Below are 212,072 nucleotides of genomic sequence, written 5' to 3'. Positions count from 1 at the left end.
CTGGCTATATATCCAGGAGAACATTCCAGCAGTTCCCAGGGCTCTCATTTTAAAGGCCTTGGGACCATGGGGCACCAGGATGGCTCAGTCTGTTCAGTGTCCGACTCTTGATTTCGGCTCAGGTCATGATCTCACGGTTGGTGAGTTTGAGCCCCATGACGGGCTCTGTGCTGACAGCGTGGGGCCTGCTTGGGATTCTCTCTCTCCCTCTCTCTTTCTCTGCCCCCCCCACCCCCCTGCGTGCTCTCACTTGCTCTCTCTCAAGCTTACACACACACATACACACACACACACACACACAGAATAAAGGCCTTGGGACCAAAAATAAGCAAATTAAATAATAAAATAAAGGCCTCAGGACCATCATGTGATGTTCCTTGGACCCTGATATAAAATGGCCAATGTCTTGGGACAGTGCCCCCCAGGACCTGCTTTACTTTTCCTTGGGGCTTGAAAACCTTCGGCCTGGGGTCCTGCTGGTGCCCTACTTTAACACACGCTGGAACTCATGTAAAGGCTCCCTGAGCCCTAACATGATGTCCCTGTAGTCTTACTCTGAGGCCTACTGGGCCATTAAGATGGTCTCGAGGTCCCATGGCCCTGCCCAGCACCCTGCCACACTGCCACTGGAACCACACAGCCCTCCCTGCTGCAATAACTCGCTTTAATGCCGTGTCCCTGGCGTCCTGCCGGACCATTGCCAGAGGCCCCTACTTTGCCCCGGGGTTTCTGATATCTCAGCTCCCCACCCCCATGCTCCCTGGGTCCCCTGATAAAATCCTGAGGCCCAGCAACAACGTCTTCAACAGCCTCTGGCTAATCTCTCTCAGAGTCGGCCACCACCACCCCATCCCCCATCCCAGGGATCCAGCTAAACCAGTCCTGAGCCCTCACTTTTCTGTGATCCACTCCATGAACGCCACAAAGTGCTGTCTGCCCCAGGCCCCTTCTCTCTGCTGCCGAGCCTGTTCTAAGTCCTTCCGTTTCTGTCGTAAGGCTGAGCAGGGCTCCCCACATCCACTCCTGGATTCTCTCTGTTATTATCTCTCACCAGGCCCTGTCCTATCCAGAACCTCCCCAGAAAGACTGATAGGTACAGAAATATAGAAAGATGATAGATAGACAGATAGACCCACCAGCAAGAAACGTCCCACGTTTCCCAGGGGCTTCTGTCAAGTCCTTCCCCCACCCCTCCCCCACCCCAACTAGGTGGCGACTCCCCAACCTGGGGAGGGAACCGCCCTCGAGGGACCCCGAGATGCCACTCAGAAGGGGCCCTGGGGTCCTGTTACATGGCTGTGTGTCTCCCTTTTAAGTCCCTGGGTCCTACTTTAATGGTTAAAACATCCCTCTAGAGGGGCGCCTGGGGGCTCGGTCAGTTGAGCGTCCGACTGCGGCTCAGGTCATGATCTCACGGTCCATGAGTTCGAGCCCCGCGTCGGGCTCTGTGCTGACGGCTCAGAGCCCGGAGCCTGCTTCAGATTCTGTGTCTCCCTCTCTCTCTGACCCTCCCCCGTTCATGCTCTGTCCCTCTCTGTCTCAAAAGTAAATAAACATTAAAAAAAATATATATATAAATAAATAAATAAAACATCCCCTAGAGGGGCTCCTGGGTGACTCAGTCCGTGGAGGAGTGGACTTTGGTTCAGGTCATGATCTCGTGGCTCGTGAGTTTGAGCCCCACATGGGGCTTCCTGGTGTCAGTGCAAAACCTGCTCCAGATCCAATGTCCCCGTCTCTGTCTCTGCCCCTCCCCCGCTCACTCTCTCTCAAAAATAAATATTAAAAAATTAAAAAAAAAAATCCCCCTAGAATTCTCTATTGTTTAGGACCCTAAATAATGCCATGAGGGCCCTGGTGACAAGCCCTTGGGCTCCCGCCGCCATGCTCCTGGGGCTCTCCTGCACTGTCCCTGGGGACTTCCACAATGCCCACACCTTGCTCATCTGCCCTTTAGCTCCTGCTAAATGTCCTATTGATTGTCCCCGTGACACCTCCCAGGGCCCTACTCTAATAGTCACTGGGTCCTGTCACAAAAAAGCCTTGTTCCTGTTCAAATGTCCCTGTGTCCTGCATACTCTCCCCCTGAGCACTCAAAAGGTCCCCTGTGAGTCTTCCCTCATAGGACCATGAGGGTCACCAAAATGGCCTCAAAGTGTCCCCTCTACTCAGGGTCCTTCCAGGACTCTATTAGAATGCCTCATGGGGTGCCCAGGTGGCTCCGTCGCTTGAGCGTCCAACTTCAGCTCAGGTCATGATCTTGTGGTTCATGAGTTCAAGCCCCGCCTCGGGCTCTGTGCTGACAACTCGGAGCCTGTAGCCTGCTTCGGATTCTGGGTCTCCCTCCCTCTCTGTCCCTTCCCTACTCACGCTCTGTCTCTCTCTCTCAAAAATAAATAAACATTAAAAAAAATTTTTTTAATAAACATTTAAAAAAAGAAGACTCCCTCCATAAAGAGGAAGGAAGGAAGGAAGGAAGGAAGGAAGGAAAAAGAGTGCCGCGTATCTCTACCATTAAGTCTTTAGAGTCTTGCTAAACCATTCCAAGGACCTGCTAGTCTGTGTCCCCCAGAACCATCGAAGTGCCCTTTGGACTCTGAGAAAATCCCTGCAGTCTTTCCCCCATGTGTCCCAGCAGCCTGCTTCCGTCACCATCCTCAATGGCCCCAGTTCATTGCATTTATTTCAAGCTGCCGCTGCAATTAATAACTGCAAACTCGGTGGCTTAAAACGACACAAAATTTTGGGGGCGCCTGGGTGGCGCAGTCGGTTAAGCGTCCGACTTCAGCTCAGGTCACGATCTCGCGGTCCGGGAGTTCGAGCCCCGCGTCGGGCTCTGGCCTGATGGCTCAGAGCCTGGAGCCTGTTTCCGATTCTGTGTCTCCCTCTCTCTCTGCCCCTGCCCCGTTCATGCTCTGTCTCTCTCTGTCTCAAAAATAAATAAAACGTTAAAAAAAAAAAAAAAAAAAAAAAACGACACAAAATTTTGATCTTACACTTCTGGAGGTCAGACGTCTAAAATGGTCCACGGGACTGGTTCTTTGTGGAGGCTCTGGGAGGGAGAATCCGTTTTCAGGCCTTTTCCAGCTTCTATAAGCTGCCAGCCTTCCCCAGCTCATGGTCCCTTCCTCCAGTTTCAAAGCCAACAACACAGCCATCTTCTCTCCTTTCTGTTACTCTGTGCCTGTCCGTCCATCCACACATCTCTCTGACTCTGATCTCCCCCCCTCCCTCTTTTAACAAACTTTTTTATGAATTATTTTTAAGGTTTTTTTTTTAAAGTTTATTTATTTATTTTGAGAGACAGAAAGAGTGTGTGCGAGTAGGGGAGGAGCAGAGAGAGAGGGAGAGAGAGAGAATCCCCAACAGGCTCCACACTGTCAGTGCAGAGCCTGACTCAGGGCTCGAACCCATGAACTGTGAGATCATGACCTGAGCTGAAACCAAGAGTTGGATGCTTAACTGACTGAGCCACCCAGGTGCCCCACGTTTTTTTGTTTTTGTTTGTTTTTCTTTTTTTAAAAAGTAATCTCTACACCCAACATGGGGCTTGAACTCATGACCTGGAGAGCAAGAGTCACATGCTTTTCTGACTTGAGCTAGCCAAACACCCCCTCCTTTTTCTTAAAAAATTAACTGTTATTAAACATGGGAACTAATGCTTTTCTCTGCCTGTTTGAGAAACAAACCCGTGACGTTGATGTTATCAGTTTCACATTCTGCCCAACTGAACTAACCAGCCCCCCAGCCCCCACCAGACCCCTCTTATAAGTACTCTCCTGATTACATTCGTCCCCCTGGATAATCCCAGGTCATTTCCTCATCTCAAAATCCCAAATTTAGGGGCGCCTGGGTGGCTCAGTTGGTTAAGTGGCCAACTTCAGCTCAGGTCATGATCTCACGGTTCGTGGGTTTGAGCCCCATGTCGGGCTCTGTGCTGACAGCTCAGAGCCTAGAACCTGCGTCAGATTCTGGGTCTCCCTCTCTTTCTCTGCCCCTCCCCTGCTCACGCTCTGTCTCTCTCTCAAAAATAAATAAAACATTAAAGTTAAAAAAAAAAATCCCGGGGCGCCTGGGTGGCGCAGTCGGTTAAGCGTCCGACTTCAGCCAGGTCACGATCTCGCGGTCCGTGAGTTCGAGCCCCGCGTCAGGCTCTGGGCTGATGGCTCAGAGCCTGGAGCCTGTTTCCGATTCTGTGTCTCCCTCTCTCTCTGCCCCTCCCCCGTTCATGCTCTGTCTCTCTCTGTCCCAAAAATAAATAAACGTTGAAAAAAAAAAATTAAAAAAAAAAAAAAAAAAAAAATCCCAAATGTAATCATTTCTGCAAAGTCCCATTTATCCTACTGAGGTAACATAATCACAGGTTCTGTGGGATTAGGGCATAGACACCTTTGGGGGACCACTGTCCAGCCTAGCACAGTGGCGAGGGATGCCTTTCCTTGCCCCTGCTAAAATATCCTCATTCTGAGCTCCTCCTCCCAGGTTTGGCAGTGAGGTCTCTCAGTTGGCCAGAACATTCCCCATAATGTCCCTGTTTCCTGTTACAACAAAGTCCTCAAGGTCACTTGGTACCCACTGGGAGTCGCTTCTAGGTGTCCCGGGGTCTTGCCGTGTCTTCAGGGGCCATTTACAGCACCTGCTGGCTGTCCCTTCTCATAGTCCCAGGTTCTTGCTCTAATGATCCTGCCTCTATGCCCTCTAGAACCCCTGGGGCCCACTATAAAGAATAGAAATATATTCTTTCTATAAAGAATAGTGTCTCCAGGGGCCCACTATAAAGAATAGAAAGTCCAAGGCAGGACCAGTTACTTAATTTGCGGGGCCCGGGGCAAATGAAAACGAGGGGCCCCTTGTTCCAAATTCAAAGACAGCTCACGCAGAGCATCGAACCCAGTGTGGGTCCCTTCTGAACGATTGCTTCAGTCGCGTGGGGAGCTCATCCAGGAGACCTCCTTGGCCCTGGGGCCTGTGTCTGCCCCTGCACCGTGGTGCCCCCTACTGACCCCAAGGGACAATCACACAGGAGTTCAAAACCAAATGCTGCCTGTTGCAGGTTGGCCTCTCTGAGCCTCCGTTTCTTTATCTATAAAATGGGAACAACAATTGTGCCAGCCTCAGAGAGGCTTCAGCGAATCAAGAGTTTGGCGTGGGGCACCTGGTAGGGCATATGTTCCTAACACTTGTTCCCCCTTTTTTGTTTAAAAAAATTTTTTTTAATTTATTTCGAGAGAGAGAGGGAGAGAGCGGGGGGCAGGGGGGCAGAGAGAGGGAGAGAGAGAATCCCAGGCAGGCTCTGGGCTGTCAGCGTAGAGCCCAATGGGGGGCTCTAGCTCACGAACTGTGATATCATGACCTGAGCCGAAACCAAGAGTCAGACGCTTAACTGAGCCACCCAGGTGCCCCCCTTGTTCCCCTTAATGTACCCCGCCAGCCCACTCCCAGGTGCTGTTAAGGTCGCAGGGATCTCAGACGCCAGGCTCATGATTTGTCTTGCTCACTCTTGCGTTCCCAGGGGGCCAGCACCGTAAATCTATGTAGAATGAATGGTGGCAATAACGAATGACCCGGGGCTGATTTGGTCCCTAAGACGTCTGGAATGGCTTTGGTGTCCTGTTAGAATGTTCTAGCAGAAGCTATGCTGTAGGTCTCTGTTATAATATATCATAGAGCTGGGACCTACCCGTATGTTAGATCCCAGGATTTTCCCATGATGGGCTCGGGGCTGTGCTGAAATATGGCAGCGGGGACTGCTCAAACACACAGGGGAGCCACTACAATTCGGTTTCCCTGGACTCCACGCACAGACCTCCGGACCAGTTAAACGAATTCACAAATAACTACCGTTACACAAGGAACGCTCACGGGCTGGCTAGGATATATCCCAGGTGTACTGCAACCATTAACAGGGTCTGCTACAGGACCCCTGAGGTCCTGCTGTTATAGAATACAAGGGGCTGCAACAGAGTAGCTACCATGGAATATTCCAGTGGCCTGCTGCGAGAGTTGCATGGCTATGATACATTGTGATACCGCCAAAAGGTGCCCTGTTTTCCTGTAACAGGCCTGGCGCCTGCTGTCATCATAAGCCTAATACCCTGCTATGAAACTGTGCCTGCAGCTAATTTCTCTGAGAAATGGCTATGCCATGGGGACCTCCTGCTAAATGCATGCAACAGAATATTCTAGAAGCATGCTAAAATAGATTCAGGGTCCCATGTCATGGATGCAGGTTGCACAACCATATACTTGATACCTCTGGGGCCCCCTGTCAAAGACTCTTGTCCTTGGACCTTCCCGGAGGGACACAGGGCCTGCCACCCTAAGATAGCCTGGGGGCCCCTCTCGAATAGGCTCAGGGCTCTGGAATAATTACTTCTGTCACAAGTATGACTTATTAGAATTACTTCTACTCCATTAACACACGTGAGCATGTTTCCTCCTCCGAAAGGCGAGAGAGGCAAGAACCCATTTTACAGATTAGCAAGCTGAGGCTCTGTGGTTGCCGGGAGGGGCGAGGTGGATCACCTGCTAACGCGTGGCAGGGCAAGAAATCAGAACAGAGCCTGCAGTCATAATGCTGCCACTTGGAGGCATGTGCTCATGGTCACTTCTTCCGGTTACTCCAGGCCTTGTGACCTTTGAGATTTAAATCCTATGGGATTTAAATCCTTGCGGGATTTAACTTTAATTCGGTTACTCAACTAGACGTGAATGGAGCGCTTACAGCCTGTCCAGGCGCCGGGGATGCAGAGATCCTTGCCCTCAAGAGTTCACATTCCAGCGGCTACTAGGTAAACAAACATGCAATATCGCACGGGATTTGTACAATAAACATACAAATATACAAGAAATGGGCTTTATCGGTCTCTGTAGGACAGTGAAGCAGGGAAGGGTGGCTGGGAGGGGACCGGAGGTTTTGCCAGATGGGACGAGGCTGGTGAGCCTGAGGGCCTATGGTGGAAACCTGAGCTGAGAGCTTCCAGACCCAGGGCACAGTCAGTGCAAACGCCCAGAGGAGTGAGCAGGTCTGGCGGAGTGAGGAGGAGGGAGAGCGATGGGCACAGGGCAGAGCACAAGCGCTGAGGCTGTGATGGACTTAGGAGCGGTCTCTGCTTGTCACCCGATTCTAGAAAGGGTAGACGCCGTGGTGACCTCTCTTTGGACACAAGTAGTGCGGATCCAGGGCCTCTCTCCTTGGTCTTTGCCACCTGACCCACCAGGCCCGGCGACGCTGTCCTTGAACGCACACCAGGCAAGAGCCCCACCTGCAAGGAGGTGGCCTCACACGGCGGGGTGCCAAGGAGACACCCCAACGACCGCTGGGAGGGACATGGGAGCGAGGTTGCTGTTGTAAACACGGCAGCCCCACCCCAAACGGAAACACCTGTGGGGGTGGGGGGCGGCCTCCGGGAGCAGCCTCACCACCCTTTCTGGGTCCCGGCCCCCTCTCCCCCTCTCCGCAGGGTCTCTGTCCTCCAGCGTGGGGTGGGGCGGGCTCGCAGGCTGAAACTCCGGGGCGGTGCCCCCCTCTGACCTGTCCCTGCCCCTTCCTGCCCTCTTTGATGCGGCCCCACTTCCTCTGGCAGGAACCCCCGCCCTTACTGGGTCTGGGTAAAAAGGAGCCGCTGAGCCGGTCCGGAGAGGCGGCGTCCCTGGAGGCGGCAGCTCCTCTTCTCACGGCCCTGTCTCCCAACCCTTGTACCAGTGCTGTGGCTCAGTCCCTGGTACAGGTATGGGGGGCAGGGACGTGTGGACCCCAGCAGCACCGGGCCCCAAGGGGTGAAGCCAGGAGGTGACTGCAGCATCTTCCTCTTCTGTGCCTCCATCCCTGCCTATGATTCGGGTGAGGGTCTCTCCAGATTTTGGAAGTCAATGCCGTCTGCCCCTGCCCCTCCTGCCTTGTTACCCTTAGTTCTATCATCCCTAACTTTGTGTGTTCAAGGTCCGTCTTTTTCGGAAATCTGTCACTACCTGTGGTCTCCGTCCTTGTTCAGAGTTCAGCTGACCCCTGTCCTTATCTCTGCAACTGAGGACTCAAGGTCCCTCTCCCTTTTCCCAGTTTTTCTCGATCACAATGCCTTCCACTGCTACCCTCAACCTTTCTCCCTTCCCCGTTTTTCCGATACTCAAGGTCACTGTCTGGCTAAATCTCTTTTCCTGCAGTTTTTTTTGTCTTTCCTTGCATTTGCCTGACCCTGTCCCCATTTCTCCCCAACTCCAATTTCTCTCCTTCCCCAAGGCCACCCCAACACGGTCTCACTTCCAGGGGCTCCCTAAGCCATCTCTGAGCGGCCTGCAATTAGGGGCTGCAGAGGTGGGTTCCGGCCTGGCTCCAGCTTGGCCTCACTATACCACATGCCTTCAAAGCCAATTTCCTTGGATTTTCAGGCAAACGAAGTCTCTAGAACCTTAGGCCTGGAGCTCGGCTACTCACGGAGGGGAGAACCTGCCCCCCTCAGATGAGTTTGCTCATCTGCAAAAGGGGCCTGGTGCTGGCCCGGGAGGGGGCAGTGGGGTGGGGGGGTGGGGGGGGGTGGCTGCCAGGCTTCCCTGGGCCACTCCTTCACCCGGGAGACAAGAAATCCCAGCTTGAAGTCAAGACCCCTGCAGTTCAGAAAGAGGCAGCACAGAACTCTGCAAGCCCACCGACCTCCCCCCACCCCACCCAGACCCAAGGGTGGCTGCTTCTTCCTCCCCCCTCCCAAGGAGGCCAGAAAGGGCCCAGACCGGAGTTGAGAACCCAGGGGCCTACGCCCTCACTCACTTCCTCCCCAGAGACTAAGGGGTGAGGGGGGACACGCCCCGACCAGGTAGGAGACTTTACTTACTCTGACACCGAGAGGTGACATGGACCGAAAGGAGGCCCAGAAAGGGAACAACATCTTAACACAGGTTCATATCTTCACCCAGAGAGACGAGAACAGACAGGAAGGGTTTGGCTCCCAGTCCCACCCATACATAAGGGGGTCCAGAGGATGAACGAGAACCCCGTGTTCGCATCAACCCCAATTCCCAGGGACAATCCCTCTGGTAAAGGCGCAGATACCCAGAGCCAGGCCCATGACTGGGAAAATAACTTTATTTTCTTCGGGGGTGTGGACAGACGTCTAGTCTCAGAACTTCTGGAATTGCTTTTTGGTGCCAGCGGCCTTTGTGACTTTGAGCACGTTGAAGCGCACAGTCTTGCTCAAGGGCCGGCACTCGCCCACTGTGACAATGTCGCCGATCTGGACATCCCTGTGGAGGTGGGCAGGGGCTGTGTCACACGCTGGGCTGCCCCACTCGGGCCATCAGAGGCCAAGGCCTGTCCGCGTGAGCTCCACCAAACCCTATCCCAGCTCCAACTTCCAATCCCACCTGCCCCCAGTCACTGTTTACGGAACAGAGCGCGCAAGGCACTGAACTCAAAGCCGTGCAGAGAACACTACAGCCCTTCCAAGGGGCCTCTCAGGGCAGAAGATCGCCATCAACCCTCTCCACCTGACACACACAGGGGGTTCCTGAGGACATCTGCTGGCTTCCAGCGGTCTCCTCATACCGTCTCCTATAGTTTCCTGCCCACACAGCAGCCGGAGCGCCCTGTGAGCCCGGGCCAGGTCCCAGGGTCACTCAGACTCAGGTGCAGACCACCCCCTCCTCTCCACCTGGGAACCCGAGGGCCCGCCATGTTCACCTGAAGCAGGGGGACAGGTGCACGGACATGTTCTTGTGGCGTTTCTCAAAGCGGTTGTACTTTCGGATATAATGGAGGTAGTCCCGGCGGATGACAATGGTCCTCTGCATCTTCATCTTGGTCACCACACCTGGGGGGAGGGGACAGATGGTAGGTCAGCCCCCCCTGGGAGGGAAGGGGAGCCTTGGGCCGCGCAGAACATGCTGAGAATTGGGATGCCAAACCCTGCTTCTGACATCAGCTGTGCCAAGTGGCTTTCTCAGCAGTGCCCGTGGTGGGCATCTGAAGACCATCGTGAGAAGACATCATCTGCCAGCGCCCCCCTCCCCCAGGAGTCCAAGCGTCCCCCAGATGCAGATGTCCTCACCCAAGCCCCCAGAAGTCCTCACTCACCAGACAGAATCCGCCCTCGGATGGAGACGTTACCAGTAAAGGGGCATTTCTTGTCAATATAGGTGCCCTCAATGGCCTGAACAAGGGAGAGAAAGGAGTGAGCCTGGCACAGGTAGTTCCTGAACAAAATAGGGGGTGTGGCCTTAGGTACACAAACTACAATTCCCAACGGCCCCGGGAACTGCCACTCCGTGTGTACCCACGTGGGAGGACACTGGGGTCTCCTTCCTTCTGAGTCTCTCCAACCCCCTACCTCCTTGGGCGTCTTGAAGCCCAAACCGATGTTTTTGTAGTATCGCGGGAGTTTCTCCTTGCCAGTTTCTCCAAGCAGGACCCTCTTCTTATTTTGAAAGATGGTTGGCTGCTTTTGGTAGGCACGCTCAGTCTACGTGGATGAAGAACAAGCTGGTAAGCTCTCGGAGCCAGCAACCTGGCCTGGAAAACCTCCCCAGAAACCCCCAAATCCCACCCTCTCCAGCGTTTACTCCCTAAACGTCAACCTCCAAAACCTGGATAATGACCATCTACAACAGTCACACCAAGAGTTGAGTTCAGACCCAACTCTGAACCGGAGTTACCTCCGTATTTATGCTCCAAAACACTTCCCATCACCCGAATTCATTCCTTAAAACTCAGATAGAAACAATAATTCCTCTAACAACCTGTACACCTTTTGGCAAAGATTCTCCCAGACACAAGGGCGCCCACTCAGGATGCTCTATGATATACGCGACTTCAGAAATAAATACCAAAACGATCGGCTTCCTGGATTTACCCAATGGCCCAAGGCCTCCAAAAATACCTCTCATAAGGCTTCAGCCTCTCCTAAACCCCACGTGGGGGAGACCCTAGTATTTACGCGGTGTTAATTAGATTAATTCACAGACACGCGCCCTCTGCCCGAATTAATGTCTGGAAAATCGAGGCCGCCCTGCATTAACCCCAAACAGGGGCGCGGGTCCTTCTCTCCAGGACGCGCCCCTGACGCCGGGACTGGACCCCGCCACCTCCGCGGCGGCCCGGAGCCCGCACCTGAATGTCCGCCATCTTCCCGGCCGCCTGGAAAAAGGAAAGCCGCGGCGGCGTCCGGGTTTCCTTATCGACCGCACAGGGGCTAGAGAGGAAGTGACGAAAGGGGGCGGGAGCACGGTTTGGGGCGGTGCCTCGGACGCGACGGTGATTGACAGGAGGCCCAAACACAGCCCGCGATTCGGAGACTGCAGGGACGCCCACAAGATGAAGGGCCGAGGGTCGGGAAGCGGCGGACACTGTCTCGCGAAAGTCAGGCCGCGATTGCGCTGGGCGCCCTAGTTCACGTTGGGAAGGCAAGGCCAGCCTTGAGCCTGCCTACATTATCGCGAGAGTTACAGGGAGGTGGTCAGGGTTCGGCGGGGCTAAAGTCACGTGGGATTTGAGGACCGCGTGGCTTCGTTTCTGCAGAATTCAAACGCGATGCGGTGGCGGCCATCTTTTTGCGGGGCACGCGGCTGGAGGGTCTTAGGAGCTTGGGGAACGGCACCGCCGTCTTTGTGAGGGGCGGGCGTTAACCAAGAGTGGTTTTTTGTTTGTTCAAGTTTAATGAACGTTGTTGTTTCATTCCCGGACAATGGTTTCGCGAATAAAAACCCTTCTGCTGATGTACCAGCCCTGTCTGTAACAGCACTGTTCAGAGCTTTCTGCAATGATGAAAATGTTCTGTATCTGCACCACTCAGCACCTGGCCCCTGACACTTGAAATGTGTACGAGACTGAGGACCTGAATTTTTAACTTTGTTTAATGTTATTAGGTTTAAATTTAAATAGCTACTTGGAGCTAAGCCTATGGCATTGGGCAGTGCAGGTCTATAGTTGGATACTTGTTATTTATTTTTTCGAGAGTTTATTTTTATTTTTTTTTCAACGTTTATTTATTTTGGGGACAGAGAGAGACAGAGCATGAACGGGGGAGGGGCAGAGAGAGAGGGAGACACAGAATCGGAAACAGGCTCCAGGCTCTGAGCCGTCAGCCCAGAGCCCGACGCGGGGCTCGAACTCACAGACCGCGAGATCATGACCTGGCTGAAGTCGGACGCTTAACCGACTGCGCCACCCAGGCGCCCCTAGAAGTGTATTTATCTTGAGAAAGAGAGCATACAAGCATAGTGGGGGAGAAGCGGAGAAGGAATCCCAGGCAGGCGCTGAGCTGTCAGCGCGCGGAGTCCCATGAAGGGCTGCATCTCACAAACCTTGAGATCATGACCTGAGCCCAAATCAAGAATCAACCTACTGAGCCCCTCGGGCGCCCCTGAAGGCAGGAATCTTTATCTGCTTTGTTCTCCAGAGCATCTGGCAGCTGTCTTATACTGGGTGCCTAATTTATGCTTGTGGAGTAAATCACCAATGAATGAATGGAGGATTGGGGGATGTGTCAAAATGTCCACCATTACAGGCAGCCGTATAAATCACGCCACAGCTCCACCTTGGAATATTCTGCAAGCACTTAATAAACGTGAGGTAGATCAATCGATCCAGAGGTGAAAAGATTGCCAGCTATATTTTGTTTCTAAGTTTGCAATTCTGAATAGGTATTTCATGCGCATGGTACAAAATTCAGAAAGAACAAAAAGCGAGAGGTGCCTGGGTGGCTCAGTTGGTTAAGCCTCTGACGCTTGATCTTGGCTCAGGTCACCATCTCCCCATTTGTGAGTTTGAGCCCATCGGGGCTCTCTGTTGTCAGTGCAGTTCCTGCTTCTGACCCTGTCTCCCTCTGCCCCTCCCGCACCCTCTGTCTCTTTAAAAAACAACAACAAAAACCCACAAAACTGCAAAATTGAATGTCTCTCTCTCCTACTCTTCTCCCCAGACACCCACACCCAGTTTTCCTCTCTAGAAGCAACTGTTGTCAACTTGCAATGTGTCTTCCAGACTATTTTACCTTCAGATGAATTTATACATGGACAAAGCAAACTGCAGAGCAAAAGGCATAGTATGACCCACAAAGTCAACAACAAATATGTATTGACAATCTATGGGATGACTGCCTTTTTACAGCTCGGTACTGTGATATAATTGTTGACTATATATATTTGTAGGTATCACAGACTGCCTTGTTGAGTAATGTAGCCAAGAGTTACATATGGTTATTTACATGTAATCTGAGTGACTGGGGAGGGGCGGGGGGTGGGGGGTGCAGCTCAGTGCGAGAGCCAGTGCTTCCAGGTCCTGGGTTCCTGGTTTCCTGGGTTCGAGCCCTGGCAAGTCCAACCACTGGCTCTTCATTCTTTTTTTTAATTTTTTTTTAATGTTTATTTATTTGAGAGAGAGAGTCAGAGTGTGAGCGGGGGAGGGGCAGAGAGAGAGGGAGACAGAATCCAAAGTGGGCTCCAGGCTCTGAGCTGTCAGCACGCGAACTCACACGTTGTGAGATCATGACCCCAGCCAAAGTCAGAGGCTTAACCAACTGACTGGCTTTTCATTCTTTTTTTAATTTTTTATTATTTTTTTTAATGTTTATTTATTTTGACAGAGAGAGACAGAGCATGAGTGGGGGAGGGGCAGAGAGAGAGGGAGACACAGAATTTGAAACCGTCTCCAGGCTCTGAGCTGTCAGCACAGAGCCTGACATGAGGCTCCTCGAACTCACAGACAGCGAATTTGTGACCTGAGCTGAAGTCGGACACTCAGCCAACTGAGCCACCCAGGCGCCCTTGGCTCTTCATTCTTTAAGAGATACAGATTAGATTTAAATTGAACAGGATTTAAAACTCAGTTCCTCAGCCGCACTATTCATATGTCAAGTATCCAAAAGCCACATGTGGCTTGCATATTCGAGAAGATTCATAACATTTTTATGAACACAGAAAATTTTGTTGGACGGCCCTGCTATAGAGGAATATATGTGTGTGTATATATATATATACATACGTGCACACATATGTGCATATATGTATAAGTATAAATAATAGTCTTATAGTCTTTAAGTTGTTTAAAAACTTCAGAGATGTAAACACTACAAACTTACAAAAAACAATTAAAAAACTTAATTACTTAAATTTCTTTTGCACTTAATAGCTTTGTGAGTTCTGAAACATTTTATTGTTGTGGTCATCTGTACACCCAAGGCGGGGCTCGAACTCACAATCCCAACATCAAGAGTTGCACGCTCCACTGACTTGAGCCAGCCAAGCTGTCAGGGCAGAGCTGGATGTGGGGCTGGGGCCCACGAGCTGTGAGATCACGACCTGAGCCGAAGTTGGGCGCTTAACCAACTGAGCCACTCAGGCGCCACTGAGTGAAACTTTTTTTTTAAAGTTTATTTATTTTGAGGGAGGCAGAGAGAGAGGGAGAGAGAACCAGTGGTGGAAGGGCAGAGAGAGAGGGGGACAGAGGATCTGAAGCAGGCTCCACACTGATCTGATAGCAGAGAGCCCGATGCGGGGCTCGAACTCGTGAACTGCGAGATCATGACCTGAGCCAAAGTAGGATGCTCAACGGACTGAGCCACCCAGGAGCCCCCATATGAAAAGCATTTTTAAATGTAGTTGTTTCAGTCCCTTTGACGGTAGCATTAGAAGGGAGAGACTTTTCATTTTTCTGTTTTAAAACCTTCTATATTCCACCCCACCCCCCTGCAACTAACCTCATAGTCGGTTTATTTTTTTACACTTGATCTTAGCCAAAAGGCCAAGAAGCAATTAGGTTTATTTATTTATTTATTTATTTTTAACGTTTACTTATTTTTGAGACAGAGAGACAGAGCATGAACGGGGGAGGAGCAGAGAGAGAGGGAGACACAGAATCAGAAGCAGGCTCCAGGCTCTGAGCCATCAGCCCAGAGAGCCTGACGCAGGGCTCGAACTCCCAGACCGCGAGATCGTGGCCTGGCTGAAGTCGGAGGCTCAACCGACTGCGCCACCCAGGCGCCCCTCAACGTTTTTTATTTATTTTTGGGACAGAGAGAGACAGAGCATGAACGGGGGAGGGGCAGAGAGAGAGGGAGACACAGAATCGGAAAGAGGCTCCAGGCTCCGAGCCATCAGCCCAGAGAGCCTGACGCGGGGCTCGTACTCACGGACCGCGAGATCGCGAGATCGTGACCTGAGCTGAAGTCGGACGCTCAACCGACTGAGCCACCCAGGCGCCCCAATTAGGTTTATTGTTTTAAAGGAAAAAGTAATTTCTGGAGTGTTTGAATAACTTGATAAGGATTTATTATATTTAATTAAAAAAAAAAAAGCAGGCCTCAAGAGTGGTTATCTGCAATGTGTGCTAAACTATGTACAAAAGTGACTTAGAAAAAAGCCTGGAAGGAAATGCATGATGCTGGCCCTGGTGGTTTGCATCTCCAGGTGGTGAGATTAAGTGTGATTTCCTCTCTGGTTTTTAAAATGCTCAGTATTTTGCAATTTGCTCAGAATAGCTGGTGAGATTTTGATGATAAGGGAAAAGGGAAAAAAAATACTGCTTCACCGTGAAGGGGGTGGGGGCAGTTTGGAGATATGTAGCTGCACAGCTTTTAATGACCACAACCACAGTAGGAAGTACATTCTGCACTGTGACCAAACACCTGTTTCTCTGTCCTCCTCTTCCCTTCCTTCCTCTTGCTTTCTTTTTCTGAGTTTATGTATTTAAGTAATCTCTCTACCCAACGTGGGGCTCAAACTCACAGCCCCGTGATCAAGAGCCGCATGCTCTTCCGATTGAGCCAGCCAGGCCTCCCCTTCCTCATGCTTTCTAACTTAACTTTCTCTTTTCCTTCCTGCAACTCACTGATTTTTTTTTTTCCTGTTTCTATTTCTATATTCATTTTAAGCGTGGGTTGGACCACTACCCTTGATTTTCAGACCTGCAGTGTCCAAGAGCCTTGACGTCCAATAACCAACTTCAGCCAACCCTAGTTATTACCACTTGAGCGAATATTTCCTGCCCCTGCCGGGTTTCAGGCGTACTTACCAGTGTTTCACAGCGGAAATGCAAACCCTCCTTGACCTGGAGAAGCTCACGTTCTCCAGGGTGCACCCCAATGCCTTGCAAAATACGACCCTCCCTTGTACCCTGCACATGGCCCAGGATGGGAAAGGTTGCTATTACGTGGCGGAGATGGGCCAGGCGTGCCCACGCGCTGCTGGGGGGAGTGCCTTGGTGGTGAGCGGTTGGGCGAGTTGCAAGATCGAGCTCTGAAAATGTTTCTGCAGCTGACCCGGGTGTTGGAGTCTCCGCAATTGCCCTCCAGGAAGGATTAGGGGATGCCCAGAAAGTCTATTTTCAAATGGTAAATGATGTCCAGCAGCTTCTCATGTGTTCATTGACCATTTGTAGATCTTTTTGGGTGATATAGTTCTCCAAATTCTTGCTCAAATTTACTTGGTTGTTTCTTTTTTCTCCTTTACACACACACACACACACACACACACACACACCTGGGATACAAGTTCTTCAAAAGAGATGATTTGCAAACATTTCCTCCCAGTCTGTGGCTTGTTTTTTTTACAGATGAAAAATAAATTTTTTTTAACGTTTGTATTTATTTTTGAGAGAGAGAGCGTGAGTAGGGGAAGGGCAGAGACAGAGGGAGGCACAGAATCCAAAGCAGGCTCCAGGCTCTGTCAGCACAGAGCCCTGCGTGGGGCTCGCACTCACGAACCTCGAGATCATCTGCACCAAAGTCGGCTGCGTGACTGAGCTACCCAGGCGCCCCGACGTGGTTGGTTTTTCAAGTGGCAAGTTGTACGTGCTTATAAAGCCGAGTGTATCTTTTTAAGGGATCCTGCTTTTGGTGGGACTACATTGTGCTGCTTTAACAGTTTTGTTAACAGCATTTGAACTCTGTCGTTTTTGGTCGCTCCTGGAGTCACCTCCTGTGGTGAAGGGGAACCCCGGGAAAGCTAAAGGTACCACTGATTTGTTAAACGATTCGCAGAGAAAACCTAAGCCACTGAGTTTGGACATCTTGGGAAGATTAACCACGACAGGACACGGGAGTTATAACTTGCCCTGCGAATTACACAGTGAAATGTTTAACATATTCAAGTAGTTTTCTTTGCACCGTTAGACATTTGAATACTGACCTTCTAAATTAGAAAATTTCCAGCTATTGGGCACCAGGGTGGCTCAGTTAAGCGTCCAGGTCTTGGTCTTGGCCCAGGTCAGTATCAAGTTCGCAGATTTGAGCCCCTATCGAGCTCTGTGCTGACAGGGTAGAGCCTGCTTGGGATGATGTCTCCCTCTCTGCCTTTCCCCCCACTTGGATCTCCCTCAAAAAACATTACATTTTCAAGCCTTGCCCATTAATCCCTAAGGGCACGTTAACAGGTGACAGTTAACTGGGTAGCTGCTAAATGCTCCATGTCTACCCTTCCAGGTCTAAAAGGTCTAGCTTTTGTCTTACAAAGCATCACGGAGGGGCACCTGGGTGGCTCAGCGATTATGCTTCTGACTTCGGCTCAGGTCAGGATCCCGTGGCTTGTGGGTATGAGCCCAGCGTCAGGCTGTGTGGACAGCTCGGAGCCTGCTTCAGATGCGGTCTCCCTCTCTCTGCGCCTCCCCTGCTCACGCACACTCCCAAAAATAAACATTAACAACAAAAAAAAGGCATCACGAAATTTAACATTCCCGTTTCCAGTGCATTACTACTTGCAGAACATTCCCTGTCCCTTTCTTTCCAAAAAAGCCCAGACTTCCTGGTGTGGCCCAGACCAGAAGGGCCCATAGGACCGCGAGGATGGGACTGGGTCTGAGATGGTGGCAACTCCATACTTTACAGCTGACTCGACAGCTTCACCCACCAGGCAGCCTCAGGCCGTGGCGGTTTTGAGAACTACGTGGACCTACGCGGGACCCTGGAGGAAATTCCTTGAAGGGCAGGTTACAGGGCACAACCGTTGTGACAAGCGACTTTTCTTGCCCAGGGGGCCTCCCTCCACTGGGCCTGCCTCCGCAGCAGACACACACTGCCAAGACACCACATTTCTTTAAAAATAATTTATTGGTTTGGGATCACAAAGTACAGGGAAAGCCAGAGGGCAGTGCCTGTGACCCCCGGCTGTCCTTCCGTGTGTGTGCACCTGGAAATACCTTTGTGGACACCAAGCTTGGCCCTCAGCACCCTCACCCTAACAGCTGCAGCGTTAGCACCTGACCGCGTGGGAAGTTTGGACACACCCCGTGCACAACGCAGGGTCCCCCTCCGATCACTTTCCAGGTATCTTTTTTTTTTTTGCGAATGGTGAAACTGCCCTAGTTGTTGCAACTGTCAACTTCTTAAAACTTCGTGAATGAGGACGTCACGGGCAATCTATGCCTCAAAGCTCTTAGAGCCGTTTGAACATTTTAGGAGGCCTTCCTGAGCAGCAGTGACTAAAGCCCTGTGGTCCCAGTATTCTAAGGCCCAGGCTGCCTGTGGCACCTAAACAGGGGCCCCCGGAGTCCCCCACATCCTAGGGCGGCGATGGAGGAAGCGCAGGCCAGGCCAAGCATGAGGAATAAACAGTCAATTTTATTGGGCTCAGACCAGGAGTCCGTGGGTCTTGAGGACCTCTGTGTATTTGTTGATTTTCCCCTCCACGTTCTTTTCGGCCTGTTTCCGTAGCCTCTGTGGGGTGAGGAGGACAGATGCCGGTCGGTCGGTGGCTGCCGCCTGGGACACCACCCGATCCCACTCCCCTCCCTCAGCTGGGCCTCAGAGAGGCCTCCGGGGGCTGAACCGCCGCATCCAGACACGCCCCCGCCCCCAAAGGCCCTGCCCGAGCCTGGTGCCCTTAGCTTCCAGCCCATCCTCACCACAAGCTGCTTCTTCTTCCGGTAATGGATCTTGGCCTTCTCCTTCCGCTTCTCCTCCAGGGTGGCCGTTACTGCCTGGTACTTCCAGCCAACCTCGTGAGCCAGGCGCCCCAGGTAAGCAAACTGCGGGGGAAGGGGGAGAAGCGAAGTGGAGCCAGGGTGGCTAGGGGACAGGTGACAAGCTGTCACAGCAGACCCCGTAAGGGCTCCCCGCCCCCTCCTCCTGGCATCAGCTGAGCCATTGGCGTTGTCGGCACTGCCGGCAGTGGCATCCGCAGACCATCGTGAGAAAGAGACATCATCTGCCAGCCTCCGGGACCTCAAGTCCACCCCCCACCCCCCCCCCCAGCGAGACCACTCCATGTAACCGACAGCTCACCTTCCGTGTAGGCTTCAGCCGCACAACTTTGAGGGCGGCGGGAACCACCATCCGCTTTTTCTGTTAGAGAAGGAGAGGGGCTTAAGAAACCTGGAGTGAGGGACAGACAGGGGACAAGGCTGGCTGGAAGAGCGTCTCAGTCAGCGCTGTTCTCACGAGGATCAAACAATGTAGGTACGACTGTGCAACATCACGGACGCCGCGCACACGAATGCGGCACGGGAACGTCACGCTCACCTTGTCGTAGGGGGGCGGGATCCCATCAAACACCTTGAGGCGGTCCAGGGCGGCCTGGCCTCGCTTGGTCTTGTGGGGCAGCATGCCTGTGGGCAGAGGGGCGGCAGGCTCGCTCACCGGCGCTCACGAGGACCCCCGCCCCGCCGGCGCACAGGCGGCCTCAGATGGTAGTGCATGTGGAGTCATCTCACGGTTGGGGAACTCGAACACGAGTGGGAGAAGTCCTCATCACTGGCCACCCGGCCGTCCCCGCCTGCGGTCCTCGGGCCCAGCTCACCTCGCACCGTCCGCCAGAAGATGCGGCTGGGCGCGCGGAAGTGGTAGGGGCCTCGGGATGGGTTGGTGTTCATCCGCTTGCGGAGGAAGGCCAAGTACTTCACTGCGGGGAGAGAACAGCGCGAAGGCTCAGCCCCAGACACACGCACATCCACACTCCCGGGGGCCTTTTAGGAACTCACACGGGCACCTCCCACCACCTGCGGGCTCACTTTTGGAGCCAAGGAAGCCTGAGGCTCTCCCAGGTCAATCCTCTCTAGCCCTTCTCCCATGTCCGAACTTACACTTGTTTCTGTAGAAATTGCCAGAAATGTTGATGCCCTCGCAGCGCACGACGACGACCTTCCGGCCTAGAGAAAAAGGAAAACGAGGTGACGGAGGAGAACAAAAGCTAGGTAGCCAGCCGAGCGCTTTACCTACAAACTGGCCACCACACACCTGCCCGGTTACGCCGAGGACCCGGAAACAGGGGTCCTCCCCTGTATGGAACTGACCGTAAGGCACAAGAAACCCAAGACCCTGGCAGGGGATCCCCTTGCCCCACCCAAGTCACAGAGCTAGACTTGTGCTTAAATTCACAGCCAAACAGGAAAAGAACGTTCCACGTTGGAGCCCCCGACCCCGGGACAGGGAGGGGCTGGCAGGTCTCAGAGCGGTGCATGGGGTTATCTCATGGTCGTGAGACTCAAACGAAAGATGGTGATTGTTGCTCATCACGGACCTCTGGTTGGGACTCGGTCGGGGGGGGCAGAGCAGACTTACCCAGCAGCACCTGTTTGGCCACAATGGCCGCCAGGCGGCCCAGGAGATGGCCTCTGCCATCGAGCACCAGGACCTGGTGGAGATGGGGGGAGAGCTTAGACACACCCACGGCACTGACTACCCACCCCCCAAAGCAACCATTGCTTTCTACTTGATTCTTTCACCTTCTCCCCCAGAGCAATTCCTATCCATTAGCACGCCTGGAAACTAGGACCCAAGGCCCATTTTACAGATGTGGCCAAGCAAGCAAATGGGGGACTCGAGACTTCAGTAAATGGAATAAAACAAAGACCTTGCCTCACATCTCATAGCTGCCTGAAGGGCAGGAATTGTTTAAGCCCAGATTACATTCAAGGCTGAGAGAACGTGCTGGGACTTGAACAAAGACTGGCAACACTCTGTCCACGGACCCAGTTAGAATTTATCATCGGTGACACCAGCTGCGGGAATGCTGACGGATTCACTCTCTCCTGATCTCAAGGGCAAAATCGTTTCCAGCACAAACTGAAATAGTAAAGGAAACGGGCCCAGTGTGGGTGAGGCTCTGCGGTGTAGACAAAAGCCTGTGCTGGGTTTTACATGGACTAACTGTGTCCCTGGGTGAACTGCTCAACACCGAATCCTCAGCTGCTTCACCAAGAGCAAAGTCCCCACTCTTACCGAGTGCTTGTTATATACTTGTGATTGTTGGAAGGCAGAAGGGTACAGAATCTAAAGCCAGACTTCCTGACAATGTGACTTTGGCTAAAAATCTCCAGCCTCCTCACCTGGAAGATGAGGATAACAGTATCTGCCTCAGGAACGTTATGGGAAGGTCAGGGAATTACACAAAATACAACACAAGCCGTGCCAGGAACACGTGTTCAGAGAACTTCTCTACCACTTTCCCCAGGGCACACGCTTGCTTTTTCCTTCCTCAACCACTCAGACTCCTTAGATGAAATTCACACGGGGACCATTTCCCCGAGCCATCCCCTCGTTTACAGAAAAGAAATGACAGGAGTGCGGGGACTCAGACCTAAGCTTCTGCTGTGTCCCTCGAGGTCCCCAACCTCCCCCCCCCCCCACCTCCCGTTTAAGAACAGTGTAGGTCCCGGGGTTGTGGAGGCTTTTTATTACAGGTCCCTCCTTTCAGATCTTTAAAATCAACCCCAACGAGCAAGAGAAAAAGGGGTTCCTGCACGCCCTGTAGGCGAGAACGCTCTGGACCCACTGCCTAAGTTTCCTACGAAAACGCTCAAAGCTGCAGAACACGGATTAGCAGTCCCACGAGGTTGAAGCAACGCGCGACTGGGGCATGTTGGTCAGTCCTCGGCGTCTCACCGCCGCGAGGCCGCCCAGGCGCTTTCTGCGTGCTTCCCCGCCGCTGGGGACACACGGGTCTCATTCGGCCAAGGGACAAAGGCAAACGAGACCTAATTTGAAACTAACTCTTCCCGTGCTGGGAGCCCCCATAATCACCCCTAAGGGAGGAACGATGCCGCATTTTAGCCAGTCACCGACCAAGAAAACCCCCCGTGTATTTCCTATTTCCCCCGTTGCAGACTCTTCTTAGACCAAAAGCTGCCCCGTTTCGCTCAATTAACCTAGATTAGGTCTCACAATACACCTACGAGGGGAAAGAGGGTATAACTCGGCCCCGGCCTGGATCCCACCCGGCCCCACGCCTCCCCGGCCCGCGCGGAGCCCGCACCTGAGCCTCCGCCATCTTCGGCAGCCGCCTAGGAAAGGAGGAAGGCTCTGCGCAGGGTTTCTTATCCCTTGAAACAGGGGCGGAGGAAGTGACGCCGCATGGGCTGTGCGGGCAGCTTTCCGTCTTTGCATTGGTTGAAGCGTCTAGCGCGTGCGCAGCGAGGCCCCGCTAGAAGGCGGGTCGTCTCCCGCCTGTCCAATCCGGGTCCAATTCTTCTCGCCGGCTCTTAGATAGCCATTGCTGTGAGGGGCGAGAGATCACGTGGGGGTAGGACGGCTCAGCTGGGGCGGGGCTGGCCAGCCTCGGCCGCCATATTTTTGAGGGGCTGCTAATCTCCCTCTAGGGCGGGGGCTCGCCCGCTAAAGCGAGCGCAGGCTGCAGGGCACGTGGTGGCCCGCAGAGGGCAACCGGGCTTTCTGTTCAGGGCCCAGTCTAGACTGGGTAGGTCTGGATCCAGTGCCTGGTGTGCCTCCTTATGACCTGGCCAAACCCCTCGCCTGTCTAGACCTCAACGTCCTCATCTGTAAAACAGGTGGAAGTCGTTTTCCCTATGCGATCCGAGAGTGTGTGAGGGAATGACTCCAGATGGCTTCTGCTGCGTCCCTTACCTGCGATGTCCTCCTCTCCAGCCCCACCTTCTAATATCTGGCATGTCACAATCCCAGTGCTTTTTGCCTGGGGTCCTTTCCTCCAGAGAGCTTCCCCGGTGTCTGGGGCTGGCCCGGGTACCTCCTCTGGGCTCCCACAGTGCCTGTTCTCCTGCCATCAGAACGTGTCACTCTGTACTGACCCCAGAGGGGTCCCGTGTCTTCTCCCCCATAGATCAGGAGCCCTGAGGGGGCTGGGTGGGTTCTGACTCGCATCTGGGTCCCCGCAGTGCCATGCACTGGCTCTGGGCCCCAGGAGGCGTCAGAAAACGGCTACTGAATGAAGCATTGCGTTAACCTAAAAACCGAGACTCGCACGCAAACTGCCCCGTCCACACCATGCCCCACCTACAGACAGGCCTGGCCAGAGCTGGTAGAAAAGGATGATTTATATACAATTTCCTGGGGACAAGGACTTTGTACAGAGGGGGATAGGTGGGTCTGGGGCTGGCGTGGGGGGCTGGCGTTGCCTCCATCCTGGGGGGAGAGTGAGCGGGGCAGCGTGGTCGAGGAAGGAACCAGTCTCTAGCTGACTTTCTCCGAGTCCCGGCTCTGTGTCCTCGGGCAGGTGATTCCTCTCTCTGGGCCTCAGTGTCTTCCTCTGTAAATGGGACGATACATGTGTCTGTCTCACGGGGCTGCTTGGGGGGGGGGTCCATGGAGAGAGGAGAGGAGAGGATCAAGTGCAGGGCTACTGAAAACAATTCCATTTGCAGTGAGCGCTCACTGTGTTAGGGCATCGCTGTCCGAGACAAGACGGTTCTCTCTGACAGCGATGGGAGCAGCGGGATCTGAGCTCTCCCAACACAGCCACAAGGCAGCCCCATGTGAAGGTGAGCATTCCAAGGCAACTAAGGAGCTGACTGTTACATTTTACCTAATTTAAACTTAGGCAGTGGTGTATTTCTTAGGAGAGCAGGAAGCAGAGTGGATAGGAGCAAGGATGGGAGGAAAACTCAATGGATGGCCTTAAAAAAAAAATTTGTAGGGGCGCCTGGACGGCTCAGTTGTTGGTTAAGCGTCTAACTTGGGCTCAAGTCATGATCTTTTTTTTTTTTAATTTTTTAAAAATTTTTATTTATTGTTGAGAGAGACAGAGACAGAGCAGGGGAGGGACAGAGAGAGAGGGAGACCCAGAATCCCAAGCAGGCTCCAGGCTCCACAACCCCCACACCTGTCACCACATCCCCCCCCCCCCCCCCCCCCCCGCCCCCAATGCAGGGCTCAAACCCACAAACCGTGAAGTCATGGCCTGAGCTGGTCAGACGCTTAACCGACTGAGCCCCCAGGCACCCCTACAGATGAAGCATTTCTAATAAAAATTTAGTGTCGCATGCACACTGGATTTTAAAGACTTGGTATGAAAGAATGAGTAAACTATCTTGGGGCACCTGGGTGGCTCAGTGGGTTGAGTGTCCGACTTCCGCTCAGGTCATAATCTCGAAGTTCGGGAGTTCAAGCCCCACGTCGGGCTCTGTGCTGACAGCTCGGAGCCTGGAGCCTGCTTCAGATTCTGTGTCTCCCCCTCTCTCTGCCCCTACCGCACTCATGCTCTGTCTCTCTCTCTCTCAAAAATAAACATTTAAAAAAATGAGTAAACTGCCTCCATAATTTTTAAAAATATTGATTACATGTTGAAATGACAACATCTTGGATACACAGGGTGAGAGAAAATATATTAAAGCTACCTGTTTCTTTTTACTTAAAAACATGTGGCTACAAGACGCCTGGATGTTAAGCGTCTGACTTTTGATTTTAGCTCAGATCATGATCTCACAGTTTGTGAGATGGAGCCCTGCATGGGGCTCTGCGCTGACAGTGTGGAGCCTGCTTGGGATTCTCTCTCTCTCCCTTTCTCTCTGCCCCTCCCCTCTCCTCTCAAAATGAATACACGCTAAAAAAAATTAAATTTCATTTAAAAAAATGTGGCTACTAGAAAGTTGTTGTTTTTTTTTTTTAAGTAATCTACATGCCCAATGTGGGGCTCGAACTCACAACCCTGAGATCAAGAGTTACATGCTCTACTGACTGAGAGAGCCAGGTGCCCCAACTATTAGAAAGTTTTAAATGACATGTGTGGCTTGTGTTCTATTTCTGTTGGACAGCCTTGCTCTGAGGGCTTTGTGTGTGCCACTTAACCTCCAGACAACTCTATGGTAGAAAGAATATTATTAGAGTCTTTTGTACAGATAAGGAAACTGAGGCAGAAGAGGGAAAGGCTTAGATGCCCAGAAAGCCCAGAGTCAAGTCTTGGCTCTGTCACTCATGTGCTGTGTGACTTTTGGCAAATTATTTACTTCTCTGTGCCTTGGTTTCAGCCTCTGTGAAACAAAATAACAATGACACTAGCTTCTCAATTAAGTAGGTTAATTCGTAGAAAGCCCAGCATAAGGGCTGTAACTCTAAGGCATTATATGTGTGAACAATTATTGCAAACTGCTTCTTCTTAGAGTCCTCTGGGCCCATCAGGAACCCACTAAGGCTTTCTGTCCTTTCTCCCTCCTGGCCCACCTGCCTCCTGCCCTCACACCTGTTCTCACCTTCTTTTTTCCATCACTCACCTCCCCTGGTTCCCTGCTACCCTGGACAGGAAGTCCCAGCTCCCTTGCTTGGTGTTTGAGGCCTAGATTTTCACACCCACACTCCGCTCACAACTTTTTCACACCTGGAAGTCTTTGCAACGATGGTCCCCTCCGCCCGCTTCAGGAGGTTACTCTCTCCTGGCTTGCAGACTCCTGTAGCCAAATGTCTCCCCTGGGGCCCCCTCATGCACCCAGGTCCCCGCTGAGCTCACTCTCTTTCCCTAATCTCCCTTGTCCCTCAGGTTCCCCACTGGGCCAGACCCAGGGTCCTCTGTGCCACCTGCCCAAGCCTGTCAACCTGCAGCCCTGTTCTTTTTGTCTTGTTTTTTAAAGATGTGCTTTTTAAAGATTTTATTTAATTTTATCTTTTATTTTTTTTTTTACATTTATTTATTTTTGATAGAGAGAGACAGAGCACAGGTGGGGGTAGGGGCAGAGAGAGAGGGAGACACAGAATCTGACCCAGGCTCCAGACTCTGAGCTGTTAGCACAGAACCCGATGCGGGGCTTGAACTCACAAACCGTGAGATCATGACCTGAGCCGAAGTCGGACGCTTAACCGACTGAGCCACCCAGGTGCCCCTATTTTATTTTATTTAAAAATTTTTTTAGGGGCGCCTGGGTGGCGCAGTCGGTTAAGCGTCCGACTTCAGCCAGGTCACGATCTCCCGGTCCGTGAGTTCAAGCCCCGCGTCGGGCTCTGGGCTGATGGCTCAGAGCCTGGAGCCTGTTTCCGATTCTGTGTCTCCCTCTCTCTCTGCCCCTCCCCCGTTCATGCTCTGTCTCTCTCTGTCCCAAAAATAAATTTAAAAAACGTTGGAAAAAAAAATTAAAAAAAAAAATTTTTTTTAATGTTTACTCATCTTTTGAGAGACAGAGTGCCAGTGGGGGAGGGGCAGACACACACACACACACACACACACACACACACACACACACACACACAGAATCCCAAGCAGGCTCCAGGCTCTGAGCTGTCAGCACGCACAGAGCCCGATGCGAGCCTCGAACGCATGAACTGTGAGATCATGACCTGAGCTGAAGTTCGACACGTAACCAACTGAGCAACCCAGGTGCCCCCTAAGATTTTCTTTTTAAGTAATCGCTACACCCAACGTGAGGATCCAACTCACAACCTGGGGATCAAGAGTCGCCTGCTCCACTGACTGAGCCACGCAGGTGCCCCTGCCCTGTCCTTCTTGATCCCTGACTCTTGAAACTGCCTTTCCCCTTCTCTCCATCCCCATGGTGCCAGTCCTGGCCCTGACTCAGGCCTTGTCCTCTCTCCCGGGACCCTCGCCCAGCATCCAGTCTGTCCGGTCATCATGGCCCCAGAGTGGTCTTCCTCATCCAGAGCATACTCCCCCCCTCCTCCCCCTGCCCTACACACACACAAAGTCCAGAGTGCTGGGCTTGGTGACGGATTCACTGAACCGAGTCAATGCTCCACGAGCCACAGGGGCAGCACATCCCAGAGCCTGGAGGCGTAAGCGCCTGTGGCCTCCACAGGGTCAGTGTCATCCCCTCAGACCTCCCCAAGCCCTCTGTCCATTCTGCTGGCTCACCTGCTCCCTGGGGTAGGGCGTTCTCCATCTCCTCCTTCGCCAGTGCAGGCACCAGGCAGCGGACATCAGCAAGAGAGCCACAGGCAACAGCAGCAGGAGGAGCAGCAGAGGGGCCTGAGGGGCTGGCAGGGCTGTGGCCTCCAAGGCCCTGGGGCTCCTTGGGGGCAGTGGGGTGGAGGAGTCTGCTGGGAGAGAGGAGGCTGGGTGAGTGAGGAGAAGGGCTGGGTCAGAGAAGGGCAGAGCAGGGCAGGGCAGGGGAGGGACCGAGAGAGAGAGGGAGACTCAGAATCCGAAGCAGGCTCCAGACTCTGAGCCATTAGCACAGAGCCCAACGCAGGGCTCGAACCCATGAACCGCGAGATCATGACCTGAGCCAAAGTCGGACGCTCAACCGACTGAGCCCCCCAGGAGCCCCTGGAGAAATATATTTCTAGGGCTTATGTATTGATTTGTTTATTCCTCTTTTTCCTCCAATCGGCTGTGAGCTCCATGCGGGTGACAGGAACCTTATCGGTCTTATTTATTGCCAGACCCTACTACTTAGTGCTCATTAAGTAATATTATAATAGCTTAATTTCATAAATAAAATATCTGGCCAAATGACAAATTGACAAATGGGCAGATAATAAAACGGTCAGAGACCCTTCCCTGTATACGCTCACCCCATTCTCTCTTCCCTTCACCCACTGGGCTCCAGCCACATGTGTCCCTTCACTCTTCCTTAAACACATAGGCAGGTTTCCGCCTCAGGGCCTTTGCACTGGCTGTTCCCTCATTCTCAACTTTCAGTGACTTTCCAGCCAACCACCTCAGACCATGCTTCCATCACCCTGTTGTAATTTGTCTGCATAGGGCTCCTTATACTCAGCTGTTTTTCCTCTTTTTTTAAAAAAAAAAAAATTTTTTTTTAACGTTTATTTATTTTTGAGACAGAGAGAGACACAGCATGAACGGGAGAGGGGCAGAGAGAGAGGGAGACACAGAATCGGAAGTAGGCTCCAGGCTCTGAGCCATCAGCCCAGAGCCCGACGCAGGGCTCGAACTCGAGGACCGCGAGATTGTGACCTGAGCTGAAGTCGTACGCTTAACCGACTGCGCCACCCAGGCGCCCCAGATATTTATTTATTTTTGAGAGAGAGAGAGAGAGAGAGAGAGAGAGAGAGAGAGACAGAGTGCGAGCAGGGGAGGGGCAGAGAGAGAGGGAGACACAGAATCCGAAGCAGGCTCTGGTTTCTGAGCCACCAGTCCAGAGCCTGATGAAGGGCTCAAACTCACAAGCTGTGAGATCATGACCTGAGCCGAAGTCAGACGCTTAACCGAATGAACCACCCAGGCGCCCCAAAAGGTAGTGTTTAACCATCCCTCTCAAGGGCACCAGACGGGCTCAGCCAGTGGAGCGCGTGACTCCTGATCCTGGGGATGTGAGTTCCAGCCCCGGGTGTGGTATAGAGAATACTAAACGAAAACAGAAATAAAAACCAACCAATCTGACAGATCTAGTAACAAATACCAGGACAGGAACCTCCAAATGATATCATAGTAAGGTGGGGAGAAAATATGTACACACAGATTCAACTCGGATCCTGCCAAAAAATAATCTATTTTTTTTCCCCCTTTTCCTCCTAAGACAGGGTCAGTTACATAACGGATTATGTACTTGGCCACAGAGTAAACCTTACTATGCTGAAGAAGTCATGTTTTCACAGGGCGTAGTCTCTCATTATATTCTGATTCTGTGATTTCCCATTGATCCTTTAGAGTTGGTGAGTCCCCTCCCCCAGCAACTGTTGACACACCTCCTACGAGAGTCTGAATTCACGTGTGTCAGCAGTGTGAAATGCACACTGGTTCCTAAAGATTTAATAGGGGACAAAGGACGTGAAATGTCACACTAAATAATTATTTATTTATTTTTGTAAGAGCCTATTTATTTATGGGCCTGGGTTCGAGCCCTGAACTGGGCTCCTCGCTGATAGCACAGAGCCTGCTTGGGATTCGCCTCTCCCTCTCTCTGTCCTTCCCCTGCTTGTGCTCTCTCTCTCTCTCTCTCAAAATAAATAAGTGAAACTTGGAAAAAAAAAACTGGAAAGAAAAAAAAAGAAAAAGGCAGGGATGACTGTTCCCTTCTCAGAGATGGGTAAACTGAGGCCTAGAAAGAGGAATGAACTTGGGGGGACATGCCCCAAGGTCACACAGCCAATGGGAGCAGAGCAGGGTCTGGGATGGCCTGAGGGGAAGGGGTGAGGGGCTGTGGGATGCGAGAGGTGAGGGTAGGAGGTGGGGGCTTGGGGGGCTTGGGGGGGCTTTACCGGGCTGACACTGTAGCTCCAGGCACCCCGAGAAATTCCTGCGGGTGATCCAGGGCTTCAAGGCCGCCAGCTGCTCGGAGGTGTCCTGCAGGAGGTGGGAGATGTTGGTCTGGACGAATCGAAGACAGCTGGGGAGGGGCTGGGGGCAGGGGAGGGAGACGTCACCACCGCATCACCCTCCGCTCAGGCCAAGGGCCTTCCCTGCCTGGCAATGCCTAACAGGGTCCCTTGAGGGTCTCCGAGGGAGAGTTTGGACCCCTGCCCCCAGGATTGCTAAGGGGAGATGTCCTTAGCGATGCACAGCGAGCGGGCCCAGTCAGATCTGGGTCCCGAGGGGGTTTGGATCGCCTCCTTCTGGTTGCTAGGGGAGAGAACCCCTCAGCAACGCCCAGCAACGGGCCTGAGAAATCAACTCAGAACTGGATCATTAGGCCCAGGACCCTCGCCATCCTTCAGTGCCTAGGGAAGCGTTCTTTTCAGCAGTGGGGCCCCCCAGGGGGACTGGGGTTCCAGCCCCACCACCCGTGGGTTGCTAGTCTAAAGAAATCTCCAGTAAGTAAGCCCTAGGAAGGCATTTCACGCACTCCCCTAGCTGTCTCCCAAGTTCAGGGCTAACCTGGAAGGCACACAAGGTGACAAAATGTATCTCGGTGTTGACCGCCTCCAGCAGGCTTTGCATCTGGGACCCAGCCACAGCCTTGAGCCGACCCATCCAGCGCTGGGCCAGGACCAGGTGCCAGAATGGCCCACAGAGCTCGTCCTGGGAGAGAAAACCCAAGTTCGGGGGCCTGCCGGCGGAGGGGGCTGGGGGCCGGTGCTGGTGGGGCTGGAAGGATGAGGGGCCAGGGCCTGGGGTCCTGCATCCCAGGGGAGGAAGGGGCAGGTCGGCCGGCTGGCGAGTTCCTCCCCCCACCCAGGGGTGGTGCTTCCTGAGTCTACCCCCGCCCCAGCCCCTCCCATCTGCGACTCACGTCCTGTAGGTTGGAGGCGACGGTGACTGGGTAATCCTGAAGCAGGTAATCAGACTATGGGAGAAAACAGGGTCAGACCCGGCTGAAGACAGGAGAAAACGGAACTATGGAGACCCAGAGAGAGGGGGATAGGGAGCCACAGAGAGAGAGGGGGACAGAGAGCCAGAGAGAAGGGGACAGAGAGCCAGACACCTAGAGGGGGGAACTTAGCCCCAGTGGGCGCAGAAAGGCGCACCGGAGACGATGGGACCCGGCCCTCACCAGCTTTCGGATGGTGACCTTGAAGGTGGAGGAGATGGGGCTGTGGCTGAAGGAACAGTCGGGGGACCCGCGGAGGCCAGGGCTGAGCAGTAGCAGCAGCAGCAGGGAGGTCTGCGGGCGAGGCACGGGGTGGGGGCGCCCTCTGTTGGCTCCACACGCACCCCTCACCTGGGCACTCACCACCCCCCCCCCAACCCCGGCCCCCTTCTCTCTGTCTCCCCTCTTTCTCCCTTCCCAGGTCTCCTTCCCTCTCATCCAGCAGTCGGCCTTCCTGCTTGGGGCTCCCGTGCCGGTCTCGGACCAGCCCCCCCCCTCCACGCTTCCTCTCTGCCTGTATCCGATGCTGGCCCCGTCCGTCCCCCCAGCTCCCCATTTCCCCGCTGCGCCCACGGCTCCCCGTGTCTGCTCACCTCAGCCCAGGACTTTCTCTCTCTGTCCACCTACCTGCCCCTCTCCGTCCCGCTCTCCTCTTTCTCCACGTGGGTCCTGCCTTCCCCATTTGTACCTCCATTTCTTCCCCGACCCTGTCCATCTCTCCCGTACCCCTGTCGCTGTCCCCCACCCTTGTCCAAGTCCCCCTCCTCTGTGCATGTCTCCCACCATTGTCCGTCTCTTCCCTGCCCCGTGTCCCCCTCCTCTGTACATGTTCCCCACCCCTGTCCGTGTCCCCCACCCCTGTCTGTGTCTCCCACCTCTGTCCATGTCCCTCTCTTCTGTACATGTCCCCCACCCTTGTCCGTCTCTCCCCTGCCCCTATGTCCCCCCGCTCTGTGCGTGTTCCAGCCCCTGTCCAGGTCCCCCACCTCTGTCCACCTCCTCTCTCAGATCTGCCCATTTTGATCCGGCTCTGCCTCTCCCCCAGCTTGCCCCCCAGGTATACGCACAGTTGGGCTCCAGGCTGGCGCCAGCACTATCATCTCGGCCGGAGGCCCCTCATGCCTATGGCCAGATCTTGGAAGGGACAGAAGAGGGAGTCTCAGACCCCCACACCCCAGCCCCTTCCTCACCCGCCCCTTCACCTCCCCACCCCTCCCTCGGCTCCTTGATGTGGCTAAGTTTCCGCCTCCTACTCCCTCGGGCTTCCTGCATGAGCCCCAGTTACGGTGAAAACTCATCTCCCCTTCTAAGAACCCCGACGTCCGGTCCCCGGAACCCTCCCCAGGCCAGGGACCCAGGAACCTGACCCCCATCCCTCCTCCCTCAGCCAGGAGGGGGACCCCAGCCCCGCCCCTCGGGGACCCGGAGTCCATTTCTCCTCACGCACCAGGCTTGCCCCGGCTGGGCGTGGAAGGGGCCAGGCCGGGTGACAGCCAGAGATCGAAAGCGAAAGGAAATTTTGGGGGGCGATAGTGAGCCCGGGGTGGATCGGGCTGAGGCAACGGGCGCCACCTGGTGGTGACAGGTGGCGTCTCACGCGCGCCCCGGAGCACCGAGTTGGGTTGATTCCCCGGTGGGACCCACAGCGAATGGGGAGCGGGCTCCAGCCAGAACCAATGCACACGGGACAAGGAGAAGGTCGCCCTGAGGACTTCATCCTCTCCTTGAATGGGGAAGGCTGGTCCGAGATGCGCACAGGAGTCAGAAGGAGGAGGGCCGAGCGCTGGAAGAGATGGAAGGAGAGCTGGGAGGGGAGAAAGAGGGGAGACAGAGAAGGGGGCTGTGTGTGTGGGGGGGGTCGTCCAGGTGAGGGGTGCGAGTGGAGCCGACAGAGGGCGCCCCCACCCCGTGCGTCGCCCGCAGACCTCCCTGCTGCCGCTGCTACTGCTCAGCCCTGGCCTCCGCGGGGACCCCCGACTGCTTCAGCCACAACGCCATCTCCGCATTGGATGCGTGGCCTAAGCGTAGCTCCTGGGAGCTCCGGGGTTCCTTGGCTTGTGTCTGCATATCTCCATCTCTGCCTCTGTCTTCACCTGGCTTTCTCTAGAAGTGTCTCCCCTCTGGGTGTCTCTTATAACAACACTTGTCATTAGATGTTGGGCCCACTCGGATAACCCTGGATGATCTTTTTTTTTTTTTTTTAAGCGTTTATTTATTTTGAGAGAGAGAGAGAGAGAGAGGCAAAGAGAGAGGGACAGAGAGAATCCCAAGCAGGCTCTGCACTGTGAATGCAGAGCCAGTGCAGGGCTTGAACCCACGGACTGTGATATTATGACCTAAGCTGAAGCCGGACACTTAACCAACTGAGCCACCCAGGTGCCCCAACTCAGGATGTTATCTTGAGATCCTTAAGTTAATTATATCTGCAAGGACTGTTTTTCCAGAGAAAGTCGCATTCATAGGTTCCAGAGGTGAGGACAGGGACGTATCTTTTGGGGGGGGCACTATTCAAACCACTACAGCCCCCCTCCCCCGCCGGGCTGTTTCCCACCTCTGGGCCTTTGCACATGCTGTTCCTTCTGCTTGGGATTCTCTCTCCCTCTCCCTCTCTGCCCCTCCTGCATGCACTCTCTCAAAATAAATAAACTTTCCAAATAAATAAATAATATGATGTAGCAATGCCACTTCTGTTATTTCTCCCAAGGAAATGAAATCAGTCTCTCAAAGAGATATCTGCACTCACGATAGCCAAGATACAACCTAAGTGTCCACTGATGGATGAATGGATGAAGAAAATGTGGTAGATATACACAATAGAATATTATTCAGCTACAGGGGCGCCTGGATGGCTCAACCGGTTAAGCGGCCGATTTCGGCTCAAGTCACGATCTCAGGGTTCGTGGGCTCGAGCCCGGAGTCGGGCTCTGTGCTGACAGCTCCGAGCCTGGAGCCTGCTTCGGATTCTGTGTCTCCCTCTCTCTGCCTCTCCCCTCCCTTGCACTCTCTCAAAATAAATAAACATGTTAAAAATTAAAAAAAAAAAATTACTCAGCTACAAAAACAAGGAAATCCTGCTGTTTGCAACATCGCAGATAATAAATGTGGAAGGCGTTGTGCTGCGTGAATTAAGCCCGACAGAGAAAGACAAATCATGTATGGAATCACTTCTACGTGGAATCTAAAAAAGTCGATTCATAGAGTCAGAGAGTAGAAATCTGATTGCCAGGGGTGGGGGAGGGGGGGGCTGCCAGTAGGGGAACTGGGGAGACGTTGGTCCAAAAAGTACAAAGTTTCAGTTTTAAGATGAGTCAAGTTCCGAGGCTCTAATACAGCATGGTGCCTATCGTTAACAAAACCGTACGGTACGTTTGAAATTTCCTAGGAGAAACGCTTGTTTTGCTTTTGGATATATCAGAATTTTTTTTTTTTTCTTCCAGAGGCACTGAGCTGAGAGAGTGGATCTTCAATGTTCTCATCGCACACAGAAAAGGTGACTTTGTGAGGCAAGGGATGTGTTCATTAAGTTGATTACGGTTAACTTTCACGATGTATAGGTATAGTAAACCAACACGTTTTATACGCTTAAAAAAATCAGGTCGTATCACCGAAATAGATGCAACCTTTGTCAATAATACCTCAACAAAGCTGGAAAAAAAAACAACAACCCTGAACGCACACGGCACCTTCCTTGGGAAGGTGGCCGCCATCCCTCACCCTCCCCTTGCACATGCGCACTCGGGTTGGATAGGGTGACATCTCTGGGTACCCTGAGCTCCTTCTCATATCATAACACCTGTCACCTCAGGTTATGTGGTATCTTCCAACCAGAGCTGAGCCTACCTACCTCTCTTCTGCTCACACACCTTCTGTGGCTCCCTATTGCCCTTGGAACAGCTTTCTAGCCCTTCTGCCGTGCCACTCACTTCCTCTTTATCTCCTCCCCGTTCACCCACACCAAAACTCTTATAAGATCCTCAGTCTCCAGGTGGTCCCCCCCCCCCCCCCCCCGGCACCATGTCCCCTCCACAGTCGCACAGATTATGGGTCTCCCTGGCACAGGCCAGGAGCTTGTTGTGTTGCTGGGGTCTGACCGTCCTCTGGGCCTCTGGCTTTGTCCTGCCAGGGCCCGCGACCCAAGGGGACTTGGGGAATAGGTCTTGTTGCATCAGGCCTGGCAAATATCACTTTTAGCTCTGGCGGGGTCCTTGTGGGAGCTTGGCCAGCGCCTTACCCTCAATAAGCCTCAGTTTCTTCGACTCCAACCTGGAGGTAAATGAGAAAATATAAGGTCCCTTCCACATCCGTGCTTCTCTGAAGCTCGTGCTTGGCCCACCCATCCCCGGCAGAATTGTTCACAAACATCCGGGGGCCTTCCTCTGCAGGAGTCTAGGACCATGTGCCCTGTGGAACTCAGGCGCAGTCACGTGACTCCCCTTGGCCAATGAAAGGAGGGTGGAGGTGCCGAGTGTCACTTCTGGATGAGGATTAAGTGGGTCAGGGAGTGGCTCTGTGATGACACAAGCCACTTTGAGATCGGGCCACAGTCAGCCTGGGTCCCTGCGTGGCTCTGATGAACGGAGGGGCCCCTACCGCCCCTTGATGGACAGGTTACCGTGAGCAAGAAATGAACTTTGTGGTTGTCGACCGCAGAGGTCTGGGGGTTGTTACTGCAGCAAAGCCTCACCCAACCTGTGATATCATCCCTCTCTCCTCCTTGCCCCTCTTTGCCTCGCTTCCTGTTCAGCCTGGTGTAGCTTGTCACGCCAGGCAGATATTTTCTCGATTATCTAGTTTTGTGTCTCCTCTTGCAGTGGGCAGAATGGCTCTCGAAGATGTCTACTGGAGGGGTGCCTGGGTGGCTCACCCGGCTGAGAGTCCGATCCTTGGTTTTGGTTTTGGCTCAGGTCGTGAGCTCGGTTTGTGAGATCGAGCCCCGTGTTGGGCTCAGCACTGACAGCTCGGCGCCTGCTTGGGATTCTCTCTCTCCCTGTCTCTCTGCCCCTCCTCTGCTCACACGAGTTCTCTCTCTCTCTCTTTCTCTCTCTCTCAGAATAAACTGGGGCCCCTGGGTGGCTCAGTTCGTTAAGCGTTTGATTTTGGCTCAGGTTGTGGCCTCATGGTTCGTAGGTTCAAGCCCTGCGTGGGGCTCTGTGCGGACAGCACAGAGCCTGCTTGGGATTCTCTCTCCCTCTCTCTCAAAATAAATAAATAAACTTAAAAAAAAAAAAAAGATGTCCAGTGGAACCTGCCAATGTTACCTCACATGGCCAACGGGACTTGTCTTGAGGTGGGGAGACGATCATGGATTGGGGGGCTACAAAGAGCAGCACAGGGTCACGTGCCAAAGAAAAAGCAGGGAGAACATCCTTCCCTTGAACTCCAGTCAGGAACGCAGCGCTGCTGACACCCTGAGTTTAGTTTGGTGACGCCCATTTTCAGACTTCGACACCCAGGGCTGTTAAGATCAAACACTTGTGCTTAAGCCGCTAAAACTTTGTTACAGCGGCGACAGGAGCCTAACACAGCTCTCGCCCGCTAGAACATCAGCTCCTGAGGCCTAGCTTCTCTTGTTCCTGGCCGTCTCCCCAGCACGTGGAACAGTGACTGGCTCAGAGTAAGGCACTCAGTGGACAGCTTCACAGACTAGGAGCTTCCACCCCTGGCCAGACATGATTGATTGGCCCAGAAGTGTATGCCTGACCCAAACTGGCCAGATTTCCTCTCCCTGGATGCGGCACGGACGCTTGCCAGAGGTCAGGGCTGGGGTTACGTCGACCTGGTAGTTGCCCTTGGCTGGTTAAAGCCACAGGATTCATGGGAAGGACACTGAGGCAGCCCGTGGAATCCCGGAGGGAGTTGTCAAAACACAGACATAAACTAGAGCCTTCCAGGGACTTTCCTCCAACTCTCTCCAAACGTCCAGATCCTGGGAGAGATGATGATCCGGTCCAGCTTTAATCAGATACTGACAGGAGGCTTCTTAGTCTCATTTGCCCCACGACAGAATTAACCTCTATTTAACAGCTAACACTGGTGAAGCATGTGCTGTGCACCCATCACTAAGTTAACCAGTCTGGTTAGAACTATTAGTCCCATTTTATAGATGAGGAAACAGGCTCAGAGCAGTTAAGAAGCTTTCCTAAGATCACATGGCTGAAAGAGTTGATTGAAGCAGACAGGTAGAGATAGAAAACCCCAGAGATGGGGCGCCTGGCTGCCTCAGTGGGGGGAGCATCCAACTCTTGATCTTGTGGTCATGAGTTCGAGCCCTATGTTGGGTACAAATCACTTAAAAAAAAAAAAAAAAAATTCCAGTGAGCACATGCCCACAGAGAAAGGACCAGCCCTGGTTCCTGCCTGCATCTAGGTTCTCAAGACCTGGGGCACCTCAGATGCATGTCTTGTCCTATTTTCTGTAAGACATCTCTGTAGCCTTCTAGAAAATTCCTTCATCCTGAGCTAGCGTGAGTGGGTTCCTTGCATCAAAAAGAATTCTAGGGGTGCCTGGCTGGCTCAGTAGGCAGAACATGTGATTCTGGATCTCCGGGTTGTGAGTGCGAGCCCCACATTGGGGGTAGAAATGACTTAAAAATAAAACCTTTAAAAAAAGAAAAAAAAAATTCTAAAACATGATGTGCTCGAGCCGCTCAGATTCGCTCATGGGAGCGGACTGTTAAAAATTTAGGAATTCTGGGGACGCCTGGGTGGCTCAGTCAGTTGAGTGTCCAACTTCTGGCTCAGGTCTTGATCTCACAGTTCGTGGGTTCGAGCCCCGCATCTGAGCTGTCAGCACAGAGCCGCTTCGGATTCTGTGTCTCCCTCTCTCTCTGCCCCTCCCCCGCTCATGCTCTGTCTCTCTCTCAAAAATAATGAAACGTTAAAAAATTTAGGAATTCTGTTAGCCTGTTGTTTAGTCATCGGGAACATGGTGGGAGCGTTTATACCATGGGAATTGGGAAAAGTAACTTACCAGGGTTTTTATTGTATTCCAGAGAGCCACTGTGTTTTATTGTTTGTCTGCAAGCTATGGGTCCTAAAACAATGCATAGGCAGAGAAAGTCAAAGGGGAAGAGCTACACGATGGAGAAGACCAAGGGGGAAACATGAGGCTCTGAGGGCCTGCCTGGGGCTCTTCAGAGTTCCCTTTATCTGTCTCACAAATACCGGGTTATACTGGAGCCAGCCTACCCAGCTGCTGAGTCTTAGAATTCAAAAGGCCTCAAACAGAACAGAAGTCGCTACTCCCCCACTTCCTCCCCTGAGAGGCACAGCCAAGGTTGGTCAGAGTTTATTGGAGGGCATCGGAGCCATGATAAAAGAAGGCTCCAGGCTTCTGGTGTCTGTCGGGGTCCATCTCTCCTCTGTCCAAGACGGAGTGTGGGGGCACTCAGGCATCAGTCGCCCATGGGCAGCCACAGGGCCTTGGTCCGTGCTGCCCGCAGCCCCAGCTCTGGGCCTGCTCCCTGGGCTTCCTGATCCCAGGCCCGAGGGCGGCCCCTGTTCACCCACACCGGCTTCAGGTTTCCTGCTGAGGCCCACTCCACAAACTGGGAGCCCTGACACAGAAAACGGGGATCAGCCCTTCCGCCAGCTTGGTTGCCAAGCAGCTGCTTCCTTGGCAACCAGGACTATTACTGTGGAGGGGCCCCAAGGCTTGACCTAGGCTCTGGTGCTACAATGCTCAGCTTGTAGCAGGCAAACCTTCCAGATGTGAGGGAGACAACGTTGACCTTTGCGGACGGGCCCCAAGGCTTGACCTAGGCTCTGTTGCTACAATGCTCAGTTTGTAGCAGGCAAACCTACCAGACGTGGAGGGAGACAACATTGACCTTTGCGGCTGGGGAATTTCCTCCCCATTAACAGCCCACATTCAAAGGAATGAGGCCTGAGGTTCTTATGACAAGGAGTTTCCCTCCGTCACCTTCAGGCTTGAGGGTGGACTGTGGGCTTCTGAGTCTGTTACAGGGTGTGGTCCCTTAGCAACGGGTTGTCCAACGAGATTGGGTCTTTGGGCCGGGCATGATCTCAGGCCCTTGTTGCTATGCTAAGGAGATCCTCTCCCTTAGCAACAGGGACTCTGGAGGGCGGGATCTCAGGACCCCGTTGCCAAGGAATTTCTCCTCCTTAGCAACGGGAATTCTAAGGGGGCACTGCCAGGTTTCCAGAAAAGGAGGAGACCGTTGGTGAGGTTTAGGACGCTGGAGAGATGGCAAAACAAAGGGTACCTGGGCAGATCCGAAATACCACAGGGCCTGGACGTCCTGGTGCAAGGCCAGGCAGCGGGTCAGGTGGTCCCGGTCTCCAGTCACCACATTCACCAGGCCCGCTGGCAACAAGGTGGCCATATCCTAGGGGATGGGAGAGGGGGTCGGGAGGGAAGGGAGTCAGAGACGCCGAAGGCAATAGGTTGGGTGAGGAGCGAGCTTCCGGGGAGGGCTCACGGGGTCCTGGCCAGAATGGTCACGGGGTCCATGAGCAGTGCAAGCTTGGATGGAGGGCGGGGGCAATGGGGACTGGGGTTGCCGTGGTTACAAGGGGGTGGGGCTAGTGCAGGCCTTGGGACCTGGGAGCCGCTGGGAGCAGCGGCAGGAAGGCGGGCAACCGTACCTGGCAGACCTCCAACGCGGGGATGGGGCAGACCCCGCTGGGCACCAAGACCACGGTGTTGCCATGGGCCAGGGCGGCGGCCAGCAGGGACGCAAAGGCAAGCAGGGGCCACTCATCAGGGCACACGATAGCCAGCACGCCCAGCGGCTCCCGCAGCCGGAGCACAGGGCCTCTCAGCTCTGCCACCTGCAGGGACAGGCACGAAGGAGGTCAAGGGCTGGGTTGAAGAGCCTCATCGTCTGCCCCTTTCCTCCTCTACCTATCTTTGCTTCTCTGTAACAACTCCAACAATAATTAACCAGGTGACGGTTCAGAGCAGACTCGGGCCAGGCAGCTGGGTTGAAGTCCCAGCTCTGCCACTTACCAGCTGTGTGACCTTGGGTGAGTTACTTAACCTCTCTGGGCCTCAGTTTCCCACCTTTCAAATGAGGCTCATAGTGCTTACCTCGTAGATTTGTTTCCAAAATGAAACAAGTTAATGTGTGTAGAGGGCTCGGAATCTGGCCCATGTTTTGTTTCTCTGTGTGTGTGTGTGTGTGTGTGTATGATTAAAAAAAAACCCACAAAACTTTATTGACTATAATTGACATTCACTAATCTGCATGCATTTTAAAGGGTACAATTTGATAATTTTTTTTCTTTTTTTTAAGTAAGCTCTACGCCCAACATGGGCTTGAACTCATGACCCTGAGATCAAGAGTTGCATGCTCTAACGACTGAGCTAGCCAGGTGCCCCAATTTGATACATTTTGAGATCTATATGTACTCCTAAAACCCACACTATAATCAAGGTAATGAACTTCACCCTTCAAATCTCCTTGTGCCCCTTTGTGATCCTTCCCTCCTGCCTCCATTTTTTTTTTTTTATTTTTAATTTTTTTTAACGTTTTATTTATTTATTTATTTATTTATTTATTTTAATTTTTTTTTTAACATTTATTTATTTTTGAGACAGAGAGAGACAGAGCATGAACGGGGGGAGGGCCAGAGAGAGAGGGAGACACAGAATCTGAAGCAGGCTCCAGGCTCTGAGCTGTCAGCCCAGAGCCTGATGCGGGGCTCGAACTCATGGACCGTGAGATCGTGACCTGAGCGAAGTCGGACGCTCAACCGACTGAGCCACCCAGGCGCCCAACGTTTTATTTATTTTTGAGACAGAGAGAGACAGAGCATGAACGGCGGAGGGGCAGAGAGAGAGGGAGACACAGAATCGGAAGCAGGCTCCAGGCTCTGAGCCATCAGCCCAGAGCCCGACGCGGGGCTTGAACTCACGGACCGCGAGATCGTGACCTGAGCTGAAGTCTGACGCTCAACCGACTGAGCCATCCAGGCGCCCCCCTCCTGCCTCCATTTGAACCCTCTCTGTCCTCAACCACTTCCTCTCACCATAGTTTGTATTTTTTTTTAAAGCTGATTTATTTATTTTGAGAGATTGAGGGAGTGCAAGTGGGGGAAGGGCAGAGAGAGAGGGAGAGAATCCCAAGCAGGCTCCATGCTGCCGGTGTAGAGCCTGACATGGGGCTTGAACTCATGAAACTGCGAGATTATGACCTGAGCCGAAACTAAGAGTCAGATGCTTAACTGATGGAGCCACCCAGGCACCCCTCTAATTTGTACTTTCTAGAATTTTCTAGATTTGCAATTATAGAGTCTGTACTATTTATTTTATTTTTTTTAATCTGGCTTCTTTCACTTAGTGTAGTAATTCTGAGATTCATCCACCATGTAGCATGTTCACTCCTGAATGCTGAGTAGGATTCCTTGTAGGGACCTACCACAGTTTATTTATTAACCAATCCAGGGACATTTGGATTGCTCCCTATTTTTACGTATTTAACTAATTATTTAAATTTAAAAAAATTAATGTTTTTATTTATTTTTGAAAGAGAGAGAGACAGAGCGTGAGTGGGGGAGGAGCAGAGAGAGAAGGAGACACAGAATCCAAAGCAGCCTCCAGGCCCCGAGCCGTCAGCACACAGCCCGACGCGGAGCTCGAACTCACAGACCGTGAGATCATGACCTGAGATGATCTGAGAGTTGGACGCCTAACCGACCGAGCCACCCACGCGCCCCAATTATCTCTCATTTCTATCCCTGAGTGCTCTGGTGCCATTGCCTGACTCACTGAATCCTCACGCTTTCTTTCTTTTTTTATTAAAAAATTTTTTGTAATGTTTTATTTATTTTGGGGAGAGAGGGCACGAGCGAGCGAGAGTGGGGGAAGGACAGAGAGAGGGGAACAGAGGATCCCAAGTGGGCTTTGCACCGAGAGCAGCGAGTCTGATGCAGGGCTCGAACTCACCAACTGTGAGATCTTGACCTGAGCCGCTGTCGGATGCTCAACCAACAAAGCCACCCAGGCACCCCTCCTCAACCTTTCTTCACGGACTCACTGTATGTTTCATATCAACCCTGTATTTGGTTGCCTGTCATGTATATAAACAAAACCAAAGTCACACGAAGCAACACTCTGTGTAAGACATTCTATATTTCCTGTTCTATTCTGTTTAAAAAAAAAAAAAAAAAGGCTGAGTGGCTCAGTCAGTTGAGCGTCTGACTCTTGATTTCAGTTCAGGTCATGATCCCAGGGATGGGGGATCGAGCCCTGTGTCGGGCTCCATGCTGAGCGTGAAGCCCGCTTGGGATTCTCTCTCTCTCTCTGCCCCTCTCCCCTGCGTTCTCTTTCTGAAAAGAAAAGAAAAGGAAAGAAAAGAAAAGAAAAGAAAAGAAAAGAAAAGAAAAGAAAAGAAAAGAAAAGAGTAGAGGGGCGCCTGGGCGGCTCAGGCGGTTAAGCGTCCGACTTTGGCTCAGGTCACGGCCTTGCAGTTTGTCGGTTCGAGCCCCGCGTCCGACTCTGTGCTGTCAGCGCAGAGCCAGCTTTGGATCCTCTGCCTCCCTCCCTCTCTCTCTCTCTCTCTCCGCCCCTACCTTGCTCGTGTGCACTCCCTCTCTCTCAAAAACAAATAAACATTAAAACAAAAAAAGAGTAGGAAAAAAATCCTACTGCAACCACTAAACTGATTTTACGGTCCAGAAATGGGTTACTAACGACAATCTGAGGTGCTACACTGTGATGCAGACCATATGCCCATTACACAGATGAGGAAATCGAGGTGCGGAGAGGGGAGGCCACTTGCTGGTGATCGCGTGCAGCTGGGATGCTGTGTGGCTGGGCTCACTCCAAAGTCCTTGCTCTAACCTCTACTGCAGACCGCCCGCCCCGTCTGCTGGTCCCCAGAACCCTCTCACCTGCAAGAGGTGGCCTTGGGCCTGGGCGCGGGCCCCCCACGCCCGCAGCCGCTTCGCGCTAAGCTCCACCTCCACCTTGGCGCTCTTGAGCTCCACTCCGTGCCTCTCCAGCGCCGAGGCGAGGGCAGGCTCCCGGCGCTCCAGTGCAGATGCCAGGGCCCACAGCAGGGACGCCCGGGCTCCTGGTGGCTGGCTCACCCAGCTGGGGGAGGGCAGTGCACGTTACGGGGCGGCTTCCTGCTCCTGGTTCTTTCCAGGTGCCCCAGCTCTGTCCACAGCCCCTACTGCGGGGCTCCAGACCCCACGGCCCATCTGCATGGGGAGGGGTGTGACCCATATCCTGTCAGCTTTGGGAGCTCAGCCCTCAGGACCCAGACCCCAGATCCCACAGCCCTTGGAGGGGGAGGGGGGGTCTCAGGTTACCCTCTGAAATGCCCCACGACCTCTGGGTTTTCCCACGGGGTTCCCCTTACCCAGGGGCAGCCTGGTGAGCGGCCTCCACGGCACCTCGGATATCCTTGGCTCCGCCCTCAGCCACGTAGGCATGGAGATTGCCTTTCGAATCCTGGATGCATCTGGAGCTCCGGGCCCCAGGAGCTTGGAAACGGCCCCCGATGAAGAGCCCATAGGGGGCCGCTGGGCTGGAGCAGGGTGAGGCGTGGGGGTGGGTCCTGGGGCCAGGTCTACTCGGACCCCAGGCTCCACCCACTGAGCCTCTGGGAGGGCACTCCTTCATTTAGCAGAACTGAGACTCCCTTCAGGCAGGGGTGAGGGGGGTGGGTGTGAAGCCACAGAGAATGCAATTCTGGGCAGGACTCGGGGACCCCCCTCAAGATGGCTCTAATGAACCCCTCCTCCAGTCCCTGGGCAGCCTGCTCCAACTTCCCTTCTCCCCGCCTGCCGTACCCCCAGAGATTCTGGGAGTTGCAGCTCACCTGGGTCCTATTTCAGGCCCAGATGGTAGGGTCAGGGGGACAGCAAGGCCAAAGGTGTCATAGTTCAGATTCTCAGAAAGGGAAGGCAGCCGGGCAGGGGTCCCGGAGGGCCGCAGATACTCATACAGACCCTGTGAGAGGGGCAGAGGGTCAAAAGGACGCAAGGTGGGCACTGGGTGGTTGAAGGGGGTGCTGATGGGGGGCAGGAGGAGGGAACTCACGTCTGGGCCCCCGTGCCAGGAAGACCCACTCTCCTTGCAGCCACCTGTGGGCACTTCGGGGTGTCTAAGGCCGTGGGCGTTGATCCAGACCGTGCCCACCCGGAGCCTGTGCGGGGAGAGGAGGACATCAGCAAGAACAGAAGGTTGCAGGGGGTAAGTGGTCGGAGGGGCAGGGTGGAGAGAGACCCAGAGACCCACAGAGAGTGGAATGGAGACCTCAAGACTGAGAGAAAGAGCAGAAGCTTGAGCCTCCCCCTCCCCCCGCCCAACAGACTGCCTTTGTGCCCCAGCAGGCGCCGACTGACCCAGAGCCCAGCTCCAAGGCCTGCCCTAGTCTCTCGCTCCACACACTGGCACTGCCTCCTCGGGGCGTCCCGTTGGCCACGGCCAGTGCCTCCTTAGCTGTGCGGAATGGGGAGGCCACGACCACAGGCCAGGGCACCTGGAAGGGGTGACAACGGAGTTCAGGTGGCCCGGCCAGCTCCCCCCGCCCCCAACACCCCCCCCCCATTCAGCAGCCCCCAGACCCGGACCAAATGGTCACTCCGGGGGCCTCTGCAGGTGTAGTGTTGCTGCCCATGTGTGGCTGCAGACGGGTGGATGGAAAAGGATTTCTGGGGCCCTGAAGGGCTCACCTCTGCCTGGGTACATGGGGAGGCTGGGGGCAGGTCAGAGACCAAAGTTGGGGGGAAGAATGGGCTGACTGAGGGAACATCGCCAGCCTGGAACACCTGAGGGGAAAGGAAAGATCTAAGGTACACCCCCAGCTCCTCCTCCCTCAGACCTGGGCGACTAGGCCCCCAGCCCCCTCCTCCCTCAGACCCAGGAGTCCCGGCCCCAGGCCTCCTCCCTCAGACCCAGGAGTCCTGCTCCCAGCCCCCTCCTCCCTCAGATCCTGGAGTTCTGCCCCCAGCCCCCTCCTCCCTCAGACCCAGGAGTCCAGACCCCCAGCCCCTCCTCCCTCAGACCCAGGAGTCAGGACCCTCAGCCCCCTCCTCCCTCAGACTCAGAGTCTGGGACCCCAGCCCCTCCTCCCTCAGACCTGGGAGACTAGGCCTCTAGCCCCTCTTCCCTCAGACCCAGAGTCTTGGTCCCCACCCCCTCCTCCCTCAGATTCAGAGTCTCGGCCCCCAGCCCCTCCTCCCTCAGACCCAGGAGTTGGGTTTCCAGGTCCCTCCTCCCCTGGCGCCGGGGGTCTGTACGCCTTGCTCACCTGTGCGCCCTGACTCTGGGCCTCGCGCACGTAGCGCTGGGCCAGGTCATATGCGGCAGCCCCTCGAGCCCCCATGTCCACAGCGCCGTCCAACCCTCGACCGCCCCGAAGCCGTGCCATGCGCTCCTGAAGCCGCCTCATCGTCTCGTCCCATACGGACTCCTGGATGAGGAGCCGGAGTCCCCCCTGTGAGGAAAAGGGATGTCAGGGCAGGCAAGGTCGGGGCTCACGTTGAGGGGACGGGCCCCCACAGAGGGTGCAGACTTGGGGATGTACATACACAGATCAGAGGAGGGTCAAGGGGGGGTGGCTGGGGACCCTAGAGACTCACTGAGGCCCCAAACCCGGGCAGGAAGTGAAGTTACAGAAGTTGGTGATTCAGAGTGAAGACAGAGATTGGAAAAGTAGGGACACGGATACTTAGAAAAGTGAAGAGAATCTTAAAGAACAAGAGACGCGAGCCCTCTGCAAAAACTGGAGAGCCGGGATATGGAAAGGCAGAAATCCGACGTGCGGGAGCCCCACACGCGCCATGGTGCGGAGACAGAATCTGAGGCACAAGGAACTGAAAATTGTAATCAGTGGAGACATGAGGCCCTGAGGTCTGGAGACGGACACGCACAATCCCCAGCACTTGGGGGCACACGAGTGCACGGGCCTCACCGCGCTGCGGTCGGACCAGGCTGCATCCACGACGCCCTCCACCGCCGAGTCCACGTCCGCTGCCTCCGTCAGCACCAGCAGCGACTCGGCCCCCAGTGCCAGGCCCAGCTCAGCACCCTGACCCGCCAGGGTCCGCCGAAGGACACGTCCTTCCTGCAGGGCCCCCGCGGGATTCAGCCGAGGGGCCTTTGGGCCTCCCTGCCACGTCCCGTCCCCCTCCCGACCCCGAAGATACCTCGACGGCTCCACAGAAGGTCACCTTCTGGACTCCAGGCTGGGAGGCCAGGATGGGGCCCAGGGAGGCAGGGCCGTTGATCACGTTGAGGATTCCTGGGAAGGAGCCTAGCTCCCCTGCCAGCTGGGCCAGGAGGAGGGGTGTTGGAGAGCCTGGGGGCACCAGCACCACCACAGTGCACCCTGGGAAAGGTGGGCAGTGCAAAGATCCTGGAGTCTGGGCTCCCGGCCCCTCCTGCCTCAGACCCAGGAGTCAAGGCCCCCCAGCCCCTCCTCCCTCAGACCCAGGGGTCAAGGTCCCCCAGCCCCCTCCTCCCTCAGACCCAGGGGTCAAGGCCCCCACACCCCTCTTCCCTCAGACCCATGAGTCCCAGCCCCCTCCTCCCTCAGACCCAGGAGTCCGGACCCCCAGCCCCCTACTCCATCAGACCCAGGGGTCAAGGCCCCCACACGCATCTTCCCTTAGACCCACTCCTCCCAGCCCCCTCCTCCATCAGACCCAGGGGTCAAAGCACCCAGATCCCTCCTCCCTCTGACCCAGGGGATAAGGTCCCCACACCCCTCTTCCCTCAGACCCACGATTCCCAGCCCCCTCCTCCCTCAGACCCAGGAGTCAAGGCCCCCCAACCCCTCCTCCCTCAGACCCAGGGGTCAAGGCCTCCCAGCCCCTTCCTCCCTCAGACCCAGGGGTCCAGGCCCCATCAGCACCATCCTTCTCAGACCCGGCCCATCAATTACCCACAGCCAAGGCAGGGCAAATCCTCCACATCATCTCAAGGAAGGAGAACGTGGGTGACAAGATGAGACCAATCACTCCTGTAAAAGTGAATGAGACAATCGGGGCAGGCACTGCTGGTTCACGAGGGAGGAAGGGGCTGGGGACCAGGACTCCTGCGTCTCACCCATGGGCTCCCAGCCTGCCAGCGTCTCCTCCTGGGTGTATGCCTGGACTGCATGGCATTGGAGTAGCTGCTGGGCCAGTGGGATATCCCTGTCTCGAACCTCTCGAACGGCTCTCCCGGTCACCAGGGACTCCAGGGTCCAAAGTAGCCGCTGGTGCTTCTGGATCATCTTGGCCAGCCTGTAGAGAAAGCCAGGGGGAGAGTCATTTCCCATTGCCTCTCAGTCAGAGTCCTGGAACACCCCCTACATACCTGGACTACAATCCCCATGATCGCCTCCACCATTTACCAGAGGCGAAGAGCACCAAAGATTTATGGGAAATGTAGTCCGAGAAACACAAAACCTGAGGGTGCCTTTTGCAGATCTCGGCCGCCCGCAACCCCCAAAGGTGCTGAGAAATTGGAAATTCAACCTTTAATCTCAATTGCATTTTAGAAAATGGAATGTTGGTCTCTAATTGCTCCAAGAGTATGATGGAAAACGGGTGGTGCTGAGGCTCCAGTAGCCCCAATGAACTGCCAGGAAAATGGGGCCTCGATGAGGCCCGAGGCTATTCTGGGAAACAGAGCTTCGTCATTACTAGTCCTGGTGGATGGATGCTTTAGCTGCTACAGGCTCAAAGCATGCTGGGAATGTGAGCCTTAGCTACGCAATCAATTCTGCAAGACATCAAGACATCGGGAAATAGAGTCTTTGTTCCCAGAGTCTCAAGTGGTTGCTTGAGGCGCTGGCAGGCTGGGAGCCCATGGGTGAGACACAGGAGTCCTGGTCCCCAGCCCCTTCCTCCCTCATGAACCAGCAGTGCCTGCCCCGGCTGTCTCATTCACTTTCACAGGAGTGACTGGTCTCATCTTGTCCCCCACCTCCCAAGGTCCACACCTCAACCGCATCACCTGGTCAGGTACTGGGCCCGAGAGGCTCCAGGGAGTCCGCTCCAGTTCTCCCACGCAGTCCTTGCTGCCTCCACGGCTGCCGCCACATCCTCAGCCTGTGCCTGGGGGCAACTGGCCAAGTTCTCTCCTGGGGAGATGAAAGGAGGGACCCCAGATGTGCCCCCCCAGGCAGTAGAGCTGCTCCCCAGCCACCCCACTCTATTATAAATATTTTGGTTGTAGGGGCGCCTGGGTGGCTCAGCCAGTTGAGCATCCGACTTCAGCTCAGGTCACGATCTCACGGTTTGTGGGTCAGAGCCCCGCATCAGGCTCGCCGCTGTCCGTGCAGAGCCCGATTCAGATCCTCTATCCCCCTCTCCCTCTGCCCCTCCCCTGCTGGCACGCTCGCTCGCTCTCTCGACAATAAATAAAACGCTAAAAATATATAAATATATTAATCAAGGAAGGGATCTTGGTAGACACTGACTTCAAAAAGCATCCACAGGCACTCGGAGCTATTATGTGGATGACTTTAACAGGAAGAGCCAGAAATCTTGGGCTTCTCCCCACACTGGCTACTTCCTGCCTTCAGGGCCCTGAGCAAAGAGAATGGGGTGTTGTTGGTAGATACGGCTGGGGATATGGATGCCTGTCTCTCCCTCCCCGAACAACCGGGGGACACTTCATACCTGTGACAGGATCCCGGCAAGGTACTGAATTCCTGTGTTCCGGCTTTAGCCACTTTCCATTTACATAGTGACCCAAGTGCCGGTCTTGGGTGTCCAGCCAGGCCTGGGGGAGGCAAAGACAGTTTAGGACAACGTCTGAGAGGCAGCTAGGGGAGTTCAGTCCCTACCTAGGGTCCTCTGGGAGGGGGACACTTGCATCCCTTTGCCCCACCTGCCAATTCTTTGCCGGTGTGGCAGGAAAATGCACATAAACATAAGATACATGTAACAAATGGAGCGCCTGGGTGGGCTCAGTCGGTTGAGTGTCCGGCTTCGACCCGAGTCACCATCTCACGGTTTGTGACTTTGAGCCGCGCATCGTGCTCTGCGCTGATGCGAGAAGCCTGCTTTGGGTTCTGTCTCCCCCACCCCCACCTCTCAAAAATAGATAAACATTAAAAAAAAACCAAAAACAACATGGAACATAAAACCCGCCATGTTAACCATTTCAAGGCGTACAATTCAGCGGCATGTGGTATGCTCACAGTGTCGTGCAACCATCACCACCTAGTTTCAGAACATTCTCATCCCCCCAAAACGAAACTCGGCACCCATCGGGCAGTCACTCTCTCTTCCTCATGCAGCTCCTAACTGCTAATCTGCTTCCTGTTTCTGCGGATTTGCCTTCTCTGGATATTCCACGTGAATCGGGACCCCACAACACGTGGCCTCTTTGGCTGGCTTCTTTCACCCAAGATGGTGGTTTGCTTTTTAAATTTCTTTTTTACTGATTACTTATTTCTGAGAGAGAGAGAGAGAGAGAGAGAGAGAGAGAGAGAAAGCGCAGGCTGGGGAGGGGCAGAGAGAGAGAAAGCCCGAGGATCTGAAGCAAGCTCTGAGCTGTCAGCACAGAGCCCAATGCAGGGCTCGAACTGATAAACTATGAGATCATGACCTGAGCCGAAGTTGGACGCTTAACCGACTGAGCCACCCAGGCGCCCCCAACATGGTGTTTCTGGAGCTCATCCAAGTTGTAGCACGTATCAATCATTCCTTTTTGTGGCTGTAGGACATTCCATTGTCTGGAGAGGCTACGTTTTGTCTCTGTTCATTATCACTCGACACATTCCGTTTGTTTCAGCCTTCCGGTTACTGTGCACAGTGCCGCTGAGGCAGCTTCCTGTACCTGATTTTGTCTGAACACCCGCCTTCACTTCTTTTAGGCAAATGTACCCAGGAGCGGAACGGCTGGGTCATATGGCAACTCTCTGGGTAACCTCTTGACGGACCACCAAACTGTTTGCCATGGTGGTTGTGCCATTTTACGTTCTCACCAGCCACACGTGAGGGCTGTCCTACTGACTTTGACATGCGGCTTCATAAAACCCATTCTCCTGGGGCGACTGGGTGGCTCAGTCGGCTGAGCGTCTAATTTCAGCTCGGGTCGTGATCTTGAGTCCCTGGGTTTGAGCCCCACGTCGGGCTCCGTGCTGACGGCTCAGAGCCTGGAGCCTGCTTTGGCTTCTATGTCCCTCTCTCTCTCCCCGTCTCTCTCTCTCAAAAATAAATAAACATTAAAAAGCAAAACAAAACAAAACGAAGCGAAGCGAAACAAAATAAAACAATCTGTTCTCCTCCATGCAGAAGTGACCTCAGGTGAACTTTTCTAATACTCAGGGAACCTGAGACAATTCAGCTGTATTACCAGACAACAATGACCCCTGAATGGTCCACTGCACCTGAACGGGACAACTGGGGACACACCCTAAATATCCAACGGGAAGCCAGGGCACTGAGGCTGTCTGGAGTTGTCTGCATTCTTTTTTTTTTTTTTTTTTTTTTTTTTTTTTTAATGTTTATGTATTTTTGAGAGAGAGAGAGAGAGCATGAGCAGGGGAGGAGCAGACAGAGAGGGGGACAGAGGATCTGAACTCTGAAGCGGGCTCTGTGCTGACAGCAGTGAGCCTGAGGGTGGGGCTCGAACTCACGAACCGGGAGATCGTGACCTGAACTGAAGTCGGACGCTCAACCCACTGAGCCCCCCAGGTGCCCAGAGTCCTCTGCATTCCTGTGATGGGGCATATACCTTGGGGCGTACAAGACTCTGGAAGCAACGCCCATGACACTGTATTAGGCACCATCGGGTTCTTTTTGGAAGGTGGGGTTTCTAAGCCGGGTAGTCCCTGCACCCAACCGTGTGATGGCATTCCCTCCCCCCTCGGCGGCTGCCACTTAGAGGAGCAGTGTGGACCCCCAGTGAAGACACAGGCCCCACAGGTGCAGCTTCTTGGGCTGAGCCCCAGGCGCGGCACGTAGGCATTGCCAACGGGGCAGCAGTGTGTGGATTCGAAACCCGGTTCTGGGACTGAGCGGTGCAACCTTAGCCAGGGTATTATCACACTCTGGTCCCCGCAAGGTCATCTGAAAGATGGGGATAATCCCAGCCCCTCCCTACTTCACAGGGTTGTGGCGAGGATGAAATGGATCAATGCACGTGACACGCTGAGAGCAGCACTGCGTAAGACTTGCTCTTAATCTCTCCCTCCACGTCTGCTTCAGATTTCTCTCCCTGCTCCTGTCCCCCCCAGAATCCTCGCTAAATCCGAGTCACGCTTCCCATTTTTTCCTTCCACAGATGTTCTCTCTCTTCTCTTAGCATCCCAAATGCCCCATTCTCCTAATCTTTCTCTTACCCTGCCAACTGGCTCTTCGTATGGGGCTGGAACACGAACGGTGAGATCATGACCTGAGCCGAAATCAAGAGTCAGACGCTTAACAGACTGAGCCCCCCAGGCACCCTGACATTGGATGATATTAAAGAATGACCCCTAGGGGCACGCCTGGCTGGCTCACTCAGTAGAATGTGTGACTCCTGGTCTCAGGGTTGTGAGTTCCAGCCCCACGTTGAGTACTTAACTCAACCCCACGTTGAGTATTCAGTATTCAGCCCCACGTTGAATACTTAAAAATATTCCAAAAATTAAAGAATTGGCTGCTAGTGTGAAGTGTGAAAAATGGCCAGGTGGGTTATGTTATCAAGTGAGTTCTTATCAGTTAGGAAAGAGGATTCAAATATTTATGGGAAGATAACATGACATCTGGGATTTAAGTCATTCCAGAAAAAAGAGAAAAAACCAAAGAATACAACTCTGGCCCAAATGTTGACGATTCCTGAAGCTGAAGTAAATAGCAATTCATAGTATCAAGTTCTCTGTGGAAGTTTGCAAATCCCCCCCCCTCCCAAAGAAAAACAAAACCCTAAAAGAATGTCTACGGGGTCCTGGCAGGTCACGCTAGTGTGAGAAGAGGGCCTGGTGGAGACTGGGAACTCACAACTTGCCTAAAAAAGACAGTCACTATTGGATCCAGATGATTTTTGTCAGGGAATGAGAGCCAAACATTGCCAAATTTTGGGATTTTATTTTCAAAAGAAGCTGGAATCCTGGGATGTTTCCATGGAATTAGCTGACCACGAATTCACATTTTCAAAAATAAAGTTCGGGCCAAAGAAAACAATTTGTTGGATGAATCGGGCCCACATGTTGTAAGGTTGAGACCTTTGCTTGGGAGGCTGTGGGGGAACCGTGAATCCGAGGGTTCAGGTTCAAATCTCAGCTTTACCTATTTTAAACCGTGTTGGCCGTGGGCAAATTACTTACCCCCTGAAGCCTCCGTGTGCTATCACTAAAAAGGATGACAACCATCCCCTCCCACAGCTGTTCTGGGGATTAAAGGAGATCACACTGAGCACAGAGGCTGGCACATAGAAAGCACCCAGTAAATATAAGCTATTTCTACATTATTGCTATTTCAGTATATTCCATCTCAAGCCCACCTTCAAGTGTGGGAATTGTGTGCTCTGTCCCAGTCCCAGATCATCACTCCCACCGTCCAATGGTCTTACGGTGGTGACTCCCAGGTCCCCGTCTCCAGTCCTGAAAGGCTCAAGCCCAAGTAACATCAGACTCCTGCACATAACTCAAGGCTGTCCCCGGGTCCCTCACACTTTCACCGTGCGATAATCGCGCTCAGGGTCTTTCCTTGCAACTCTAGTCCTCCTGGGTTCCTCCCTGGTGGTGGGACTCCATGGGAAGGCGGGGGGGGGGGGGGGGGGGGGGTCGACTCAGGATCATGGGAGCTACAGGATGTTCTGGGGAAGTCTATGGGGCTTCTGAGGGTCCTTGGAAGATCAAGGGAGCCCCACAGGAATTTCGAGTCCCGGGGGATCCCGGGAAGTTCTGAGGGGGCTGGAAGAATCACGGGAGCCTCCGGGGAATCCGAGGCCTCGAAGGAATCGGGGAAACGCCATCCCAAGTAGGTACCAGGGAGCAGGAGAGCTACTACCAAACAACGGAAGACGATCCAGGGTTAAGAAGAAGCAACCGCAAAAGCTTAAGGGAATGCCCTTCTAGGGTGGGTCCCAAGGGGTGGCGAGAATCACGGGAACCGAGAAGGGCGGAGCTGCTGAGCTGCCGCGGTGGATCACGGGAGTCCGCGCGCTAAACTGGACCTGGATGCCTGGTTGGGGGGGAGGGGGCGGGAATGGGCAGCGCTGAACGGCAGGCCCTCACCAATGCGCATGCGTGGCTCTCAGGCACGGGTCCGTACTCCAGCGTGGTGAAGATCTCTCGGGTGCTGCGCTGTGCGTGCGTCGCAGCCATCACTCGCCCGGGCTGCTTTCCACGAAGGAGTGCGGGGCGCTCTGCCCAGAGGAACCTTGAGGTCGAAGGGCGACACCGCCCCCTCCAGCCCAAAGGGCGGGGCTACGGGAGATAGAGCGTAACCCCACCTTAGACCCGGTGGCCCCGCCCATGCCCCCCAAGCAGGGAAGTGTAGTTTGGAGCATGCGCAGTCCTCAAAGTGGGGGCGGCGGGGAACCGAGATGTGGGCGCCTGGCCGGTAGTTAGGGGTGCTCCAGATTTAGAAGAATGACCGTGTGGTTCTTCCCGCCACCCTTTTTATACTGAGGACAGGAAGTATATTTAGTCCGAAGTGTATTTACTAGAGAATCGAATCTAGCTCTGGGACGAAGCGATAGTTCATAGATCAGAAGGGAATCTTTTACGACGGACACTGAAATGAAGGTTTTGAAAGTGTGCCAGTCTGGACTGCCCCGTAGTTTGGCTAGATGTTGTTGGGAAGGAGAAATACGGCTTTAATCGGCACAGGAAGTGTGGCATTTAGAACCTAGGTTCAGGATTTAGTTTTGATTGGTTGAGGTGAGAGGCGGGGCTTAATCCTTAGATTATGATTGGTCGGAACGTAATGAGGTTGCAGGATTGGTGAATGAGCTTTTGAGGCAGACGGAAGCGCGGTCGGCCGAAGTCCTTGGTTACATAGTGACTAGAAGCGTGGCTGTCATTTACATAGCACGTAGGACGTAGAGAGCATATGGAAATATTGGCTCCAAACAGATTTGACAGCCGTATCTGGTCTGAGTGGAATTACAGTTTCAGGACAGATTCTTAGACTTTCATACGGAATAGTGGGCACCAGGAGCCGGGGGTGGGTCTGGCAGCAGGCTCCACAATTCGCATCCTGGAGAAGGTTCCCTCCCGCTCACGTCGGAGTTACTGAGGACGCCTAGGTCTTTTCCCCAGGGCCATGGCGGACTCGAAGCTGCTGGTGCCCGAGCTAAACGAGGCAGAGAAGATGGGCGCTGAGACCATGCGTTTCGAGGAGCTACTGCGGCAGGTGCGGACTGACCGGCCTCCGGGTCCTGGGTCCCTGGGTCCCTGGGTATTCTGGGGATGTGTGTGTGTGTGTTGTGTATATGTGTGTACGCCCGCGGGTGCTCTGAGATGGGACTACATTCCCAGAAGGCACTACGTGGGATTGTAGTTGGTTAGCTCCAAGTTTGCTAGGATCTGGAAGAAATGCAGATGGGGTTGGGATTGTTCATAGGGGTCCTCAAAGGAGGAGAGGGACATAGTATGTCTTATTCTGCTCATATCCCACATGCACAAAATTTCTCCATAAACTTTCGAAGAACAAATGAGGGTCTGATAGCATAGACACCGTGACTGGAGGGTGTTTTCCTTCACACAGGCCTCCAAGGAGCTCCAGCAAGCCCAGACAAGCAGACCAGAATCCACACAGATCCAACCTCAACCTGGTAAGAAAGGCAGAAAGCCAGAGAGAGAGGGATTGAGTCTCAGAGAGAGGTGGACAGAGACTGGGGGCAGGGGACAGAGACAGAGGAGGCAGGAGAGAGGCAGAATAATGGAGTGTAGAGGTCTTTGGCAGGGAGAGGGGGAGGGACCAAGAGCTAAAGAGAGATGGAGGAGGACAGGAGTGACTGGGGGACAGACTCAAAGATAGAAGGAGAGTCAGAGATCCCAGGAATGGGGAGGGGAGCAGGCCCAGAAAGCAGAGGACCGAGACTCAAAGCAGGGACAGATCAAGGGAAGGACAGAGACGCACACAGAGGCAGACATCAGGACAAACCCATTTCCACCAGGTTTCTGCATAAAGACCAACTCCTCCGAAGGGAAGGTTTTCATCAACATCTGTCACTCTCCTTCCATCCCTCCTCCGGCTGATGTGACCGAGGACGAGCTGCTTCAAATGCTGGAGGAAGACCAAGCCGGGTTTCGCATCCCCATGAGCCTGGGAGAGCCTCATGCAGAACTGGACGCAAGTCAGTGCCCTCGGGGGACCCAGGAAGCTAGCTCCCTGGGTCCTTTCTTCCCTAGGATCCAAGATCCAGGGCCCAAGATCCCCCTCCCCCCTTTCCCCCTAGAAATCTGGCCCCCTTTTCCTTGTGACATAAACCTAACCTCCTGGGCCTCCACTGCCTGCTACACGGGGTAGTTCTGTCCTCGTTCTGTCCACCTGGCCAGGCTGGCACTTCTCCCTGCCCTACCCCACAGTGAGGGAGAGCTGGGCGGGTGTCCTCTTTAGCTGGCCAGACCAGCTCTCAGTCTTGTTCCTGTTTCCTTCTTCACTCTTCTCCCCTGTCTCTGTCTCTCTGCCTTGTCTCACGTGTCTCTGTTGAGTTTCTGTGTCTGTATGCTTGCTTTTTCAATTAACGTATGTCCCCTGAGGCCTCCTGGGACCAAGCTTTGGGCAGTGCCCTGGGGAGTAGGGACTGATCCAACCCAGAACTTGCCCTTGAGAGACTCCTAGTCTTAGGTGAGGGCAGAGAAGACAGATGCGATTTCATTATGGTGTGATCTTTGCTGCTCTGGAGTTGGAGGGGGGTGGGCTCTTTACTCGAACTGAGGAGTCAAGGAAGGCTTCCTGGAGGAGGTGGCAGATATAAGCTGCAAAGGAACCGAAGGAGTGTGTCAGGCCAAGACACAGAAGAGGGTTCTAGGCAGAGGGGACCGAGGAGTCCAGAGGCTGGAGAGAATGGTTGAATTGGACCGGTCAGTAATTGGAAGAGACTGGAAGAAATTTAAAGGGACGAGGTCCCCAACAGAGAAGTGAGCTTCTCTTCAGGTGGGAGGAGCTGACCACACAGGGCCTCCAGCGCCGGACTGAAGGACACAAACCTTCGTCTGGGGCGCTGGGGAGCCATGGGAGGGCTGTGAGCAGGGAAGGGGCAGGGTCATTGCTGGGATGTGGTGGGAAAGGACGAGAGCAGTAGAGAGGAGGCTGGTATGACTGGCAAGAGCCCTCACTTTCTAATTGTCTCTGGGTCTTTCTGGTTCGTGTGGCCGCTGCCCTTTATCGTTTTTGCCTCGTCGTTATCTGGGCGGTGGGGTTCCTACCGAGGGCTGGGGGTCTCACCCCCTTTCTCTCCCCACAGAAGGCCAGGGTTGTACCGCCTACGACGTAGCGGTGAACAGCGACTTCTACCGGAGGATGCAGGTTGGGGGCGGGGCTGCGGGTGAGGCCTGGGCTGGGGCCTCTCCCTCCATCCCGAGCCCTCCGGCAAATCTCCCCCTCTCACTTCTAGAACAGCGATTTCTTGCGGGAGCTCGTGGTCACCATCGCCAGGGAGGGCCTTGAGGACAAATACAGTCTTCAGCTGAATCCAGGTGAAGGGCGTGGCCTGCACTAGCGGGGACTCGGGGAGCCAGAGCAGCTCGGGGACAGCCCTTGGAAAAGGTGGTGCTGGTGTGGGCAGGGATTGTTTTGGTCCCTGGGCTGCGGGTTACAGGGAGAAGGTGAGGCTTCCCAAGGTGGGGGTGGGGGTGGAGATGGGACTGGCCCAGGAGCCAGATAAGGGGCGGGGTCTGGCGAGCCAGAGGGCGGAGCCAGGAGCACCTCTGGTGACAGATCCCGCCCCCACATACCCCTAGAAGGGCGGGGCTAAAGTGGGCACATTTCCTGAAGCCACGCTCGGGGGTGTGGCCAGATCCCTGGCATCCCGGGAGGGGCGGAGACTTTCCCCTGAGGCTCTTGCTGCGCGGGACCGCTAGGAAAGCCAAGGGAACCCGCGCTTGAGCCACCTTTGACCCTGAGCTTCCTACTCACAGAGTGGCGCATGTTGAAGAACCGACCTTTCCTGGGCTCCATCTCCCAGCAAAATATCCGCTCCCAACAGCGTCCTCGGATCCAGGAGCTGGGAAACCTATACACTCCCGACTCCCCGAGACCTGAGGAAGGGTGGGCCTTCGCTGGGTTCTGTCTCTCTCATGTCTCCCCAGTAATTTTTGGAATCCCTCCCTCAATCCTGCCTCCCCATAGGAGGCGGTGTCCTGGGGCCCTGGGAACCCAGAGAGGGGGGAAGCAGGATGGCCACTGAGAAGGCTCCCGGAGGCAGCAGGGTTTGTAGGAGGGAGAAAGGGAAAGAATAGCCTTGGCAGAGACCTAGTGGTCTCTCCTCAGTTTTGGGCCTTGGTCTTTCGCAGCCCCGAGAAGCCTCACCTGAACCTTTGGCTGGAAGCCCCTGACCTCCTCTTGGCTGAAATTGACCTCCCCAAACTGGTGAGTGTACCTCTGGCCAGAGTGGGAGAATGAGGTCTGGAAGGGTTGGGGTCTCCGAGGGAGAGTGAGCTGGGCATATGCAGACAGCGCTGAGCCTGGAGCCTGCTTTGGATTCTGTGTCTCCTCCTTTCTCTGCCCTTACCCTGCTCGCGTGCTGTCTCTGTCTCAAAAATAAGTAGACATTAAAACAACAACAACAACACACAAGGCTTTTGTTCCTGGTCCATATTATTATTGGCCTATTGCTGGGAACGGAAGGGTGGGCTCACTCCATTAATATTCCCAGGATGGAGCTCTGGGGCTGTCGCTGGAGATTGGGGAGAACCGGGTAGTGTTGGGGGGCCCCCAGCAGCTGTACCATCTGGATGCCTGTATCCCCCTGCGGATCAACTCTGAGGAGAGCAAGGCAGCCTTCCATAGGAAGAGAAAGGTACCTGGGGAGGTAGAGGGAGGTGTGCGGGGGGGAGCGGGGGCGCTGGGGAGGCCTGGGCTCCTGGTCCTGAATCCTTAATCTGTTTCCCGTCTCTCCTCAGCAATTGATGGTGGCCATGCCCCTCCTGTCGGTGTCTTCTTGACCTGCTTTCTTTCTGTGCTTCTAAGTGGAGAGAAGAGGCTGGTGGCTTCTCTAAAATGGAAATAAAAGATGTTTGCCTTTGTTCTGTGTCTGGCTAGGAATGCACGGGGAGCGGGAGGGAAAAGGGACATTGGACCGTGTCCTGGAGTCACAGAGAAGTCACTGTCCCCGCCGAGGCCTCAGCCTCTCCCCACCAGAGCCCCTCCCTGGCCGCCAGTCTCTCCCGTCGTGTTGCACACGGTCCCAGAGCCGACCCTCCCCTCTCCACTTCAGGGGTCCTCGGCTCCCCAGGGTCCCAGGAGAAGGTCCCAGAGCCCCCTGCAGCGCAGCACTCCAGGCCATGTGTGGTGTGGTCCCCTTTATGCTTCATTTTCTCCCTGTCCTTCCTGTCACTCAGTCCCAGCACAGTGAATGGTGTCCTGAGCACACCTGTGTTCTGCAGCTCCTCTTTAGTTTCTGCTGTACCCGCCCCCTCCCCTTAGTGTGCCTCGTCAATAAAACCAGAATTTTTTTAAATTTTAAACTAAAAATTGTTTGATGTTTATTATTTTTGAGGGAGAGAGAGAAAGAGACGGCGTGAGTGGGGGAGGGACAGAGAGAGAGGGAGACACAGAATCCCAAGCAGGCTCCAGGCTCCGAGCTGTCAGCACAGAGCCCGTCGAGGGGCTCGAATTCACGAATTGTGAGATCGTGAACTGAGCTGAAGTCAGATGCTCAACCAGCTGAGCCACCCAGGCGCCCAAACCCAGGGAATTTCTAATTGCCCTCCCAGGGGGCCTTGCCCAAGTCCATTGGTGATCCGATGCATGCCATCATCTCCAGCCTCCCCTGCGTCTCCTGGAACAGTGCTTCATGTCACAATCACACAAAACTGTGTCCCACTTTCCAACTCGGCAAGCACCGTTTCCTGTACCGCGGACACTCCCAAAGTCGTCCCTTTCAGTGAACTTTCTCTGGGAAGCTTTTCCAACTTCCAGTTGTCTCTGGTCTCCCCTGGCTGAGTTAGAATCCTCCTGTGGCAGTGGCGGTGTCTGGAACCAGTGTTACCTGGTTGTAGCTCCGCCCCTGTGGTGCGGTAACGCTTTACAATGAGCAGGAACTCAAAGAAGGAGTTCATGAACGAATGCTAACTCTCTCCTTCCATAGTGAGTCCTAAGAGGATAGGTAAACGGAGGAGCCTCAGTGGTAAACGTTGGAAGAACGGCGAGACCAGTGCGGTTGGAATGGAGTCAATGAGGTCGGGTGGCAAGGAGCAGATGGTGAGAAGGTGAAAAGGTAGCGGGGATGATCTCGGGTAGGGTCTGTTGGACCTGAAGGAGCGAGCGTGGGCTCGGGCGTCCACCAGAGGGCGCCTCGCAGCCTCAGGCTGTTGTCTCAAAACTACAACTCCCAGCGGCCCTTGGGGAGCGCGGCTCTTCTGAAGCGCACGGTGAGGTCCAGCGACCGCTGGGACTTGTAGTTAGCACGGGGACCCTCCGTGGGAGGCCGAAGAACTCTTTTTCAGGTCCCCAAAAAAGTGTGGAGCTGGGTCCTTTCCGCCTTCTTCGGTCTCCATGGTGACGGTTCCGGCGCAGGCCCGGGATTTGGCAGCGGCCGGGGCCCCCCTCCCACTCCCTCCTCTTCACCATCTGCTCCACCTTCACACCTGGCCCGGAGCCGCGGCCGCCGCCTCCGCACCCGGGCCGGGGATTCTGCCGCCACAGGGTGGCGCTGGTGGACGGCTCCGCGGGCTACTCCCCCCACAGACCCGGGAGTCCGGGTCTCCAGCCCCTCCTCCCTCAGATCCTGAGGTCCCGGCCCCCAAACCACCACCCCTTACCAGGGATGCGGGGGGTTCTCAAACACTGGCAAAACTGTGAGCCCCAGGGACCCAATGGGACAAGGCGATAAACGGGAGGCCGCGGTGGGCAGTGGCTGCCGGGCCACCGGGTCAGTGGCGCCCGCCCGCCGCGCCGGCTGCTCCCTCCCAATCCACTTGAGGGCCTGTGCCACATCATGAAAATTTAATCCCAAACGCATTTGCGGCCCGACTCAGGGAGGCGGAGAGGAAAGGAGCACCCTCCCGGCGCTTGGATCTGGAAGTGGCCTCAGCATCGGGGAGAAGGGCTGGTCTGGAGAAAGGAGCAGGGGCAGGATCTGCCTGCGGGCCAGGGACCTAGAAATAGTCCGGGTTCAACCCCAAAGGGGCAGGGCTGGAAGTCAGAGATGGAGTAAGAGGGCGGGGACAGGTCCTAGCAGGAGGGGGCACAACTCAGGGGGCGGAGAAAGAACTCCGGGTGTGGGTGGGGACAGAACTCAGACGGACAGATTCCAGGGGAAAGGGGCAAAAATTAGGGCAGGGACAGATGTCTGGGGAGGGGACCGAACTCAGGGAGCGGGTAGAGAACTCGGGGGAGTGGGGACAGAACTCAAAGGGCGGGTTAGATTCCAGGCTGGGAGGGAATTATGGGGGTCGCAACTGGGAACTGGCATATAACCGTCAGGGGTTAGGAAACAGAGGATGCAGAAACCACGAGGGGCATGCGCCCCAAAGGGAACTAGAGATGGAAGGGGGTAGAATTTTAAAAAGGAAAGACGGAAACAGGTGGATGCAAGTCCAGAGGGAAGAAACTAGGTGGGGGAAGAACAAGAGGGGACAATGGGTGGATCGAAATGGGGAGTTGGAATTCAGGGGGAAAGAATTCTCTGAATGAGAAAGCACCCTCTGAATGAGGAAGTCGGAGCTGAGGGACGACGCGGGATGGGGGTGGAATTCGGGAGGCGGGATGTGGAACTGGAAGGCACAGAAACTCGGGGGGATAGGGATGGAGAATGAAACGTAGAAGATGGAACCGTAGGGGGCGAAAGCGCCAGGACGAAATTAGGGCGAACTAAAAAAGAGAGGGAAACCTCAGGTGGGCAAGAGAACTCGGGAGGAGAGAAAAGAGAAAGAAGGGACTGGGGGGAGGATGGAAACGGGGGGGGGGAGTAACTCCGGGAAGGGATAGAATTGGGGCGACGCAACCCGGAGGAGTGAGTTCAGAACCCAGAGGCGTGGTCTTGGAGTGGAAGGGGCAGGCGGAAAGGAGCCGGAGGGCTGCGGGAGGGGGCGGGACTAGAACACAAGAGGCGTGGTCTATCGAGGATGGGCGGGGCATCACCACCGCCCGCCCCGCCCCCGACGCTGAGTCCACTGACAGCCCCTAGGCAGCCGGCACACGCAGCCTCCTTCCCCCCGAGCGGAGCTGCGGGGCCGGCCGGGCCGGGGCGGACCCCGGGAACCCGGACGCGGCCGCCCGGGCCCGCGGGCGGGGGGATCGGCGGGGGGGGACCGGCGGCAGGGGCAGCCACCATGGAGTTCCGTCAGGAGGAGTTTCGGAAGCTAGCGGGTCGCGCCCTCGGGAGGCTGCACCGGTGAGCGTGGTGAGGGTCCTGGGTGGGGAACAGCCCGAGGGTCCGAGGAGGACGCACATTCCCACCTGGACAGAGACGGACAGTTGGACGAGCGATACCCGTGCATGGGGGTTCCACTCATCTGTTCTATTTTCTCCCTCCTCCAACAGTCCGCTCTCCCTGGTCCAGTCTCGTCCATCATCTCATTCATTTTTCCGTGTCCCACCCCACCCCAGACTCTACCCTTTCCCCTGGGACTGCCTCTTTCCTTCTCTTTGGATCTCTGACCCCCTTCCTCACTTTTGGGTCTCTGTTCACTTATCTTCACTCTGCCTCCTTTCTTAGGATCTTGCCCCCTCTCTGAGTCTCTATTTCCCTTTATCTGCAAGTCTCTGTCCCCCCCTCTCTCTGAGTCTCTGGCCACTGGTCTCAGATCTCTATCAACCCCTCTCTCGGGGTCTCTGCTCCCCTCTCTTGGGGTCTCTGACCCTCTCCTTTTGGGTGTCTGTCCCCCTCTCTCTGGGTTTTTATCCCCTGCCCTGGGTGTCTCCATCTCCCTGTGTCTTTTTCAGTGTCCATCTCTCAGAGAGTTTAATCTGAAGCTAAAGCGGATTGGGGCGCATTGGTCCTTGTCCTTGGGGAGAGCTAAGCTGGGAGGAGAAGCCAGGGTATCCTGGGTCTCTGAGGGGGAAAGAAGTTGCAGGCCAAAAATTAGGCCCTGGGGTACGGTGGACTTCCCGAAGGATATAGACTAGAGCTAAGAAGGACTTCTCATCATCCAGGGAGATGACCCCAGTGACCTGGGTGTCCCCAGGACAGTCTGCTGGACACCTCCACCCAAATCTCTCACCCCCAACCCCAGCCCTGGCTCCAAGTCAGAGAAATTACTCAGCTGCGGAGAAGCCTAAAAATATCCGGCCACAGTGCGGGGAGGAGATGGCCTCATCAGGACCATGCCCCTGCTGCCATTCCCTCGGACCCTGTCCCCTTGGCCCTGACCCCGTCTTTAGTTGACCCTCAGTGCCTCTCCCTAGGCCATACAAGTCCTTCTCTAAGACTGAACACCCATCCTCCTTGCTGCGGATCACTTCCTAGCTCCAAAGTTCCCCCACCCTCTAGTAACTGGAAAGATGGGAATAAGGCTGGACAGAAGGGAGGGGGCAGGAGGGTGGTGCAATGGGGGGCGGGGGAGCTGAGATAACCTCACCCCTTCTTTCCCCCATCTTCCAGCCCCTCCCCACCCTTTTTCTCGCCTCCTTTCACGAGTTTCTCAAAATACATCAGTGCGAAGTCAGGAGAGGGAGAGAGCCGTGCTGATGGAGGGGGCTGGAAGGAGGGTGGTGGTGGGAGGGATGTGTTGCTCAGGCCCCCTCCCTCAGCCCCTGCGTCTCAGCTTCTCGTGTGTGTCTGGGCTTCTCAGTCTGTCTGTGTCTTACCTTCACCTCCCTGAGCTGCCTCCTGAACCTCTAGAGACCCCAGAGCTCAGAGCTGCCCCCAAGACAGTCACCAAGGAGCTGGAGTTTGAGAAGAGCTTTGCAGCTGAACCCTGGGCTTTACTTCGATGGCTGGGGAGAGGCAGAATGCCCTGTACTGGACGTAACACCCTGATTCCATTAAATCCTTTAGACAAAGCTGGGGAAACTGAGGCTCAGTTCGAAAAGGGGGGAAAAAATCAATGGATTAATTACAAATGCCGTCATTCGAACCCAGACCAGCCCCTCCCAAGCCTGGGATGGAGGCTGCAGTTTCCTCGAGATGAGTGATCCTGGAGTGGGTGGGAACTCCCTCAGACCAGGAAACAGACGGTCACCCGGAGCGACTTGTGACAAGGACATGGCAGGGGGAGGGGAATGCAGGAGAGACAGGAGCCAAGGTGCCTCCTTTCTGAGAACCAGGCCTTGGATGGGGCGATGGCAGGGGCCAGGGAACGCTCAGAACCCGTCATCACACTCTGGTGTGTGACCTTGGACCTGCTACTTCTGCTTTCTGAACCTCAGTTTCCCTAGTTGTGCAATGGCAGGAGACTACCAAGGGTTAGGGAAGGGGACAGAGGCCTGCGAGAGCAGGGGAGCGGACAGAGAACCGGAGAGAAGCAAAGACAGAGACCCAGGGAGAGGGAGATTGTGACACCTTCTTCATTTTGGTGAACTGCTTCCTAAGCGCGGCATTCCGGGCACCCAGGAAGGGGAGGAGGACCTCCCTCCAGGCCCTCCCCCTCTCTGTTCTTGTCTTCTGGGAATCACTTGGGTCACTTCATCTCTGCACCCTGGTTCTCTTGTCCTGAGATGACCAGTATCACCTGGCAGTTCCCTCCTTGTAACTTCACATTCTACCCTGGTCCCCATTTTATAGATGTGGGATACTGACACCCTCCCCCCCCCCCCCCCCACACACGCTGCAGCCCATTTAGAAAGCCTTGGTCAGGTATCTATCTGACACATTGGAGTATCCACAACGGGTATCAAATTTCAGGGGCTGCAATCACATCCTGAGTTTCAGGGTCCAATAGCCTCTGATGGTAACCCGGGTCAAAGTCTACTCGCTATGGCTGGCAGGTGCTGATGCGGGGTGGGGGCAGTCTCTACCAGTCTGAGCTTACATTCTGGGGCATCTATTCCCCGCCCCCCCCCCCAATCTGGCTCTCTTTCCTGGTCCCTCCTGGGTACTGTCCACTCCCCCAGTCTCTTTCTCCTACCCCGTTTCTTAGCTGCCCCCCCCAACCTCCTTAAGTTCTAGGATGGGGAGGGTGGCTGTGTTCTCTCATCGCTTCCACCCGCCTCCCCCCAGACCGTCTGGCTGTTCTTTCCTCCCCCGTCCCAGTCTCCCTCGCCTCCATCTGTTCTAGCCCCTTCCTGGGATCCAGCCCGATCCCCTGGCTGCGTACCCGCCTCAGAGAGGGGCCGCATCTCGCAAATCACGTCCCCAGCTTGTTTCTCCTCAGTCCCTTGGTCTCTCCATCTTTCTCTGCATCTATGTGTCCTCTCTTTTGGGTTGCTGTCCTTCTCCATCTCTGAGGTTCTGTCCCCTTCCCTCTCAGGGTCTTTGGTCTGTTCTCCCTTTTCTCTCTGGGTCTCTGTCTCTCCTTCTGTGTTCCTGACCCTCTTTGTTTCAGCCTCTGCCCACCCCCACCCCATCTCTGTCGCCCTCCTTTTGGACACCCTGTCTCAGGGCACCTCTCTTTCCCTGCAGCCTCTCTCTGGGTTTGAGGTGGTTCTCCAAATACCCTATCCATCATCACAGACTCAATTCCAGAACGGGCGGGGGCGAGAGCCACACTGGGGACTGAGCCAATCCCCCTACCAGGGCCATCTGTCCCTTGCCAGGACACCACCCGCCACTCCCCCTCCCTACCCCCTAGCAGACAGCCTGAACTCAAGGTTCCCCAGGGATGTCTGGCTGGGCTGCTGGATTCCAGGGACCCTGACTTCTCCCCACCCTCAGGGAATGGGCTTCCGGTGTCTGAAGGGAGTCAGCTGGATGTCAGCCCCACACCTGGGGCCTGGAAGCAGGGAAGGGCATGCCGCAGGGGGCAGGAGAGGAGGGGGTCGGTATATATAGCAGACGTGGCTGAGAAGCATCTGTTCTTTTGACACCTTTGCTGAAGCATCTCCTTAGCGCTTTTTGCTTCCTCAAATAGACTCATATCTGGAAGAGGGGGCTGGAGAATCTCTGGGCCTTAGGGTGGGGGCTGGGGGCACAGGTTCTTGGATCACGAAGCGTACTCTGGGGTCTAAAACTCCTGAGTCAAGAGATAACAGGGCTGGGGGGGAAGGAAACTGAGGACCCCCATATCTGAGTCTGCGAGAGAAGGGAGCTGGCAGTGTGAATTCATGGTCTGTGGGGGATGGAGAGAGGGGGGGTCCAGATTCCTGGATGGGGGGGGGGCGAAGGGAGTTAGGGGCAGACTCTTGGGGAAGGAGGGAGTGCGGGCTTAGAATCGTGGATCTTGAAAAGCAGGAGGCTTTGCACTGGACTCATGGGGAGGAGGGGGCCGGGGGCCTGGACTTACGAGTCTTTGATTCTCGCTGCCCCGCAGCCTTCTGGAGAAGCGGCAGGAAGGTGCAGAGACGCTAGAGCTGAGTGCGGACGGGCGCCCGGTGACGACGCAGACCCGGGATCCGCCGGTAGTGGACTGCACCTGTTTCGGTCTCCCTCGCCGCTACATTATCGCCATCATGAGCGGTCTGGGCTTCTGCATCAGCTTTGGGATCCGCTGCAACCTGGGCGTGGCCATCGTCTCCATGGTCAACAACAGCACGACCCACCGCGGGGGCCACGTGGTGGTGCAGGTAGTTCAGGGGCGTGCCCCGGCACGCCGGCCCACCTGGCCCTGCCCACGCCCCCTGCTGACGTCACGTTCGTCCACGAGCAATCCTGGCTCAGCCCCTTCCTACCGCAGCCAGAGTAGCCCCGCCCATCTGTGCGTCCCCTACGCCTCCCCTCTGCTCTAGGGGGTCTCCTCTTCCTAAGCCCTGCCCCCAGTTAAATGAAGCTCCGCCCCTATTTTTCTCAGTGTAGACTTTGCGCCAGCATTGGGTTCCCTACGTGTTTTGCCCCTGCCCCATTTTGGGCCTCCTAGCAACTTTGCTCCACCTGCCATCCATGCCTGTCACCAGTGTCACAACTTAATCCCAGCCCCATGGCAGGCTCCACCCTGAGTTTTGATCCTGGCGTTTCTGAAGTTCAGTCGCTGCTAAATCCCACTTCGTTGAGTCCGGCCCTTACCTAAAGCCCGCTTCATCTCAGACTTCCTCCCTATTTTTAAAAAAAAAATCTAAAAAAAAAACCCATTTATTTTGAGAGACAGAGCATGAGTGGGTGAGGGGCAGAGAGAGAGAGAGACATACCGAATCCGAAGCAGGCTCCAGGCTCTGAGCACAGAGCCTGATATGGGGCTCGAACCCACGAACCGTGAGATCATGACCTGAGCCAAAGTCAGACGTTTACCAGACAGAGCCACCCAGGCGCCCCAGACATCCTTCCTATTTTAATTCCGGTGTAGATCGTGCCCGTGCCCTAGGAAAAACTCCTGATTTAGGCATTGGCCTGCCTGCCTCGCCTCTTGCTCCCTTCCAGTCAGGCCGCCCCTTTGGCTACTTCCGGTCCCAGGCCAGACCCCACCCAGTCACCCCGCAAACAGTTCGTAGGTTGGTTAAGAGGCGTAAGTGGAGAAAGAGTCCCCACCCCATTTATGCGCCCCTAGACAGTCAAAGCTGGGGCACTGAGACAGCGAAGGCTTCTAGGCAGCAGCAGGCCCCGTTGCTAGGGCAAGAGCAGCCCCTGGAAGCCCACCCCGAGCAGAGTTGGGAGGAGGACGGCTTGAATTCTGATTGGCAGGTGTTTTGGCGCGAGAGGGGAATCCCTGTTGCTGATTGGCTGAGGGACTAAATCTGTCTGTGCTGATTGGTGGAGGGGCAGAGCCTGGGGGCGGAACAGCTCGTTTGACGTGCCTTTTGGCCCGCAGAAAGCTCAATTTAACTGGGATCCAGAGACTGTTGGCCTCATACACGGCTCCTTTTTCTGGGGCTACATTGTCACCCAGATTCCCGGAGGATTTATTTGCCAGAAATTCGCAGCCAACAGGTACAGGGCTGGGGTCTCGAAGTGGGCGGGAACTACAGTTGTGTGGGCGGACTTAGTGGGTGTGGCCTGGCATTTAGGGGCTGACGGGGGAAATGGGAGGAGCCTACTTTAGGGGCGGGGTCTTGGAGGAAGGCGGGGCTTGCGATTGTGGAAGGTGAGACAGAGGTGGGAGCCGGGGGTCTTGGAGAACACAAGGCCTGGCCCGCCGTGGGCAGAAAGAGCAGAATCCTAGCTTTGGCGGGAGAGCTGGACCCTATTCTCGTACTACGGACTCTTCCCACCAGGGTTTTCGGCTTTGCTATTGTGGCTACATCCACTCTAAACATGCTGATCCCCTCGGCTGCCCGAGTCCACTATGGCTGTGTCATCTTCGTGAGGATCCTGCAGGGGTTGGTAGAGGTAAAGCCCTGCCCCACATGACCCTGTGCCTGTTCTGACTCCGCCTCTTCTCGTTGACTTTGGTTTTCTCCTTCCTAGGGGGTCACGTACCCCGCCTGCCACGGGATCTGGAGCAAATGGGCCCCGCCCCTAGAGCGGAGTCGCTTGGCAACAACAGCCTTCTGCGGTGAGAGGAAGGGGCTGGGATCCAGACTTGCGGGTCTGAGGGAGGAGGGGCTGTGGCCTGTACTTCTGTGTCCCAGAAAAGCAGGGGCTGGAAGTCCACATTCCCGGATCTGAGGATAGATGAGCCTCTTCTACATGTTGCACCCTCCCCCTTAGGTTCCTATGCTGGGGCGGTGGTCGCGATGCCTCTCGCCGGGGTCCTGGTGCAGTACTCAGGATGGAGCTCTGTGTTCTACGTCTACGGTGAGGGTCCGGAGCCTGGGTCCGGGTGGCGCTGGGGCGGAGCGAGGCCGGTCATCGCCTCGCTTCCGTCCCCCTCCTGATCCCCCCAGGCAGCTTCGGGATCTTTTGGTACCTGTTCTGGCTGCTCGTCTCCTACGAGTCCCCGGCTCTGCACCCCAGCATTTCGGAAGAGGAGCGCAAGTACATCGAGGACGCCATCGGCGAGAGCGCCAAACTCATGAACCCGGTCACGGTCCGGGCCCAAGCCTGTGGGGCGGGGGAGCGGTGGGGCAAGAAGAGATATCCAGGCAGGGAGGCAGGAGAAGAGGGGGCTTCGAACCTGCACGGAGTGTAGAGTGTAGATCGTGTTGGGTTGCTGTAGACTCTCAGAGGAGACAGGATGGGGACGCACAGTGGGCGGGGCTAGAACCTAGGAGGCGGGGTTAAAGCCCGGGGAAGAAAGGATCAGCAGGTGCTGAGGGCAGGGCTAGGTTGCTAGGTGGACAGAACCAGTATGAGACGTAGTTAAACCGGCAGAGGCGGGATTCGAGTGTGGGGGGTGGGTTGCTTAGACGGGTGAGTGAGGCTAGAATTAGGGGGCATAATGGAAATGGGAAGAGACTCCTGGGCTCACATTTATGGGTCCCTGAGGGTCATCATGGGGTCCGCACACCTGCGAACCTGAGGGACACCGTACAGTCGGGACGCCTGCATCTCTGAAGTGTCACTGTGAGGCTAGGATGCCAAGGTCCCCACAGGGACGTGGTCAAGCTGGTGCCCCTGCGTCCCCAGAGGTTTTAGTGAAGTCGGGAGACCTGGGTCTCTGTGGGACTATAATAGGGTCCCTGAAGGGACACGCAGAGCTCCCAGCCCTGGTCTCGATCTTAGCGGCCGCTCTTCTCCCCCCACCCCCAGAAGTTTAACACACCCTGGCGGCGCTTCTTTACTTCCATGCCAGTCTACGCCATCATCGTGGCTAACTTCTGCCGCAGTTGGACGTTCTACCTGCTCCTTATCTCCCAGCCCGCCTACTTCGAAGAGGTGTTCGGCTTCGAGATCAGCAAGGTTGGGCCCAGGAGGGGAAAGCAGGGGGCGCAGCGGGGGGAGATGAAGCAACCGGGCCCGGATCCCAAGAGGTTGGAACGAGGGACAGGAAGGAGCCAGTGGAGCACTAACCGGGTGGAGATGTCCGGCCAGCAGCCCCTGAGCCCTCGCTCTGTGCGCTCGCTGGTGCAGGTGGGCCTGGTGTCAGCGTTGCCCCATCTGGTCATGACCATCATCGTGCCCATCGGCGGCCAGATCGCGGACTTCCTGAGGAGCCGCCGCATCATGTCCACGACTAACGTGCGCAAGTTGATGAACTGTGGAGGTGAGTGGGGCGGGGCCCCGAGCCGGGTCTGGGACCGCCTGGGCGGGGCGGAACCAGGTGAGGGTGGAGGTGGGGCCAGGGGCGTGTCCAAAACGTCCCGGCGCGGGCGAAGGAGGGCGTGGATGGAACGGAACCCCTGGCTGCAGTCTCAGGGCCCACCTGGTGGCAGGGGCTGGCGCGTGTGACTATGCAGGGGCCTGGAGCTGAGTCTTTAGGGCGTGGCCTAGTCGGGGCGTGGGGCCACGGAGGACCCAGCTGGGGTGGGAGGTGCTGGCCCCCGTACACCTGGTTGAGGACCAGGGAGGTGAGGGTTTGGTTAGGGCGGGCGCGGGCGGAATGAGGGACGAGGCGGGCTGCACAAAGCCAGGGACCGGCATGGAGGCGGCCGGACTGGGGCGGGAACAGGCTGGAGAGGCGGTGTGGGGAGGCCGAGGCTCAGATGAGACGGCCCTCCGGCCCTCCGTAGGCTTCGGCATGGAAGCCACGCTGCTGCTGGTGGTCGGCTACTCGCACTCCAAGGGCGTGGCCATCTCCTTCCTGGTCCTCGCCGTGGGCTTCAGCGGCTTCGCCATCTCTGGTGAGAACCGCGGATCCGCAGCTTGGCGGATTCTGGACAGCTCTGTAGGGAACTCACTGGCTCAGGATAGGGGACCTTCCAGCCTCGCAAAAGGTGGTCTGGAAAGAGCCGGGGTGGGCGGCGGGGGGGGGGGGGGGGGGGGACGTGGGAGGTGGGGCGGCTCGGTAGGAGTCCCTCTGAGTGAGATTCACTGAGTCAGAGTGACGCCTTCTGGGTTGCCTCGCCAGGGTTCAACGTGAACCACCTGGACATCGCCCCGCGCTACGCCAGCATCCTCATGGGCATCTCCAACGGCGTGGGCACGTTGTCAGGCATGGTGTGCCCCATCATCGTGGGTGCCATGACTAAGCACAAGGTCCGTGCACTGGCTCTGACCCACTCGCCCTCCGGGTTTGTGTATGGCACCTTCCTGACGTGCGACAACCTCTCCGGGCTCCATTCCCTGCCCTCTCCTGGGTCTTTCCGCTTCTCTCTGGATCCTTGTCTCCCTTTCTCTGCCCGTCCTCCCCCCCGCCCCCCCCCCCCCCGCCTTCTCTCTCCCCCTCCTGTTTCTCTGTCCTCTGACCTCACCTCTCCATTGTCACCCCCCCCCCCCCCACAGACTCGGGAAGAGTGGCAGTACGTATTCCTAATCGCCTCCCTGGTGCACTATGGGGGTGTCATCTTCTACGGGGTCTTCGCTTCTGGAGAGAAGCAGCCGTGGGCGGAGCCTGAGGAGATGAGCGAAGAGAAGTGTGGCTTCGTTGGCCACGACCAGCTGGCTGGCAGTGACGAAAGCGAAATGGAGGATGAGGCTGAACCCCCCGGGGCACCCCCTGCTCCCCCTCCTTCTTATGGGGCCACACACAGCACAGTTCAGCCCCCAAGACCCCCACCCCCTGTCCGGGACTACTGACCATGTGCCTCCCACTGAATGGCAGTTTCCAGGACCTCCATTCCACACGTCACTGGCCGGAGTGACTGTCAAGGAACCCCAGTCCTCTCTGTCCTGCTGCAGGCCTAAGAAGCACTCGCCCTCTTCCCCAGTGCTGTCAAATCCTCTTCCCTTCCCAATTGCCTCTCAGGGGTAGTGAAGCTGCAGACTGGCAGTTTCAAGGATACCCAAATTCCCCTAAAGGTTTCCTTCTCCACTTGTTCTGCCTCAGTGGTTTCAAATCTCTCCTTTCAGGGCTTTATTTGAATGGACAGTTCAATCTTTGACTCTCTCTTGTGGTTTTGAGGCACCCTCCCCACCACCTTCTCTTTAACCCCTGGGACTCTCTCGGGTTAAGCCCTGAGATCACTCAGCCTTCCTCTCCTTTCAGAAAAACTGAAGATCTTCCTCTAGAAGTTCCCAACCTCTCCCGATTCCATTTTGCATTTTCCAGGTTGGGTTAACCAATCGCCCATCCCCGCCATTCTAGGGATTGATTCTCACCAGCGTTTCTGAGGGAAAATGGCGGTTTCAAGCCCCCCTCCCCCCTTCACCCCCTCCCTCCACCAGCAGGTTCTGCTGAAGCACCAAATTCCCCAAGACCTCCCTAGCTTAGCACAATGTCTAGGTAAACAAGATGGCGGTTTTAACACGATGCCTCTCTCCACCCCCATGCACTTTTTCTGACACGTTTTCAGGTCTAAATAGTGGCTGCTCAAGTCCATCCACTCAACGGTGTGAAGCCACCATCACTGAACTTCCCCATGGTGGTTTCAAGATGCCCCTCTTCCCCCAGTTCCTTGCACTTTATTCTCCTGGGTGGTTTCAAACTACCCTCATTTTCTCAGTGGCCATTTGTTGTGTCCCTCAGGGGCTAAATGACTCAGAACCTGGGATCCTTCCCCTCTCAGACTCCCCTCTTTCGGCTTAGAATTTGGGGAACCTATGCAGGAGAAGTCACAGAATCCCAGGAAACGGAATGGGGCTGGGGGAGAGGGGTGTTTTTCCCCGGAGCAGGGTTGTGTCTTTGTGTCTGTCTCTGTGACTGTGAATCCTGCCCTGCCCCACTCCCAATAAAATGCTTTGGTGTTCACACTCAGTCGTCCTTGGCCTTGGCAGTCACAGGAGTCTGGCCCCCCAGCTCCCTCCTCTCTCAGACCCGGTATCCTAGGGTCCCAGCCCCCTCCTCTCCCAGGACTCAGGCCAGAGCACGGGTCTAGCTTTGGGATCAGTTGATTTATTCGGCCGCACTCAAGACGGTGTTCTCCGGTCACAGCGAAAGCTTCTCTGTGGGTGGGACTTCCTATCCAGGAGGACTACTAGGTAGCAAAGCATGCCAGGAGGTCAGGACCTCTGGGTCCTTCCTCGGCCTGGGGATGGCGCAGGTCTGGCGGGACGCGAGCGGGGCTCACACGAAGTTGTTGGGGAGCGTGGCGGGGGAGAGCGGCTCCAGGCTCTGGGGGCGCCTCCCGCAGGGCGGCGGGGGCAGCTTGGGCGGCAGCGGGGGGGTGGGCGGCGGCTGTTTGGTGGCGATGTGTGAAGGGACCCAGGCATCCGGCGCGTAAAAGTAGAGGTCGTAGGGGTCCTTCGGGGCTTCCAAATGCATAACTGTGGGAGCGAAGGGGCGAAGTCATCCCCAGGCAGACAAGGGGCCTGTCCCCTCACTGTGCCGCGGGCCAGTGAGAAGGCGGGAGAGAGGATTACGACTGTTCTTTAGAACCGGGTTTTCAAATTAAAGGGCGGGCGCCCCATTCCCCAAATGGAAGAGGAGGCGTGGCATCCGCGTAGCAGGGGCGGGGCCCGCAGGGGGGGCGGGGAATGCGGGGCTCCGGCCCCGCCCAGGGAGGGGGAAGAGGCGGGGCTTGTAGGGACCCTTGGCTCCCAGCCCGCTGCAATTCCCAGCTGGGCTGGGGGCGGCGCTGGACGTGTGTGTGCGTGTGTGTGTGTGTGTGTGTGTGTGTGTGTGTGTGTGTAATTTCGGAGATTTGGGGGCAGGATCATGGAGAGGGGTCGGCGCTTCTAGGGATCTAGGATGGAGGACCTGTACTTTTTGGCAGGCGAAACCAGGTTAAGGGAGCGTGCCGTCGCTGTAAGGGTCGCTCACCAGGTTCATCTCCGTCGTTTGGAAGCCGGTGATGTGCGAAGGGCCGGTGTCGAGCCGCCCGGCGGTAGAGACACCACAGCAGCAGGAAAATGCCGATCAGCAGGCCGATCCCCGCGAGGAATAGGCAGAGGGCCCCTCCCGCCGCGCCCCGGGGGCGCCCCACCAGGGTCACACCTGAAGGACGAGGGGCCAGGAATTGAGCAATCTAAACCCCTAGCCCCCTTCTTCCTGAGACCCCCCTCTTTCCTCAGTCCCAACATACCCGTCCTCAGCGCCCTCCCGCCTTAAACTTAGGAGCCAGGTCCCCAGCCCGACCTCTCCGAGACCCAGGAGTCCTGGCCTCCAGCCCCTTCTTCCCTCGGACCCGGGAGTCCGGGTCCTGGCCCCTCACCGGTCTCCTCCACTCGTTCCACCACGATGATAGTGTTGACTCTCTCACCTCGGCTGCGCCGCTGGGGGACCCGCGGAGTGGCAGGGGCCAACTGACGGGGGGACCCTGGAGGAGCAGGGGGGCCCGCAATCCGGGCTGAGGGAAGAAGGGCGTCAGGCTCTTTAGGGCTAGGGTCCTGGGAGGCCTTCAACTCAACTGTGCCAGGAGACTGTGAGGTGGGCAATTTAAGGGAGTCAGGCTGGGTGACTGCAGGGGTTTCTGCTTTGGGCTTCAGGGGCAGCTCATTTAGGGCAGCTGGTGCTTCGTCCTTGAAAGGTGTAGTGGTTTCTGAGTGAAGACTGGCGGAGATCTCAGGGTCCGAGGTCATGGGGTTCTCTGTTGCATCTTGGTAGTGGGTTGTGGGGGATTCTGTCTGGGGAATTTCAGTGGGGTTGGGGCTGCTGGTTACATGGGATTCTGGGTGGGGGCTTTCAGTAGAGTCAGGATACAGGGTCTGGAGGGATTCAGAGTGGGGGGTTTCAGTGGTGTCAGGGTTTGGGGTTTCTGGAGTTTTGGGGTGAAGGCTCTTGGTGGGGTCAGGATTTGGCGTCTCAGGGACTTCTGCACGTGAGACTTCGATAGAGTTAAGTTTGGGAATCTCTGGGGATTCTTGGTGTGGAGTTTGTGTAGGGTCAGGGTTTGGGGTTTCAGGAAATTCTGGGTGTGAAGTTTTGGAGGGACTAGGTTTGAGGGTCTCAGGAGATTCTGGGTGTGGGATATCAGTTGGGTCAGGTTTGGGGGCCGCAGAAGGTTCTGGATGTGTTATTTTGGAGGGGTTAATTTGGGGGGTCTCCAGGGAGTCCGATATTGAGGTGTTGAGTGAGTTAGATGTAGGAGTCTCAGGAGACTCTGGGTGTGGGCTTTCTTGGAGGTCATGGTTGGGAGTCTCAGGGAAGTCAGGGCGGGAGGGTTCAGGGGAAACTGCATGAGGTATTTTGGAGGGCTCAGGATAAGTAGCCACGGGGGAATCTGGGTTAGGCTGGTCTCCAGTGGAATTCTCAGAAGCAGGAGGGGGGGTCTGAGAAGGGTGGCCCATCTCAGGGAGGTCGGAGCCTGTAAGCGGTGAGGCCGAAGGGTCAGCCTTGGAACCCAGCCTGGCGAGGAGGAAGATGAGGACGAAGAGGATGGGGCAGAGGGATTTCATGGCTCTGGGAGACGCCTATAGCTGCGGGGAAGCAGGAAGGAAGGGGTTAAAGTTGGAAGCCTCCTGGGAACCCCCGCCCCCGCCCCTGCCTGGAGGCCACGCCCACTGGTCCCCAGGTGGGCCGTGATCCCGCCCAGCTCCGCGCCTGGGAGAGGAGGACCTAACTGCAAAGCCCTGAAGGCTGTGCAGTAGCTAAGGGAGACTGAGGCGCGGGGCTTCTTGGGAGTCGTAGTTAATTTCCTTATGTATTTCCCCGAGGCAGGGGGTGGGGGGCAGAAAAATTGGGAAAGAATGACACGTCTCCAAGCCCTCACACCTCCTCAACTTCTATTTCAGAGGATGTAGACCTCCAAGGAGATGCAGGATCCCTTCCTCTCTGAGGGCTCCAGGGACACCATCAGGGCACAGTTGTTTACGCTAAAGCAGGCTCAGAAGGAATGGCTGGGGGTTGGGGGCCCAAATGCCTGGATCTGAGGGAGAAGGGAGATTCCTAGGATCTGGGGGAGAAGGTTGCTGGGGGTTCAGACTCCCTGTTTCCAGAGGGTGGAGGGCACTGTGGGTCTAAATTCCTGGTTCTTTAGAGAGAAGAGGCCTGAAGGTTCACACGCCTAGAATTTTGAAGTGGGGGGGGGGAAGGCTGGATAACGGGGGAGAAAGGAAACAGGAGTATCGAACTCTAGGGGACTTGGAACTCGGAGTCCGAGTCTTGGGTCCTCCACAGATAGGCGTGGAGGGTTCTGGATTCCTTAGCCTTCAAGAGGAGAGAGCTGTGGGGCAGGACTGTTCTAGTCCCTCTGTTTATTGGCGATGGAGCTGAGATCCCAGACTCTCAGGACTGGTCTGAGGCAGAGACACCTAGGTCTGTGCCCAGTGGGAGGTGGAGGCGGCAGATACCTGGATAGGACAGGGTCACTTGGGGCCTGGGGTCTCTTACCTGCTCAGTGGGGTCCAAGATAACAGCAGGTGAGCAGAGCTGGATGCAGAGATGGGTGAATGTTGCAGAATGGCTCTGGGCGGGGCAGCAGGAGGTAGGGTCCCAGGGGCGCAGATGACGCACCTGACCCCCTCCCTGGGGAGCCTGGGAGCCTGGCGACAGGCTTGTTCTCTTAAAGGGACAGAGATAAAGAACATTGTTTCTGGAATGGGGAAGGGAGTTAGGGCCTGGATCATCTATCCAGGGGAGGGATGTGGCCCAACCAAGCTATCTTTTCTTTGAAACCAGGCGTCCAGGCCATCTTGTGTCTCCTACATGCGAACCCAAGAGCCTAGGTCCCTGGTGCCCTTTTACTTCAAGACCCAGGAGTCTGGGCCTCCAGGTCCCTCCCCTCAGATCCAGGAATCCTGGTTCCCAGGCCTCTCCTGCCTGGGAGAACTAGGAGTCCAGGTTCCCATGTCTTGCCATTCAGATACCCAGATGGCTGACGCCCTTTGGGACTTCCCAACCTTGGCCTACCTCCCCACTGTGTAGAAAGCACCCTCTTAAGAGCCAGTGTGAGAGGACTGGGCCTTTACAGCACCTCCAAACTCCTCCCCAAGAAGGCTTAAACCGATGCACGGGGTCACTCTTGTCTCTTTCCCCTCTTTGCGGTTTTTCTGACTCCTGATTTTGCTCATCATTTTACCAGCCTTCCTCCCTGCCCCCCCCCGCCCCATACCCTTTGCCTTCTTCTGCCTTCCCTTCCCTGCCCTCTATCTCCCACTCTATCTTTCTGGTTCTCTCCCGCCCGGATTCATCTCTGGGCATCCCTGTCCGGGCTGGCTGTCCTTCCATCTCCTGTCGTTCTCAGAGCCTCCTCCCTCCACCCTCCATCTCTAGCTGGCTCTTTGTCTTCTTCCCTGTTCCCCCTTTCTTTCCTTCTTCCTCTGTTGCTCCCTTTCTTCCTCTCTGTCCTTTCCTCTGTCACTCTGTCTTTGTCCTTCCATCTCATGGTTACTTCATCTACGTGTCTCTGCTTCTCTCCATCAGTCCCTCTTCTGTTGCTTTCCCTGTCTCTTTCTCTGTGTCTCTGGCTTCTGCTCTGATGGTCCCTCTGCTGGTCTCTATTTTTATCCCTGTGACACACCTCCCGTGTCCACTTCTCTGTCTGTCTGTCTCTCCCCCTCCTGCTTCCCCTCGGGTCCCAGCTCCTGGTCCCAATTAGTTGGTGGCTGCCAAGGCAGAGGCAGGGCCCCCACTCCTGGCTCCTCATTACTGCTGGCGGCTCCTAATGAGCCTGGTGGAGGGGCTGACCCTGCGCCCCCAGCCCCCTGGTCTGCGTCACTGCCCGCTGCGGGGGCTGTGGAGGCGATATAAGGGGGCCGAAGCCTCGCTGTCCGAGCCCACTGCGCGGTATCGGGCCCTGCAACCGGGCGCAGGAGGTGGGTGGGTGGTGGGGTCCGGGGTTCTGGGCCAGGACGTGGGCCTCACTGAGCTCTTCCGTGTCTTTCCACAGGTGATGGAGACCCGCCAGGTGCCCAGGAGCCCCCGAGTGCGGCGGCTGCTGCTGCTGATTCTGCTGCTTGTGCCCTGGGGCGACCACACTGCCTCAGGAGTCGCCCTGCCCCCTGCGGGGGTCCTCAGGTACCTGCGTCGCCCCGACTTCCGACTCCCAGGGAGGGGCGGGGGTTCCGAGAGGTGGGAATAGACCCAAAGAGAAAGGCGCACAGAGACTCTAGAGAGAGGAGGACCAGAGACTAGGGGTGGAGAGAGGTGGAGTGTGGACAGGGAATCAGCCCGAGAAAGAGATACAAGAAGATTCAGAGAATGGCGTTGGGAGATTTGAAAGGAGTCCAACAAGCAGCGGCGGATTCATTGCTTGAGCAAAGTTTACTGGGTTCTCAGTGTGTGCCAGGTCGTGCGCTGAGCGCTGGGGGTGGACACATGCATCAGACTCGGTCTCCGTACTCAGGAAGCTTCGAGCCCGGTGAGCAGAGAGACAGAGACCCACACAGAGAGAGACGGGGGACTGAGGACAGACAGCGAGCCACTCCACAGGACGGTGCAGGGACAGGGCTTCGAATTAGACCGCGGGGGGCGGGGGTACAGGCGGCGGCTGGCGGGGCCTGGACCCGCGGTAACCGCATCTCTTGGTCTCCTGGCAGCCTCCGCCCCCCCGGGCGGGCCCGGGAGGGCCCCGCCACCCCGCTGTCGCGGCGGAGCCTGGCGTTGGCTGACGACGCGGCCTTCCGGGAGCGCGCGCGGCTGCTGGCCGCCCTCGAGCGCCGCCACTGGCTGAACTCGTACATGCACAAGCTGCTGGTGCTGGACGCGCCCTGAGCGCGGTGCCCGCCCAACCTCAATAAAGATCCTCCCGAATGCCTCGGGTCTGCGCCTCCTTCCTGCGCCCTCCGGGTGCTCGCGCGGGGTCTGGGGGCGGGGCTTGCGTCGCTACTCCAGCGGACCTCTTCCCCGGTTCACTCTCTCTTTGCTCTCCCCACTTTTTTTTTTTGTTGATTGTTTGTTTATATCATTTTTCCAACCACCCTCTCCCTCTGGATTTCTGCTCTGCCCTCCCTCCATGCCCCAGCTCTGTCCCCTCCTCTCTGTGCCTCTGTCTCTCCCCACCCACGGGTCTCTGTCCTCCTCTCTGGGTTTCTGTCCCTTTGTGTTTCCCTCTGAGTCTCTGCCCCCTTCTCTTATCTAGGCCTCTGTCACTCTCTGTGTATCAGTTCGCCTTCTCTGAGTCTCTGTACTTCTGTCTGTCTTTTTTTTTTAATGGAACGCTTCACGAATTTGCGTGTCATCCTTGCGCAGGGGCCATGCTAATCTTCTCTGCATCGTTCCAATTTTAGTATATGTGCTGCCGAAGCGAGCACATGTCTTTTTTCACCCTCCTGGTTTGCTAACCCTTTGCATCGTCTCTCTACTCTTCTTTCTGCTTCTAAAACTCTTCCTTCCATTCTACATCACTTTCTTTTTTCTCTGCCTGATTCCCTCATGTCTTTTCTTTCCTCTGTTGTTTCCGTCTCACCTTCTTCCAGTTCTCATTTTCTCCTTATTTCCGCTCTCCCATCACTTCCTGACTTCTGTTTGGGCGCAGTGGAAAGATCGGGGGCTCTGGTGTGAAGAGGTACCTGCCATTCAAGACCTAGATCCCCCAAACCTAGCTGTGTGGTATGGGAAGGACCGCTTAATCTCAGCCTTTTTCCCCCCTCATCTGAGGATTAATCCAGATACACCATGAGGAAACATCACAGCACCCGCGAAGCAAAGCGCTTTTGTTGGAGACGGGTTTCTGCCTCTCTAGCAGCAGCTTCCCGAAGTTTGTTCAGGGTTTTCTGACTGCGCCCTTCCCGGGAGATCATCAGGGCGCCACGTTGGGGCGGGAGGAGACAGCAGAGGGTACCAGGCGTGAGGCTCCACAGGCACAGGGTGCGGGCTCAGGTGAAGCGAAGCAGCAGCTAATCACGATCTGTCTCTGTTTCTATCTCTGTTCCCGTCTCTCCCACCGGCGGCTTGGCCGACCCTTCATCCCAACCGTCAATGGTAACCATGGCAACCTACTCGTTCAGCTGCACTGACGTCTCTGAGGCGCGTCCCGGGGGCGCGGCTCGTGCGGACCGCGCGTTGATTGGCCTACACAAGAGGGCGGGGCTGGGAGCGTGGGCTCGCGGGGAAGGGGGCGGGGCTGGCGCTTGGTAACTGGCAAGCTCTCCTACAATTTATTTCTGGGAGGCGGACCGCGCCCTAATTGGCCCTTAGACTGCAGGGGTGGGGCTGCACCTCTGATTCAGAAATACTGAATAATGAATGAATAACTATACTCCTCAACACCAACCCGGGTTGGCCAAATTTCACAAATAAGACTCTAAAAGTCAAGAGTAATTCCCCCAAGTTATCAGCGACAGTAAAGGACAGAAGGGTAACTGGAACCCAAATCTGTAAAGTCTAGACCTTTCCATAACTCTCATGGAGAAATGGGATTAAAGTTATGTGCAGTTACCATATGCCGGGCACTCCTGTAAATATTGCATCCGCATTGGCTCTTTGAAACTCACAACCCTGGGAGGAGCCTTACAGGCTTTTGGCTGGAGGGCCTGGTGGTTGGGTCTTGGCCTGCGCTCCTTCCATACCTTACTCCTTCTCTAGATGTCTTGACTAGCGTTTGAGGCTTTTCATGAAATGGTGCCTGGAAGTCTTCCCCTCTCCCCTCTCTTTTCCCCAGGAAATTTCAGCAATTCCCCCAAACGTCAATCACCATCCACAGGGAATAACACCTACACCCCCATCTCCAGACTGTGGGTTCAAGGCTGAGGGCTCCAGCCACATCTTGGAACCCTGACACTCACCCCATCCCACAGGGGCTGGGTGTTCCCCCAAACCCACTCCTCCTCCTGGGTTCCTGTTTTGGAGATGCTTCACTGTCTTACCAGTCACTGGGTCAGACCCTCGTGCTGTCCTTGCCCTTTCGTTTTTCATCCTCCTTCACAGCCATCAGTCTCTGTCTCCATCCTTCCCACTCTGCCTCTCTGCCCTTCCCCTTCTTTCCATCCACATCCCCAGTGCAGCTCAGGCTTCGTCCTCTGCCACCTGGACCACGGCTCTAGCCTTCTCCCCACCTCCTGCCTCCTGCCTCCAGCCTCACTTCGTATTCATCCCCTGTGCAGGATCGAAGCTCTGTCCCCCACCCATCATTGATTCTGCCCTTTCCCTGCTCACAGCCCTTTCTTGGGCACTTGGGATGGTGTTCAAAACCCTTCATGGGCTCTTGCCTCTCTCTCTCTCTCCTCACCACCTCTGTAGCTTCTTTCCTGGCTCCAAATCCCCCCCCCCCACTTTTTTTTTTTTTTTAATCCCAGCAACATAGTGCTTTCTATAGCTCTCTACACACTGAGGCGCTTTCCCACCACCTGGTCTGCACACACACTGTTCCCTCTGCCTGTGACACCTTCGGTCGGTCCCTGCTCACTGCAACAAACCTTACTCATCTTTCAAGACTTACACACAGATGCCACCTAACTGGGACAAACTCTCTATCTTCCTGGGAGGGCGTAAGTGCATTTTGTGGGCTCACATGGAACCTACCGTTACCTCTATCACTATCTGCCTTTAAATAGGGGTGACTCTGACCCTCCCTTGCTCAGAACTCTCCTCATGAAGCCTCTGCAGTGCTGAAACTGTTCTATATCTTGACCCAGATTTTGCTTTCATGGGTGTTTACATATGCAAAAATTCATGCACCTGAGACTTTAAGATTTTGTCCATTTATCTGTATGGTTCCAACTTTAGTATATGTGCTGCCGAAGAGAGCACATCCATTTATGTGTACATAACTTACATCTCAGTTAAAACATAAGTAACCAAAAACAAGCAATAAAATCTCCCAGAGCTCCCATCATCCTTAGGAGCAAACCAGCACTCCCCAGCCTGGCATTGGAGGGCCTGTTTTTCTACAGCTTTATCTTCGAAGGTCTAATTGTGGCAAACAAATGAGCAGGAAGTGATGAGTGAACAAATGGCACACTGGTCCATTTCACATGTACATGTGAATGTACACATCCATTTATGTGTACATAACTTACATCTCAGTTAAAACATAAGTAACCAAAAACAAGCAATAAAATCTCCCAGAGCTCCCATCATCCTTAGGAGCAAACCAGCACTCCCCAGCCTGGCATTGGAGGGCCTGTTTTTCTACAGCTTTATCTTCGAAGGTCTAATTGTGGCAAACAAATGAGCAGGAAGTGATGAGTGAACAAATGGCACACTGGTCCATTTCCCATGGGCTGTTTGCACCGCACAGGACATCTGTGGGGTGAGCCCGGCCCACATCTCTTTCTCCCTCTGTCTGCCAGGAGGGTGCTCGGTCTCTGAGCCTCTCTTGCAGCTAAGAGTGGTCACAACAAGAGATTTTTGCCAGTGAGACATAAACACAGGTCTGCCGCTGGCCCTGAGAAGGCTACCGCTTTTTCTTTAAAAAAGGTGCACGCTTCCTGCAGGTGCGACGTGTGAAGCTATGCCTGCCATCTCCTGAGCAAAAGGGAAGGGCCAAGAGAATCATAGAGAATCACAGCCCTCCTGGCCCCCAAGTTGTGGAGACTCTGAGCTGTGGGCCCACAGCTGTCCTTCTCCAGACTTGTTTCATGAGAAAAATACCCACCTAGTATTTAGTCCATTATTGGATATGTTTGCTATTAAGAAATGTAGTCACCAATATCAAAAAACCAAACCAAAACAAAAGACATCACCTAAAAACCCAGTATGGGGGTGCAGATCCTGGAGTACTGTATCTGGGGTCCCCGAACTGGGGTGCTCCCAGGTAACGATGGCACAACAATGGTAATAACAGTAGAAAGAGTCCCGGGGCGTTCATTGACTAGACCTTACTCAGGGTGTCTCACACTGGGGGCGGCTGAAGGTAGCAGAGCTGAAGGTGGGGCCAGGTCGGAGGTGGGGACTGGCCCAGCAGCAAGACAGAGAGAAGCAGCAGCAGCAGCAGCCCCAGGACTGGAGCGGGGATCAGCGGGTGCCGGGTGACCCTGGTGGGGGGCAGTACAGAGTTTAGGGAGGGGCCAGGGAGCTGCCAGAGTCTCAACGGTGGGCAATGTCCCCGTGTGTGACCATCACCCTCCCTTCCGGGACTGCCTTGGGGCACACCTGAGCGGCTGGGGGTGCAGGGGGGCCAGGCAGAGCTGGCCCCAGTCCGGCCTGCTGACTGGGACCAGCTCTTTCACCACAGGCACCAGGGCTCGCTGCAGATCTGGCTTGGCAGGGCTGCTAGGCAGAAAAAAGGATGGGGCAATCATGCCGGACTTTCCCCTACCTCCAGGTCCCCTCCAGTCCCCGTGGGTCCTGTTACCTCTCAGGAAGGCTTCCTGGAATGTCTCCAGGGTGAGGGTCTCCCAGAGGGATGGGGAGATTGGCCTGAAAGGACAAAGGAAACGGACTTGAGACACTGGCTCCTGGATTAGGAGAGGCCTTTGGTTTAGCCCAGTGGACAGAAGTGACTGCATGGAAGGGGTTGGAACACAGTGGCTCAGTGCCGTGACATACACCACCAGGTGGGCTTCCCAGTTCTGCCAGCTTCCACTGTGTGTCCTTCTGGAATGTCACCCCACGTCTCCAGGCCCCACTTTCCCCATCTGGGCACAGGGTCGTTGACATGTACCCACCTCACAGGGCTGAAGGAGAGTCTGCCTGAGGGAACACAGGTAAAAAGCAAAATAGCGGAGGGTGCTTGGAACAGTTTCTGGCACCGAGTGAGCACTGGGTAATTGTGTGTGCTGTTCAATATTGCTAGCTCCATTTGCATCTGATTCTGGAAGGATCCAAGTTCCCAGAGGGCAGAGACCTCATCTTCTCCAAGAGTCCAACCTTGTGCTGGGCCTAGTCCAGCGTGGGCACGCTCTTTGGGTCTGTCTCCCTGCCTGTATCAGAACCTGCAGGTGCCTTAAGATTAAAGCCCCAAAGGGGAGCCTGGGTGGCTCAACTGGTTAAGTGTCCAACTTCAGCTCAGGTCATGATCTCGTGGTTCGTGAGTTTGAGCCTCTTGTTGGGCTCTGTGCTGAGAGCTCAGAGCCTGGAGCCTGCCTGGAGCCTGCTTCTGATTCTGTGTCTCCCTCTCTGTGCCCCTCCCCCACTTGCTTGCATTTCCTCTCTCTCTCTCTCTCTGTCTCTCTGTCTCTCTCTCAAAAATAAACTTAAAAAAAAAAAGCCCCAGGGGCGCCTGGGTGGCGCAGTCGGTTAAGCGTCCGACTTCAGCCAGGTCACGATCTCGCGGTCCGTGAGTTCGAGCCCCGCGTCAGGCTCTGGGCTGATGGCTCAGAGCCTGGAGCCTGTTTCCGATTCTGTGTCTCCCTCTCTCTCTGCTCCTCCCCCGTTCATGCTCTGTCTCTCTGTCCCCAAAATAAATAAACGTTGAAAAAAAAAAAAAAGCCCCAAATATTTGTCCAGGGGCCATCTCATCCCCTCTGTTGCTCTCAGGCTTTCGCACCCACACTTTTGTTCCATGGATGATGCTGATGGCAATAGTAACAATAATAAGGAATAACAGGAACACCAGTCTCAGCCACCACTTTGACCACTGCCACCTAATGTACACCTGTTCTGCACCAGGCCCTTTACACATGGTCCTTAACCCTCACCCCACCCTGACAGCTAGGTAAAGATCATTGTCAAGTCAGCTGTGAGGATAACTGAGGAGGGTACCAGTCTCCATGGAAGGGAGTAGGAGGTGGCTTTGGGGTCAGGCTGTTCAGAGAGACCACGTTGGATGGTCTGGAGCCTGAAAGAGCCCAGATACCAGGTGTACATTTGGGCTCTCACATTCCTAACCTGAGGACCCAGGCTCCTCACCCCTCCTCTCCAGGCTTCCTTCCTTCCCTTTCCTTGCCAGAGAATGGGGACTGTCACCCGCACCTCACCCTGTGCCCTGGTGCTATGAGGAACAAAGCAGCGGGTGTGTGTGGTGATAGGCAAGGGGGCTGTGACAGGCGCTGTGCCCCAGGGAGTTCTGGGGCTGGCTGGGGAGGGCCCGGCCCCTTCCTGTGTGTGGGCGCATGTGCGTGTGCATTTTCGCATTCCGGGGGTGTAGCCACGTCTGTGAGGCCTGTGGCTTAGCGGCTGCAGCCCTGTGTATGTGCTTGGGGGGTCCCCTGGGAACATTCTGGCCGCCCACTGGCCTGCAGGCCTCCCCCCACAGCACTGTCCGCTCTCATTAGCTATAGCAAGGGCCTTGTTATCTCTTGGCCAAATGATTTTTCTGTCTGCTCAGGAGAAGTGGGGGTGTGGGGTGAGGGCTGGGAGGAGCTGCCCGTACATCAACCTCCTCCAGGGCCTGGAGTAGGTAGGGGCTGGGAACTGCCTACCCTGACCTGGGTCTCTGCTTCCTCCTCTTCCTGTCTTCTGGGTAACCTGAGAAGACAAAAAAGTCACTGCAAGCATCTTCCCTCTGCCTAGCTTCCCTTTGCCCACTATGGAGCTGGATGAACCTTTAAAGCAGGAGTCTTAATGCAGACCGGGCATCAAGGATGAGCGTGGGGGTGTCCTGGAGCCCCAAGAGCAAACTGCTGTGTGTAGGTCAGCGTATGTATTTTGCAGGGGAATTTTCAACACGCTCTTCATACAACTGGCTTTCTCAGCCGCTATGTTTCCAGCTGATGCCTTAGCTGGGAGCCACGGCTTCTCTTCTCCTACTCTCCCGACACCAGAGACTCAGGGCTCTCCCAGACTCCGGGGCAGGTCCAGACCCCACCCCCCACTTTGTGCCTGGTGGGCTGTGCCACTTTTAGTGAGTCTCAGTCTTACTGGATCTACTTTTAGGACTGAGATTCCAGAAGCCAACTGTGTGAGCAATTCCCCCCACCCCACAAGTCATTCTCTGGGGTGGGCAAGCATCCACCCTCTGCTCCCCCGAGGGCTACAGCTCTCTGAAGTGCCTCTTTGGAGACTCAGACCTCAAGCTGTCTGGCCCAAATGCCCCTCAGAGACCCAGACGTCCACACCACCAGCTACCACCTCCATTTGGGTTCAGGGATCCATCCTCCAGCTACTACCACTTTGACAACCTCAGGACACAGCTGTTTCTTCAATTAGCACCCCAAAGTCAGCTAGGCTGGTAAGCCCCCACTCAGACACAGAGGTGTCTCATCCCCTGGGACTTCTACTTGGGACCCAGGTTGCTCCTCCCCCAGCTCCTCTCGGATCGGAGCCTTCACCCCTACCCATTGTTAGGGACCACAGGATTCACTACCTCCCTTGCTTCCCAATCTGTGAATCACACTGTCCTGCTCCTGGGAAACTCAGATGGCCAGCCCCCGCCCCTGTCGCTGCTCAGCCCCTTCTCCCCTCCCTCCCCTCCCTGGTGACGCTAGGGAAGGTCATAGCTCTGGAGCCCCCCTCCCGCCCAATCTCAGCTTTCTCAGAGGAGCCCAATTAGAGGCTGGTGGCAGGAAGCCTCATTAGCTGCCTCAGCGGAGAGCCTGAAAAAGAGGAGGGGGTGTGGAAAGCCCCAAGGCCAGGGCCCCGGAGGAGAGTGGGCCCAGACATCTAGTGCTTTATCTCTCCTTGGAGGCCTGCATCCAAGCTTCGGAACAATCACAAGGCTGGGGTTCCATGGCCCACCACCCCATCACTAAGTCACCAAGCTGGGATTTGAACCCAGGCTGTCTGATTCTAGAGTCCCCAATTGTCTTGTAACTACATGGGTGTTCGCCCTTGACCCAATGGGTTTCATTCATCCCAGCGTTCCCTGGAGGCCTCGGGAGAAGCGTGTTCAGTGACCTAGTGACTGAGCTGTCCCATCTGCCTGACAACTGTCTTCTTGTCTGAGAGTCTCCTAGATGAAAATTGCTCCTACAGGACTCCATTCAAGCATTACCTCCCAGGGAAGCCTCCCCCGCAGGTGGAGTGAAGTGTCAGATGTTCTCACAGAGCCAGCCAGGTCAGAGTCTGTGTCCCTCTAGGCTAGGAGATGCTGAAGGCAGGGCTGGGTGTGACTCATCCTGGGTCACAGGCCCAGGGTGGCCTCAGTGTGAAGGAATGAGTGAATGAATGAATGAATGATGAGCAGCTCCCCCAGGGCTCTTCCAGTCCTTGTATGCTATTCAAATTCATCCAAGAATTTGGTGTTACCTCAACGCAGGGGGATGGCTCTGGAAGGAACAAGCTTCTTACCACATCGATTGCTCCTTCCTTCCTCCTTGAGGGTGCGCTGGCTCTCCCTGGAAGTTTCTCTGTGGGAAAAGAACAGGTTAGGTCTCCCAGGCTGTGACACCTGCAAGAATTCACCACCTTGGGGCGCCTGTGGCTCAGTTGGTTGAGCGTCTGACTTTGGCTCAAGTCATGATCTTGCAGCTTGTGAGTTTGAGCCCCGCGTTGGGCTCTGTGCTGACAGCTTGGAGCCTGGAGCCTGCTTTGGATTCTGTGTCTCCCTCTCTCTTTGCCCCTAACCCACTCGCATTCTGTCTCTGTCTCTCTCAAAAATAAACAAACATTAAAAAAAAAAAAGAATTCACCGCCTGCATCTAGGACCTGCCCTCCTCTTGGGCTCTGTCACTGAGGCTGGCTCTGCATCCCTCTCAGAGCAGAAGCCAGAAACGGGAGAGTTGTTCTGGACCCCTTTCTATTCAGGACCCAGGAGTCCAGGTCCCCCAAACCTCTCGTACTCCCATAAACTTCTCGCACTCACGTGGACCCAAAGGAGGCTCAGCGTTTCCCTTCAGATCCCCTTTCCCTCCCAGGTTCCTGGTCTTGGGCAGCTCCATAGCTGTTCTCCTTCAGGATCCAGGTCCTGTTTTCTCCGGAGACATCTCCGTGTGTGGCCCGGACCACCGACTTGATATTGTTTTCTAAATACATTCCTGAGCTCCAGCCTTGTGTACCCATTGACCTCAGGTAGCCCCCCAAATGCCCCTCAGGATCTGCATCTCACTAGGACGCAGTATAAGTTTGGCATCTTTCTGGCTTCTCCCTTCCCAGCACTCTGCGTGCCCAGCCCACTTGCCTGCAGCTGTGTCCCCCCCGCCCTACTTTTCTCTGCCCATCATTCCTCTTTCTCCATCCCAGGGCCCTGGCCTGGCTCAGACTTCATCCTCTGGACTCTTGCCCCAGCCTCCTCCCTGGCCTCCTGGCCTCTAATCAGAATCCATGTGGCCTGCAAGGGATCTTTCTACATTCAGAGCTGACCTCGTCCCTCCCCGCTCTCAGCCCTCCTGTGCCTCCTGTGGCTCCTGTGGCTCGATGGAGAAAAGTAGAGTCTCCCAGCCTGATGTTCAGGGAATCCCTGTCGTGATATGGCCTCCCGGCTCACTAGACACCTCAACTCCCTCTGCTTTCCGAGCATGTTATATGCTTTTGTGCTGCCAGGAAGGCATCTCTTTCCTCACACCACTTCTCCCTCTAGTTTTCCCCAAATAAGCTCAAGTGTCAGTTTCCCTGTGACACCTCTCCAGTCTCCCACTTGACACAGGTGCCCCCTTCGCTGGGCTCCCTCAGGGCCTGCCGCCCACCTCTGCACACCCATCGTCCTGCATTAGGATGGCCGCTCTGCACAATCTCTCCCTCTGGCTCCAAGTGGCTCCACGTGGTAGCTCCAGGACCCAGAGCAGGTGGCAGCCAGAAGCCTGGGTCCGTGTCCCCCTGGATGGGGCATCAGAGAGCTCACAGCAGAATCCACTCTAACTTACACCTCCTCTGAGGGCTGTGACTCTGCTGCCCATAGGCTGTGTGACTGGGGATGTGTGACCTATCTGAGCCTCAGTTTCCCATACGTGACAGGATGAGGGATGAGGATGTCTACCTCACAGAGATGCTGGGGGAGGTAAATGAAAAATCAAACAGCACTGGTGTCAAAGGGAAACACAGAAGCATCTCTCAATCCAGGGAAAACGTGAGCAGAGAGACAAGTTTCTCCTTTAAGAATGGTAAACAGGGGCGCCTGGGTAGCTCAGTTGGTTAAGTGTCCCGACTTACTCTTGACTCTTGATTTCAGCTCAGGTCACAATCTCATGGTTCGGTTCATAAGTTCGAGCCCTGCACCAGGCTCTGTGCTGCTGGTGCAGACTCTGCTTGGGATTCTCTCTCTCCCTCTTTCTCTGCCCCTCCCCACTCGTTCTCTTTCTCTCTCTCTTAAAAATATAAATAAACCCATGGGGCGCCTGGGTGGCTCAGTCGGTTAAGCGTCCGACTTCAGCTCAGGTCACGATCTTGCGGTCCGCGAGTTCGAGCCCCGCGTCGGGCTCTGGGCTGATGGCTCAGAGCCTGGAGCTTGCTTCTGATTCTGTGTCTCCCTCTCTCTCTGCCCCTCCCCCGTTCATGCTGTGTCTCTGTCTCAAAAATAAATAAACGTTAAAAAAATTTAAAAAAAATATAAATAAACCTAAAAAATTAAAAAAAAAACCCAAAGAATGGTAGGCACACCTGGGTGGCTCAGTCGGTTAAGCGTCTGATTCCAGCTCAGGCCATGATCTCACAGTTTGTGAGATGGAGCCCTGTGTCAGGCTCTGTGCTGATGACTTGGAGCCTGCTTCAGATTCTGTCTCCCTCTCTCTCTCTCTTTCTCTCTGCCTCACCCCTGCTGTTCTCTTTCTCTCTTTCAAAAATAAATAAGAATAAACATTAAAAAACCCAATGGTAAACAGGTAATTCTGAAGCAGTATAATTCTCAAGATGATGCAGTTACAGAGCTGTGAGCAATATTTTCTCTGGAAAAAAACAAAAAACAAAAAACAAAGACTTCTGGCACGAATGGATTAAAATCTCACTTTTCTGTTGTGGACACTGAAGATGAGCTGTGCCAGTTGTTTCAAAGGGTGTTGAAATACTGTTCAGGCAATTACAGAAGTCCTAAAACAACAGCTATTGGTTGAGTTCAAGATTTCACAGTGGGCTTGCTAAGCTTTTCCTAAAGGTGCTTGCATCCAAAAAGTATAAGTTTTAGAAAAATAAAACCAACAAGAAAACACACATGCAAAAACCACCCCCAAAAAACCCAAAAGTAAAAGCTTAACGTATCTTTCCGGTGTCTGGAAGAACGCTTCACGTCTTACCTTCCCCCCTGCAGACCCTGGTAAATAATGATTCCTGACAGTGTTTTCCACCTGACAAAAACTACCAGCAGGCAATTTGTGTTTGCTTTGTTTACGGTCTATTGCACTCCCGAGCTGGTCTCTAGGGGGCAGGGATGGTGTCCTGTCTGGCTTGGGCTCTGTGTCCAGCAGGCCCTTCAACACTTGCCTGTGGGATGGGCAACAAGCTGGTGGCAGGTGGAGCCCCAGGGCCCTTTCCCAGATCCTGGACGCCGGTGGTCTCTGAGCCCCTCCCATGCTCACCTCTGCCCCAGCTGGGGCTTCAGGTGGAAACTCAGCTTCCTCGTCTGTCTCAGTCTCGATGATGACCTCCTCCCACTGCCACACTCCACAGAGAGGGCTGGAGAGAGCGGAGTCTGCCACTTCTTGTTTCTGGGAGGGAAGGCATTTCTGAGACCAGGGATGCCAGGGTGAAGGCAGAAGATGGGGATGGAGATGGGCTGAGGCATGGGGTGGGGGAGGGCAGGGGACTGGCGTGAGGCTGGGTCGGGGTAGGGATGGGGTTGAGGACGGAGATGGTCCTGGGGGGCAGATGGGCTGGGGTGAGAATCGGGGCTGGGTCAGAGCCGTGGCCGGCCGGGGGTTGGGGTGTTTCCATGGAGCTGGGCCCACCTGCCGAATGGCCTGGATCTCCACGCCCAGTGACGGGGGCAGCGCCTGGGTCCAGCCCGCTCTTCTCACCTGGGCCCCTTCCGGTAGCCTAGTGACACCGTCAGGAGGGGGAAGGCTCTCTCTGTGCCTGCCTACTACCCCTCGGTCCACCTACTCTGGGGTCGTGGCCCTGCCCACCTTGTGGCTGGAGGTTGGGGGTCCCTGCCTTTGGGCTCTCCTCCTGCCTCCTCCACCCCTGACGTTCCACTCACTCATCCGGCCCCTCATGGATCTGACTCAGCTGCTCCTCCAGGTGTGAGATTTCCAGCCTCAGTTCCTGCAAAGGGGGCAGTGGGGGACCCTGGCCTCTCTGTTCTTCTCTACCTCCCAGCCTTGGGCTCCCCTTACCGTCACTTCTACTTCCCCAACTTTTTTGAGCTCTCCAGACACATATTCCCAAGAGACAAGGAGAAGAAACTTAGGAAGCCAACAAGAGACAGAGAGCAGCAGGAACCTAGAAGGTAACCTACTGGCCAGGAAAATTAAGAAAAGGAAGGCAGAGATGGAGACGCACAGAACAAAAGACATGGATGGACACAGATTCACAGGGGGGCAAAAGACAAGCAGGGTGTAAGAGACTCATAACAACCAGGGACCAACAGAGAGTAGTGACCCCTGGAGACGGACAGACTAGATCAAAGAAAGGCAGACACAGAGCAAGATGAGCAGGGAAGATGCGGTGAGAAGACCCCCACAAAGAATGAAAGTGGACCCAAGATGGAGATACACAGAGTGAGAGAGAAAGGAAGGAGCAGAGAACAAGAGAAAAGGCAGAGAGAGAGATGGAAACAGAGAGGGAGAGACACACAGTAGTAGAGATGGAAGAAACCAGGTATAGAGACTCCACAAAAGATGGGCAGGAACAGAGAGAGGCAGCAGATCCCAGAGATGGCAAAAGAGCGGGGCTGGGCAGGGGGCCGAGGGTGGGAGGGCAGCCGCCTACCTGGGTCATCGTTCTGTACTCCTCCAAGGTCTTGGCCAGACTCTCTGCATGTTGAGTACGCTGGGAAGGCCCAAAGGTAACTGAGACTGGGCCCAGCCCCAGACAGACACTGAGGCAAGGGGTAGGGGAGACTGGAAGGGTGAGCTTGGGGGGGAAGAGCTAGGGCCTGAGGGAAAGCACCAGGTTTCTAGATCCTGCAGGGTCATGCTTGTGAGCCTGGTGTTGGGAGCAGGGAACCCTCTGACCTCTCCAGGCTGCATATCCATGGAGGAGATCCTGGCGGGACCTCCCTTTCTAGACTAGGGGTGGGAGATGGCCAGGCACATATGGAAGGTGAATGTCCCCTTACCACCCTAGGGCCCCTCACCTCAGAGAGGACAGCATCTCGTTGGCAAATGAGGCGTTCACACTCAAAGAGCTGCCGCTGCCAAGGAAGGAGCCCGTCCATCTGTCCGGCCTTCCGGGACTTGCCTCAGCAGGCGCTGCCCTCCCCGGCCCACCCAGCTCTCTCGAGCCCCTCTCCTCAACCTCCCACGATGTCTCTGGACATCAGCTATCCCGAGAGGGATTTCAGCCAAGCTGCCCGGAGCCCTGGGAGCCTGATGGCTTGATGGAAGTCCCCGGTTCTCACTAGGCCAGAGTGGCTGAAACTGGTAAAAATGGCAGGAGGAAGAGGTTCCACCTTCAAAGCGTCCTTTTCTGTGGCCAGCTCCTCACTTCTCCTCTTCACTCCGTCCCGCTCAGCCAGTAGTTTCCCGTTCTGGAAGAACGAACAACCGGTCATGTCCCCTCCGGCACGTTAGTACTCACAGCTGACATTTCCTGAACAGCTGATATGCAGTAGGCCTCATGCTAAGCGCTTTCTATGTTTTGGCCCATTTAATCCCTCCAACCATCCTGTAAGATCTCAGTTTTGATTTCTCTGTGCATCACTGGGTGCTTGTCTGTAAAAACAGAGATGAGAGCTGCCTGGGTGGCTCAGTCATTTCAATCTCCAACTTCGGCTCAGGTCATGATCTCAAATTCATGAGTTTGAACCCCGCGTTGGGCTCTGTGCTGACAGCTCAGAGCCTGGAGCCTGCCTCAGTTTCTGCGTCTCCCTCTTTCTCTACCCCTCCCTCACTCGCATTCTCTCTCTCTCTCTCAAAAGTAAATAAACATTAGAACAACTTATTTAAAAAATGGAGATGAGATAGACCTATTTCATAGGGCTGCTGTGTGGATTAAATGAGCTAATGGTGACTGCTAACCTGTACTGAGTGCTTTGCAAGTGCTAACTCATTTCTTATCCCCCATTGTTTGTTTGTTTTTTTAAGTTTATTTCTTTTGAGAGAGAGAGAGAGAGAAATAGTGGGAGAGGGGCAGACAGAGGGAGAGAGAGAATCCTAAGCAGGCTCCACACTGTTAGCGTGGAGCCTGACGCAGGGCTCAAACTCATGAACTGTGAGATCATGACCTGAGCTGAAATCAAGAGTCTGTCGCTGAACTAACTGAGCCATCCAGATACCCCTTTACTACCTCATTGTAAAGATGAAGGCAAGTCTAGCACAGAACAGTTGTGCAACTTGCCCCGGGTTATACAGGTGATAATTCATGCAAACACATGTTACTACATGGAATAAGCACAAAACATATATGGCATATGGTAATTGCCTGGCATATACCAACATGTTCAGGAAATGTAAAATGTATAATTTTAAAGGTATCTTCAAAACTTTGTAAGTGCTTTTCACACACATATGTGAAAATAACAGTACAATGAATGTGCATGGCCCATCACCCAACCTTGATAATTATATACATTTCCCCAGTTTCTCCCCTATCCTCCAAGGATTTTGTTTTGTTTAACAGATGATTCAAAAGCAAATGCCAGATATCACATTATTTCACCTATAACTACTCTGGCATTTTTATTTCCTACTTGAGGAATTTTTCCTTTAGTAAACTCACAATACCACTATCATCTTAAAATGGATCATTCCTTACTGTTGTCTCATACTGAATTGGTGCTTTAAAAAAAAAAAGTGTATTTATTTAAGTAATCTCTCTACTCAACATGGGGCTCGAACTCACAACCCTGAGATCAAGAGTTGCACGCTCCTCCAAGTAAGCCAGCCAGGCACTCCCTGTATTTTTGTTTCATTTTTTCATTTTAGTTATCTCACAAATGCCTTTTCACATTTATTTGGTTTGTATGAGGATCTAAATGAGGTCCACCGTGGCTTTTCGTTGAAATGCCTCCTTTTCATCTGACAGTGGTCACCCACCTCCCCAACCATGGCATTTTTGGGGGCCCTTCTTTTGTGGAAGAAATCAGGTTATTTGTCCTGTAGAACAGGAGCATTTGGATTTGACTTACTGAGTTCTCATTCCCTGTGCGGGATGTTCACCCCGTTCCTCCAACCTCTTTATTTCCTCTAAACTGGTGAGTAGATCCAGGGCCCTGGCCAAGCTCCTGTTCCATTTTTTGGCAGGAAGATTTCACGGGTGCTGCTAAACGTGTCCTCTTGCGCCATTCAGGAAGAATGTAATGTCTGGTTGTCCCAAGTGTTAATGTTTTTATCGGGATCACCTCCCCTGTCCCAATTTTGCAGAGGAAATTGAGGAGTGGAGGGACTAAGAAACTTTAAATGGTGAGTGGATTCAAACCCAAATCTGACTCTAAATGCTGCAATTATAACCCCCAGACTCTCTGAGCCAGACATAGCCCTGGGTGAGAACAGGGAACCAGCTTCGTCTCTCCCCTCAGGGGAGCTCATTGCTAGAGGTGGAGACCGGTGCAGAAGTAGATGATGACAACATGGGAGGCAGACTCTGATGAGGCTTAGCCCCTGGGCCTTGTGGGATCCCGGATGAGGGGGTTCCTGAAGAAGCAGTGTTGGGGCACCCTGAGTCCTCCAGGGTGAGAATTATCTGAGAGAACAAGGGGGCTGGGAGAGGGCAGCACAGGCCAGCCATGCTGTGAGATCTGAGAATAAAATGGCCCCAAATCCAGTCTGGAGTTTCCAGGCACCAATACTATAGCAACTTGCACTGACTTCGATGGGAAGCAGCCATGGGCAAAAAGCATTTCAGCGCAAAGAGGCAGGTGGACTTCCCTCGCCACACCCCTCCTCTCATTGCCCCTGGGGATACCCAGGCCAGCTCCTCCTTCTCTCCAGCTGGCTCGGCTCCAAATCCTCCATCAGTGGGCCCTCACTCTCAGTCTCAGCGGCCTGGGCTGCCAGGTGAAGGGCAGAGGAAGGACGGACCAGGAATGCTGTGTCAACATCTGTCCACCTGGTAGGGGATTTGCAGGCTGGATCCTGGGCCACTCGGCAGGGAACCTGGTTACTCAGCCTCTCCCGCCTTCTTCTGCAGTAACCCGAGCCCTGCTCTGTAGATTCTCTGTAGGAAAACTGAGTGTCTGAGTGTCCCCTACTCTAACATTATTCTACTGTAACTTGAGAACTCGATCTATAGATGCTCTGTAGGCTGCCGAGGGGAGGGGATAGGTGGAGGGGAAGCGACCAAGAATAGCTCTGGTTTATCGAGCGCCTAGGATGCCCCAGGCACCGCTCAAGGCACTTGACCTGGCAGTGGGCCTTCTGGGCTGGGAGGAGGCCCAGACTTCTGGCTGCAATTCACCCTGCTTATTCTTTCTTCTGCTTTCATTGGGGGTCCACTCTCCACATGGGCAGGTGGGTCCTGGTCTGGGGTGAATGAGATGGAAATCTCGGAGGATTCAGAAGTAGCTTGTTAGCTAACCCAGCAGCCATTGTCACCCCCTCTGACTTGTTCATCTCCCACTCCAGAGGCTGAGCCTCCCTCACAGCTGGGGGTGTCATGCGATCCAGTTCTTGCCAGCGAGATGGAAGAGAGGTATGCTGGGGTGGTGGGTACAGTGGGGGTGCTCCTGGGAAGCCTTTTCCTTCTGACGAAAAGAGAGCTATGGGAGAAGCATTAGCTGGGCTCCCCTGTCCCTCTTTGTCCTGATTTGGATGAGACTGTGAGGGCAGAGCGGCTGCAGCCATCTGTGATCACGAGGCCACAAGCAGATGAACAAGCCTGAATCACCAAACCAATCCAGAGACCTTCAAAGCCTCTTGTTACAGAAATGAGTGCCCTTTGGATTGAAGCCACCATTTCTTCTGTGTTCTCTTCCTTGGAGCTGTAAGTATTCTGGCCCATCAGCGGTTGGATTACCCATGCCAGGGAGTGGTTTGGCTATAATCATATGATATCACTTTGTCCAGTAACATAGAAGAGGGAGGTTCTGCCATGGGGCTTTAGGGAGAATTTCTCCCTGTTCTTAAAAAGTGATGTTCTGGAAGAAACAGTTACTTCCTGGCTACACCCCATGCCTCACATTGTGGCAGCCATCTTGTGGCAATTCCCATTGTTCCAAATGATGGAACTCTCATGGAAGAGCCAGAGAACAATAGTGGAGAAGTTTTGGATTTGAATACAAAAGCTACAATACAGATGTAGGACAAAGAGATTTGGGGGGATCGGGCAGAATCAATATCATTGCCTGGACTCAGCAAAGATCTTTAGGTCAGGAGAGGGGTGCAGGAGGGTCAAAAAAGAGAGCAGTAGAGGGGAAACATGCCCTGAGCCAGCCCCCAGCCCCGGGTTAGCTAAGGTGGGGGGTGAAGAGGAAGGATGCTATTGAACAACACAACCCCTGGGAGGTCTGGGAATCAGAGAGCATTTCTCAGCTCAGTCTCAGCCCCAACAAGGCCTGTGAATAACAGAATTGAGATAGCTGTGTGAGCAGCAGAGGCTGAGAGAGACCCACGAGGCCCCCTATGGCCACAAAGAGTCTCAGGGAAGTAGCCAAGCCTCCCCTTGGCCCCTGAAGGGTATGGAAGTGGCTGAGGGAGAGCCCCAGAGGCCCCCATGTGCTGGGGGGTCCCGAGGGCCACCACCTGCAGGTGCAGTGAGGACTGTACATCCAGACACCAGAGGCAATGCCCGCCTCCCAGTGGATGCCAGCGTGTGGTGGTGACTAAGGACGAGGACCAGATGGGATGATGAACATCAATCTTGTGACCAGCAGAGAGAGCAGATGTTGAGCGAGGACCGCCACCTCCTGGAGCACTGAGATGCTGTGTGGGTCTCCAGCAACTTAGATGCCACCTTGTGGGGGGTAGTGACGATTTTCATTATCAATTGATGAGTTTCATTTCCATCTAAGATGACTAGATGGATCTGGATTTAACAAAGGCTCGGGAAGGAGAAGTCACATGCCTAAAGGTGGCCCATCTTGTAAGTGGCAGAGATGGGATTTGAACTCGCTGATTTCAAGGCCTGTATTCTTTCCACCATAAAAATGCTAATATATGAACAATACTGGTTAACTTTCAGTGAACACTTCCAGTGGTCCTGCCTCATACCTAATACTCTATAAGCATCCTTTTGTTTAAATCTCACACAACCCAGTGAGGGAGATTCTATTATTTTGCCCATTGTTACAGGTGAGGACACTGAGGTACAGAGAAGCAATAGACTGACCCATGCTTATGGAGGCAGCTCCAGCATGGACCCAGGCAGTCCGCCCCACGCCCCTCACTCTTACTAACCATAGCAGTCCTCACATGCAGTGATGTGACCTTCAGAAACATTCATATGTTATTGGGATTCTGGGGTCTCCCTCTACAGACTGAAAGAATAAGTGGGTGCAGGCTACTGAGGATGTCTGGGGCAGACGGGGCGGGGAGGGGAAGATCCTGAGGACCGGGGAAGGGATTAGGTGGGCACTGGGCCTCAGCTCACCTCCTCCTGCAGAGTCTCCATCTCGGCCACCAGATGCTGCTGTTCCTTTTCCTGAGCAGCCGCGAAAGAGGACAAAGGCTTTCTTAGGACCTCCTTGCCCCCATATTGCCCTTCTCCCCCACCTGGGAACACATCTCGGGTCTGGGTCATTAAGGAGCAAGGCTGGGAGAAGGGGTCTGGGAGCCCTGATGGCTCCTGCTGTCCCCTTTGTCATAAAAGGGATGGCAAATCGATCTGAGCCCTAGGTCAGGAGCAAGCAGGACCTGGAGGAAGGGAGGAAGCCAGGGTAACCTCTGCACCTTCCCATTTCACAGTCAGACACCGCTGCTCAGACTCTTTAAGAAAGGGAGAAGGCACCTTCGTGCCCCTTGCCCAGAACCCACCGTCTGTCGGGCCTGGGCCAGGAGGCTGCGATTCTGCTCCTCCAGGCTCTTGGCCAGAGTCTTCAGATCCTCCAGCTCCTCATCCACAGCCTTGGCACACTGCAGAGCCTGCTGGGTACTGAGTGGGGGCGGGGCAGATGGGCCACGCAGGAGGGAAACAGAGACCATAGAGATAGATCCAGTCAGAGCTGGCAGTAACAGAGACCTGGGGGTGGGGCACAGAGACCCAGTTTCTACCTAAAAGACTAAGGGGGTGGGACAGAGACCCAGAGAAAGCAGGAGGACTAAAATAGGGGAATCATGATGGACAGGAGCATAGAGAAAGGGATAGGCTGCTGATACGGAGACTCAGAGAAAAATGAAGAGGGAAGTCTGAACCCAAGAGGTCAAGAGACAAGAACTAGGGAGACACAAAAGAAAAAGAGCAAAAGAGAAAGGGACAGTGCAGGGTTGAAGACAGGGCAGGAGGTGCGGAGACAGCATGTGGAGAGGAGAGTGACGGGGGGGGGGGGGGGGGGGGGGGGAAGCCTGGTCAGGAGGGATACAGGTGCGCCGGCCCACCTGCGAAGCTGCTTGCGCAGGGCTGCAATCTCCTCCCCGAGGCGTGCAGATCCCTCCTCCGCTGTCTCCACGCTGCGCTGGAGCTTAGCGTTCTCCCCGGCCAGCCTGCGGTTGCTGAGCTCCAGGTCCTCCAGGCTGCTCAGCAGGTCAGCTGTGGCGGGCCTGGGGTCAGGGAGGGGCAGGTCACTGGCCACAGCTCCGACCTCCTTTCCCAGGTTGGGGAGGGGGTGGTGGGGACATGAGGTTCTTCTGGAGAGAGAGAAACAGGACAGACTGCCCCGCTCTCCTGGAGCCATCAGCACAGCACCCCTCCCCCCATCCCTCACCCACTCCCGAAGGACCCCAAGCCCTATGACATGGAGGCTGGAGGGCAGCGGGGGAGAGAATAGGTACAGCTCAGGTCTGGGGTCTTCGCCTCCAAAGCTCTCCAGGTTGGCTGGCTCCTCAGCTTCTGGGCATCCTGGGGAAGACAGGCAGGGTGGTGGGCTCCCCGGTGACCTTAGGTGTTGGGCCACCCCAGAACTCGGGCTTGGCCTCCGCTAGCCTCGCCCTCACATTTGTTGTGGGTCATGTCATCTACTCCTGGGGCTACAATTACATCCACCAAGTGAAAGGCCTTTTGCTCACTGGTACCTTGAGCAAAAGCTGGCCCTCACTCATAGCCCCGATTCCGTCACATCCAGGATGAGGCAGCACCTTAGCTGCCCCCAAACCTGTTCTTCCTCCCAGTATCCCTCCCTCCCGGCCACTGGGCTGTCCTGGCTCATCCCCACAGTCCACTGGAGCCCGGGCCCTCCTGCCCTCCTTCCCCATTCTCTGTCCTCTCCTCTCTGTGTCAGCCAGTCCTGGCTCAGGGTTTGCCCTCTCCTCTCGCCCTCTCCCCTTCCTCGCCCTCTCCTCACCACAAGCTCATCCCCAGCCTCCTGGCCTCCAGCCTTCCCCCACCCAGAGGGGTGTTTCCTCAACAGGAGCTGACCTGACCCTCCCCTGGCCCCCAAGCCCAACTGGAGAAAGTTTAAGGGAATGTCCAGGAAGCTGTATTTTTTTTTTTTTTTTTTTTGCTTTTGTTTGGTTTTATAAGGTGTAACGGGAACACTTTTTACGGTGCGCCTCCTGTGTGTGAGGTCCTAGGGATAAAATGGTGAGCGAATCAACTAACCAAATAGCACGGCAGGTAACTTAATTGGTTAATCATGTTTTTACAGGAAAGGAGGGCTGTGAGTGAGCCTGGACTGCCAGGGACCTTAGCCTGGGGCCTCCCAGGGCTTCCCCACAGAGGGTTCCCCAGGTGTGCGAAGTTTAGGGGGAATAACCTGAGGGGAGGACCGTGGTGGGCAGGCACTGAGTGCATTAGAGGCTGAGCCAGGAGGCCCAAGGGAGCAGGGACTAGAGAGCAGACGGGAGCTGGAGAGAGCTGACAAGGAGAGGTGGGCAGGGCCTTACAGGCCTCTGTGATAGGCTGGGGTTAGGAGGAGGACTTGGAACCAACTCCTGAAGAAAAAAACCCCAAAAGGTCAAGAAAGGAGGGAAGGCAGTCATGGAGGTGCCTAGAAAGCCAAACTCACAGCTCCAGGATGGAGCTAAGGTTCCAAGGGTCCCACCCTATGCCCCTGGCTCTGTCTCCAGGTGGGAAGTCCCTCCACTGTCTGACCCCGGGCCTTCCTGCTTCATTCTATATATAGTAGTCTCACCAGATGGCGGTTGCTGGGAGGTCAGGGCCCCCTCGAAGGCTGTCTCCTCTTCCAGCTCTAATCCCCTGTATCAAAGGGATGAGGCTTAGAGCCCCCTGCAGCCACCCCCAATCCTGACCAGCCACGAAGGGGGATTGCTGGTGGCAGGAGGAGGGGCCGGGTCAGGTGAGAGCCAGAGAGCATGGACAGTACCACCGTGGGGAGGAAGGTAAGGCCAGATGGCAAGAGCCCTGGGCCAGATGGAAAAGCAGGAGAGGCAAGGCCTGCGTTTGGAGAAGGGATGGGGAGGGGCCTCAGTCAGCCCCCTAATACCCCAACTTTTCCTTCCAGCCCCTTTTATTTCTGCCTCCCCATCCCAGGAACTTTGTCTTCAGACTTTCCACCCCATTCCCCCCAACCCCATCTCTTTACTTTTCGCTCCTCCTCAGCCTCCTCCAAACCACAGTAGGTCCCTGTGCCCAAAGGGTGCTGGCTGCAGTAAGCAGGTATGAATGAGGTTAGATCTCAGGAAGGACTTCCGGGGGGCGTGGAGGGGAGAGGTGCAGAGACCCACCCATCCAACTGACAGGCAGCAATCCAATCCCGCATGACAACCAGGAAGGTGTCCAAGTCCACAGTGGCCTGAGGGCCCTCTCCATTGGGGTCCAGGTTGCAGGCCAGTGTTTGGAGGCGTGCATCCTGGGAGCCCCGTCCTGTCACAGCCTCCAGGTAGGCTAGTACGTGGGTCACAGTCACGATACCTGGGGACAAAGCATGCCGTGAGGGAGTCTAGGGCAAGTGGCGGGGGAGGGGAGTAGGGACAGGCAATGGCTTGAAAGAAGGATGCCAGTGGCTGGGCTGGCAGCACCTCTGCACCATGGCTTAACTGAGACACTTTGGGCAAGTCCTTTCCCCTCCTCTAAGTTGAACTCTTCACCTGGAAATGGAGCCCAGTCATCACCACTCACAGGGTGGACCCAAGAGGACCTGCTATGCCCCATCAGGCCCTCAGTGGCTGCCCTCCCTCCCTCTCCCTAGGCCCTACCCTCTTCCATTAATGTCCTCACCCTGAAAGGCCTCGGTCCCTTTATCCAATCCTTCCAGAAGCTTCCTACAATCACCCATTTGTCTGTAGGACCACCAAGAAAGGGCCCTAGCCCATCCCTCTCTTTACGGCTCCCCAGTTTCCAGCCTCCCCATCTCTGTCCCTTATTATTCCTTGTGTCTCCCAGGTCCAGGGCTGCCAGGCTCTCATCCTGTCCCCCACCTGTCCTCTGGGGGTCACAAGCTTCGAACGTCGAGTTGAGTATTTGCTCCTCTAAGCTCAGCAGCGTCCCCAGGCTCCCCTCCTCCAGCTGGTCCCAGAGATACACTGAGGAGACAAGAGGGCCAGCCCGCCCATAAGAAGGGGAACAAGAAGAGGAGTGACCCCAGGTCCTGTGCTCCTGCAGAGGGGAGTGAATTCATCCTGAGCTACCTGGAGTTGGGGGGGAACAGCAGGAAGCTCGGGCTGGGGACAGCAACAGTAAGGGCCTCCTTGCTCCCCATCCTGAGGATATGGGCCCCCTCTTTCAGGCCAGGAAGTCCCCCCTGCTTCTAATCCTTTGTGTCTGACCAGCTCAGGAGCCCAGATAACAAACAAGGCTCTGAAATCACCCTTTCCTCCTCTCTTCCCTGGCCTCCCAGGCTCTGCTCAGAGGGGGCTGGGGCAGAGGAGGGCAAAGAAGAGAGGATTCTGGGAGGAGCTGAGGGTGAAGGGGGGCCCAGGAGCCAGGAACAATCCAATAAGGCGCGGGCAGCCTGGATCGATTCTGCCGGCCACATCTCCGGTTTCCCAGCCTGCCTGGGGGGCCGGTTGTCTTTCCTACCTGAATCCCCAGGCGGGGCTGGCGTCATTGCAGCCCACAGCCAGGGGCCCGAGATGAGAGGGGATGGGTGATCTAGGTAGGGTGAGTGGTGGGGGAGTGGTTAGGAGCTCATAGCCCAGCTACGTGACTATGGGCAAGTCCATTCTCCTTTTGAAGCCTCAGTTTCCCCACCAGTAAAATGGGCAGGTAGTGGTTCCTCCTTACCAGGGCTGGGAGGGTTAGGTTTGTGTGTGGGAAGAGACCTCCCAGCACAGACAAACAATGTAAACGCCCCCATGTCTGTTTGTCCACGGCTGTATCAACAGTGCCTGCATATACAGGCACTCAATAAATTCTCCATGATACAGGGGAAGATCCTCTACCCCAGGGATTACTGGGGTCCACTTCTCTGGGACTGGAAGTGACCTGCAAGGCTCCCTACCCTTGAACAACTGGGTATTGCGGCAGGCCTGGCACAGGCTGCTGGGTCTGGCTGGCCCAAGGGGCAACCCGAGCAAGGAACGCAGACTCTCTGAGCCTCAGTTTCTTCCTCTGGAAAATGGGGCTGGTGTTCCCTCCCTCCTAGAGAAGAAATGAGAAAATCTGGAAAGGCTCTGGGCAGACGGCCTGGCCCATGGTGGAGGCTCGATAACAGAATTGAACATTCATTTAGCAAATGAGTAGGTGCCCTTCCTCTTCTGAGGGTTTGTATGGACCACGGCCACTGCTATTTGTAGCCCCACTTTACAGATGAGGTGAGTGAGGCACAGAGTAGTTAGGAACTTGCCCTGGCTCTTTTTTTTTTTTAAGTAGGCTCCATGCCCAATGTGGGCCTTGAACTCACAACCCTGAGCCAGCCAGGCACCCATGGGTGCTCTAATTCCTTTTAATCTCCAGGGTTCATTGTAGAGAGCTAACATTCAGCCCCCACAGGTTTGAACCCATGCTATTAGGGAAGGGGAGAGGGAACCCACAATTAGAGGAGATACCAGGGCCCATGCTGGGGCTTTACCTGAATTTGCAGTGTTCACCTCTCACTGTGCTCCCCAGGTTATGAAGGAGGACCCTGAGGTCCAGCGAGGTCACTCCCCAGGGCTGCTCAGCCAGAGTCAACCCAGGACGTCTGGCTCAGAGGACCCCCACGTGTCTATCTGGGCCCTCAGGAAGATGTCACTCTGCCTGTGCTGTTCTGTTCCTTTCCCTTCATTTCCATCCTCCGTATCTCTACCCCTCTCTGTGTCTCTGTCTCTGCCCTTCTCTAGTTTTCTCTCTGGCTCTTTCTCTCCATCTTCCTCCCCATCTCTCTCTTCCTGGGGCCCTGCCTCTCTGTCTCTGTGTTCCTTGCCCCCATTTTCTTCCCCGTGTCTCCAGCTCTGGGCTTCTTTTCCCATATCTCAGTGATTCTCTATTCCCCAAGCCTTCTCTCTCCTTGCCCTGCTGTCTCTCTGGCTTTTTCCCCCCAGCCTTCCTCTGTCTCCATCTCTCCCGGGTGTGGCCTTCCCTTTCCTTCAGGAGCCTCCCAAAGGCGGCTCAGCCCCGGCCCAAGGGATCTTCCGGGCCCGCACGCCCTCTGCTGGTGCCGGAGAAGTTTTGATGTCGGTCACTCGGTCCGCCAGCCCTGGCGCTGCCTCCCGCACCCAGGTGTCTGTCTCCTACCTTCCCCTCTGGAAAGACTCCTGAGGCCAGAGTCCAGGCCTGCGGCTTTGAGAAAAGATGCAGGCTCTGCTGCTGGATGCTGGGAGCCTCTAAGAAAGCGGCCCTGCCTCTCCCCAAGGGTGGGAGCCTCCTCCCCCATCACATTGGGCTCTCCCACTTAGCAGATGAATTTCAGAGAGGGCAACCCAGCGTCTTCCTCCCCAAGCCGGCTTTCACACCCCCTTGGTTTGCATCCATCCAAACAAATCAAGAACAATAATTGAGCTCCTACATGTCAGACATTGTTCTAGGGCAGCGCTAACCAATAGGGCAGCCACTTGCCACATAAGTTTCTTGAGTGCTTGAACTGTGGCGAGTGTGAATTGAGATGCTCTATTAGTGTAAACCACACACCAGATCTTGAAGTCCTAGTGTGAAAAAAAAAAAGAATATCTCTAATACATTTTTATATTAATTACATGCTGAAAGGATACCATTTTGGACACATCAGGTTAAGTAAAATCTATTATTCCCATTCCATTTTGCCTGTTTCTTTTTACCTTTAAATGTGGCTAGTAACAAAATTTAAAATTACATTTATGGCTCACATGTTGGTCAGCACTGCTCTAGGGACCAGGAATGCCAGAGTGAATAAAACAGACAGACCCCCATGTCGGGACGCCCGGGTGGCTCAGTCAGTTGAGCTTCTGACTTTGGCTCAGGTCATGATCTCACAGTTTGTAAGTTCAAGCCCCGCATCAGGCTTGGGCTCACTGCTGTCAATGCAGTGCACAGCCCACTTCAGATCTTCTGTCCTCCTCCCCCTCTGCCCCTCTCCTGCTCCCACTCTCTCTCTCTCAAAATTAAATAAACATTAAAAAACAAACCAAAAAAAAAAAACCCCAAAACAAAAAAAGACCCAACTCATGTCCCAGTGGTAGAGACAGAGACTAAGCAGTGCTATGAAGAGAAGCAGGAGAGGGGAGGGTATGTGAAAAGGCTTTTCAGAAAGCAGAGATCTGAATGACTAGTGAGGGGCGACCCAGCAGGTCATTAGGGAGGAAGGAACAGAGCTTGCTAAGGTTTCTGCTGTAGTTTCCCCAGAGCAAAGGAGATACGGTATCCAGACAGGAGGGCGCACATCGGCACTTCATCAAAGATAGCTCCCTCCCTCCCACCCCGGCACCAAAGTGGAGGCTCAGTCACCCTAAGCCACCTCTCTCAAGTCCCCAAGCTGGCACCCACTCACCCACTGCCCCCTCCTCATCCTCCCTTGGGGTGGACAGGGGCCCAGCCACCTACTTTTTGCAGCGGGGCCACCCGCCCGGCCCTCTGGGACATCCATGGGCCACCCTGGTCGCTCCACAGCTGCTGGAGAAACTAACAGCCTGCCCCCATCACTGGGAGGGACTGGTAAAGGATCGTCTGCTCCAAGAGCTCCTGGAAGGACAAAGGGGAATGGCCTCCTCAGACCAGCCACCCTGCCCCACCTGTGCCCCAGGCCGCTCTGGGTTCTCAGAACCTGTTTGCCCACCCCTGCCTCAACCAGAGCAGCTCCCGCTCAGACCTGTTTTATGAATTGGAGGTGTGGGCTGGGAAAATGGGGGGCCAAGGAGTGGGCAGCAGAGATCAAAGAGGGGGCTGGTGGATGGGGGTCACTGCCTCCTTGCTTCCCTCCCCCACCTCCTCCCCACAGCCTGTCAAGTCCCTAGCCTTGTCCCTCTTGCCCTATGATTCTAACTTGACCCCTCCTCTCCTTCCCTACAGCTCTGGGTTCCATCCTCTCCCCCTGGGCCCTGGGCCCACCCTCCTCCCGGCCTCCCAGTCTCTAGTCTTTCCCTCCCCGTCCATCCCCAGCAGCGCCCCAGAGCTGACCTGCCCAGTGTTCTCCCATGGCTCCCCAGTACACCAGGGACAGAGCCTAGACGCTGGACCTGGCATTGAAGGCCTTGCACAGCCTGGCCCTGCCCGCCTCCCTACCCCAAATCACACTTGCTGTTCCAGCAAATCTGAACTGCGTGCTCTCCCCCAAACTGGACTGGCTGTCCCCACCTCGGGGTATCTGACTGGGACGCCTTCCTTTCCAGCCCTTCCTGCCTTGGCTTATCTATCTCCTCCTCTGGGAAAATGTTTCTGAACCAGCTGCCGTCCCTGGGTTCCGACACCACCCTGGGCTACCGACATTCTGCCATATCAGTCTGTATTTGGAACTACTGGCCTCCTGTGCGAGTTGGACCCCATCTCTCTCCTGCGCCAATCCCTGCCATGGATCCCTAGTGCCCTCAGGGCTAAGTCCTAGCCCCTCTGGCTGGTGTGGGACAGAGTCTTCGTCCCTGCAATTCCTTGCCCCTTTTTGTCACTTTTCTCTCCACTGGCTGACCTCTAGGTCCCTCCCGCTCATCACAGCCGTGGGAGTTCTGCACCTTTGCATGGTCTTCCCAGGCCCAGGTGGTACCACACGCACCATCCTCACATGTGGCCCCTGCCCTGGCTCACAGCCTCCCTGGGAAGCCTTCCCTGAGTCCCTGGGGTCCCCTAGGGACCAGTGAGGGACTCCCTCCTCTGTGCCCTGACAATGCCCTGCCCTACCTCCATTACAACCAGGTTGACCATCCGTACGACTTATCGTCCCAACCCAGGACACTTTCAAGAGTGAGAGGAGTGTTGGGGCACCCGGGTGGCTCAGTCGGTTAAGCGTTTGACTCTTGGTTTTGGCTCAGGTCATGATCTCACAGTTTCGTGAGTTCAAGCTCCACATCGGGCTCTGTGCTGACAGTGAGGAGCCTGCTTGGGATTCTCTCTCTGCCTCTGTCTGTCCCTCCCTAGCTCACACTGTCTCTCTCAACTTGAAAAAAAAAAAAAACTTGGGGCGCCTGGGTGGCGCAGTCGGTTAAGCATCCGACTTCAGCCAGGTCACGATCTCACGGTCCATGAGTTCGAGCCCCGCGTCGGGCTCTGGGCTGATGGCTCAGAGCCTGGAGCCTGTTTCCGATTCTGTGTCTCCCTCTCTCTCTGCCCCTCCCCCGTTCATGCTCTGTCTCTCTCTGTCCCAAAAATAAATAAACGTTGAGAAAAAAAAATTAAAAAAAAACAAACCTTAAAAAACTTACAAACTTAAAAAAAAACTTTAAAAACTTTAAAAAAAAAAGTAAGAGTGAGAAGGGTGCTATTAATAATTACGCTGGACAACTATGCCCATCGGGGCTGCACTGGGCACACTGGGGCAAATGGTCCACATAGGGTCACCTGGGGTCTGTCTGTCCTCACCCCACCTGCTCGTCATGCCTTTCCTCACCAAGTACTCCCCACACCCTGCTCTCCCTGGCGCCAGCCGGGTCCACAGCCATGGAGTGCACGCTTCTTGGCAGCTTTTAGAATGTTCTAGAAAAAGCAGCCTTTGAAGAGAGAGCCTTCCAGGGTTTGTACAATGCTGGAGGGTGCAGAAGGGGGGTGATGGCTGTGGGATCTGAGCGAGGGGGGGGGGGAGGGTCTGGCACCGGGTGCTTCTGACAGGGACTGAGGGATAAACTCCTGGTGAGGGGCTGAGGGAGGCTCTCCTCAATCACAGAGGGTCTTCCACAGGGAGGCTGGAGCAGGAGGAGGACACAGGCAGGAATTAAAGGGGTTCGGATTTTAAAGGGGCCTCTGGGTTCCAAGAGGGTCTCTGACCAGATTTCTGGGGCGTCTCTGGATTTCTGGGGGTGTCTGGATTTCAGAGGTCTCTGATAGGATTTGGGAGGGGAACCTGACAGGATTGTTGGTGGGTCTGACAAGATTTCCGGGAATCTCTGACAGGATTTCGGCGGGGCGGGGCGCGGGGAGGGGTGGGGGTTCTCTGATTTGGGAAGGGAGCGTAACAGGATTTTTGCGGGTTGGCCTGGCAGGGTCTGAGGGAGAAGTCTGACAGAATTTCTAGAAGATTCTGACAAGATTTCAGGGGTCATCTATCACAGTTCCTAGGAGTCCTTCTCAGTATTTCTGAGGGGTTTTGATCAGGATTTCACGAAAACTTTTAACAAGGTTTGGAAGGCCTTGATATTGGGGGCTGTGCCCTAGGATTTGGGGGGCTCTGGCAGGGCTTCTCTGGGGAACCCCACCACATCCCGGGCGTCCCTGAGCCCACGTCCCACTCTCAGGACACAGCCGGGGCCCACGACCTACCACCAGGCAGTTGCTTGGGAAGAAGGTACACGTGCGCCGTTCCCGCCAGAAAAACGTTGGGGCGAGACCGAGGGCGCGCGCGGCGCCTAAGCCCCGCCCCACCTGGGCGCCTCCCCACGACGCAGGCGCACACCGGGGGAAGGCTCGCTCTACTCTTGTCGGTTACCTGCAACCGGGACGCCGCGCATGCGCAGGACTGTCCGGGCGCGCACCCAGCCTGGCCGAGCGGGTGCACGCGTATCGGCCGGGACGGCCAAAGCTGGAGGGAGGGCGGCAGGCAGCGGAAGCGAGGGGCGCCTGCGTCCCCTACGTTGGGGTCCTCTCTCCGGCCTCAAGCTTGGGTGCCATGGGCCAGTTGGATTGAGGGACCCCTTGTCCACCCCCCACTTTTCATCAGCTACTAAGTCACGCCCTTTTTGCCCTCTCTTCCGTGCAAGGCTGCCCATCGCCGTCACAATGATGTTCCTACCCCGTCTTGCCTCACCACTGCCGCGCCCTTTGTGGCTCTAGTCGCGATGTATTAACAGATCCCTGAAAGACTGTTCCTCAAACAGTTTCATTCATTCCCTATAGGGGGGAGTGGGAAAAAGTATTCTCAGCCTTTCCTGCTAGAGAGAAGAGAATTACATCCAAAATTGGCTCCCAGGAATGGGGATTTGGGACAAAGATGCCCCATCCACTCCTCCTTTCTGCTAGCGGAGACACAGGAAAGGGATTCTTTTGCATCCTCCGGTTCACCCCACCATCATTCATTTCTCAGAGCGACCTTTCCCTGCCACGCTGCCTCCATTAGGCCCTCATCTCGCTAACCACCGTTAGAGGTCCCTATCTCACGACCTGACATATTGTAGATTTGTGTAGTGTCACCCCCACTGGAACGTGAGCTATATGCAGTAGGAAGCTATTTGGGGGCTAGAACGTGGCAGTGTGAGTGATTTAAAAAAAAAAAAAAAAGTGTTGAATAAATGAGTGAATGAATGGACAGAATCCATGCCTCTTAACTACTGGGCAGTGTTGGGTTGATGACAAGGCTATGGGCCTGGAGTCAGACATTCTCGGGTTTGAATTTTGGCTCCATCCCTTCCTAGCTGTGATCTTGGCACAATGGCTGGCTCTCTCTGAGCCTCAGGTTTCCTCCCAGAAACGGAGGTAATAATTGCTTCTTTTGTTACCTTGAGGTCTTAAGGCGGTATTCCGTGTTAACTCTTATTATGTTTATTACATGGTAACCTGTCATAAGGCCTGGGAAAGAACCTGTTTGAGGTGTGATGTGATGAATGATTCCAAGTGTGAGATATGGAATCAGACAAAGCCAGGGCCACTGCTGTGTGACTTTGGCAAGTGACTTCACCTCTCTGAACCTCAGCTTCTCTAAAATGGGAATAAATAATATCCACCTCAGGGGGGTCTTGAGAGTTCAATTAAGAATGTTTCCCAGGTGTTTTCTTAGCACAGGCTGTCAGGTGGTGGACTCCTTAGCTTTATTAGCATAATTTCATTCTTTCTGTTTATTTCTTCAGTATTTCACGTTCCTCCCTCCCTCCCTCTCTCCCTTCTTTCCTTTTTTGAAGCCTGGGTAATTTTGTTTGTTTTTATTTTTTCTTAATGTTTATTTAATTTTGAGAGAGAGAGAGAGCAGGGAAGGGGCAGAGAGAGTGGGAGGCACAGAATCTGAAGCAGGCTCCAGCTCCACGCTGTCAGCACAGAGCCCCATGCGGGGCTCGAACTCACAAACCACAGCATCATGACCTGAGCCGAAGTAGGACACTCGACTGACTGAGCCACCCAGGCACCCCAGAGGCCTGGGTAATTTTGTAAAACCTAAAAATTTTTTTAAAATTATAGTGTCGCTGTAACATATACAAAGTGCTAAACATTAAGTTATAGCTCAGTTAAATCTGTATAGAGTAAATACATTAATGAAAACACCCATATAAATATGTTAAAAAATGGGAGTATTGCCCGCAACCCAAAAACCTTATTCACACTTACTTTTAGTCATTCCCTTTCTTTTCACTGTGGTATAATTTTCCATGGATGAATATGCCACAATTTAAACATTTCACTCTTTTTTCAAAATGTCCATTTATTTATTTTGAGAAGGAGAGAGAGAAAGAGACAGAGAGAGAGAGAGAGAGAATTCCAAGCAGTCTCCATGCTGTTAGTTCGGAGCCTGACACGGGGCTTGACCCCACAAACCGTGAGGTCATGACTCCAGGAGTTAGGCTCAATCGACTGAGCCACTCAGGCACCCCTAACCATTTCACTCTTGGTGGGTTGTTCCTGGTTTGTGGCAATTATGATGAGTTCTGTTGTTATGAATTATTTATTTAGATTTTCTTCAATTGGTTTCCATAATGTTTCATAGTTTTCTGTTAAGAGACCTAACAAATCTTTTGCTAGATTTATTTCTAGGTATTTTATTTTTTATGCCAATGTGAATCATATTTTTATGAATTTCATTTAATTTTTTTGTTCTAAGTGTTTAGGGATGTAATTGATTTTTTTTAAATGTTAATTTTTGAGACAGAGAGAGACAGAGCATGAACGGGGGCGGAGCAGAGAGAGAGGAAGACACAGACTCTGAAGCAGGCTCCAGGCTCCGAGCTGTCAGCACAGAGCCCGATGCAGGGCTCGAACTCACAGACTCTGAGATCATGACCTGAGCAGCAGTCGGAAGCTCAACCGACTGAGCCACCCAGGTGCCCCAGGGATGTAATTGATGTTTTAAAAATGTTTATTTATTTTCGAGAAAGAAAGCCCAAGTTGGGGAGGCACGGAAAGAGAGGGGGACAGAGGATCCAAAGTAAGCTCTGAGCTGACTCTGAGATGACACCAGAGAGCCCAATGTGGGGCTGGAACCGTGAGATCATGACCTGAGTAGAAGTCGGGTGCCCAACCAACTGAGCCACTCAGGCGCCCCTATTATTATTTTTAAGTAGGCTCAATGCCCAGCGTGGAGCACAACACAGGGCCTGAACTCACGACCTTGAGATCAAGACCTGAGCTGAGATCAAGAGTCAGACGCCTAACTGGCTGAGCTACCCACGTGCCCCCAAACTAGTTAATTCTTAAATTAAAATGTGAATATTGTAAAAATTGTACTCTTTGGCTCACATTGTCTTCCTTTAGAAAGAATTTGATTTCCTTCTATCGTGCAGACAGAGTACGTATGGATAGATCACCGGGATCCAGATGAGGCTGACGAGTTTTCGGTTTGCCGTTCCTGCTGGCATGCGGGCTCTCCCGTCTCTCCTAGGAAGGCTGGAGGTGTTTACTAGGTCCCTTCTCCTTAGCGGGTCCTCAATTCCCATTCTTGTTTCCCTATTACTACGAGACTGCCCATGTCTCTTCTTGGCTCTTTAGTGCTTTGGAAGCAACTTGCTTCTTGAATTCTTGGTTTCTGCTTGATTTCTTTCTTTTTTTTTCTTTTTTTTGAGTTTGTTTATTTATGTATTTATGTACTTATGTATTTATTTTTAAGCCATCTCTACACCCAACGTGGAGCTCGAACTCACCACCCTGAGATCATGAGTGACAAGCTCGCTCTTCTGACTGAGCCCGCCAGGCGCCCCAGCTTCATTGCAACTTCATTTCTTGGTGTTCTCCCAGCATGGTCACAACCTAGGGCGTGGCAAATGCCTGAAGGGGATTCTGCGCGCAGACGGTCAGGCTCTTCTCATCACATTTCTCTCGGAGATCGTGATTCTTTCTTTCTTTCTTTTTTTTTACATTTATTTTTTGCGAGGTGGTGGGAGGGGCAGAGAGAGGGAGACAGAGGATCCAAGCAGGGCCCGATTGATCGACTGGGGGCTCCAACTCACCAACTGCGAGATCATGACCTGAGCGGAAATCAAGAGTAGGCCACTTGACCTACTGAGCCACCCGGGTGGCTGAATTTTGGTGAGAGTCCACCACCAGCCACTCTATCCATATTGATGCTTTTCTTTTTTTGGAATAATCAAAAAATTAAATTTTCAGGAGCGTGCCTACCTGGCTCAGTCAGTAGAGTATGCAACTCTTTTTAAGTTTATTTTTGAGAGGGAGAGCATGGGGGTGGGGCAGAGAGAGGGGGACAGAGGATCTGAAGCAGGCTCAGCGCTGACAGCAGAGAGACTAATGTGGAGTTTGAATTTACGAACCATGAGAGCACAACCTGAGCTGAAGTCGGACACTTAACCTACTGAGCCACCCAGGCGCCCCATAGACTATGAAACTCTTGATCTCAGCATTGTGAGTTGGAGCCCCACACTGGGTGTAGAGATTATTAAAAATAAATGAATGGAACCTGGGTGGCTCAGTTGGTTAAGCATCCGACTGCAGCTCAGGCCATGATCTCTTGGTTTGTGAGTTCAAGCCCTGTGTGGGGCTCTGTGCTGTCAGCACAGAGCCTGCTTGGATCTTCTGTCCCCCTCTCTGCCCTCCCCTGCTTGTGTGCATGTGTGCTCTCTCTCTCAAAAATAAACATGGGGTGGGGGTGCTGGGTGGCTCAGCTGGTTAAGCATCCGACTCTTGGTTTCCACTCAGGTCACAATCTGACAAAACCTGCTGGGGGGTTTCCCTCCCCCTCTCTCTCTGCCCATATCCCACTCGGTCTCTCTCTCAAAAATATACTTAAAACAAATAAACATAAAAAACTAAAAATCTTTAAGGAAACCCCTCAATTTTCAAAAGAAAGTTCACTTTTATTTATGCCCATGTGTTTCTAGGCTCCTGAATGTGCTGGGTCTTTCTGTGGGGTGATCGGACTCTGAGCCTGGGCTTCAAGGGAGAAAGTTCCTCATGTCCGCATCCCCTGCAGGACTCAGCTCCAGGAAGACCCTGATGTGCCTTGTAGATGAGGGAGAGGCCTTGAGGGAGGGTTCTTGGAGGGAATGGATGTTGGGGCAAAGTGGACAGGGCTGTGAACTTCCAGGTTTGGCTGAGGCATCAGGTCTGGCCGGCAGAGATGGAGTCTGAGGTGTTGGCACAGACGGACAGGCAGAGGGACAAAGGGAGAGACAAACAGAGTAAGTTGAAGATCAAGTCAGCATGTAAGTCGAGAGTCAGGGAATGAAAAGATCAAAACGAGAGCGTGAGAACGGGCAGGTGTGGATGTTAACAGAGAGGGGGCTGGAGGTGACAGGATCCAGACCTGTGGTAGGAGAATCCTAGTCCCCAAAGATGGCCATCTTCTCCAGTTCCTGGATCCTGGGAAGTGTGCTGTCCTGGTGGGCCCGATCCAATCCTGTGAGCCCATAAAGGCAGAGAGAACTGTCTCCCGCTGGAAGAGGAGGAGAAGGCAGAAGGAAGATGGGGCAGAAGGGAGAGTCTGAAAGATTCTGGATCTGAGGTGTAGGGTACACACACAAGGACCAGAGAGAGGCTTCTAGGAGCTGAGGATGGGTGGCCCCAGGTCACAACCAGTGAGGAAGCAGGGTCCTTGGGATAACCCCAAGGCTTGATTGTGCAACAATCCTCCCCTGTTGGGAACAGGAGGGCAGACAGGGCAGACAGGTGACAAGGCCAACGACTGAGGGGATGATGGATGGGGATGGAGGGGACAGCGCTGCTCAGTGAGCAGACAGACAACGCCAGGGAGTGAGAAAACTGAGCCCTGTGACCTTGGCGAGAGCCTGTGGCACAGCCAGATGTCACTTTCCAGGCTAGGATTGGGGGGAGGGGGCTTGCCATGACCCAGTCGGCTGAGGCCTGGGGACAGATCCTGAAAGGAGAAAGTGCTGCTAGATGTAAGAACTTTATTTCCATATGGAGCTTGGGGTGGGGTCTGGTGGGGGGTACATGCAGGTGTTCTCCAGCTCCCTCCCCACCCCTATAGCTGCTGGTAGGGCCTGAGGATGTACAGGAAGTGGGTCTTTCGGGCGGGCGGCTTTGAGTGGGAGGATCCCTGGGTCCCCTCTTCGAGGCTGTCCTCATGGGTCCCCTCGCGGAGCCCGTCCCGGATGGCCTGCAAGCGGTGTCGCTTCTCGATGAGCCAGCGGCCGCCCTCCTGAACATCCTGGTGGGATCTCCTGCGTGGCAGCTTCATGATCCAGAAGGCGACTCGGGGATGGGGTTCAGGGCGGAAGGTGTCGATGGCTTTAGGGACAGGCACCAGGGCCTCCTTCTCCTCTATCTTGGGCACCTGGGGAGGAGGAACAAGGAGACCTACTAAACTCCAAGTGACAACCCCAGGATGCTGAGTTCCCAGCTGGCATTTCCAACCCATTTTGCCCACCTACAGGGCGCTTTGGGAGTTTAAAGCTCATTTTGTGCTTTACAAAAGCACTGGGTTTACAAGTGCTTTTGCGTTAAAAATACTGAGATTTATAGACTACTCTGGGATTGAAAGCACATTTTAGAGGTTTCAAAAGCATTTTAGGATTAAACCTACTCTTAAGGTTTAGAAAGCAGTTGGAAATGTACAAATCACTTTGGGATTAAAAGCTCTTGGTTTTACTAAAGAATGACTACAGTTGCAACGTGTGATCCTTTTTTTTTTTTTTTAGTTTGTTTATTTTGAGAGAGAGAGAGCACGCAGGGTAGGGGCAGAGAGTTGGGGGGGAGAGAGAATCCCAAGCAGGCTCTACATCGTCAGTGCACAGCCTGATGCAGGGCTTGAACTCACGAATCGTGAGATCATGACCTGAGCTGAAATCAAGAATCAGATGCTTAACCAATGACTGAGCCACCCACACGCCCCACAACGTGTGACCCTTGATTGAATCCTGCATCAAAAATCAAATCGGGGGGGGGGGGGGGGGGATGGGCTAAATGGGTGATGGCACTAAAGGAGGGCACTCATTGGGATGAGCACGGGGTGTTATATGTGTGTAAGTGATGAATCACTAAATTCTATCCCTGAAATCATTATGACACTATATGTTAACTAACTTGGATTTAAATTAAAACAAAAATCAAATCAGCTCTACTTCCCCACCTCCATTTGTGTGTTGAAGTCCTAACCCCCAGGACCTCAGAATGTGATCTTACTTGGAAACAGGGTCATTGCAGATATCATTAGTTAAGACGAAGGTCATTAGGATGGGCCCTCACCTAATATGCCTGGTATCCTTATGCAAAGGGAACTTTGGACATAGGGAATGCACACAGGGAGAAGGCCATGTGAAAATGAAGACAGAGACGGAGAAGGGATGCTTTCTACATTTCAAGGAATGCCAAAGATTTTCAGCAGACCAACACCTTGATCTTGAACTTGTAGCCTCCGGAACTGGGAAACAATAAATTTCTGGTGTTTAAGCCACCCAATCAGTGGTACTTGGTTATGGCAGCCTGAGCAAACAAATGCAGAGACAATAGTGTGATTATCAGTGTTAAATTTCTTGGGTGTAAAAATGGTACTGTGATATGGGGTACCTGGGTGGCTTAGTGGATTAAGCGTCAGACTCTTGATATCGTCTCGGGTCATGATTTCACAGATTGTGAGAATGAGACCACACACACACACACACACACACACACACGCACACACACACAAGCACTTTGTGGTTAGACTTGCCCTTAGCAGTTTACAAAGGTGAGAGACGCAAAGCATTAGGGATTCCGAAAGCACTTTGGAACGAAAAATCACATTTTGAAGTTTATGAGAGTGAGATTTCCCAAGGCCTTTGGGGTAGATTAAAAAATACTTGGAGGTTGGCAGAGTACTTTAGATAAAAGCACCCTTTGAGGTTTACAAGGGTGAAGATTAAAAGCACTCGGAATTAAAAGCCCTTCTGGGTTTACAAAATTTCTGGGGCTTGCTATGTGAGTGGGGATATACTCTGGGGTTGTAAACCTCATTTCTGAGAGCTGGTTTGTCCATTTGACAGATGACAAAACTGAGGCCCGGAGAAAAGAAGTGAATATCCACTCATCTTCTCCCAAACGACAGAAAATGTTCGAGCTTGGACACATTGTCCAGGGCAGGTCCTAACCTTCCAGTCACTCTCCAAATTCCCCTCTCCCGGCTCAATGGATGCCACCACCTGCTCAGAGATCAGCACCTCTCCAGTTTTGTTGTCTGTCACCTGTGAGGACAGGAGGAGAGAGTGAGAGCAAAACCACTTTCTTCCTCTGACTTCCTCCCCACAGATACTGCAGCATGAGAGATCATGGGAGGACTCCAGGAGGGACTTCCCAGCATAGGCACCTTGTCGATCTGGAGGTGGCTAGAGAGAGTGTTGTTCCCCAGCCGGTGCTCCTGGTTCTCTTCTTGGTGGTAATTCCTGGGGAGGCCCCGGAACTCCATGGGGGCAGAGAAGAAGCTGTCCATGCCCCGCAGAAAGTCATCCTGGGGGGGGACCATTGTTCTGTTGGACCCCAAGACTCCCCAGTAAATCTGAAGTCCTGCCAGCATGCTGTTGAGGCCTTGCCCCATGTACCTCCCATCTCCTTCTCTCTCTGTCTTCTGACTCTTAGGGCCTAACCAGGTCACCTTCTGCCCCATCCCCCATCTGGCCTGTCTCTATTCTGTCCCATTACCTTCCTATTCATGCTCCCCCCTCCCCGCTCCGTCCTACAGTCTCTATGGCCCCATCCCCTCCTCATTCCGAGTCTCCAGTCTCGGTCGCTCCAGTCTTTTGTCTCTGTCCCATCTCCCTCTCTGCTTGATTTCCTCTCTCTCTTCCTATCACTCAGTCTGCCTGTCGCTCTCTATTCATCTCTCTTTCCCTTTGATTCCCTCTCTTCCTGTCTGTCCTTTGGCCTGGCAGCAACCCGTCTTCCATTCTGTCTCTCTCTCCGAACCCCTTCCATCCCTCAGTCTCCATCCTCCCCAACCCCCCTCCCCCCTTCCCTCTTCTCTTCTTTTTACTTCTTGCTCCCAACCCTCGTCATTGCTCACTTTGAGGAACAGCCGGGTGAAGCCTTGGATTAGGCTCTGGAGGCCCAGAATACCCGAGGAGCTCTCCTGGGCATCAGCATCGCGGATCGGTGCTGCAGCGGAGGGGGGCACCGAGGCAGAGGGGAGCAGCAGCAGCAGGACCAGAGGTTGCCACATCGTGGGGCGGGCAGGGAGGCTGTGGCAGCGGTAGGGGTCAGAGGCCCCGCCCTCAACGAGCCCCCGCCCCCTAGCAGTCACACCCCCTCTACCCAATACCTTCACCCTTTTCCCGTCCGAGGCTCAGTCAATTCCGCACATCTCCCCGCTCCCCTGTCCACCCACCCTACCCCCTCCATCGCGTCGGGCCCTCCCCCTCCTCCCGGGCCCGGCTCTTCTGGCCTTACACACGGTTCTCAGTCCTTTCCTTCACCCACATTCATACCCAGATCTCATTCCTCACCTTCTCCCACGCCCTGCCCCTTCTTTTGGGCCTCGCCTTTATGCTAGACCACAGCCCGGTCACCGGACTCCCAGACCCCGGCCGTCCGTCCACGGACTGTTAAATCCAAACAGTTCTGGTCTCGAGCCCCGGCGGGATTACCTGGAGCGTTGGATGAGCTCCGCGAGCCCTAGCCTCGCTCCTACTACCTGACCACGCCCCCATCCGCTGACCTCACCCGCGAGCCAGGCCTGCTACTGGGTGGTCACGCCCTTAAGGGCAGAGCCACGGCTCTACTTGTTAGCCACACCCCCACCGTCAGACCACGCCCCTGTCGGTTGACCTGGGCCCTCAAGATCCTGTGTGGCCTGTGTCCTCGGATTTTGGCCCTCTCGCCCCCCTCCAATCTCAGATGGCCACGCCCCTTGACTTAGAGCCATGCCCCCACACCTGGGCCATTCGTCTGTGCCCCAGATCTTGCCGCCAGCCCCCTCAGTTCCATTCTTAGGCTGCCAAATGCGTGGAAAGCCCGAGACCGAGCAGTCATTCTGGTTCACCCACTCCTTAGTTTTGCATTTATCTCTGAGTTTCTCCGTGTTCTTTCTCATCTTCTCCAAGATTTGAAACGATGACTGCACTCCACAGAGTGCAGTGCAAGGGACGCTGCACTGGGGTCCTCTTCCGTTCCACTGAAAAGCCCCGACCTCTCTGGAAACCTAAATCCAGTCCTATGTTCTACCTTCCAAGGAGCCCAGAATTCAGGCTCCCTTCGCCTTAGGGCCCCAGAGTTCGGACCACAGGTCCCTCTAGTTCCCTGAATGTGAACATCCAACACCTCACCTTTAAAGGACGCAGGAGGCCGGACCCTAGCTCCTCTCCGCTCAGGCACCGAGGGTCTCTCCCGGGCTTGGTCCATTAGTGTGTGTGGAGCAAGAGTCCGCATCTCCAATAAACTCCCAGTACTCTTGCCCACCTCTTTAACTCTGCTGAAGTCACAAGGAAACCCGGGTGTCCCAGAAATCAATCAAAAATCCATCTCACATAACGCAGATATACTCAAGGCTGAAGAGAAAAGATTCTTTTGTGTTCTTATCACTTCCACGTCCCCAACACACAAATACACTGGAGGGTGGTAGCCAAAAGTCCAGGCCCCCAGACTCCTCCTCCCTCACACCCAGGTTTCTTGGCCCCCGTCAACCTCCTCTCCGAGACCTAGGAGTCCGGATCCCCCATCCGTCACCTCTCCCAGGGATGCAGGCATCTGAAGCCTGAAGTTCCTACCGGGCCCAAGCTAGACTTCACCTCTCCTTTGCCAAAGCAAAAACCCTCCTGCGAACTGTCACCGTCGGTTCCCTCTTCCTTGTGTCCGGCGCCCGGGCCCGCCCCCCCCCCTCCGGTCCCTCCCACTTTTCCCAAACAAAGCTCCCGGGCAACTTTCTCCCTCGCAGCGCCCCGCCCGCCCGCGGCTCCCCAGCCCCAGGCCGGGAGGTAGGAAGGCTCCGGCGGGAGTCGGGGATCCAGCTTTGGGGTGTGTGAGTTGGGGTGGGAAGCTACGGGTTATGAGTTGAGGTGTTTGTGGGACCGTCTCAGAATTGCTTGCCGCCCTCTTCTTGCCCGGGGCCCCGAGTTTGCGCTTGTGACCGAGTCTTAGTGAGGTGTTGGAACTTTCGCCGGAGTTGGGGTGTCTGGTGATGGGTCTGAGTCTGGGATTGCGCGCTCGGGAGTGGGTGAGGGCCGGGGACTTTGGCGGGTGTGTCTGGGGGGTGTGAGTGTATGCGGCGATGTGGTTTTGAAGTGAGAAAGGACCCCGTGCATGTTTCTGACCGAATTGGTTTCCGTGTGTCATTTGCGGGCGCCTGGTCCTCCTAATGGAGAAAGGAGGCCCCCGGGGTGGCATAGGGCGGGCTACAGTGCTTTCTGGATCTTCAGTCTTGCCTCTTCCGAAGTTTAGGGCCTGGGGCGGGAAACTAGTGGGGACCTTTCTTACCCGGCTCCTCCGTCCCTTTGTCTGGCCACATGGGGGAGAGCTGGGCTGGGATTTTGGCCTACGGGGGTCCTGAACGCCTCAGCGCCACTGGGCTCGGCCTGGGGTCTTTGTCTCGGCCTGGGCTTCAGGGTCCGAGGGAGGAGGGGGATGGGAGCCTGGACTCTGGGGTCCTGGGAAAACTGTGGAAGACGTGGAGCCGCCTGGGAGGCGGGATCTGACTGTATTGGAAAAAGTTTTTCCCTGTTCCTGGCCTCCGGAAAGTCACTGGGAACTTGAGTTGGATCCGAGCCCAAGGCGCAGGGGGAGGGGAGGGAAGGGGCGGGGCCGGGGGCCAGAGGGGAGGCGCCCTCGCCGGCCAGCCCCTCCCCTGATGGGGGTTGTGGGAAACTGGGGGAGGGGACGCCGGGGCCCTTTGTTCTGGCTCTCCTGATGGCAGGGCGCCCCTGCCCCCCAGTTTGTGGTTCTGTGGGTCTTTCCTGGTCTCGGCTTGAGTCTCTGCCCTGAGTCTCTGTCTCGCCTCTCTCTGGGTCTCTGTCCCCTCCTCTCTGGGTCTGTCCCCCTCTTTCTCTGGGTCTCTATCTGCTCTCTCTCTCGGTGTCTCCCCCCACCCCCACCCCCCCACTGGATCTCTGTTTCCCCCTCTCTGGGACTCTGTCTCATGCTCTCTGGGTCTCTGTCCCTGTCACTGGATCTCTGTTCCCCTCTCTGGACACCCCCCCCCCCCCCCATCTTACTATGGCCTAGGCCCCTCCTTCTTTTCTAGCAGCTGCTGTCCACATCCTAGCACCTGTTCTTGGGATGGGACTGAGAAGATCTCATCCACACCCTGGTTCCCTGCAGCTAGGCCCCGACTCCTGTCTTCTTGAAACCAGTAATCCTTACCCAAAGGTTCGGCCCTCATGGGCCCTAAGCCCTACTCTGGGGTCTTCAAGACTTCGCCACAACCCAGGCTCCCCTGGAAACACAGAGGACACTCTCACCCTCACCCTAAGCTTCCCCAGAAATCCAACCCCTTTCTGCAGGACGTAGAAATCCTGGCTCCCAGCTTCCCTCAGACCCAGAAATCCAGGTGCCCAGCCCTCGCCTCCCTCAGACCCAGCAATCTGAACTCCCAGCCCTCCGAGCCCTCCCAGCCCTGAAGGCTCTCTGGGGTGGTTGGGGAACCTTGCTGAGCTCTGTGTTCCTCCAGGCCCAGATGGGGGAACCCCGGGCTGGGGCCCCCCTGGACGATGGCAGTGGCTGGACAGGAAGTGAGGAAGGAAGTGAGGAGGGCACCGGCGGCAGTGAAGGGGCTGGGGGAGATGGGGGCCCAGACGCAGAAGGTGTGTGGAGTCCAGACATCGAGCAGAGCTTCCAGGAGGCCCTGGCGATCTACCCACCATGTGGCCGGCGGAAAATCATCCTGTCTGATGAAGGCAAGATGTATGGTGAGTCCACCCCTCTGTTTTGTCCTTGGCCCCCACTGATTGATACAGATCATGACCGACATTTCTGGAGCCTTAAATGGCGTTAAGGTCCAAGCACATTGTATGCTCACAGGGACTCAGGCAGGAGCCGGCATCGCGGTTTGCACAAAGGAGGAAACTGAGGCACAGAAAGGTTCAGTGATTTGCCGAAGGTCACAGAACCAGTAGGCGGAGAAGCTGGGATTTGAACCCAGGCGGGTCTGGCTCCAAAGCCTGAGGCGGTAACGCCTCTTCCACACAGCCGTCCCAGCTGGCAGCCATTGCTTCTGTCCCCTTCCCTGGTGCCCTGTTTGTTGGGAAGTCCCGCGAAGGTCTAACTCTGTCCCATCTTTGACTCTTCAGGTCGGAATGAACTGATTGCCCGCTACATCAAGCTAAGAACAGGGAAGACCCGAACCCGCAAACAGGTCTCAGGACTGACTTGTGGGCTTCTCTCTGGGGCGGGCTTGTCTTCTTGGGGCCATCCGACCATGGGTGGGTTCAGGTTCCAGAAGGATCTGGTTCGTGTGCTTTTGTCTGTCCTGGCTGGCACCTCTGTTAGTTTGCTGTACTGTGCCTATTTTGGTATGGATTTCTTCCCAGTGTGTTAGGGAGGGAGCTGGACCGGATTTGCTGGGTCTGGGGAAGATGAGTAGGGTTAATGAGAAGAGACCAGCCTCTGTGGACACATCTGTGTCAGCAAGCACCTGCCACAGCTACCGTGTTCTGTGTGTTTGTCATCTTTCATGTTCTGGTAGTTCCGGGGGGCACCCGGAGGGTGGGAAGGGAGAGGGCGTGCAAGAGGCAAGTGGCGGTGGCCTGAGTCCACTTCTTTGTCACTCCCCGCAGGTCTCTAGCCACATCCAGGTTCTGGCTCGAAGGAAATCAAGGGAAATCCAGTCCAAGCTCAAGGTATAGACTAAGGCAGACACCCAGAGCGAAGGGGACTGAGACCCTGAGAGAGGGGGGACAGAAACCCAGAGAGAGGGGGACAGAGACCAAGGGAGGGGGGGCAGAGACCCAGAGAATGGGGGGCAGAGGATCAGAAAGAGGGGACCCAGAGAGAAAGAGAAAGAGGGACAGAGGTTCAGAGAGAGGGAGACAGAGACCCAGAGAGAGAGGTCAACAGAAATCCAGAGAAAGAGGGACAGGGAGACCCAGAGTGGGTAACAGAGAACCAGAGATGGGGACAGAGTCACACAGAGAGGTAGACAGATTGAGGAAGTAGAGATCCAGGGTGGGGGGTTCGTGGCCCAGCCAGGGGGGTGGATAGAAGCCCTGGGTGGGGAAGAGATTCGTAGAGAGAGGGGAACAGAGATTTAGCTGAGGGCAGGCAAGAAGGATAGGGTGTCAGGCCTCTCCTCTGGCTACTGCAATCTTCCCCCTCCCTCTCCTCTCCTCCTGATGGTCCCCCCTTCCCATCTTGTGCTATGAGAACCTCCTCTTCGTCTCCTTCTGGTTCATCTTCCCATTTTTTTGGTCCCTGGCTGGCCTGCCTATTGTTTCCGTGTCCAGAAATCTTCATTTTGTTTGGAGATATTCACATCCCTTTTCTTCATTCTCTGGATTTCCGCTTCCCTCTTGGCCTGAGACCCTCATGTTCTCCTCCTCTGGGTGTGAGGGGTTTGGTTTTGTTTTATTTTGTTTGCGCCTCTTCCTTTGGATTTGGGGACCACCACTTCCTGCTCCTTTTTTTTTTTTTGTACCCAGAAGCCTCCCTCTCCTTTCTCTCCAGGTCTAAAAAAAATCTTCACTTCTGGTCTTTTCTGGACCTCGCTGTCCTGTCTCTATCCTGTCCAAGCTAGGGAATGTTCGCTGCCTATTCCCTCGGGGTCTGAAATTCTCATTTCCTGTTGCCTGCATATCCGGAAACCTTGACTTCCGGCTCTTTCTTGACCTAGAAACCCTCATGCTGTGTACTGTCTTATATTCTGGGTATAGGAGCCCCTTTCCCCCTCAAGGCCTGGCCCTCTCTCCTTCCTGTTCCATATTCATCCTTGCTCCCCCTTCCTCCCATTTTTCAGCTCAGGGTGGTGGAGCTATAGGGATTGAGAGGGCAGGAAGGTGAGAACTCAGGCCTCACTTCCTAAGTCATGTTTTCTTTCCTCCTTTGGCACCCTCCCCCACCCCCACGGGCAGGCCTTGAATGTGGTAAGTGCCCCTGCCCATCCTACCCCTCCGCTCCTTTCCCCCAGACATTCCTGAGGGGGCCAGGAGGGGCAGAGGGCTGTAGGAAGAAGGATTTGTGCCCTCCCCCAATCGCCTTGACTCCCCAACTCTGCCTCTCCCCTTGCTTGCCCTTCCCTGGCATTGACCTACCCCTGCTGTGTCGACTGGGACTCCCCATTAACGTGGACCCCCAACTTCTCCTCCAGGACCAGGTTTCCAAGGACAAGGCTTTCCAGACAATGGCCACCATGTCCTCAGCCCAGCTCATCTCAGCACCTTCCCTGCAGGCCAAACTGGGTCCTGCTGGTCCTCAGGTGGCTTAGGGATTGTGGGAGGGGTGGGGCTGCGGTTTCAAAAGGGGACTGACTGACTGTGACCCCCTTCTTTTGTCTCTTTTTCAGGCCTCTGAGCTTTTCCAGTTTTGGTCAGGGGGCTCTGGGTCCCCCTGGAATGTTCCAGAGTGAGTACTTTCTGTCCTGGGTCAGCATCCCCCAGGCCTGTTTCCTCCACACAGGCCTTTCTTACCCCACCTTCCAGCTCCCAACTCCTTTGTGAGCACGGATTCTGCAGCTAGCTATCTGGATTTGAATCCCAGAGAGGAGGCTGTGTGATGGTCTGGAGAATAGGATGAGGCCTGAGCTGGCACAGCGAAGGGGGACAGGACAGAGAGAGTCAGGAGGAGGGGTGGGGCTGGGGCCTCATGGGCTGGGAGCCAAGGGGCAGAGGAAAGGACCGTGCCTGGGGTCTTGCTGGTGACTGGGGTTGGTGGCACAGTCTGGAGATATGTGTCCTGGGGCAGGGGCAGGTTTGGGGAAGAAAGGAGCTCAGTGTGGGACTGGATGAATGTGTGGGGCCAGGAGGATGTCCACGGGGATAATGGCATCCCAGTGAGATTGTCTGGGCCCCAGAGGCTCATGGGTAGGCTTGTTCCCATCCCACAGAGGTGTTCTTGGGCCTGAGGGGAGAGCAGGAGTCTTCTCTCAGAGTCGAAAGGAAGAAAATAGGTCCCCAAAGTACATGGGAATGTCTATTTTAGCCCCGAGAGAGCCCTAAGGGTGACGGAATGTGTTTCCAGCCTAGCGGAATAGAAACAGGCCCCAGAGACTCATGGGAAGTGCAGTTTTCAGCCCAGAGAGGAGCCAGTGGATCGAAGCTGGGTGTTGGTGGGGCAGTGTGGCCTCAGGTCAGTGACGAGTGGTGTTGAGGGTGTTGCCAGAGCGAGTGAAGTGCCATGCTGTGGCATCTGGGCTCCACGGAGAGAAGAAAGTTCCCTGGGGAGGTGCTGGGACCCTGGAAAAGATCAGGACAGGTCCCCTGGGCTGAAGGAACTGCAGATTTGCGGGAAGGGGGCTGAGCTGGAAGGAGGGGTGGGTCGGCACTGGGGTCCCACCGTTAGGGGAGCTGATAGTCAACGGGGAGACAAATGTTAACGAACTCATCACCTGCCTAAACACAGAATCGAAGAGTATGTGATATGGTGCAGAGGACTGCAACAGGTTCTGGGTTGAGGAAGAGAGTTCTGGGGGTTTCTCTGAGGAGATAACGTTGAAGGCAGAGTAGGACTTAACCAGGCGAAGAAGGGGGGTTGGGAATATTTTAGGCAGTGAAAACAGCATGTGCCAAGATCCTGAGGTCTGGTGAGTTCCAGGAAATGAGAGAAGGTATTAAGCCGCCGGCCAGTCAGATGTTTATTGAGCACCTGTTAAGTGCCTGGTCCTCCGTTTAGATTGGGACACAGCATTACATAAGTGAGACAGAGTCCCTGCCTTCATGGAGCTGACGTGTTTGGAGAGGGGAGGAGACCGACAGTAAACACGTAAACAAATAAGCATTCCTGCGAAAGGAATAAGTGTAGGAAGTAAAGCAAGGTGTATGTGCTCTATTTAGACAGGTGTCAAGAAGGGCCACTCTGAAGGGGTGGCATGTGGCCAGCAGCCCTGATGACAAGAGATGAAGTCAGTGGGTAGGGTACTGGAGTTGAGATTTCAGGATTGGGATGATGAGTACTGGGCCAAGGGCCCTGGGAGTCGAGATCTGAAGGTCCCTGGAGTTTTGTGTCTTTCTGATTCGGGTCTTTTGACTTTTTAAATTATTTATTTATTAAAAAAAATTTTTTTTAATGTTTATTTTTGAGAGAGAGACAGAGGGTGGGCGGGGGAGGGGCAGAGAGCGAGGGAGACACAGAATCCGAAGCAGGCTCCAGGCTCTGAGCTGTCCACACAGAGCCTGACGCCGGGCTTGAACTCATGAACCGTGAGATCGTGACCTGAAGTCAGACACTCGACCTACTGAGCCACCCAGGTGCCCCTGGACTTTTAAAAAAAATTTAAGAATTTTTATTTTTTTTAAGTGTTTATGTATTTGTTTTTGAGAGACAGAGTGTGTGTGCTTGAGAGTGAGTGGGGAGGGGCAGAGAGAGAGAGAGAGAGAGAGAATCTCAAGTTGTCAGTGGAGAGCTGGATGCGGGGCTCGATTTCACGGCTGTGAGATTACAATCTGAGTTGAAATCAAGAGTCAGATGCTTAGCTGACTGAGTCCCTATTTTTATTATTTTTTCAAGATTTTATTTTTAAGTGATCTCTACACCCAATGTGGGGCTCGAACCCACAACCCCGAGATCAAGAATTGTATGCTCTGCTGACTGAGCCTGCCAGGTGCCGCTGGTCTTTTTGACTCATGACCGCTTACTGACCTTTGACCCCAAGTGTAGTCTCCATGACCTCTGACCTTTCAATCTCACCATCATCTTCTCAGCTACCCATAGGTAATTGGTTTCTAGAGATGTTCTGTCAGATACTACAGTCACTAGCCACAGCCTGTTATTGAATCTTCAGTTAATTAAAGTTAAATTAAATGAAAAAAGTCAGTCCCTCAGGCACTCTAGCCACATTCGTGCTCAGTAGTCATGAGTCACGTGCTCAGCAGCAACGTGTGCCTGGGGGCTACCATATTGGACAGGGCAGATGTAGAGCATGTCCGTCATCGTGGAAAGTTCTATCGGACAACACTCCTTTAGATTTTGTGGCGCTGCTTCCTCACCCCAGACTTTGGACTAATGTCCCATCTCCTGACCGTTGGTCGTTTTCTCCTACCCTCCTGACCCTCACCCTCCTCTTTCTCCACATTTCCCATTTCTTCATGTGTGTTTATTTTTGAGAGAGAGAGAGAGCGAGAGCGGGGAAGGGGCATGAGAGAGGGAGACACAGAATCTGAGGCAGACTTCAGGCTCTTGGGGACTGTGAGGATTCAGTGAACTCTTTTTTTTTTTTTGTTTTTTTTAATGTTTATTTGTTTTTGAGAGAGAGAGAGAGAGAGAGCTTGAGCGAGCTGGGGAGGGGCAGAGAGAGAGGGAGGCAGAGGATCTGAAGTGGGCTCTGAGCTGACAGAAGAGAGCCTGATGTGGGGCTCGAATCCACGAGCCGCGAGATCATGGCTGGAGCTGAAGTCAGATGCTTAACCGACCGAGCCACCCAGGGGCCCCGATTCAGTGAACTCTTGCCCATAACATGCTACTATAGGGTCTGGCTTTTGGTGTCCCCGAGTAAACATTAGCCTGTATAGTTACCATCTTTCTACTTTGCTGACCCCCGGCTTCCTTTCTCCCTCAGTGTGAAGCCATTCTCACAGACGCCGTTCTCGTTGTCACTGACCCCCCCATCTGCTGACCTCCCAGGTAAGAGTCTGCTCTCCGCCTTCCTTGTCTCCCCGCTCTCCTCAATCCCAGCTGCCTTTCCTTCCCCTTCCATTAATCAGGAAACGCATTTCTGTATAGGTCCAGGTCTGAGGAAAGATGAGTGATAGAATTTGTAGTGGTTAATATCGTGGCCTCTGAATCCGGAGACGCTGGGTTTGTGTTCTGCCACTTGCTACCTAAAGGACGTTGAGGAGGTGTATTAGTCAAGATTCTTCCAGCTGCAAGTGGCAGACACTCAAATCAAGCTCGATGACACAAAGAAAAAGAAAAAAAAAGAGTTTGTTGGCCTAGGTAACTGATATTTCAGGAATTGTGGCTTCAGGCATGGCTGGATCCAGGGGCTCAAGTGGTAGTGTCAGATTTGCTTGGCCCTGCTTTCCCCTGTGGTGTGTGGTGGCTTCATTCCCAGGCAGGCTCTGCCCACCTGGCAAGAAAGACGGCTTCCGGAAGTCCATGATGCTATGGTCCTAAGAACTCACACTGGTGAAAGAGAACTCTCAGGTTCCACAGATTCATCAATTCGAAATGCTTTTGGCTGCAAGTAACAGAATGCCCAAGTTAATAGTGCCTTAAGTAATAAAGGCTTTAATGATTTCACCTAACAAGGAGTCTGGAGGTGGGGTGCTCCTGTGCTGGCTCAGCAGCTCAGCAATATCAGAACTGGCATCTCTATAGGTCCTTTGGCCTCTTATTGTCTCAAGATGGCTGTTGTGATTCCAGGCATCGTGTCTCAAGCAGCACTTGACCGGGGCCAAAAGCTTTCTCCTCCCAAAGTTCTGTCTTTTTCATTCAGGAAGAAACTCCTTCTCAGAAGCCCCTCAGCAGATTTCCCCTAACGTCTCATTGGCCAGGACTGTGTCACATGGCCATCTCTAGTTGCAAGGGAGGCTGGGAAAGTGAGTATGTAGCTTTTTTAGCTTCTAAGCGGAGGCAGGCAAGAGAGAAGAATGCTTGATGTGTTTAATACATGTTAGCAATTTTTGTTGTTCTTTTCTTTTCTCTTTCTCTAGGGTACGAGCCCCCCCAAGCCCTCTCACCCCCTGCCCTGCCCCCACCTGCCCCGTCACCCCCAGCCTGGCAGGCTCGGGCCCTGGGCACTGCCCGATTGCAGCTGGTAGAGTTCTCAGCCTTTGTGGAACCGCCGGATGCAGTCGACTCTGTGAGTGCAATTTTAGAATAGTCACTGGTGGGGGGTGAGGGGGTGGGGGTTGGAATGCAGAGAGTTATGGGGGGGGAGGCATAACGCCGTGGTTCTCAAACTTTAGCAGGTATCAGAATAACATGGAGGGCTTGTGGACACACAGACTGCTGGGCTCCACCTTCAAATTCTGATGCGGTAGAGTCTGGTGTGGGGCTTGAGAATTTGCATTTCTAACCCTCTCCCAGACATTTGTTGATGCTGCTGGTCTGGAGACCACACTTTGAGAACCACTAGCGTGGAGGGACTGGATGGTCATGGGGTCATGGTTAGGTTGCTCAGAGAAACTCCCCAGGCCGTTGCGTGTTCACTCGGGAAACATTTTTGAGTGCCTACTGTGTGCCAGGCTTTGTGGTGGACCCTGGGAACCTGGAAAGGCAGGTCTTGTTTCTAGGCCTGAGCTTTTCCTGGCCTAGGATGGAGACAGATGCCATATTAGTCAGGGTGGGCTGACTGTTAGAAGAAATAACCCTAAACCCTCAGGGAATGAACATCCTAGAAGTTTCTCTCTCCTGTAACATTTCCATGTAGGTGTCCAGTAGGAGGCTTCCACACAGTGATTTCGGGAAATTCCAGGCTCCTTCCATTTTGTGGTTCTGACATTTTCTAGGGCTTCAGAATCTGCTGCTGGATTGCCTGCATCTGGCCAGCAGATGGTGGAAGGGAGAGACTCAAGAATTGTGCGGGAGGTTTTACGGATCTGGTTTGGAAGTGGCAACTATCAGGTGCTGCTCGCATCCCATTGGCCAGAATTTAGTCATGTGGCCACACCTAACTGCAAAGGAGTCTGGGAAGTGTAGTTTTGCTGCGTGAAAAGGAACAGGGGTTTGTGAACACATAGTAGTCTCTGCTACAGCCAAATAAACACCAATTGCTGTGTATGGTGGTCCTGTAAAACCCAAGTTAGATCAGGTTGAAACCCTCCCATCTCACTTGGAGCAAAGGCTAAAGTCCTCTCAGTTGCCCACAGGGCTGTGCACAATCTGACCCCCATTCCTGCTCTGTCCTCACCTCCTGCCCTCATACCCTTGCCCACTGTGCTCTAGCCACACTGGCTTCCATGCTCTTTCTCAAACACACCAGGCCCACTCCTGCCTCAGGACCTTTGCATCTGCTCTTCTTGCCACCTGGAATATGTTTTCCTCAGATGGTTCCCACATTCTCCCTCCATTCACTCAGGCCTTTGCTTGTCTTCTCAGATTGGCTTTCCCAGACCGCTTCATGGAAAATACCAGCTGCCATCACTCTTGACCCTCTTACTGGGATTTTTGGGAATTTTTTTCAAAGAAGTTGTCACTCTCTGAGATTTATATTATCTGCGGGTTGAGTTTTAAATTTTTCTTTCTTTCTCTTAAGCTATTTTTTTAAAGAGTTTATTTTTTTATTTTTATTAACAAAAATTTTTTTTAACGTTTATGTATTTATGAGACAGAGAGAGACAGAGCATGAACAGGGGAGGGGCAGAGAGAGAGGGAGACACAGAATCTGAAACAGGCTCCAGGCTCTGAGCTGTCAGCACAGAGCCCGACGCGGGGCTCGAACTCACGGACCGTGAGATCATGACCTGAGCTGCAGTCGGACGCTTAACCGACCAAGCCACCCAGGCGCCCCTAAAGAGTTTATTTTGACGTAATCTCTACACCCAACATGAGGCTCAAACTTATAACCCCAAGAGTCACATGCTCTACCGACTGAGCCAGCCAGGGACCCCTAAAATTTTCTGTCTTTGCCAGCGGACTCCATGAGGCCAGAAATTTTGCCTGGTAGCCCTAGGGGCCAGAATAGTGCCCGCACAGTAGGTCTCTCAGGAGATGTCTGTTGAATAATGAATATGTGCTGGGATAGGGGAGGCTCAAGTTTTTGTGGGTGTACAAAGGAGTCATTCTGCCTGGGAAGTTAGTGAAGGCTTCCTTGAGATGACAACAGTTCAGTTGGGCTTTGAGGGTTACCTGGGAGTATACCACGTGCAGAACTTTATGTTCCAGAAACAGCATGAAGTTCTCAGGAAAACAAATAATTGAATATGGGGGGGGGGGGGCTGGTGAGGCTGCCGACAGGTGGGCAGGTGCTGGTTCTGGAGGACGTGGCATTGCCAAGCTAAGGGACCCAGACTTTCTCCTGAGTGTGCTGGGGAACCATAGAAAAGAGAGGTCCCATCTGATTGATCAAGCGAGGCTTTCAGGAAGAGGTAGATTTGCATAGGCTTGGGCCTTAGAAGATGGAGGGAGGACTTGTATTGAAAGAGAAGATGGGGGAAGGTAGGAGAATTTCAGAATACGGATAAGAAGTGATAAGAATGGAGAGATGGGGAGTCTTGATCTGGGCTGTGTGGATTCTATCCATCCATGCATCCATTTTTCCATCCATTGACTGAACATTTGTGAGCATCTGTTTGTGAGAGCCTCCAGGTTGGGGGGTGTGGGCTTTGTCCTGGGTGCTCTGGGGAGCCACGGAAGGGTTGTGAGCAGGGGAGGTCCCGGGCTCTGGGAGTCTGTAAGGGATGACCTGGAGAGTAGAGATCGGAGGCTGGGAGGCCAGGGAGGAGGCTGGGGTGAGAGTGGGAGAGGACAGGGCAGTGGGGATGGAGAGCAGGGGACAGGGCTTGGGGACTGAAATATTGGGGGGCAGCAGGGAATGGTGACAGTTCTGGGGAGTCAGGCCCAGCATCTGGGTGGACGGTGTGAAACAGCTAGTGGTTGCTGGGGGTACAGTATGGGATGGGCTTGAGCAAGTGAGCATCTGTCACTCCTCATTCATGGCCGACCCTTCTCAGTACCAGAGGCACCTGTTCGTACACATCAGCCAGCACTGCCCCAGCCCTGGAGCGCCCCCCCTCGAGAGTGTGGACGTCCGGCAGATCTATGACAAATTCCCTGAGAAAAAGGGTGGCCTGCGGGAGTTGTACGATCGCGGGCCCCCTCACGCCTTCTTCCTGGTCAAGTTCTGGGTGAGTTCTGCCACCAAAACAAAAGTGCTCACAAGTCACATGGCCTCTGGCTCTAAGGGAGACAAGCTCAGGCCTTACCAGTCCTCATGGCTCAGAGTGTCAGCCCCCTTGTAACAAGGAACACAGAGGAATTTTATCCCCAGGCCAGGAATGGATAGGACCAGTGCAGGCGTAGGGAGAGGACTTGGACCTCCCCGGGTCCCACTAGACTTTGCCACAACCAGTGGGGTGACTGATGTGGACTTAGGGATTGGCTTGCAACCTTCCAGACTTCCCTGCACCCCACCTGACCACGTGAAGCCTTGTCGCTAAGGAATGGTTCCCGTCCCTTAGCAAATAAGAGTCATGGAATTTGGTCTCTAAACAGAGGACAGACCCTAGCAGACCCTGTTGTTAGAGAATGGTCTTGAGGAAGTGACTGATGGAACTGGAAGGGGCTTTGTGAAGGCATTTATTTATTTAACAGTCATTTATTGAGCACTTACTATATATAGGCCCTATGCCAAGTGCTATGTATGTAATCATGAATAAGAGGGTCCATCTTGGGTCTTTCTTAGGCCCACTTGGTTTGGTGTTCACTATAATGGCTGATGTTATAGGGGCCCAGTAAACATCGTAGATGTTTAGGGGGTGTTAACTCTTGTTAACCAGAGCTGTGGCATGATCTAGTCTCCTAGAAGGAAGCATGCCGAGGGCTTGAAGTTCATGAGCTTTGCGTGATTATAAAGTGTTCTAGTGTGTAGTGGCCCAAGGCGGCTCTGGGGATGTGCTGCCGAGGTCTTAGACGTGTTAGGACTTGAGACAGGCCTTATCAGGTCCCAGATCAAGAGAACGATCCCTAGGAAGCCCAGCAGCTGAAGGGATGCAGGGGTGCGGCTGGGAAGGCTGGGAGTAGCCATTGTCAGGGTGATGGATGGAGTCAGGGCCCTGAGGAGAGGACTAAACCACCTCAGAGTGACCTGGTCAGGTCAGCAGCTAAGGTTAGGAAGAGGAAGAGGTGTGCTTCCCAAAAAGGTGCCCAAGGAACTCAGGCCACTGGTGTGATGAGGTTTTAGGCTTCGTTGGGCCCTACTTGGCCTAATTAATGGACTGTCTGCCCCCTTAGCTGAGGATTGGCTGAAAGGGCCTGGGAGAGTGTTCTGGAAAGGAGTCTGGCTTCCCCAGGCCCCTTTGCTAGGGAGTAGCCACTTGCCTTAGCACCCAGGGCCATGAAGCAACTCCCTCTGTGAGGGAGTTTCTGGTTGCTAGGGAGTAGCTGGCTCCATAGTAACCGGAGGTTTGGAAGGGGCTGACCTCTTGAGTTGGGGCCTCCAAGAGAAGAAAGTTGAATTCCAGGGCTCCTTTGTTGGGGGTGGAGTTATTGGAGAGAGAGTTATTGGACCACTTTAGGAAGCCAGACTTCTCCCATACTGATGGAAGGGTGGGTGTGTTCCAGAAACAGGCTCATGGAGAAGCAGGGACCTTGAATGCTAAGGAAGAGAGGTGGGCAAATGCAGGGCTATGGGGGGGAACCAGGCCATAGGGCAGAGTTCCCACTTTAGAGGCATCCCCACCATTTACAGGGAACTTCCTCTCCAACTCACCTGTGCCTATCTCCCCATCCCCCAGGCGGACCTGAACTGGGGCCCTAGTGGCGAAGAGGTAGGGGCCGGCGGCAGCAGTGGTGGTTTCTATGGAGTGAGCAGCCAGTACGAGAGCCTGGAGCACATGACCCTCACCTGTTCCTCCAAGGTCTGCTCCTTTGGCAAGCAGGTGGTGGAGAAGGTGGAGGTGAGGCTGGAGGGATAGAATTCCGGGCCGGTGAGCACCCAGCCACCTGGCACTTTGGGGGTGCAATAGCTCATGCACTTGAGTGTCGGTGTGGTGGGGTGGGGGTGGGGGTGGGGGAGTGTTTTATCCTCTTTGGGGACTTAATGCACGGGCTGGGAGCTAATGCTGAAATCCAAAGTTGCATGTAGGGGTTACTTTGAAGGCTCAAAGGTTACATGTGGTACAGAGATTTATAGTTGCTGAGACTCAGAAGGTTCTTAGGGATATGGGGGAATCTGCAGGGCAAGGAGGTTCAGGGGCCACACTTAGGGATTGCTGAGGACTTGAGGGGTCTTGAACTCAGAGGTCGTATAGAGTCTGGAGACCTGGTGGAGGGGTCTTTGGAGGATGTGAGGGTATCTGAGGGCCTAGAGGTTAGTGCAGTTCAGAGGTCATTGAGGCTTCAGAGCACAGTTTTGAGAGGCTGGAGGGGTCCCTGGTTTGCAGGCTCAGTGATCCCAAGTTGGATACCTGAGGGTTCAGGTCCCATCTCGGGTCACCGTGGATGGAGCAATGGTAAAATGACCGCAGTGGGGAGTGGGCATGGCATCGGAGAGGCACAGAGTGGGGCTCAGTTCCTGGGGTGACCCCTGTGTCTCTCAGTCACCGTCCTCCCTACTCTGCGCCCCCATCCTGGTTCAGACGGAGCGTGCCCAGCTGGAGGACGGGAGGTTTGTGTACCGCCTGCTGCGCTCACCCATGTGTGAGTACCTGGTGAATTTCTTGCACAAACTTCGGCAGCTGCCCGAGCGCTATATGATGAACAGTGTCCTGGAGAACTTCACCATCCTCCAGGTGATGCACTGGGGCTGGGCCGGAGCCGGGGCACTGATGTGGTGGGGAGTGCCCACGACAGACCCTCAGCCTGGGGACTCTGACACAGGGGGATCCCTCCTCATGGGGGAAACTGACCTCGAGGACATCCCGTGGTGGATCCTCAGTTTAAGGGACCTCCTCCATAGGGAACCTAACCTTAGCTCAGGGAACATGATCCGGTGGGACTCCTTTACCTCTGATATGCCATCTCATGGGAGTCCCCTCACTGCCAACACTCGAATGAAGAAACTGACATGTCAGGCATCCCTTCTCCCTACTCCCTGGGGAATGTGATAAGGTGGGGACCTCTTCCCTGGGTATTCCATGGCACCTTGGGGAGGGCACAGTGGTCCCCCGTCTCCCTCTTTGTTTTGTTTTTGTTTTTTGCATAAACCCTTTCTCTTGGCCTCCTTGGCAGGTGGTAACAAACCGAGACACCCAGGAGCTGCTGCTCTGCACTGCCTACGTCTTTGAGGTCTCCACCAGCGAGCGGGGGGCCCAGCACCACATTTACCGTCTGGTCAGGGACTGAAAGGGGACCCCAAAAGTGGCTCATGCCCGGAATACCCTCCTTCCAGGAAGGACCCCCAGCTTTCTTCATGCTTATTTGGGGAGGGGGCGCTGATCCGTTAGAGGGGACCTTACAAAGCTGGGTGGCAAGCTGGAAGGTTGGATCCTGATATTGGGACTTCACAGTGGTGTCTGAAAGGACAGATCACTCCAGAGCATGGGAACTGGGAACAGGAGTGAGACAACCCTGAGGTATAGCACTGGTTTCTCAGTCTCTTAACAGGTGCCCTCCCCCAACTTGGTTCTGGATGTTTTTGGGGGGGCGGGGGGCTTTGATATGGTTTGTCCCTCTGTCTTTCAGCACACCCCCATCTCCCTTTCTTCCCAACCTGCCTCTCCTTACCACCCTCACCCTGTGACCTTAAGATCAAGATCGAATATTGAAGGTTAACCCTTTCTGTGCTGGAGCAGAGCCAGGTGGGCCCTGGAAATATTTTTTTTTAATATAACAAGAGATATTTATAAGTGGGTATTAGGGTTGTGACTTTTTCTCAGCTGGGCAAGCAGTGGGGTGAGTCTTTTAATCTCATCCTCTCTTCTAAATAAGACGTGGGCTATGCTGTGTTGCCTCCCCTCACCCGCAAAGTGTGTTGGTTCGTGTTTTGACAGAGGATAAAACTATTTTACCAAAACGCAGGGGATTTATTTGGGGTTTGGGCGAAAAATAATCCTGTGGGAGGTGCGGTAGGCCAACACATGAGGCAAGGAAATGAGGTATCTTTGGGGGCAGGAAGCTGGTGACCAGAAGCCTCAGGTCCCGCGGGAGAGGTGACAGCAGATGGGCAGGCAGACATCTGGGTCCCCGGGGAAATGAGGAGGTTGAGGACTCAATGGTGGCTGGGGCGAAAGGGGTTGAACAAATATTTACACACCACAGGGAAGCCTCTGGGGCACTTGAAGGGGTCAGGGCGGGGCTTTGGGAAGGGCGGGGCCTAGAGGTACCGAGCAAGCCGGTCGTAGACTTGGTCCAGGTTTCTGCACAGGAATATGGAGAGCGTCATGAAGCTGAGCTATAGAGAAAGGAGACCTGGTCAGAGAGGTCCAGGGGATGTTGGCGAGGATGATGGGGGTAGGGAGGATGGGGGTCCCGAGGGAGAAAAAGGGGTGGGGCCAGGGGATAAAAATAAAGCAAGGAGATTTGGGTTGGGGGCGCGGTCATGGGGGGCGGAGAAGGGAGTAGAAGGTGGGTGGGGCTAGAGGGAGAGCTGGGCCAGGTTGTGAAAGATGGGATCAGGGATGGGAATTTGGAGGCTTGGGGTTAGTTACTAAAGACGCGAGGGAGAGAGGGAGGATGGGAAGAAGAATAGGGTGGGGTAGAGGTGCCCAGCTGCGTCTAGCGCAGGTTTGGAGTCTGGGAAGGAGTGCGATCCGGAGATAGCCCAGGGTACTTTATTCCGGAGGCTCATCTGTCTCCCCCTCTCCCTCGGCCGCTAGTTCCACCTCGACCTCCACCTCCACGCTCCCGTTCTCAGGTTGTTCCTCGTCTTGATCCCAAAGCGGCCAGGGCCCCAGGGCCATGGGCAGCTTGACCTGTGGGGACTTGTCCCCCCAGTTGGGACAGGCGTCCGCCATGCCCCAGCCACCCCAGAGACCGCCGCTACGCCCGCTGCTGCTCAGCACACCACAGCGCCCGCCGCCTCCGCCATCAGCCCTGGGACCAAGCCCGGGGCTCGAACCATAGGCGTCCGGCACCTGCAGCTGGCGCTCCCGGCAGAGCGCCCTACGCAGTAGTAGCAGGCTCAGCCCCGCCACACTCACCTGCAGGGAAAAGGGAGGAATATTGCAGCTAAGAGCAGAGTGCTAGAACGCCAAGGGAGGCGGGAACGCCTACTCCCTGCGTACAACCAATCAGGGCTCACAGAAGATAGGTCTTGTGCGGAGAGGCAGAAGAGCCTGGATTGGCTGAAGCTCTATCACGCCTGCACCTTTCCCGGAGAATGGGAAGGCGCGCAATTTGGGGGCGGAGCCATCTAGGGATTGTAGGGCTAATCGCAAATAGGGGCGGGACCAAATTACCTCAAGTAGACCGACGCCCAGACAAATGCCTACTATGGAGATGAGGTTGTTGTGCAACCACTTCTGGAGGCTCCGCGCGCAGCCCTAGGGATATAGGGAAAGGTTAAAGGTAGGGTCCTCTCTGGGATTCTCCCTCAACCCCGTGCACACTGTTTTCCTTAGCCCAGCCCTCACCTCTCTTTCAGGCACCACCCCGCATCCCTAGTTACTAGGGTTCTCTAGTCTCCACCTCGTCCGGTCCAACCCTCCTTTCAGCCAAGCTTTTTCTTTTAGGCCCCGCCCCGCAGACCACGCCCCTTCTGGGGAGCTCCGCCCCTCCTGTTGTGCCGCTTTCTCGTAGCCCCACCCTACTTGCAGACTCCTCCCAGGTCCTGCGGCCCCGCCTCCTGGGGAGCAAACCCCTCCCACAGCTCTACCCCCTCACCGGCCCCTCCCCTTCCTAGCCGGCTCCAAACCCTGCCCACCTCGCTGTAGATATCGCTGTTTGCAGGGACCAGGCAAAGGTCTGTACTGTGGCGGGGCCGCGCCAGTGGTCCCAGCCGGCTGAACTGGGGGAAGGAGAGTTTCTCGAAGATGGCGGAGTCGTTGCTCGCCGATGAATTATAGCAGGAGCAGGGCACGCGGTGCACCTCTGACTCGTTGCTGCTGAGGCTGGGGATACTGAACCAGTCCCGAGGAGAGTTCCAGCCGCAGCAGCGCAGCTAGAAGAGGGACAAGAGTCAGAGAGACGTGGACTGGAGGGATTCAAAATGATTTGGGCGTTCAGGGAACTGGGTGGTGTGCATGAGGTCATGTTGGGGAGCAGAGGGCCAAGTAATGGGTGTAGGTGATGGACCACACGCGGGCTAGGCTTGGGGACGTTAGAAGAACTTGGGGTTGGTGGAGACCAATCACGGGTGACATGGGGCTGTGGGAGGAGCTGCAGAATCACGCTGTGGATGGAAGATTGGGTGGGCGGTGCAATTCAACCTCAGGTGGGGAACAGGTGGATGGGAGGTCAGGGCCACGAGAGTGGCCAGAGTGAGTCTCACGTGGGCCGGGTCCTGTGAGGGCCAGAGTCACTCAGGGTTAGGGAGTGGGGTCACGCTAGGGCCTTGGGGCTGAGGGCGAATTCTTATCAGGGCACAAATCAGAGCCTCTCCAGGGTCTGGGAGCTGGGGGAAACGACCGCACAGGAGTCAGTCGAGTGGCCATCTGGGGACGGGGCCACGCAGTAGGTAGGGTGGATGGATAGGGTTACCCTTAGGGTCCTGGAGCTGGGCGCTCCGGCTTGGTCGGGGCGGAGTCTCCCTAGGACAGGGGACAGGGCTGTCAGAGTCCCAGACCTACAGGGAAGGATGCACGTCCGGGTAGGGGGGGCTCACCCACCTGGAACTGCACGTAGTCCCAGCTCTCCTCCGCCGCCGACTCCTCCGGGTGCGCGTGGTAGCGTTGGATGGTCTCCATCACGATATCCTTCACCCTCCGCTCCAGCTAAGAGGCTAAGAGTGAGGCCGGATCCCCACGCGCTTCCCCACCCCCAATTTGCCCCGACCCACTCCAGCCTCTTCTGGGCTTTCTCAGTCCCATGAGGTCCCTGAGCGTCTTAAGTTGGTCTCGATTTCTCACCCAATGGCTAGCTATGTATTTGTTCCTTAAAATCTCTGCCTATCATGTCTTTGTTTCTCCCACTGTCTCCCACGATCTCTCATTAGGTCTCTGCCTCTTTCTTGGAGCCTCTTCTTTCTCCGCCTGTTTTTCTCTCTCTCTCTTTTTTTTTTTTTCTATTTCCCTTTGGATCTCTCTCTTGCTATGTCTTTCTTCCTCCGTGCCTGTCATCCTCGTCGTTGAGTCTTCCTTCGACTCACCTCATCTCTATCTTCTTTGTGTCTGTCTCTGTGTCCCTATGTTTTTCCGTCTGCCTCTGCCTGTCACTATTATTTCTTTGTCCATGTCAGCTCTTGTCTACCTTTGTTTCCGTCTTTTTCAGCCCCCTCCCTCCCCCCCTCCCCCCACCCCGTCCCCCACAGGAGCTTGGGAGGAGTGGGGGGAGGGGAAGCCAAGCTCACCCGGGTCCGCTGAGTGGAGATGAGGATTCCTAGCGTGATCTGCATGGCAAACAGGAGCAGCAGTATCCCAAAATACTGGGGAGGGGGGGCAGCAGAGTGGGGGAGATCAGGCTGAGCCCCTTCCTTGGATGTGGGGCTCTATTGGAGGGGGGTGTGGGGAGGGCACTCACCAGGCCCAGCAGGCAGCGGAGCTCCTTCAGGGCCCCCACACAGCCCAGGAGAGCAAGACCCATGGTGAGAATTCCTGAGATGGCCAGGGCCTTGGACCAGATCTGCAGGGGCATGAAGGACAGGCCTGGGGGAGGTGAGAGGCAGTGACATTGGGCACGGTGCTCACAGCCCCAGGTAGCCCCATTCCCCACCCATGCAGCCACTCAACTGGGGAGCAGTATTGGGTGGGGGGGCTCTTTCTCTGCGTGTCTGTCCCTGCCACATGTTGAGTCTCTGTTCCTCTCCTTCTGGGATGCTATCTACCCCTCTCTCTGGCACTCTGTTCCTCCTGAGTCACCGTCCCCTCAACACCCTCTCTAGGTCTCTGTTCCCTTCTCTCTGGATCTCTGTTCCTTTCTCCCTGGTCATAGTCTCTCCCTCTTGCTCTCAGTCTCTCTTTCCTCCTTCAGCCCCTCCTCGCCCCCAAAAGTTTCAGTTCCATCACTTGGCAGTACATCTGTCACTTAGACCTCCCAAGGGGTAGGGGTGCATGATATCTATTTCTGAGTGCTATTTTCAGGGACACATGGGAGGCATGCGCTCAACGCAGTCCTCAGTACAGGGCACACACTTATTAAACGTGAGCTATCAGTATTTCGACTATCACTCCATTATTATTTTCCTACTATTATTATTATTATTATTAATGTTATATCTGCTCTTCCATTTCCTTGCTGCGTGACAGCCAGTAAGTGACGTCCCCTCCCTGAACCTCAAGAGAGGGGAAGGTTTGTGGGAGGATCTGATAAGGATCTGCACTACATCTAACACGTAGGAAGTGCCTGAGAAATGGCTGTTATCATTTTTATTAGTATTCATATGCACAACTCATTTGCCAGAGGAAGGCACTGAGACTAAGAGCAGTGGGCAGGCTGTGAAGCAGAGTCTGGGACAAGGGAGACCCCGGGATGTCACTTAGGGGCAGACCGGGTCACACTTGCTCCAGGAGGCCCCTCCCAGGAGCCCTGGCCCCCTCACCTACAAAGGACACGAAGCTGGTCTTGTCAATGAGTATCCAGATGCCAAAGCAGAAAATAAGGCTGCCTAGGACCTGGAGGGAGGAGATGAGAATATGGCGGTGGGCAAAGGAGGGGGGATATCAGGTCAGGTGGCTGTGGCAGGGGCTGGGGCCTGGGCTGGGTAGCCATGTGGCAACTCACGAAGAAGAAGAGGTTGAAAACGAAGAGGAGGTACTTGATGAGGCTGAGGCAGCTGTCCTGGGCCGACATCTTCGCCTAGAGGGGTGGGTAGCCAGAGGGGAGGGACCGAACAGAAGAGGTGTTAGCAGTGGAGGAGAAGGGCAGAAAGAGGCTGTGAGAGAGGGGGAGGGAGAAAGGAAGAACACCGAGAAAGAGGAAGTTCCAGAGGTGGAGCCCCGCCCCCTCCCTCTACACCCTCGAGGTGGCTTTCTCGTCTATCTGGGCCCCTGTCGCCTTCATCTGCCCCACTCAGACACACACCAGTACCTGAGGGGCCTTGGGATTTGTGGGCACCAAGGACACGTTGGGTAGTTCCTCCCAGGTCTCCATGGCTCAGGCTGGGGACCCGCAGGGACTCCTGATCTACTTGCACCCACCTACTCTGGGCCCCGGGGCCCCAGGCCGGCCCTGGACAGCAGCCGACCTCACAGACACTCTGACCTCACTGCCTGCTAAGCTTTGCCATCTCTGCATCCATCTCTGTCCCCTCTTCCTGGCCCTCTGTCTCTGGTCCTCCCTTCTCTGGGTCTCTGTCCTCTCTCTGGGTCTCTGGTGTCCCTCCCCCAACACCTCCCACCTCACCTTCCCCGCATCGACCCTCTCCCTCTCTGGGTTTCTGGCCCCTTCTCTCAGCACGCCTGTCTTTTCTCTGCTTATGCCCCATCCCCGCACCTTGTCATGGCCTCTCTCTCAGAGTCTGCATCCGGTTCTTGACAACAAATGTACACCACGCTGTTCCCATATGCTGGGGAAGGGGCTGGGCACCCGGGGGAAGTGAAAGTGCTTCAGTGCCCCACGTGGGAAGGTCCCTGGGAGTGAGGGGGTGGCCTGGCTGTGCCAAAACACCCAGAGAGGAAGCTGGGTCTCTGCAGTACTTCCTGCTTCTGCAGTGGGGCCCCAGCAGGGTGAGGCTGGGGAGGAGTCCGGATTGAATCTGTGACCTTGGCAGTTAGATCGAGGTCTGCTGTACTTGATGGTCTCCAGCCTCTGTAGTCTCTCCTGTTGGCCCCCACTCTTGTCAAATCGGATTTCCACCGTTGGGGATGTTCCTACCTCTTGACGTCCATCCAGGCCCTGGGAAACCCGCCCCTCTTAGAGACCTAACACCCTCTCTTTCTGAGAGATCTCATCTACCATTTTTTTTTTAAGGCTCCAAATGCAATTTATTTTCTTATTAATGTTATCAAAAATCAATTCATGTTAATAGTATTCTGATTTTTGGCTCTGGACTTTCTTTTTCTCTTTCCAGTGTTATTGAGGGATAATTGACAATTGCAATTGTATGTTATTTCAAGTGTCCAACATGATGATTTGATCTACATATGCATTGTGGAATGATTGCCAAGATCAGGATAACATTTTGATCATCTCACATAGTTAACTATTTTTATTTTTTTGGTGGTGGTGAGAACACTTAATAGGTATTCTCAGCAACTTTCCAGTTTACAATACTGGATAATTATCTATAATCGCCACCTGTATATTAGATCCTCAGAATGTATTCTTTTTTTTTTATGTTTATTTACTTGAGAGAGAGTGAGAGTGAGAGAGAGAGAGAGAGAGAGAGAGAGAGAGAGAGCGAGCAGGGGAGGGGCAGAGGGAGAGGGAGAGAGAATCCTAAACAGGCTCCAGGTTGCCAGCGCAGAACCCTATGTGGAGCTCGACCTCATGAACCTTGAGATCATGACCTGAGTGAAATCAAGAGTCAGATGCTTAACCAACTGAGCCCCCAAGGCACCCCTGAATGTATTCTTTTAACTGAAAGTGTGTACCCTTTGATCCACATCCCCCCATTTCCCCTATTCCCCAGAGCGTGATGGTCAGGACTCTATTCTCTGTTTCTATGAAATTCTCCCCCTACCCTGTTTTTTAAATTTTTTAAATTATGTTTCTTTATTTTTGAGAGGCAGAGAGAGACAGAGTGCGGGCGGGGAAAGGGCGGGGGGGGGGGGGGGGGGGGACACAGAATCAGAAGCAGGCTCCAGGCTCTGAGCTGTCAGCACAGAGCCCGATGCGGGGCTCGAACCCACAAACCAGGAGATCATGACCTGAGCCGAAGTCGGATGCTCAACTGACTGAGCCACTCAGGCGCCCCTCCCCCTGCCCCGTTTTTAAAATAAGATTCCACTCCCTCTGTCTCTGCCCCTCCCCTGTTCATGTTCTGTCTCTCTCTGTCTCAAAAATAAATAAACGTTGAAAAAAAAAAAAGGGGGCGCCTGGGTGGCTTGGTCGGTTAGACGTCCAACTTCGGCTCAGGTCATGATCTCACGGCCCGTGAGTTCGAGCCCCGCATCGGGCTCTGTGCTGACCGCTCAGAGCCTGCAGCCCGTTTCGGATTCTGTGTCTCCTTCTGTCTCTGCCCCTCCCCTGTTCATGCTCTGTCTCTCTCTGTCTCAAAAATAAATAAACGTTGAAAAAAAAATTTAAAAAAATAAGTAAAATAAGATTCCACATTTCAATGATACCATGAAGTCTTTCTCTGTCTGGCTAATTTCACTTAGCATAATGCCCTCCAGGTTCATCCATGTTTTATATATATATATATATATATATATATATATATATATATATATATATATATATAGTTGACCTTATATGTGTGGGTATACTTCCTTATTACATTGGTTTATGTGCCTGTTTGTATACCATTTTTTTAAGTTTATTTATTTATTTTGAGAGACAGAGAATGTGCACCAGTGGGGGAGGGCCAGAGAGAGAGAGAGAGAGAGAGAGAGAGAGAGAGAGAGAGAAGCCTAAGCAGGCTCCATGCCCAGTGTGGAGCCCTACATGGGGCTCCATCCCACAAACCGTGAGATCATGACTGAGCTGAAATCAAGAGTCAGCACTTAACCGACTGAGCCATCCAGGCATCCTATACCATTTGTTTTGATTACTATAATTTTGTCATATAGTTTGAAACCAAGAAGTGTGATGCCTCCAACTTTGTTCTTCTTTCTCAATATTCTTTTGGCTATTTCTTTTTCCTTCTTACTGTTGTTATTTACCTTTTCTAAATTAATTAATTAATTTATTGTTTAGTTTATATCCAAGTTAGTTAGCATATAGTGCAAAAATGACTTCAGGAGTAGATTCCTTAATGCCCCGTCCCCATTTAGCCCATCCTCCCTCCCACAACCCCTCCAGTAACCCTCTGTTTGTTCTCCATATTTAAGAGTCTCTTATGTTTTGTCCCCCTCCCTGTTTTTATATTATTTTTGCTTCCCTTCCCTTATGTTCATCTGTTTAGTATCTTAAATTACTCATATCAGTGGAGTCATGTGATATTTGTCTTTCTCTGACTAATTTCGCTTAGCATAATACTCTCCAGTTCCATCCGTGTAGTTGTAAATGGCAAGATTTCATTCTTTTTGATTGCTGAGTAATACTCCATTGTGTATGTATGTGTGTGTATGTGTATACATATATATATATATATGTATGTATACATATATATATATATGTATGTATATGTATGTATACATATACACATATATACATACCACGTCTTCTTTATCCATTCATCCATCGATGGACATTTGGGCTCTTTCCATATTTTGGCTATTGTTGATAGTGCTGCTGTAAACATGGGGGTGCATGTGTCCCTTCGAAACAGCACACCTGTATGTATCCCTTGGATAAATGCCTAGTACTGCAGTTGCTGGGTCATAGGGTAGTTCTACTTTTAGCTTTTTGAGGAACTTCCATACTGTTTTCCAGAGTGGCTGCACCAGTTTGCATTCCCATCAACAATGCAAAAGAGATCCTCTTTCTCTGCATCTTTGCCAACATCTGTTGTTGCCTGAGTTGTTAATGTTAGCCATTCTGACAGGTGTAAGGTGGTATCTCATTGTGGTTTTGATCTGTATTTCCCTGATGATGAGTGATGTTGAGCATTTTTTCATGTGTTGGTTGGCCATCTGGCTGTCTTTTTTGGAGAAGTATCTATTCATGTCTTTTGCCCATTTCTTCACTGGATTCTTTGTTTTTGGGTGTTGAGTTTGATAAGTTCTTTTTTTTTTTTTTTTTTTTTTTTTTAAATTTTTTTTTTCAACGTTTATTTATTTTTGGGACAGAGAGAGACAGAGCATGAACGGGCGAGGGGCAGAGAGAGAGGGAGACACAGAATCGGAAACAGGCTCCAGGCTCTGAGCCATCAGCCCAGAGCCTGACGCAGGGCTCGAACTCACGGACCGCGAGATCGTGACCTGGCTGAAGTCGGACGCTTAACCGACTGCGCCACCCAGGCGCCCCGATAAGTTCTTTATAGATTTTGGATACTAATCCTTTATCTGATACGTCATTTGCAAGTATCTTCTCCCATTCTGTCGGTTGCCTTTTAGTTTTGCTGATTGTTTCCTTCACTGTGCAGAAGCTTTTTATTTTGATGAGGTCCCAATAGTTCATTTTTGCTTTTTTTTCCCCTTGCCTCTGAAGACATGTTGAGTAAGAAGTTGCTGTGGCCGAGGTCAAAGAGGTTTTTGTCTGTTTTCTCCTCTAGGATTTTGATGGCTTCCTGTCTTACATTTAGGTCTTTCATCCATTTTGGTTTATTTTTGGTGTATGGTGTAAGAAAGTGGTCCAGGTTCATTTTTCTGCATGTTGCTGTCCAGTTTTCCCAGCACCATTTGCTAAAGAGACTGTCTTTATTCCATTGGATATTCTTTCCTGTTCTGTCAAAGATTAGTTGGCCATACATTTGTGGGCCCATTTCTGGGTTCTCTATTCTGTTCCATTGATCTGAGTGTCTGTTTTTTGTGCCAGTACCATACTCGTAATGATTACAGCTTTGTAATACAGCTTGAAATCCGGGATTGTGATGCCTCCAGCTTTGGTTTTCTTTTTCAAGATTGCTTTGGCTATTCGGGGTCTTTTTGCTTCCATACAAATTTAAGATTGTTTGTTCTAGCGCTGTGAAGAATGCTGGTGTTATTTTGATAGGGATTGCATTGAATATGTATACTGCTTTGGGTAGTATTGACATTTTAACAATGTTTGTTCTTCCAATCCAGGAGCATGGAATATTTTTCCATTTTTTGGTATCTTCTTGAACTTCTTTCATAAGCTTTCTCTAGTTTTCAATGTATAGATTTTTCACCTCTTTGGTTATGTTTATTCCTAGATATTAAACAAAATTTTTTTTAATGTTTATTTATTTTTGAGAGAGAAGGAGAAACAGAGTGTGAGTAGGGCAGGGGCAGAGAGAGAGGGAGCCACGGAATCCGAGGCAGGCTCCAGGCCCTGAGCCGTCAGCACAGAGCCTGATGTGGGCCTCGAACCCACAAACTGTGAGATCATGACCTGAGCCGAAGTGGGACGCCCAACCGACTGAGCCACCCAGGCGCCCCTATTCCTAGGTATTTTATGGTTTTTGGTTATTTACTTTTGAGAGAGCAAGAGTGCGAGTGAGGGAGGGGCAGAGAGAGAGGGGGACATAGGATCCAAAGTAGGCTCTGTGCTGACCACAGAGAGCCCGATGTGGGACTTGAACCTATGAACCATAAGATCATGCCACGAGCTGAAGCTGGACTCTCAACTGACTGAGACACCCAGGCACCCCTCTTTTTGGCTATTTCGAGGTCTTTTGTAGTTCTGTACAAATTTTGGGACAGTTTTTCCTACTTCCATGAAAAATGCCAATAGAATTAAAAAAATTTCTTTTAAACATTTATTTATTATTGAGAGACAGAGCATGAGCAGGGGAGGGGCAGAGAGAGAGGGAGACACAGAATCCAAAGCAGGCTCCAGGCTCTGAGCTGTCAGCACAGAGCCCGACGTGGGGCTTGAACTCACAAATCGCAAGATCATGACCCGAGCCAAAGTTGGATGCCCAACCGACTGAGCCACTCAGGTGCCCCTAGAATTTTGATAGGGATTGCACTGAGTCTGTAGGTTGCTTTGGATACTATGGACATTTTCACAATATTGATTCTTCCTAGCCAAGAACACAGGATGTCTTTCCATTTCTTTTTTTTTTTTTTAATTTCTTTCATTGGTATCTTATAGTTTTCACCTCCTTATTGAAATTTATTCCTAGGTATTTTATTATTTTGATGCTGCTGTAAATGGTTTTGCTTTCTTCTCTTTCAGATAGTGTGTTGTTAATGTATAGACATGCAACTGACTTCTGTATTTTGATTTTATATTCTGTAACTTTACTGAATTTATTAGTTATAACAGCTTTTTGTTGGAGTCTTAGGGTTTCTTATATAAGATTATGTTGTCTGCAAACATAAACTTTTCCTCCTTTCTGATTTGGATGACTTTTATTTCTTTTTCTTGCCTAATTGCTATGGCTAGGATTTCTGGTATTATGTTGAATAGAGGTGACAAGAGTGGGCATTTTTGTATTGTTTCTGATCTTAGAGGAAAAACTTTTGACTTTTATTTATTTTTTTATTTAAAAAAATTTTTTTTCAACGTTTATTTATTTTTGGGACAGAGAGAGACAGAGCATGAACGGGGGAGGGGCAGAGAGAGAGGGAGACACAGAATCAGAAACAGGCTCCAGGCTCTGAGCCATCAGCCCAGAGCCCCATGCAGGGCTCAAACTCACAGACCGCGAGATCGTGACCTGGCTGAAGTCGGACGCTTAACCGACTACGCCACCCAGGCGCCCCAAACTTTTGACTTTTAACACTGAGTATAATGTTAGCTGTGGGCTAGTTACATGTGGCCTTTATTATGTTTAAAAAAATTGTTTTTTAGGTTTATTTATTTTGAGAGAGGGAGAAAGGCAGAGAAAGAGGGAGAGACTCCAAAGCAGGCTTTGTGCTGTCAGCATGGAGCCTAACATGGGGCTTGATCTCACAAACCGTGAGATCATGACCTGAGCTGAAATCAAGAGTTAGATACTCGACTGAGCCACCCAGGTGTCCTTAGCCTTTATTATGCTGAGGTACATTCCTTTTATACCTAATATGTTGAGGATTTTTATCATTAAGGGATGTTGAATTTTGTCAAATGCTTTTTCTGCATCTATTGAAATTATCATGTGATGTTTATTTTTCATTCTGTTAACATAGTACATCACATGTGTTGATTTACCTATGTTGAACCATATGTATGTTGCATCCCAGTCATAAATCCCACTTGATCATGGTGTGTGAGCCTTTTAATGTGGTGTTGAGTTCAGTTTACTGGTATTTTGTTGTGGACTTTTGTATCTATGTTCACCAGGGATACTGGACTATAATCTTCTTTTCTTGCAGGGTCCTTGTCTAGCTTTGGTAAAGCTGGCCTCGTAAAATGAGTCTTGAAATATCCTTTCCTCTTGAATTTTTGAGAAGAATTTGAGAATGATTGTTGTTAATTCTTCCTTAAAATGTTTGGTAGAATTCACCCATAAAGCCATCTGGTCCTGTACTCTTATTTGTTGGGGGCTGAATCAATCTCCTTGCTCATTATTTGTCTGTTCAGATTTACTGCACGATTCAGTCTTTGTAAGATGTGTATTTCTAGCAATGTATCCATTTCTTCTAAGTTATCTAATTTATTGGCATATAATTGTTCATCCTAATCTTTTATGATCATTTGTATTTCAGGGGTTTCAGTTATTAAATCTCCTCTTTATTTATAATTTTGTTAATTTGAGTCATTTGTCTTTTTTGTCTTAGCTAAAGATTTTTCAACTTTTGCAGCACGTGGGTGGCTCAGTTGGTTAAGTGTCGGACTTAGGCTCAGGTCATGATCTCACAGTTCATGAGTTTAGGCCCCACATCAGGCTCTCTGCTGTCAGTGCAGAGCCCACTTGGGATCCTTTGTCTGCCTCTCTCCGCCCCTCCCCACTCACGCTCTCTCTCAAAAATAAATAGACATTAAGAAAAAAAGATTTTTCAATTTTCTGTCTTCAAAAAACCAAATCTTAGTTTAATTGATCCTTTAAATCGTCTTTCTAGTCTCTATTTCATTTATTTCTGCTGTAATCACTATTATGCCACCTTCGTGCTGAGTTTGTTCTTGTTTCAGTTCCTTGAGGTGTAATGTTAGAACACAGATGCAAAAATCCTCAACAAAATACAGTACTAGCAAACTGACTTCACTCTTTTTCATTCTTATTTCTCTTTCTCTCTCTCTTTTTTTCTCCTCTGACTAGATAACATCAAGAGGTATGTCTTCAAGTTCACAGATTCCTTCTACCTTGGTGGACCAACCCTGGGTGATGCCCTCATTCCCATACAGCCCATCAGTTCCTAAGCCAATACATCCTGTGTCTTGATTCTCTACGTTCTCTCCTTCTCTCTGTCCTCATTGCTTGGGCTGGCTCAGGACTTGTGCTTTCCCATCTGGACCCAGACCTCAGCCTCCTCCATTCTCTTAGTCTCTCCCCTCCAGTCCACTCCCTACGTGGCCTGAGAGGATCTTTTGAAGCCCAGACCTGGATTATACAGCCCTATGTCCACATCTGTTAGGACACAGATTTACCACCCCTCATCCCTCAGCAACTCTTCTAAGCCATCATTAAATCTTCTGTGCTCTACTACTAATATACAGTTCAAATTCACTCACTTCTCTCCAAGGCCACTATCCTAATCCAGGCTGTATTATTTTCCATACAAATAATTACAATTGCGTCTCTATTGATTGTAGGGTGTGGATGGTGACACCCTGCCCCTGCCCCTAAAAAGATATGTGCATGCTGGGGCATCTGGGTGACTTAGTCGGTTGAGCATCCAGCTTTGGCTCAGGTCATGATCTCACGGTTCCTGAGTTCAAGTCCCTCATCGGGTTCTCTACTGTCAGTGCAGTGCCTGCTTTGGATCCTCTGTCCCTCTCTCTCTGCACCTCCCCCACTCATGCTTGCTCTCTCTCCAAAATGAATAAACATTAAAAAAAAAAAATAAAGACATGTCCATGCCAAAGCAATACTGAAAAAGAAGAACAAAACTGGAGGTATCATAACCCCCGATTTCAAGATACACTACAAAGCTGTAGTAATCAAAACAGTGTGGTAGTGGCACAAAAATAGACACATAGAGCAATGGAACAGAACAGAGCGCCCAGAAATAAACCCACGATTATATGATCACTTAATGTTTGACCAAAGAGGCAAGAATATACAGTGGGAAAAAAGACAAATGGTCCAGGAAAAACTGGACCACTTTCTCCCTCCATACACAAAAATAAACTCAAAATGGATTAAAGACCTAAACGTGAGATCTGAAACCATAAAAATCCTAGAAAAGGACACAGGAAGTAATTTCTCTGACATGAGCCATAGCAACATTTTCCTAGATATGTCTCCTGAGGCAAGGGAAACAAAAGCAAAAATAAACTACTGCTACTACATCAAAATGAAAGGCTTCTGTAGAGCAATGGAAACAACCAACAAAACTGAAAGACAACCTACTGAATGGGGGAAGATATTTGCAAATGACATTATCTGGTGAAGGGTTAGTATCCAAAATATATAAAGGACTTCTATAACTCAATAAAAAAAAACCCCAAAAAAATAAAAACAAAAAAACACCCCAAAACAGAACAAAAAAAAAAAAAAATTAATCCAAACGCAGAAGACATGAACAGATACTTCTCCAAAGAAGACATATAGATGGCCAGCAGATACATTAAAAGATGCTCAACATCACTGATAATTAGGGAAATGCAAATCAAAACCGCAATGAGATATCACACCTGTCAGAATGGCTAAAATTAAAAACACAAGAAACGACAAGTGTTGATGAGGATGTGGAGAAAAAGAAAACTTTGTGCACTGTTGGTGGGAATGCAAACTGATGCAGCCACTGGGGAAAACGGTATGGAGGTTCCTCAAAACCAAAACCAAAAACAGAATTACCATATGATCCAGCAATTCCACTACCAGGTATTTACCCCAAAGAATACTAAAAACACTAATTTGAAGAGATACATGCATCATTACATTTATTGCAGCATTATTTACAATAGCCAGATTATGGAAGCAGCCGAAGTGTCAATTGATAAATGAATGGAAAAAGGAGATGTGAGATATGTATACAATGGAATATTACTCAGCCATAAAAAAGAATGGAATCTTGCTATTAGCAATGACATGGATGGATCTACAGGATATAACACTAAGTGAAATAAGTCAGAGAACGACATAGTTGCTCATATATGGAATTTAAGAAACAAATGAACAAAGAAAAAAAAGAGACAACTCAAAAAATAGACCCCAAATAATAGAGAACAAACTTATGGTCACCAGAGGAGATCTGGGCAGGGGGATGGGTAAAACAGGTGGAGATGATTAAGAGTACACTTATGATGTGGGGCACCCGGGGGGCTCAGTCGGTTGGGCATCCGATCATGATCTCATTGCTTTTTGGGTTCGAGCCCTGCGTGGGGCTCTGTGCTGACAGCTCAGAGCCTGAAGCCTGCTTTGGATTCTGTGTCTCCCTTTCTCTGCCCCTCCCCAACTTGTACTCTGTCTTTCTCTCAAAAATAAAAAAACATAAAAAAACAAAAAAGAGTACACTTATGATGAGCACTGAGTAATGTATAAAATTGTTGAATCGCTACATTGTACGTTTGAAACTAATATAACACTGTATGTTACTTACCCTAGAATAGAAAAAAAAGGATATGTCCATGTCCTGGAATCTGTGAATGTGACCTTATCTGGCAAAAAGGGTTTTTCAGACGTAATTAAGGATCTCGACATGAGATCAACCAGCATTATCTGAGGGGGCCCTAAATAAATCTAATGGTGAGTGTCTTATACTGTAAGAGACACACAGGAGAAGACAGAGAGATGAGAATGCCAGGTGAAGGAAGAGGCAGAGATTGGAATTATTCAGCTGCAAGTTATTTTAGGAAACTCTTTGACTATGGCTCATGATTTGGCCTTAGTCCAGGGAACGTAAGAAATTTGGGGTTTATTTGGATCCTCAGAAAGACTTAACTTGAAAAGGGGCAGGGTTTCATAGGTTCAGGAGAGGAGGTGGAGAGAGTTTTGGAGGAAAAGGGAAGTTTGGTGAAAGGATTAGAACCAGGGAGCAGGGGGGACAAAGGAGGTGAGGACTGTGCAGGGGAAGATGGCACCGGAGGCAAGGCCTGAGAGCAAGGTGGATGCTATGTATTATAGAGACAAAGAAGGGCGGGGAGGAGGAGAGGAGGTAAAGAGGCCTTAGAAGACATTCTGACTTCTTTCAATTGTTTAGTTGCCTCATTTAATTTAGAAGTAGTACTTTGTGATGTGATTTGAAGTTTGGGTTAGAGAGCGAACAGCCAAGAATTGTTGACGTATTTTTGGTGCAAAAAGGTGATTGTATTCCAGCACGGGGATAGGACCCGTGGGCAAAAAGGACTGCTTTGGGATTGTGAAGAGGGACTGATTATATGCTTTTTAATTAGTGGGGTTTAAGGATTGCGTAAGTCTCTAAGGAATTTGGAAGCACGGCTTTCAGGATCTTGAGGGGCTAGCTGCCGTTAAGATAAGGTTACTTTTACTCTTTAAAAAAAAATTTTTTTTTAATGTTTACTTATTTTTGAGAGAGAGAGAGAGAGAGAGGCAGGCAGATACAGAATCTGAAACAGGCTCCAGGCTCCGAGCTGTCAGCACAGAGCCTGATGCGGGGCTGGAACTCAAGGACTTCAAGATCATGGCCTGAGCCAAAGTCGGACACTCAACCGACTGAGCCACCCAGGCGCCCCTACTTTTGGTCTTTAATAAAACATACACATTAAGGCATTAAGGCAGCCATGAGTTCCTTGAGGAATGTCATGCTCTGTATGTTTCAGGTATCTATCAGTGGGCTGCAAGCTGTAAGGAAACTTAGCTTTGGCTACATTTCTCTCATCTTTGTTCATTTTACAAAGAGGTAAACAGACTCCTGAAAACATCTGCAAGCCTCAAGGTACTGTTTACAATAGGCATCCCATACAGGTTTTTGCTTCTTTTGCAGCTGTAGCTCTCCAATTTAATTTTGAATAATAAAAAAAGTTTGGAGAGATCAGAATTTCCCCATGATTGCCATTGGGAGTTCTAAAATACTTTCTGTCAAGTCGTTCCATTTCCTTGTAAGTGTGCTAAAAAACCTACCAGAGTCCCAGAAGGGGCAGGGCGACCTCAGAGCGTTTTGATGCCTGGGAACCCCAGTTCCTAGAGGTTTCTCTTTAGAGCAAAGAGAACAATTCCTAGATGGCACAGTTGGAATAAGAACAGCCCAGTTCCAAACAGGAGGGGAATGAAGTCCCAAAGAGTAGTCTCAGGGAGGACAAAGCCTTAAAACAGATGCCCAAATAAAGCCTGGAGTGCTCAAATCACGTAGAGTGAAGTTGAAATCCAGGAGAAAACACCTTCAAACTCCCGGGTCATCAAGAAAGCAGTAAGCTCAGGGGCGCCTGGGTGACTCAGTCGGTTAAGCATCCTCCTCCTGGTTTCCACTCAGGTCTGTGAGTTGAGCCCCATGTCCAGCTCTGTGCTGCCAGCTCTGTGCTGCTTGGGCTGTCTCCCTCTCTCTCTGCTCCTCCCTCACTTGCGCTGCTGTCTCTGTCTCTCTCAAAATAAATAAATACACTTAAAAATATCTAACATAAACAAAACTTATCAGTTATTTTACCAGCAAAAGTGAGTTGTTATTGGTCCCTCCCCCCCCCCCCCCCCCCCGAGGAATAATAGAGAATTGCAATTCAGGACAGGCAAGTTAGGGCAAAACCACAGTCAAGTCCAAGAAAAAAGGAGAAAACTACTCTTTGATAGAGGAAGGCGGGGAGCTGGGAGGGCTTTTGTAAATAAAAGTCTATTGGCATGAACCGGGAGTCTGAAGTGTAGGGACTTCGCATTGGCTGAGCGAGTTGTGAAAGTCTCTCATTGGCTGGGGTGTTGCTGGGTAGGAAAAAAAACTTTCTTCCTCCTGGTGAGATAGTACAGTAGTCACTGCCAAGGTAGGTTTCTTCCTGTCGGGTCTGCAATTGACTGGAGTGGTAGGGTGTGAGAGCTCCCCTTGCTGGCCCCCAGACTCAATTTTAGAGAGGCTACCCTTCATTAATATTTCACGTCTGCAATCCCAGTAGGTTTCTGAGCTCTCTGAAGGCAAGGTCCGTGTCTGTCCTGTTGGACACAGATTTAAGCTTTGGATAGTTGTAGGGGAAGCTTAACTAAACACCATAAGTTTGAAAGCAAGAGAAATGACTGGGAAGAACAAGCTTTCCACCTCACCCACATCGCCACCTCTCAGGGGTGTGGAAGCAAAGTTCATGCTCCAGACTCGGGATACGGCTAAAAGCTTGGCGTCAGCACCACGCGCAGTGGGGAGAGCGTTGGGTGTCTGGTCCAAAGCGGGAAGAGACGAAGGCGGGCAGGCCAGGATGCTCGCGAAGGAAACCGAGTGGGGAAGCGGCTGGAGGGCGCGCGGGTGAGCGCGCGTGCGCAGTGCAGGAGGGCGTGTTAAGAGTTTCGGAGCGGAATCCTTCGCGGGGTCGGGGGGCGGGTCGGGGGGCGGGCGCATGCGCAGAGGAACGGCGGGAAAGGCATCCGAGGCGGAGCGAGCCGTGCGTCGCGAGCTGGCCTGACGAGGCCTGGAGGGACCCGAGATGTTCGGTAGGCTTCTCGGCAGAGGCGTCTTCACATTCATTTTTTTCCAGACTGAACAGACCGGGGAGCCCGGGGGTCTCCGGGCTGGGGTGAGAGTGACAGCCCCAGGGAGGCCTGAAAACTCAGAGATCCGGGATGTGCGAAGCTGGGCGTCACTCCTGAGGCCCGGGGTCACGGGATTCCCCTGGACGCCCCGGGCTCTGAGGAGCTGAGGGATCAGATAGGCCCGAGGGGTCCCTCCTTTTTTCTCCCCCAGGACCCCGCACACTGTCTTCAGCCCCTTTGCGGTCTGAATCTGACTTGGGGCCCCGTGCTCACGGGACTCGGCCCTGGGTCCCCGCCGTTTGGGGAGACCCAGCGGTTCAAGCGCCCGGACCGCGGAAACCCGGGCCAGTCCCACCATCCATCGGCCTGTTAGGGACACAACCCCTGCTCCTTGAGAAACCTGCCACCCGCTCCCTCCTTTCCTCTCCTGAGGTTGTAGTTCCAGGAAGGAGGGCCTCCGCGGGGAAGAGGCGTTTCTGGGGGACCCTGAGTGCCCCCCCCCCAGAGGCCATGGGCCTGGAGGAGCGGTTGTCGCGAATGGTGATGTAGGTGGTCACGCGTGGCCGCTCACCCCCAGGGCCGCTCAGCCGGGAGGAGGGGGTCTGCCGCGGGGCCAGGGGGCTTCACAGGTGGCGCGGGTGGCCAGCTCTCTCGCCGAAGGGTCCAATTTCCCCATTTGCCAGAAAACTCGTTTTAAGGAAGACCCTTTTGGAATGTGTTTCAGAGAGGTGGCTGTGTTTTTCATGAATACAATTTTCCTTTCCTCTCCCCCCAGGGGAGCGGAGAGTCCGAATCAATGTCAACAGCATGGGATTACGAGAATCGGAAGTCCTCCTGGTTATTTTGAGGTATGTTACATTTCAGCTGCTGGCGAGATATCTAGTTGTAATGAACATTTGTGCTTTTATTTATTTATTTTTTTAAATTTTTTAAGTGGGCTCCATGCCCAAGGTGGGGCTGGAACTCAGGACTCTGAGTTTAAGAGTCTCATGCACTACGGACTGAGCTAGACAGCCCCGCCCCCACCCCCTTTTTGGAACATTTGTGCTTTTTTTTTTTTTTTTTTTAATATTTGTTTTTATTTTTGACAGAGAGAGCGCGCGAGCATGGGAGGGTTCGAAAGAGAGGGAGACAGAATCCAAAGCAGGCTCCAGGGTCTGAGTTGCCCAGCCCAGAGCCGGAAGCAGGGGCTCAAACCCACAAACTCTAAGATCATGACCTGAGTGGAAGTTGGATGCTTAATGGACAGCCACCCAGGTGTCCTGGAATATTTGTGCTTCTTAAGACAGCTGCCACCTTTACCTACATGTCTCCAGCTTCCTCAGCTTGCTTAACTTTTGTACAAATTGAATTAAGATTTCTCTTTCTGTTTACTTCCTACCCGCTAAAAGCATACATGTTCATATCGTTCTGTTTCTTAAAGCCTGTTAAATAAATCACTTTTAGAGGCCTGTTCCCTGCAGATTTTTTCAAACTTTTTTTTTTTTTTAATTTTTTTTTTTCAATGTTTATTTATTTTTGGGACAGAGAGAGACAGAGCATGAACGGGGGAGGGGCAGAGAGAGAGGGAGACACAGACTCGGAAACAGGCTCCAGGCTCCGAGCCATTAGCCCAGAGCCTGACGCGGGGCTCGAACTCACGGACCGCGAGATCGTGACCTGGCTGAAGTCGGACGCTTAACCGACTGCGCCACCCAGGTGCCCCTCAAACTTTTTTAAAAGTTCATTTTTACAGTTTTTAAAAAAATTTACTTAGAGCACACACACACACATGGGAGGGGCAGAGGGAGAGGGAGAGAGAATCCCAAGCAGGCTCCGAGTTGTCAGCAGAGCCTGACCTGGGGCTCAGTCTCACCAACCATGAGATGGTGACCTGAGCTGAAATCAAGAGTCCCATGTTTAATCCGCTGAATCACCCAGGCATCCCTTTCCTTCATTTTGCCTTGCTTTGCCTTTCCTTTCGTTTTCTTTCTTTCTTTCTTTCTTTCTTTCTTTCTTTCTTTCTTTCTTTCTTAGGAAACCAGTTATTTTATTACCTTTGGCTAATGATTCTAATATTTGGATTCATTTGCATTTGTCATCGGTTGTTTCTGTCCGTTCTCACTAGTAGTGCCTTTTTTTTCCTTATGTGCTATGTGTGCTTCTTGTTCTTGACAAATTTTTTTTTTTTAAGGTTCTATTTTTAAGTAATCTCTACACCCAATGTGTGGCTGGAAGTCACAAACCCAAGATCAAGAGTTGCACGCTCTACTGACCGAGCCAGCCAGGCACCCTGACAAATTATTTGTAGGAATAACTTAAGACCTGAGAATGAAGATGTCTTACTCCAGGGAGGGTTCCGATTTATTCTGCAAAGTACTTAGGGGCACCATTAGTCTTGTACTACTTATATTTAATTTGGGAAGGGGGTTGGTATATTACTGTGGTTTTAACTTGGATTTTTCTGATGACATGATGTTGAACACATTTTTCAGATGTGTATTGGCCATTCATGTATCTTTCTTTGTGAAATATCTTTTCAAATCCTTTATCCATTTTTTAATTGAGTTGTATCTATTTTTATTAAGTTGTAGGAGTTCTTTCTATTCCCTAAATATAAGTCCTTTGTCAGATATATATATGAAGATCATTTTCCCTTAGCCTCTGGCTTGCTTATTAATTTAGAAAATTAAGTCTTTTGATGAGCAGAAGTTTTTAAATTAAAAAAAATTTTTTTTTAATGTTTATTTTTGAAGGAGAGAGGCACAGCATGAGCAGGGGAGGGGCAGAGAGAGGGAGACACAGAATCCGAAGCAGGCTCCAGGCTCTGAGCTGTCAGCACAGAGCCCGATGCAGGGCTTGAACTTACAAACTGTGAGATCATGACCTGAGCTGAAGTCGGACGCCTAACCAACTAAGCCACCCAGGCGCCCCAATGAGTGGAAGTTTTTAATTTGGTGAAGTCTAAATGAATACTTTTTATGATAATTGTATTTTGTGTCCTGTCTATGAAACTTTACCTACTCCTAAGTCATGAACATATTCTATTATATTTTCTTTTAAATATTTATTTATTTTTGAGAGAGAGGGCATGAGTGGGGGAGGTGCAGAGAGAGAGAGGGACAGAGGATCCGAAGCAAGTTCTGCGCTGACATTAGAGAGCCCAATGTGGGGCTTGAATTCGTGAACCGTGAGATCATGATCTGAGTCGAAGTCAGACATTCAACAGACTGAGCCACCCAGGTGCCCCTCTTATATTTTCTTTTGAATGCTTTATAGTTTTAGATTTTGCATTTAGGTCTGTGATTTATGTCAGAATAATGTGTGTGTATGGTGCAGAGTAGGGTTTGGGTTTCATTTTTTTCCCCCATATGGATATCTAGTTATTCTAGAAAGGACTTTTCCCCCTCCAATTGAATGTGTTTGGATTCTCTGTCAAGAAACAAAAGACCAATACATATACTTACGGGTCTGTTTTTGAGTTACATTGTTTGACTTTTGCATGTTAAATCAACCTTGCATTTCTGGAATAAACTCCATGTGATCATTATTTATTATCCTTTTTATATATTGCAGGATTTGCTTTGTAACATTTGTAGAGGATTTTTGCATCTATGTTTATGAAGATACTGGTCTGAAATTGTCTCTTTTACTAATATCTTTTTCAAGTTTTGGTATTTGGGTCATAGACTTATAAAATGGGTTGGGAAGTGTTTCCTCTTCTTTCCTGGAAGTAATTGTGTAAGGTTGGTGTTATTTTTTTCTTTCAATATTTGGTATAATTCACTAATTATTAACTGTTTGGGCCTGGAATTTTCTCTGTGGGAAGGGTTTTGATAAGAAATTCAACTTATTTAATGAAACTGTACAGATTTCCCATTTCATTTGATTGCAGTTTTGTTAAGCTGTATTTTTAAGAAATTTTATCATTCACCTAAGTTGTTAAGTTTATTGGCATAAGTTTAACATATTTTCTTATTCTTTTAATGTCTATAGCATATATAGTGATAACCTCACTATCATTCCTGATATTGGTGATGTGCATGTCTCCTTTTGTCTTAATCTGTCTAGGGGTTTACCAGTGTTGTGATCATTTCAAAGAACCAGCTTTGGCTTCTTTACTTTTTGCTATTATCTGTTTTCTACTTGTATTTATATTTTTCTTTGTTCTTTTTTGGATTTATTTTGTTCTTGTCTTGAAAGCTTTTTGTAAGACATTGATTTGAAACCTTTCTTTCTAATAACAGAATGTAAAGCTATAAAATTCTCTCTAAGCATTGCTTTTGCTGCGTCCCACAAATTTTGATATTTTGTATTTTTATTATCCTTCAATTTAAAATACTTTATAATTTCTTTGTGACTTATTCTCTGACCTATATATTGCTTAATAATATATTCTTTAATTTCCAAGTATTTGCAACTTTCTTACGCATCTTATTGATTTCAAACTTATTTATGTTGTAGTCAGAGAACAGACCCTGTGTGATTTCAATCCTTGTAAATTTATGGGTACTTGTTTTATAGCCCAGCCTATGGCATTGATGAAGTATGTGTATTCTGTTTTGTTTTGTTTTTTTTTTAAGTGGGTTTTAAACCCAGAGTGGAGCCTAACTTGAGGCTTGAGCTCACAACCTTGAGATCAAGACCTGAGCTGAGATCAAGAGTCTGTTGCTTAATGGACTTAGCCACCCAAGTGCCTATTTGGGGTTTTTATAAATGTCAATTAGGTGAAGGATGCTTGTAGTGTTATTGGATCTTCTATATCTTTACTGATATTTTGGTCTTCTTTTTCCCCATCACTTACTGAGAAAGAGTATTAACTTCTACCAGGATTGTGGAAATCATGTAGCCTTTAGCCTTTGTAAATTTTTGCCTCATGTATTTTGAGATTTGTTATGTTTGCATACATTAGTTGTCTTCATGATGAATTGACATCATTTTTTATCATTAGTAAGAATCCTTTTTTTTAAAATTTTTTTTTTAACATTTTATTTATTTTTGAGACAGAGAGAGACAGAGCATGAACGGGGGAGGGGCAGAGAGAGAGGGAGACACAGAATCGGAAACAGGCACTAGGCTCCGAGCCATCAGCCCAGAGCCCGACGCCGGGCTCGAACCCACGGACCGCGAGATTGTGACCTGAGCTGAAGTCGGACGTTTAACTGACTGAGCCACCCAGGCGCCTCAGTAAGTATCTTTCTTTAAATCTGATAATACTCTTTACCTCAAAGCCCATTTTATGTTACATTAATAAGGTCACTACAGCTTTCTTATGCTTCATTTGCAGGATGGGTCTTTTTCTATTAAGCTACTTTCAATCTATCTGTGTTTTTGAACTTAAGTTTCATCTCTTCAGAAGCTTATAATTGGGTCTCTTTTATTCATCCTGACAATCTTTGCCTTTTATTTAGTTATTTTTTAAATATGTGCCTTTTAATTGGAATGCTTAAACTAAAAACGTTTCCTGTAATTATTGACATGGTTGCATTTTGGTCTCCAATTTTCTGTTTGTTGATTTTTTTTTTTTTTTTTTGGATAGCTTGAATCATTTTTAGTATCCATTTTTATTTATTTATTGTCTTAGTAGCTATAACTCTTCACAACATTTATTTAGAAGTTTTTCTAGGGATTATAATTCATACTACTAACTTTTTTTTTAATGTTTGTTTTTATTTTTGAGAGGGAGAGACAGACTTGAACGGGGGAGGGGCAGAGAGAGGGAGACACAGAATCTGAAGCAGGCTCCAGGCTCTAAGCTGTCAGCACAGAGCCCTACGTGGGGCTTGAACTCATGAACCGTGAAATCATGACCTGAGCCGAAGTCGGACACTTGGCGCCCCTAGACTTAACTTTTTATCTCTGTTGTGTTTCCCAATTTTTTTCCTTTTAACTAAAGGTATTGTGCCACAGGCTAGTTTCTCTACCTAATTTTTTCTTCATCTCAGAACACTTGTGGTTCAAATTAATGCTTCCTGCTAATGCTGTCGTGGCACAATTTGTCTCAGGGAGAGACCTATTAACTCATTCACGTTTTCTCTAAAGTGGCTCACACATTGGCTCACAGATTTTTGCACCCTCTGGGATACAGCTTCTGGAAGCTGTTGGTTCATTGGAGCAGAAGGGCTTTGGAGAGGGATTCTGTTTCTCTCCAACAAGCTGCCTGGAAAATTATAACTTATTTCCTAAAACATTAAACGACTTCATCAGGAAGGATCGATGTCAATTAACCCCTTAGTGACTACAGTTTGATCCTGTCTGTTGTGTATGTAGCAGGATTTTCTCCGTTGTTTAAAATTTAAGTTTTAGTTAATATACAGTGTGATAGTGATTTCAGAAGTAGAATACAGTGATTCATCACTTACATACAACACCCAGGGCTCATCACAAGTTCCCTCCTTAATACCCATCACCAATCTAGCCTATCTCCTACCTACCTCCCTCTGTCAATCCTCAGTTTGTTCTCTTGTTAAAAGCCCTTGTGGTCTTTTCCCCTCTCTTCTTTCCTCCACCTTCCCTTCCCATATGTGCATCTGTTTTGTTTCTTAAATTCTGCATATGAATGAAATCTTATGATATTTGTCTTTCTCTGATTGACTGGTTTTGTCTAGCATAATTCTTTTCTAGCTCTGTCCACGTCATTGCAAATGGCAAGATTTCATTCTCTTTGATGGCTGAGTAACATTCTATTGTATATATATACCATATTTTTATCTATTAATCAGTCTATGGACATTTGGGCTCTCTCTATAGTTTGGCTATTGTTGATAATGCTGCTTTAAACTTTAGGGTGCATGTACCCCTTCCAATCTGTATTTTTATATCCTTTGGGTAAATACCTAATCGTGCAATTATTGGATCATAGGGTAGTTCTGTTTTTTGAGGAACCTCCATGCTGTTCTTCAGAGTGACTGCACCAGTTTGGATTCCCACCAGCAGTGCAAGAGAGGTCCCCTTTCTCTGCATTCTTGCCAATACCTGGCTTGTGTTGTTAATGTTAGCCATTCTTACAGGTGTGAGGTGGTATATCGTTGTGGCTTTGATTTGTACTTCCCTAATGTTGGGTGATGTTGAGCATCTTTTCATGTGTCTGTTAGCCATCTGGATGTATTCTTTGGAAAAGTGCCTATTCATGTCTTCCTCCCATTTCTTAACTGGGTTGTTTTTTTGGTGTTGAGTTTGATAAGTTCTTAACAGATTTTGGATACTAACCCTTTATCAGGTATGTCATCTACAAATATCTTCTCCCATGGTGTAGGCTGCCGTTTAGTTTTGTTGATTGTTTCCTTTGCTGTGCAGAAACTTTTTGTCTTGACGTCCCAATAGTTCATGTTTGGTTTTGTTTCCCTTTCTTTTGACAATGTGTCTGGTAAGAAGTGCTCCACCTGAGTTTTGAAGAGGTTGCTGCCTGTGTTCTCTTTTAGGATTTTGATTTTCTCACATTTAGGTCTTTTATCCGTTTTGATTTTATTTTTGTGTATGGTGTAAGAAAGTGGTCCAGTTTCATTCTTCATGTCACCATCCAGTTTTCCCAGCACCAGTTGTTTAAGAGAGTCTTTTTTCTATTGGGTATTCTTTCTTTCTTTGTCGAAGATGAGTTGACCATATAGTTGTGGGTCCATTTCTGGGTTTTCTGTTCTATTGATCTGTGTGTCTGTTTTTGTGCCAGTACTATCTTGATGACTACGGCTTTGTAATATAGCTTGAAATCCAAAATCATGATGACTCCAGTTTTTTTTTTTTTAATTCAGGATTTCTTTGGCTATTTGGGGTCTTTTGTGGTTCATACACATTTTAGGATTGTTTTAGCCCTGTGAAGAATGCTGGTGGTATTTTGATAGGGATTGCATTAAATGTGTAGATTGCTTTGGGTAGTATAGACATTATAAGAATGTTTGTTCCTCCAGTCCGTGAGCATGGAATGCTTTTCCATTTCTTTGTGTCATCTTCAGTTTCTTTCATAAGTCTTCTGTAGTTTTCAGGGTATTTTTTTCTTCTTTTTTTAAATTTTAGTTTTTTTGTTATTTTTATTTTTTATTTATTTATCTTAGAGAGAGAGCAAGAGTGTGGGCATGAGCTGGGGAGAGAGGTGGAGGGAGAGAATCTCAAGGAGGCTCCATACTCATCGTGGAGCCTGACATGGGTCTTGATCCCACAACCCTGGGATTGTGACCTAAGCCAAAATCAAGAGTCAGACCCTCAACCTACTGAGCCACCCAGTATGCACTCAGTGCCATAAATTTCCTTCCAAGTACTGCTTTCATTTCATCCCACGAATTTTGGTAAGTTTTGTTTCATTTTCATTTAGTTAAAAATATTTATAAATTTCTCTTGAGAGTTTTTCTTGATCCATGTACTATTAGAAATGATTTGTTTAATCTCCACGTATTTTGGGATTCTCCAGTTATCTTTCCATTAGATTTTTAGTTTAATTCAATTGTGAACTGAGAGAAGACATTGTATGACTTTTTGTTTTTTGAGTTTGTTAAGCTGTTTTATGGCCCAGGATGTGGGCCTGAGAAAAATGTGCATTCTGCTGTTATTGGATGAAGTGGTCTACAGATGTCAGTTATATCCAGTTGATTGATGGTGTTGTCAGATTTGACATATCCTTACTGATTTTCTGCCTGCTGATGTTCAGTCTTTGTTTTCTTTGCTTTTCAGTTCCGGAGGTTTCTATTGAGAGATCTTCAGGCTCAGTGTTTCTTTCCTCAGCCACATCCAGTCTACTAAAAAGCCCATCAAAGGTATTCTTCATTTTTGTTACAGTTTTGTTTTATTTTTTAATCTGTCAGTTATTTTTGGTTCCTTCTTAGGATTTCAATCTCTCTGTTTACATTGCCCATCTCGCATGCCGTCTACTTTATCCATTACAGCCCTTAGCAAATTAATCCCGGTTGTTTCAAATTCTCAGTCTGACAGTCCGAGCATGCCTGCCATGTGTGGTTCTGATGCTCACTCTGTCTCTTCAAATTATGTGTTTTTTTTGCCTTTTGGTATGCCTTGTAAATTTTTGTTGTTGTTGTTAGCTGCAAATGACGTACTGGGTAAAGGAACTGCTGTAAAGTAGGCCTGTAAGTAATGTGGTGATAAGGTGTGGGGAAGGGCAAGTATTCTGTGCTGGGTCTCAGTCTTTTAGTGAGCCTTTGGCCCTAGACTGAATTTCACAAGTGTTTCTTGGGTTTTTTTCCTCCTCTCTTAGGTGGGACAGGATAGCTGGAGTGGGCTGGAGTTGATATTTTATTTCCCCTAGCTCAGACTGACTTTGATATTACCCCACAGATTAGGCTGTGGTTAACTAGTTTCTCCTGAGGGCAGGCCTTGTTAAGAATAGAGTGCCCTGGAGTATTTCAGTATGGTTCCTTTTTCCTTCCCCTTCTGGAAGCCTGAGGGGATTTTCAGCCTATATTCCATGAGAACTTGATCAGGCTCCCGGAGGTCAAACTCACCAAAATGTACCTCACCCCAGTGACTGGGTCCTCCTCCTGGAGTTTTAAACTCTCGGATTGTCCACACTGAGCCTCCAGCAATTTGTCAATTACAATTGAGTTTTTCCCTCTCTGGCACTGGTTCCTGTTATGCCCAGAATTCGTGATCCCCAAAGACCACCAGGGAGCTGAGTCCGATGCAAAAGCAGAGCATTTATTCGAGCTAGCTCGAGCTCAATCCCCTACCTGCACCGACACAGCGGTGAGATGCAGGGGGGGGGGGGGGGGGGGAGCAAGTTTCAAAAGCACAAAGGTTTTATTAGGGGTCTAGGGGTAGTTGACGAGGTAATGGCAGTGGCCTCAGCTGATTGGCTGGGGAAGGGTCGGAGTCCTGTTACGCAGGTTGAGGTCGTGTTTTCATCGGGAAGTTTGAAGGGGTGAGCGGGAGGTTACTCAAGGGGAGGAGGCGTGGTCTGAGGTTTCTGCGATTTTCCCGGAAAGGGGGCATGTCGGGGACTTACTCACTCAAGGTGGAGGACACAGAACAAGATGGAGTCAGCCAGCGTAGGTCCGCTCTTTCAGTTCCTTGGCAGTTTCTCCTCCTAAATTTCTGCTCCAGTAATCAAGTAATCTTTGTATTTGACTATCTGTCAGTCTTGGGGACAGTGGTTTACTCTGTGCCCCTACCTCCCTTAGGGATCCAGTTATTGATTTGCAATCTGTTCAGCTTTTTACTTGTTAGGATGGAGTGGTGACTTCCAAGTTCCTAACATGTGAACTGGAAACTGGAAGTCCAACCCAGCTGCTTTTCGAGTTCTGGTATTAACCTTTAAACATTTTTTAAAAAGTATTTCGTTATCTTTGAGAGACAGAGAGAGACAGAGCATGAGCAGTGGAGGAACAGAGAGAGAGAGGGAGACACAGATTCCAAAGCGGGCTGCAGGCTCTGAGTTGTCAGCACAGAGCCTGACGTGAGATCATGACCTGAGCCAAAGTCAGACGCTTAACCAGCTGAGCCACCCAGGCGCCCCCAGTATTAACTTCTTATTTTCACATAACTTCAGACTTACCATTGTAGTTTCAATCTTGCAATTCTTTCATCTTTCCTTATCTTCATGACTTTGATCAATTTTTAATGAAAATAATCCAGTTGTTTTATAGAATGTTCCTCAATTTGTGTTGTCTAATGTTCCCTCATGATTGGATTCTGGTTGTACATTTTTGGCAGGAATAGCACTGAAATGATGTTGTGTTCTTTTCAGTGCATCATATCAGGAGACAGATGATATCAGTTGGCTTTCATTACTTGGTTCAGGTGGTGTCTAACACTATAAAGGTACTATTTTTCTGTTTTTTGTTTTTGTTTTTTGGAGGAGATATGTTAATACTGGGCAATTATTTGTCCCCACCAAACTTTCTTGTGTTAGTAACCATTGATGATTCTTGCTTGAATTAGTTATAAATTTCAATGGTTTCCAAATGATGACTTTCTAATTCCATCATTCCTTATACTTTTATTAGTTTTCATTTTGCTGTAAGGAGAAATTTTCCTTTTGCTCATTTATATCGTTATGGATTCATGGATTCTTACTTTATTCTATGGGTTCTCATCTGTTACTATTATTTATTTTGATGCTTTAGTTGCCCCATACATGGGTGAAAGAACTCCTTCAATCTGACTTCTGTGTCCAGTATCATCTTTTTATTTTTAAGTTTATTTATTTTTGAGAAAGAGAGCGCGCAAACGAGGGAGGGCCCGAGAGAGAGACGGAGACATAGAATCTGAAGCAGGCTCCAGGCTCTGAGCTCAGATTCTGACACAGGGCTTGACCCCACGAATGGTGAGATCATCACCTGAGCTGAAGTCAGCCGCTTAACCAACTGAGCCACCCAGGCACCCCTCATCTTTTTATTTTTAATTTTTACATGTCAATACATACTTTTCTCGATTATTGAAGCAATACTTTTTTTAGACATTTTAATAAAATAAAACCAGAGAGAAAGATATAAAAATATCTTATTGTCTTCTACACATTGGCGTATTTTCTTTCAGCCTTTGCTTTCATTGCGCTTTTAAAGGTAGTAGAGATAGAACTATAGACACAGATTTGCGTCTCAGTTTTGGTTTTTAACCTGTCATTGAATTATAAGCATTTCCTGAGCTACTAAGAACTCTTTCCAAACAGTATGTCTCACAACTGATTATTCTTGTGACCCAGATGTGCTAGTGCTGCCCTGAGACCTACCTGTTGCCTCTGCTTTTGGATGGCATGCTCCTTCCCCTTCTGAAAGAAAAATCCAGTTCCCTCTCCCTTCCCCTCCACCACATCCTGTTGTTTTTCTTTTTTCTTTTCTTTTTTCCTTTTATTTTTCAGCACACTCCTTGCCCATTCTCTTGTAGAGCATTTGAGGAGTCAGCAACAGGTCAGAGTGGCAGAAGTGCAGAGAGGAGAGTGTCCCCAGATGTGAGGTAGAGCACTGTCCTCTTGCTGGGGAAAGAGCAGTCAGTGGGGATTGGGAGGGGGGTGGAGATAGACAAAAACGAGATGAACAGTCAATAGCTAATCGTATCAGGAGGAGAAAAATGCTATGAAGAAAAATAAAAGGGGGTAGGATGGAGAGAGTAGTGGGGATGGGTAGCTGCTATTTTAAATAGGTGGATAGGGAAGACCTCTCTGGTGAGGTGATATTTGAGCAGAGACCTGAGTGTTCTACAGATGAGAAAGCCCAGAGAGTTAAAGGAACCTTCCTAAGGTTATAAGCAAGATGTATTAAATTCATTTCTTTATTTTTTCAGTTTTTTAATTTATGTAATCTCTACACCCAGCATGGGGCTTGAACTTGTAACCCTGAGATCAAGAGTCACACGCTCTTCTGACTGAGCCAGCCAGGCACCCTGAAGTTTGTTTCTTTGATTCAAAAGCCCACTATAAATGGTACTTCCCTCCATAGGGAGTATACCTCAATGTTTTTAGAAGCCCTTTGAGTGCGATTCCCAACTGTTAGCTTGGCTATCTCTACCCTTCTCCCTTGTACTGAAATATTTCTAAGAGGTAAAACATATAGAGATTTTTATATGTTTTGACTCTCAAATCTAAATGTAGGTTTTGGTGTCCTTAAGGTCTGTTCGGGAAGGTGAATACCCCATTGAAAAAGCTGGAGCTGCTCCAGGGAGTCTGCCTAGAATGAAGATAGAGGCCTGGGATTCCACATCTTTACTGGCAAAAGCCATCTCTACTGAGACAGAACTTTCTGAGAGTGCCCAAGAAAGACAATCTTGGGAAGATAAGGGCATGGCTCCCTGGCCTGCGATGGTCCGGGTTTCAGAGTCCCAGGCTTTGGAGGCCCAGGTGGCAAAGGCTTAGGCCTGGGAGATGCAGGCTTGTGAGGCCAAGTATAGAGCTAGCCAGTCCAGGCACATCTCTGCATTGGAAGTGGCAGCTACCGGGGCACCTGGGTGGCTCAGTCGGTTGAGTGTCTGACTTCGGTTCAGGTCAAGATCTTGCAGTTCATGAGTTCAAGCCCCGCATCAGGCTCTGTGCTGACAGCTCAGAGCCTGGAGCCTGCTTCGGATTCTTTGTCTCTCTCTCTCTACCCCTTCCCCCCTCATGCTCTGTCTCTCTCTCTGTCTCTCAAAGATGAATAAACGTGAAAAAAAAAAAAAAAGAGTGGCAGCTACCCTGACCCAGAAACCCTTATGTGGGAAGGGGCAGGTTGCAGAGAAGGAAAAGAGAGAGGCCTTTTTTAACCGTCCATGCTGGTCCAATAAGGTTGAGTACATCCTGACTCAGGTAGGCTACTCCATGAGGATGAGTGATCTCTGGCATGTTTTCTTCCTATGACCTCACAATAGAGGTTGTAAGTTTGGGGACCAGGAATCATGGATCCACAAGAGGCTTCAAACTCCAAGGTTTCTGAGATCTGTGGAGGCTGGAAATGTGGTACTCTGAGCAGGATAGGAGTCAGGTGCCTGAACACTTAGGATCATAAGAGGGTAGGGGTGCAGGGTATCAGAATATAAGGATGGTGGTCCAGGGTGGGGGTGGAAACTAGGCATCTGGGTCTTACAGAAACTAGGGGTGAAGGGGTACCTGGGACTATGAGGGATGTGGAAACAGTTGAGCCCTGATGTCTGTGGCCCTGAGGGAGGTCATGGGGTGGGGGAATGTGTTTTCCCGGACCCCCAAAGAAGTTTAGGCACTGAAAAGCCAGGTGGTTCTCAGAGCCCTCCTGGCTCCCTTGCACAGGCAGTTTTCTCATCTTCTGTATCCACGTGCTGTTCTTGATCGGGGTTCCTCTTCTATTCCTGGAGATGGCAGTTGGTCAGAGAATGCGTCAGGGCAGCATTGGTGTATGGAAGGTCATCAGCCCCTGGATTGGTGGTGTGGGGTATACCAGCTTCATGGTGAGGAGTCCTGGGCTGCCCCGACCTGCCCTTTACACCCCACTCCTACCCTGACCCTTGTCCTGGGATGGGTCCCATGACTTCACTTCCACAGGTCAAGTCTCTTCAGTTCCCAGTCCTCTCTCTCTAATCCCCTCTTTTTTCCTGTTCTCATTCTTCCTCCCCAGCCACCTCCCTTGTGGCCCTCAGGTGTGCTTCATCACCAACTTATACTTGAATGTGGTCAATGCCTGGATCCTGTCCTACTTGGCCCAGTCCTTCCAGTTTCCAGTTCCATGGGAGAACTGTCCCTTATTGATGAACTCCGTGAATTTGGTAAGGAAGAAGTGAGAGAGGAGGAGATGGGGAAAACAGCTGGAAGGGAATTTGGAAGAGGAGAAAGGAGTGAGGAGGGATAAAGATAGAGGAAAATCTTAGAAAGAAGAAGAAATGGGAGGGAGAAAGAGATGGAGGAAGTGGGAGAAAGGCTAAAGAAAAGGGAGGGATCATCCTATCTAGTAGGCATGTCCAAAGACAGGTCCCCCCAGATCCTGAAGGACAACACCTTCCATGTACTTCTGGTACCTGCTGACCTTGAAGGCCTCAGACAGGTCACCAGTCTGGTGGGTCACCAGTCTTCAGTCTGAAATTGTTCTTATTGGTGTCCTGGTATCTTGTTAGCGCTTTCATTATTAATGAGCTCAAGTTCTCAGGAAACGTAAGCCACCATTGCCATTCTCGGATGCCTTAGACCTCATCTAATATTGTTATCACTGATCTCCTAATGTCTTGCTCCTTCTGGCCTTTTGCTCCCACCAGCCCTTGACCCTTGCTGAAAACTGTCTCCTCCTCACTTCAGACTCAGAACTTTTGATCCCTGTTGATTGTTGGTTGACCCCTCACTGGTACATGCTTCCTGATATGTCCCATTCTCAATTCAGGTAATGTATGTCTTGGTACCAGTCTCTTAATTGCATCGTCCTCAGTTTCCTCATCTGTGTCTACTGCTCTAAGGGGCAGTATTTGGCTTTCAGTATTTGATGCTTTCTGAGGTAAAGTACATCTTCCTCACTCTGCTACCGGGCCTTGGCAGACTCCTGTTGTCTATTTTTAGGGCATCCTTTCCCCCTTATTACCCTGTGTCCTTCCCCCCATACTTGCTAAGGTTCTCCTCTCCTTCTTTGACATTTCACCTTGTACTTGTCTTCCCCCTTTTAGATATTAACTATGTACAACATGGATGTATGGCATGAAGTAGGGAACTGGGTCTTGTTTGCCTTGTGTCTAGGCTTTGGCCTTGTCTCCTTATCCTCACACATGTACCCATCCAGCAGCTGTCTCATTGATGCCTTCGTTGTGACCCTGGTCAACCTGCTCAGCATGCTGCTGGTCACATCTTTTTACTTCTGTGTCCTGGGCTTTTGGGCCACAGTCATCACGCACCGCTGCAGTGAGAAGTAAGGCCAGCCCCTTAGTTGAGGGTGCCAGCGCCAGGGAACTACAAAACCTAGAGACCCTGACTTTCAACGTGCTACAGAGACTCCTGTCCACAGCTGGCAACATCAGGTGCACTTGCAAGTCTCTACTGTCCCATGGAGCAAAACACAGAGACAGTAGAATCTCTGTCATACAATATTTTGCCCAGAGCCTCTTTCTGGCCCTAGAAATCTTCAAACTCAGAGATTGCCAGCCATCCACTTCAGAGTACCACCACAGAGATAGGCTAAAAGTGGCAAACATTCAAGATTACTCTGGTCTCAGATACCATCTAAGAGCACACCTATATGGAGAACTTTCCACTTGCTGAATGTTTTCACTCTTAACTTTCAACTCCTAAGTTTAGGGATTTCTGTCAATCTGTCGCACTTAAACCCCAAAAGGACTCTCAGAACGAGATTTTTTATTGTCTGCTCACCCCTTGTTTTTCATTCTTTAGGCATTAGTTTCAAAAACACTCATCAGACATTTAGAAAGAACTCTTTGTGTACCACAGAGATGTGGACAGGTGAATCAGACCACAGTTCTTGCTTTCACTGAGTTTTCAGTTTTCGGAGGGAGGAGGTGGGGGAATTGCATAATCAGACAGTCACAGACTCATGATAACTAATAACAGGGGTGATGGGGAGTATAGAAGACAGAGCCTTTAATTCTGACTGGGCTAGTCAGAGAAGGACTCCTAGAGGAGGCAAACCTAAAGCTGAGTTTGTCCCTATCCTAATCCATGTAAATAAGCACTCTTTTCTTCTAGAATTAACCCGGGAATATTGATGTGCTTATGTGCAAGAGTCCTCTGGGGTGTATACTTAGGAATGGAATTGCTGGGTAGGGTGCCCACACCTTTAGTCTTACTGCGTGTTGTCTCATTACCAAAATGACTTATGATGTTTGAGAATTCTGCATATCCCACTTTCTGCACGTTTGATTACACTTGGTCACACTTTAAAATTTTTGCCAGTCTGGTGGGAGTGTAATGGTATTTTTTTTTTAATTTTTTTTTTAACGTTTATTTATTTTTGGGACAGAGAGAGACAGAGCATGAACTGGGAAGGGACAGAGAGAGAGGGAAACACAGAATCGGAAGCAGGCTCCAGGCTCTGAGCCATCAGCCCAGAGCCTGATGCGGGGCTCGAACTCACAGACCATGAGATCGTGACCTGAGCTGAAGTCGGACGCTTAACTGACTGAGCCACCCAGGTGCCCCTGTAATGGTATTTTTTAATGTTTAAAAAACATTTTATTATGAGGTATTACATACATATAGAAACACACATAGGGGCGCCTGGGTGGCGCAGTCGGTTAAGCGTCCGACTTCAGCCAGGTCACGATCTCGCGGTCCGGGAGTTCGAGCCCCGCGTCAGGCTCTGGGCTGATGGCTCAGAGCCTGGAGCCTGTTTCCGATTCTGTGTCTCCCTCTCTCTCTGCTCCTCCCCCGTTCATGCTCTGTCTCTCTCTGTCCCAAAAATAAATAAACGTTGAAAAAAAAAAAAAACACACATAAAACAACATATGCAGAATAAATAACTATAAAATAAACAGCACCCATGTTAACAACTAGAATGACCCATAGAAGATCTCTGTGTATCTCTAATTATAAACTCTTTCCTCACACCCACTGTCCTGGCTTTTATGGTAATTAGTTCTTTGTTTTTTTTTTTTATATTTTATTATCTACATATGCATATCTAAGTACAATATAGTTTAACGTGTCCATTTATATAGTTTAATTTGTTCATTTACATATACATTCTCTTTGTATTCTTTTGTGTTTTACTTCTTTCATTTCAATGTGTGTTCATAAGATTCATCCATATAGTCTGTGCTTTTAATGCTGTATAATGTTCCAGTATGTGAACATTCCACAATTTATTTATCCATTATACTATTGACCATTTAGAGGCTTTCCAGTTTTGGGCTGTTAAAACAATGCTGTTCTAAACATTCTTACACGTGTTCCTGATGTACTACACATGTGCTTATGTGTGTAGGGTATATATCTATGAGTGAGATTGTTGATGCCAAGTTCTATGTTACCGTGTGACAAATCACTCCGAAAGTAAATGGCTGAAACCAAGAATGATTTATTTTTTCTTAAGATTCTATGGGTTGGCTGGCAAGTTCTTCTATTGGGCTTGCATGGGTTAACTCGCATGTCTGCATTCAGCTGGGCCCAGCTGGGACTGCACCGTTTTGCTGTGTGCGGTGTTGACAGGGCTCGCTTGAGCGCTCTGGTCAGCTGGTGGGTCCGCAAGGCCTGCTCTTTCCGGGAGGCCTCTCTGTGTGGCTAGCTTGGGCTTCCTCATATGACAGCTCACAGAGAACCTAGGTGGAATCAGCAGTGTCTTGAAGCCTAAGCATGGGAATACTCTCATTGTCGTTGCTGCTACATTTCTTTAGTCAAAGGAAGTCACAAAGCCACCCCAGATGTGAGGGGTGGAGAAACAGACTTTACCTCTTGATGGGAGGAACTGCAAAATACTATGGTCATGTTTCTACCCCACATATAGCTTCAGTGGATAATGCCAGGTTACCTTCCACAGTATTTAGGATTGTAATGGTCTTTCCTTCCACAGTATTATTAGGATTGTAATGGTCTTTCTATCTCTTGTTGCTGGTCTCACTGTCATACACACACACACACACACACACACACACACACACACACTTGCTTAATCTCCATGCTAGAATGCACAGCAAATAGTTACAGAATTGCTAGCTCATTCCATTGCGGAAACAAACATACTAATCCCAGAGTTCAGTATTTGTTGACAACTTTTTGTCTTTATCCTGAATTTTATAGTTAAAATGCTGTGTTCAAAATTACTTGGGTTAGGGGCGCCTGGGTGGCTCAGTCGGTTGAGCGGCCAACTTCAGCTCAGGTCATGATCTCGCGGTCTGTGAGTTCAAGCCCCACATTGGGCTCTGTGCTGACAGCTCAGAGCCTGGAGCCTGTTTCAGATTCTGTGTCTCCCTCTCTCTCTGACCCTCCCCCGTTCATGCTCTGTCGCTCTCTGTCTCAAAAATAAATAAACGTTAAAAAAATTTTTTTTTTTAAATTACTTGGGTTAGTTCTTTTTCCTTCATTCAGTATGATTGTCACTTACTTGAAATACAGTTATGTTCATTTGTTTCTGTTTATATGGAATTTTAATGTCCCTCAAACTTTTATTTTAACGTGAAACGTTAATATGGTTTCAAAAGAGAAAATTATACAAAGGGACACTCAGAAATTTCACCAGCACTTCAACCCATTTCTCATCCATCCCTTATAGGTAAACCGATCTCATTATGTTTTTATTTATCCTTCCTGTGTGTGTTTGTAAAAACAAAGAGAAAGATGTATATATTTTTATTTACCCTTCTTTTTATTTAAAAGGAAATTGTTTTGGGGCTCCTGGGTGGCTTGGTTGGTTAAGCGTCTGACTTGGGCTCAGGTCATGATCTCACGGTCCGTGAGTTTGAGCCCTGCGTCGGGCTTTGTCCTGACAGCTCAGAGCCTGGAGCCTGTTTCAGATTCTGTGTCTCCCTCTCTCTGCCCCTCCCCCGTTCATGCCCTGTCTCTCTCTGTCTCAAAAATAAATAAATGTTAAAAAAAATTTTTTTTAAGGAAATTGTTTTAAATGTTTATTCTTGAGAGAGAGAGAGAGAGAGAACGAATGGGGTGGGCAGAGAGAGAGGGAGACACAGACTCGGAAGCAGGCTCCAGTCTCCGAGCTGTCAGCACAGAGCCTGATGCAGGACTCGAACTCACAACTGCGAGATCATGACCTGAGCCAAAGTCGGATGCTTAACCGACTGAGCCACCCAGGCCCCCCTTTTTACCCTTCTTTCTTATGCAGAAGTTAGTTTTTATCCTTTTTTCATTTAACACTATATCCTGGGAATCACTTTTCCATGTTAATTTTTTTCTTAGATGATCTAAGGCCTGGTGGTAGTGCCTGCCGTCCTGTAGATCAGTGGCTCCTCTATTCTTTAGAGTTCTCTTCACTCCTTAGTATGTAAGGCCTTGTTACAGTCAATAACTGGACACCATAAAAAGTCAAACCATTTTCTCTTTGAAAGATACCCGTGAAGATAATGAAAATGCATGTCCCAGTATTGGAGAAATTTATATGTTCTATACATTTATATTCAGAATATGTAAAGAACTCCTAAAACACACTAAGAGGACAACCCAACAAAAGTGTGCACTTAACTTTCTACAGTCTGTTTAGAATTAATACTTCAGGGGCACCTGGGGGGCTCAGTCAGTTAAGCATCTGACTTCAACTCAGGTCATGATCTCACAGTTTGTGAGTTTGAGCCCCACACTGGGCTCTGCCACTGGCAATGCGGATCCTGCTTGGGATTCTCTCTCCCTCTCTCTTTGCCCCTCTCCTACTCACACATTCACTCTCTCTCTCAAAATAAATGAATAAACTTTAAAAAAATGTACTGTTTGCTGTTGGGCTCCATTTCTGATGAGGAATTTGTAGTCTTTGAGATTGCTGTTGCTGAATATGTAGTGTATCATTTTTCTCTGCCTCTTTCAAGATTTTTTAATGTTTAGTTTTCAGTTTGATTAAAAAAATTTTTTTTAATGTTTATTTTTGAGAGAGAGAGAGAGAGTGAGCTGGGGAGGGACAGAGAGAGAGGGAGACACAGCATCCGAAGCAGGCTCCAGGGTCCGAGCTATCAGCACAAAGCTCGACATGGGGCTCGAACCCGTGAACTGTGAGATCATGACTTGAGCTGAAATCGAGAGTCAGACACTTCACTGACTTGAGCCACCCTGGTGCCCCAACAAGTGCCCTCCTTAATACCTATCACCCATCTAGCCCATCTGATAAAGAGTTAGTATCCAAAATCTATAAAGAACTTATCAAACTCAACACCCAAAAAACAAACAACCTAGTTAAATGGGCAGAAGACATGAATAGACACTTTTCCAAAGAAGACATCCAGATGGCTAACAGACACATGAAAAGATGCTCTTTTTCCTTTGAAATATTTCCAAGCTTGTCTTTTATTATTTAAGCACAGCAAATATAATCTTCAACAATTCTAATATTTGGAAGTAACTTTAGGTCAATTTTTACTATGTTGTTTCTGATGGTTATTGCTCATGGTGTCTTCTTTTTGTGTACTTAATTGTCTCTTTGTCCTATTTATTTGACCATTATTTGTAGGAATTCTTAAGGCCTAGGATGAAGGTATATTCCTATAAATAGGACTTTTGTTTCTGCCTGATGCATAGGGACATTAGAAAGAGACTACTTGAAACCTAGTTCTTGGCTTGAGTTCTTGAGACAACCAGGATCAAATATTTGGGCTGCACATCCAACCTAGGATTGACTTGGTTATAACATGTCAGGAACTTTATTTTTTAAAAAATTTTAATGTTTATTTATTTTTGAGATAGAGAGAATGAATGAGCTGGAGAGAATCTTCAGACTCTGAAGCAGGCTCCAGGCTCTGAGATGTCAGCACAGAGCCCGACACAGGGGCTTGAACTCACAGACTATGAGATCATGACCTGAGCCAAAGTGGGACGCTTACATGACTGAGTCACCCCGGCGCCCCCCAGAGTTTTATTTTTTTATTTTTATTTTTTATTTTTCGGAGTTTTATTTTTTAATGTTTATTTATTTTGAGAGAGAGAGAGAGAGAGAGAGAGAGAGAGAGAGAGAGTATGTGATTAGGGGAGGGGCAGAGAGAGAGGGAGAGAGAGAAAATCCCAAGCAGTCTCCATGCTGTCAGTGCAGAGGCTAACATGGGGCTCGAACCCATGAACTGTGAGACCATGACCTGAGCCAAAATCAAGAGTCGAGTGCTTAACCGACTGAGCCACTTAGGCACCCCATGTCAGCAACTTTAAAACATTTCCCTTTGTTCTGATCATTTCTGAAGCAGCCTTCTTTGGCATTCCCTGTCTTGTGGAAGGGTTGAGTGCAAGCTTCTGGTTCATTTTTATACTGAAGGTGTAGTAGCCCTTTGAATTGCGAGATTAGGGGAAGACCTTCTGGTCTGATTCTTACTTTGTGCAGGCTCTGGTGCTTTATATCTGACACTCATTCTCCTTTTATTTCTTAAAAGTCATAAAATTGGAAACTAGGGGTACAGTGCTGTATTTGGCTTTTACCTTTGGGAACAAGTTGCTTTGGAAGTCCGCTTTCCCCACTGTTTTTGTGTGCACTTCAATTTTTGTATAATAATTTCTCATTTTTTCAATATTTTAATTAAGAAGATGAAAAATATTTTTCAGATTTTTAACTTATTTACAGTGAGAAGGTTGATCCAAATATTTAGCTTGCCTATTACCAAAAGGACATACAATATTTTGTTTTCTAAAATGTGATCAAACTATACTTAGTTGCCTGCACCTTGCATTTTGCTCTTAGCAGTAAGTTGTGTCAAGCCTTCTACTGCAGTTCGTGTAGAGCAATGAATTGGATTTTTAACGATCTGTAGGAATTGGTCAAGTGAAGAATGGTAGTGGGGTGAGGGTGGTCTTAGGCATGAAAGAGCATGGCCAGCCCTGAAATTGTAAGTAGTTAAGCGTGATTAGAGCATAAAATGTTCAGAGGATCATGGGAGGAAGATAAGGCTAAATAGGTCAACAGGATTCAGATGAAAAAGTCCGAGAAGCAGTTTCTCTCACTAGCTCACCTCCAGGGCAGCTTTATGTACATGGTAATCTAAGTAAATGGTGCTTCCTGACATTCGGTAATGCAAAGCCTAGAAGATTGCCTTTTACCCACTAGTTAAGAAGAGAGCAAGGGAAGAGGTAGGTGGTGAATAAGGCACCCGTCACTGCAGCAGATATCCCAGAGTTCCTGTGAAGATAATGCAAAACACTCCTCCTGGGCTTCCCCCATGGTCATAAGTTCTCCAGGCTCACATAAATTCATGATCCTGGAGGTGAGTACCTTCTAGGTTTCGTCCCAGGCTCTACCGTGCCTGGATCAATAATGCTAGGTTAGTGGTGCCCTTCCTTATCTAGAAGATAAGGGAAAAGGAGGCGATCTCCTGAGGGGCCAAATGGTCCTGTGTGATTCAACTCCTTACCCCCAGGAATGCGGAAATGCTTGAGAAGCTGATAACCGTAGGGAAATTCCCTCTTGAGGCCCAGCCCCCTTCCAATCTGGTTGATAGCACTACTCTGCCTTGACTCCTGGCTGGACAGCCTTCTCCAGCACATCAAGAGCATTGTCCTCAGCCACTTGAGTGACTGCAACTTAGAGAAGCAGTTTTTGAAGGTCAGTAAAAGTAGGTGAGCAGGGCATGGAGTTACTCAAAGCCTTTTGTGAAACAGAAATTTCAGCTTTTGCTAGCACCAGAAAAACATACCAGAAGCACCAGGATAACCTGCAGCCCAGATGATGCAGAGAACTAGAACTTGCAGAATGCCCTCCAAGGGGAATGCCAGGTGGACTGGTTTTCCATGTCAGAGGGTCAGCTTGGAGATCTGATTTTCTCAGTGACCCACAGCTTTTAGGGAGTTTTCCAGGGAAGGTAGATAGTATCCTTGTCTGTATTTTTTTGTTAAGTCCAAGGACACTTTAACTCCTACTCTCTCTCCCCTCAACAGGTTAAGGAGGGCCCAAGCCTTGCATTCATGGCCTTCGTTGAAACCATGTCATTCATTCCTGGGTCTGTCTGCTGGTCTATCTTCTTCCTGTTTTTGCTGACATTGGGGCTGAGCACCATGGTAGGGATCATGCAGGGCGTCCTAACCCCACTCCAGGACACCTTTTCTTCTTTCAGGAAATATACAAAACAGCCTACCGGTACTCTGACCAATGCCCTACTCCTACCAATGGCCCTGATTTATCTGAGACTCTTACCCAGCCCAGGTCTATAACCTATGCTTAGCCCTTGTCACCCAACTAGACTTCTGACCTTGATCCCATCCAGTGTTCCCTCCAGTGGTTGTCTTTGGGCTCATGTTCCTGTGTGGCTTCTTCTTCACTTGACCTTCAGGCATCTACTTCATCAGCCTGCTGAATGAATACTGAACAGTCCTCCCCATCATCATCATCATCATCATCATCATCATCATCATATTTGAAAACACGGCTGTGGGCTGGGCCTGTGGGGCCAGGAGGTGATAGCTTGGGTCTATAGGGAAGGTTGACCCCTTTCTGGTTGCTTCTGTTGTCACCCAGCTAGAGTGATGCAGGGACTCTTAACCTCAGGGCCTTCGGAGAAACATGTTTATTCATTCATTTAACATATTTGTTGAGTGCTTAATATGTGCCAAGCACTGTTTTAATCACCAAGGTTATTGAATAAAACAAGCATCCCTGTCCTCAAGGAATTTATATTCTAGTGGTGGTGACAGGCAGTAACCAGATGAATGAATAAAAATGTCAGGTGGTGACAATTGACAGGAGAAAATCAAAAGGTAAAGTAAAATGATCAAGAATGGGAGTATGTGTGGGTGCTAATTTAGGTTGGATTGCAGGGAAGGCCTCTCTGATAAGGTGACATTTGAGCAGACTCCTGAAGGAAGTGAAGGAAGGAGCCATGATTTTGAGGAAGTGTTCCAAGTAGAGGAAACACTGAGTACCAAGGCAAGAGGAAGCATCATGCCTGGAATTTTTGAGGAGCAAGGAGATTGGAGAGGTTGGAGTAGAATGTTCCAGAGAGATAACAGGAGATCAAGGAAGACCTTCTAAGCTATAGCAGTACTTAGTTTTTTTCTGCAGCACGAGAGGCATTGGAAGGTTTTGAGCAGGGGAGTGACATCGTCAGATTTATTTAAAAAAACACCTATGACTGCTGTGTGGAGAATAGACTATGAGGAGTCAAGAGTGAAGCAAGGAGAACAGTTGGGTGCTATTGCAATATTCCAAAGAAAAGACAAAGAGAAGGGCCTTCGTGGCCAAAAGACCCCACTTGGATATTTGTTGCAATTGAGAACATGCAATAAAGGAGTTGGATATATGGGCTTGAAGAAACTAAGAAAAGTTTCCCCCCGAGGGTCAAGTGTTGCTGCCTTTTCCAGTCTGAGCTGGTTAGTATGGATACCCAGCATGTAGAAGAGGCCCTCACACATCATAAACATTTTCATATTCATGGAATGAATGAAAGGGACTTGGCCTTTATCCCAAGGGCATTGGGTACCCATGAACAATTTTGAGCAGTAGAGAAATGTTTGAAAATTTTTCTTGGGTTGCGATGCAAGACTGACTAGGGAGAAGATAAGAGAGGATGAGTCTTGAGCTGAGGCAGAGTTTGGGAGATGAAGTAGAATATTTGAAAAATGCTAAGGTTGGGCTGCCCTCCACCCCCAAGGCTGGGTGAGGCCTGACTAGGCCTCCCACAGTCTTGTGGCCCTTCCTCCCAGGTTCCTTGAAGACTTGGCGATCATGTGGGGACCCCTCATCTCTCCCATCCATTGGCTGTGGTGCTTTCTCTGTCCCATTGTGCTGCTAGCCCTGTTTGTGATTACTCTGATTCATCTGTCTCTGAAGACTATCACCTATGTGGCCTGGGACTCAGTGTGAGCTTCTTTCCCTAGACACTAGACCTTGCTAGAGAGTGGGGGCCAGATCTTTCAATCCACTCATGGCCTAAAGATGCTATCGTCTCATTCTTTGACTCCCTGAAGACTCATTGGTCATCTGCCCTGGTTCCTATCCCACCCTTCCCTTCTACAGTCCTCACTTTTCTGGGAACTTTGATGTTCTGAACCCCTTTCCCATCTTTCCACAGTCAAAAGAGGTGCTTCACCAATACCCATCATTGGGGCTTCTTGCAACGATTGCCCTTTTTCTCACTGTTATCCTCCCCATCCACACATATTTTGCATACTGCCTCACCCACAGGATTCCCTTCAATCCCACAAGCCAGGGTAAGCCTATGATATCTTCCAAATCCTTACCCTTAATCCAGCCAACGCCCGTTAAAGAGGTCCAAAAGTAGGAAATCCTGCGAGGTGATAATCAAGTTGCTGATCAACCTGTTGTATGATTGCCTAACTTCATTCATTTGACTTGACATCACACATTCCTGGAAATAGCATAAGAGGCAACTCATACCAACTTGCAACTGTTGATGTCCCCAGACACAGAACTGCTATTACTCCCAAAAGTAGAGGTATAGTTTGGTGGACACATGGGGCCTGGCTTTGCATCCCCCTCTCAGACCCCATCCTTCCTGATTACCACTGTCACTGTGTTTTCCCCATCCCCTTCCTCAGTATATACACACGCCCATGATATTCACTATTTGTCATGTCTACCAAATCTGCTTCTTGACTGATCTGTCCAGCTCCTGGAAGGAAGCTGGAGGAGTAATGTTGTTGGTCAATAAATCAGTCCACCAGGACTAAGTCCTGGGTGTCAGCGGTTTTTTTTTTCTATAAATGTCTTTTTCCCAAAAGTCTTCCATTCTTTTGAGAGCCAAATGTCCAGCCTAGAGTTCCTGCTCTATCCTTGTCATTGCAAATTCAGATCTAGACTACTAGACTTGCTTTGTCTAGGGATTGGCCTTTAGCCAAGGGAAACGTGGGAAATGGGGTTTCAGCTAAGATGGAAAGGATATTAATCACTTGTCAATGGGACTTGGTAATCATATATGAGTCTAAAAATTTTATTTTTATTTTTTTAAGTTTATTATTTTGAGAGAGAGACAGAGTGGGGGAGGGACAGAGAGAGAGAGGGATAGAGAAGATCTCAAGCACTCTCTGCACTGTCAGCACAGAGCCTTATGCAGGACTTGAACTCATGAGCTACCAGATCATGACCTGAGCGGAAACCAAGAGCTGGACACTAAACCGACTGAGCCAGCCATGCACCCCTAAAAATTATTTTTAAAAAGAGGCTCCAAGACTGTGAATCAACACAAGTGGTTTAGGGAACTACCTATTGCTGAGCCCACTAGGGCCCCATATCTGCATGGTAGGAGACCTGGCAGGTTTTACTACAGGGCTAAGTCAAATGAATTTGCCTAGCGGGTGATGACGAGTGGGTCTCTCAGAACTTCCGGAGGGGTGAGTCCACAACTGAGCTGCCGTACTTACCAAAGGAGATAGGGGTCAGTCAGCGACTGGGATTGGGAGCTGTGGGTAGAGGTGGTTGGGATTCCCGAAGATCCAGGGAATGGGTTTCCCTTAAGTACTCAGAGATCTCAGTATTTCGGATTGCTCAGCTACCACAGGGTAGTTGCCTCTACCTAACTTTCCGTGATTAAGGAAGAAAAAGCAGACATCCTAACCATTGGCGGGTGGGACTCGAGGGGTGGGCCTGGTAAACAGGAAGAGGTGTGGTCCCGGAAGTCTCTGGACCTCTGGTGTTTCTAGCTGGTCAAGCTTGGAAGATCGGGGTCATCACCCGTTGGCTCCTGTACCTTGTAGCCCCGCCCCTTACTTTCCTTCGCCACACCCCCCACCCCCATCCAAAGGATCTGTCTGCTGGAAGCTTGGTGCTATTGAGTTGGGTAAGGTGAAAATCAGCGGAGGCAGTCGTCTTCTCATGATCAAATAGTCTTGAGTTTTAAACCGCCTTCCTTTTGGGAACGCAGGTGTTCATCGTCCCTTCTGCCTCCCCATCCAGTTCTCAGCTTTGGGAATGGAACCTGCGTGGGGGAGGGGATTGAAAAGTAGGGGCCTACCGGATAAACGGATAGGAGTGGAATGAGGATCTTGCGGTGTCTCCTCCCATTCTCAATTTTTATATTCTCCAGCTACTTGTTGAATGTCCTTTGGTACCTAACTGCAAGGTGGTTTGCAATGCGAATATCTCACACTGCTGTAGGGGCTCCTGATTAGAGCCCCTATCTATTAGAGATAGACCAATTTCTATCATAGACTCCTCTCTACTAGATAGCTCTGGGGATCCTACTGTCGAAAGGCGAGTTTCGTAGCACCCTTGCGTGTGATGAGCAGTTTCTTTAGCACTGCTCTTGGGAATCTTCGGCCTCATTAGACAAAAATGGAGCCTTGGTATGGTACCTTATATGAGAATGGTATGAGACACAGCTATTGTCATCCTTAATTTTCATCAGGAGACCCAGAAGAAAGAGGGGTTTACACGGTGAGTCAGGGTAGCCTAATACAGATTCTTGCTGTGGCTTCTGGCCCTTCTATTTCGGAAATGTTCAAACATATGCAAAAGAATAACTTAATGAATTCCTTTGTACTCATCACCCATCTCGTGACCAACTGGCGACCAGTCTGGTTTCAACTTACCTCCTCCCACTGAAAGCCTCCCCATTATTTTGAAGCAGATCCCAAATTTATCATTTCATCTGTAGGTATGTCCATACATATCTGTAAAACATAAGAACCCTTTAAAAACAAAACCTGACAAGGGGCATCTGTCAGTTGAGCGTCCTACTTCAGCTCAGGTCCTGATCTCCTGGTTTGTGAGTTCGAGCCCCATATAGGGCTTTCTGCTGTCTGTGGGGAGCTCGCTTCCGAACCTCTGTCCCCCTCTCTCTGCCCTTCCCCTGCTCACTCTCTCAAAAATAAAAAATAAACATTTAAAAAATCCCCACAAACACCTGACAAAACTATTATCACACATAAAATAAATAACAGTACTTTTTAATACCATCAAATATCCAGTCAGTAGTTAGATTTTCCTGGTTGTCTCATATATATATGTATATATATAGGCATATATATGTATATATATATGCCTATATATACATATACATATATATACATATATATATACATATATATTTTTTTTTTTTCTGGTAGCTTTATCCTTTTTAACAGCTTTCTTCTTAACCTTTTTTTTTTTTTTTTTTTTTTTTTTTTTTACATAATTTCTACATCCAAGGTGGGGCTCAGCTTATGACCGGGAGATGAAGAGTCACATACTCTACTGACTGAGCCAGCCAGGTGCCCCTTAACAGCTTTGTTGAGATGTAATTCACCTACCATACAATTCACACATTTAAAATGTACAATTCAGTGGCTTGTAAAGTATGGCAGGGTTGTGTACCCATCACCACAGTCTATTTTAGTACATTTCATTACCCCCAAAAGAAACCCCCCTCCCTTTTGCTGTCACCCCAAATGCTTCAGCCTCCAACCTCAACCTTAGACAACCACTAATCTACTTTTGTTTCAACAGAGTTGCTTATTCTGGACATTTCATATAAATGAGATCATACAATACATGTAGTCCTTTGTGACTGGCTTTCACAGAGCATAATATTCAAGTTTCATCCCTGTATAGCATATTATCAGTATTTTATTTCTTTTTATCGCCGAATATTCCATTGTATTGATATACTACATTTTATTTATCCAGTTGATGGACATTTGAGGTTGTTTCCACTTTGGGGCTATTATGAATAATGCTGTGATGAATATTCATGTACAATTTTGGGGGGGGGAACATATGTTTTTCTTTCTCTTGGCAGATACTTAGGAGTGGAATTGCTCGATCGTGTCCCAACTCTGTTTCACTATTTGAGAGACTGTCTCAGAACTTTTTTAGATTGTTTGAATCATCATCCAAGTAAAATTCGTATGTTGTAATTTGTTGCTGTATCCATTAAGAATCTTTTGGGGTACTTGGTGGCTCAGTTGGTTAAGAATCAGACTCTTGATTTTGGCTCAGGTCATGATCTCACAGTTCGTGGGACTGAGCCCCATGTCAGGTGGCACGCTGACAGTACAGAGCCTGTTTGGGATTCTCTCCTACTCTCTCTCTGCCCCTCCCTGCTCAATAAATAAACTTAAAAAAAAATTTTTTTTTTAATCTTTGTTTATTTTTGAGAGAGAGACAGCGTGTGAACAGGGGAGGAGCAGAGAGAGAGGGAGACACAGAATCTGAAGGAGGCTCCAGGCTCTGAGCTGTCAGCACAGAGCCTGATGCAGGGCTCAAACTCACGAACTGAGATCATGACCTGAGCCGAAGTCGGACACTCAACCGACTGAGCCACCCAGGTGCCCCTAAATAAACTTTTTTTTTTTAAAGAATCTTTTGAGAGAGGGAGGCAAACCAGAAGAGACTCTTTTTTTTTTAATTTTAATAAAATAGTTTTATTTAACCCAAGATTGCTAAAACATCATTTGAACATGTGACCAATATAAAAATTGAGACATTTTATATTCTACTAAGTCTTCAAAATCCAGTGTGTATTTAAAACTAATAAGCACATCTCAATTTGAACACTAAATTTTTACCAGAAAATATTTGATCTGTATTTAAATTTCCTAAAATCCACATGTGAAAAAGTAGATTCACATATCCAGGTTGTTCTAAACATACTTAAAAAGTTCTCTAGTAACTGAATCAAGTAGAAGTTTTTAAATTATATTTAAATTAGTTAAAAAGTCACTTTCTTAGTCACACCAGCTACATTTCAAGTGCTTGTGAGCTACATGTGACTAGTGACTGTTAAGTCTATACTGTTAAGTAATATACCTTCTTGTATATTACTATCTACTTTTTACTTCTATTTAGCTTTTTATCACTTAAAACAAATCTGAACCTTTTAAACTTTATCTATTTTGTTGGTTATATATATATATATTCCAGTGGTTAATCTGATTTTGTGCCAAAGAGACTCTTAAATACAGAGAAAAAACTGAGGGTGTTTGGGAGTGTGGGGGAGAGGGGAAAATGGTTACGGGCATTGAGGAGGACACTTGTTGGAATGAGCGTTGGGTGTTGTATGTAAGCCAATTTGACAATAAATTACATTCATAAAAAAAGAATCTTTTAATCTATAGATCTCCTGCCCTCTTTTCCCCCCTCTGCAATATATTCAGTGATGAAACTGGGTTATTTGTCCTGTAGTTTCTAACCATCTGGAATTTGCTGCTTCCCTCCCTGTGGTGTCATTTAATATGTTCTCTGTTCCCTGGCTTTCTTATGAATTGGTAGTTAGGGCAAGAGGTTGATTCGTTTTAGGGTCAGTATTCTGTCAAGAATACTTCATGAATGGTTTCATATGCTTCTGTCAGGAGGCAAAAACTCTCTGGATGTTCTCTCTTTTTGTCATGTGAGCAGCCATGAATAGTCATTGTCTAGATACACATATTCATTAGAGATTATGAAATGGTGGTATTCCAGCTTTATCATTCCTTTTTTTTTTTTTTTTTTAGCTGGAATACTTCTAGAAAGAGAAACTTCCCTTTACCAAACATTTGTTGCCCTGGTATACAGTTTGTATGAGGAAAGCAGAATGAACTTTGACTCTTTCCTCTCATTTGCCAGCTTAAAAAATGAATTTTTTGCCTAATACTCTGCAAAAATGGTCACTGAGTTTTTTCTTTTTAGCATCTCTCCGGACTCATAGATTTACATATATTTGATGTATTTCCATCCATTGCAGCTATTCTTTTTTAATTTTTAAATGTTTTTTTAATGTTTATTTTTAACAGAGAGAGAGAGAGCGAGCATGAGTGAGGGAGGGGCAGAGAAAGAGGGAGACACAGAATCCGAAGCAGGCTCCAGGGTCTGAGCTGTCAGCACAGAGCCCGATGCGGGGCTCAAACTCACAGACTGTGAGATCATGACCTGAGCCAAAGTTGGATGCTCAACCGACTGAGCCACCCAGGCGCCCCTATTCTTTTTTAATTTTTAAATTTTTTTAAAATTTATTTTTGAGAGAGAGAGAGAGAGACAGAGACAGAGCATGAGCAGGGGAGGGGCAGAGAGAAAGAGGGAGACACAGAAGCCAAAGCAGGCTCCAGGCTCTGAGCTGTCAGTACAGAACTCAACGTGGGGCTCAAATCCGTGAACCATGAGATCATGACCTGAGCTGAAGTCGGCAACTTAACCGACTGAGCCACCTAGGCGCCCTTGCAACTATTCTTATTGATGCTCAAATCATCTCATTTTTGGCACATGGAAGCATCTTCAGTTTGACTCCTGCGTCCTTTTGACAAGACCACAGAAGTATATAATAATTTCTTTGATTTCTGGTATGACCTTCTGGTCTAGGATTAATTTGTACATTTCATACCCAGCTCTGAAATCTGCTATTTTTCTAAGGATACTTAGTTCCTTTTGATGGGAAGTAGTATTTAGAGATCACAATTTTGTGCTAGGGGTGTTCATTGCTACCACATTGCTCATTGTTTCTAGGTCTTTTCAATAGATAGAGCTAGGAAGTAGTCTTCTAAGGTTAAATACATCGTAAATTCATACTTATTTTTTCAATTCAAATTCAGGATTATAGGGTTTTTACTTAGCTTCTCAGATCTTACATTTACATATTTTCCTGTCATGTGGTCTGATGCTCTTGATGTTTCTCAGCTAGAAGTTGGTGCCCACAAGCCCTCACACTCATTGTTTCCCAAATTGAACTCATCATTGTCTCTATCAATTTTCGCATCCCCAAACCTACAAATCCTCCTGTGTTCCCACCTAGGGAGCAGGGCAGGTGGACCTAGAGCCTAGGCAGGCAAATTGAGGCAAAACATGTTTTAGGACTCTGGGTGGTAGGGTTTGTAGACCTCTAATATGGAAATGTCCACATGTCCCGTCACTGGTATAGGTGTCCAGGGCAGCAAGACTAATCCCAGACCCAGTGACTGGTAGAGTGTTGTTGCAGTCTCTGTCTTGAGCAGCTTCTTGGCCTGGTAAGAAGAATATAGCATTTAGAGACAAAGAAATCTGTGTGTGTTTGTTTATTATATCAAACCCTTAGGTAGTTCCATGACCTTTAGCAAGTCACTTTCTCTCCTTCGTCTTAGCTTTCTTATCTGTCAAATGGAGACGGGGAATTAATCCCACAGATTTCTTGGAGAAACTAATTTTTTAATATTCTTATTTTATTATTTTTTAAAGTAATCTCTACACCCAACACAAGGCTCGAACTCACAACCTTGAGATCAAGTGTCATAGCCCTACCGACTGAGCCAGCCGGGTGTCCCAGAATGTCATTTAAATGCAGTCATGCTGTATGTAGCCTTTTGAGTCTGGTTTCTTTCATTTTGCATAATATGTATGAAATTCATGGATGTTGTTCATTGTATCAATATTCCCTGTTCTTTTTTTACTGCTAATATTGCATTCCATGAATGTACCGTTTATCTTTTATTCAGTAATTGAAAGACATGTGGGTTTTTCCCAGTTTGGGCGATCATGAATAAAGTAGCTATAAACATTGGCATACAGGTTTTTGTGAACAAAACTTCTTGGGAAAATACCTAGGAGTGGTACTGCTGGGTTATATGGAAAGCGTATGTTTAACTTTTTTAAGAAACTGTGACTCTTTATGGCTATACCATTTTGTATTCCATTTTTTCCAATTTTCTTATTGTGCTAAAATACATATAAAACTTAAACCATCTTAACCAGTTTAAAGTGGTATTAAATACATTAATAGTTTTTACAACCATCACTACCATCTGCCTCCATATTTCCTTCATCCTGTAAAACTGAAACTGTGTACATAACACAATAAATCCCTATTATTCCACCCTCCACAGTCCCTAGCAATTACCATTCTACTAGTGTTTGTCTCCATGATTTTGATTATTCTAAGTACGTTATATAAGTAGAATCATGCAGTCTTTGTCTTTTTGTGACTGGCTTATTTCACTTAGTATAATCCTCAAGGTTCATCCATGTTGTAGCATATGTCAGAATTTCCTAATTTTTTAAGGCTGTATAATATCCCATTACATTGATATACTGCATTTTGCTTATCCATTTATCCCTCAGTGGACACTTGGATGGCTTACATATTGTAGCTATTGTGAATAATGCTGCTGTGAACATGGCTGTAGAGAAATATCTTTGAGACCCTGATTTTGAGTATATTGCCGGAAGTGTAAATGCTAAATCATATAGTAACTGTGTTTTTAATTTTCTGAGGAATTGCCATACTGTTTTCTGCACAGCAGCTGTACCATTTTTCAGCCACCAACAGAGCATAGGGGTTCCAGTTTCTCCACATCCCCACCAATACTTGTTCTTTTCTTTTTTCCTTTTTTTCTTTTCTTTTTTGTACACTAGACATATTAATGAGTGTGAGATAGTGTCTCACCATAGTCCTTTGCCCATTTTTGAATCAGATTGTAGAATTCTGTATATATTCTGGATATGAATCCCACATCAGATATATGATTTCGCAAGTATTTTCTTTTATTCTATGGGTTTCATTTTGACTCTGTTGGCATTATCTTTTGATAAGTGAATTGGAACATTTTTTCATGATATCTAACTTATTTATATGTTTTTTTGTTGCCTGTGCCTTTGGTGTCATATCCAAGAAATATTGCCAAATCCAATGTCATGAAGATTTTTCTCTATGTTTTTTTCTAATAGTTTTACAGCTTGAGGTCTTATATTTAGGTCTTTGATCCTTTTTTTTTTTTTTTCATTTTTTTTTTCAACGTTTATTTATTTTTGGGACAGAGAGAGACAGAGCATGAACGGGGGAGGGGCAGAGAGAGAGGGAGACACAGAATCCGAAACAGGCTCCAGGCTCCGAGCCGTCAGCCCAGAGCCCAACGCGGGGCTCGAACTCACGGACCGTGAGATCGTGACCTGGCTGAAGTCGGATGCTTAACTGACTGCACCACCCAGGCGCCCCTCTTTGATCCTTTTTGAATTAATTTTCTTTTTTTTTTTTTTTTTTAATTTTTTTTTTTTCAACGTTTATTTATTTTGGGGACAGAGAGAGACAGAGCATGAACGGGGGAGGGGCAGAGAGAGAGGGAGACACAGAATCGGAAACAGGCTCCAGGCTCCGAGCCATCAGCCCAGAGCCTGACGCGGGGCTCGAACTCCCGGACCGCGAGATCGTGACCTGGCTGAAGTCGGACGCTTAACCGACTGCGCCACCCAGGCGCCCCTGAATTAATTTTCATATGTGGTATTAGATAAGGGTCCAACTTCATTATTTTGCACGCAGATATCCAGTTTTCCCAGCACCATTTGTTGGAAAGACTATTCTTTTCCTATCAGATGGTCTTGGTGCCATTGTCAAAAATCATTTGACCGTGTATGCAAAGAGCTCTCCATTCTATTTTATTGGTTTATATGTCTGTCTTTATGCCAGTACCACAGTGTTTTGATTACTGTAGCTTTGTGTACTAAGTTTTGAAATCAGAAAGTATGAGTCCTTCATCTTTTTTCTTCTTTTTTTAAAAATTAAATTAAATTATTTTTATTTTTATTTATGAGAGAGAGAGACAAAGCATGAGCAGGGGAGGGGCAGAGAGAGAGGGAGACACAGGATCCAAAGCAGACTCCAGGCTCTGAGCTGTCAGCACAGAGCTTGATGTAGGGCTCGAACTCACAAACCGCAAGATCATGCAGATGCCTCTTTGTTCTTCCTTTTTAAGATTGTTTGGCTGTTCAAGATCCCTTGAGATTCCATAGAAATTTTAGGATGGAAATTAAAATTTCTATTTTTAAAAAGTCACTGGGGGGGGCGCCTGGGTGGCGCAGTCGGTTAAGCGTCCGACTTCAGCCAGGTCACGATCTCGCGGTCCGTGAGTTCGAGCCCCGCGTCAGGCTCTGGGCTGATGGCTCGGAGCCTGGAGCCTGTTTCCGATTCTGTGTCTCCCTCTCTCTCTGCCCCTCTCCCGTTCATGCTCTGTCTCTCTCTGTCCGAAAAATAAATAAAAAACGTTGAAAAAAAAAATAAAAAAAAAAAAGTCACTGGGATTTTGATAGGGACTGCATTAAATCTGTAGATTACTTTGGATAGTATTAACATCTTAAAAACATTGTCTTCCAGTTCTTGAATATGAGATGTTTCTCTTTATTTATGTCTTCTTTAATTTCATTCAGCAATATTTTATAATTTTCATTGGATAAGTGTTTCACTTCCTATTGTGTTAATTTCTAAATATTTTATTCTTTTTGATGCTATAGTAAATAGAATTGTTTTCATAATTTCCTTTTCAGATTATTACTTGTCTGTATACAGAAATGCAACTGATTTTTGAGTGTTGACTTTGTATCCTGCTACTTTGCTGAGTTCATTTATTAAACTTTTTTTAATAAAATCATTAGATTTTGAACATAAAATATCATACCATCTATGAACAGAGATAACGTTACTACTTCCCTTACAGTTTGGATGGCTTTTTAAATTATTTATTTATTTATTTTTGGGTGATCATGTTTATTGAAAGGGTTGGAAAAAAATTGAATGCACTTTAGTGTAAGAATTTTTGAGTTATCTGCAAATCAACTCATTTCAGGAGTGGAAGGATCCTTGGTCATTTCTTAATATCAAAATTTACACAGGTTTCTCTTTTGAATGTCTTCTACATTTAAAGAGGCAATCGTACAAAGTCTTCCATATTCCATACGTGATAAATTCTTTGTTTCAGCCAATTCTTTTAAAAAAAACTTTATGTTTATTATTTATTTTTGAGAGACAGAGTGAGAGTGGGGAGGGGCAGAGAGAGGGAGACACAATCTGAAGCAGGCTCCAGGCTCTGAGCTGTCAGACCAAACCCCGATGCGGGGCTTGAACCCACAAACTGTGAGATCATCACCTGAGCCGAAGTCAGCCGCTTAACCTATTGAGCCACCCAGGCACCCCTGTTTCAGCCAATTCTTAATGGAGGGCAACTAGTACAACATCTCCTGGGACAAAGAGCATCAGAATATTCCATTTTGTGTATATACATACACACATATCTTTGTATGTTTCCTCATCAATTTCTATGGTAATCACAGTTTCTTCCACATCTCTCAACATTGTATTTACATCCTGATCATAAACATGTGGTCTTCCTTGAAACTCTCTGTTGTTTCTCATTTTCATATAAATTCACTCATCAAGGCCAAGCCTGATGAGATCCAGGGCTCTTCTACAAGTGCTGGTAGTTTGTTGATGGTCTACATCGTCTGCCATGTTTCAAACCCTGAACCCTTTCCCCTGGATGCCTTTTACTTCTTGCCTAAGTGCTCTGGCCAGAACTTCCAGTACTGTGGTGAGTAGAATGGTAAAAAGAATGAATAGAATAGAATGGCGAAAGTGAGCATCCTTGCCATGTTCCTGATCTTAGTAGGAAAGCCTTCAGTCTTTCACCAGTAATGTTTACTACAGGTTTTTCATATATGACTTTTATTATGTTGAGGTAGTTGCCTTCTGTTACTAGTTTGTTGAATATTTTATGAAATAATGTTGAATTTTGTTAAATTCTTTTTATGCACCTATTGAGATGATCATGATTTTTAGCTTTCATTCTGTTAGTGTTGAATCATCATTGTGTTCCAGGAATAAATCTCTCCTTGTCATGGTGTATTATCCTTTCAGTATGCTGCTGAGTTCAGTTTGCTCATATTTTATTGAAGGCTTTTGTGTCTATATTAATCAGGGATATTGGTCTGTAGTTTTCTTTTCTTGTAATATTTTTGTTTGGGTTTGGTATCATGATAATGTTGACCTCATAAAATGAGTTAGAAATTATTTCCTTCTCTTCAGTTTTTGGGAAAACTTTGAGAAAGATAAATACTAGTTTTTCTTTAAATGTTTGGTTTATTGGGGTGCCTGGGTGACTCAGTCAGTTAAACATTGCACTCTTGATTTTGGCTCAGGTCATGATCTCAGAGTCATGAAATCGAGTGTTGGGCTCCACACTGGGTGTGGGACCTGCTTAAGATTCTCTCTCTCTCTCTCTCTCTCTCTCTCTCTCTCTCTCCTCATGCTCTCACTCCCTCTCTCTAAAAAAATAAATTAAAAAATTAAAAAATAAATATTTGATATATTTCATCAGCGAAACCATCAGGTCCAGGGCTTGTTGTTTTAAGATTTTTTTTTTGAAAGACTTTTTTTTGTTTTGTTTTTTTTTAGAGAGACAGGGGGAGAGTATGTGTGAACGGGGGAGAGGGGCAGAAAGAGAGAGAGAGAGAGAGAGAGAGAAAGAGAGAGAGAGAGAGAAAGAGAGAGAGAAAAGCTCCACACTCAACATGAATCCCTATTTGGGGCTTGATCCCACAACTCTGGGATCATGACCTGAGCTGAAGTCAAGAGTCGGATGCTCAACATGCTCAACCAACTGAGCCACCCAGGCGCTCCTTGAAAGATTTTTTATTAGTGATTCAGTCTTCTTACTAGTTACATCTAGTCAGATTTTCTGTTTCTTTGTGAATACGTTTTGGTGGTTTTGTGTTTCCAGGAATTTGTCCATTTCACCTAGGTTATATAGTTTGTTGGTATGTAATTGTTCATGATACTCTCATAATCCTTTTTATTTCCATAAATAGGATTTCCATAGAATAAGTTGTGTCCCCACTTTAATTTCTGATGTTAGTAATTTGAATCTTCTCGCTTGTTTTCCTTAATCCATCTAGCTAAAGGTTTGTCAATTTTGTTGATCTTTTCAAAGAACCAACCTTCAGTTTCATTGATTTTCTCTACTTTTCTATTCTCTATTTCATTTATCTCTGGTCTGATCTTTAGTATTTCCTTCTTTCTGCAAGCTTTGGGTTTAATTTGTTCTTCTTTTGTAGTTCTTTAAGTTGTAAAGTTAGGTTGTTGATTTGAGATCTTTCTTGTTTGTTAATGTGGGCATTTACAACTATAAATATCCTCCTTCATACTGCTTTCATTGTATGCCATAACTTTTGGTATGTTGTGCTTTTATTTTTATTCACCTCTAAGTATTTTATAGTTTTCCTTGTGATTTCTTCTTTGATCCACTTATTGTTTAAGAGTATGTTTTTTAATTTCCACAATTTTGTGTATTTTCCAGTTTTACTTTTGTTATTGATGTCTAACTTCATCCCTTTGTGGTCAGAAAAGACACTTTATATAACTGTCTCTTAAAATCTGTTGAAACTTAATTTGTGGCCTAACATATGATCTATACTGGAAAATGTTCCACGTGCTCTTGAGAAGAATACATATGCTGTTGTAGGTAGTATTCTGTTTGTGTCTGTTAGATCTAGTTGGTTTATTGTGTTAAGATCTCTGTTTCCAGATGGTAATCCTGTCCATTATTGAGAATGGGGTATGGAAGTCTCCAGTTGTTATTGTAGAACTATTTCTTCTTTTAGTTCTATCTACATTTATGGTCTGTAATTAGGTGTGCAAATACTTATAATTGTTACATATTCTTGCTGTATTGAACCTTTTATTAATATACAATGTCTTCCTTTGTCTCTTGTAAAATTTTTCCATTTAAAGTCTGTTTTTTCTGATATTAGTATAGCCACCCCTGCTCTCTTTTGGCTGCTATATTTTATGGCATATCTTTTTCCATTCTTTCAATCTATTTGTGTCTTTGGATCTAAAATGAGTTTCTTGTAGACATAGTATAATTGGATGTGTTTTTATGCATTCTGAAAATATGCCTTTTGATTAGATAATTTAACCCATTTACATTTAAAGTAATTACTGATAAGGGGAGATTTAATGCTATCATTTTGCTATTTGTTTTCTATGTACCTTAGAGCTCCCCTTGCCCTCATGCTTATTTCCTTCTTCCTGTCTTCTTTGGTGTTTAATTATTTTTTTTTTTTTGTAGTGAAATGTTAAAATTCCTTTCTCATTTTATTTTCTGTATATTTTATAGCTATTTTCTTTATGGATACCATGGTATTTACATATAACATCCTGAAGTTATAACATTCTAATTTGAATTCCTACCAGCTTAACTTCAATAACATACAAAAACTGCCTGTTTATAGCTCCATCACCACTCTTTTTGGTTGATGATGTCACAGAATACATCTTTATATATTGTGTGCCCCAAAACACAAACTAATAATTCATCTCAATGCACTAGTATCTTAATTTATATAGAAAACCAAATGTGGAGTTACAAACATAAGTTGCAATAATACGAGATTTTAGACTAATATTTTAAAAAAATATTTATTTATTTTGAGAGAGATAGAGTAGGGGAGGTACAGAGAGAGAGGAGAGAGAAAATCCCAAGCAGGCCCTGTGCTGTCAGCACAGAGCCTGATGTGGGGCTTGATCCCACAAACCTTCAGATCGTGTCCTAAGCCAAAATCAAGAGTCGGATGCTTAACCAACTGAGCCACCCAGGCACCCATAGATTAATTTACATTTTTAAAAATGAACCAGCTCTTAGTTTTGTTGATCTGTTCTACCGGTTTTTTGTTTGTTTCTATATTGTTTATTTCTCCGCTCATCTTTATTATTTTCCTTTTTCTGCTGGTTTTAGGCTTTATTTGCTGTTCCTTTTCTAGCTCCTTTAGGTGTAAGGTTAGGCTGTTTATTTGGGACCTTTCTTGCTTCTTGAGATAGGCCTGAATTGCAATATACTTTCCTCTTAGGACTGCCTTTGCTGCATCCCAAAGAGTTTGGACTGTTATGTCATTGGCTTCCATGTATTTTTTTATTTCTTCTTTATCTCCTGGTTAACCCATTCATTCTTTAGTGGGGTGTTTTTTAACCCCCATGTATTTGACATGGCTTTGTCATGACATGACTTTCCAACTTTTTTCTCGTTTGACTTCAAGTTTCATAGTGTTATAATCTGAAAATGTGCATGGTATGATCTTTATCTTTTTGTACGTGTTGAGGGCTGATTTGTGACCAAGTATGTGATCTGTTCTGGAGAATATGTGCACACAGTAGGGCACCTGGGTGGCTCAGTCGGCTGAGCGTCCGACTTCAGTTCAGGTCATGATCTCAGGACTCAGGGGTTCAAGCCCCGCATCAAGCTCTGTGCTGACAGCTCAGAGTCTGGAGCCTGCTTCAGATTCTTTGTCTCCCTCTCTCTGCCCCTCCCCAGCTCGCAGCTTGCACTCTGTCTCTCGCTCTCCCAAAAAGAAAATAAACATTAGAAGAAAAAAGAATGTATATTGTGCTGTTTTAGGGTGAAATGTTCTGAATATATCTGTTAAGTCCATCTGGTCCAGTATGTCATTCAAAGCCATTGTTTCCTTGTTGGTTTTCTGCTTAGAATATCTGTCCATTGCAATTTTTAAAAATCTTTTGGTTTCTTGGGGCTCCTGGGTGGCTCAGTAAGTTAAGGGTCTGCTCTTGATTTCAGCTCAGGTCTGATCTCACACGGTTCATGAGTTTGAGCCCCATGTTAGGCTCTGCACTGACAGCACGAAGTCTGCTTGGGATTCTCTCTTCTACCTCTTTCTCTGTCCCTCTCCTGCTTGTACTCTGTCGGTCTCTCTCAAAACAATAAATAAACATTAAAAAAATGTTTAAATGTATTGGCTTCTTGAAATCATGTCTTTCATGTAGAAAATAAAAAGTAGAGTTACAAACTGTTGTTATAATAATAATAGCTTTTATAATCACCTATAATTTATATTTTTTGAGATCTTTATTTTTTCATATGGCTCAAGTTAACATATAGTTAGTATCTTTCATTTCACCCTGCAAATCTCTCATGAAATTTCTTGTAGGCAGTTCTAGTGGTAATGAATTCTTTCAGTTTTTGTTTATCTGCGAGTGTCTTAATTTCTCCTTTTTTTCTTTTTCAATATAAGCATTTAGTGATATAAGTTTCCTTTCAAACACTGTTTTAATTACAACACAGAAATTTAACATGTTATATTTTTATTTTTGTTTAGTGCATAATGTTTGCCAGTTTCCCTTAATAATTCCTCTTTGACACATAGGTTATTTTTAAGAGTGTTGTTTAATTTTCAGACATGTGGGGGTCTTGAGGTATCTTTGCTTTTTTGTTGTGTGTGTGTGTGTGTGTGTGTGTGTGTGTGTGTTTTAATGTTTTTTTTTTAATTTTTGAGAGAGAAAGTGTGCAAGCGGGGGAGGGGCAGTGAGAGAGGGGGACAGAGGATCTGAAGCGGGGCTCTGTGCTGATAGCAGAGAGCCTGACACTGGGCTGGAACTCATGAACTTCGAGATCATGATCTGAGCCAAAGTTAGACGCTAAACTGACTGAGCCATCCAAGTGCCCTGTTTTTTGTTTTTTTATTTTTTAAATGTTTATTTATTTTTGAGAGAGAGAGAACATGAGAAGGGAAGGGGCAGAGAGACAGAAAGAGAGAGAAAGAGAGAGAGAGAGAGAGAGAGAGAGAGAGAGAGAGAGAGAGAGAATCCCAAGCAGGCTGCACGCTGTCAGTACAGAGCTGGAGGTGGAACTTGATCTCATGAACCGTGAGATCATGACCTGAGCAGACATTAAGAGTCAGACACGCAACCGACTGACACCCCCTCAAGGTGTCTTTGTTTTTTATTCCTCGTTTAATTCTGTTATGGCCAGAGAACATACTGTGTGTGATTTTATTTTTTTAAATTGTTATGGCTTGTTTTGTGGGCCAGGATATGATGTCTCTTGGCAGATTGCTGCATTCATTTGAAAATGTGTTTTCTGCTGTTGGAGTATTCTAGAGATGCAACTTAGATTATGTTGGGTGATAATGTTATTTAGGTCTTCTCTCTTCTTGTTGATTTTCTGTCTGCTTGTTCTGTGAATTAGACAGGAATGATGAAGTTTCAAAGTGTAATAGTGGGTTCTCTATTTCTCCTATCATCTCTATTATTTTTTGCTTCATGTATTTGGAGCAATATTTTATGTATATATACATTCAGGATTGTTTTGTCTCCTTGGTGAATTGACTCTGGTGAATTTTCTTTTTTAATTTCTGAAGTCTGCTTTGTATAGTATGAAGACAGCCACTCTAGATTTCTTTTGACATTGCATAAATAAATTTACATTTATTTATGTCTCAGTAAACAGCTTTATTGAGATATAATTTACATGTCATAAAATTCACCCATTTAAAGTGTACAGCTCTGTGATTTTTAGCATATTCAGAGCATTGTGCATTTGTTATAATAACAATGTTATTTCAGAACATTTTCATCATTCCCTCCAAAACCTTTTTTTTAACTTTTAATCTATTTATATTATTATATTTAAGGTGTGTGTGTGTGTGTGTGTGTGTGTGTGTGTGTGTTTTGTGGACAGCATATAGTTGGATCTACCCCTCCCACCCCAGCTAATAATCATTATTTTTTAATTGATCTGTTTAGGTCATTTACATTTAATATGTCATGTATATTAATATATTATTGCTATGGTCAAATCTAGGGCTACCATTTTATTATTTGTTTTCTATTTGTCCTCTCTGTTTTTTCCCTCTATTTTGTCTTTCTTGCTTCTTTTGACTTATTTAAATATTTTTTAGTATTCCATTTGAATTTATATTTGGCTTTTTAGTTATAGATCTTTGAATTAAGTTTTTTAGTGGTTGTTCTAAGGATTGATTATATTATGCACCTCCAATTTCACACAGACTACCTGAGCTAATATCACTTCACATAAATGTGGAAGCCTTATAACCTCATGGGACCCTTTCCCTTTATTTTATAGCTATCATATGTATGATGCTTATATACATTGAAAGCCTCCCCTACCAGTTATATATTTTTTTGCTTTCAACTGCAAACATTTTATTTTTATTATTTAATGTTTATTTTTGAGAGAGAACGCACATGCACACATGAATGGGAGAGGGGCAGAGAGAGAGGGAGACACAGAATCTGAAGCAGGCTCCAGGCTCTGAGCTGTCAGCACAGAGCCCGACACAGGGCTTGAACTCACTAACTGTGAGATCATGACCTGAGTCGAAGTTGGGTGCTCAACCAACTGAGCTACCCAGGTGCCTCTCAACTGCAAACATTTTTTAAAAGTCTTTAAAAGGAGTAAAAGAGTCCATTTTTTTTACCCCACTGTTTACTGTCTCTCTTGTTCCTCTCTGAAGGAGAGATTCTGGAGTTCCTAATTCTCCCCTGATACCATTTCACTAAAATCCAGAGAACATTCTTTAGCCTTTCTGTTACAGCAGGTCTGCTAGTGGGGGATTCTCTTAGTTTTCCTTTATCTGAGTTTTTATTTTCTTCTTTAATTTGAGAGAGAGAGCATGAGTGGTGGAGAGGGGCAGAGGGGGAGAGGGAAAATCTTAAGCAGGTTCCATCCTCAGTATGGAGCTTGACGCAGGCAGGGCTTGATCCCATGACCCTGGGATCATGACCTGAACCAAAACCGAGTCAGATGCTCAACCAATTGAGCCACCCAGGTCCCCCCAACTGAGAATGTTTTTATCTCACTTCATTCCTAAAGTATTTTTTTTTTTGATGGATATAGAATTATGTGATGATACTTTTTTTTTGTTCCCTGTTAGCACTTTAAAGATATTCCACTGACTTCTGGCTGCCATCTTTTATGATGAGAAATCCACAATTCTGATCGTTATAGCCTTCTATGTAATCTGTTGTTTTTCTCTGTTAACCTTACAGATTCCTCTTTTTTCCTTTTAGCAGCACAGTTATGATGTGACTGATATGATATGGCTTTTTGGGGGGGGGGATTTGATGAACTTCTTGAATCTAAATTTATATATTTAATCAAATTTGGGGAGTTTTCACGATTTTTTAAATTTCCTTTTTACATTTATTTATCTTTGAGAGACAGAGCACAAGTGGGGGAGGGGAAGAGAGAGAACGAGACCCAGAATCCAAAGCAGGCTCCAGGCTCTGAGCTGTCAGCACAGAGCCCAACGCGGGGCTCAAACCCACAAACCATGAGATCATGACCTGAGTCAAAGTCGGACGCTTAACCGACTGAGCCACCCAGGCACTCCTCAGACATTTTTTCCCACCAATCTCTTTCTCCCTCATTCTTGGACTTTTGATATTGTCTCATAGGTCCCTGAGGCTCTGCTCATTTTATTTGCAATTTTTTTTCTCTCTGTTCTTCAGATTGGATCATTTCTAATGTCCTATCTTCATATCCCATCTAATGAATTTTTAATTTGCAATATTTTTACCTCTTGGCTCTAAAATTGCCATTTGGTTATTTTTTTAGTTTCTATTTCTCTACTCAGAACTTCTGTTGTTCCATTAATTTCGAGAGTTTTCACCTTTACCTAATGGAGAATGGGTATAATAGTTTCTTTAATGTCTTCATTTAGTTTTTTTTTTCCTAATAAATAAAATGGTGGAATAGGAGGTCCCCAGCTCACTTCCCTCAACACGCACACAGACAACAATCCAGCAGCCATCCACAGAAAAAAAAGTGCCTTTGTGGGAGCTTTGGGATCCTAGTAGGAGGTTGTGAAACCCCAGGAAAGCCCAGGACTAAGGAAAACTGATTTCAGGAAGCAGGCTCTAACCCTGGTGGAAAGCCAGCCAAATGTGGTGCTGGGTACAGAATAATAACCCCATCTCTTTATGGACTTGGCTCCAACCCCACTTGGCTGCAGTCCTGCAACCGGTTCCATCCACCAAGGCACCAGGAGGAGCCATGGTCATCTACGCCACCAGTATCAGGCCTGCCAGCCTTGGACACAATTGCAGATCCTGAAGCATCCCTGTGACCCAGCTCAAGCCCTACTCTAACTGCCAGTCTAGAGTCAGACATGCTTGCCCATGGGAGACATGCTCCTGGTAACAATCCTGCTAACCTTGGTTCTGACTTTGGATCCTGAAGCAGCTCTGTAACCTTGTTTCAGCCCTGATCTCCGTCCTACCTACCCAGGGATCCAGCACTGCTGGTCTTTTCTCCTCATAGTAGGCTTACCAACCTCAGTCCTGGCTGTGGACCCTGAAGCCAGTCCCAGCTACATACTTTGAAATGGCCCTGAGACTCAGTGACAACTCCTCTCTGACATGGTTGGAAGCCAGTTCTGACCACCCAGGAAACTGGTGACAGACCTGCCCCTCTGAGCCTCTAATGGCAGGCCTGTCGGCCTAGTTCTTGACTGCAGAACCTGAAGCAACCCTGTGACCCCGTTCCAGCCCTGCTCTACCACAGTTCCAGAGACAATCTTCCCACCCAGGGACTCTCCTAGGGACATGGTTCAAGTGCAGTCAGGGATCTGTGGGAGCCATACCCATCTGTGCCTGATAACAGACCTGCTGTCTGTGGACTTGACTGTAGCAATTTTACAAGTCCACTATTACCTTGATGCCAAAGCCAGACAAGGAGACTATGAGAAGAGATCATTACAGGCCAATATTTCTGATGAACATAGATGCAAAAATCCTCAACTGAATACTAGCAAACTGAATTGGTAAAAGGATCATACAGCATGATCAAGTGGTATTTATCCCAGGGATGCAAACATGGTTCAACATATGCAAGTCAATAAATGTGATACATCACATTAACAGAATGTAGGATAAAAAGCATATGATTATCTAGATGGGTTAGGGGCATTAAGGATCGACTCCTGAAATCATTGTTGTACTATATGCTAACTAACTTGGATGTAATTTAAAAAAATAAATAAAAATTTAGAAAGTATTATATGATTATCTCAATAGATGCAGAAGAAGTATTTTATAAAATTCACCATCATTTTATGATAAAATCTCTCAACAAATTAGTATAGAAGGCATGTACCTCAATATAATAAAGGCCATATATGAATGCCCACAGCTAACATCATACTAAAGGGTGAAAGCTCAAAGCTTTTCCTCTAAAATCAGGAACAAGATAAGAATGCTGTCTGTCTCCGTGATTATTCAACATAGTACTGGAAGTCCTAGCCATAACAATTAGACAAGAAAAAGAAATCAAAGGTATCCAATTTGGGCAGAAAGAAGTGAAATTGTCTCTATCTGCAGATAACATGATTTTATATACAGAAAACCCTAAAGATTCCTTAAAAAAAAAAAAAACCATTAGAACTAATAAAAAAATTTTAGTAAAGGTGCAGAATACAAAATCAGCATACAAAAATCAGTTGCACTTCTATACACTAACAACCAACTATCTGAAAAACAAATTAAGAAGACAAACCCGTGTGGGACACCTGGTTGGTTCAGTCGGTTGAGTGTCCAACTCTTGATTTCAGCTCAGGTCATGATCCCAAGGCTGTGGTATTGAGCCCGTCAGGCTCTGTGCTGAGCATGGAGCCTGCTTACGATTCTCTCTCTCTATCTCTCTCTCTCTCCCTCTGTCCCTCTCACCCGCTTGTGCTCTCTCCCTCTAAAATAAAAAAAATAATTTGAAAAATTAAAAAAAAGACAATCCCATTTACAATAGCATCAAAAAGAATAAAATACTTAGGAATAAATTTAAACAAGGAGGTGAAAGATCTGTACACTGAAATCTATTAAACATTGATGAAAGAAACTGAAGACACAAATAATTTAAAAGATACCGTGTTTGTGGATTGGAAGAATTAATGACAAATAATATGTGTCAACATACCCATATAACCCTAAGTGATCTACAGATTAAATGGGGTCCCTATAAAAATTCCAATGATAATTTTCACAGAAATAGAAAAAATTCTAAAATTCATATGGAGCCACAAAAGACCCAAGTAACTACAGCAATACTGAACAAGAAGAAAAAAACCAGAGGCATCTCACTTCCTGATTTCAAATTATATTACAAAGCTATAGTAATCAAAGCTGTATGGTATTGGCATAAAAACAGACACACAGATCAATGGAACAGAACAGAGAACCCAGAAATAAACTCACATGTGTTCAGTCAACTAAGGTATCAAGAATACACCATGAGGGAAAGGATAGTCTCTTTAATAAATTGTGTTGGGAAAACTGGATATTCACATGCAAAAAAAGGAAATTGGACCTTTGTCTCACACCATACACAAAAATCAACTCAAAATTGGTCAAAGACTTAAATGTAAGACCTGAAACTATTAAGACTCCTAGAAAAAAAAGCATATGGGAAAGCTCCTTGACATTGGTCTTGACAATGGTTTTTCAGGGGATGACACCAAAAGCACAAGCAACAAGAGAAAAATTAAAACAAGTAGGACAGCACCAAATTAAGTTTCTGCAGGGGTGCCTGGGTGGCTCAGTCGGTTAAGCGTCCGACTTCGGCTTGGGTCACGATCTCGCGGTCCGTGAGTTCGAGCCCCACGTCGGGCTCTGGGCTGATGGCTCAGAGCCTGGAGCCTGCTTCCGATTCTGTGTCTCCCTCTCTCTCTGCCCCTCCCCTGTTCATTCTCTCTGTCTGTCTCAAAAATAAATAAAACGTTAAAAAAATTTTTTTTAAGTTTCTGCAAATAAATGAAATGAACAAAATGAAAAGGCATCCTATAGAATGACAAAATATTTGCAAACCATATATCCATAAGGTGTTGATAGCCAAAATATACAAGGAACTCACAGTATTCGGTGGCAAAAAAAAATAACAAAATGGAAAAACACCGAAATAGACAATTTTCCAAAGTAAACATACAAATGGCTGATGGGTATATGAAAAAGTGCTGAACATCACTAACCATCAGGAAAATTCAAACCAAAACCATAGTGGGAGATCACCTCATGACCTTAAGATGGCTATCATGAAGAAATCAAAAGATAAGTGTTGGCAAGGATGTGCGGAAAAGGGAACACTTATATACTGTTGGTAGGAATGTAAATGGTACAACCATTATGGAAAACAGGATAGTGATTCCTCAAAAACTTAAAAATAGACACACCGTATGATCAAGAAATCTCACGTCTGGGTCCATATCCAAAGGAACTGAAATTAATATCTTGAGGAGATATCTGCACTCCCATATTCATTGTAGTATTATTCACAATAGCCAAGATATGAAAACAACCTAAGTGTCCATCAACAAAGGGATAAAGAAAATGTCACACACACACACACACACACACACACACACACAGACACACACAGACACACACAGACACACACACACACTGGAGTATTATATGGCCTTAGAAAAGAAGGGAGGCCTGGTGTTTGTGACAACATGGATGAACCTCGAAGTCATTATACTAAGTGAAATAAACCAGGCACAGAAAGACAAATACTGCTGATCTTGCTTATATGTGGGATCTAAAAAAAGTCGAACTCATAGAAACAGCGAGTAGAAGAATAGTTACCGGGGGATGAGGAGTGAAGGAAACATGATGTTTGTTGGTCAGCGGGTACAAACTTTCCGGTATAAGCTGAATGAATTCTAGAGACCTAATGTATGGCATGGTGATATATCTAATATACCTATAGTTAATAAGGTATGCTTGAAATTTGCTAAGAGAGAAGATCTTAGGTGTTCTTAACACACACACATACACACACACACACACACACAGAGTAACTGTGAGGTGAGGGATAAGTTAATTAACTTCATGGGCTGATCATATCACAATGTATACATATATCAAAACATTACATGTTATTCCTTAAACATATACAATTTTTACTTATCAATAATACCTCAAAGCTGGAAAAATATAAGTACTTAAATTTTTCTTTTAAGATTTATTCATTTCTCAGAGAGACAGAGTGTAAGCAGGGGAGGGGCAGAGAGAGAGAGGGAGACACAGAATCTGAAACAGGCTCCAGGCTCTGAGCCGTCAGCACAGAGCCTGATGCGGGGCTTGAATTCACGGACCACGAGATCATGACCTGAGCTGAAGTTGGACACTCAACCGACTGAGCCACCCAGGTGCCCCAAAATGGGCTCCAGGCTCTGAGCTGTCAGCACAGAGTTCTATGCAAGGCTTGGACCCATGAACACAAGATCATGACCTGAGCCAAAGTCAGATGCTTAACTGACTGAGCCACCCAGGCACCCCTGTACTTTTTTTTTTTTTTAATTTTTTTTTTCAACGTTTATTTATTTTTGGGACAGAGAGAGACAGAGCATGAATGGGGGAGGGGCAGAGAGAGAGGGAGACACAGAATCGGAAACAGGCTCCAGGCTCTGAGCCATCAGCCCAGAGCCTGACGCGGGGCTCGAACTCCCGGACCGCGAGATCGTCACCTGGCTGAAGTCGGACGCTTAACCGACTGCGCCACCCAGGCGCCCCAAAATGGGCTCCAGGCTCTGAGCTGTCAGCACAGAGTTCTATGCAAGGCTTGGACCCATGAACACAAGATCATGACCTGAGCCAAAGTCAGATGCTTAACTGACTGAGCCACCCAGGCACCCCTGTACTTTTAAAAATAATAAGTCTTTGTCTAAAAATTCCATCATCTGGGTCATCTCAGGGTTGACATCTGTGGATTGTCTTTTCCCTTGGGAAATGGTCAGATTTTCACATGTGTGTGTTTAAGTGATGAGTAAGTTTGGACGGTATCCTGGGAATTTTAAGTATTATATTGCAAACTCAGGATCCTGTTAGTATCCCTTGGAGAATGTTGGATTTTGTTGGCTTGTTTGTTTTAGCAGGCCATCAACCTGGGTAGGTTCAGATGGCAGGTTCTGTCCCATCTTCTGTGGGTGTTGGTTACAACGTTACTTCAATCTCTAAAGCCTTTGCTGTGCTATTTGGATTAGCATGTGCTGCCCTGGGGTTGGTCTGTGACTTGGGCATTGGTTTATATCATTGTTCAGTTTTCAGAACCTTGTTGCTCTTCTTCACATTTGTTTCCTGCTTGTGTAGTTCAGAGGTGAGCCTCTGAGGTGAAAAGGGAAAATTAGTAATGTCCCTACCCTCTTACTCTCTAATACCTGGGAGTTTCTTTTCCTGGTCCTTTGGAAATAGGAGGCTTCTCCTAGAGTATCTGCTGTTGGTGCTTGTTACACAGTTACATGGTTTGGCTTATTCTTAGATCAGGAGACAAAGGAGGGAAAAGGAATATGAAATTCACCCTTCCCCTCATTATAAGTCATTATTCAAGTTCTAACAAATCCCTGGTCTGCTTTTTTTTTTTTTCAGTTTACTTTTCAAAGTTCACAGGCTCTTGTTTCTTATATGCTATTTAAGATTTTTATCTGTCATCAGTGGGAGAGGCTGCGTATCATTACTTTACTTCATCTTGGCCAGCAACAAAGAACTAGTGTCAGTCTCTTCATTATTTTCGGTACTTTATTCTTCTATATAAATTGTAAAATCTTTTTAGCTTTCATGAAAAGTTACGTTGAGATTTTGGTTGGAATTGCCTTCAATCTATAAATCATTTTGGGGAGAAATTCCATCCTTACAGTATTGAGTATTTATATTCATAAATGAGATGTTTCTGCATATTTAAGGTCTTGGTTTAACGTTTAGGTTTATTTCTTGATGCCATATAGTTTTTGTTGCTGTTGTGAGTGCCATCTTCCTATTTTAAAATATACTTTTTGGGGCACCTGCGTGGCTCAGTCATTTGAGCAGCCGACTCTTGATTTTGGCTCAGCTCATGATCTCATGGTTTGTGGGTTTGAGCCGTGCGTTGGGCTCCACACTAACTTGCTTGAGACTCTCTCTCCCTCTGCCCCCTCCGCACTCATGCTTTCTCTCTCTCTAAAATAAAACAAAACAAATAAAATATATTTTCTGTTTATTATTGCTTTATAGAAATCCAGGGTTTTTCGTTATTTTTCCAATGTTTATTTTTAAGATAAACTTTTTTTTTTTTTAAGTAAGCTCTATGCCCAACATAGGGGCTCAGACTCACAACCCAGAGATCAAGATTGCATGCTTTACTGGCTGAGCCAGCCAGGTACCCCTAAGATAAACTTTCATTAAAGTATCCCAAGTCAGGGGCGCCTGGGTGGCCCAGTCGGTAGGTGTCCGACTTTAGCTCAGGTCATGATCTCACAGTTTGTGAATTTGAGCCCCGCATCAGGCTCTGTGCTGACAGAGCCTGAAGCCTGCTTTGGATTCTGTGTCTCCCTCTCTCTCTGCTTCTCCCCCACTTGTGCTCTCTCTCTCTCAAAAATAAATAAACATTTAAAAAAAATTTTTTTAAAGTATCTCAAGTATGTCCAAATCGTAATTATAGTTATCACATAGTTATAACTTATCACAATGTAAGCACACTACCCTGGCTTTTGACACCATGAATTTGTTTTGCCTCTTCTTGAACTTCATATAAGTGGAATTATGTACTGTGTTCTTTTCTGGGCCTTGCTTCTTTCATTCAAAGTAATATTCTTTTTTTATATTTATTCATTTTTGAAAGACATGGACAGAGCACAAGCAGGGGTGGGGCAGAGAGAGAGAGGGACACAGAATTTGAAGCAGCTCCGGGCTCTGAGCTGTCAGCACAGAGCCCGATGCGGGGCTCAAACTCACGAACTGCGAGATCATGACCTGAGCCGAAGTCAGATGCTCAACCTACTGAGCCACCCAGGCGCCCCTCAAAGTAATATTTCTGAGATTCATGCAGGTTGTTATGCATATCAGCAGTTCACTCTTTTTATTATTGTATACCCGTTATATGAATATACTATTACTTATCCATTCTACTATTGAAAGAGATTTGGGTTGTTTCCAGGTTTTGGCAGTTATGAATAGTACAACTATTAGCATTCTTGAACATGATTTTTGGTGTACTCATGTACACATTTGTTAGATGGTCACTTTGGAATGGATTGTAAAATGTGAAAATAAAGTATGTAGGTACATTCAACTAGTTTAGTTTTTTTTTTTAATGTTTATTTATTTTGAGGGAGGAGGGTCAGAAAGAGAGAGAGAGATTGAGAATCCCAGGAAGGCCACATACCCAGCATGGAGCCAGACATGGGACTCTCTATCTCACGACCGTGAGATCATGACCTAGCTTAAATCAAGAGTCGGACACTCAACTTAGCCACCCAGGCACCCCTCAACTAGTTTTCTGAAGTAGTTGTACCAATCTCTGCTTCTACCAACTGTGTACGTGAGTTCCAAAAGTTTCCGCACAAGCCATTATTTGGTTTAATCAGACTTTTTCATTTATACTAGCTCATCTAGTGGGTATGTAGTGATCTTATGTGATTTCCTCCCAACATCTTATTTTGTTTTATTTATTTATTTATTTATTTATAAATGTTTTTATTTATTTTTGAGACAGAGACAGAGCATGAGCAGGGGAGGGGCAGTGCGAGAGGGAGACACAGAATCCAAAGCAGGCTCCAGGCTCCTAGCTGTCAGCACAGAGCCCGACGTGGGGCTCAAACTCAGAGTGTGAGATCATGACCTGAGCTAAAGTCAGATGCTTAACCGACTGAGCCACCCAGGCGCCCCCAACATTTTATTTTGAAAAAATATTTAGGCATACAGAAAAGTTGGAATATTTATACACTGACCATCCATATAACCATCAACCTCGGTTCTACAATTAACATTTTACTCTATGCAATTTATCACATATATATCCATCTATTCTTATTGTGGTTTTAGTTACATTTTCTTGTTGACCAGTGAAGTTGAGTAATGACCACCATTTCCTATGGCTATTGATTTGTATATATTACAAGCCTTTATTAGTAAGCTTATTCAAGCTTTCTTTTCCCTTCCCTCCACTTTTTAGCTTGTCCACTTTTTCTTATTTATAGATATTTCTTTCTTTTATAAATATCATTTGGGAAACAGGCCCTTTTGGGGTTATATATTTTGTTAGTTTCCCACTGTTACTCTAACAATAACTACAAACTTAGTGGTTTAAAACAACATGAATGTATTATCATACCATTCTAGAGGTTGGAAATCTGAAATCCATTTGGCTGGGCTAAAAGCAAGTGTCAGTATTCCTGTGTTCCTTACATAGGATCTAGGGAAGAATCCATTTCGTAGAGTTTTCCAGCTAGCATTCCTTGAATCATGGCGCCTTCCTTCACGTTCAAGGTGCATTACTCCAACTTATGCTCCTGCGATCCCATTTTCTTCTTGGATTCTGACTCTTCTACCTTCCTTTTCCCATATAAGGATCCTATAAATACATTGGGCCCATCATAGATAATCCAGATAATCTCCTTTCAAGATCCATAACTTAACCATATTGAAAAGTCACTTTTTCCATGTAAAGTAACATATTCATAGGTTCTAGGGATTAGGATGTGGATATCTTGGAGAAGGGCATTATTCTGTCTACCACGTATGTTGCAAATATCTTCCACTGCCTTAGGGCTTGTCTGTTTATTCAATTACTGTTGTTTCCATTGAAGTTTCTAGTTTTAATTTAATCCAATATGTCAAACTTTTCCTTTATGATTGGTGCTTTTTGTGTCCCATTTAAGAAATCTGTGCCTACACTCAAGTCATGCCGATACCCTCCTAGGTTTTTCATCTGGGATGTTATTGTTTTATCATTCACATTTAGAACTTCAATCTTCTCTGAATAGATTATTGTTTAATATGTGAAGTTGGGGAGGCCAGGGCTCACTTATTTCTGTGTAGATATCCAGTTCCTCTAACAACCAATGATTCATTGATAAGAATGCCCTTTCTCTACAGCTTTGCAGTGCTGTCTTTATTGTAGATCAGGCACCTATATTTGTGTGAGTTTCTGAAATCTCCCAGTGGTATCCACAGAACTTCCTGTGGTAATGGAAATGTTTGATATCTGTCCTTCCAGTATGGTAGCCGTATGGCTACTGAGCACTTGATACATGGCTAGTATGACTGAGGAACTAAATCGTTGATGTTACTTAATTTTAATTAAGCAGCCATATGTGGCTTGTAGGCACTATATTCAACAGTGCAGCACATTGATCCATGGATCTATTTATGCCATAGATCCCTGTGCCAATACCATACTCTCTTAATTACTGTAGCTTTATAATTAGTCTTTACATTTGCTTCTTCTCTATCAAGATTGTATTAATCATTCTAAGCCTTTTGCTTTCCATGTACACTTTATTTATTTATTTTAAAATGTTTGTTTATTGAGAGAGGAAGAGCGAGCATGAGTGGAGGAGGGGCAGAGAGAGAGAGGGAGAGAGAGAATCTGAAGCTGTCCGCACAGAGCCTGATGCGGGACTTGATCTCATGAAGCGTGAGATCATGACCGGAGCTGAAATTGAGAGTCGGTTGCTCAACTGACTGAGCCACCCAGGAGCCCTTCCATGTACATTTTAGAATCAGCTTGTCAATTTCCCCAAAAAACCCTGGTGTGATTTCAATAAGAACTGCATTGAATTTATAGATCAATTGGGGATAATTGACATTGTTTTACTATTAAGACTTCTAGTTCACAAACATGCTATATCCCTTAATTTTATTTTCTCTCAATAATGTGTGTGTGTGTGTGTGTGTGTGTGTGTGTGTGTGTGTAAAGGTCTTGCCCATCTTTTGTTAAAATTATTGTTATGCATGTTATGTCTGTTGGCATTACTATACATAGTATTGTTTTAAAATTATTATTTTCTAAAGGCAGGCATATCCTTGGTATGTTTTCAAGGGTGGAGAACTCCATGTTCTTATCCACATAAGGATAAGAGGGTTTGGAGGCCTCAGGGGTTCTTGTACAATTAGTCTTGTCTTTACTTGGCTCATATATCTAAAGTCTGTAGTTCTTGATGTCCTTAAGGTCAACAAGGAAGGAGGCCTCACCCCTGCAGAAGCAGGAACTAGAGTCCACCCTGGATAACAACTGTTAGTGAAAACATGGAGGCCCAAGATGAGAAATCCCAGACGTCTAGACCTTCGGACTCCAAATCCTTGACTATTACTTCCTCAGCTCCCCAGCTATTAAAGTCTGAGTTGCCTACTGAGGAATTGATGGGGAAGGGACAGAAGCTTGACACTCTGTCACCAAACATTTGGTCTGATGAAGATAATGATGAAATATTGGAGACCACAGACAGTGATGAACTGAAGGATAAAGCCCCCCCTGATAGACCATACTGGGCCAATAAAATTGAATACCTTCTGGCCCAGGTGGGCTTCTCTGTGGGGCTGAGCACCATCTGGCGCTTTCCTTACCTGTGTTTTCACAACGGAGGTGGTAAGCCTGGGGACCAGGAATCATGGACCCACAAGGGGGTGAGGAGCCAAAGGACTGTCCTTGCTACTCCGAGGTCTCTGAGATATGTGTGTGGGGGGGGGGGGGCGGGATTTGGGATCCTGACTAGGACAGGAGGCAGGTACCTGAACACCTAGGATGTCGGGTGGGTGGGAGCAGGGTAGCTGAACATTTAGGTTCATGAGGACGGTGGAGCTGGAGGCCTGGGTCCAGGGTGGGCTGGAAACTAAGCATCTGGGTCTTCCAGAAATTGGGGGAGAAGGGACACCTGGGACTATGAGGGATGTGGAAACAGTTGAGCCCTGATGCCTGTGGCCCTGAGGGAGGTCATGGGGCGGGGGAATGTGTTTTCCTGGCCCCCAAAGAAGTCTAGGCACTGAAAACCCAGGTGGTTCTCAGAGCCCTCCTGACTCCCTTGCACAGGCAGTTTTCTCATCATCTACATCCTCATGCTGTTCTTGATCGGGGTTCCTCTTCTATTCCTGGAGATGGCAGCTGGTCAGAGAATGCGTCAGGGCAGCATTGGTGTATGGAAGGTCATCAGCCCCTGGATTGGTGGTGTGGGGTATACCAGCTTCATGGTGAGGAGTCCTGGGCTGCCCCGGCCTGCCTTTACACCCCACTCCTACCCTGACCCTTGTCCTGGGATGGGTCCCATGACTTCACTTCCACAGGTCAAGTCTCTTGAGTTCCCAGTCCTCTGTCAGATCCCCTGCTTTCTGCTGGCCTACCTTTCTTCTCCTGTCTCCAGAATTCTCCTTGGTCCCTAGGTGTGCTGCATTGTGGGCTTGTACTACAGTGTGCTCATGGCCTGGAGTCTCTTCTATTTAGTTCAGTCTTTCCAGTCTCCACTGCCTTGGTCAGTGTGCCCCTTACTGAGGAACTCCAGTACTTACGGTGAGAAGAGAGGGAAGAAAAGGGCAATTGGGAGGGCTGAAAAAAGGATAGGGAAATGAAGAAGGAAGAAGATTGTTGAGAAAATTGGGATGAGCAGGAAGATGTTGAATGAGATTGGAAGGAGGAGGTGGAGGGGAATTGGAAGGGGGAGTCACGTGGTCTTGCAGCTTCCTCCATGCCCAGTTCACCTCAGATCCTGAATGTGTGCGGACAACATCCACTACGTACTTTTGGTACCGGAATGTATTGAAGGCCACAGACAAAATCGAAATGGGTGGGCTACCAGTTAAGCATCTCAGTGTCTCTGTCTTTGTGACCTGGTTAATTATCTGCATCTCCATGATCAGAGGACCCAAGTCCTCTGGAAAGGTGAGCCACTCTCTAACTTACTAATCTGATGGACTCCTTTCTACCTGAGACCCCCTAATATTCTCCTAACCTGATGCCTGTAGGCCTCTACCTTCTAACACATACTAATATGACCTTTGACTCAGTAGCCTTTGATCCTACTGTCCCAGCGTCTGTCTTTGCTGAACTCTGTTTCTGAATCATACTTCCCACTCAGATGCTGTATGTCTCAGTGATCCTTCCCTACTTCATCCTTTTCTGTCTCCTTATCCGGAGTCTCACGCTGGAGGGTGCAAAATTTGGTCTCGACAGTTTGTTGGCTGCCCAGGTGAGGTGTCCCCTGCCCTTGAATTCTCTTACCCACATGGGGGTGTCAGGGACAGGATGGTTGTCAGTCTGGTAGAGGTCCTCCTAGTTCCCTCCTTCACCCCCTCCTCATCTTCCATCAGATCACAGACCCCTCCTCACTTTATATCTCAGTTTGCATGGTACTTCTCCCCAGGTGCCAGCTCTGTACTCTGTGGAAGTGTGGCGCCGGACAGGGAACCAGATCTTTTTATCCATGGGCCACGGCTTTGGCAGCTTCATCGCAATCAGCTCATACATCCCTCGATCCAACAACTGTGTCATGGATGCCTTTGCTGTGGCTCTTCTCAACTTGGTTGCCTCACTGACCGCCATGGTGTTTGTATTTGCCACAATGGGCCACTTGGCCACAAAGAACAACAACAAATGTTATGTAAAGTGAGCCCAATATTTCATATGCAAATCATCAAAAAGACCAAAGTCTTAGAAATAGCTAGTGGAATTCCAGCCTAGGCCCCCATCTAGGCTCAGTCAGTATGGGACCCTCAAATGGGAGCATCCTAAACTGTAGAAACACCTGAATTGCTCCAACTCTGTCTCTTTCAGGGCTGCCTTTCTAAACTAATAAAGCCCCAAACTCAGAGGTTTTCAATGGTGTGTTCACCCCATTCTTAACTGGGGATTGCCATGGAAAATTAGGAGAACAGCTTTAGCTGAATCATTAGACAAGAGGCAAAAAAAAAAAAAAAAAAAAAAAAAGACCCACAGTACCACCAGAGCCCCCAGAGCCCATTCCTGATTTTCTTCTCCTATAAGATTCATTCTAAAAAATATCCATGAAACATTTATAAAACACCTCCTATCTGCCAACCCTGTGTTGAGTTCTGGAAACACAACCAATGGTGAGGCAGACCACCATCCCTGCCCTAAAGAAAACCACAGCCTTTTGAGGAAGCATATACTAAAGATAATCACAAAGTGGATGATAACTGGTAGTAAGGGATGATGAAGAGACACAGAAGAGCAAACCACTAACTTCCTGGGGCAGTCAGAGAAGACCTTCCGGTGGAGGCAATCCCAAGCTGAGTCTGTCTCCTGACAAATAACCACCACTTAGCATGCTTTCATAATGTTTCCCATTCATAGACCTACATATAAAAACATATCATTAAAAAGATCGGATCACACCATACTACTTTTCTGCAGCTTGTTGACTTGCCCTTATGGAAGTAAATCTTGAATAGCTTTCCATGGCAGTAAACAGAGTTTGGGGGGCTGAGTAAGGATGTGTAGGAATTTGCATATGGAGAATGGTATAGTGGCAGGATTTGGGTAGACTGAGTGGGATCAGAGTGGGTGGTGCTAGGCAGAGAGAACACCACGTGCCAGAGATACTGAGCAATGGGGAGCATGGCAAGTGGAAGCAGGCTTAATGGTTGAGTATGTCCAAAATAGAGAAGGTGAAGAGTTGTGCATTAAGAGATTGGAGAGGCCAGCAGGTCAAGGAAGCTGAGAAGCTTTAATGTCGTCCTGAAATTGTCTAGTAGGAGGTATAGGTCCTAAAGCCCTCCATGACACTGTAGGAAAGACCCCTCCAGGTCTTAAGGCAGAAACTCTGTGGCCTCCCGCAGACACATTATGAAAGTAGGTGTCAGGCAGTGAGGGCCAGGACCCTGGAGACCCAGGTTTCAGCGCAGGCTGCACATTAACCAGATCAAAAACTCCAGACTAGTGGTTTTCCTTCTTGTGTGAAAGATAAGAGAGAAGTTATCTTAAAGGGCCAAATGGTTTTATGTGATTCTACCCCTGTCCCCAGGAATGCCAAGACAGTGATGAATCTGATAGTTACCGGGGTGCTGCCTCCTGAGGTCCAGCCCCCAGACAGTCTGTATTATGAGCCAAGCTCCATCTACCCCAAATGGTTCAAGAACCTTCCTGAACAAATGAAAAGCATGATCCTTCCCCATTTGTCCAATTGCAACTTATCTGAACAATTGAAGGAGGTAGGTAGGGGTTGGGGATGGGGTCCAAATGTTCCCTTCAAAGCCCCCAGCACACCAGAAATGTCAGCTCTCCTTAGGTGCCTCTAGAATTCAGAAAGGCAATTCTCGGCAGCATCCTGAACAACCAGGACCAAGGTTCACAGTATCCTTCTGTGACAATGCAGGTGTAGCCTCCAGAGCACCAAGCACTAGAGTTCATATAAGCCTGTTCACCCCATCCCCAAAGAGTTGCCAGACTAGCAGCTGTTGTCGGAGGAAGTCCTCATGCCTCAAGGCCAGAGGAGTTTAAGTCCATCGACAGTGCTACAGGTCGTTTCCTAGAGGAGGAGAGGAGAATGCAGTTAGGGTTCTACAGAATGAGCTCAGAGCCCTTACCATTCCTCCCTTCACTCACAGGTTATGGAGGGTCCTGGTGTGGCTTTTGTGGCAATTACTGATACCATCTCTGTGTTTTCTGGATCCACTCTCTGGGCCATCGTCATCTTCGTGTTGCTGGCAAACCTGGGGCTGAGCACCATGATAGGCATCATGCAGGGCATTATTACCCCTCTCCAGGACACCTTCGCTTCCCTCAGGAAACAGACAAAACTGCTTACAGGTACTCGGACCTATGACCCCACTCCCACCTATGGCCATTGTCTAGCTTAACCCCACTGGGACTCTTTTATAACCTAGTCTGAATTCTGACCTTGATACAAATCTGATGTTTTCCTTCAGTGGCCATCTGTGTGCTTATGTTCCTGGGCAGCCTCATTTTTGTGAGACCTTCTGGCAGCTACTATGTGAACCTGCTGGATGATTACTGGGCATCTCTGCCCCTCCTCCTCATTGTCATCTTGGAGAATGTGGCCATGGCCTGGATCTATGGAGCCAGGAGGTGATGTCCCAAGCCCAGGATCTCCAACCATACACCCACACAGCTAGGGTCTCTAGGGAGTGTCGGCCCCTCTTGCTCTCACTGCCAGGTCTCTGATCCCAGGGCTTATGGAGAGCCCCCAGGAGGGTGGGAAGGAGGAAGGCCTGGGCTGATGCCTGGAGAAAATAGCTGTAAAATGGAAAAGCAGTGAACAGACTATATCAACTCCTAGCAGCTCCTGAGCCCTACTTTTAACCAGGAGAGTGTGGGCATACAGTCCCTCACTTCTCAAATGTGCTCTGGACCAATAGCATTGGCATCGCCTGAGAGTTTATTGAAAATATAAAACCCTGGACTCTACCCCAGACCTTTGTATCTGAATTTTAACAAGAACCCCAAGTAAATTGTCTGCACATTAACATTTGAGAAGCATTGTGTAATCCAAATGTGGCAGCATTTCTAGGTGATAGTGGTTCTTGGCATCAGTTGCTGATTCATACACTCACTCTCAAATATTACCCAGAGTGTGCCCAAGGGGCAGGCAGGCCTTGTGAGCCCTGGGGATACTGGGATAAATTAGACCGAGTTTCTGCTCTCGGAGTCCAAAGGAGATGTATGTAAGCAGATTTGGGGGGCAGGGTAGTAAGCCTATGATAGAGGCAGCCGAGGGTACTCTGGGAACACAGGTGGTTATGTCAAGAAGATTGAAGGGTCAGGCAAGGAGGGGATGCTTGAACAGAATCGAGACAGATGAAGGGGAGTTTGTCAAGGGAAAGAAAAAAGGAGGGCGTTCTAGGCAAAAGGAACCCAATGTACATATATGTTGGGGTTAAGAAGTGCACCAAAGAAAGCTGGATAGGTGGGATTGAAGAAACTACATTAGGAACTCAGCCTTTATCCTGAGGGTGATGGAGGAGAGAAATGTTTTTGTTTTGTTTTTTGTTTTGTTTTGTTTTAATCCTGAGGCTGGGACAGAAATCAGACGGAAACGAGATGCATTAGAGGGAAGAAAACTGGTTGTGGAGGTGAACAGAAACGTTTAAGAAACGTGAAGCTCTGTCTCCCAGGCTGGGTTTGGATTGACCCCTCCACAAGGCTGGGAAAGGCCTGAACAGGCCCCTCCAAAGCCTCGTGGCCCTTCTTCCCAGGTTCCTTGCAGACCTGATTATCATGTTGGGCCGCCCCATCTCCCCCATCTTTCGTTGGCTGTGGTGCTTTCTGTCTCCATTTGTGCTGCTAGTCCTGTTTGTAAACACCCTGATTCATCTGTGTCTGAAGAACATCACCTACTTGGCCTGGGACTCAAGCATTGTGAGCCTCTCTCTCAGACCCCAAAACCCCTTAGGGAGCGGGTGAGGACTTTGTGATCTTCTCTGGCCTCTAAGACTCTGCCACCTTATTCTTGGGTTCCCTGGGGACCCAGTTATCTAGTCTCTTGTCTCGGTTCATGTCCCTACCCCCAACCTCTGTAGCCTTCCTCTTCAGAGAAACTGGGTATTCTAAATCTTCCCTTTCTCCACAGTCAAATGAGGTGATCCGAATTTACCCATCATGGGCTAAAGTCTTGCTCATCATCTCCATCGTCATTACCATCTTGCCTATCCCTGCCTGCTTCCTGTACACACTCATTGATGTGGCTTTTCCAGTCTCCGTGATTAACAGTAAGGTCACAGTTATCTTCAAACCTGAAGCTAAAGGGAACTCGCTGAAGCCCCATCCACGGCTTCAGGTGATGCAAAGTCAAAAGGTTGATAAAATGGATAAATAACCAGGGAAAAACCTCTCTGCCATGTGAGTAATTCATCTTGGAAATAAAGACTTGGTTTATTTGGCAAAACATCGCTTTTTTTTTTTTCAAAGTGAAACTCCCCGGCTGGCAACTTGACGTTAGAAAAGGTAAAAGTAGCAATTGCTAATGTAACTGGACTCAAAGATGTTTTGTTTTCCTGGACTGGGAAAGTTTTTCTGGCCAGATGGAGGTTAACACAGCAGTCATTCTCTGCATCTCCTACACTTGCCCTCACCAGACACATAATAATGGTGTTTTTTGACTTCCAGTATTTGGTTGATGGTGACGCCTGACCCCTACTTCTCCTAGTCTGCCTTCCTCTTGGAATTGGTGGTACGTGTCAGGTCTGATCCCTACGAAACTAAGGTAAAAATGGTGCTAGTACCCGTGAAACTTTGCTTTTGTCATGAAAAAAAATGCCCAACTCCCACTCTTGCCTTCCATTGACTTTGTTCAATTCAAAT

At 50.1% G+C, this 212,072-nt stretch overlaps 13 protein-coding genes, 6 non-coding genes and 2 pseudogenes across 50 annotated transcripts; 6 read left to right on the top strand and 15 right to left on the bottom strand.

Annotated features, from left to right (window-relative positions):
* Positions 1 to 9,061: 9,061 nt before the first annotated feature.
* Positions 9,062 to 11,256, bottom strand: RPS11 (ribosomal protein S11). Its single transcript, XM_047837190.1, has 5 exons — positions 11,099 to 11,256; positions 10,320 to 10,451; positions 10,067 to 10,142; positions 9,674 to 9,803; positions 9,062 to 9,237 (listed from the first exon to the last, which is right to left on the bottom strand). The coding sequence occupies exons 1-5, from the start codon at positions 11,111 to 11,113 to the stop codon at positions 9,114 to 9,116; spliced, it is 477 nt and encodes a 158-aa protein (XP_047693146.1). The 5' UTR covers positions 11,114 to 11,256; the 3' UTR covers positions 9,062 to 9,113.
* Positions 9,902 to 9,987, bottom strand: LOC125153823 (small nucleolar RNA SNORD35). The gene has a single exon (XR_007147573.1). It is a non-coding gene; the product is annotated as a small nucleolar RNA SNORD35 (small nucleolar RNA).
* A 7,263-nt stretch (positions 11,257 to 18,519) lies between the features above and the next one.
* Positions 18,520 to 22,257, bottom strand: RPL13A (ribosomal protein L13a). 2 transcript variants are annotated; one of them, XM_047836727.1, is made up of 8 exons: positions 22,171 to 22,257; positions 20,478 to 20,550; positions 20,000 to 20,065; positions 19,717 to 19,818; positions 19,440 to 19,525; positions 19,203 to 19,262; positions 18,824 to 18,946; positions 18,520 to 18,635 (listed from the first exon to the last, which is right to left on the bottom strand). In XM_047836727.1, the coding sequence occupies exons 1-8, from the start codon at positions 22,183 to 22,185 to the stop codon at positions 18,549 to 18,551; spliced, it is 612 nt and encodes a 203-aa protein (XP_047692683.1). In that variant the 5' UTR covers positions 22,186 to 22,257; the 3' UTR covers positions 18,520 to 18,548. The 2 variants fall into 2 exon arrangements, with proteins under 2 accessions (XP_047692683.1, XP_047692684.1); XM_047836728.1 differs by lacking the exon at positions 22,171 to 22,257 and adding an exon at positions 21,138 to 21,219.
* Positions 19,044 to 19,130, bottom strand: LOC125153824 (small nucleolar RNA SNORD35). The gene has a single exon (XR_007147574.1). It is a non-coding gene; the product is annotated as a small nucleolar RNA SNORD35 (small nucleolar RNA).
* Positions 19,332 to 19,403, bottom strand: LOC125153881 (small nucleolar RNA SNORD34). Its single transcript, XR_007147616.1, has one exon. It is a non-coding gene; the product is annotated as a small nucleolar RNA SNORD34 (small nucleolar RNA).
* Positions 19,594 to 19,678, bottom strand: LOC125153879 (small nucleolar RNA Z195/SNORD33/SNORD32 family). The gene has a single exon (XR_007147614.1). It is a non-coding gene; the product is annotated as a small nucleolar RNA Z195/SNORD33/SNORD32 family (small nucleolar RNA).
* On the bottom strand, positions 20,357 to 20,439 carry LOC125153880 (small nucleolar RNA Z195/SNORD33/SNORD32 family). Its single transcript, XR_007147615.1, has one exon. It is a non-coding gene; the product is annotated as a small nucleolar RNA Z195/SNORD33/SNORD32 family (small nucleolar RNA).
* Positions 22,258 to 23,188: 931 nt separating the features above from the next.
* On the bottom strand, positions 23,189 to 31,847 carry FLT3LG (fms related receptor tyrosine kinase 3 ligand). Of its 4 annotated transcripts, XM_047835776.1 has the most exons (8): positions 31,770 to 31,847; positions 31,390 to 31,456; positions 30,506 to 30,616; positions 30,245 to 30,298; positions 29,890 to 30,033; positions 29,274 to 29,412; positions 26,965 to 27,149; positions 23,189 to 23,418 (listed from the first exon to the last, which is right to left on the bottom strand). In XM_047835776.1, exons 2-8 carry the CDS (start codon positions 31,420 to 31,422, stop codon positions 23,206 to 23,208), a joined length of 879 nt encoding a protein of 292 aa, XP_047691732.1. In that variant the 5' UTR covers positions 31,423 to 31,456; positions 31,770 to 31,847; the 3' UTR covers positions 23,189 to 23,205. The 4 variants fall into 4 exon arrangements, with proteins under 4 accessions (XP_047691732.1, XP_047691729.1, XP_047691730.1 ...); XM_047835773.1 differs by lacking the exon at positions 31,770 to 31,847 and having other exon boundaries at positions 26,965 to 27,146; XM_047835774.1 differs by lacking the exon at positions 31,770 to 31,847 and having other exon boundaries at positions 29,274 to 29,358.
* Positions 31,848 to 34,336: 2,489 nt separating this feature from the next.
* On the bottom strand, positions 34,337 to 52,650 carry ALDH16A1 (aldehyde dehydrogenase 16 family member A1). 3 transcript variants are annotated; one of them, XR_007147375.1, is made up of 18 exons: positions 52,459 to 52,650; positions 47,909 to 48,011; positions 47,241 to 47,367; positions 46,347 to 46,525; positions 46,183 to 46,260; positions 45,446 to 45,654; positions 45,211 to 45,363; positions 44,548 to 44,733; positions 43,970 to 44,065; positions 43,640 to 43,776; positions 43,335 to 43,440; positions 43,114 to 43,244; positions 42,652 to 42,819; positions 42,179 to 42,380; positions 38,930 to 39,115; positions 38,548 to 38,670; positions 37,293 to 37,355; positions 34,337 to 34,585 (listed from the first exon to the last, which is right to left on the bottom strand). XR_007147375.1 is itself a non-coding variant. In XM_047835771.1 (17 exons), exons 1-17 carry the CDS (start codon positions 52,546 to 52,548, stop codon positions 37,717 to 37,719), a joined length of 2,436 nt encoding a protein of 811 aa, XP_047691727.1. In that variant the 5' UTR covers positions 52,549 to 52,648; the 3' UTR covers positions 37,595 to 37,716. The 3 variants fall into 3 exon arrangements, 2 of the variants coding, with proteins under 2 accessions (XP_047691727.1, XP_047691728.1); XM_047835771.1 differs by lacking the exons at positions 34,337 to 34,585; positions 37,293 to 37,355 and adding an exon at positions 37,595 to 37,878 and having other exon boundaries at positions 52,459 to 52,648; XM_047835772.1 differs by lacking the exons at positions 34,337 to 34,585; positions 37,293 to 37,355 and adding an exon at positions 37,595 to 37,878 and having other exon boundaries at positions 45,446 to 45,627; positions 52,459 to 52,647.
* On the top strand, positions 52,185 to 57,868 carry PIH1D1 (PIH1 domain containing 1). Of its 2 annotated transcripts, none has more exons than XM_047835779.1 (10): positions 52,185 to 52,201; positions 53,488 to 53,581; positions 53,936 to 54,002; positions 54,348 to 54,527; positions 55,641 to 55,702; positions 55,791 to 55,872; positions 56,314 to 56,443; positions 56,689 to 56,764; positions 57,051 to 57,194; positions 57,298 to 57,868. In XM_047835779.1, the coding sequence occupies exons 2-10, from the start codon at positions 53,492 to 53,494 to the stop codon at positions 57,337 to 57,339; spliced, it is 873 nt and encodes a 290-aa protein (XP_047691735.1). In that variant the 5' UTR covers positions 52,185 to 52,201; positions 53,488 to 53,491; the 3' UTR covers positions 57,340 to 57,868. The 2 variants fall into 2 exon arrangements, with proteins under 2 accessions (XP_047691735.1, XP_047691733.1); XM_047835777.1 differs by lacking the exon at positions 52,185 to 52,201 and adding an exon at positions 52,485 to 52,609.
* Positions 57,869 to 60,589: 2,721 nt separating this feature from the next.
* SLC17A7 (solute carrier family 17 member 7) lies at positions 60,590 to 71,031 on the top strand. The gene is made up of 12 exons (XM_047834160.1): positions 60,590 to 60,731; positions 64,747 to 64,999; positions 66,175 to 66,293; positions 66,578 to 66,692; positions 66,771 to 66,858; positions 67,014 to 67,100; positions 67,190 to 67,332; positions 67,995 to 68,144; positions 68,316 to 68,448; positions 68,915 to 69,025; positions 69,253 to 69,380; positions 69,627 to 71,031. The coding sequence occupies exons 1-12, from the start codon at positions 60,670 to 60,672 to the stop codon at positions 69,918 to 69,920; spliced, it is 1,683 nt and encodes a 560-aa protein (XP_047690116.1). The 5' UTR covers positions 60,590 to 60,669; the 3' UTR covers positions 69,921 to 71,031.
* A 315-nt stretch (positions 71,032 to 71,346) lies between these two features.
* GFY (golgi associated olfactory signaling regulator) lies at positions 71,347 to 73,616 on the bottom strand. Its single transcript, XM_047836683.1, has 3 exons — positions 72,434 to 73,616; positions 72,043 to 72,216; positions 71,347 to 71,546 (listed from the first exon to the last, which is right to left on the bottom strand). The coding sequence occupies exons 1-3, from the start codon at positions 73,614 to 73,616 to the stop codon at positions 71,347 to 71,349; spliced, it is 1,557 nt and encodes a 518-aa protein (XP_047692639.1).
* A 2,435-nt stretch (positions 73,617 to 76,051) lies between these two features.
* Positions 76,052 to 77,021, top strand: PTH2 (parathyroid hormone 2). Its single transcript, XM_047835333.1, has 2 exons — positions 76,052 to 76,176; positions 76,698 to 77,021. Exons 1-2 carry the CDS (start codon positions 76,052 to 76,054, stop codon positions 76,870 to 76,872), a joined length of 300 nt encoding a protein of 99 aa, XP_047691289.1. The 3' UTR covers positions 76,873 to 77,021.
* A 283-nt stretch (positions 77,022 to 77,304) lies between these two features.
* Positions 77,305 to 77,411, bottom strand: LOC125153858 (U6 spliceosomal RNA). The gene has a single exon (XR_007147600.1). It is a non-coding gene; the product is annotated as a U6 spliceosomal RNA (small nuclear RNA).
* A 2,372-nt stretch (positions 77,412 to 79,783) lies between these two features.
* On the bottom strand, positions 79,784 to 106,107 carry KASH5 (KASH domain containing 5). 8 transcript variants are annotated; one of them, XM_047835309.1, is made up of 20 exons: positions 105,896 to 106,107; positions 102,871 to 103,008; positions 99,354 to 99,458; positions 98,661 to 98,847; positions 98,108 to 98,172; positions 96,810 to 96,876; positions 96,417 to 96,578; positions 95,856 to 95,973; positions 95,473 to 95,523; positions 90,347 to 90,475; positions 90,083 to 90,139; positions 89,716 to 89,775; positions 88,985 to 89,049; positions 88,734 to 88,821; positions 88,365 to 88,493; positions 85,210 to 85,268; positions 83,403 to 83,448; positions 81,395 to 81,459; positions 81,193 to 81,312; positions 79,784 to 81,074 (listed from the first exon to the last, which is right to left on the bottom strand). In XM_047835309.1, the coding sequence occupies exons 1-20, from the start codon at positions 105,915 to 105,917 to the stop codon at positions 80,933 to 80,935; spliced, it is 1,875 nt and encodes a 624-aa protein (XP_047691265.1). In that variant the 5' UTR covers positions 105,918 to 106,107; the 3' UTR covers positions 79,784 to 80,932. The 8 variants fall into 8 exon arrangements, with proteins under 8 accessions (XP_047691265.1, XP_047691266.1, XP_047691267.1 ...); XM_047835310.1 differs by having other exon boundaries at positions 81,193 to 81,309; XM_047835311.1 differs by having other exon boundaries at positions 83,409 to 83,448.
* A 5,343-nt stretch (positions 106,108 to 111,450) lies between these two features.
* On the bottom strand, positions 111,451 to 115,208 carry DKKL1 (dickkopf like acrosomal protein 1). Of its 2 annotated transcripts, none has more exons than XM_047835332.1 (5): positions 115,134 to 115,208; positions 114,554 to 114,728; positions 113,861 to 114,001; positions 113,646 to 113,738; positions 111,451 to 111,853 (listed from the first exon to the last, which is right to left on the bottom strand). In XM_047835332.1, exons 2-5 carry the CDS (start codon positions 114,707 to 114,709, stop codon positions 111,542 to 111,544), a joined length of 702 nt encoding a protein of 233 aa, XP_047691288.1. In that variant the 5' UTR covers positions 114,710 to 114,728; positions 115,134 to 115,208; the 3' UTR covers positions 111,451 to 111,541. The 2 variants fall into 2 exon arrangements, with proteins under 2 accessions (XP_047691288.1, XP_047691287.1); XM_047835331.1 differs by having other exon boundaries at positions 114,993 to 115,134.
* Positions 115,209 to 116,383: 1,175 nt separating this feature from the next.
* On the top strand, positions 116,384 to 132,071 carry TEAD2 (TEA domain transcription factor 2). 5 transcript variants are annotated; one of them, XM_047835321.1, is made up of 13 exons: positions 116,384 to 116,459; positions 118,148 to 118,385; positions 118,767 to 118,831; positions 119,253 to 119,315; positions 120,543 to 120,554; positions 120,779 to 120,886; positions 120,974 to 121,032; positions 124,181 to 124,245; positions 125,277 to 125,425; positions 128,238 to 128,411; positions 130,020 to 130,181; positions 130,863 to 131,015; positions 131,455 to 132,071. In XM_047835321.1, exons 2-13 carry the CDS (start codon positions 118,154 to 118,156, stop codon positions 131,566 to 131,568), a joined length of 1,356 nt encoding a protein of 451 aa, XP_047691277.1. In that variant the 5' UTR covers positions 116,384 to 116,459; positions 118,148 to 118,153; the 3' UTR covers positions 131,569 to 132,071. The 5 variants fall into 5 exon arrangements, with proteins under 5 accessions (XP_047691277.1, XP_047691279.1, XP_047691276.1 ...); XM_047835323.1 differs by having other exon boundaries at positions 116,405 to 116,499; XM_047835320.1 differs by lacking the exon at positions 116,384 to 116,459 and having other exon boundaries at positions 130,020 to 130,142.
* A 156-nt stretch (positions 132,072 to 132,227) lies between these two features.
* CD37 (CD37 molecule) lies at positions 132,228 to 137,854 on the bottom strand. 6 transcript variants are annotated; one of them, XM_047835324.1, is made up of 10 exons: positions 137,347 to 137,636; positions 137,041 to 137,115; positions 136,859 to 136,931; positions 135,841 to 135,965; positions 135,671 to 135,745; positions 134,991 to 135,095; positions 134,087 to 134,323; positions 133,623 to 133,706; positions 132,549 to 132,616; positions 132,228 to 132,443 (listed from the first exon to the last, which is right to left on the bottom strand). In XM_047835324.1, the coding sequence occupies exons 1-10, from the start codon at positions 137,407 to 137,409 to the stop codon at positions 132,434 to 132,436; spliced, it is 915 nt and encodes a 304-aa protein (XP_047691280.1). In that variant the 5' UTR covers positions 137,410 to 137,636; the 3' UTR covers positions 132,228 to 132,433. The 6 variants fall into 6 exon arrangements, with proteins under 6 accessions (XP_047691280.1, XP_047691282.1, XP_047691283.1 ...); XM_047835326.1 differs by lacking the exon at positions 137,347 to 137,636 and adding an exon at positions 137,752 to 137,854 and having other exon boundaries at positions 132,228 to 132,616; XM_047835327.1 differs by lacking the exon at positions 137,347 to 137,636 and adding an exon at positions 137,662 to 137,732 and having other exon boundaries at positions 132,228 to 132,616.
* A 12,659-nt stretch (positions 137,855 to 150,513) lies between these two features.
* SLC6A16 (solute carrier family 6 member 16) lies at positions 150,514 to 211,811 on the top strand. 8 transcript variants are annotated; one of them, XM_047837224.1, is made up of 14 exons: positions 150,514 to 150,598; positions 151,413 to 151,485; positions 159,278 to 159,360; positions 204,975 to 205,391; positions 205,833 to 205,990; positions 206,180 to 206,306; positions 206,500 to 206,675; positions 206,872 to 206,982; positions 207,157 to 207,398; positions 208,777 to 208,963; positions 209,360 to 209,561; positions 209,681 to 209,840; positions 210,968 to 211,130; positions 211,342 to 211,811. In XM_047837224.1, exons 4-14 carry the CDS (start codon positions 205,052 to 205,054, stop codon positions 211,585 to 211,587), a joined length of 2,112 nt encoding a protein of 703 aa, XP_047693180.1. In that variant the 5' UTR covers positions 150,514 to 150,598; positions 151,413 to 151,485; positions 159,278 to 159,360; positions 204,975 to 205,051; the 3' UTR covers positions 211,588 to 211,811. The 8 variants fall into 8 exon arrangements, with proteins under 8 accessions (XP_047693180.1, XP_047693186.1, XP_047693187.1 ...); XM_047837230.1 differs by having other exon boundaries at positions 210,979 to 211,130; positions 211,342 to 211,431; XM_047837228.1 differs by lacking the exons at positions 150,514 to 150,598; positions 151,413 to 151,485; positions 159,278 to 159,360 and adding exons at positions 163,919 to 163,951; positions 164,354 to 164,446; positions 164,614 to 164,761.
* Positions 165,479 to 175,413, top strand: LOC125152587 (orphan sodium- and chloride-dependent neurotransmitter transporter NTT5-like; annotated as a pseudogene).
* On the bottom strand, positions 186,393 to 186,703 carry LOC125153743 (U6 snRNA-associated Sm-like protein LSm3; annotated as a pseudogene).
* Positions 211,812 to 212,072: the final 261 nt, after the last annotated feature.

Source organism: Prionailurus viverrinus, chromosome E2 (assembly GCF_022837055.1).
Source record: "Prionailurus viverrinus isolate Anna chromosome E2, UM_Priviv_1.0, whole genome shotgun sequence".
NCBI lineage: Eukaryota > Metazoa > Chordata > Mammalia > Carnivora > Felidae > Prionailurus > Prionailurus viverrinus.
The sequence above is the reverse complement of the archived record's forward strand: the minus strand, read 5'-3'. Positions and strand labels throughout refer to the sequence as shown.

Excerpts from the sequence above, each read along its gene's own strand:
- RPL13A (XM_047836727.1), bottom strand. Across the intron at positions 20,066-20,477 it reads GGCCAAACAGGTGCTGCTGG|GCCGGAAGGTCGTCGTCGTG; the intron begins GTAAGTCTGCTC and ends CTTTTTCTCTAG. Across the intron at positions 18,947-19,202 it reads GGCTGAAGCCTACACGGAAG|TTTGCTTACCTGGGGCGCCT; the intron begins GTGAGCTGTCGG and ends CTTCCCCCGCAG.
- TEAD2 (XM_047835321.1), top strand. The coding sequence starts at position 118,154 with ATGGGGGAACCCCGGGCTGGGGCCCCCCTGGACGATGGCAGTGGCTGG. Across the intron at positions 120,887-120,973 it reads TGGGTCCTGCTGGTCCTCAG|GCCTCTGAGCTTTTCCAGTT; the intron begins GTGGCTTAGGGA and ends TCTCTTTTTCAG. Across the intron at positions 131,016-131,454 it reads AGAACTTCACCATCCTCCAG|GTGGTAACAAACCGAGACAC; the intron begins GTGATGCACTGG and ends CCTCCTTGGCAG.
- SLC6A16 (XM_047837224.1), top strand. The coding sequence starts at position 205,052 with ATGGAGGCCCAAGATGAGAAATCCCAGACGTCTAGACCTTCGGACTCC. Across the intron at positions 205,991-206,179 it reads TGGGGTATACCAGCTTCATG|GTGTGCTGCATTGTGGGCTT; the intron begins GTGAGGAGTCCT and ends CTTGGTCCCTAG. Across the intron at positions 207,399-208,776 it reads AACAACAAATGTTATGTAAA|GAATGCCAAGACAGTGATGA; the intron begins GTGAGCCCAATA and ends CCCTGTCCCCAG.
- SLC17A7 (XM_047834160.1), top strand. The coding sequence starts at position 60,670 with ATGGAGTTCCGTCAGGAGGAGTTTCGGAAGCTAGCGGGTCGCGCCCTC. Across the intron at positions 68,145-68,315 it reads TCGGCTTCGAGATCAGCAAG|GTGGGCCTGGTGTCAGCGTT; the intron begins GTTGGGCCCAGG and ends TCGCTGGTGCAG. Across the intron at positions 68,449-68,914 it reads CAAGTTGATGAACTGTGGAG|GCTTCGGCATGGAAGCCACG; the intron begins GTGAGTGGGGCG and ends GGCCCTCCGTAG.
- FLT3LG (XM_047835776.1), bottom strand. The coding sequence starts at position 31,422 with ATGATAGTGCTGGCGCCAGCCTGGAGCCCAACT. Across the intron at positions 30,299-30,505 it reads AGGTCACCATCCGAAAGCTG|TCTGATTACCTGCTTCAGGA; the intron begins GTGAGGGCCGGG and ends TTTCTCCCATAG. Across the intron at positions 29,413-29,889 it reads TCACCTTGTGTGCCTTCCAG|CCCCTCCCCAGCTGTCTTCG; the intron begins GTTAGCCCTGAA and ends CCCTGCCCCCAG.
- PTH2 (XM_047835333.1), top strand. The coding sequence starts at position 76,052 with ATGGAGACCCGCCAGGTGCCCAGGAGCCCCCGAGTGCGGCGGCTGCTG. Across the intron at positions 76,177-76,697 it reads CCCCCTGCGGGGGTCCTCAG|CCTCCGCCCCCCCGGGCGGG; the intron begins GTACCTGCGTCG and ends GTCTCCTGGCAG.
- GFY (XM_047836683.1), bottom strand. The coding sequence starts at position 73,616 with ATGAAATCCCTCTGCCCCATCCTCTTCGTCCTCATCTTCCTCCTCGCC. Across the intron at positions 72,217-72,433 it reads GGAACGAGTGGAGGAGACCG|GTGTGACCCTGGTGGGGCGC; the intron begins GTGAGGGGCCAG and ends CTCGTCCTTCAG. Across the intron at positions 71,547-72,042 it reads AAACGACGGAGATGAACCTG|TTATGCATTTGGAAGCCCCG; the intron begins GTGAGCGACCCT and ends TCGCTCCCACAG.
- RPS11 (XM_047837190.1), bottom strand. Across the intron at positions 10,143-10,319 it reads GCTTCAAGACGCCCAAGGAG|GCCATTGAGGGCACCTATAT; the intron begins GTAGGGGGTTGG and ends TCCCTTGTTCAG. Across the intron at positions 9,238-9,673 it reads CACCTGTCCCCCTGCTTCAG|GGATGTCCAGATCGGCGACA; the intron begins GTGAACATGGCG and ends CCACCTCCACAG.
- DKKL1 (XM_047835332.1), bottom strand. The coding sequence starts at position 114,709 with ATGTGGCAACCTCTGGTCCTGCTGCTGCTGCTCCCCTCTGCCTCGGTG. Across the intron at positions 113,739-113,860 it reads GCCACCTCCAGATCGACAAG|GTGACAGACAACAAAACTGG; the intron begins GTGCCTATGCTG and ends CTGTCCTCACAG. Across the intron at positions 111,854-113,645 it reads ATTTGGAGAGTGACTGGAAG|GTGCCCAAGATAGAGGAGAA; the intron begins GTTAGGACCTGC and ends CCTCCTCCCCAG.
- ALDH16A1 (XM_047835771.1), bottom strand. The coding sequence starts at position 52,548 with ATGGCTGCGACGCACGCACAGCGCAGCACCCGAGAGATCTTCACCACG. Across the intron at positions 45,364-45,445 it reads CCTTCTGTGGAGCCGTCGAG|GAAGGACGTGTCCTTCGGCG; the intron begins GTATCTTCGGGG and ends GGGGCCCTGCAG. Across the intron at positions 43,441-43,639 it reads GCCTTGGAGCTGGGCTCTGG|GCTCCGGGTGGGCACGGTCT; the intron begins GTCAGTCGGCGC and ends CTCCCCGCACAG.
- PIH1D1 (XM_047835779.1), top strand. The coding sequence starts at position 53,492 with ATGGCGGACTCGAAGCTGCTGGTGCCCGAGCTAAACGAGGCAGAGAAG. Across the intron at positions 54,528-55,640 it reads TCATGCAGAACTGGACGCAA|AAGGCCAGGGTTGTACCGCC; the intron begins GTCAGTGCCCTC and ends CTCTCCCCACAG. Across the intron at positions 56,444-56,688 it reads TCCCCGAGACCTGAGGAAGG|CCCCGAGAAGCCTCACCTGA; the intron begins GTGGGCCTTCGC and ends GGTCTTTCGCAG.
- CD37 (XM_047835324.1), bottom strand. The coding sequence starts at position 137,409 with ATGGAGACCTGGGAGGAACTACCCAACGTGTCCTTGGTGCCCACAAAT. Across the intron at positions 136,932-137,040 it reads TTTTCAACCTCTTCTTCTTC|GTCCTAGGCAGCCTTATTTT; the intron begins GTGAGTTGCCAC and ends TCCTCCCTCCAG. Across the intron at positions 135,746-135,840 it reads TCCGCTGCCTGCTGGGCCTG|TATTTTGGGATACTGCTGCT; the intron begins GTGAGTGCCCTC and ends CCCCCTCCCCAG.
- KASH5 (XM_047835309.1), bottom strand. The coding sequence starts at position 105,917 with ATGCGCGGCGTCCCGGTTGCAG. Across the intron at positions 98,173-98,660 it reads GCTGCCTGTCAGTTGGATGG|GGGATTAGAGCTGGAAGAGG; the intron begins GTGGGTCTCTGC and ends CCTTTGATACAG. Across the intron at positions 85,269-88,364 it reads AAGCCCCAGCTGGGGCAGAG|AGAAACTTCCAGGGAGAGCC; the intron begins GTGAGCATGGGA and ends CTTTTCCCACAG.